This window comes from Ranitomeya imitator, chromosome 10, assembly GCF_032444005.1.
Source record: "Ranitomeya imitator isolate aRanImi1 chromosome 10, aRanImi1.pri, whole genome shotgun sequence".
Classification (NCBI taxonomy): Eukaryota; Metazoa; Chordata; class Amphibia; order Anura; family Dendrobatidae; genus Ranitomeya; species Ranitomeya imitator.
In genome coordinates this window covers 32,043,959-32,316,304 of record NC_091291.1, presented here as the reverse complement: position 1 = coordinate 32,316,304, position 272,346 = coordinate 32,043,959, and the positions used below count along the sequence as shown (strand labels likewise).

Here is a 272,346-nt window from a genome sequence, read left to right as displayed (position 1 = left end):
GTAAATAACAGTTGTGTATATAAAGGTATATAAAGGTTACAGTCACTACCGCCATATAGTCTATAACAAATGCACCGTACAGCGTCCAAAAAGCCGAGCCACACAAACTAAATACCGCCATAGAGTACACAAAAAATACCGACATACAGTGATCAAATGACAGCTCCATACATAGTTATGTATTAGTTGTGCTAAACAATGTCTAAAGGGTGTAACAATATAATCCCCTAGTGGATTTTTGTTACTGGAATATAGGGGGCTCAAAAAGTCCCATTGGTCCATATGATAAGATCAATACTATGATCGTTGGGAGACCTATTTTGAATTGAAAACAACAAGCCATAAAGTTGTTCAGTTTTTGCTCTTCTTCTATTCCCCCCTGCTCACCCAAGTAGACATTTTTTTTCATAAATCTTCCATGTAGTTCCAGAAACATGGGCCTTTTTTAGTAAGTGCTTGGACGTTGGTAACAGGATCCTCTGGGGCGTGTCTTTAGGCTGCTCTGCATAATTACCCTTTGAACCACGCCCCCTTGCTAACGATCACAAAAATTAGAAGTAAATTAAAAAGGCACATATCTCTGGAACTGTATGGCAGATTTAGGAAAAACAACAACCAGAACGGTCAGGGGAGCTGAAGGAATAAAATAAGAGCAAAAACTGGATAATATTAAAGTAGCGACAGATCCTCCTTAACGTTACACCACAGATACCTATGTGGCCTCAGGTTCCCAGGCCATCGCCCCAAACAGCAAGCACTCCTACATCCTGCTTTATGCATCCTGTTTGATGCCCCGGAGGCATGCTCTGCCTCACCTCACGTCTGTTTATGTCATGGCTCCCATTTTAATTTCTGTTAGAACTGCATAATGTTTAATTTGCCCTCTGAAGGCATCATAGACTACAGCTGATTAGAGATGGACGAACCTGAACAGTAAAGTTCAGGGTCCGTACTGAACACCTACTGTTCGGGCACAGACAACGAACACAGACTGTTATGATACGGTGGTCTAGGAGCAACATAGAACGAGCTCCGAAGGAAGTGGTAACTGTACTGACCGCAGTCCCTAAGCTCAACACAACACTAGAAGTAGCCGTGGAATGCTCCTAACTCTCCCTAGGCATCTCGTCACAGCCTAAGAGCTAACTACCCCTAAAGATAGAAGCAGGAAAGCTATCTTGCCTCAGAGAAAATCCCCAAAGGATAGATTAGCCCCCACAAATAATGACTGTGAGTGGAGAGGGAAAAGACATACACAGAATGAAACCAGGATGAGCACAGGAGGCCAGTCTAACTAAATAGATAGGACAGGATGGAATACTGTGCGGTCAGTATAAAACACTACAAAAATCCACACAGAGTTTACAAAAAATCTCCACACCTGACTAAAGGTGTGGAGGGCAAATCTGCCTCCCAGAGCTTCCAGCAAGACAGAATAATTCACACTGATAAGCTGGACAAATATAGAAAGCACAGAATGGATAAGTCCACAATCTATGGACAGAAAAGGTAAGCAAAAACTTAGCTTAGCTGAACTGGTCAGGATAACAGGGAACTCCAAAGAGATGTGAATCCAACCAGGAACCATTTACAAGTGGCACTGGCTGAAGATAGAGCCAGACTTAAATAGCCGAGCAGAAGAGACGATAAGTGGAGGCAGCTGATGACAGCTAACTCCAAGGAGCAGCCATACCACTAGAAACCACAAGAGGGAGCCCAAGAGCAGAACTCACAAAAGTGCCACTTACAACCACCGGAGGGAGCCCAAGAGCGGAATTCACAACAACAGACTTCTCCAGGAAGTCGGTTACTTTTTGGTTTCAGCACCCCAAACATTGGCGTTTCCCACATTGTCATTTGCATGATGAAAGGAAAGACCGGTGAGAAACACCGGCGACTCTGAACGGCGGTCAGAGAGCTGCATGAGCCAGCAGCTGTGATCGATGGTTAAAAGTTTATTGCCGGTCATAGAGGCTGTCGCTGATAACAGTGAGAGCAGGTGCCACTGAAGGGCGTATCCACCAGATGGCGACGGCGCTATAAATAAATAAAAAAATGATGCGGGTTCCCCTCTATGTTTGATAACCAGCATGGCAAAACTGACAGTTGCGGGCTGCAACCCTCAGCTGTCAGCTTCAGCAAGGCTGGTTATCAAGAATTGAGGAGTTCCAATATCGTATTTTTAAATTATTTAAATAAATAATTAAAAAAAAAATGGCATGGGGTCCCGCCCATTTTTGACAGCCAGCCTTGCTATAGCAGGCAGCTGGGGGCAGGTATTCTCAGGCTGGTAAGGGACCATGGATATTGGCCCCCCTCAGCCTTAAAATAGCGTCCCGCAGCTGTCGCCCGAAAAGGCGCATTTATTAGATGCGCTAATTCTGGCACTTTGCTCGACTCTTCCCACTTGCCCTGTGGCAGTGGCAAGTGGGGTTAATATCTGTGGGGTTGATGTTACCTTTGTATTGTCAGGTGACATCAAGTCTATGCATCAGTAAACATTTTACCGCCTATAAGAGCTGCTAGCTCACGCGGTCATCTGACAGCTTGGGAACCGCAGTTTTCTGACAGCCAATAATATTACCATTGATTAGAGCCATTGTTTGCCATGCTGTTCTGGTGCTGGATTTTTATACTAAAGGTGATTCTTCTGTTATATTCATGTACTATTGATGGTTCTGGTAATATATTCATATACGGATGGTGGCTTTGGTGCTGCATTCATGTACTGATGGTAGTTTGTTGCTGCATTCACATACTGAATATGGTTCTGGAGATGTATTCATGTACTGATGGTAGTTTGTTGTTGCATTCACATACTGAATATGGTTCTGGAGATGTATTCATGTACTGATGGTAGTTTGTTGTTGTATTCACATACTGAATATGGTTCTGGAGATGTATTCATGTACTGATGGTAGTTTGTTGCTGCATTCACATACTGAATATGGTTCTGGAGATGTATTCATGTACTGATGGTAGTTTGTTGCTGTATTCACATATTGAATATGGTTCTGGAGATGTATTCATGTACTGATGGTAGTTTGTTGCTGCATTCACATACTGAATATGGTTCTGGAGATGTATTCATGTACTGATGGTAGTTTGTTGCTGTATTCACATACTGAATATGGTTCTGGAGATGTATTCATGTACCAATGGTGATTATGGTGATGTATTTGTGTTCTTATGGTTCTAGTTCTATAGAATTAGCCATTCTTTTGCATGTTAGTAAAGGCAGACTGCATGGCAAGAGGCTGCATTGTATACACCATGCAATTTTCCTTTCTGTTCTAGAAATTAATGGGCAAACCACTTCACTATACACACAAACATGCTGTAGTGTTAATTATATAACGTCTGAGCAGCAAATCTCAGAGGTCTAAGAAATAACTCAATTCGCAAGGTTATTTGCCTACAGTAAAAACCTGTGAGACAGACGATGGTGGATGTGCATCTGCTGCAGTAGTACTACAAGTACCGGTGCAAGTTTATAACTATAGCAACGTTTTTTGATGTTCATCCTGATCCTCCTGGTTGATGAATAGACTAACAAAAGTGCTACAATCACTGTTTGTGTAGACAGACCAAGGCATATCTGATATCTTTTGGAGTTATGGAAATGAGTGACAACTCCATCACGGCTCGGTCTGCCAAAAAAAATGGCTGAATGTTTCTTATTTCAAAGTGAAGGGGGAATAACTTTAAAAAGTTCCAGTCCGCTTTTCCAGCATGTCTATTTTAGAAAATCCTTTAAATACTGAAGTTCTTCGCCAAAATCAATTCTGCAGTATCTTTCCTTGGAATTTTTATTGTGCTGTCCCTCTGCTATTCATCCTGGAAGTGTATATATATTGTAATCTGACACAGACCAATCAATGCTACCAGTGTCAGCCTCTTTAGGGATCTACCTCCTTTAGACAAGAAAAATGGTTACGCCCAGTTGTCAATTAATTCACATTTCCAGGAAGAATAACAGAGGATTGGCAGAGTTTTAAGAAAATATATATATATATTTATAAATATATACTAGAACTATGGATATCTGTTCAGAATGGAAGTCCTTGCTTGCTCTGCTAGTTGTGCTGGGACTTGCAGTTGCCCCAGTTTTTAGACCTCTCCTATAGGACTTGCTTAGGCATCTGTGTCTTTTTTTTTTGCATAATTGTCCCTCTCTGATGAGTTTCGGGGGCCGTATCGGCTACGTGCCCCCTTCAGAGTGGAAAATGACGTAAATACTTGTGTAGGTGGCATAATCCTCTGCTGGCACTGGCCTGACCATTTCATGGACCATTTGTTGTGATGGGTGTGGGCAGGGGACTCGGCCTCAGTCCGCTCCACCGGCACATGAGCACATGGACCGGTGTTATCCAGAGAGAGATCCGTTCTGGAATCTTCTGACTGTACCACCCATTGCTGCAGCTGTTATGGTGTTGAACATGGATCGTCACCACAATGCCAACACGTGCTGCCAACCTACGTGGCATTAAAGGGGCTGCTGCCTTACAAGACATACTTAAAAAAAAAATACTCATGAAAAATGAGGTGAGTTCCCTGTTCAATGCGATTATCTAGTATCCACAATAAAGACAAAGATCATTATTTTTATTTTTCCCCATAAATCAATAATACATAAGAAAATAAGAAACTTTGTAATATATCTTAACAGAGAAATTTGCTTCTTTCTCCTCCTGGACTGATCGATTATCTTCAATTCACCATTTTCAGATTTTTCCATTATTGAGATAGGAGATGACAGTTGGTGTTCATAAAGTTCTATGGAGAACCGTAACTGACTTGTGTCGGCCCTTAGCTCCTCCCACCTCCATAGAATTTTAAAAGCACCAACTGTCATCTCAGTAATTAGAAAAGCTGTTTTCACTGAATGCAGATTTTACTTGTGAATTGAGAATTTTGAATTATCAGTGAATGAATTATCAGTCCAAAGAGGCAGATTTCTCTGATAAGATAAATTACAAAGTTTCTTATTTTCACCAGTACTATTGATATATGACATAAAAAACTGAAATTATGGTTACTCGTTAAGGTCCCCCATACACATTGAATAAAAGTTGGCCAGATTAGCCAAATACGTCGGGATCGGCTGATCATCTGATATGTATGTGGGTATCCGAACTGTCCCCCGACGGTTTAAGTTGGGCAACAGGAGGATCAGGAGATTGGAGTTTAGTTGCCCGATCAGGGAGATAAGCTAAGCTGTGCATTACTGAGTATGAAGGTGTCAGGATAGATTGCTATCCAATACGTATGGCCAGCTTTACTCTGGAGGACCTGAAACATCCGCCATTGAATAAACAACTTAATGATTTCTGTGCAAAGTATGTAATACTTCATTTATCCTGCGGGGGCACTGCAGCTAAATTGATTTTGGGGCAAATTATGTAATGCTTCATTTATCCTGCGGGGGCACTGCAGCTAAATTGATTTTGGGCAAATTATGTAATGCTTCATTTATCCTGCGGGGCACTGCAGCTTAATTGATTTTTGGGCAAATTATGTAATACTTCTTTTATCCTGCGGGGGCACTGCAGCTAAATTGATTTTGGGGAAAATTATGTAATACTTCATTTATCCTGCGGAGGCACTGCAGCTAAATTGATTTTGGGGAAAATTATGTAATACTTCATTTATCCTGCAGGGCACTGCAGCTAAATAGATTTTTGGGCAAATTATGTAATACTTCATTTATCCTGCGGGGGCACTGCAGCTAAATTGATTTTGGGGAAAATTATGTAATACTTCATTTATCCTGCAGGGGTGCTACAGGGAAATTAAGTCTTTGGGAATCGCTGGCTGGCGAGTCTCCATGACTTTCACAGACACATGCGTGACCACTTCTCCTATATGAGGCTGGTGGGCTTCGAAATTCAGAAGTAGTATGGCAGCCTCACAAAATAGTTTGTCCAGACGTCCCTACCGCCAGGGCCATATTTGCTACTAGGCACTTGAGGGCACGTGCCTAGGGCGGGACGATGCAGGGGGGGCGGCACCTGAGCAAGTTTTTTGTTCTGTTTTTTTTTTTTAATTTATTTAAAGGGGGAGGAAAGCTGGGCCATTCATACAAGGGGGAGGAAACTGAGCCATTCATACAAGGGGGAGGAAACTGAGCCATTCATACAAGGGGGAGGAAACTGAGCCATTCAGACAAGGGGGGGAGAGCTGAGCCATTCATACAAGGGGGGGAGAGCTGAGCCATTCATACAAGGGGTAGGAAAATGAGCCATTCATACAAGAGGGAGGAAACTGAGCCATTCATACAAGGGGGAGGAAACAGCCATTCATACAAGGGGGAGGAAACTGAGCCATTCATACAAGGGGGAGGAAACTGAGCCATTCATACAAGGGGGAGGAAAGTGAGCCATTCATACAAGGGGGAGGAAACTGAGCCATTCAAGCAAGGGGGAGGAAACTGAGCCATTCAAACAAGGGGGAGGAAACTGAGCCATTGATACAAGGGGGGACGAAAGCTAGGTCATTCATACAAGGGGAGGAAACTGAGCCATTCATACAAGGGGGGGAAAGCTGGGCCATTCATACAAGGGGGAGGAAACTGAGCCATTCAAACAACGGGGAGGAAACTGAGCCATTCATACAAGGGGGGGAAGCTGGGCCATTCATACAAGGGGGAGGAAACTGAGCCATTCATACAAGGGGGGGGGAAGCTGGGCCATTCATACAAGGGGGAGGAAACTGAGCCATTCATACAAGAGGGGAAGCTGAGCCATTCATACAAGGGGGAGGAAACTGAGCCATTCATACAAGGGGGAGGAAACTGAGCCATTCATACAAGGGGGAGGAAACTACTGAGCCATTCATACAAGGGGGGGAGAGCTGAGCCATTCATACAAAGGGGAGGAAACTGGGCCATTCATACAAGGAGGAGGAAACTGAGCCATTCATACAAGGGGGGGAAACTGAGCTATTCATACAAGGGGGAGGAAACTGAACCATTCATACAAAGGGGGAACTGAACCATTCATACAAGGGGGGAGAGCTGAGCCATTCATACAAGGGGAGGAAACTGGGCCATTCATACAAGGGGGGGAAACAGCCATTCATACAAGGGGGAGGAAACTGAGCCATTCATACAAGGGGGGATACTCAGCTATTCATACAAGGGGGAGGGAACAGCTATTCATACAAGGGGGAGGAAACTGAGCCATTCATACAAGGGGGAGGAAACAGCCATTCATACAAGGGGGAGGAAACTGAGCCATTCAAACAAGGGGGAGGAAACTGAGCCATTCATACAAGGGGGAGGAAGCTGAGCCATTCATACAAGGGGGAGGAAACTGAGCCATTCATACAAGGGGGAGGAAACTGAGCCATTCAATCAAGGGGGAGGAAACTGAGCCATTCATACAAGGTGGGGAAGCTGAGACATTGATACAAGGGGGGGAGCTGAGACATTCATACAAGATGGGAGGGGGGAACAATTGGAGTGGGGATGGAGGGATTTATTATGTGTGGAACAATTGGAGTGGGGATGGAGGGATTTATTGTGTGTGGGAACAATTTGAGTGGGGATGGGGGATTTATTATGTGTGGGGAGAATTAATAATAATAATAATAATAATAATTTTATTTATATAGCGCCAACATATTCCGCAGCGCTTTACAAATTATAGAGGGGACTTGTACAGACAATAGACATTACAGCATAACAGAAATACAGTTCAAAACAGATACCAGGAGGAGTGAGGGCCCTGCTCGCAAGCTTACAAACTATGAGGAAAAGGGGAGACACGAGAGGTGGATGGTAACAATTGCTTTAGTTATTCGGACCAGCTATAGTGTAAGGCTCAGGTGTTCATGTAAAGCTGCATGAACCAGTTACCTGCCTAAGTATGTAGCAGTACAGACACAGAGGGCTAATACTGCATAAAGTGTATGAGAACATGATGCGAGGAACCTTTTTTTTTTTTTTTTTTATTATAAATAGGCCACACAGGGATCGTTAGGTTAATGCATTGAGGCGGTAGGCCAGTCTGAACAAATGAGTTTTTAGGGCACGCTTAAAACTGTGGGGATTGGGGATTAATCGTATTAACCTAGGTAGTGCATTCCAAAGAATCGGCGCAGCACGTGTAAAGTCTTGGAGACGGGAGTGGGAGGTTCTGATTATTGAGGATGCTAACCTGAGGTCATTAGCGGAGCGGAGGGCACGGGTAGGGTGGTAGACTGATACCAGGGAGGAGATGTAGGGTGGTGCTGAGCCATGGAGTGCTTTGTGGATGAGGGTAGTAGTTTTGTACTGGATTCTGGAGTGGATGGGTAGCCAGTGTAATGACTGGCACAGGGTAGAGGCATCGGTGTAACGGTTGGTGAGGAATATGATCCTGGCTGCAGCATTCAGGACAGATTGGAGCGGGGAGAGTTTTGCAAGAGGGAGACCGATTAGTAGAGAGTTACAATAGTCCAGACGAGAATGAATAAGTGAAACAGTCAGAGTTTTTGCAGAGTCGAAATTAAGAAAAGGGCGAATTCTAGAAATGTTTTTGAGATGCAGGTAAGAAGAGCGAGCCAGTGATCGGATGTAGGGGGTGAATGAAAGGTCAGAATCAAGGATGACCCCAAGGCAGCGGGCATGGAGTGGGGGGATGGGGGATTTAATGTGTGGGGGGATATTTGAGGACACAAAATGAAGAGCAAAGGGGAAGATGGGGAAACAGTATGGGGGAATGGGGGGCATGTATGAGGAAACAGTACTAGGCAATGGGGGCATGTATGAGGAAACAGTCCGGTGGATAGGGGCATGTATGAGGAAACAGTACTGGGGAATGGGGGGCATGTATGGGCAATGGGGGGCATGTATGAGGAAACAGTATGGGGGATGGGTGCAGACAGTATGGGGAGCGAATGGGAGAATGTATGCGGGCACAGTATGAGTAGCGTTGTGAAAAATGTATGTGGACAGAGTACGGGGAGTGAGGGTGATGGGATGTGTGCAGACACAGTATGGGGAGTCAGGTGAGCAGGCAGTATAGAAAGTGAGGGGGTAAATATATGAGGAGACAATATGGTGAACAGGAGGGATGTGAGAGGAGACAGTATGAGGAGTGTTGTGAATTCTGTGGCAGAGCTCCCTCCTGTGGTCACAAGTGGTACTTTGGCTGATTCTCTCTGTGAGCTTCCGTTGGTGGAGGAAAGTGGTACTGCGGCTTCTGAGTTTCCTTCCTCAGGTAATGTGGTGAAGTCGTTAGGTGCTGCTCTATTTAACTCCACCTTGTGCTTTGATCCTGGCCTCCAGTCAATGTTCTAGTATTGGACCTGTTTCCTCCTGGATCGTTCCTGTGGCCTGCTGCTCTGCATAGCTAAGTTCTGCTTTGCTATTTTGTTTGCTGTTTTTTTCTGTCCAGCTTGTCTATTTGTTTTTTCCTGCTTGCTGGGAGCTCTGGGACGCAGAGGGTGTACCTCCGTGCCGTTAGTTCGGTACGGAGGGTCTTTTTGCCCCCTTTGCGTGGGTTTTGTAGGGTTTTGTGTTGAGGGTTTTGTGTTGACCGCAAAGTTACCTTTCCTATCCTCGCTCTGTTCAGAAAGTCGGGCCTCACTTTGCTAAATATATTTCATCTCTACGTTTGTCTTTTCATCTTTACTCACAGTCATTATATGTGGGGGCTGCCTTTTCCTTTGGGGTATTTCTCTGAGGCAAGGTAGGCTTATTTTCTATCTTCAGGCTAGCTAGTTTCTCAGGCTGTGCCGAGTTGCATAGGGAGCGTTAGGCGCAATCCACGGCTGCCTTTATCGTGTTGGAGAGGATTAGGGATTGCGGTCAGCAGAGTTTCCACGTCTCAGAGCTCGTTCTATGTTTTTGGGTTATTGTCAGGTCACTGTATGTGCTCTGACCTCAATGTCCATTGTGGTACTGCATTACCTTATCATGACAGAGGAGGGAGGGGAATAGTGTGAGGAGACAGTATGGGGGGAGAAAAGTGATTGGGAACAGAATAGAAACTGAGTAGTGGGGACGTAGCATGGAGGAACAGTGTAAGGGCACAGCCAGGAAGGGACAGTATACCAAGGAGGGGGGGTCTGATGAGAGTACAGTATAAATACTGGGCCCTATAGAGCGGGACACAGTGTGAGAGGACAGTGTGAAAATGGGGTCGGTATGGAAAGGAGAGGTCAGTGTGAAGAGCATGTACCATAAGAGGGACAGTGTGGGGGTCATATTTTGTGCAGACAATATAGTGAGGGGCAATTATTCATTCAGGAGCATTATGACACTTCTATCTTTAAGGGCATCATGTGGAGATTTTCTGCAAAAGAGCGGAGAAGATGGAGGTCTGCAGAGACAGTTGTGGATGAGAAAACTCATCATGGGGTCTGGACAAGATGAAGAAAAGAAGGAGATCGACTACAGAGACGACGTCATCTATAAGGTACCTGGATGTAAATGTTATATGTGATACTAACTAACTCTCATGTTTTATTTATGTTAGGAGCATTAAAGGGGTTGTCCAGGTTTGTAATGATTCTGCAGTCATTCTATGTGACTGCAGACTTCTGACTTCTCACAGGGCGCACTGCACACTGTCAGGATTCTCTCGTGCTGGCGATTTACATACATGCGGTCACGTGCTGACTAGACATGTGTGGCCTCACTATGAAAATGAACTGAGCGAGGCCGGGCACGTCTAGTCGGAATGTGGTCAGAAGTATACAAATCGCATGCTTGTGCTGACATGACCGTCCACCGGCAAGGGAGAATCCTAGTAGTGTGCAGTGCATGCGTTGTGAAAATTCAGAAGCTGCGATGTCAGGATTCAGCTCTGCCGGTTCCAGTAGTCGTCACATGGACACTTCACTCACATGCGACTTTCACATCAGCGATTTATGGCAAAGTCACTGCCGATAGTGTCATACTCACCAAAGGGGGAGGTAGCACTAAAAGTGCCTAGGGCAGCAGAAACTCTACCACCGCCAACCTGATTCCAGTCTTACCTGTTACAATATTTCTCCTGCAACTCAGGCTCCCATTCATAATTATCAGGCAGCTTCTTTTCAGGCACCAATGAGGTCAGATCTGAAATTACAGCCAAAAGATGGAGGAGCAAAGAACTAAAATTAGAAGGAAAAAAACTTTGTAGGCTTTTAAAGACTTTCTCCAGATGACTCTACTGTGATAGAATACATATAGACAGAAAAAATATAATTAAAATAAATACAATTAAATAGCATACAAAAAAGCTACATCTCCCAGCATGCATTAGAGGGCAAGGACTGTCAGGACATAATGGGCGGAAGGAGATTCAAAACGGGATATGTAAAAATCCAATAACCTTCATAACATGGTTGAAAATAATTTAAAAAGGATCCATCACTAGGTCAAAAGTGGCCAATGTTTACTTATTTTATTCCAGCCACTTACCTGACTATTGTTGCTGTTTCCTTTTTTCAAAATCCACCATACAGTTTCAGAGACATTGGCCTTTTTATTTAGCGCTAATTTTAACGGCTTTTATGAAAGGGGCGGTGCTCACAGGGTAATTATATAAAACATCCTAAAGACACGCCCCTGAGGATCCTGTGAGCCACACCCCTCCTTAATGAACATAAATATTAACACTAAATCAAAAGGCTCATATCATGGGAACCGTATGGTCAATTTAAAAATAAAATTAAAAGTGGAATACTCGGTAGATGAGGGAATAAAATGAGAACAATACCTGGCTTTTTTAGTTAGTGACATGTTCTCTTTAAATAAAGTAATGTAAAGGCCGCCTTTTTTCATGTAGGGCCCATGGCAATGGGTTACTTAAGCACATGACCCACCTTCGAGGGGTTATCCGGTGGAAAAAAGTTATCATCTATAAGTAGGATACATAGTAACGTATTGATCAGTGGGATCTACAGTGATGAGGAGAATGGAGCACTGCCGTCGGACCGCCACCCATTAGTAAAGTTATCTCTTATCATGCAGATAGAAGATTCCGGTTTTATCGTTTTCAGAGAAGGGATCATCTTTGTTATGTACCCAAATGTCCTTCTGCACCATAAAGAAGAAAAAAAGACATACTTACCAACTTGGTTTCTAAATTAGGAATGTTTACAACCCGCGCCCACGAGCAGCCATAAGACAATGGTGAACGCTCACTTTTGGGAGAGGCTACATAAACCATTGCCCTTTTATAACCAGGACTTGACCAAATTTGCTTCTAAAAATTCAGAACTGTTGGAAACTATGATAAGTAACACAAGGTAAGTGAGGGGTTCAGAACCCCAAATTACGACACTGGACAACCCAAGTGGAAGTGATTTGGTTCATACAGAAGAAAAGCGTCAAGGAATTCATGTTGGTGGAATGTTGAATGTCCTTTGAAGGAGACGAAGAGTAAGTAGAGCTTTCCGAGTGTATGATTGGAATTGTTAAGACAATTGATAGGGAAATTTCTCACTCGATGAAGTTTCATAATTGGACAACTCCAAAATCACATAAACCAGATCCAATTGGTGTACTGTTTGAATATCCTCCAAGGGAATCCTGGCAGGGTGTAATTAAGGTGAAGATACCAGGTGAGTGGATAAAAGTAGTGCCAAAATAAAATAAAGACCATAAAACGTGTTTCGGCTTTATCCAGTCTTCCTCAGGTGACACCGGAGAAAGGCTGGATGTAGCCGAAACGTGTTGTGTTTTATTGTTTTCATAAATGTATTTTATTTTTGCACTACTTTTATCCATGGGAGTGCCATTCACCTGGTGTCTCCACCTTGAAGTTTGGTAAGTTGAACACGTGCCACGTCATGACGTTCCAAGGTCCCGTTAAGTGGCTGAGGTTCTCATGATGCTTTGGCAGAGGTTCTCCGACACAGTTGTGAACACTGCCCTGCTCTAGCCATCGCGAAGGACCAAACTGAAAACCAAACTTTCTGAGCATCTCAATCCAGTCTTTTTATTTGTCAGTAGTTCTGCGTAATCAAATCTTGCCCCTTATTGAGATATTGGCACAGGTCAAAAACACGTGCAAGCGATAGTTATTATCAAGGGGGAAAAAAACCTTAGAGGAGCTCATACTGACACTGTATGTGACACTGTGATTCTGGTCTGCTGGCATGGTCCTGGCTTTATGAAGCCTTGTTCCTACACTCGCCGCATTCCAGACGACAGATGGTTGAGCTAAGAATAAATTGTGCCCCACCCGGTACAAGGCTCGGCTGCCACATAGACCCTCTTTGATGAGACTTTTGAATCTCCATTGCAGTTTATTTATGTAGGAAGATAGCTAGAGTCCGATTTCTTAAGGAGGCTTTCAGACCAAGCAAGGTTCGGAGAGTCAAGTTCTAGAGACAATCTGACCGTTTAGGCTGGCATTTTTTTTTTGTACAGTGAAAAAAAAAGCCAAAGTGGTATTAATCTACATAGATTAATAAATCACACAGACTGCTATTTTAGGGTTTAAGCTAATGCAAAAAAAACTAGTCTGCCTCTAATTCCCATCCCAAAACATATAACTCCCCAAAACACTCAAACAACCTCTCTAATGCTCATGCATTGCAAGAACAGACCACTGATTTTAAAGAAGAGTTGTGTAATACTTCATTAATCCTTCGGGGGAGCTGTAGATTAAATCAACACTTCCTCCAATTTCCAACAAGTCCAGTGATTATTTTATCATAGGAGTATCCTCCTAATTGAGGTGTAACTTGAAGCCCCCTTTACCCAATGCTCCGTGTATAACGCGCCCCCAACATACTAAGTGCCATTTATAGTAACGTCTTCCCCAGTTTTACTGTACTTTTAATGGCTAAACCCTGAAATAAGCATGTCATTTTTTTTATTATCTGTTTTATATATTTTTCATTGTGTTTACAGAACCGTAATGGTAAAAGAATATTTACAATTTTAAGAATAAATAATTCTGAATATATTAACCCCTTCCCTCTTTACATCATGGACAGGATGCCATAATAGTTTGTATAGCCTCCCCATACCCCTTCCCCCCAAAAAATAAGCACATACCGTGTTGCGCTGGTTATAAAAGTCCAATCTAATATTTAACCCATAAGGTAAATGCTTTAAATAAAAAAAAGGATAAAAATGTCATATGCACCCGAAAATCATATCAATACAAATTACATCTCACCGCGCAACAAACAAGCCCTGACACAAGTCCATCAATGGAAAAATTTAAAACCTATGGGTCTCAGGAAATGGCGATACAAATCAATATATATATATTATTTTTTTTACAAAGTTCAGAATTTTTTTTAAGGCACTAAACTGATAACAAAATCTTAAAACTTTGGTAACCCCGTAATTTAACTGTCCTGTAGTATGCTGTCATTTTTACGCTGTAAAGACTACACCACAAGAAACAATAGCTGTATTGTTTTTTTTTTGTTTTGTTTAAATTAAAAAAAAAGCATTTCACCACATTTGGAATTTTTTCTGTTTTTCAGCACATGATATGGTAAAAGTGAATGGGGTCATTCCAAACCATAATTCAACCCACAAAAAAAAAAAACAAACAAATAAAGAAGCCTTAAAGAAGCCTTCGCACAGCTATGTTGTCAGAGAAATAAAAAAAAAAAATGTTCTCACTCTTGGAAAGAAGGAGGAGGAAGATTTGAAATGGCAAAACAAAAATTGGCTGTATCTTTAAGGATCTAAAGACTGTGCAAGTTGCAACAACAGCAAAACAGTTGTAACAGTAAGTTGCAATGGAGTCAATATTATCATCAGGTCACTTAGACCGGGCCTAACTTGAAACAAGCTAAACTTTGCATATATGACACCATGGGGTACACCAGAGAATGGGCAATTCTCACCCATGGGAGTATCTTTCAAGAGTGGGCCAAAATGAACTATCCCTTTAAATTCCACCAGCCTATGCACAGGAATAAGTAGGCCACTTCTAAATCATCAGGGCGCCATCTGCTGGTCCGGCACTCACTGTAGTCCCCCATAGCCCACACACTGACCCAGCTATGTCTTCCGTCGTTGTCTCACACAAGCAATGTACAGTCAGTGATTGGCTGCAGCGGTGATAGGAGCATAAATCTAAGAGCGTTTTCTTAAAGCAAAAAAAAAACCTCCTTTAGGGGTTAATTAATACAATGCATGGTAAATAGTATAATGATATAGTGGAGTTATAAGCAATGCATACTAAATAAAATAAACAGTAGAGCTCATTAATAAATCTAATATATAATTGCCTAGAATACTACTTCCTGCAATTTGTGCCAACTTCCGTGGCTTTGTCCGGAGCTAATGTCCGGAGCTAATGTCCGGAGCTAATGTCCGGAGCTAATGTCCGGAGCTAATGTCCGGAGCTAATGTCCGGAGCTAATGTCCGGAGCTAAGTGACATCAACAGTGTCCAGTGTCTGATTGGTTGCCGCCTGCTGCGAGCGACCAATCAGAAACGTGCCGTACTGTGACACACTCCGCCCGCCATTTTGGTGTGATTTTTGAATTTTTACCTCACAGCAAGTTTCTACTGCGTGGAGGCGGGCCCAGTGACGTTGCTCTTCAAGCTCCTGCCGAATTTCGTCAAAAAAATGATAATACCATTTACCAAAACTATATATATTTAGTTGTGAAGTGGTTCAGTGACATTTTCACACCAATTTTGAACTTTTGTTTGGTGTTTTCTCCATATACTGCCTATTATTTTTGTTCTTTCTTACTATTATTTATTAATTGTATTATTCTTACATTTGAATAAATAAAGTATATATGGATTCTAGACTCCCGATTCTTTAGAATCGGGCTGCCATCTAGTAAGAAAATAAAAATATATCTAATTCCCATTACTCCACGATTCATCACCATAACTAACACCCTAAGGCCAGTTCATACATAGCATGTACGGAGCCAATACAGGGATCTATGATCAATTTGGATCCAATTTTGATTTTTTTTTTTTTGGGGGGGGGAAGCTGCTCTGTCTGTACAGATAAGTTTGGAAAGTGTTAATATTGTTTTAACAATTATAATTTGTTTAAATATACATTTATAAAAAGCCAATTGAGGTGAATCAGACACAGTCAGTTATACCTAATTTGATTGCATGCATATGATATTTGGGGGTCACTGGATATTGGGGGAGGTTCAACTACAAAAATATGGTACATAGCGCCACCTAGTGTTTTTTTGTTGTTGTTTTTTTTACTAATCCACAAATACAAAATCCATAATAAAAAAAAAACCTCTCCCCAAATTTTCAGGGGCTTTGTTAAAGTTGTAAATATTGATTATTGATAGTTTTTGGAAATGTCCCTTTAGCCATTTGGGTTGATGCGAGATGAAGTGATCATGTGGTGCGAAAAAAATATTGGCTGAAATATAAAGTAGAGGTCAAATGATCCCTTTAAGTGGAATCATTGGCAAATAGGGAAAAAGACTTATTGTGTTGGATGAAGCGGAAATCCCAGACCTCTTAGTAGACCCCCCAAATTATCAGTTCTTTCTGTCGGGGGCACGGTTACAGCTGCCACTCTCTATGCACAGAGCAGTAACTGAACGAGCACCGGCGCCGCCCCCGTGACAAACTGGCACGGTGGCACGGTGCCGGGGGAAAATAAAGTTCATTTTCTCCCAGCAGCGTTCCCCAAAGTGCAGGTTCAGAATGCTATTAACTTGCAGATTAACCTCATATCTGCAGGTAGCAGTGTTTTTACATGTGACAGGTTCCCTTTAAATAGGAGGTAGACTAGTCTGAATTCTGGGACTTTTCAAGGTTCTGGCCTGGATGTCTGTAAACAAGGGGACTGGTCTAGAGGGCTGTAATTTTAATGGATCTGTTCTAGGATCAGTATTTGATTTAGCGGTGTGCTTGCAAAAAAAAAAAAAAATTCAGTTTTTGAAATAGTCATTTATTTTTCTAAAATGAGCAAGTATGCATTAAATGTAGGGTCTTGCGTACATTGAGGATTCTTCATAATCTTGTTTTTCATATACATTATGATGTTATTGATCCTCCACAGACAATTGCATTATGGAAATTTACTATTCAGGAGTTGCGAGACCTAATACAGGGGTTCACATGTGGGTTTCATTATTATTAATGACTATGGTCACCATTTGTGTCTCTACAATACCGATGAGTGGAAGGTTACAGGTCTCACTGTTGGGTTATGTGTCCCTGACTGCGCATTGTCATGTAGATGAGGAGTGTTCTATCTCCATGACGACAGGAAACACAACATTCCGCAGCTTCAGCCTCTATTCTGGACCTCTCCCGGCTGCACACGCTCACCTATTGCTCCATTCTTGGAGTTTGGATGTTTTTCTAATAATGGGGGTAGAGCGGAGGCAGGACTGGCATCTCACTAGCACTGGCGTTGGCCATGACTTCATATCTCCGGTGTCGTTCCCACCTGCACATATCAAGGTAATGTGAGAGGCGGTGGATGAGCCGGGTCGGGGATATATAAAGGTTGATGTGTAGCTCGTTGTAAGGATGTGACACGTCTGCTAAAATGGCCACAGATGTAACAACTTCATCATCAATCATTTATAATCTGATTATAAATAATCAGATTATACATGATCAGTGTGAGTCAATCAGAAAAAGATGATAGTATTGATGGGGCAGCTCAGCTCATCACTGCCATCATCTGTACTCCAAAAACAGTACTTTCACAATGCGGCTAAAGGAAGGAAAATAGACTGGGAAAAAGCAGGGGTTAGCAAGACACTTGCATGCATTTTTTACATGAATCAACATAATCCCTTAATAAAGTAATGGGCAAAGTTTCATAACTTTTCATGCTGGCCAAAATTGAAAAAAAAAATAAAGTTTACTTACTCTTCAAATAAATTTAACGGATCCGTCACCCATAGACTAAATGGCATCCCTTTTTCGGATCCATAACGGAAAGCCCATAACGTATTCATCACGCATAGACTTCCATGTTAAAAAGCAGATCTGTGTTATTTTTCATGGATTCTGCAGGATGGAATGGCGCCGTCTAGTACATGGGTCCATACCTGTTGGCGTCCAACTAGCATTTGAGCCCTTTTGACCTCCATCTGGCATTAGAGCCATATGTGCACGTCTAGAGATTTCCCGTGCTAAATGTAGGACACAAAATGTGATGTACCATTCTTGTCTGAAAATTTGCACGCAAATACTATATCATACGCGGCCTATAAGTATATCAGTGGTCCTATAAGTTTGGAGTGTCCAACCACAGCCATAAAAAATTGCAATTCTTTCGATTGTCTAGCAGGATTCCTATAAGGGACTGGGTCACTGATTTTTTTTTTTTTTCGCCTTACACTCAATGATAGATTGCAATACATTTCATGATGGCTGCCATTTTTTGCCTCTTTTTCCAGTCCACCATCTCTGAGACTCTTCCAGCAACACTGCGGGAACTAAGCGAAGCCACCGCCTATGATGAGCTGATCAATACATTCGAGACGACCACTGGAAGCACTCACAACCGGAAATATTGCGGGGGCGTCCTGTCTCAGCCCAGTCACCCCATCCCCGCACCTCATTGGAAGGTTCATTATAATAAAGATTTTTGGGATAAGGTGAGAAAGGCCATTTCACCAAGTTTTTGATTTTTGCTTATGCAAACTATATAGTCTCAGATCAGAAGGTTTGTACGAGTCAAGAAAAGTGTTGTATTTCTTATAGACTGAATGTGGTACTGTAACGCCGCTCTCTGCAAATGTATGTGGCAGACCAGCAATACCAGACACAGCCTTTGGGCAAGTGTGGCGCTGCTTCTGGAAAACAGTAGATCATTTTTTGTTTCTAATCTCATACAACCCTGACATAGTTTGGATCTATGAATTTGACTCTAGGAGGTAAACATATGTGGTCTAAATATTTTCATTAACATTAACTTTGCAGTTGAAACTAAGACCATGGAGGACTCCACTGGATCCAAAACACCAAAGCAGTGAGATGAAAGCAGAATTCAAGGGGCGTCCAGCTCACCCCTCCATCACTAATTTCCATGCAGGACCTCAACCCTTCTCTCTGGAAAATCACATAAATAGAGGACCGTCACAGGTTTGTCGTTGTTGACATTGGGCTTTGTGGCTTCTGTTAATTGTATCCATCAACAAACGCAGTCTATCAGCACAACATGACTGTTCAAACCAAGCACAAGCTCTCGGTGAACCCTTGGTGTGGCCGAGTAGTTCAGTGCACCTTCCATTGTACATATTTTCCCTCTCTGTCCTCCCTTTCTTGGTTTATTGTATAGTCAGCGTTGCCAAAGGTCAGAGATAAATAGAAAACAAGTAGGTGAGAAGGTGCACTGAGCTGCTCATCCCCACCAAGGGTGCACTGAGCTGCTCACCCCCACCAAGGGTGCACTGAGCTGCTCATCCCCACCAAGGGTGCACTAAGCTGCTCGTCCTCACCAAGGGTGCACTGAGCTGCTCACCCCCACCAAGGGTGCACTGAGCTGCTCATCCCCACCAAGGGTGCACTGAGCTGCTCATCCCCACCAAGGGTGCACTAAGCTGCTCACCCCCACCAAGGGTGCACTGAGCTGCTCATCCCCACCAAGGGTGCACTGAGCTGCTCATCCCTACCAAGGGTGCACTGAGCTGCTCATCCCCACCAAGGGTGCACTAAGCTGCTGATCCTCACCAAGGGTGCACTGAGCTGCTCATCCCCACCAAGGGTGCACTAAGCTGCTCACCCCCACCAAGGGTGCACTGAGCTGCTCATCCCCACCAAGGGTGCACTGAGCTGCTCATCCCCACCAAGGGTGCACTGAGCTGCTCATCCCCACCAAGGGTGCACTGAGCTGCTCATCCCCACCAAGGGTGCACTAAGCTGCTCGTCCTCACCAAGGGTGCACTGAGCTGCTCACCCCCACCAAGGGTGCACTGAGCTGCTCATCCCCACCAAGGGTGCACTAAGCTGCTCACCCCCGCCAAGGGTGCACTGAGCTGCTCATCCCCACCAAGGGTGCACTGAGCAGCTCATCCCCACCAAGAGTGCACTGAGCTGCTCATCCCCACCAAGGGTGCACTGAGCTGCTCACCCCCACCAAGGGTGCACTGAGCTGCTCATCCCCACCAAGGGTGCACTAAGCTTCCGCGCTAGGTTTGAAAAGTCATTTTGTGCTGTCAGATGTCCTTTAAAATGAAAAAGGACGAGCAGCAATTGACACCGATCTATGATTGCTCCATATTTTCATCAGCTATTTATGAAATATTTTGAAATTTCCGGAGTATATCTTTACAAAGTCTGTTGCAATTTAGGCGATAGTGGCAACGACAGAAAACAAGGCTGTATCTGGAGAACCGTTCTACGTAAGAGACAAGGGGGTCTTGAGCTTGAACGACATATATGCATCCACTACAGCTCGGGACTTCCGTGCGTTTACAGCGTAAGTCCAACAACCACAAGCGAGATAGAAGTTATCTGATATTAAAGAAAAAGGTGGAAATTATTTCCCAGAAACAACGTCACCCTTAGGCTGGGGTCACACTGCTTTACGGCAGTCCGTTAACGCTGCCATTAACCCCTATTATCGGGTGCATCACCAACGCATGCCATAATGGGCATGCGCTAGCGATATGCCGTCAATCAGTTTCACAGCTATGGACAAGCGTGGAGATGATCGTACATCTCGGCTCGTTCTTGTTGACCAGGTTGATGTAGGTCCCCCGAAAATGTAACATAAATCTCCAGGGCCCTAATGCAAATATCGGCTGATCTTCTGCACTCCCATTAAGAATGTAGTGAGCGAAGTTGTACATGAGCGACCACCACTCCATTCACAAAGGGGCTTTTCAGACCACCGGTTCTTGGAATCAGTGCAGGTCCGGTTCCCAGAGTTTGGACACAGATAGGGGATAACTTCCAAACTTGATGCATCTTCTTTAAGTGGCAGAGAGCCCCAAAGGAACCATGTTGTAACAACTTTCTCTCCACCCAATATACCCCCGTTAGACCCCAAAGCATCGCTAAGGGCCTGGTTTTTGGTTATAGGTTTATTCCCATCTCTGCCTTTTAGGTATGGCTCTGTCAAGGCTCTGACCACCGGAGAATAGACCACTGAAGGTCCAGACCTCCCATTCATTTTGGTTGGGGGTTACGGATGCATCGTAGCTCAGCTGTTGTCTACAGCCTCCGAACTCCATTGGTTATATCCTGGAGGGAGTCTTAAGTAAAAAGGGCTGAGATGTACGAATTAGAAGACTGTGTAGGAAGTGATCAGCTCCAATGCCCTTTACGTTAGTCCCAATGACAACCATTATTTTTGTTAAGTTGTATTGTTTTTTATGGTCTTCTATTTTTCCAAACCAGGAAAGAACTTGAAGGCTATCCGAAAAAAGATATTCTGACTTACTGGCAGGCGGAGGATTACCCGAAAGCCTGGGGACATGGTCTGAAAGAAAACCCTCTACCGAAGGAGAGTCAACCAATGCTTCGACGACCACCTCCAATGCGGGACACCCTTCAGTTTCCCATTGCCACTAAACTGCCACGGATACCACCACGTGCACAATCAGTCCCACACACAGGCCTAAAGTCCTTGGCACAGGAAAGCTACCAGTGGCCACTGGACGTCAAGAGGTCACAAGATGTCTACTTCCCCCTAGAATGCCCCTGGACCAAACCAAGACAGGGACCATTGCCAGAGATCATGGCTGTTCCCAAGATGTATGAAACAGAATACGAGACATATGGTAGTGAGAGGCCAGTTGCGGTGTGACAATTAATGACCTGTGATATATTTTAAAGGGTTATTCCCAGAATTCAAAGTTATCCCCTTATTGATGGGATTGTGGAATATTTACTGATCATTACTGGAACCTCCAGTGATCCCGAGATCGGAGCTCTGTAGATTCCTTTCTGGAATGGCAGATGCTCAAACTCCGATGCATTCATTGTCTAACGTCCTGACCTCCACCAGTTCCATAGACAATGAATGGAGCCGAGTCCGAGCAAGTGCTCCTCCACTCTATTCAAGACGGGACTCTGCAGGATCGACGGGGGTGAGTCAGACCCCCGGTAATGAAAAAGTTATCATGTACCCTGAGAACAGGTGATCGTTTTGGATTCTGAGAATACCCCTTTCAGGTTGAACACTTTGTAGCTTTATCATGGAAACAGCTCTTAGTGCTTTCTCTCCATGTTGTTAATTTCATCAGACCCTTCACTTAAAGGGGATGTCCAGCAAAATAAAAATATGTCTCATTGATATTCAAAAGGGATTACTAATATACTTTCTTTTACAAGTGTGCCTTGATGTCTTAGTTTATTTGTCTCTTTACAACTCTTTTCACATAGAATAAAAAGCTTCCTTCCCCTCTTTCTGTATCTTGGCTCATTTCAATAGCTAAGCCACCACCTTTTTTTTAGATACAGAGACAGAGAAGTGGGCTGGCTCAACTATTGAAACGAGCAGCCAGCCTCGCTCTGTGAGTCATGTGCCAACACTGAAAGCTTTTCCTCTGTTATTCTTCCTGGAAATGTAGTTTACCTTTGCTCTTCTCATGTATCGCTGATCACTGAAACACAAAGGGGCAAGCTGCTCGAAATGCTCAAAAATATATATTTTCCAACTGCATAAATGACAAATCATGAAAGACTAATGCAGACCTGTGCAGAATAATTATGATCAGTATCCAGGGGGGACCGGAGGGGCATCTGCCCCAGCTGCAGCCGGCAAGGGTGCGCCGTCAGGCCTCCTGATGCAGCCGTCCCCGGCAGCTGGATTTTGCTGCCCACTAGGATTTGTACTGGGGTGCTACACGTCAGATCCCAGTGAGACGCGAGTATGATTGAAGCCCTGACCGTCACTCATCGGCACTGCAGAGGCGCAGACGACACAACGTTGGTGATAAGTGCTCCAGCCTCTAATGGAGCTGAAAACACACCAACAATTTATTAATGGGAGAGATTGGGGGGTTAGAGAGGGATGAATGGGGATACAATATGGGGAGTCACAGTGGGAGAAATTTGAGGACACAATATGAGGAGCAAGGAGTAGATGGGGGTATATGGGAAGCGGAGGGGAAGAGATTTGAGGACATTATGAGGGACATTATAAGGACCAGGAGGGAATATTATTTGAAGACACAGTTTCGGGGGAGAATAAGATTTGAGGACAGTTTGGGGAACAAGGAAGGGATGGGTGCTGACATAATTTGGGAGAGTGAGGGGCAAGCGGGACAAATTTGAGGACAAAGTATGATGAGCAATGGTTGAGATGAGGAGCATGTATGAGGCAACAGGGGGGCATAGGGGAAAACAGTATGGTGACTGGAGGGATGGGTGCGGATGCAGTGTAATGAGCGAGGGGGAAATGTATGCAGACACAGAATAGGAAGCAAGGTAGGGGATGGGTGCAGACAGTATGGTGAGTGAAGGGATGGGTGAGGACACAGTATGAGGAGCGAGGCGAAGGGACACATAGGGAGCGAGGGTGATGAGTTGGGTGCAGACAGTATGGGGAGTCAGGGAAGATGGGTGCACACACAATAAGGGGAGTCGGGGGATATGTGAGGAGGCAGTATGGAGAGTAAGGAGTTAAGTAGGTGAGGAGACAGCATGTTTAGCAGGGGGTTTGTGAGAGGATACACTATGAGGATGGAGGGGTAAATTTGTGAGGAGACTATTGAAGGGAATAGTGTGAGGATACAGTATTGGGGGAGAAAAGTGTGAGTAGGCACAAAATAGCGACTGAGTAGTGTGTGTGGGGGTGGAGGTAGCATGGGGAACAGTGTAAGGGCACAGCCAGGAGGTGACAGTATAGCAAGGAGGGGCAGTGTGATGAGGGGGCACAGCATAAAGACTTGGCCCTATAGGGGTACACAGTGTGAGAGGACAGGGTGAAGAAAGGGACCAGTATGGAAAGAAGGCGGCAGTGTGGAGGATAAGGGGGACAGTTTGGGGGTCATATTTGATGCATGGAATATAGTGAAAGGCAATTATTTATTCAGGGGCTCAGCGTAGGGTAGATATTTTTATTCAGGAGCATTATAATGACACTGCTATTTTTAAGGGCATCGTCTGGAGATGTGTTCCAGAAGACCGGAGAAGATGGAAGCCTGCAGAGACGAGCTGTGGCTGTGAGAAGTCATTATGGTACCTGGACAAGATGAAAAAAAAGAAATTGAACAACTCCATAGACAATGTCATCTATCAGGTACCTGGATGTAGATTTTTTTTGTGATACTGAATAATTCTCATGAGTACTGTGGTTTTTGTATAGTCCGCAGCCTGAACATGGCTGTTAGCAACAACTCCCAGTATCTCCTTACCGTTGTTAAGGACGTACTAGCAGTTGTAGGTCCATGCCATACAAACGTATATGGGTCTGACCTGACATTACAATTGATGTACCATGTACAGATGGTGTGGCCCAAGTGATGTATTAATGTACTGATGGTGGACCTGGTGATGTATTCCTGTACTGATGGTGGTTCTTGTGATGTATTCCTATACTAATGAGGGTTTTGATGCTGTGTTGCTCTACTGATGAGGGTTATATGGATGTATTACTGCTGGTGGTTCTGATGATTAATTTCTGTACTTATGGTGTGTCTGGTGATGTATTCTTGTGTTATTGTTTCTGATTCAGTACACATGTAACAATCCATAATTTGTAAGATTATGTGATATATGGCTAAGTTAATAAAGTATTGTGCCATCTTACAAATTAAGGATTGCTATGTTTTTATTTATACTATGAGTATTAAAGGGGTTGTACAAGTTTGTGATGAATCTGCATTCATTCTATGCGACTGCAGACATCTAAATTCTCACAGTGCGCACTGCACGCTGTCAGGATTCTCTAGTGCTGGCGATTTGCATACATGCGGTCACGTGCTGACTAGGCATGCATTGCCTCACTCAATCAAAATTAATTGAGCGAGGCCAAACACATCTAGTTGGAATGGAGCGCCCCCACGACAGGGCAATGGGGTACTCGGAGCCGGACCCTTCTGTTCTCAGTAGGGATGTCACGGTGACCTGACCCAGTCCGTGGCCCTTTGAGGGGCGTGCAATAAAAGGACAAAAGTTTATATGAAAGTTTTCGTGACGCCACCTGTGGTATTCGGTCAGGGTGACCGACGCTGCTTAGGGGTCCGCTGGGGTGATGTTATGGCAGCTAGATGGTATGCCTTCCCACAGGTGAAGTGTATTCCCAGGGCTTCCCAGAGTGTAAATGGTGGATGGTGTGAGGCGCAGTGAATAATGAGGACAAAAGGTTGCAGTCTCTTTACCTTTACTGGGGGCTTCAGCATCCACAGTCCAGGGTAGGGACCACAGGGTAGGCAGAGTCCGGCCGGTCTGAAGGTAAATCCAGAGTCCCCCTATCCAGGTGGAATTCAATAGCCTTCCTCTAGCGCCTAAGTGTTGTAATACCTCCCTGCTGAGCTCCTCAGTGAGGTCCTCAAATCTATCGTCGGTGTTAAGTCTCTCTCTCTCTCTCTGTCCCCCTGACGGATAGGACAAACCCGTATGACTGATGGCCTGAGGCTTTTTACAGGGACCCTAGAGACGCCCCAGCCCCCACAAGTTGCCTCCGTGCCTCCTGGGTATATGGTCGGGCAGCCAACGTGGAATCAACTCTCCTGCCAGTCTCTGAAGTAAAGCATAGAGTTCCTTACTCCCTCGGTGTTCTGGCTACCGGTACTGCGCTTTAGAAGGAGGCAGCCTGCTCCTAGATGGTCACCCCCTGATGTTTCTCTCCTTTTGCTATGACTTCGTTTCTCACTCACTGCAACACAATTCCTTTCAATGTCTCTTTCTTTGGATGCTGCCGCACGTGGGGAAGGTGCAGCTCCGTGAACCCTCGTTCTCCCACAGACCTTCAGTCTGCTCTCTTCTCCTCCTCCTTACGTTCTGCCAAGACTCCCAGTTTTACCTAATTGTGAGGAGTGCCCTAATAGATAGAAGCATGGCTCCCCCTGGCGACCTGGAGTGTGAAGTGTGTATTGTGGTTGTGATACCTGGACAGAAGATCTCCTTCATTGCTTTCAGACGTAACATCACTCCCCCTGGTGGAAGAATAACATTACTGCAACGACCAGGACTCTGGAGCGCTGCAGGAATGTCACCAGAAGTATATAAATCTCATACTTGTACTGAAATGACCATCCACTCTCACTGCCAGCACCAAAGAATCCTTACAGCAGTGCGAACTGTCAGAATTCAGAAACCCGCAGTCACAGACTGACTGCAGACTTTTATCTCAACCCTGAACAAGCCCTTTAATTATAAAATGAAGCCATGTAGCCAATCCTAGCAGTGTGTAATGTCCTCAATGTCAGGATTCAGCTCTGCTAGCAGATTCCAGCAGGCAGTCATCATATGGTCGCTCCACTCATATGTGATTTTCATACTTACGGTCACGTAAAAACGAGCTTCTCTTCCTACTTATCTCAGTTTTTCACTGAACATTGAGAGAATTAGGAAGAGCAGCTCATCAGCATGTGACTGTAAGCGTGCAAATCGCATATGTGATTGGGTGGGGAGCCAAACTTCCGCGGGTGCTGGAAAACCTTGATATACTGTACCTCTGGACAAGCCACACATATAAATATTGAAGGGGCTGCAAACCTATTGTGTAAATAAGATTTATATGTCAAATGTATCTTTTAAAATTTTTGATCATGTCTTTTCAGTTTTCAATACCACGATCTGCATTACAAAATCTTGCAATTTTCACCCTGGCTACTAGGCTAAATGTTAGACTTATACTATAACTGATAACACCTCTATATAAAGTAGATAACACAGGATCCACCATTCACAATAGGTGATGTCACAGCTCACCTCCTCCTCCTGTAAAATGATTGATAACACCTCTATATACAGTACATAACATAGGCTCCACCATTCACAATAGGTGATGTCACAGCTCACCTCCTCCTCCTGTACAATGACTGATAACACCTCTATATACAGTAGATAACATAGGATCCACCATTCACAATAGGTGATGTCACAGCTCACCTCCTCCTCCTGTACAATGACTGATAACACCTCTATATACAGTACATAACACAGGATCCGATCCACCATTCACAATAGGTGATGTCACAGCTCACCTCCTCCTCCTGTACAATGACTGATAACACCTCTATATACAGTAGATAACACGGGATCCACCATTCAGGTGATGTCACAGCTCACCTCCTCCCCCTCCTGTACAATAACTGATAACACCTCTATATACAGTGGATAACACAGGATCCACCATTCCCAATAGGTGATGTCACAGCTCACCTCCTCCTCCTGTACAATGACTGATAACACCTCTATGTACAGTAGATAACATAGGATCCACCATTCACAATAGGTGATGTCACAGCTCACCTCCTCCTCCTGTACAATGTCTGATAACACCTCTATATACAGCAGATAACACATGATCCACCATTCACAATAGATGATATCACAGCTCACCTCCTGTACAATGACTGATAACACCTCTATATACAGTGGATAACACAGGATCCACCATTCACAATAGGTGATGTCACAGCTCACCTCCTCCTCCTGTACAATGACTGATAACACCTCTATGTACAGTAGATAACATAGGATCCACCATTCACAATAGGTGATGTCACAGCTCACCTCCTCCTCCTGTACAATGTCTGATAACACCTCTATATACAGCAGATAACACATGATCCACCATTCACAATAGATGATATCACAGCTCACCTCCTCCTGTACAATGACTGATAACACCTCTATATACAGTAGATAACACAGGATCCACCATTCACAATAGGTGATGTCACAGCTCACCTCCTCCTCCTGTACAATGACTGATAACATCTCTATATACAGTGGATAACACAGGATCCACCATTCGCAATAGGTGATGTCACAGCTCACCTCCTCCTCCTGTACAATGACTGATAACACCTCTATATACAGTACATAACACAGGATCCACCATTCACAATAAGTGTTGTCACAGCTCACCTCCTCCTCCTGTACAATGACTGATAACATCTCTATATACAGTGGATAACACAGGATCCACCATTCGCAATAGGTGATGTCACAGCTCCCTTTATCCCTTTATCATTAGAAAACCAGTAAGTACACGTTGGGTCCCCGGTTCCATTTTAGCCCAAGGTGGATATCTAAGGTCTTAACACATTTATCAGCTGAAACAGGTTCTCTGGTTACAGCCTCCCACACAGAACACCCAGTACCTGAGGATACAGCTAGGACCAAGGCTGCGCAGGGAATATAACACCCATTATGTAATACCAAGTAATACTCATTTCCTCAACCTTGAAAGGCAGTAATATAACTAAAAGATATTTGGAGTGAGCCATATGAGGCCTGGGGACTCCTCCTGGCCTCCAGGCGACTCCATTGGATGATGTAATGATAAAGTTCACAAACATTTTTATAATTGTATTTAATTAAAAGTGTTGCACTTTTTGCCTTCTGTATCTTCTGTGTTGCAGGGCCTTTTGCTGGCTGCAGAATGAGTTAACTGAAAATCAGTCAGTGAGCTCATTCTGACGACCCAATGGGATAATTTATAGCTCTTAGCTGTCATTTGCTTTAGCTGCTCTTAGGTAATTTGACCACATCAAAGTTTAATGTGCAGGGTAACAAAGAGCCTGTATAAGACAAATGGTGAAATATTTTAAATTAACCCAAATTGCAAAAAAAGAAGACAAAATCCCCAAAAGTGGACATCCCCTTAAACTATTTCTGGACTGCTTATAGATATAGTCGTGTGAGTGGTCCACACTTTCCCGTGAATTGACATTACATTAGATTGTGCAGCTGTGAAAGCAGGAAACTGGGTGTCAGATACAGCCAGACTCCCCACTGAACCAAACAGTGCAACATTTTAATGAAACCAAACAGCAAAAATGATTTTTAGGCCCAAATAAATGCATTTAAGCACAAAATTAAAAACGTAACTGAAAGGTGGACAACCCCTTTAAACTAGAATCAATTATTTCCAAGGCACCAGACAAATGATTCTATTCTTTTATTCAGCCAAAATACATCAAAAAAGCGTTTTAGCCAGCAAGCGGACCTTTTTCAAGCCGAAACAACATGGCAGATGAAGCTGGACGGTCCACACTTTACTCTGCACTGAAGTTCTGAAATGTCAATACAGAGTTAGATCGTACAGCTGTGGGAGCAGGAAATTGGGTGTCAGACACAGCCAGACTCCGCACAGAACCAAACAGTGCAAAGATTTTAATTAAACCAAATTTAAAAAATTATTACTTTAATTCATGCATATACTTTTTGGAAGTTTTGATAAACCATGGGTTAAAGCATCAGTGACCACTAGAATGCTGAAGTTTATATGATACATAAATAACAGTGCCATACAGTGCTCGAATAACACCGCCATACACTGTCTAACACTGAAAATCAGTGCTCAGCTCATTTTTTAAACCAAGAATGAAAAACTTGTCATTGGAGGGCTGTGAAGGACCCAAAAAGCATTTGCCCCCTCTACCTATAATCAGAACCTACGCCGGGGCACCGGTGGGGTGCAGCAGAGTACCATAATTATCTCTTACATCTTCGGTTTAGTTCTTTAGAACAGGTTATAGTTGTTTTTTTCCCAAGATTTGTAAAGGATGAGGGTACCAAGGTCTAAAGCAAAGAATGATTAAGAATTTCTAGGAATTCTAAAAAAGTATAAAAAAAGAAAAAAAAGTGTCCAAATATAATATTGCAAAAAGAAAGCAATTACTCTGTCTTTTTTTTTTTTCCATAGAGATACATAAACCATCACATATGTCCGGTTGGACACAATGGTCCTTGTGGATTAGCGCAGTCATTCGTTTCAGGATAGGGAAGATTTATTTAACATCTCGGTAATAATTCACTAATCTGCTTCGGAGAAAAATGAAAAAAAAAAAAAAAAGATCCGTTCGGCCTTCACACCCCCACAAGCTGTGGCCATGACAGATGGGGCTGGGTCATACGTGAATATTTAAATGGGGACTTGTACAAGCTGAATGCATCGGCCCGGACACCTGGAAGAACTATTTAGTCTTCAGCTCCTTGCTGCAAGGTAAGTGGCCTCAATACTGATGAGACCGGCTATGCGTTGTTTGCCCGCAGTGGTATCGGGAGGTGCAGCGTTTTTAAAGAAAATGCTTACTTGCCTATATATACTGGACTTAGTCTCTCCCGATGGGCAAGGCCATAGCTAGATGGCTTCTACCCACGTTAATTTGGTCCATGCTCAATTCCTTTTGCACCACCATCATGATTTAATATCCCTTTTTTTAAAATAAAGGAACCCCCATTAGATTATGTTGGCCGTTGATGATCATTTTCCAAATTTGGGGCAGATAAATATTTATATTCACTTTCGTAAATATAGTTTTCTTTTAAAGTGAATTGCAATTGGTCTCAGTTAAGAATGTATCTACATTTGTATTTATTTAGAATCTTCAGGTCTCCATGGCAACAGACTACAAACTCTGTGCGTAGTCAGGTTCCTAACGTAGGGAGCATATGAAAAAGAGTAGGCCTACAGGATTAGACTGAAAATAATGTATCGGTATAGATCAGCTCAAAAGACACAAAGCACTAATGAGTTTTGAATTCAAGACTATTTGCCAAGTTGCTTCCTTTTCTATGCGTTGGGACCAATAAAATCGATGTGGATGTAGATTTTAAAAGGGGATGTTCAGGACCAAACATAATGATGACATATCATCAGGATCAGTGGGGGTCCAACACCCGGCACCCCCTGCATCGAAAGTAAATGTAAAGTAAATAATGTATGGAGAAGGAGCAGTGCAGCGCCATACATTCTTTGGTGTTCACTACTGGTACTGCATCTTATCTCCTATTCAAATGAAGGGAAAAGAAAATATTTCCAGCAAATTATTTTCCAATTATTGAAATTCATGGGGAAATGGTGCAAATCTATGACAGAGAAGGCATAATGGGGTTTTGAAATTACATATTTTTTTATGTAATATATTTTTCGGTAAAAAAAAAAGAAAAACAAATTATATATATATACACACACATATATATATATATATATATATATATATATATATATATATATATATACACACCTTATTTGCATATATACACACAGATACACAAATATACTGTATTTGCATATATACATACATATATATATAGATATATATATATACACACACATATATATATATATATATATATATATATATATATATATATATATATATATATATATATATATGCTATAAAACAATGGGGTTTTGAAATTACATTTTTTTTATGTAATATATTTTTCGGTAAAAAAATGAAAAACATATATATATATATATATATATATATATATATATATATACACACACACACATATATATACCTTATTTGCATATATACACACATAGATACACAAATATACTGTATTTGCATATATACATACATATATATATAGATATATATATAGATATATATATACACACATATATATACTAGCTATTGAACCCGTTCTATGCCCGGGTGGCGAGCATTTATATTGGTATATGGTCTCCATCCTGGTATGTGCTGCTCCATCCTGCGTCCCCATTCTGTCATGTGCTGCACCCATCCTGCGCCCCCATCCTGTCATGTGCTGCTTCATCCTGCGTCCCCATCCTGTCATGTGCTGCTCCCATCCTGCACCCCCATTCTGTCATGTGCTGCACCCATCCTGCGCCCCCATCCTGTCATGTGCTGCACCCATCCTGCGCCCCCATCCTGTCATGTGCTGCTCCCTTCCTGCGCCCCCATCCTGTCATGTGCTGCTCCCATCCTGCGTCTCCATTCTGACATGTGCTGCACCCATCCTGCGCCCCCATCCTGTCATGTGCTGCTCCCTTCCTGCGCCCCCATCCTGTCATGTGCTGCACCCATCCTGCGTCCCCATCCTGTCATGTGCTGCTCCCTTCCTGCGCCCCCATCCTGTCATGTGCTGCTCCCATCCTGCGTCCCCATCCTGTCATGTGCTGCTCCCATCCTGCGCCTCCATTCTGACATGTGCTGCTCCCATCCTGCGCCACCGTTCTTTAAATTTGCTGCTCCCATCCATATGCCCCATACACTACTCCATAAAGGTTGATGGCCCCCATAAGATGCTCCATAGTATATGTCCCCGTACGCTGTTCCATAAAGGTTGATGGCCCCCATAAGATGCTCCATAGTATATGTCCCCATACACTGCTCCATAAAGGTTTATGGCCCCCATAAGATGCTCCATGGTATATGCCCCTGTATACTGCTCCATTATGGTTTATGGCCCCCATAAGATGCTCCATAGTATATGCCCCCGTACACTGCTCCATTATGGTTTATGACCCCCATAAGATGCTCCATTTTATATGCCCCCGTACACTGCTCCATTATGGTTTATGGCCCCCATAAGATGCTCCATTGTATATGCCCCCGTACAATGCTCCATTATGGTTTATGACCCCCATAAGATGCTCCATTTTATATGCCCCCGTACACTGCTCCATTATGGTTTATGGCCCCCATAAGATGCTCCATTGTATATGCCCCCGTACAATGCTCCATTATGGTTTATGGCCCCATAAGATGCTCCATAGTGTATGCCCCCGTACAATGCTCCATTATGGTTGATGGCCCCCATAAGTTGCTCCAGTGTGTATGCCCCCCGTACACTGCTCCATTATGGTTTATGGCCCCATAAGATGCTCCATTGTATATGCCCTGTACACTGCTCCATTATGGTTTATGGCCCCATAAGATGCTCCATGGTATATGCCCTGTATGCTGCTGCAATATATGAAAAAAAAAATACCATACTCGCCTATCGTCGCTGGGCGCCGAGTGATGGGGGGCCTGAGCAGGCGGGGACACCGGCGCGCTGTGGGGGTCAAGTGCCGGTATCGCCACTAGTTCAGGCCCCCCAGCACTTGCTATATTCACCTGGCCCCGTTCCACTGCTGCGCGCCGCCATCTTCCGGGTCCTCTGGCTGTGACTGGTCAGTCAGAGGGTGGCGCGCATTAAGCGCGTCATCGCGCCCTCTGAACTGAACGTCACAGGCAAAGGACCCGGAAGATGGCGGCGCGCAGCGGTGGAACAGGGCCAGGTGAATATAGCTTATACTTACCCTCCTGGCGGTCCCTGCTTCTCTGTTGGAGATCGCGGTGTGCGTTCAGTGTTTACACATACCGCGATCTCCTGGGAGCGTCACTCTGTGGGGGCCAGACCGCGCCGGCGCTTGCGCTTGCGCAGTCTATAAAGGCTTCGGACAGAGTGACGCTCCCAGCCTTATATTATAGATATAGCTCTGGCAACAATTAAGAGACCACTGCAACATTTTCAGTTTGTCTGATTTTTCTCTTTATAGGTATGTTTTTGAGTAAAAAATAAATTGCTCTTTTATTTTATAAACTACTGACAACATGTCTCCGAATTTCCAAGCAAAAAATGTGTTTTTGTTTTTTTTCGGAAAATGAGAATTGCTCAAAATAATCACCTAATCATAATAGAATCAAAATCAGAAGCACATTAAGTAGAATGAGGTGTCCTCTGGTTGGACTTCAACTGACACTGGAATGGAATGGCTGTCAGACACGTAGAGAAGCTGATTTTTATAAAACTGTGCAGTGGTCTCTTAATTTTTGCCAGAGCTGTAAATTCACTAATTTATTATACTAGGACACTACGGTTCCAAAGTTTCGGGTCACCCAGACAATTTTGGGTTTTCCATGAAAACTCATACTTTTAATTATCAAATGAGTTGCTAAATGAATTGAAAATCTAGTCCAGACATTGACAAGGTTCAAAAAAAAAAAAGATTTTTATTTCAAAGAATGCTCCCTTTACAGCAATTCCAGCATTGCGGACCTTTGGCATTCTAGCAGTTAATTTGCTGAGGTCTCTGGAGAAATTCCCCCCCCGTGCTTCCAGAAGCCGCTCACACAAGTAGGTTTGGCTGATGGGCACTTTTTGCACCATACAGTCAAGCTGCTCCCACAACAGCTCAATGGGGCGGAGATCTGGTGACTGCGCTGGCCACTCCATTACAGATAGAATACCAGCTGCCGGCTTCTTCCTTAAATAGTTCTTGTATAATTTGGAGGTGTGCTTTGTGTCATTGTTCTGTTGTAGGATGAAACTGGCTCCAATCAAGAGCTGTCCACAGGGTATGGCATGGTGTTGCAAAATTGAATGATAGCCTTCCTTATTTAAAATCCATTTTACCTTGTACAAATCTCACACTTTACCAGCACAAAAGCAACCCCAGACCATCACATTACCTCCACCATGCTTGTCAGATGTCGTCAGGCACTCTTCCAGCATCTTTTCAGTTGTTCTGAGTCTCACAAATGTTTTACTGTGTGATCCAAACACCTCAAACTTGGATTCGTCTGTCCATAACACTTTTTTCCAATCTTCCTATCCAATGTCTGTGTTCTTTTGCCCATATTAATCTTTTCCTTTTATTAGCCAGTCTCAGATATGGCTTTTTCTCTGCCACTCTGCCCTGAAGGCCGGCATCCCGGAGTCGCCTCTTCACTGTAGACGTGGACACTGGCATTTTGCGTGTACTATTTAATGAAGCTGCCAGTTGAGGACCTGTGAGGCGTCAATTTCTCAAACTATGGACTCTACTGTAATGTACTTGTGTTGTCACTCAGTTGTGCAGCGGGGCCTCCCACTTCTCTTTCTTCTCTGGTTAGAGCCTGTTTGTTCTCTCCTCTGAAGGGAGTAGGACACACCGTTGTAGGAAATCTTCAGTTTCTTGGCAATTTCTCGCATGGAATAGCCTTAATTTCTAAGAACAAGAATAGGCTGTCGAGTTTCACATGGAATTTTTTTTTTCTGGCCATTTTGAGAGTTTAATGGAACCAACAAATGTAATGCTCCAGATTCTAAACTAGCTCAAAGGAAGGTCAGGATTATAGGTTCTTTATTCAGCCAAACTGTTTTCAGTTGTGCTAACATACTTGCACAAGGGTTTTCAAGGGTATTTTAACCATCCATTAGCCTTCTTACACAGTTAGCAAACACAAAGTACCATAAGAACAATGGAGGGATGGTTGTTGGAAATGGGCCTCTATACAACTATATTGCATTACAAACCAGACGTTTGCAGCTAGAATAGTCATTTACCACATTAACAATGTATAGAGTGTATTTCTGAATCATTTAATGTTAGCTTCATTGGAAAAAAAACTGTGCTTTTCTTAAAAAAATAAGGACATTTCTAATTGACCCTAAACTTTGGAACGCTAGTGTATATGCCTGGTCTGTCATAGATGTGCACTATTTTCCCATAAACGGAAAATTGTTTCCAATAATTAAAATTCATAAATTGTGATTCATTCAAGTCATTTTTTTTTTGTCTCCTGGTATTTTCTGATGGTTTCTGGGCCAAATTCTTAAAAATGGCATACGTACTTCCTGAATTTAGCCCAAAATGAAAAAATGTTTTATTTTTGCCTTTGACCAGTTTCTGCAACTTTTTTTTTTTTTGCATCAAAAGTCACAAAACTGCGCTAAATTGAAAAAATTTGTCCAGAAATCTTTCTCCAGGTAGATGCGCCAAATACAAACAATAAAATAAAAAAAGGCTACAAAAGTTGAATTTCATGAATCTTTATAACACATGTGGCAAAGGTGTTGGATAATCATCCCGATAATTTTCCTGCATAACTGCGTTTATCGACTCCAGCTACACCTGTATAATTTGACCTTTTTGAACACAGGATGTTCACGTCTCATCTGATGTCCTACGTTCTGGTCGTTTACTTGTCTGCTGTGCAAGGACGTCGGTCATGTTATCTTACTAATGCTACCGTATCTGCTGAGAAGGACCACTGTCCAGTGTGCGTCGTCTTCACCACCACCATCTGCAGTGGTCACTGTCCGACAATGGTGAGATTTATATTTTGAATTGATGTCATAAATGAAATCCCTTCTTGCATTTTTGAGTACAAAGCCAAAGACATATCATGGCTAGTATAAAGACCCCCTTAAGCACTAAAGTGGGCCGAACCAGTCGGTAATCTAATATGTCTGAATGGCCTCCCAACTCTCCTCCATCGAGGAAAATAAGGGTCCACAGTTTGAATTTTAATGTCCAGGTCTTTTGTTCTTCAGGAGATAGGCTGCTGCCAGAGCTGTATGGCGGTGGCTTTCTCTGATTTTCCCTTTGAAAAATCATAAACATGTGGCCCTGTGGGCATGAGACACAATATTTGCAAGAGAGGCGTCAGCGTTCTTTATACTCTTCGTTCTTTTTAACCAAAAACACATTAACTTCGCATACAAGTTCAATCCTAAAGGCACATTCCCATCCGCGGGAGTAAACTTTGCTCACTTGTTACCATAATTCCCGTTGAAGTGCATCAAGATCATTCGATTAATTTCTAAACCGGTTCAGCAGAAATGAAAAATCACTGTTTTTTTTTTTTTTTTTAAGTATTTCTATTATTTCTAACAGGATCTGTCGTTCAAAACTGCGCTTTCTGAATTTAAACAACAAATCTGCACTTATAAAGATATCCGCTATGACACCATTAAACTTCCAGACTGCTTACCTGGCGCAGACCCCTTCTTCACCTACCCTGTGGCACTGAGCTGTGACTGTGATCGCTGCAAGATGGACTACAGTGACTGCACCGTGGAGAGCAGCGAGCCCGATGTCTGCATGAAGAGCCGCCTAGAAATATAACGCTACGGGCAAAGCAATAGAATCTGTACTTGCAAATTCCCCAAAATCCTAATTAAATCTATTACCATAAATATATTGATAGCGGACCTATTGATTGTATGCATGGAACATGTACACCTTCCCAATAAATGAAAGTGCTTTACACGTCACTACCTCATTCTTACAGACTCGTCTCAGTGATTCTGCACAGTGCTCAATGTTCTGAAGAGCAAGGAAAGTCATATACGTCACTGGCCAATTAATATAACTAAAAACGAACTAATGACTAAATACCGTACATGAAATGGATGGTCGAGCCAAGTGTGCATGTGTATGGAATGGCTGGGAAAGAGCTGTCAGACAGAAACATGACCAGTATGATTAGAAAGGGGTCATCAGCTTTGGACTAACCCTATTGCATAAGGATATAAAACCAAATAGGAGCTTAAATGATACACTCCATATCAGATGCCCCGATTGTTACCTCAATCTAACCTATTCTTTGCCATGTAACCTTGTCCCTAGCGTTACTTATTTCCCAATAATTATGCAGTCGCACCAGGCTGACCATCACCAGACAAACAAGCAAGAAGATGATTTTTGGGTACTCACCATAAAATCTTTCTTGGAGCCTTCACTGGGGGACACAGGGTGTATACTGCTGCCAGTAGGAGGCTGACACTTGGCAAAAAAAAGTTAAATTACCTTCAGCAGGTTCCACCCACCAACTGGAACCAAGCCAATCTGTTAGAAAGAAGTAGAAGCAACTTAGATTAATTACAACGCTGTCCCGAAATTGGCACAAGGGGATGGTGCTGGGTCCCCTAGTGAAGGCTCAGAGTAAGGGATTTTATGAGTACCCAAATTCTTTTCTTTATTGCTTCATTGGGGAACCATAGGATGTCCAAAACCAGTCCCGAGAGTGGGAGAAGATTGAACCAGAAAAAATGAGGCAAATCTCTCAGGTCAGAACCCAGGCAACTGCAGCTCCTTTCTACCCAGGCTTGCATCTGCCATGGAAAAGGTGTGGACTGTAGAACTGTAGAACTTGGAGAAGATATGTAGAGAAGACCAGGTAGTAGCCTTGATAAACCAGGAAGCCCCCACTGCTCGGGTGAAGTTAACAGTAAACCGGAGTGGTGGTGCTCTGTCTTATGCCCGATACACTTCCAGAATAATAGAGCGAGTCCAACGAGGAACCAATGAGGAATAGTAGTCTCAGAGGCAGGGAGACCTCTATGATGACTCTCCGGAATTACAAACAAGGAATCTGAATGTCTGAAGGGAGCTGTCATGTATGTGTAGAGGAGTAGAGTAATACATTTGTTCAAGAGAAAATAATATTTGATGTGAATGTTTATGGTAAAATGTTTTGATGAAGAGTTTTAAGTTTTATTCTTAATGGCCGATGTGTGTCTCTGTTTTCCCGGAGTTTTAACCTCAAGGCCGTCCTTTACAAGGCATATGGATATAGTTGCAGCAGTTTGGGTAAGGTAAGGTAAATAGTTTGGGATTAGCCCACATAGTGGGAAGGGGTTAGATCTGATAAAGAGAGGAATCACTTCCTAGTTCAGGAGTTCTGGAGAGGCTTAGAGTCCAGATGATAGTCAGGTGTTAGTGGAAGAGAGGTCAGTCTGAGGAAGTGCTCAACAGTGACAATGTTCAACAGGTTCCAAGGTAGTGGATACAGCAGCAGCGAAGGAAGTCCTGTCAGTGCCAAGTTTCCAAACAGTATGAGGAATCATCTGAAGTCTTGTGCAGATCCCGGGGCAGTGTTGGACCTAAGGTGCCAAGTCTCTGTTTGCCCTGTGAGGAACATGCTGGTCAGGTCCCAGCGAGAGGGAAAGATGATGGGTCTCAGGGAAGATGCTATGCTGGATACAAGGTCCCCGGTACCAAGAGGAGCTTTTAAAGCAGGGACAGGTCGGGCACAATGGAGTCCAGGACTGGTAGTACATTGGACAACGGGAACATCACCTGGAGGGGATTCTGTCTCACTCTGTGTGCCGCACCCGCATGTATCCGAATGGCATGGAAAAATGTAACCCTAAGGTCTCCTGTTATGTGTGCATCTGAGTCTGGTCTCATTGACAGGGAGGTAACAAGGACTCCTGAACTACAAGTGTACACAGAAACCATTCCACACCACATCACACTGAAGCCAGAATCCTGTTTATAAGAGGGGTTTCAGGGCAAAGAGAACTTGGGTCTGGTTCACAGCAACTGGCCTTATGCCACCCTTCATATGGATGACCTGATGAAAAAAAATTTGAGACTTAACACTGCGGCTTCAACAGCCATGCCGTTAAATTAAGAGACTGAATTCTGGTAGAAGATGGTGCCCTGGGAAAGCAGATCTGGATGATCTACGAGCTTCCACAGGGCATCTGCTAGAAGGTTGTCTACTACAGTGTACCAGGATCTTCTGGGTCAGTCCAGAGCAATGGTAATGACTGGAACGCATTCTGCTTTGATCTTCTTGATCAGCCTGGGTAAGAGGGGCAGAGGTGTTCTGTAAAAGTTTGGGATTGAACAAAGCTTTACAAACTTCCCTCTAATTACCACTCCCTGGTTAGCCCTATCTACGGTTACTGCTCTTATAACTCATCCCATGATTGGGGCTACTCTTTCATGCTACAATAATCCCTTAGTACGCTCATCAATTCTACCACAATTCTCCTCAATGTACCCTACATCAGGGAGTAAAGGATGAAGTTTTTCGCTACTGAGTAAATAGTGGCTGTTGAGTGATGGCTTTTAGATTTGGAAACAAATGGCCTTCAAAAGGAACATCTTCAGGGTCTCTCAGCTCCCTCCACCTTAGGGCTCTGGAGAATTAGTCAGCTTTCTCACTTTCGTCATTTATAAGCCTTTTATAAAAATGACAATCCGACTTTAGAAGAGGAGTGCTCAAACACAGGTCCCTGTCTTTGTCTTTCTTATATTTGGTTCTGATTGTTCCCCCGGACCAGCCTAAAACCCGGTTTCAGATGCAATGGGAGGGCGATCTGGGTCATACCCCAATGAGGGAACAATGGAGGTGTGTCTTCACCCTACCACATAAATCATTCATCAGCTCTCGATTCCATGAGGACGGTTATAAATTAATCTCCCGGTGGTATCACCTAAACTCTATATTTCCAGATGTCAAGCCCATGTGTTGGAGATACAGGGAAGAGGAGGGTGATGTATTATATATTTTTTGGTCTTGAAAACGTCTCTTCCATTTCGGGGAAAAAGTACCACTAGTGATAAGTAAAATCACAGATCTTATCTCAGACATTGATCCAACTTTCGTCCTTCTCCATCACAGCGGCATCCCTTTAAAAAAGCACAAATACTTGATACTGCGTTCATGGACTTTCTATACATTTTGGTTTTTATCAAACACACCTTTTTATTTATAAATTGTAACTGGTTATCTTGCTGGTTAATATTTGGGAACCAATTTGATCTCACAATCTTTCCGTATTAACATAAATCATTCCCTTATGCCCAGCACTTCCAGTAGAGCCTGCAGCAAACAATCTGTAGTGCGCCTATGGCAGTAGATGGGATGACCTGATGGGACTCAATGCTCCTTTATTTTTTATTTCAGTCATTCATGTTTTTAAGTAACTTAGGTTGGAGGAAATAAAAAATATGGAACAGTTTCTTGTGTTTAATGACTGTAGATATTAAGCAGAGCTCCACATATAGAAACATTTTTGCCTTGGGTTAATAAAAATGGAAACTTAAAACCTGTAAAAAAACAAAACAAAACTCAATACTGAGGCACCTAATTGCGTCTACTAGAGTATGCATTCCTCCGTTATGGTAAAATATTCCACTCCGACAATCGCTCTCTGGTTTTCCAAAATAATTGAGGTTATGCCAATGGAGCAGCTTAATACCACGATTAATAACTCATGATAGATTCTACAAATCCTGGTTTTATTGGCTGGAGTTTATATCCTCTGCTACCTCGAGTTTATAGGGAAAAACCCAATACTCTAGGAGCCTCTCGTTGTTCTCTTTCTCCATCTCTATTTCTTTGTGTGTGTGTTTATGTTTCATCTCTCCTTTCTACTTTTTTTCCTTCCTCTTCCTTGTTATTTCACATGACTATGTAATACCTAAGTTTGAGTCACCACAATGGAACTATTTTACAGCATGTTATATAAATGTATACTGTTTTTTTTTACCTTGTATTGTGTTTATATCTCTTAAATATTGTGAGGATAGTGTTTATTGTATTGTGTGTGTGCCTATGTTTGACCTGCCATACCCGGCACAATTTGTTCCCTATTTTTGTTTTTTCATTTCGCTTTGAAACTTAATAAAGAAAAATGTATGAAAAAGAGGAGCAGGGGTGGGAACAGATAAAGGAGAACAAATTGGGATCAGATCGCCAAAGCATTTGAGTTGACTGCTAGTGGATTGCGGGATCTGGAAACGAACCAAGAGACTCTGCTGTTCATACTGGTTTCTATCGAGTCATTCGCGGCTTAGAAAGTCGGCAATCCAGTTGTCCACTCCAGTAATGTGCACTGCTGATATTGCTAGGTCTCTTTGTTCTGCCCATGCAAGAATCCGAAAGACGATGATTAAGAATGATCAGTAGATAAAAAACGAGGACAGTCTTGTTCTAAAAAGAAGGGCAGGCTGAAGAGGTCTGGTATGGAACTGTGGCGCTTTCACACAGCGTTCTGGCACCAATTCATTGGTCCCGTTGGGGCTCACGGCTGAACCCCTCATTGCAAAATTTGGACGTGGCCATCTATGTATATAATTGTCTAAAAGTTTTTCCGTCTGTCTGTCTGTCTTTCTGTCTGTCTGTCCTAGAAACCCGCGTCTGATTGGTCGAGGCCGCCAGGCCTCGACCAATCAGCGACGGGCACAGCGACGAAGATGTCATAAAGGACGCAGACATCCCGCGTCTCTGATTGGTCGAGGCCACAAGGCCTCGACCAATCAGCAACGGGCACAGTATCGACGTAGATGTCATAATGGTTGCCATGGCGACGATGATGTCATAAAGGTTGCCTCGACCAATCAGCGACGGGCACAGTCTGCCGCGAATTCTGGAATCATCATTGTCCATATACTACGGGGACATGCATATTCTAGAATACTCGATGCGTTAGATATCCGATGCGTTCTAGAATACCCGAGTGCACTGCACACAGGCGACATGACTACAAGGGCTCCCTCGGAAGGTGAGTATATGTTTATTTTTTATCTTTTAACCTGTGACATACGTGGCTGGGCAATATACTACGTGACTGGCCAATATACTACGTAGCTGGGCAATATACTACGTGGCTCTGTGCTGTATACTACGTCGCTGTGCAATATACTATGTGGCTCTGTGTTGTATACTACGTCACTGGGCAATATACTACGTGGCTCTGTGCTGTATACTACGTCACTGGGCAATATACTACGTGGCTGGGCAATATACTACGTGGCTGGGCAATATACTACGTGGCTGGGCAATATACTACGTGACTGGGCAATATACTACGTGACTGGGCAATATACTACGTGACTGGGCAATATACTACGTGGCTGGGCAATATACTATGTGGTTGGGGAATATACTACGTGGGCTGTGCAACATACTACGTGGACATGCATATTCTAGAATACCCGATGCGTTAGAATCGGGCCACCATCTAGTAGACTATAATCATCCTGACAGAGCGAACGAGTGCTCTCTCAAGCCTCATTTTCGGGCATGTAGGCGTACTGGAGGTGGATACTCAGACATAGAAGACTGCGTATTATAGTCTATTGCCCTGTTGGTGCATACGCCCGATTCCCATTTGCAGGGGATTTGGATGTACGCCTCAACAGGATCAACGAATGGGTGGCAGAATGCAGTGTAGAAGAACCCTAAAGAGAATGGCTTCAATCACAGCCACCATCTGGCCCAGGACATTGAATCAGAAATGGACTGAACAGGGAGATGGACATCTGAGAGAACGTATGCCACAATCATGGGCAGATCTCTTGTCTTCAGTGAAAACCAAACTTGCTTGAACTGTGTCTAACATTCTCAAGACTAGACGCTGAACAGGGATCAAAATCCGGATTACTTACCGATAATGCTCTTTTAATGAGTCACGACAGCACCCCACATGAGAGAGAGGGATCCGCCCATAGGAACAGGAAACCTACAGAATAAAAGGAGGCGGTCCCCTCTCCTCCTCAGTTTAGTTTACAGAGTATAAAAAGGGAACCGCAAAAGTGTTAGTATTCATTCTTATTCAGTAACATAAAAATTCTTAACCCTATACAACCATTACTTCTTTGAACTTAAAGGAAAGTGCTGTGCATAATTTAGGGAGGGTAATACATGGGTGCTGTCGTGACTCATTAAAAGAGCATTACCGGTAAGTAATCCGGATTTTTACTCTTCGTCACGACAGCACCCCACATGAGAGATTTTCAGAGATTCATTATTTGGGTGGGATTACTGTACTAAGAACAGCTCTACCAAAGGTCAAATCAGAGGAAGCAGAAAGGTCAAGTCTGTAATGGTTGTAAAAGGTAGAAGGTGTGGACCAGGTTGCGGCCTTACATATCATGTGGATCGGTACATCCGCATGTTCCGCCCAAGAGGAAGCCATGGCCCGCGTGGAATGCGCTTTAATCCCCACTGGTGGGATTTCGCCCCTTGATGTGTAGGCTAGACAAATAGCTTCTCTGATCCATCGAGAAATGGTAGCCTTTGTGACCCCATATCCTTTCTTGCGGCCCTGAAAGGAGACAAACAGAGCCCTACTCTGCCTCCATGTTTGAGACCTCTCTATATATGTCAGGATAGCTCTTCTGACATCTAAGGTGTGCAACTTATGTTGTTCTGGGGTTACAGGTGTATTAAAAAAAGAAGGCAGAATTATCTCCTGAGATCTGTGATAGATGGATGCTACCTTAGGGAGGTATGAGGGATCAGGTTTTAGGACAATTCTATCCTGAAATACCATTAAGAAAGGTGGGTCTGCCGATAGGGCCTGGATGTCACTAACCCTTCTAGCTGAGGTTAGGGCTACCAATAAGGCGACTTTGTATGTTAGGACCTTTAGAGGTATGGCATCTAGTGGCTCAAATGGGGAGTCAGTTAAGGCTTCTAAGACTAAATTCAAATCCCACGGAGGTAGACGGGGAATATGGACCGGATTGGAACGTTCACAGGATTTGATGAACCTGGAGACCCACTTGTTGGCTGCTATGTTGTCCCCATACAAGGCTCCTAAAGCTGAGACTTGAACCTTTAGGGTGTTCACCGATAACCCTAATTCTCTACCTTTTTGTAGGAACTCTAGAATCGGAACTATCGGAATCTGCTTAGAGAATGGTCTTGTATGAAAATCTAAGAACTTCTTCCATACCCTACTGTATAATAGGGTGGTAGATCTCTTCCTACTCAACAATAGGGTGTTAACTAGTTTTTCCGAGAACCCCCTAGATTTTAACAACTGCCTCTCAAATTCCACGCCGTCAAGTGAAGACCTTTCACTTGCGGGTGGAAAAATGGGCCCTGAGACAACAGTTCCTTGTGTAAAGGAAGGATCCATGGATCGCATAGAGACATGCTTTGGAGACACGAGAACCATGGTCTTTTTGGCCAGAAGGGAGCAATCAGGATTACTCTGGCTTGGTCCCTCCTGATCTTCCTGATCACTAGAGGTATCAGAGACATTGGAGGGAAGGCGTACGCTAGCCTGAAGCTCCAAGGATGGTGAAGGGAGTCCAACATGTCTGGGTGATCCATGAGGTTCAGGGAAGCAAATCTCTTTACCTGTCTGTTGTCTCTTGTGGCGAACAGATCTATTTGGGGTACGCCCCATGCTTTTGTTATCATGTTGAATATGTCCTTGTTTAACGACCATTCCCCTTGTCGTAGCCTGTTTCGGCTGAGGTAGTCCGCCTTGGTGTTTTCTGCCCCTTTGATGTGCAGGGCTGTTAAGGATGGAAGATGAAACTCTGCCAACTGGAGGATGTTTGCTGCTACGTTCATCAGGGTTCCTGATCGCGTACCTCCCTGACGGTTTATGTACGCCACTGCGGTGGAATTGTCTGACAGAACTCTCACGTGCATTCCCTGAACCTGTGGAAGAAAATGACTTAGGGCATATTCTACTGCTTTTAACTCTTTCCAATTTGAAGAATACACCAGCTCCGCCTGATTCCAGGTGTCTTGGATCAGATTATCTTCCATATGTGCGCCCCAACCCACAGGGCTGGCGTCAGTGATAATTGTTTTGGAGGGATTTATCATCCATGGTACACCCCCTGAAAGGTGATCCATGTCTAACCACCAGCTTAGGGATTCAATTACGTCACTGGAAAGAGTGATTTTACTCTCTAAATTTCGTACTTCCTTTTGAATGGATAATATTTCATACTGCAATTGACGGATATGATATTGAGCCCACAGCACGGCTGGTATACATGAGGACAGTGATCCAAGTAAGGACATGGCCTTCCTCAGGGTCATACAGGGCTTTGATATTGCCTCTGACACCTTTGATTGAATAATTATTCTCTTTGACTGTGGCAGAAAACTCCTCTGACTTACTGAATCTAGTTGAATTCCCAGAAATATCTGGATGGTGTCTGGATTCAACCTGGATTTTTCGTAATTCACGATCCAACCTAGATCCTGCAAGGATGAGATCGCATTAGATAACCGCATTTGACATTGGGATATGGAATTTCCGATAACAAGAAAATCATCCAGGTAGGGTATTATGAGAGTGTTCTGCTGGCGTAAGTGAGCCATCACTTCCAGGATCACCTTTGTAAAGATGCGGGGAGCCATAGAAAGCCCAAAGGGCATTGCTACATATTGAAAGTGACGAACCTGTCCTGCCAGGATGACTGCTACCCTTAGGTACTGCTGATGTTCGGCATGTATGGGAAGATGATAATAGGCATCTTTTAGGTCGATTCCGGCCATGACACACCTAGGAAACAAGAGCTTGATGGCAGAACTAATAGACTCCATTTTAAAAGTTCGATTATATAGAAAGGAATTTAATTTCTTGAGATTAATGATGGTTCTGAATGAACCATCTGGTTTTTTGATCAAAAACAAAGGGGAGTAAAATCCCCTTCCTCTTTGATCTTGGGGAACCTCTACCAACACTTTTTTAGATAGGAGAGAAATAATCTCGGACTCTAGAGCCTCCTGTTGTTCTTGTCCCTTTGGAGATGTTATTATAAAAGAATCCCAAGGGATTCTAAAAAATTCTAATTTAAGGCCATCTCTTATAATGTCCAATATCCAACGGCTGGATGTTATATGTTCCCACTTGGATAGAAAAAATTTTAATCTACCGCCTACTTCCAGGTTAGCGGTACTTGCCACGTTTTGAGTTGTAAGATCCGGTAAACAGGGCTCCTTTTTGCTTAGGGTCTTTCGCCTCCCAGCGATCCCTTTGCTCAAACGGCCTCCGGGAAAAGGGTCGTCTTCTGAATGCTCTCCTCTAAGACGGAAGATACTGATTAGGAAAACCTTTCTTCCGTTCTCCTGCTTTCTTTAAGATCTCATCCAGAGTCTTCCCGAAAAGGAACTCACCCTGGCAGGGTAGCGCACAAAGCTTTGCCTTTGCCTGTGCGTCCCCTTTCCAGTTCTTCAACCAGAGTGCTCGCCGGGCTGTGTTTGTTAAGCCGGCTGACCTGGCTGCTAGGCGTAGCGAATCTACTGAGGCGTCTGCCAGGAATGCTACAGCCTCCTTCATCAGAGGGATCTTTGGTAGAATGGAGTCTCTTGCAGTTCTACCTCTGATCTGCTCCTCCAGTTGTTCCATCCAAACCAGCAGAGATCTCGCCGTACAGGTAGCAGAGATGGCTGGTCGGAATGCCCCTGTATTGGCCTCCCAAGATTTTTTAAGCAGGGCCTCTGCTTTACGGTCCAACGGATCCGTTAGCATCCCTGAATCCTCTACAGGCAAGACTGACTGTTTTGAGGTTGAGGCTACGGCTGCGTCCACTTTTGGCACTTTCGACCAAGTATTCAGCTCCTCGTCGCTAAAGGGATATCGCCTTTTAGAGGAAGATGGTAGAAAACCTCTGGCGCTCTGTTTGTCCCACTCTTTTTTAATTAATTCTTTAACAGTTGCGACAACGGGAAAGGATCTGCGCTTCCTTTGTCCTAACCCCGCGAACATGATGTCCTGAGCTGATTTTTTCCCTTTCTCATCAGGGCACCCCATCGTGTTTCTGACTGCTTTCACCAGGTTGTCCACGCTGCTGTTAGGCAGACACAGCCCCCCCTCATCTTCGGATGAACTCGGCCGAGTTTCCGACTCATCTGAGGACTTATGCACCTCCTCTGATTCTGGGTTTTCCGGAGATGGGGATCTGCTAGGTTGGTGGGAACTAGGGATACTAGCCTGTGACAGTCCCTGCATCTCTTCTCGAATCATGGCTCTAACGTCAGATGGAGTCATAATGTTTTCTTGACGTAAGGTCAGTATGATGCAATCTGAGCATAACCTCTTCATATAGGAGTCTGGAAGGGGCTGTATACATAAAGCACATTGTTTGTGCTTGGACTTGTGCGCTTTTTTCCTGGACTGAAGGAAGGGGACATAGGAGGAACATACATCAGCATATAGGTAGAGAAGTCTTTACACTCACCCAGAGAAGCTGACAGGTACCGGATCTGGAGGCGGATTCTTTGAGGGATCTTTTTGCCTAGTGGAAGATCGCTGCTGACGACCACCCTCTTTAATGCTGCTCCTGGCGCTTTTCTCCTTACTAGGAGAGCGCTCTGGTACCACAAGGTGCGTTTCGTCGGCCGGTGAAGCCATACTCACATCCACACACCGGCCGACAGTAGCGCTGTAGCTTTTTAAATATGGCGCCAAATCTCCTGCCTCCCCGGCCCGAACCCGGAAGTGCTCCAGCGACTTCCGGGTCAGACGCGCCGCTCATTCCTCCATGCGGCGGCTGCTTTATTTAGCCGGCCGCTTGAGCGCGCGCGCCCTCATGGAGCCGGGCGGACCAGCGGTGACCGGACCCGGACCATGGCTATCGATCAGACGAGGGGGGAGGCTGTACACAGTGGCTCCCCCGCCGCTGCTACTGGAACCGCAGCCCCTGCCGTTCCTTACAGAGACCGACGCAGGCGGGTGCATGGCCCAGGGATCTTCTGTAGGTACGTCCTGGGATTCCCATAGGAACAGGAAACCTAAACTGAGGAGGAGAGGGGACCGCCTCCTTTTATTCTGTAGGTTTCCTGTTCCTATGGGCGGATCCCTCTCTCTCATGTGGGGTGCTGTCGTGACGAAGAGTAAAAGAAGACTTATCCCCCTGGCAAACAGGATGGCGATAACTGCAGCCATGAGCTTTGTGAAACTCTTGGGTGCAGTGGTCAGTCCGATTGGCAGAGTGGTAAACTAAAAGTGGGAATGTTGGATTGTGAATCAGAGGAATATTTGGTGGTTCAGAAAGATGGGTATGTGGAGGTAGGCCATTGACGCTTCCCACGTTTTCCCCAAAAGGCTATTCATCTTCCGATTCATTGGGTCTTTAAGTTGTGAAGAATCCTCAAATAGAAGAGGTTTTTTTTTTATCTAGCCACTTTAGAAGCCTGGATATCAATCTTGGGAATTTCAGACCAAGTCATAGCCATCTCTTCTTCTAACGGAAATATTCCTTTTATTACGCCCTCAATACACAAATGCTTTTCTGGGAACTCCTATTAATCTATAATCAAACTCTGGATATTGTCATGAACCAGAAATAAAAAATTTTTCTTTTTTTCACTCCTCCAAACATTTGATCTTGGACTGTTCACATTGTCTCTTCTTCCTCGACTTCCATTGTATGTCTTACTGCTGTCAGGAGTTCATCCATGTCCTCAGCAGTAAAATATTTTTTGGCCAATTGGTCAAAGCTTTGAGTTGGGTTTAATTTTTCTAATTAGTGATCTCTAATGTGCGCTCACAAGGCTATGAAATGCGTATGCAGTAACAGCGACCTGCACCCGTGCAATGCGTATGCAGTCACAGCGACCTGCGCCCATGCATTTATTTCATCTGGAAGATGCCAGTCTACTTTAGTTCCTGATAAATTGTATAATAATAAAAAACAGAAACTTGATTTCTCTTTTTGTTTTAATAAAAAAAGACAAGGAATGGAAATTAAGGCAAGTAACAAGAGTGGAGACAAAATGAAAGTGGGGAGGGGCAACAACAACAAGCACGTTCACCTAGATCAGTCATCAAGATGTGTCCATGGTGTCTCCTTCTGTACAAATGAAAGACAAAAAAAACAAACATTACAGATATCAATTGTCAAAAAACTGAACCCAACAAGAGCAAAATATACCAAGAAAAATCATGTAGGAACTGGAAGCCGTTTCCCACTAAATGAATCCAAAAACTATATAAAACACGTACTCATTTCATTGAACATGAAGGCGTCCTGATATTCCTTCATGTATTGTGTGGATCGAGATTCATCAAGGAACAGTGAATAAACTCGCTTTATGTCGTCCACCTGCACGTCATTACCCTGAAAAAGAACCGCCATCCAGTTACTGACCGCCGTATGCCAAAAACAGTCCACACATCACACTCCTGAGATGTCGGCTCCAATTCTCTCCTACTGTATCCAGCGTTCATGGTAATGTAATTGATTACGTCAGCGACCATAGTTCACTAGGTGATACTTTCATACAAGGCACCCCAATTCATCAAGATGAGCCAAATTCATAAAGGGGTGCATTCCTCAATAAATTTGGAGCATCTTCAAGTGACATGCTCCACCGCTAGAAATGTAGTTAGGTGGTGGAGTACATTTGTCACAATTATGATCAATGTTCTCATTTATATTCATCCATGCCCACTGCTGGCGGAGACTGGCTTAAAAACACAAAAAAAAAAGTGCAAAGTTTTGGCGCAACTACCAATTGTACAAAACTTTAGAGACTTTTCAGTTTTAAGCCAGAAGAAAATGGTTTGACAAATTGGACCCAAGTGTCTGCTGCATCTTCTGCCTCACCTTCCTCTTCCTGCAGACCAGGCTGGCCGCAGTGATGAGCTGTATGGAGTATCTCAGAGAGGTCTCCAGGCCGATCCTTGTCAGCACTGAGTAAGCGTCTTCACTCATGTCCACATCCTCCTCTTCACACCTGAAAGAGAGCATTTATCATTACAACGGCTTCTCTCCTTCCTTCCCCTCCTGCTGCCGGCCTCCCGTCACTGACAGCCAGGTCATTCTTCTCTGTGACATGCTCCCTAGTCCGAGATCATGTGCAAGTGCCGTCATTCCTGGAGGTAGTGCATCCGCAGTAAGGTCCTGATGACGCCAGACTATAGATCTGCGAATGTGGTGCCCGGGGAATAATTAAAGCGAGGGAGCAGGTTACAGGGAAGAATAACCCGTCAGTCCTTGCAGAAAGCCGGCAGTGGGAAGAAAAAGGGAGAAGCCGGAGTGAGCTGCAAGTGAACGTCAAGACCCCTGCCCTTGTGGCTCATTCGGATTTCTATAACACAGACACGGACTTAAGAAGCACAGGCATAGATGACGTTAGTTTTGGGTCTGATCGATTCACAGCCCCAGCTACTGCAGAATCAAACTCACCTGATCTTCAGGATCTGTTTTGTTTCCTTATCGTTATATGGTGAAGTGGAGATGATCAGTAACCGGTCCAATAAATCAATAGGGATGCCGTGGGGACTCTGGTAATTTGTGCCACGAATCCTGATGGAGAAAACAACCGTTAGGAAATCTGCAGCATTAAATGCCATTTATGCGTTCTCGCACCGGCAATAGCGGGGAATCCTGACATCACACACAGCGACTACGGACCTTTGTCTCAAGCCTGGACAACCCCTTTAAAATGGCTCCTGGAAAACGCAGACATTCCCATATACTTACCTGGTGATTCCCCTATTTGTGGCCATAATAAGAACTGGAGCCATGTCACTTTCCAAAGCCCGATTCAAGAAGGAAAAACACTCAATGTCCAACATGTGAACTTCGTCAATGAACAGCACCTGCCGAAGGACAGCGAAGAAAATGTATGAGGACCTTGCAGCTCCCCAGTCCCAAATATAAGGTGTCAGAATAGATTCAATGTCCCCTCACCCCTGGGATTATCTCTGCTTTTCCTTCCTCTCGCCATTCAGCCACCTTTGCATTAATTTGCTCTCGGACCTCAGATTTGATTTCTCCTGTATCACCTGTTCATTAAAAAAAAAAAAAAAAAAAAAAAAAGTTAGGGTTAAGGTTTGTTTGGTTCTAACATCTGTAGAACATTTTTTTGGACTAATGCTACTTTTAAAGGGGTCTAAGACTTTTAGAAAACTTTTTAGAAAACACCTAGTCCCCCGGCCATCTGAGCTTTTCTCCCCTTCCGTTGGTCTGGTGCAGTGTCTCAGCCGCTGCTCCCGATGTCTGTTATCTTCATGTAGACAGGAACTTCAATGTCTCAGAGATATTGAGCTTGCTGATAAATAATAATCAGCAAGCTCAATAGTTCTCAGACATTGAAGTCGCTGTCTACATGAAGATAACAGACATCGGGAGCAGTGGCGGAGACTTAGCATTGGACCAGGGGAGGAGGAGAAACGTGCGTTTATTTTTTAAATACACAGTGGGCGGGATTTCTGAAACCAAAAACCCCCTTTAAATCACATTTTATACAGTTGTCACATTATGTGATCTGGTGCTCCATTTCTTTCCTCACCCAGGTATAAAATGTCTGTAATCTCAAGTCATAGGTGACTGCTACGGCATGGATTTACTGAGTGCAGTCAGGCGCTATACATATGACATTCGAAGCCCAAGTTTGGCATATAATCCATAGGGCTCCATTTACCGGACAGAGGTCAAACAGAAGCCCCTTTGATCTTTATCAGTTTTATGTTATTTTCCCATAGAGAAAAACAAAAAGTGTAATCGAAAAAAATCGGATACACTCATCAATGCTGAAGTGTCCGGCAAAGACTGCATTACTGTGTCGTAGGCATTTATATGTTTCTACCATAGTGCCAATTATTAGCCCATGTTTATATGGTGGCATATGATGAAGTCTTCCATTAGCAATGCTCCAAATGTACATGTCTGATTGAAGGCCCAGACGATGTCACTTATGAGTAAAAAAGGGACACAAGGTGTGGATTAGTATAATGAGGAAAAGAGTGGCCTCGTAGCTGAGGGACGGGATGTCTAGATGGGCTATAGCCATGGAACCAATCATCATGGCTTTCCAGCAGCTAACTACAGAGGTGGCCTTCATGATTGGGAGCTTGTCTAGATAGGAGTCTTCCTTGTTAGAAAAAGGCTATCCAGATGTAAGCACAGTATATGCCCAATATACCACTGCAGGGAATGGGGAAAGCATTACCACATTTTGCACTTGATCTCCATAGACATACCTGAGAAGAGAGCGAGGAATCCCTGCGTTCTGCTGTTTATCACATCGATTTCGTGCAATGACACCGTATGCACCACTTCTTTGCGTTTTTGGAGCTCGCCATCGGGACACTGTACAAATTTGGTCTGCGGGAGGTAGAAGAATGGAGAAAATATTTCTGAAGACCCTATAAGGCTGTAAGAGGAAGATACCGGGTTCAGAACAATTAACCAGAGCGGATACAGGAGCTTCATACAGCTTCTTTCTCTGGAGGATGCGTCGTGTGTGATACATCGGCAACTGCTGTCAATGGGGGACTGTGCAGTGCTTCATTTCATCTATGGTGGGGCTGCTGGAGAACTGGACACTGGTTGCTGCGCTCCGTCTCCCACACTTTTTCATCAGCGTATCACTAACCCATTCGCAACGTGTATATGACACATTAGCTGATGGTAGCCATGTTACACAGCCGACATCTTCCTGTAAGTGCAGAGACTGTAGCTCAGCTCCGATTGCTGAGGTTTATTTAAAGGGGCACAATGACTGTTCAAACCAAGCACAGGCACGTGAGGCCAAGCATTTATGTGCACCTTCCCACCTTATTGTTTTCCCACAGTCGATGCCATGTGGCACTGAGCTCAGTGCAAGGCTACAGCGGTAAGGTACGCTGCTGATGTGACAGCACCGCTGCCGCCAAAACACAGGGATGATGGCAGTGGACCCTGGGAATGTGTGTGTAACTCCCCACCACCAGCCCCGAGTTAGTTATTTTAGGTATTTCACAAAGTTTTGGGGTCACTTTCCAGAAAGAGGACAACCCCTTTAAGGAACCTTTATAACAATGAGGGTCCATGGCGCAGAACCCATCAAGTTAAAGGGTTTTTATGGGAGACAAAATAATCCGACCATTGCGAGGTTGTACCTGAGATCCCATGGCATCATAGTCCCTGGCCCTCGTGAAGGCACGGCCCAATTTTGTAATCTTGCCTGTTGCTTTGTCAATGGTTATGACATCCCTAAAAAAGAAAACAAAATGAAAAGTACAGACCCATACATACATTTCTGATCACAGACTGTACACAAAAAAAAAAAACACAAAGTATAAGACCTGATAGATCAAGGCCTCGCATTTTTTAGCAAAATGTGCGAAATTCATTAGGAAGTAAGCGCTTCTTAATAAACTTAGTGCAATATTCAGCTGCCGTCCTGCGCCGCAAGAAGTGTCAGAATTTACATAACTTTTCGGGGGCTTCATTATAATGAATTTGTCTGCAATGCTCTTCCAGGCCCCTCTAGGCTGGAACAGGTGAAAACCGCAAAGAAGCAAATACAAGTTACTCAAATATTTGGCGACATTTCAAGCAGTTTTACATTAGAAAAACGGCAATAAAATTCATGACTATTCGGGGCAATTTATAAAACCTAAACCTGGACGACTCGAACACTTAACTTTTCCTTGTTTGAATAGATTTTCATCTTACCCAGACTGGACCTTTTCCTTTGTCAGGGATTCGATCATCTTGGTGCCCAGATCATAAATGGTTTCCATCTCTGTTGTTTTCAAGGTCAGTTTACCTACTTTGGCGCCCTTAATGAAGAGATAAGGTCTAAATAAATGCTCAGAGCGGGCGGCACGTAGAGGCTGTAATATCATCATGTATTTGGTATATGATTTTACAAGGTTGGGGGCACAACGAACATTGAATTGTGAGTAGTGCACACAGAATGGAGTTTCCTCATCTAACCATTGCCGGAGTACTCCGTCCCACCGCAACCAAATCCGGATTACAACACTCCAGACTTTATACAATGTGGGGAGCGATTTCACATAAAACGTGAAACACGGGGATTATATATAACTTTCTTGTATCACTTAGTGTCAGCCTCCTAGTGGCAGCAGCATACACCCACGGTCTGTGTCCCCCAATGAGGCGAAGGAGATAGATAGATAGATAGATAGATAGATAGATAGATAGATAGATAGATAGATAGATAGATAGATAGATAGATAGATAGATAGATAGATAGATAGATAGATAGTAATAACTCACTGTTCCTGTAGCTGGTCTGTCAATCTGCACCTCTACAACTTCTCCTTCAATTATTTCTGTTTCCTCCCTGGATAAAGCATCAAATATTCAATATTGCAATAAGCACCGACAAGAAATACTTAAAGGTGTTCCCTGGTATCAGAAAGCCCATGTCTCCCCCAGCTGCAAATTGCATAAAAAAAAAAAAAACTCCGCTTTACACCCTCTCCCCAGGTCCAGTGCTGAGTTTTCATCGCTGCTCCCAGTAAATACAGCACTGGCGTCATGTTGGCAGCCAATCAGGAACCTCAGCGGCCCGTGCCATTAAGGGCCCCGTCACACTTAGCGACGCTAAAGCGATCCCGACAACGATACGACCTGTCAGGGATCGTTGCTGCGTCGCTATGTGGTCGCTGGTGAGATGTCAAACAGTGCGATCTTCCCAACGACGCAGCAGCGATGCGGCGACCTGTAGCGACCTGTACAACGATGTCGTTGGTCGTGGTGACCCTGTCACATGGCAGCTATTATGACAATTCAGACCTCGATGAGGGACGTTGTAGTCACACAGGCGTGCATTTGCGTTGCCTTTTCCGCGCCCATTCAGTTCCGATTGGTGGTCGCTACTGCGTTCTGATTGGTGGCGGCCTTGCCAAATAAATTAAGGAAAAATGAAAATGCATTTGAGACCCCAAACGATACCTACCGTGCACAAAATATAGGTGTCAGAAGAACCGTTAAAGAATAGATAAATCGAAGAGGAGTCGCAGGCCGGAGAACTCTACAACGATCTGCAAACCACCACGCGGTCAGGAACAAAGGATGGAAGCGCTACTATATCGCCTTCTATTGAAGGCATGACCGCCAATCAGAACGCAGTAGCGACCACCAATCGGAGCGGAGGGGTGCGGAAAAGGCAACGCAAATGCACGCCTATGTGTCGGTGTCTGAGTCGTCAATGAGGTCGTTGGTAAGGTGTCAAACACAGCGATGTGTGCTACCCAGCGGGACCTCAACGATCAAAAAAAGGTCCAGGCCATTCCGACACGACCAGCGATCTCACAGCAGGGGCCTGGTCGCTGCTACGTGTCTAACATAGCGAGATCGCTACTGAGGTCGCTGTTGCGTCACAAAACTTGTGACTCAGCAGCGATCTCGCTAGCGACCTTGCTCAGTGTGAAGGTACCTTAACTCTCTGAGCTCACTGATTGTAGCGCTGACAGCACTGCAGCCAAACACTGGGAGAAGACTCACAGTGGTTCCTGGAGAAGGCAAATTAAGCACAATTTTTATTCTGCAGCCAGGGAAGACAATGGTTTCCAAACCCAGAAAAAAACCTTTAAGGCTCTAAACCAAAGCTTTGTAATCTCTAATATGTTATAGTTTGGCTTCTCCGGCACAAGAGGAGACTTATTGATCCACTTACTTGATTCGGACTCCGATAGAGCGGCGGAAAGCCTGAGTCAGAGCCTCGGTTTTGCTCATTTCCAGAGAGAAGATCTCACTGCCGGCAATGGCAGTAAATGGTGTATCCGAGCCCAGAGCCTGAGCCATACCTGTGTAAGATAAGGGAGTCAATAAAAGCCAGACTTCATACAACCAGACAATAACTGTCCGAGGTAGATCTAATGGCGGCTATGGAGATCAAGGCCATAAACAAACAGAAATCATGAAATACTTTCATGATCTGATATACCAATAGCGGTTCTGTACATTCATTTACTAATTTATTTATTAATTGCAACATTCTAATAAATTAATGTCTTACCCATGGCAATAGCAGTCTTCCCTGTTCCGGGCTGTCCGGCTATTAACACTGCACGTCCCGCAATCTTCCCCTCTTTGATCATTTCTAAAATAACCCCAGCTGCTCGGCGAGCCGCAAGCTGTCCGACCATGCCCTGCGATACCTGTAGAGTCAGAAATATGGACAAATCGGAAAAAGAAGCCATGATATTTGTTATTTTCTCAACATTTAAAGAGCTTGTGCACAATATATAATTGACATATGCTTCCAGAATAAAAGTTGTGACGAGCCTTTATGGTGGGAGACGCAAGTTGTGCTTCCTCGCATAATTTATAACGTGTGCTGAAGGATGGCTAGGTGTAATTAGTTACGGCACGGTGATGGAAGTGCCGGTGTGCGTTTAGGAGAACCCCATCCAGTACCCCGCCAAAACGGAGGATTACTGGACGGAAAGCTCTTTATTATTTCATTCATGGATATCAGTTGCTGCATCGTCTCAATCATGTAAATAGTAGAGTTCTTGTGAACTGACTAGCAGCCCCCCACCTATCGTCCACCGGTGATCTGTGGCCGCTGGACGGGAACATTGAGAACCGCCTCTTACCGGATGACATCTGCTTTATTTATTTATTTTTTATTTGCCGTCACGGTTGCAACGATCAAGCCAACTAATCAAAATAGGAGTTGAAGATACAGTCAAGAAGAGTCGGTTTTCCGGGCTCCCATTTGACGGCCACGGATTACGGACGTGGCCGATGGGTTGGAACCAGTTAATCAAGTCGCACTAATTCCAGTGTATTGTATGTATAGAGATGTATAGAAAGGAACCCATGTACTTCTACCTAGGGACAGTAATAATCACATTAATGAAGTCTTACAGCTCACGGACCACTGCAATATTTCCATTCACTCGATATAATGTAGACTTTACCTGTCGGGGCTCAAGAGCATCATCCAGTCCCAGCCCTCGGATGTGGGAATGAGCACCTAGAATTAGAGAAGAATTAGAAACTATAACCTTATCGTACACTAAATTTTCACTTTTGTGCACAAATACCATGAAATATATTATACTGCATATAGTATGCAAAATCAATGCCGTTTCCTGGAAGACGTCCCCTATTGAATCACCAGAAATTCCCCCATTTAATGCCCCCATATATGGATACAAAGTATTTGGCCCCAGCACAGTGCAGCACAATGGATATAAACCTTCGTTCCACTCTAATCGAACACTGACGATACTGTATGTCATAACTATAAAGGGTCGACTGCTAAAATAAGAGGCTGTGGCTCCTCAGTTTTTTATTTGCTGCTTAAAAAGTCTTCCAAAAACCTGTCTGCAGTTTATGTAGAAGCAACAGAACAACCATGTGCCTTACTCACCCTTCCTGGGTCCAATGCAGAGTCTCCACTGCTGCTCCCAGTATCTGTGTTATAGATGGCAGTGATGACGTCACATCGACAGCACCGCAGCCAGAAACTGAGTTCAGCGGCTCTGCCAGAGTCAATGGCATGAACGCTCAGGGACACTGAGCTCACCGATTGGCTGCAGCGCTGCAGATAAAAGACAACAGGAGCAGCAGTGGAAACTCAGCGGTGAAGGGTGAGTAACAGTTGTTTTTTTTAATTCCACTTTTATTTTTTTTTTTTTAATTACTAATACATTGTAAGGATGTGACAGTTATAGCACATTACTATTTATTGATTTTTTAAAAGGCTGCTTCGGTGCTTTTATATTGATGACCTAGGTCATCAATATCGGACCATTGGGGCGCTCACACTCTGCGCCCCCCACTGAGCAGCCACCGCCAGCCCCCACATCAGCCAGCGCCAGCTCCCACACTGGTCAGCTACCATATTTTCTAATGATCTTCACACGTCATGTGAACACTGGTAGCCTGGGACAGTTTGGGAACTGACAGGGACGACCCTTGATTCTATGGATACTGTGTGTTGGTTGTTATCATGTTACCGAGGACACAACTAATTACATTATGGCACCAGGACCATGTCTCCTACACACGAGTCACATTACAATAACGTCCCCCAGTTCATGAATATGCAGGAAATAACACGTGCTAAGCAAGTACCGATTCTCTCAATCCTGGTGACATCTCGGACTTCTGGCACCTTGGTGGTCGTCTGTGAAAGAAGGACAATGACAACATTAACATAAATCTAACATTGTACGGGGACATCTGCGTTATGACTGATGGCTATCCAGCAGACTTAAAACTAGATATCGATATCAATGAGGCTTCACAGAAAGATACTAACTGTGTCTACAGACATATTACAAAACAAAATTGTGCACCCCTTTAACTAGTTATCACTCCGGGATAGGTGATGACTTCCAGTGGTGAAGAGCCGGGCTCTCGGGGCTGGTACTCTATATATGAACGGCTAATGTACTAAGATGGAGAGCAGCATTTCAAGGATCATTGCTAAGAAAGTAAGTCATCCTCTACAAATATAGGGGTAACTTGCTGGGTGGGTCCACCAGCGATCTGGGACCATCAGTGATCTAGAGAACAGCTAAGAATAGAGAGCTGAACCTCTGCTCCAATCATTGTGTATATGGGGCTGCATGAGAAAGAGTCCAGCCTCTGCACAGACAATGAATGGAGTGTGCCCACTTTCACTCGATCCAAGAGGAGGCCGGGACCCGAGACCACTAGGGGCGCCAGTGATCAGTCCGTTATCAGTTACACCATTGATAGGGGACAACTTACTGACTGGGGATTATAATGACTATCCTGGGCCCTATTTTCAGGATAATAAGGGGTCCCAGTGATCAGCAGGTTATTCCTTACACCATGGATAGAGGATAACTTACTATCATGGGATCAGAGTTACTATCCCAAGTGCTGCTGGTTTTGGTATCATTAGTGGCCCCAGTGGTCAGACCCCCAGTGATCAGTTACTATCCTGGGTGCTGCTGGTTTTTGGTATCATAAGTGGCCCCAGCAGTCGGACCCCCAGTGATCAGTTACTATCCTGGGTGCTGCTGGTTTTTGGTATCATAAGTGGCCCCAGCAGTCGGACCCCCAGTGATCAGTTACTATCCTGGGTGCTGCTGGTTTTTGGTATCATTAGTGGCCCCAGTGGTCAGACCCCCAGTGATCAGTTACTATCCTGGGTGCTGCTGGTTTTTGGTATCATAAGTGGCCCCAGCAGTCGGACCCCCAGTGATCAGTTACTATCCTGGGTGCTGCTGGTTTTTGGTATCATAAGTGGCCCCAGCAGTCGGACCCCCAGTGATCAGTTACTATTCCAGGTGCTGCTGGCTTTTGTTATCATTAGTGGCCCCTGCAGTCCGACCCCGTGATCAGTTACTATACTGGGTGCTGCTGGTTTTTGGTATCATCAGTGTTCCCTGCAGTCGGACCCCCAGTAATCAATTATCGCAGGTGCTGCTGTTTTTTTGGCATCATTAGTGGCCCCAGCGGTCAGACCCCCAGTGATCAGTTACTATCCCGGGTGCTGCTGGCTTTTGGTATCATTAGTGGCCCCAGCAGTCGGACCCCCAGTGATCAGTTACTATCCTGGGTGCTGCTGGTTTTTGGTATCATTAGTGGCCCCTGCAGTCGGACCCCCAGTGATCAGTTACTATCCTGGGTGCTGCTGGTTTTTGGTATCATTAGTGGCCCCAGCAGTCGGACCCCCAGTGATCAGTTACTATCCCGGGTGCTGCTGGTTTTGGTATCATCAGTGGTCCCTGCAGTCGGACCCCCAGTGATCAGTTACTCTCCCGGGTGCTGCTGGTTTTGGTATCATCAGTGGCCCCTGCAGTCGGACCCCCAGTGATCAGTTACTATCCCAGGTGCTGCTGGTCTTTGGTATCATTAGTGGCCCCTGCAGTCGGACCCCCAGTGATCAGTTACTATCCCGGGTGCTGCTGGTTTTGGTATCATTAGTGGTCCCTGCAGTCGGACCCCCAGTGATCAGTTACTCTCCCGGGTGCTGCTGGTTTTGGTATCATTAGTGGCCCCTGCAGTCGGACCCCCAGTGATCAGTTACTATCCCGGGTGCTGCTGGTTTTGGTATCATTAGTGGTCCCTGCAGTCGGACCCCCAGTGATCAGTTACTCTCCCGGGTGCTGCTGGTTTTGGTATCATTAGTGGTCCCTGCAGTCGGACCCCCAGTGATCAGTTACTATCCCGGGTGCTGCTGGTCTTTGGTATCATCAGTGCCCCCAGCAGTCGGACCCCCAGTGATCAGTTACTATCCCGGGTGCTGCTGGTCTTTGGTATCATTAGTGGCCCCAGCAGTCGGACCCCCAGTGATCAGTTACTATCCCGGGTGCTGCTGGTTTTGGTATCATCAGTGGCCCCAGCAGTGGGACCCTCTGTGATCAGTAAGTTCGCCCCATAGAGGATCAATTGTAATCTTGGGTAACAGTTATCCGGCCCCAGAACTGTTTGGGTGGGGGGCGGCGTGTTTGTCACCTGTTGCCATTGACTACCAGCAGACCTGTGAGTGCAGCTCTGGAGTATAGGCTGCAGCTCATGGACATGACAAGCTGACCCTGACACCCATCATTTACAGAAACTAGAATCTTCCCTTCCATAGAGACGGATGCCATGCTAGTGATAGTCAGAGCCGGTACCAGCAGCCTTACGCACAGCTTCATACACACAGATATGCGGATACAACAGAATAAAAACCACTCAGAGCCGGACTCCTGCTGAATGCCGGCCCTCTCCATGGTTACACGGCCCTCTCCTCCATCTTACCGCCATGGTTGCCATGCTGCCGCTTCTCCACACTACACAACCGCCAGGTACACGAGAGGTGCAACTATGATACCGCTCCGGCTGGAAAGTGGAAACTCAAACCGCGGCGTAATCGTTCCGCCTCTACACGCCCACTAAGGGGGAGGAGCGATGTAACCGTCGCCAGCTCTGTGGAGACACAGTGACGTCTCATGTGTGCAGTGCACCATCCCGCCGGCAGGGGGCAGGGCGACAATAAAAGCAGAACTCTTGCTACAAGGCCGTGTTCACACAGTGGTTTTTAGGCGAAAACCTCTGGAAAAGCTCATTTTTTAGCGGGACATTGTGTCTCAGTGTTTCCGCCTCAGAACAACAACAATAAAAAAAAAACCTGGAATTTGATTCATAATATAACGTCCCAAAAACATCAATAAAAAAGTGAAAAATAAAAAACATGGTGAAAAATTCTAAATTGATTTAGGAAAAAAAACGATCATGATTAAAAAACACAGAGAAAAAAAAAACAGAAAAAAAGAGTAATCCCTGAAGTGCCTTCCTCAAAGAAAAAAACTCTTACAAAACCTTTCAAGAAAATAAACGCTCCTCCAAAAACTCAGTGTGAACAAAGCCAAAGCCAGCGTTTCCTGAATCAGTGTCCAGCCGCCTCAGGAAACTCCCAAATGAGATGTGGTGACTTTAGAGACAAGTGATCATCTTGATCTCATCTGTGGCGGGGGCCTTGTCCTGCTGTAAGAGGCGCTGCCATGATTAGGCAGCTGATACGTGTCACATCCACGTGATACCAGGACCTGAGGATTCCCAGCAGGACGTCGCACCATCTCACGGCCTCCGCCGGCTTGCCTTCATAGTGCATCTCTTCAGATGAGTGACACACCGGCCATACGCATGATTAAAAAAAACGTGACTCGTCAGACCAGATCTCCTCCTTGTATCAGCCCCCAGCTAGGCAGCCTCACACACATCAAGCTGCGATGCTCTGCATGGTCTGACACCTATCTATCATAGGTGCGATGCTCTGCATGGTCTGATACTGATCTATCATAGCTGCGATTCTCTACATGGTCTGACACCTTTCTATCATAGTTGTGATGCCCTGAATAATCTGACAGTGATCTATCATAGCTGCGATGCTCTGCATGGTCTGACACCTTTCTATCATAGCTGTGATGCTCTGCATGGTCTGACACCTATCTATCATAGCTGTGATGCTCTCCATGGTCTGACACGTTTCCATTATAGCTGAGATGCTTTGCATGGTCTGACACCTTTCTATCATAGGTGCGATGCTCTGCATGGTCTGACACCTTTCTATCATAGGTGCGATGCTCTGCATGGTCTGACACCTTTCTATCATAGGTGCGATGCTCTGCATGGTCTGACACCTTTCTATCATAGCTGTGATACTCTGCGTGGTCTGACACCTTTCTATCATAGCTGTGATGCTCTGCATGGTCTGACACCTTTCTATCATAGCTGTGATGCTCTGCGTGGTCTGACACCTATCTATCATAGCTGTGATGCTCTCCATGGTCTGACACTTTTCTATCATAGCTGCGATGCTCTGCATGGTCTGACACCTATCTAGCATAGGTGCGATGCTCTGCATGGTCTGACACCTATCTATCATAGCTGTGATGCTCTGCGTGGTCTGACACATATCTATCATAGCTGCGATGCTGTGCATGGTCTGACACCTTTCTATCATAGCTGTGATGCTCTGCATGGTCTGACACCTTTCTATCATAGCTGTGATGCTCTCCATGGTCTGACACCTTTCTATCATAGCTGAGATGCTCTGCATGGTCTGACACCTTTCTATCATAGCTGTGATGCTCTCCATGGTCTGACACCTTTCTATCATAGCTGTGATGCTCTGCGTGGTCTGACACTATCTATCATAGCTGTGATACTCTGCGTGGTCTGACACCTATCATAGCTGTGATACTCTGCATGGTCTGACACCTTTCTATCATAGCTGTGATGCTCTGCATGGTCTGACACCTTTCTATCATAGCTGTGATGCTCTCCATGGTCTGACACCTTTCTATCATAGCTGAGATGCTCTGCATGGTCTGACACCTTTCTATCATAGCTGTGATGCTCTCCATGGTCTGACACCTTTCTATCATAGCTGCGATGCTCTGCATGGTCTGACACCTATCTATCATAGCTGCGATGCTCTGCGTGGTCTGACACCTATCTATCATAGCTGTGATGCTCTGCGTGGTCTGACACTATCTGTCATAGCTGTGATACTCTGCGTGGTCTGACACCTTTCTATCATAGCTGTGATACTCTGCATGGTCTGACACCTTTCTATCATAGCTGTGATGCTCTGCATGGTCTGACACCTTTCTATCATAGCTGTGATGCTCTCCATGGTCTGACACCTTTCTATCATAGCTGAGATGCTCTGCATGGTCTGACACCTTTCTATCATAGCTGTGATGCTCTCCATGGTCTGACACCTTTCTATCATAGCTGTGATGCTCTGCGTGGTCTGACACTATCTATCATAGCTGTGATACTCTGTGTGGTCTGACACCTATCATAGCTGTGATACTCTGCATGGTCTGACACCTTTCTATCATAGCTGTGATGCTCTGCATGGTCTGACACCTTTCTATCATAGCTGTGATGCTCTCCATGGTCTGACACCTTTCTATCATAGCTGAGATGCTCTGCATGGTCTGACACATTTCTATCATAGCTGTGATGCTCTGCATGGTCTGACACCTTTCTATCATAGCTGCGATGCTCTGCATGGTCTGACACCTTTCTATCATAGCTGAGGTGCTCTGCGTGGTCTGACACCTATCTATCATAGCTGTGATGCTCTGCGTGGTCTGACACCTATCTATCATAGCTGAGATGCTCTGTATGTCCTGACCACTTTCTATCCCAGCTGTGAATCGGTAAATTTGTGAACGAAGGTAGCATAATATTTGCATGCAGGTGAAAAGTGGCCCCCCCAAAGTCAATGTTACTGGTGGGCCCTTGTCACCCCAGTTTGACACTTGTTGTAGTGTTTGCACAGGGGCCGTGACTCATTCTAACAGCACTTGTGCTGATCATTATGGAGTGTGAAGAGTCCCACTGATCTGATAATACTGGCCTATTCTAAGTATCAATAATCTAAAACCTCAAGGCGCTGAGTCAGAAATTACTGCTATTTATTCTGTAAAATTGTGAATATAGCTGTTGGCTATTAACAGCCTGTAATCGACGAGTATAAGATAAAGAAATATTAGATCATTTTCATTCATCCAATATTCTCAGTGTTCTGTCCATTATAAACAAGTACTCATTATAGTCTGTGGGCATGCTCACGTGTCCAGCTTTTTTATAGATACATTGATGCTATCCGTGTGGCATCATAATGCTGTTCACTTTTCACTGTCAAATAGGTAGAAGTTGGAAAATGTTGATCTTTTTCAATCTTTTCAAACAAAAAACACACTTATGGTAAAAATGTACATCGTGACGAAAAAAATGACAAAAATCATTTAAAAATCATTAACCAAAATGTATCCATATAAGGGGATAGATATGATTTCTCATTGCAGTTCTTGAAGAGAAACACGTCTTGTGAGCCCATTTTCCTACATGAACCAGACACTTAAAAGGAACCTGTCACCTGAATTTGGCGGGACAGGTTTGCGGTCATATGGGCGGGGTTTTCAGGTGTTTGATTCACCCTTTCCTTACCCGCTGGCTGCTTGCTGGCCGCAATATTGAGTTGAAGTTCATGCTGTGTCCTCCGAAGTACACGCCTGCACAAGGCAATCTTGCCTTGCGCAGGCGTGTACTTTGGAGGACACAAAATGAACTTCAACCCAATATTGCAGCCAGCGGGTAAGGAAAGGGTGAATCAAACACCCGAAAACCCCGTCCATATGACCGCAAACCTGTCCCGCCAAATTCAGGTGACAGAGTCCGTTTAAATGCATGGAGTAATTCAATTCCCCTGTGTTACACCCTTCCCAATTTGCTATCCAGGAAGGAGGCGCTGATGCCTCTTGCCCACAAACTGCAGTTGCACAGACACAACAGTCAGCAACCACGTCCAGTCCAGCTTTCAGTTGTCCCTTGTCAGCATATATGTCTGTTCACAAATTGTTAGTTAGATAGGGAATATATATTTGTTAGCACTTGACATTGTCCGGTGCTGGACAAAGACCATTGCTGGCTTTTAGAGGCTTCTAAAGGAGACTTGTGTCTCTTTATTAAACTGTCGCTTCCCTTAAATTTTGTAAATTTTGGTAGAAAAAAAAATTGTGATGGGGTATTGGCCAGTTTCTGTACATTTTAAGCAGTTCTAAGAGACTTTGTTAGCCACTAGAGGGGAGCATTACAGCACACTGAGATTAGAGAGAGGAACTCAGGAACAGTAACAGTTAACTTAGGAGGGGCCAACTGTGGGTAAGACAGGAGGATTTCCTGGTTTTGGGTCAGTTAGGATAGGGAGCCCAGGCAGGTCAGCTGGGCCTGAGGGCCCCCAGCTATGCAGTGGGCCACGTAATGTTAAGTGTGAAGCCCAGTCATCCAGGACAGCAGAAGTGAGAGCAGCAGGACAGCAGAAGTGAGAGCAGCAGGACAGCAGAAGTGAGAGCAGCAGAAACAGCAGAAGTGAGAGCAGAGGTGATAGCAGAAGTCACCGCAAAACAGAAACGCAGATCGCTCCAAAATGTGGCAGCTTTCTACTTGGGCAGATGCCCTTATGTCTGGTGCGAAACAGACAAGGGAACATCCTGAATGGTGTGAAGCTGAACAGGGAGGATGCTGCAGTAACGGTCGAGATGGGACAAACCGGGTACAACCTAAAGGACATAGGGAAAGCGAAGGATGTGAACTGTGCAGAACTCTCTGTTGATGCTGTAACTGATGTGGACGTGCTGCGATTGGAAACAAGCAAAGTTCTACGTTTTAACTTGGAATTGGACTCTGTCTCTTTATGTGAAGAAGTGTCCCTGCGTCTCAGGGAGGCCTCTGAGAACCAGGCAAGTGAGACAGTGGGACTGTATATATGTGATGCGGGTTGTTATGGACCTGGTGGTTAGGAGCACCCGAAATGACCTGATGGTTAAACCGATACAGGACAAGCTCTGGGAAGTGGGAACTCTGCTGACCGCAATCCCTAATCCTATCACACAACTAGAAATAGCCGTGGAGCGTACCTGACATTGGCTAGACGCCTCGACACAGCCTAAGAACTAGCTAGCCCTAGAGATAGAAAATAAAGCCTACCTTGCCTCAGAGAAATTTCCCCAAAGGAAAAGGCAGCCCCCCACAAATATTAACTGTGAGTTAAGATGAAAGTCACAAACACAGAAATGAAACAGGTTTTAGCAAAGGGAGGCCAGACTAACTAAACAGACAGAGGATAGGAAAGGTATCTTTGCGGTCAGCACAAAAAACTACAAAAGACCACGCAGAGTGTGCAAAAAGACCCCCGCACCGACTCACGGTGCGGAGGTGCCACTCTGCATCCCAGAGCTTCCAGCTAGCAAAGCAAATCATGAAAGCAAGCTGGACAAGAGAACAATGAACAGAAAATAACAATCGGGGACTTAGCTTCTTGCAGGAAGAGACAGGTCACCAGAAAGATTCAAGAGCAAACTGAACCAGTACAGGAACATTGACAGCTGGCATGGAGTAACGATCTGAGTGGAGTTAAATAGAGAAGCCAGCCTAAGAATAACCTAGGTCACCTGTGGAAGGAACCTCAGAACCAGCAACTCCACTCACAGCCACCAGAGGGAGTCCATGGACAGAACTCGCCGAAGTACTATTCATGACCACAGGAGGGAGTTCGATAACAGAATTCACAACAGCGGGTGGTCAAGGCACGGTAAAGCAGACACCTATGTGGGCCACGACTACGGTCCTGGCTGCCGCTCACAATACAGCGCTTATTCATATCTGTGGATTGTCAGTTACTGCAGGATATAACAGCCGTCCGGAGGTAAGAGCAAGACATGTTCTTTGTAACCACACTGACCTCGAGGATCACGGACAAAGAGTCACTGAGCTAAGTTACTGACTGCAGCGCTGTCATCGATGTAATGATGAAATCAGTAAGGATTTACAGCACTTTTACATGGCGATATTTTGCATCAGTATTTGTTAGCAGGCTCCAGGAGTGGATCCAAAACACAGAAGACGTGAAAGTCATTGAGTTATTATTTTTCTCACTGTTTGCTCCTGTTTTTTTTAGCTGACAAATACTGATGTAAAATACTGGCCAAAATACTCACTGTGTGAATGAGGCGAGGAAGCTGCTTTTAATCCTGCTGTGATACAAGTCTTTATTCCAATGATGAGTTCACCCTTGCTTGTCTTCTCTGCTCCATGATATTCACCAGAGCAGGAGCAACACCTGGGGCAAAACTGTGGCCGGCAGATGTCCGACATGTCCTATGACACAGTGACATGTGATGGACCCCGTCTCCCAAACAAAATGAATCGCACAAAATAAATACACGAAGCATTGTAATTAGGTGTCAAACGTTCTCAATTTTATTTACATTCACATGACACCAAAAATGGCACAACCCTCGACTCACGAAGAGTCACCCCCAGCACTCAGGAGAGGAAAAAACCCCTGTGGTGGAAACCTCTAGGGAACCATGGCTGGAGGGTTGCCCTTCCCTTGGGCTTAGAGACTTAGTACCGATATATAACAGATGTAACAAGTTTTAACATTTGTACATTTTACCAGATTTACAGAGAGCAACATAACAAATATAGACTATAAATGTGATAAACCGGATGTGGGAGAGATCTGGCTGCAGTTTCGGTCACCACATTGGTTGATAGAATCAATTTAGTTGATCTGATTGCCCAGATGGATGAACATTTCTTCCTTACTGATCCACGTCCATCTCTCATAAATTTAGACTTTTGATTACAGGGATTGTTCATAATGGATAACCCCTAACAGGAGAAATACCCCCTCCCCCCTTCTCCAATCCCAATTTATCACCCATTAAAGTCATAGGTGCTTCCATGAACTCCTAAAGGAGAGCAGCTCTTTGTAGAGGCAAACAGAAGGGGATTCTGTGCTGGGGATCCTCCTCGGTTACCTTCCCATGCCCTGGGGGTGTCTAAAGCAGACAAACCCTTTCCCTGCTAGAACCTCCAAATTTCACCAAGGTCGGCACATTACGTGGGGTGGTCAAGCTCAACGTCCTCAGGCGCATCAGTAATCGCGCTGATTGTGGCAGCTTGGCCTTCTATTATGGAATCTTCTTTATCACAGTTGTCATGGTTACTGCAGGGGCTATTACTGATGCAGGACCCAAGTATTAACCCTTTCATTATTGGTAATTCACTTAATTATAGAGGCAAATAACTGCACTGGTTACCAAGCAGGCGCCTATCATTATGGCTTCCCTTAGGCACCAGAAGAAATACAGATTAAACGTGCAAGCATTTCACACTATTTAAATCCAGAGATTGGATTTATAGCTAGCACTTTATACAGAAAAAAATAAGGGGAAATTACTTGTAGAATAGTATTATAGGCAATAACATTTCAGGCATTTTCCTAATGTACTGTTCATATAATTACATAGGTTGAAAAAAGACCTAGGACCATCAAGTTCAACCTATCTTCAAAGTTATAACTACTATATAATTGTCTGAGGGTCACTTCCGTCTGTCTGTCTTTCTGTCACGGATATTCATTGGTCGCGGCCTCTGTCTGTCATGGAATCCAAATCGCTGATTGGTCTCGCCAGCTATCTGTCATGGCTGCCGCGAACAATCAGCGACGGCCACAGTCCGATTAGTCCCTCCATACTCCACGCAGTCACCGCTCACACAGGGTTAATGCCAGCGGTAACGGACAGCGTTATGCCGCGGGTAACTCACTCCGTTACCGCCGCTATTAACCCTGTGTGACCAAGTTTTTACTATTGATGCTGCCTATGCAGCGTCAATAGTAAAAACATCTAATGTTAAAAATAATTTAAAAAATAACAAATCATTATATACTCACCTTTCGCGACGCTCCGGTGACCTCTGGCAGGTTCCGGTGCCAAGAATGGTATGGGAGAAGGACCTGCCATGACGTCATGGTCATGTGACCACGACGTCATCACAGGTCCTGCGTGCCTGCGCGAGAAGGACCTGCCATGACGTCACAGTCATGTGACCGCGACGTCATCACAGGCCCTGCGCTCCTGCGTGAGAAGGACCTGCCATGACGTCACGGTCACGTGACCGTGACGTCAACACAATGCCTGCGCACCTGCACGAGAACGACCTGCCGTGACGTCACGGTCATGTGACTGCGACGTCATCACAGGTCCTGTGCGCCTGCGCGAGAATGACCTGCCATGATGTCACGGTCATGTGACCGAACTACAAGGGGCCCTCGGAAGGTGAGTATATTTTTATTTTTTAACCTGTGACATACATGGCTGGGCAATATACTACGTAGCTGGGCAATATACTACCTGACTGGCCAATATGCTACATGGCTGGGCAATATACTACGTGGCTCTGTGCTGTATACTATGTCGCTGTGCAATATACTACGTAACTGGACAATATACTACGTGGCTGGGCAATATACTACGACGCTGGGCAATATACTATGTGGCTGGGCAATATACTACGTGGCTGGGCAATATACCATGTGACTGGGCAATATACTACGTGGCTGGGCAATATACTACGTGACTGGGCAATATACTACGTGACTGGGCAATATACTACGTGACTGGGCAATATACTACGTGACTGGGCAATATACTACGTGACTGGGCAATATACTACGTGGCTGGGCAATATACTACGTGGCTGGGCAATATACTACTTGACTTAGCAATATACTACGTGACTGGGCAATATACGTGACTGGGCAATATACTATGTGACTGGGCAATATACTACGTGACTGGGCAATATACTACGTGGCTGGGCAATATACTACGTGGCTGGGCAATATACTACGTGGCTGTGCAATATACTACGTGGCTGGGCAATATACTACGTGGACATGCATATTCTAGAATACCCGATGCGTTAGAATCGGGCCACCATCTAGTATGTTATATTGCTAGATTATTTATAACTCACAATGTCATGTTTTGTTACAAAAGCATGTAAACCTTTTTTAAATGTTGTTATAGTAACTGCCATTACTAGCTCTTGTGGTCGGCTTTCCAGTCTGATTGCTCTTACTGTAAAGAACCCTTTCCTATTTAGCTGCCATAATTGTCTTTCCTCCACGTGCGATGCTCTACATGTCCTGACACCTTTCTATTACAGTTATGATTATCTGTGTCCTAACTGCTTTCTATCACAGTTGCGATGCTCTGCGTGTCCTGATTCCTTTCTATCACAGCTGTGATACTCTGTATGTCATGATACATATCATAGCTGCGATGCTCTGCATTTCCTGATTCCTTTCTATCACAAATGTGACAAGTGTACTTATTATAACAGGAACTTACATGAACACATCACCAAAACAACTATCAGTACGTTTGTACATCACCAGAACCAAGTTTTGATATTTGATGAGGATTTTTAGAGTTTCTGTCCAGTTTGTTTAAAAAAATCTTACATTTTTGCAGCAGAAACTCACCAAATCCTCCTCATAGTCTCAAATCTCTACATTTTTAGGATTTTTAAGTTTTAACATAGCCATGAATCCCATTATGGATTGCTACATGTGTACCAGATGAGAACCACCGTCAGCACGAGTGCAGCACCAGAACCACCGTCAGTACATGAATGCAGCACCAGCGGCAATGTCAGATCAGCCCCAGATATCGCATGAACCTACAACTCCCAGTATGTCCTTAGCAATGGTAAGGAGATTCTGGCAGTTACGGTTACCAGTCATCATCAGACTGTGGACCATACTAGAATCACAGCACTGATGAGACACAGGCAGTATCACATATAAACACGTACAACCAAGTACCTAATAGATGACATATTCTCTGATTGGAGTCGTTCCCATTCCTTTTGTCTCCATGCAGTACAGACGCCATTATGAGAGCTCATGCCCAGAGCTCCTATCTCCAGATTTCCCCCTTCTCTGTCTTGAGCATCACATCCTGACACGGTGCCCTTAAAACTAAAATAATCGTTATACTGCCCCGTAAGTATAAATATCTCCCATACTGTACTGCTGAATAAATGATTGCCCCTTACCGGGCTTCGTGCACAAAATATCACCCCCACAATGGCTCTTACCATAATATCCCTCCACACTGCCCCTCTCCAAAATATCCCCCACACAGCACGTCTCCATAATATTCCCCCCATAATTCCTCTCTCATTATTCCCATTGCCCCTCTCCTTATTTGCCACATAGCCCCTTTCCTTATTCCACACATAGCCCCTCTCCATACTATTTCCCACACTGCCCCTCTCCAAAATATCCTCCACACAGCCACTCTCCATAATATTCCCCTCACACTGCCCCCTCCAAAATATTCGCCACATTGCTCCTCTCCACGATATTCCTCCCACACTGCTCCTGTCCGTAACATTCCCCACACCGCTCTTCTACATAATGCTCCCCTACACTACCCCTCTATACTATTCCTGCATACAGCCCCTCTCCATAATCTACCCCCAACACTGCCTCTGTCAATAATATTCCCTCCCACACAGCTCTCCTCCATAACATTCCCCCAACACAGCTCATATCCATATTATTCACCACGCTGCCCCTCTCCATAATGTCCCCCCACACTACCCCTCTCCCTAATGTTCCCCACACTGCCCCTCTCCTTAATATTCCCCACATTGCCCCTCTCCATAATATTCCACCAACACAGCCCCTCTCCATAATATCTCCTCTACATTTCCTTTCTGCATAACGTCCACCCCACTGTCCTTCCAAACACCAAGCCCCCTTTCACAATCCCCCAATTGCCTCATAATGTGCCCTAGCAGTAACACCAACTCTCCCCTCTCATCTAAAATGAAAGCATATCAAATGGGTTGTCCGGTCTAAAATGAAGAAGACTTTTAGTGTGCGCTGTGAGAATTCGCCTTTTTCTGAGCCAGGAACGGCAGTGATGTATGCAATATGCATACTCCAGAGCAGAAGCCGTCTAATGGACTAGTCTCGCTCCAGCGGTGCCCGCCCTCGCTTACCGATGCCCGCTGTCTCTACAGGCCTAGAAGCAGTGTGATAAGGTTACCGCATGCTGACCTCACCACACCGCTGCATGGCGGGACAGGGCTGACAGGCGCTCCTCTACCCCAGACTGGCGCCCAAGTGTTCAAATGTATTTGCAGCGCCCCAGAGATCTGGTCGTTGCAGTATGACACTCTGCCACTAAGGGAAGCAGCGGTACGTCTGATGGCACTAAGGAGTTCTCCTGACCAGGTATCACCAGAACACATTAGACTTCACACTCCGGCCACTAGGGGGAGAAAAAGGCTTTATTTATTGGGCCACTCCTCACACTGGTAAAACTAGGGGCTGGGGAGGAAGTTAGTCAGAAGCTGACTGGGTTGGATTTGGGCAACATCCCGTGGCAGGGGGTGTTGCAGGGAGAAGGCACAGGGGGGTCCCTGTCAGGCGTGGGAACCTGGGAGGTGCCTAGCGAACAGAACAGAATGTAACGGAACCGCGCCTGCACACCCTGCGGCGGTATCCTAAGAAAGAGACACGAAGGGAAGGATATTGTGGAACAGTGTAAACGAGATCAAGCACAAAGGAGAGCCAGTAGGAGTCGTGCCGTGAGACCGAGGCAACATCCTACTGAGGCGCATAGCCGGTGGCCGGAACACCGCGGGAGTAACTGACTCTAGGCCTTACTTCGAACTCCGCAGGACAGTTAACTATAGGTTGGCTGTCTACCTTAAATTTCCTAAGAAGACATACGGGGCAACATAGGGAGAGGGGCGTCTCTAGGGTCCCGGAAGACCTCCAGGCCTTCCCGTCATACGGGTGCGTCCTAGCCATAACATACCTGGGGGACGAGAAACTAGCAACATCTGAAACTAAAGAGAGAGAGAGAGAAAGCTGTAGAGAACGAACGAACGAGAACAGCAGTTGTGAGGACTATTCCGAATGCTCAGCAGGGTAGGACTACAACACACAGGCGCTATTGGTAGGCAACGATTTCCATCTGTGAAGGAAACTCTGGATGTGCCCATCGGACCGGCCGGTCTCTGATAGCCCTGTTAAACGTACTCTGGATTGAGGATCCTGAAGCCTTCAGTAAAGAGGTAAAGAGACTGCAACCTTGTGTCCTCGTTATTGACTGCACCTCACACCATCACCATCCACCTTACTGGGAAGCCCTGGGGACATACTTCACCTGTGGGAAGGTATACCATCCAGCTGCCATTCCATCACCCCAGCGGACCCCACAGCAGCGTCGGTCACCCTGACCGAACACCACAGGTGGCGTCACGAACCCCTGACAGACTGTACCACCTTTATTGGACGCTCCTTAGCAGGGTCGCGGACCGGGTCTAGCCACCGTGACAGCCTCAGAACCGAACCAGAGAGGCCCGGTACCGAGAACCCGTGGCCCTGTGTCTGGGGCGATCCATATTCACATCTGAAAGACACAAATACATTTGAATGTCCTCGCCCCTCTGTATCAGTCTGTCATTGTTAGTTTGTTTACTGTACGTGATATCTGTAACTTGTACAGTATGTAACCCCTCCTCATGTACAGCACCATGAAATCAATGGTGCTATATAAATAAATAATAATAATATAGAAAGGAGAGAGTAGCGTCCATCCCTTTTGTCTCCATGTAGTACAGACGCCATGATAAGATTTTATGCGTAGTGCTCCTATCTGCAGACTTCCCTCTTCAGCAGCACATCCCAGCACGGTGCCCCTAAAAATAAAAGTATTATTATACTGCCCCATAAACAAATGTCCTATGCTGTGCCACTGAATAAATCATTGCCCCCCACTGTGCTTCATGTACAAAATATCCCCCCACACTGCCCCTCTCCGTAATATCTCTCAGCACTGCCCCTCTCTATAATATTCCCTCCACACTGCCCCTCTTCATAATATTCCTCCCACACTGCCCCTCTCCAGAATATTCCCCCCACACTTCCCCTCTCCATAGTATTCCCCTCACACTACCCATCTCCATAATATTCCCGCCGACACTACCCCTCTCCATAATTTTCCCTCCAACACTGCCCCTCTCCATAATTTTCCCGCCAACACTCCCCTCTCCATAATATTCCCGCCGACACTGCCCCTCTCCATAATATTCCCCCCACACTGCCCCTCTCTATAATATTCCCCCACACACTACCCCTCTCCATAATATTCCCCCCCACACTACCCCTCTCCATAATATCCCCTCCACACTGCCCCTTTCCATAATTTCCCCCACACACAAACCCTCTCCATAATATTCTCCCCACAGTGCCCCTGTCCATTATATCCCCCCACAAAGTCCCTCTCTGTAATGTCCTCCACACTGTGCCTCTCCAAAATATCCCCTATACTGCCCCTCTCCATAATATTCCCCCACACAGCCCGTCTCCTTATTCCCAACACTGACTCTCTCCATAATATTCCCCCACACACTGCCCATCTACATAATATTCCCCCCACAAAACCCCTCTGCGTAATATTCTCTCCACAATGTGCCTCTCCATAATATTCTTCCCACAATGCCCCTCTCCATATCCCCCGACAATGCCCCTCTGTGTACCTGTCTGTTATAACCTGTCTGTTATATTAAAATCCCACAGAAGGTGAGGAGTTTAAGGCTACTTTCACACTAGCGTCGTGCACAGCACGTCACTATGCGTTGTTTTGTAGAAAAAAAACGCATCCTGCAAAAGTGCTTGCAGGATGCGTTTTTTCTCCATTGACTTGCATTAGCGTCGCATTGCGATGCTTTGCCACACGTCGCAACCGTCGTGCGACGATTGCGCCGTTTTGTGGCGGACCGTCGGATGCAAAAAACGTTACATGTAATGTTTTTTGCTGCCGCCGGTCCGCCTTTTCCGACCGCGCATGCATGCGCACCCCCACCTCCCCGCACCTCACAATGGGGCAGCGGATGCGCTGGAAAAATGCATCCGCTGCCCCCGTTGAGCGGCGGATTCACTGCTAGCGTCGGTACGTCGGCCTGACGCACTGAGACGGGCTGAGTACGACACTAGTGTGAAAGTAGCCTAACAGAAAAAGCACAAATATAAATTCTGTAAAGGACGCTACTAGAAAAAGTCGCTAAAAAAGATAAACAAAAACAAGTTAACTTAGCCTAAAATTCTTGATCCACCGGCATCATTTATGAAGCTTGAACCTCCTGCGCCATTTATGAAGCTTAAAACATCTGCGCCATTTATGAAGCTTGAACCGCCTGTGCCATTTATGAAGCTTGAAACGTCTGCGCCATTTATGAAGCTTGCACCGTCTGTGCCATTTATGAAGCTTGCACCGTCTGTGCCATTTATGAAGCTTGCACCGTCTGTGCCATTTATGAAGCCTGAACCGTCTGCGCCATTTATGAAGCTTGAACCGCCTGTGCCATTTATGAAGCCTGAACCGTCTGTGCCATTTATGAAGCTTGCACCGTCTGTGCCATTTATGAAGCTTGCACCGTCTGTGCCATTTATGAAGCTTGCACCGTCTGTGCCATTTATGAAGCTTGAACCGCCTGTGCCATTTATGAAGCTTGAACCGCCTGTGCCATTTATGAAGCCTGAACCGTCTGTGCCATTTATGAAGCTTGCACCGTCTGTGCCATTTATGAAGCTTGCACCGTCTGTGCCATTTATGAAGCTTGCACCGTCTGTGCCATTTATGAAGCTTGCACCGTCTGTGCCATTTATGAAGCTTGCACCGTCTGTGCCATTTATGAAGCCTGAACCGTCTGCGCCATTTATGAAGCTTGAACCGCCTGTGCCATTTATGAAGCCTGAACCGTCTGTGCTATTTATGAAGCTTGCACCGTCTGTGCCATTTATGAAGCTTGAAACATCTGCGCCAGTTATGAAGCTTGAACCACCTGCGTCATTTATGAAGCTTGAACCGTCTGTGCCATTTATGAAGCTTGAACCGTCTGTGCCATTTATGAAGCCTGAACCGTCTGTGCCATTTATGAAGATTGAACCGTCTGTGCCATTTATGAAGCCTGAACCGTCTGTGCCATTTATGAAGCTTGCACCGTCTGTGCCATTTATGAAGCTTGAAACATCTGCGCCATTTATGAAGCTTGAACCACCTGTGCCATTTATGAAGCTTGAACCGTCTGTGCCATTTATGAAGCTTGAACCGTCTGTGCCATTTATGAAGCTTGAACCGTCTGTGCCATTTATGAAGCCTGAACCGTCTGTGCCATTTATGAAGCTTGAACCGTCTGTGCCATTTATGAAGCCTGAACCGTCTGTGCCATTTATGAAGATTGAACCGCCTGCGCCATTTATGAAGCTTGCACCGTCTGTGCCATTTATGAAGCCTGAACCGTCTGTGCCATTTATGAAGCCTGAACCGTCTGTGCCATTTATGAAGCTTGCACCGTCTGTGCCATTTATGAAGCTTGAAACATCTGCGCCATTTATGAGGCTTGAAACATCTGCGCCATTTATGAAGCTTGAACCACCTGCGTCATTTATGAAGCTTGAACCGTCTGTGCCATTTATGAAGCTTGCACCGTCTGTGCCATTTATGAAGCTTGCACCGTCTGCGCCATTTATGAAGCTTGAAACATCTGCGCCATTTATGAAGCTTGAACCACCTGCGTCATTTATGAAGCTTGAACCGTCTGTGCCATTTATGAAGCTTGAACCGTCTGTGCCATTTATGAAGCCTGAACCGTCTGTGCCATTTATGAAGCTTGCACCGTCTGTGCCATTTATGAAGCTTGCACCGTCTGTGCCATTTATGAAGCCTGAACCGTCTGCGCCATTTATGAAGCTTGAACCGCCTGTGCCATTTATGAAGCCTGAACCGTCTGCGCCATTTATGAAGCTTGAACCGCCTGTGCCATTTATGAAGATTGAACCGCCTGCGCCATTTATGAAGCCTGAACCGCCTGCGCCATTTATGAAGCTTGAACCGCCTGTGCCATTTATGAAGCCTGAACCGTCTGTGCCATTTATGAAGCCTGAACCGTCTGTGCCATTTATGAAGCTTGCACCGTCTGTGCCATTTATGAAGCTTGCACCGTCTGTGCCATTTATGAAGCTTGCACCGTCTGTGCCATTTATGAAGCTTGAACCGCCTGCGCCATTTATGAAGCTTGCACCGTCTGTGCCATTTATGAAGCTTGAACCGCCTGTGCCATTTATGAAGCTTGCACCGTCTGTGCCATTTATGAAGCTTGAAAACATCTGCGCCATTTATGAGGCTTGAAACATCTGCGCCATTTATGAAGCTTGAACCACCTGCGTCATTTATGAAGCTTGAACCGTCTGTGCCATTTATGAAGCTTGCACCGTCTGTGCCATTTATGAAGCTTGCACCGTCTGCGCCATTTATGAGGCTTGAACCACCTGCGTCATTTATGAAGCTTGAACCGTCTGTGCTATTTATGAAGCTTGCACCGTCTGTGCTATTTATGAAGCTTGAACCGCCTGTGCCATTTATGAAGCCTGAACCGTCTGTGCCATTTATGAAGCTTGCACCGTCTGTGCCATTTATGAAGCCTGAACCGCCTGTGCCATTTATGAAGCCTGAACCGACTGCGCCATTTATGAAGCTTGAACCGCCTGCGCCATTTATGAAGCCTGAACCGCCTGCGCCATTTATGAAGATTGAACCGCCTGCGCCATTTATGAAGCCTGAACCGCCTGCGCCATTTATGAAGCCTGAACCGTCTGTGCCATTTATGAAGCCTGAACCGCCTGTGCCATTTATGAAGCTTGAACCGTCTGTGCCATTTATGAAGCTTGAACCGTCTGTGCCATTTATGAAGCCTGAACCGTCTGTGCCATTTATGAAGCTTGAAACATCTGCGCCATTTATGAAGCTTGAACCGCCTGTGCCATTTATGAAGCCTGAACCGCCTGTGCCATTTATGAAGCTTGCACCGTCTGTGCCATTTATGAAGCTTGAACCGCCTGCGCCATTTATGAAGCTTGAACCGCCTGTGCCATTTATGAAGCTTGCACCGTCTGTGCCATTTATGAAGCTTGAACCGCCTGTGCCATTTATGAAGCCTGAACCGTCTGTGCCATTTATGAAGCCTGAACCGCCTGTGCCATTTATGAAGCCTGAACCGCCTGCGCCATTTATGAAGCTTGAACCGCCTGTGCCATTTATGAAGCTTGCACCGTCTGTGCCATTTATGAAGCTTGAACCGCCTGTGCCATTTATGAAGCCTGAACCGTCTGTGCCATTTATGAAGCCTGAACCGCCTGTGCCATTTATGAAGCCTGAACCGCCTGCGCCATTTATGAAGCTTGAACCGCCTGTGCCATTTATGAAGCCTGAACCGTCTGTGCCATTTATGAAGCCTGAACCGCCTGTGCCATTTATGAAGCCTGAACCGTCTGCGCCATTTATGAAGCCTGAACCGCCTGTGCCATTTATGAAGCCTGAACCGTCTGCGCCATTTATGAAGCCTGAACCGCCTGTGCCATTTATGAAGCCTGAACCGTCTGTGCCATTTATGAAGCTTGAACCGCCTGCGCCATTTATGAAGCTTGCACCGTCTGTGCCATTTATGAAACTTGCACCGTCTGTGCCATTTATGAAGCCTGAACCGTCTGCGTCGTTTGAGAAGCATTTGATGCAAATGGATGGGTAGGAAAGACAATTTGAAAAAAAAAAAAATCACAAATTATTTGATCTTTAACCTCTTTGGCGCCTGTTCTGCTACAAAATTCACACCATCAACTAACAGACGTATGTAAAAACAGGGAGGGGAGAACAATTGCCCCCAAATTTTGCGATTTGAAAAAAAATAAATAAAAAATTGCAGGACTCGCAGATAAATATCCAAATTTGGCTCACAGTGGCAAAAAAAAAAGAAAAGAAAAAAAAGCAAGAAAATTGCAAGTAAAAAACACCAAAAACCAAATAAAGGCGCAAATGAGCACCTTCTGAACAGGCGCCTCAGTCGCGCCATGACAACGAGCACGACTCCTGCGCGCTGTCACTGACTGCAGGCAAACGACCCCACAATTGCGCTATCTCTCTGCCTGCCCTGCACGTAGTACACGCTTATTAAATGACTGACAGGGGAGTGAGCCAATGGTTGCTCTCGGTGACGTCGAAAGACCCGCCTTCACTCTTTTCCACCAATCAGGGCCCGTTCTGAAGCTCGTCACTCATAGGACAGTATAAGGCGATACGCCCCGCCCCTGGCCGGCGTTACTTGGCAGCGGCAGGACCCTGCTGTCAGGGGAGGGGGCGGAGTCTGTCATTGCTGGGAGCAGGAGCCGCTGCTGGCACTTCAAGGGCAGCACTTCCCGCTGTGCGCGCCGCTCCGCAGTCCGCACATCATGCCCCTCGCCCGCAGCTTGTCTGTCACCTCTCTGAACGGCCTGGATGACTGGGACGATGACCTGGACCTGGACAACAGCGTGCTGTTCGAGGTGGCGTGGGAAGTGGCCAATAAGGGTGAGTGGGGTGCTGGCAGTGCCCCCGTCCGCACTTCCTTCTCAGCATTGTGCAAGTCAATGGCAAAAAAATAGCGTTTTAACTGAATTTTGCAATTTCCTGATTATTTTATAGATTTGATTGCAAATATCTCAATATTTGCCCAATGCATCGCTCCAATCCAGCAATATATGGCTCGGCTATAGATTGATTTTACCCAATGCAATTAGAAATTGACCATTACCCTGCAAATATGGGAAGGGGCCAATACCCCCCTTCAGCTGATCCTGATCTGATGGTTTGGACTGACTGTAGCGGATACTGCACCTGTGGTAATGGCCATATTGAAAGCATCCCCTCCCCCCTGCAGATGTAATAAACCCGATCTAGCTCTATAGGCATGGAAGATTAAGCTTATACATTCCTGGTTTTGATTATTTCCCCCCTCTAATATGTGAGATGGGTCTGATGGGGAATCAGAGCCATCCGTCAGCTCTGCTTTATCGGCGGGATTATTTTATTGCTGCTGCCGAACCATTTTTTATGACAAATGCGATAGAATGTAGCAAAATTGGTCTTTTTTTTTTTTTTTTTTTTTTTTTTTTTTTGCAGAGTGAAAAATCGATTTTATTTATTTATTTATTTTTTTTTACTTTTTTTTAACATAAGTGGGGAAAATCCACAACAGATCCATTAACAATCTGCAAAAAAAAAATAAAAATAAAAAAAATTGCCAAGCCATTGTGCTGTGATCAGAAGTAGATCTTAACATTTTCTCCATCTGCAAAGTGTCCCATGATGAGTTTTTGACGCTGCGTTAAAAAAAAAAATGCATCTTAAAGTTCCAGCAAAGTGGATTTCCCCATAGACTCTCATTAGATGCAGGTAAAAAAAAAAACCCGCACATGACTTTATCAAGGAAGTCAAATACTAGGAAGCGTCGCAAATAAAGAAGCTTTATTTAAAACATGACAAAAAAAACTTGCAAGATGCCTCATTTACCGAATAGGTGCAGAAAAACTGCAATGTGAAATCCTCATTGTGGGAACGGGGACTTGGGGCGTAAATCTGGGGGTCCGACTGATGGGAACCCAGGAGATTGGGGAACCCACAAACCAGGTTCTGCAGAGTCTTGTGCACCTGCTGGTACTTCGCTCCATTCACTCTCTATGGGCCTGTTCTCGGCTTCCTTCAGCAGTCCCATAGACAATGAATGGAGCTTAGGACAAGAATGAGCATCTCTGCTACATTCCAGACAAGGCTCCAGATCCCCAGTCTTAGGATCGTGTGGGGGTCCCATCCAATCAGTAAGTTATCCCCTATCCTTAAGATTTTGGGAATAACCCTGTAAAGATGGCTGCGTCCTGCTCACTGTTTTGGGGTCTGCAGCTAGCCCCAATCATTGTAATGCAGTTGCAGAGTAAGTGGACACAGCACTGCGGCCCCCCGGAGGTCCGGCCAACAATGATCACTTAGTGACCGCGTGTCCTAACCATAGAGATCCCCACCGAGATGGAAGTGACCCTTTAATTTCTGCGACTTTACTACAGAATGTGGCTTTTTCTTCTTATTCCAATGATCGAGTATTGGATACAATGTATCAAACTTTTAGGAAGTGCTTTCGATACAATTCCTATAGGATCCCGCCTCCCAGTTGAGTTTCTCCCCAGTAATGGCACATACTGGGGCTCCGTCCGATGGGGATACAGCGGTGTATGAGAAGTTCACTGTGAGGATTTGTGTTCTTTGATACTGTGCCAGCTCTCAGCAAACACTGAGCATGAAGTCTGGGCCTGACACACGCCATTGTACGGTTTCCTGGCTGGGAGTAGCGCCATTTGCAGGGCAGGACTTGTTGGCTGCAGCGTGCTCTGTAGTATCCGAGCCGGCGTGGTCTGATCCAGGTGGGCACGTGTCCTGAACACGCTCTCTAGAGCCCCCCATTAAAAGTGTTTTCCGGTTTCCGAAAACCCCCGTCCTCCAACTGCAGTTTATTTCAACAAAACCAATCTATGTTCACCCTCCCCTGGTCCAGCACGAGTCTCCCTGCTGCACCTGCTTTCTATTATTGTCTGCAGCGCCGACAGTATGTTGTTAGCGCTGCAGCCAATTACATCGCTCAGCGGCCCAAGATTGTCTGCAATCCCTGAGCAAACAATATCGGCTTCAATCAATATCAAGCAAAAATAGGACAAAGGAGCAAACTGATTATAAAAAAGTCATTTCGTTTTATTGTTACATAGAAAAGGTAAAATGTCACAACAATACATAAAGAACCATAAACAATGCAGATTGCTATATACCCCACCCCACACCTATCCCCACCCCACCCCTCAAAAGTGCAATAGTGACTAACAGAAGGTGCAATGCTTACCAACAGATGAGTGTTAACAAGGGGGGTCGGATAGAGGGTCTCGACGCGCGTTTCGCGGCGACTTGGGGCTGCTTCCTCAAGGGAATGTATCTCAGGTTTTTACTAATTCTCTTGATTCTGAGACTTTCCATTACTCTCAATTACTGATCACTTGTATTGATTCTCTGTTTCCATTCACCGTGAAACTAAAGATGGAAAATGCCAATGGTCTTGGGTCCGTTGTGGATTGATCCAGTGGTTTCGTGTCCGGGAACTGGAAACCTTCCAGGAAGTAAAATTATAAAATGTATCAGAACGGTCGTGTGAGAGTAATAATAAAATAGATAAACGGAAATGTTATGAAATGTACACTGCCACTTCAGTGGTCCTGCACTGGTTATTAGTCTCTTAGTTTTGGTTACCGCTGCAGCCAGTCGCTGCCCATAGTGCCCTCTGACCCTATTTTATAATGATGTGCTATTTTATTTTTCGCTAGTCCCCTGTATTGCGTTTTGTAAGTCACAGTGAAGCAATGCAGTGATAACATTTAAGGAGGGAGAATGTGACAGCAGCTTGATGTGGGGGCAGAGACCCTGATTCCAGCTATGTATTTTCGCTTAGTTGTGGTATAATCCGTTTCCTCTGCTGCAGAGCTCTGAATGCTGAGCTCTGTATGACCCCACCCACCTCACTGGCTGCTTTCTCTCTACTGTATATGGACACCTCCTAATCAGTGGTGGGACTAGGAGGCATAAGACACCAATAATAATCTCCTGCTGATAAAACACTAATGGTTTTGAAACCACATCGCAAAGCCCAGAAAGTGATGCATCACTGGAATCAGGGTCTCTGCCCCTACATCATGCTGTTCATAAATTATATAGCAAAACCTGCCGATAGATTCCCTTCAATTCACCTTTTGGCCTCCATATGGCTGGTATGTGTTGGCATACTGTATATTTAGCCATATAGAAAAATGCCACGCCATCCATTGATCGTGTCGCCATTCTGTGCGGTATAACTTGTGAGCATCTATAAATTGCAGATTGCCACGTCTTCCGGACCCTGATTGACAGCTACCGGCCGTAAGACATAAATGACAGACCACTGACATTGTCCTCCAATGGCGGCATAATGTAGTGACAATCTGCAGAATCTCCATCCATGGTTGATATGTCTGCAGAGTTTTGCACATGTTCGTACAGTGCCGGGTTTAGCTTGATACATCCACATTTCCTAGTCTGTGTACGGACCACAGTTTCCAGACCGGCCACAGGTCTCCTGAAGCTGTAGAGTTGGGGTCAGGAGATCCGTGGCCAGTCTGGAAATCGCTCTCTATACATGGACTGTGAAGTTGTGCTTGGCCATAGTGGTCAACCATTGTAAGGTCTTGGTCCTGCACTGGTGGGATCAGTCCAACGGTGTGCCACCTATATTCTCATTAACTTATCAAAAAATTACCCCACTAAAATGTAACATTTATTGGTTCGATTGAAAGATTATTTTTTCTCTCTAAATTCTAATCGGAAATAACAAAACACACTTAGAGTATAAATATGTGGAGGAAAACTCCTCTTGCCATCTGGATACCCTAAATCTGTAAACCTTCCTGGCTGCGGAGGTTGGCACCCTAGCTTGAACACAATGTGGCGCCCCCTGTCATGTTCCTTACAAGGTAAGTGATCCAGACAACCAGCGACAGTGGTGTGGGTGTGTCATGCCAAGATTACCAAGGGCAGCCTGTGATTAAAAATATCAACCCAAAATAAGAACATGGTACTACTAAATGCATTGATAGAAGTGAAAAATGTTGAAAAAAGACATCTACAAGCAATCAAAATGATCAAACTGTGATCCTTGCATGCAGGGTCACTATTTTGTATGCAGATCATATAATGATAGTGAATACTTATAAGGATCTCAGTTTCTCAAAAAAAAAAAAAATTTGATCTACATACCTTGTAAAAATCCATGAGCTCCCCTGATTTGGACGCTTCTTTCCGTTTTGCTCTGTGTCGCTCCATTGCTGAGATATTCACATTTGTTGCCTTTGGAGAGCAGTATGTGAAATCTCTGCCTTTAGTGCATCTGGGCATTTCTTCAGAGTCTTCTCTGGGGGCGTGTGCTTTATTCCACCCTCCCAAAACACTGCCAATCACAGCTCAGCAGTCTCTGAGCTTGAAACTGCTCTTACAGCTGCCAAGCTGTGATTGGTAGCATCTGGGCTGAAAGAGCACGCTCCCGACCCCCAGAGAAGACTCTGAAGAAATGCCCAGTTGCACTACAAGCAGAGATTTCACATACTGTGCTGCGAAAGTCACAAATGTGAATATCTCTGCAATGGAATCACGCTGAGTAAAATGAAAAAGAGCTGCATAATGGGGCCTCGAGTTTGAGGCTGAATACTTCTGCAGGTTTTTATAGGCCGTCTAACCTTAGTTTTTGAATACTTCAAATAGCCACTAAGGAAGTGAAAGTCTTCAAAAGTGTTCTCTATACCGGGGGACAGAGTACAAACTGTAGCCATGTTAGCCACCTCGACCATGACAGTCAACATTATGGAACCTGTTGGAATCTTTATTGGGGCAGTCATGTTACAGATCAACTGCTTTGTGGTCTGTTTATACCTCCCCTATGAATATGGCCTAGCTTTCTGGGTTAGTCTGCCTCTAAGTTGGTGTCCGTTTGCCTTGATATACATCTGACTGGGGGTTGTCCGGAGTCCAAAATCACTTCAAGGAGTAACTATCACTTGCCGTAAATATGTGTTTTTTTTACTTGGTGTAAATGCTGGTGTTCTCCTGAATCCGTCACCATTTTTATTTTGTTCCTGCTCCTCTCCATTACTGAGATATGGCCTTCTTTTATCTGTATGTAAATTTACTCTTTTGGGTTTTTTTTTTCAAGTGGGCGTGGCCCTCCTGGAGAAAAGGGTTGAGGACCACGGACACTTGGATGAAAGAGTAGATTTATGTATAGGGAAGAGAGGGTCATATCTCTGGAATGGAGAGGAGCAGAAACAAAAGAATAACTGTGCCAGATTCAGGAGAAGTGGCATTTACCCCAGGCTAAAAAACCCCCAAACAAACATTTATGGCAATTGACAAAAGGCTGTCTCGTCACCTATGTGTTGGATTACTGTTTTAGAATAAGGTGGGCACAATCTGGAAAGTGATGTCACCTGCTGTTCGCACTCGATCTCTTAAGTTGATTAAGCGGACCCCTAACTGCAGGTGGCTAAAGCCAAGTGTAGACATTAGTGATGAGCGAACGTGCTCGTATGGTAGGCGTGCTCAGATAATATATTCGAGTCCCCGCGTCTGCATGTTTTGCGGCTGTTCGACAGCCACAACACCTGCAGGGATTGCCTAACCAACTAACAATTCCTGCATATGTTGCGGCTTGTCTATCAGCTGCGAGACATGCAATCTCGGGGACTTGAACATAGTATTCAAGCACACCGAAGACACTCGGTTAGCACATGAGCATGCTCAAATAGAACCTTTTCCGAGCATGCTCGCTCATCACTAGTAGACATCCGTTCACAGACCGGTCATGGGTATCCTGATCTGTACTTCCCACCCTCGTCTATTCCTATGAGACTGTCAAGTTTGGGTCAAGAAACCCGCGTCCAGTCCTTCTTCACGGTTCATGCACGGACGTCTGAATTCAGCCTTAAACTGTCTGAGTCTCAACGATATCTATTGCCACCAGGATCCTATTGAAGAAAGGATGTCGGAGCTGGATATCCCTATAAAGTTACTGTCCAATTGTGAGGGTCGCCAGTGCCGTAGTCGTGGCTGAGCATATCTGGTTAAGTGTCCAATTCAAACTTTAAATGTAGAACTTTACTTGGTTTCAATTGCAGCACACCCACATCAGTTACAGAATCAACATTGTACAGCACCGTTCACATCATTTACTTTCCCTGTGTCTCTTATATGTCTTTCTCTTTGTACCCGGATCGTTCCAACCCGACCAGCACTGCAGCGTTCTCCCTGTCCAAACTCACAGCGCCTGGGGGTTCCCTCAGCCGTTTCGCACCAGATCTGAGGGCATCAGCCCATGCAATAAGTTGCCACATTATGGAGCGACCTGCGTACTGTCCTGCTGTGACTCCTGTGGTAGCTCCTGCTCTGACTACCACTGTCACTGCTTCTTTTCACTGCTGCACGTTGGCCTGGTGGCCCTGGAAGGCTGGGTCCCTTTCTTTAACGTTGCAGGGCCCACTGTGTTGCCCCGGGCTCCAAAACCCTCCGGGACTGCCTGGCACTCTGGCCCTCCTGAGCTGCCTTAGCTCCCTGGCTCCACTGAACTACAACCAGGAAATCCTCCTAGCTTATCCCACAGTGGCCCCTCCTATGTTAACTATTTATCTATTCCTGACCTTCTATTAAGTCCTGAAGTGTTTCTTTCTAGTGACCAAACTCTGGTACTACTGTCCCTATAATACATAACAAAATACAATAAATATATATAGCCGCATACAGGGACATAACGGCATATACAATAATATAAAACATCCACATCTTACTACAAAAACCAGGGGGTAGGGGCAGGTACCAGTCCTTGGAACCCCTTACACCATCGATCAGATCCTGGGAAGTCATGAACAACTTGCTATTGGCCTTTGACTCTCTTGGTGGTTTTTCCTTTGACTCTCTTGGCTAGTAGAGTCTAGCTGGTGACTAAAGTTTTAGACCGTTTGTCTACCCCTGCAGAAGTCAAGGAAATTGTAGTGAAGGCATCAATGCCATAATGATAGTGATCGAAAATTTGAGTTACCAGCAAGTTTTGGCGTCCCATCGTACTTCGGGGAGTTATTTATCGGCTTCTATGGACAGGCAGTCATTCTACAAGCTTGGCTGAGGATTACAAAACACAAGATCAATAACGTAGCGGTCGCACTCTCCCTGACACCGATGTCGTCAATCCCCCTGTTCCTGTGAGATGTTCTTGGCTCTGCTGTATACTGCACATGATACCAGGAAGCCAGAGCGAGGATTTTCATATCTCATGCACTCGGGGGTGAGAGAGACTGCTGAGCCATGTGCATGGTGACTTGGATCTCACCTTTTATTTAGAGGAATCCAGCATACGTCCATTACTACGGAACATTCTGTACTGGTCACTATGCCTATCATCTCCTCTCCCCCGTGAGGTCTACAAACATGCGGTACATTGAAAAACAATTTTATTCTTTTTGGAATTTTGCAATTCTTTGACTGGTGTATCATAGCCCCATTGTCCTGGGGATTTGAGCGGGGGACCAAATCAGGGCCCCCACATGATCGAAAATCCTAAAGTTGTGCAGCTTTGACTTGCGGTAATTTCATGTTGGTGTTTTTTTGTTTGTTTTTTTGGAGGTTTTATGTTTAGAGGCTTCTTTTCTATTTCTCTCCCCAGTGGGTGGAATTTATACGGTTATACAGACCAAAGCCAAGATCACCACGGATGAATGGGGCGAGAATTACTTCCTTATTGGACCCTACTTCGAGCACAATGTACGGACCCAAGTTGAGTTGATTGAGCCTCCACATCCTGCTATCAAGCGATCCATAGATTCCATGAACGCAAAGGGCTGTAAGGTGAGAAGAAGTGAACTCATTGCAGTTCTAAACATTTCTGATGTGTCTGCCCTGTGTATTTATTTATTTTTTTTTTCCTTTTTTTATTGAATGCTTTAGACCATCTCTTATTCAGCTGAAGTGCTGAATTACTTACTGTCCACCACAAGCCTTCTCCAAGAAGAGAGGAATCATTGACCTATACACAAAATCATCTAATAATCATCTAAGTTTTAGAGTCTGTCACCCTCCCCACCCACCCAAAACAGTAACTAAACAACCTATGCAGTTATATAGGGGTCTTGGCCCTTCAGTCCACCCTTGGTGTGGCCAAGAGCTCGGCGCATCATTATGCCCTTTCGATTTGTATTCAGGCTGTCAATCAGAATGACATTCTAGGCTTTGCTACACACCATAGACCTTCGAGAAAGTGGCTCCAGACTAACTTCTGGCAGCATCAGTCCTTGGTTTTTAGGCTAAAATAGAAACCACTGTTCTCCTCACTCCAAGAGAGCTTTGAACCTTGGACTTTCCAACTACTTGACCTCAATCTGAAGGGCTCCTGATTGCCCGCAGGTAGTTGTTGAGCCCAACCATTTAGGTCTGCGTCATTTTGGTTGCCACACTCAAAGCCACCTTTTAAAGCCATCTTCCAGACTTGTTCTTAGAAAAAGGTCTTCACTGTTGATCTCTTGTGGGACCATATGTCAGTTTCTAACATTAACGCTGGGGCTTAGAAGGTATTCAGTATAGGCCACATACGGGCTAACTTTTTGTTCAGCCCTGAGATTTAAATAAAAATTTAATAAAAGGCAAATTGAAAAGTGTTTTTTTTTTTTTCCCCCCATATGATGTTGTAGTTTTAACCCCTCCAAATATTTGATCAAAATTGTCTGTAATTTAGCTGATCAATCACACAAAATGATTAAAAGCCAACGCGGTCGTCCTCTTTTAGCAGAAGGCGTTCAAGCATTGGCCATACCAAAAAAATCTAATTTGTAAAATATTCCTACAATCTCTGCTTTGGTCATTTTTGGATGACGTTGATCTGATGTTTATGGGCAGTTCAAGAGTTAACTCTGTGTAATAAGTGGTTAGACTTTAAGAAATAAAAGCTCCTCGTGAACTTTTACTCCGCAGTCAAAGTCTTTATGTGAGGCAAGGCGGCATTCCTGTAATGTAGTGTATGAGCTCTTACATAATTTATTGCATATCTGTCGGTTACATTACACATGTAGACAGTGACAGGAGACTGCGCAAAACCCTAAAACTAAGTGCATGGGTAGATCAGAGGGACTTACGACAAGAAAGGTACCGTATATGGGCCCACTGCTCATCCTAGTCCCCCAAAGTCGCTGCCCTTGTCTACCGAATTCTATTTATCAAAGCTTTCATACCTGAATTCTGGCGTAAAAAGTTTTTGAAAAATTTCAAAATTTAGGCACAACGCCTAAACTTTGTTGCCTTTTGGCATCTTCACACCAGAATTTCCCTGCTCCGACAGAACGGGTGGAGCAGGATGCGGCTGTGGTTACCGCCGTTCATCAAATTGATGGCGGACAAAATTCTTACTCCAGCAGGGGCTGTAGTAGGATTTGTGGCAAGGGGCACACAAAGGTGTACACCGTTTGTCCAATGCTTCTGAGTAGTACACTTCTTTATGAATCGGGAGCACCCCTGCCTCAATTTGCTGCTGAAAATTTGTGGGATATCAAAACCGCCAAATTGTGTGAATTTTTACAATTTGCTAAAATGTAAAATCCCTACTGGAGCTCACGGACGGGACCTAGAGTTGAGCAAAAAGATCTGCAGGACCTTGATCTAGTGGCCACATCTAGTGCCCTGCGAACCTTCTAACTACATCATCCTCACTCCCCCCATCGGATTAGTAAGCCACCACTGCATGATGTCGCTGTTAATCAGAAGAGACAGCAGGGATTTAGCAGGTAGATTTGTGGGACCCTTGTCCAAGGGTGATGCTGGAAGTCCATGGTCGCCAGAGCTCTTCGAGCCTCCAACTACCTACCAGGTCCCCGCTTCCTTTCTCGCCTCTTGTATTGTGGTGCTATATACATGCTCAGGACATGGCTACAAGCTACTAATTGTAAGAGGCGTAGGGATGTAGTAGGAGATTTGCAGGCTCAAGTCCTGCGACCACGGACTAACAAAATGGCCTGCAGGCCATCAATTTGCTCAACTCCAAAGGAGACCCAAGTGGTGACCTCTGTCTTATGCCATCATGGGGCATATAGAAGGGAAACTACTTCTTTAGCCTAAAATAAAAAGAATGTGACATGTTCACTTAGGTACAACTTCTGTAATTTTTCACTTGCGAGATTCCGAGTGGGGCAGAGTTGTCCTAGCTCTTGACGTATTGGATGATAAATTTCAGTTTCATTGAGTGGAGTCAGTAACACTTCAATCAGTCTTATCGAACACTAGAACCCAACTCTTGAGCGTCATTATTACACTTTTGTCTTCCACCTTGTGACTTTGCTAAAAGCCCTCGCCGTCCCCCTTCCGTCTGGGAGTTCAGGAGCACATGTTTGAGTGCTAATTTTGGCCTTCCTCCGCCATGACCTGATGTTATGCAGGGATTTGGTTACAGCCCCATTGAAAGGTCAACTCTAAAAATTGTAAGTCACGCTTGTGTTCGGCCTCGGGTTCCCGGACAGGATCGCGGAGTCAGTTTGGTGTCAGAGACTCGTAATTGTCCGGACAGCTGAGATGCCGGTGAGAAGGTGATAGAGCGGAGGTCAGGGAGTCCTCGTGAAAGCGGTCTTGTCTGTCACATAAAGGTCAGAGATAAGCAACCGAAATGTTAATGACATTAGCAAAGTGAATCATGGCAGCATGTATACCGGGGGACCTCCAAAAACAGAACCCTGACTCTTCCTGAAACAGTCCTAGAAATCAGAAACTGTGCACACAATTGCTGGGCGAAGTCTGTACTCTGCCATGTTCACATCTTCATTGAAGAAAACTGGATCCTCAATGTAGATTTTTTTTTTTACTTTTTAAAGTGGATTTAGGAGCATTTTGTGTGCCATCACCGTAAGCTGGTACCTAGCACCGGCTGCAGGTCCTCTTATGACAAACTTCCAGTGGGTCCATCTTCACTTCTGATTTTTCCTCCATGCCCTCGATAAGTAATAATTCATATTTTAATTAAAAAAAAAAAAACTACCATATTACGTATACCCAAATATACTGCCGACTTTGCAAGTTTCCCACCTACAAGGAATGGAGAGGTCTGTAATTTTTATCGTAGGTACAGTTCACCTGTGAGAGACAGAATCTTAAAAAAAAATCCAGAAAATCACATTGTATGATTTTTGCATAACTAATTTGCATTCTATTGCATGGAATAAGTATTTGATGCAATAGAAAAAACAGAACTTAATGTTTGGTGCAGAAACCTTTCTTTGCAGTTACAGAGGTCAGACGTTTCCTGTAGTTCTTGACCAAGTTTGCACACACTGCAGCAGGGATTTTGGCCCCCTCCTCCATACAGATCTTGTCCAGATCTAATACACATATAAACACACCCCCACACACACACATATATATATTGTATGGTATTTTATTAGTTACTCATGCGGCAAAACCAAATATCTTCCTTTTTTTACTTTTTTAAGAGGTTTCAGGAAATGGGAAGGAGTCCGTATTACTGCAGTTTCCTGTGCCTGCCAACACAAGGCTGGAATTCTAAGCCACTCTTTCTCCCTCCTCCATACTACATGGCCGTAATTTGAGACCAGTGTGCCAGCCACAGTCACTGGAATCCACTGAAGAATTTATATGGCTTTACGCTGCGCAAGCCAGACTGTGAAAATCCCTCATTCCCCCCCCCACCACCACCTAATACCAGCGAAAACTAGTACAGCAAGCATGGGATTCCATTGTTCTTTTAGAGTTACGTAAACTGGCCCCGATCATGTCCAGAGATATAAGGATTATATATTCCGGATGTCCATCGAGAGATCTATAGCTCACGGAAATCGCTAGGAGCAAAGCCCAACGAGTGCAAGGAGCGGGTTTCTCCCTACGCGGGTCATGTAACTACGCTGTGTTTACATTTAACAGAATTTCCCCTACCCCCCCCCCCCCGACGTGATGCACATCCTGACCATTCTGCCGTTTGTATATGAGGTTCATACGTTCATACAGTGAGCTATGTATAAAAAAATGGTTTGTCACAGCTCTAAGCAAGGGGAGGATTCAGCCCCTGAGTGAGGTCACCACAAGAGGAGTGCCTTGGTTTTAGGCTGGGTGATAACTGAGTGGGACAGGAGTCTTCCAGTGTCTTTTGTCCAAGGTTTAGCTGAGAGACGGGTGATACATCTTGATATATGCTCGCCCATCCCCCACAGCTCCATAACGAACTGTCACGTCCTCTGAGGTGAATTCCGCTGCTAATTTGGGTTGGCTCCGGACCAGTTATTAATTAAGAAATCGGAGCTGGTGGCAGCGGTTTTGTCCTGTGCAGTTGGGAGTCTTTGTAGCGACTGGCGGCGTTGATAATCATTGTTCCCGCCTGAGTGGGAGTAGTTAGATTGCCCTCGCTGCAGTGTGCCCCTTAGCCAGTACAAACTAAGGCAGCCTTTCTGGCGACTAATTATCCTGGGTGCAGTACCCTGTCTGACCTGAGGGTAAAGGGGGTGCCAGAGCTGCAAGTTCCAAACCGAAACTGGGGAGTGGGATATAGATAAATCTCCTTCAGAAAGAACTGGGACAACCAAACAACCCTGGTTCATGACAAATTGGTGTGAGTGGTGGGGATGATAAAGGTATCCTCCCCGTGAACCGGGACAAGAGGCAATGATATATTTTATATATTATATTCTCGATGATCTCATTTTCCCAAAATGTACATAAAATCTGAATTTATTATTATATAAGATTTTATGTATGGTACATTTTGGGAAAAGGTGATTTAGAATATAAAAAAAAAAAAAAAAAAAATCTTTTTAAACATCTAAATAAAAAGTAATATATTTGATATTGCAGCATGAGTAATCCATAAAATACCATATTTATCTCGCTTTCAAACAAAATAGAAAGCATATTTTGAAAAATAGAACAGAATTTTAAAGAAAAAAAAATCGGTCATACGGATACCAATGAGATAAAAACGACAAGCTAAGAGTCTTTAGGTGAAGTGACTGCAGGACATGTCGCCATGTTTTGTTTTTCCAGTTTTATAACTTTTTTTTTATTTTTTAAAGGTACCTTCCTAGACCCTTGTCTTGTAGTTAGGGATTACTCCACAGTGTATAAATGGCCCGAATTACAGAATATAAAGGTCCCCTCTAGTACAGGCCCGTATACTTCAGAACGACAAGAGGTACTGTATGAGGAGTCCAATGTGTGGCCACCCAGTCTCTATTAGTAGACGTATTATACCACCACCTACTGGACAGTACCAGCACTTTTACTTTTTTTGTATTGGGTTTAAAGGAAAGCCATTGTCAGAAAAAAAAAAACAACAACAACAAAAAAGGTAGAAACAAAACTTGAGCAATACCTCTTTTTTTTTTTTTTTTTTTTCTTTTAATTTTATGATCTTTATTAAGATTATTTTTTGTAATATTGCAATTTTCACACTAGCCACTGGGGGGATTCTTTTTAGACTCGTACCTCCTGTCCTTTCAAAAAGAGTTTACAGCAGTCTCCTTATCATCAGAGGCAGGCACTTCTATTCGCAGCTTGTAACATAGGATCCACCAATCACAATAGGCGATGTCACAGCTCCTCCTCCCTTCACCATGACCTCTGCACATGCTCATTAGATGCCTCATTGTCTGTTCAGTTCTGTTAATGTGGACTTGAATATTCTGAAACGGCAGTGGCCATTGTGAGCATTTCAATATTACTATTTGATTTTCTTTTATTTTTTTTAATACATATTATGTGGGGAAAAAAATGCAGGGAAAAAAAAATTAAAGGGAATCTGTCAGTAGGATGAACCCTCCTAAGCCGTCTATGTTGGCATGCAGGTCATAGAAAATTGATTAAGATGATAGAAATGAGCAGCCTCTCTGTTTTGCACAGATCTACTTTGGCCGCTGGCTGATAGAAGGCAGCCCGTACGTAGTCCTCATCGATATTGCCGCCACTGCCTGGAGCCTGGACCGCTGGAAGACTGAGCTGTGGGACAGCTGCGCCATAGGGATCCCCTGGTACGATAGAGAAGCCAACGACGCTGTCCTGTTCGGCTTCTTAACCGCGTGGTTCCTGGGTGAGGTGCGTGCGTCGACTGGTAAGACTGACCCTAAGTAGCTCACGCTATCCTGGCACCCCTGTCCTTACCACTTTTCATGCTCAAAGTTTGCAGCACAATGCGGTGATGAGAAGCCCTTCATCCTGGCCCATTTCCACGAGTGGCTAGCCGGCATCGGCTTATGCTTGTGTCGAGTCCGGAAACTCCCGGTAGCCACCATCTTCACCACTCATGCCACCCTCCTGGGCCGATACCTGTGTGCCGGAAGCGTGGACTTCTACAATAACCTGCAGACGGTGAGATCTCTACTATGTATAGATGCCATATGGTCTATCCATGCTGTGATATTTTAGCTGTAGGAAGGTCTAGGACCTCCTGGGATCTGCTTATCCCCAAACTTCAGCCATACTCCTGTGGAGAGTTGGGTGATTTACATGAGATATTTGCACCCCATAACTTCCTGAACTTAAGTTCTCCGAGCTTGGTGGAAGAACATGACCAGCCACACAGTCTGGACCTCAGCCCCATCCAACGGCTAGAACAGATTGTGAGCCCAACCTCTCCCCAAACATCAAGTTCTGACCTCTCAAATGCTCTTCTGGATGAAGGGTCAAAAATTCCCACAAATGCCTCCAAAATCTTGTAGAAACCCTTCCTAGAAGAGTAATAATAATAAGATAAGTAGTGATGAGCGAGTGTACTCGTTGCTCGGGTTTTCCCCCCCGAGCACACTCGGGTGATCTCTGAGTGTTCGGAGATTAAGTTTTCATTGCTGCAGCTTAATGATTTACAGCTACTAGCCAGGCTGAGTACATGTGGGGGTTGCCTGGTTGCTAGGGAATCCTCACATGTAATCAAGCAGGCTAGTAGCTGTAAATCATTCAGCTGCGGCAATGAAAACTTAATCTCCGAACACTCGGAGATCACCCTAGTGTGCTCGCTGAAAACCCGAGCAACGAGTATATTCGCTCATCACTAATAATAATCTTTATATAGCGCCAACATATTCCGCAGCGCTTTACAGTTTAACAGTTTCAAACGCAAGTTATAAGTAGTAACGTTAACAATACAATAATTTAAAACACAATAAGATGACCCTACTCGTGAGAGCTTACAAAGTACAGGAGCTTATGTACAATGATGTATTTATAATGATGGTCCAGCCATCTTCATGGGGTGGGGGATATACGGAGATTGTGAATTGGGCTACACATGTGCCCTTACACATAAAATGACTTTTATTAGGGAATGTGATAGGCCGCTCTGAAGAAATATGTTTTGAGGGAGCACCTAAAACTATGCAAATTGTGGATGGTCCTGATATCTTGGGGTAAAGCATTCCAGAGGATTGGCGCAGCGCGGGAGGAGATGGGAGTGGGAGGTACGGATTAGTGCAGAGGTTAGTCGGAAGTCATTTGCAGAGCACAGCGGTCGGTTAGGCCGATAGACAGAAATGAGGGAGGAGATGTAAGGGGGTGCCGCACTGTGGAGAGCTTTGTGGGTGAGAACAAGTACTTTGAATTGTATCCTGTAATGAATGGGCAGCCAGTGTAACGACTGGCGAAGAGCGGACGCGTCCGAGTAACGATTAGCCAGATGGACGACCCTGGCTGCTGCATTAAGGATGGAATGGAGAGGGGAAAGTCGAGTGAGGGGGAGGCCAAATAATAGAGAATTGCAGTAGTCCTGGCGGGAGTGGATCAGGGCGACAGTGAGGGTTTTTGTTGTCTCCATGGTGAGAAAAGGGCGGATTCTAGAAATGTTCTTTAGGCGTAAGCGGCACGAGCGGGCAAGAGATTGTATATGGGAGGTGAAGGAGAGATCGGAGTCAAACATAACACCCAGACAGCGTGCCTGCTGCCGGGGTGTTATTATGGTGCCACCCACGGAGAGGGAAATGTCAGATTTAGGGAGGTTAGTAGATGGCAGGAGCAGAAGAAGTTCAGTTTTGGAGAGGTTGAGTTTCAGATAGAGAGTGGACATGATGTTGGAGACTGCGGACAGACAGTCGGTGGCGTTCTGTAGTACAGCGGGGTAAGGCCAGGGGATGACGTGTATAGTTGTGTCATCAGCATAAAGATTGTACTGAAAGCCAAATCTGCTGATGGTCTGTCCAATTGGGGCCGTGTAGAGGGAGAAGAGCAGGGGGCCAAGGACTGAGCCCTGAGGTACCCCAACAGTGAGAGGAAGAAGAGATGAAGTGGAGCCAGAGAACAGAACACTGAAGGAGCGGTCAGAAAGATAGGAGGAGAACCAGGAGAGAACAGTGTCCTTAATGCCTAGTGACTGGAGCCTAGAGAGTAGGAGAGGGTGGTCAACAGTGTCGAAAGCTGCAGAAAGATCGAGAAGAATGAGCAGAGAGTGGTCACCATTACACTTTGCTGTCAGAAGGTTGTTGGTCACTTCGATGAGTGCAGTGTCTGTCGAGTGTAGGGGTGAAAGCCAGACTGTGAAGGGTCTAGGAGGGAATGAGTGGAGAGGTAACGGGTAAGGCGGGAGTGTATCAGGCGCTCCAAGAGTTTAGAGATGAAGGGGAGATTGGAGACCGGTCTGTAGTTGTTTGTGCAGGATGGGTCGAGAGTGGGTTTCTTTAGTAATGGAGTAACGATAGTGTTTGAAGGCGGATGGGAAAATGCCTGAGGAGAGGGAGAGATAAAAGATTGTAGTTAGGGGAGTTGTGACGACTGGAGAGAGAGGCTGAAGGAGGTGTGAGGGAATGGGGTCGGTGGTGCATGTAGTCGGACGAGAAGTATAGAGGAGCCTGGAGACTTCTTCTTCTGTGATGGGATCAAATGTGGAGAGTGAGCCAGGGCTGTTTTACTGTGCTTGGCGGTTCTGAGGGTGAGGGGAGCTACTTGGTCCAGGGTGTTTCTAAGAGTGTCATTGAAGTGATGTACAGCCAGATCAGGACAGGAAAAAGAGGAGATTGGGGACAATGATGAGTGTAGGGAGTCTGAAAGTGTATGAGGGTTAATGGCTTGTAGATTTCTGAATGTGCGGTAGGTAAGAGTGTGCTGGGGTGAGCGAGGGATTGTGAGTGTGAAGGAGAGAATGTTGTGGTCAGAGAGGGGAAGCGGTGAGTTATCTAGGATGGAGATTGAACAGAGCCGGACGAAGACCAGGTCCAGGGTGTTACCATCTTTGTGTGTTTCAGAGGTTGAGAGCTGTGAGAGGCCTAGAGAAGTGGTTGGTGATAGAAGCTGGGATGCAGATGTGGAAGTGGCGTTGTTAATGGGGATGTTGGTCTCACAGGATAAGGGTTGGGGGGTTCTGAGGACATGAAGTGCGGCAGCCAGGCTGAGAAGTGGTCAAGGAACTGGGTGGGCGAGCCTGGGGGCCAATATATGACCGCTACTCTGAGGGAGAGGGGACGAGAGAGCCTGATTGTGTGGACCTCAAAAGAAGGGAATGAGAGTGATGGCGCTGGGATATCTCTCCCAACCCTGGTATACATATAGTGTATATTTTAACGTAGTATTTCCTAAAAGTGGGCTTTCTAATACAGACTGTTCCTTGACTTATTGATCCCGTCTTGTGCTTATTGTCCTGATTGAATCTGAAGAGCTGTATAGCAGAATGCGGTTTTATGTGCCCATTATAACGGCTGAACAACCACATTAACCCAAGCTCATCTGCTGACAGTTTAATGTAGATAAGGAGGCTGGCGATCGGCAGATCTACCACAGATACTGCATGGAGCGCGCTGCGGTCCAGTGCAGCCACGTCTTCACCACGGTCTCTCAGATCACCGCTATAGAAGCTGAACATCTGCTGAAACGCAAACCTGGTAAGGGAGGGGTATAACATTATGAGACTCCTTTGTATGCCTGGGGCCTTATTAAAGGGGGCATTTTCCATTAAATTGACGTCTTACCCACTATAACTTGTTCCATCAGATAACATTGAGTAGTCTTTATACAGTCACTGGAAGGGGATGCATCTGATTCTCTTCAAACTTAGAAAAAAAGACCGTAGACCCGGCCTTAAAAACATAAACAATCACTAACTCTTCTACACAGACATCGAAGATCGATATTGGCATTTGTATAAAATCACACGCCTGCTCAGATAATCCCCAGAATTTAATGTCCTGTGTGAATCGGATTATTTGTATTCTGCAATCATTTTTTTTACTAATGTTTTGCATTTTCAGATGTTGTGACCCCGAATGGCTTAAACGTAAAGAAGTTCTCTGCCATGCACGAGTTCCAGAACCTCCACGCTCAGAGTAAAAACCGGATCCAGGAGTTCATCCGGGGGCATTTTTATGGGTAAGACAATGGCACTGTAAACCCTTCTCACCTGGTCAAGCTGATTTTTTTTTTTTTTAAAGAACGTTTCCTTTTCAGGAAACACTATTTACCTGAAGATATAGGGTTAACATGCTGGTAAAGCTATTAAAATGCTGTCCGGTTGTTATACTGAAAGTGCGGCTACTGGGAGAAACCAACCTTTTTCTTCCCTGGAGCTGCCAACAAATAATCCGTTCGCCTATATATGGGATGGTGAATAATTTATTTAGCTCTGTGATCAGGCCGCCATCTAAACTGAGCAGAGGTTGGGAATTCATCCCACAACTCCATCTAGTCTCTAGGAGACTGTCGGATATAGCCGAGCACAAACACTTTATAAGTCCCTACTGACAGGTTCTTGGTAATGGTAAAAATGCTGAGTAATGTTCATCTTGTGCCATTTCCTTCTTTCTTATCAGCAATTACCTGATTTTTCGGATTATAAGGGATCACTCCCACTTGTGCTCATCTTCGTTTTTTTTTTTTTTATCAGCGCGGATCAGATTGCGATCGGATTGATTAAAAAATCGTAGTGTGCTGTAAGTAGATGTGAATTCCAGATTGCCGCTACCAATGCAAGTCAATGGGTGCGAGAAAAAAATCACACGGCACTCAAACCATGCGTGTGCTGTTAATTTTTTTTTTTTTTTTTTATGCACCCATCTCATAACCCCCACCCCCCCCACCCCCCCCGACATTTCATCAGCCAATTACAGTACATTAACTGTACAACCCATCTGAATAAAAGATGTATAGATTAGATAGAAATAGGTCAGTCACATATACAAATAGTACAATGCATGTGCAGCTTACTGTACATATATTTAATGAATACATTTTTGAAAAAAAATGGCATGGGTTCCTCTGAAATTTAATAATCAGCAGAGGGAAAGCAAACAGCTGGGCACTGCTATTTACAGCCAGCAAAGTGGGTAGTAAATATGGAGCTTCCCATGCTATTAATATCAGCTAACTGCTGTATACTTAGCCTTTACTGGTTATTTAAAATGGGGGACCTGTATAATTAATAACCAGTAAACCTAGGCTGAGAGCTGAAATTAATAGGCTAGGGAGAGGCAATGGATATTGGCCCCCTCCCAGACAAAAACATCTGCTCTCAGCTGCCTCAGAAATGGCGTATTCATAAGATACACCAAATCTGGTGCTTAGCCTTGCTCTTCTCACTTCCTTTAGTGAGGTGGCAAGTGGTGTAATTGTATTGGGGTTGATGTCAGCTTTGTATTGTATTGCACAGGGGTTAGTAATGGAGAGACGTCTAGAAGACACCCCCCCCCCCCCCATTACTAACCCCATAGTCCTATTGTAAATAAACACACTGAATAAAATCCTTTAATTGAAATAGACACGGATGCTTTTGTTTGAAATAAAAATAAAAAAAAAAAAAAGTTATAAAGCCCTCGTCACCTGTAAAAGACCAAAAATAATAAACAAGCATATCCCTCACCTGTCCGACTTGAAGATAATTCTCCAATGATCATGTTCCCTGTAAAAGAAAAAAGTAAACCACTATGTGAAGGATGGCACCAGAGAGATCATGCAGAATCCCACCACTTGTGAAGAACCCGCACCTCGCCCATCTGCCTGACGTCACTATTACATCAGACGGATCGCGTAATGTGGTCTCCCCACTTTCACCAACGTGATGTTCTGCAGCCCCCTAGGGACAAGTAAGATCAGCTTGGTACAGTTTTACAGAAACCTGTTGTGAATTCTGTGACAGAGCTCCCTCCTGTGGTCACAAGTGGTACTTCGGCTGGTTCTCTCTGTGAGCTTCCGTTGGTGGAGGAAAGTGGTACTGCGACTTCTGAGTTTCCTTCCTCAGGTGATGTGGTGAAGTCGTTAGGTGCTGCTCTATTTAACTCCACCTAGTGCTTTGATCCTGGCCTCCAGTCAATGTTCTAGTATTGGACCTGCTTCCTCCTGGATCGTTCCTGTGGCCTGCTGCTCTGCATAGCTAAGTTCCGCTTTGCTATTTTGTTTGCTGTTTTTTTTGTCCAGCTTGTCTATTTGTTTTTTCCTGCTTGCTGGAAGCTCTGGGACGCAGAGGGTGTACCTCCGTGCCGTTAGTTCGGTACGGAGGGTCTTTTTGCCCCCTTTGCGTGGTTTTTGTAGGATTTTGTGTTGACCGCAAAGTTACCTTTCCTATCCTCGCTCTGTTCAGAAAGTTGGGCCTCACTTTGCTAAATCTATTTCATCTCTACGTTTGTCTTTTCATCTTAACTCACAGTCATTATGTGTGGGGGGCTGCCTTTTCCTTTGGGGTATTTCTCTGAGGCAAGGTAGGCTTATTTTCTATCTTCAGGCTAGCTAGTTTCTCAGGCCGTGCCGAGTTGCATAGGGAGCGTTAGGCGCAATCCACGGCTGCCTTTAGTGTGTTGGAGAGGATTAGGGATTGCGGTCAACAGAGTTCCCACGTCTCAGAGCTCGTTCTTGTTTTTTGGGTTATTGCCAGGTCACTGTATGTGCGCTGACCTCTATGTCCATTGTGGTACTGAATTACCTTTCATAACAGAAACCCCCTGTCCACATGGGCACAGGGAGTGAGAGGATGTGACCCAGACAGTCACTGACATGGCAGCACACACAACCCTGACTGTTATGATCCGGTGACCTTGGAGCTGTATGAGAACTTTCACTGGAGAAAGTGGCCACTATACTGACCGCATATACTGAACTTAACACCGCAACTAGAAGTAGCCGTGGAGTGTACCTAACAATCCTAGACACCTCGTCACAGCCGGAGGACTAAATTCCCCTAAAGATGGAAATCAGAATACTATCTTGCCTCAGAGAAAATCCCCAAAGGATAGACAGCCCCCCACAAATATTGGCGGGGAGTCGGAGAGGAAAAAACATACACAGGCAGAAAAAACAGGATTTAGCACAGGAGGCCACTCTAGCTAGATAGGACAGAATAGGACAGAGTTCTGTGCGGTCAGTATTAAAACCCTTCAAAAAAATCCACAGCAGGATATACAAAAACTTCCTACATCTAATTAAAGATGTAGGAGCGTATATCTGCAACTCCAGCGAATCCTACAATCAAAGCAGGAATACAAACAAAAACAAGCACACAGCAGTGTGCCACAGATACAAAAACAAGACACTTATCTTTGCTGAAATTGGCAGCTAAGCAGGTGAGGCCAGGCAGAGAACCAATACTTCCAAAGAAACATTGACAACTGGCCAGGGCTAAAGGATCCAGCACACCTAAATATCCCAGTCAGAATTGTAATTATCCGATACACCTGGCCAGGACTGCGAGTCAGAGACAACTGCATTCCCACCAACAACCACTGGAGGGAACCCAAGAGCAGAATTCACAACACCTGACATGCTGAGGCCCCTTTCTTTTACACCAGTGACACAGCATCTGGTCAGCCCGGTAGGACTGCCACCAGTTCATTGTTAGATATACTCCAAGTCCGTTAACGGGATTATATCAGGCCAGAAATCAGCCTCAGTAGCATGGAAAGTTAAGCCGAAAATATGGACGCATGGATTTGTGGATCGAGATAAAGAGCAGCTGAAGATTAAGTTAGAAATTTTATTGCCTTAAGGGCCAACTAGACAGTTCGCTATATACACGATGGTTACATATATTCAATGGTCAGATATGCAAATATAGATAGTGGTAGGACAAAAGATATAAGCACATGGATCATGTCCATTACCGGGTTGATGTTCAACAAGGTGTACTCTGTGCCACAGGGAGAATGGACGACCAGCTGGTTACCTAGGTCCTGCATAGCACGATACTTGACATGAACCCTCCCCCCCCGCCCCCCCCATATGAAGTGGACTGCATGCCTAAATGAGAAATGGACCACATAGCCTTACACTAGCCTTTATTCCCTTTCTGCCCCCTGGGCTGATCCTAAATTCCCTCTCCTTGCCTCCAGCAGCTAAAAACTCCAAAACTTAAGATGGGTCATGATTCCATAATGGCCCGTCCTAGGGAGGCAGTTTTGGCACCCTCTGATCCGGCTGGCCATCTGCTACATGTTGATTAAACACCTTTTTGCTATCTGATTCCTACTAGCCATGCTACGAATCTTTCCACCCTGTGGTACTAGAAAGGATTGAGACCCTGGAAGGTGTTCAGCCCATTCCAGAGATCTCAAAAAGGTAACCTGTGTGTGGCCAGGATTTAGAATAAGTCCATATTCTTCTTAAGAAATCATCTGTTGGAACAAAGATGTTAGACTGCATGGTACCCACATGGCAAGCAAGCCATGTGGGTACCATGCCATACCTGTTATGTTTGCTAATGACAGGTGTTATGAAGGCAATCCAGAAACACAGTGTGCTTAGCGATCAGAGCGCACACAGTGATCTGACAAATACCCAAAAATACAAGAACGAGCTCTGAGACGTGGAAACTCTGTAGACTGCACACCTGATCCTATCCTAAACACAACTAAAAGCGGCTGTGGATTGCGCCTAACAACTACCTAGGCAACTCGGCACAGCCTAAGAAACTAGCTAGCCTGAAGATAGAAAAATAGGCCTGACTTGCCCCAGAGAAATTCCCCAAAGGAAAAGGCAGCCCCCCACATATAATGACTGTGAGTAAGATGAAAAGACAAAACGTAGGGATGAAATAGATTCAGCAAAGTGGGGCCCGATATTCTAGGACAGAGCGAGGACAGTAAAGCGAACTTTGCAGTCTACAAAAAACCCTAAAGCAAAACCACGCAAAGGGGGCAAAAAAAAACCACCGTGCCGAACTAACGGCACGGCGGTACACCCTTTGCGTCTCAGAGCTTCCAGCAAAACAAAAGACAAGCTGGACAGAAAAAAAGCAACAAAAAAGCAAAAAGCACTTGGCTATACAGAGCAGCAGGTCACAGGAACAATCAGGAGAAGCTCAGATCCAACACTGAAACATTGACAAGGAGCAAGGATAGCAGCATCAGGCGGAGTTAAGTAATGAAGCAGTTAACGAGCTCACCAGAACACCTGAGGGAGGAAGCTCAGAAGCTGCAGTACCACTTGTGACCACAGGAGTGAATTCAGCCACAGAATTCACAACACATACCATGAGCTTAGCTGGCTCAAAGTGTGAGATCTGTCGTACACAGCCTTTTGAGGCTTGACCTCCCTGCAGAGCTAGGTGTTCTCACAGCTGAACGCTGAAGGGGTTTTTATAATCCCATGCCAGTTGGGATACAAATAATTTTACATCAGTCATATCTCCCATAATGTGCACACACCATATTCCTCACCTGTCCGACGAGAAGATAATCCATTTGTCCCTTGACTAGACTAACTCTGCTATATCTAGTTGCCACGATGAACATTGGCATAATGTGGACATTTAGCCTGGCAGCTCTACTGCACACGTTACCACACTTTGATGTTCCTTCCAGACATGACCGATCACATAACATAAATGGTCCTTCAGCTTTGGGATCTGCAGTTTCTGGGAGATCATTTTGGGGCAGGAAGTGAGAACAGTTCATTTTGTGAGTTACTGAGTGTAATTTTATGGAGCTACAATTTTTTTTTTTTTTTTATTTTGTACCTGATTTTAATTTCTCTTTCAGACACCTTGACTTCAATTTAGACAAGACCCTTTTTTTCTTCATCGCCGGTCGCTATGAGTTCTCGAACAAAGGCGCCGACATTTTCCTGGAGGCCTTAGCCAGACTAAACTATCTTCTTAGGGTGAGAATAAAGCCGGGTTATCATAGGCCTCTTGTATAGTTATCAGTGGACCTCAGTGACGGCGCTGCTTCTTGTTCTTCTTCTTCTTCTTGCACCAGGTTAATCAGAGCGACATCACCATTGTGGCCTTCTTCATCATGCCGGCACGGACCAATAATTTTAATGTGGAAACACTAAAGGGTCAAGCGGTTCGGAAACAACTGTGGTAAGTGCTTAACGGCGCAACAAACCCAGAAACCAAGAATAAAAATGGAAAATAAAAAATAAATAAAAAAAAAATGTCAGTCAGTTTACGCCTCTTCACAAAAATTATAAAGTGATCAAAAAGTCACATGCACCCAAAAATATACCAGTAAAAACAACCTTCGGCCCTGCAAAGAAACCAGCTCTTACATCACTGTCACCGGAAACAACTAAAGTTACAATTAAAAAGAGCTTTGTTGTAAAGGCCAAAATTGCCTGTGACGCCAAGGGGTTACCTGGTCATTTATTATTATTATTTTATTACCATGTCATTTTAGACAATCTTTTTAGAAAGTTGGCAACTTCATGAGTTAATGGTTTCCATACAGATTTTTTTTTTTCTTCCATATTTTGTCTGCAGGGATACTGCGAATGCAGTAAAAGAGAAGTTTGGAAAGAAACTGTACGAGTCCTTACTAGTGTAAGCGATAGTCCGAGTTTGTGTGTGTGTGTATATAACATATTTTATTTACAATTGCAGTAATGTTGGCCAGAGGTGGCCATACATTTACATGCCACTGTGTATGCATTGTCATGTAAAAGTTCATGTGAACAGTTAAGCAAGTTGAAGGTAAAATGATCTCCAAAAGCCATGAAGTTAAAGATGACACATTTCCTTTGTATTTTAGACAAAAAAAACTAAATATATTTTCATTTTTACATATTTAAAAAATTACAACAAGGGAAAATGGGTCAATGCAAAAGTTTGGACACCCTTAATACCTTGTAGCGCCCCTTTTGCAAGTATCACTGCTTGTAAGCGTTTTTTGTAGCCAGACAAGAGTCTTTCAATTCTTGTTTTGAGGGATTTCCATCATTTTTTTTTTTTCCTTGGAGAATTCTTCCAGTTCTGTGAGATTCCTGGTATGTCCTGCATACACTCTGAGGTCTGGCCATAGATTTTCAATGATGTTCAGATCAGGGGACTGTGAGGGCCACTGTAAAACATTCAGCTCTCACGTTTTGAGGTTGTCTGTTGTAGATTTTGACGTGTGTTTAGGATCATTATCCGTTTGTAGAAGCCATCCTCTTCCTTTTTTCACCTTCAGCTTTAATACAGATGGTGTCATGTTTGCATCAAGAATTTGTTGAAATGTCCTTTAATCCATTCTTCCCTCTACTAGTGAAATGTTCCCCATGCCATTGGCTGTAACACAACCCCAAAGCATTATTGATCCGCCCCCAATGCTTAATGGTTGTCGAGATGTTCTTTTCCTGAAATTCTGTGCACTTTTTTTCTTCACACATACTTTTGATCATTGTGGCCAAAGAATTCTATTTTAACCTCATCGGTCCACAGAACTTGTTTCACAAATTAATCAGGCTTGTTGAGCTGTTCTTTTGCATACCTCTGAATTTTATGGTGAGTATGCAGGAGAGGTTTTCTTCTGATGACTCTCCCGTGGAGACAATATTTGCGCAAGTGTCTCTGAACAGTAGAACAATGTACCACAACTTCAGAGTTTGCCAAATCTTTCTGAAGGTCTTTTGCAATCAAGCGGGTGTTCTGATTTGCCTCTCTAGCAATCCTACAAGCAGCTCTTGATTAAATTTAGCTTGGTCTTCTAGACCTTATCTTGACCTCCACACTTCCTGTTGAATGTCATTTATTAATTACATTTTGAACTGAGGAAAGGGCAACTTGAAAACTCTTTGCTATCTTCTTATAGCCTTCTCCTCCTTTGTGGGCCTCCACCATTTCCATTTTCAGAGTGCTAGGCAGCTGCTTAGAAGAACCCCCATGGCTGCTGTTTTTTGGTGCAAGGTTAGAGGAGGCTGGGTTTTCACAAAGCTGGGAAATTTGCATCACCAGGCCTTTCCTAATGATGATGGTGAACAAGCCATAGCCCTAACCTGCTAATTAAGGGCTGAAACCCTGTGTTTTCGGCAAAAGAGAAAAAAAAAAAAAGGAAACGGGTCATCTTAGTGTGATTTGGCTTTTTTTTTCCTTTTGCAGAGGGAATCTACCAGACATGAATAAGATGCTTGATAAAGAAGACTTTACTATGATGAAGAGGGCTATTTTTGCTACACAGGTATGATTTTGTCAAAGGTCTTGTGTAGGATTAGAAAAAACATGGTCTCGGTCTTCCAAAAAAATAAATGAATTGCGTGCCCCCCATTCACTCTTCTGTCTGCTGGTTGAGTAGAATATTGCAGCTATGGTGATTATGAAATTTTAGACCACACACAAGCTGTAGACAGGGCACTGCTCTTAGAGGAAGGCAGCTAGTAAAAATGAACTTTATTCCTCACTGGAGCCGCTGGCTTTCAGTCATGCTGGCGAGTCCAGCGCAATTACAGTCACCACTTGCGGCACTGACACTGGCGGCTGTAACCACGCCCTGACACCGACTGACAGACACTCTGCAGTGCATCAGCCGGCTGTCAGTCAGTTCTGGGGTGTGGTTACAGCCGCCGTAGTCAGTGCTGCAAGTGGTGACTTTAATTGCTCCGTACTCGCCAGCATGACTGAAAGCCGGCGGCTCTCACGAAAAATTCAGTTACCGTAATTTTCTCCTTCTGTACTGCGGCAGGACACGTTTTCATAACTATTTACCAGTAGATTAACCCTACATCTGCTGGTTAATGCTTTATCAGACTTGGCAGGTTCCCTGTAAGCTGGATCAGGTGATCGGTGGTTGTCCTTAATGGCCGATTGAGCTTTCCGTAAAGTTTTCGGTTACCCTTGATGTGATGCTGCAATGACTGAATTACCTACTTTTGTTAGTTTTTTTTTTTTTTTTTGTTTGTTTGTTTTTTCCCTACAGAGACAATCTTTCCCTCCGATCTGCACCCATAACATGCTGGATGACTCCACAGACGCCATCTTAAACAGCATCCGAAGGATCGGACTCTTCAACAGCAGTGCGGACCGGGTGAAGGTGAGGACGGCACGGTATAGCCAATAGATATGCCATTAATATACGAGATGGGGTATAATCAGAGCCGCCCCAGTAACTTTATTCTGCCTTCATCTTGTTTCCTTCTTTCTCACAGGTCATTTTCCATCCAGAGTTTCTTTCCTCTACGAGTCCTCTTTTGCCGGTAGATTACGAGGAGTTTGTGCGGGGATGCCACTTGGGCGTCTTCCCTTCTTACTATGAGCCTTGGGGCTACACACCCGGTAAGCTACGATGTTCCATATGTTCATCTGGGTTAGGGGACATTGGTGTACTTACATTGCTTTTATCCTGGGTTACAACTGAGATTGTTTGTGAGAGATGCAATGTTGGCACCATAGACACTGTGTCGGTGATGTGCAGGTAACTTAAAGGGGTTGTTACATATTTTTTTTAAATTAATTACATACCAGATGGATCCCATGGAAGTGGGATATTTCTAGTGACTCCCTATCCTGTGGACATGCCACCTAGTGGATTTAGTGAGAGTTGCAGCTCTATGTGATCATTATTTTATGTAAGTACTTGTCATTTTTCAGCTGAATGTACCGTCATGGGGATCCCCAGCATTTCCACCAACTTGTCAGGATTTGGATGCTTCATGGAGGAGCATATTGCCGACCCCACTGCCTACGGTACGCAGCTGTACATGATAATGTATCCATCCTTAGCTGGTATTTAAAGAGGCCATTTACCCTTAACGACTTTTTTTTTTTTCTTTTTACTTAAAGAATCATTTTTGCAATTGGGTTCCTTTTAAAACTTAGCCTCCTATATTTGCCTCCAGAATGAGTTAGCTAAGAATCTGTCAGTGAGCTCATTCTATTTTGTCTTTTTCTGAGCTCCTCTCATTTTTTTTTACCAGAGACTGCATCAAAGAATGTGTGCAGCGAAACAAACCAAGAGCGTTTAAAGCCAGATAGTGCAACATTTTCAATGAAGCCCAAATGCAAAAATTTTTAGTCCCAAATTTAAAAAAAAAAAAAAAAAAAAAAATGTTGAGACCGTGCATCATGAGGTCCCTTTTGCTCCTGCAGGAATTTACATCTTAGACCGGCGCTTCCGTTCGGTGGACGACTCCTGCACTCAGCTCACGTCCTTCCTCTACAACTTCTGTCAGCAAACCAGGCGCCAGCGCATCATTCAGAGGAACCGCACAGAGCGCCTCTCCGACCTGCTGGACTGGAAATATTTGGCCAGGGTAAGAGCAATCGGTGCAATCGAAATTGTGGGGGTAATTAGTTTTCCAACGTTCAGTCTGATAAAAATTAGAAGGGGTGCAATATAATATAATTCGTGTGCAAGTCATGAAAAATGAAAGTTAGTCTCCATTTACGAGCTGTTAAAAAAAATAAATAAATCTGACCATTTATATTTTCTTATTTAGTATGGCGCCACCTGGTGTTTAAAGTGTGTAGCAATGTGCACGTCCACCTTACAGCTGAGTGCCGTGGTCGCACATGCTCAGTCCATCTCTCCACTGTCTGTTTAGGGATCCTCTTCACTCTGCAAGCAACCAATAGAAATTGCTTTCTATTCTGCTCGTCAGGAAAGGATCTGATCATGGTTAAATGGTTTGGGATGAAAACTGGAAGCTCCCCTTTAAATAAAAAAAAAAAGTTCTGAATATCCTCTTTGTAAGGAATTGTACGAAAAAACTACCAGTTCAAATAGTATCAGGATATACTCAGTTAAACAACCCAAAAAGCACGCAATATCCTAAAAAAATATATTTTATTAGTAATGTCTAAAATTCATAAACAATGAAAGTACTAAAATGTATGCTACCCACATCAAACATCTGGGTTAGGGTAGATCAGAAAAAATACCAGGGAGGATAAATGCCTATATTCCTCACACAGTCCCTATGAGGTGGCCCTAAAGTAGCTTGCACCTACCTACCAGCGGAGGTTGGCACCCTAGATTGCGATATGGCGCCCCCGCTCCACGTCGACTGTCCCTTCTTGCCCTATTAGGCCCTGTCAGCTACCCACGCCCAGGTGCCCCACAGACATACACACAAAATGACCAAAAGGGTCACACTAACCAAAAAACGTGGAAAAAGGTGTATAAAAGTGAAAAAAAGTGAAGCAAAAAACTACAAAAAATCTAAAAACAACGCAGCAGAAAAAATAATGCCGCGTAAAAAGTCACTGAGTTGCTTATACCCCGCGGCTCAGTCAGCCGAGAATATTGTATACATCGCTTGAGACGAGAAAAATATTTACAGTATAGATAGTAATACTCAAGCAGAAATTCAAAAATTCAAGATCAGGGGTACAGTAGGGCACAGATATATTGTGCTCATAAACACTCAGAGGTCAAAAAAAGGGAATATACCTCTGGTGTCTATACCAATGTGTCACTGTTTTTATTAGTGCGTGATCTATACGTCATTAAGGGCAGACTTGCACACAGAACCCATGTACAGGGCAAAACACAAAAATATTAGCTCACTCAAAAAATAGAGTAGATTATAATCAATTCTAATGCTCATCAATGTAAATGGGATTCGAAATAGCACCCTAGATACCTGCATGTTCAATATCGCATATCAAGCATCAAAAAATAAGCAAAATATTAAACAAAACAAGAAAAAAAGGCAAATATATGCTGTATCACATATGTATCACAAATGGTGTCTCCCATTTTATGTTGGGTCAGTATATAAAGAAGCCCAGTACATCCAAAAACAGCCCTTTCTTTTATATTTTGGTAGATAGTTAGCTCAAAACTGTGTGGGCTTATGCGGGTGATATATAAATTTCCACCCTACATACCATGCAGATATATATGTGAGCTTGACAGGGAACCGAGGCCAATCCCTCATTCCTTACCTACGCATAGAAACTATGTGCAGTCTGCCGTAACAAATCAAAATAACTTATCTGAGTATGTGACATCATCCGTCCCATCTCACCATCCCTACGCGTTTCGCCCCTTCCCAGTATAGGGGCTCATCAGGGGATAAATTGGGGTGTAGCAGCAGTGGCTCAGAAAATGGATACCACTTTACCACTTTACCACAATGGATACCACTTTATGTTGTTTTTACTAATAAAATATATTTTTTTAGGATATTGCATGCTTTTTTGGTTGCTTAAAGGAATTGTACGAAAAGCATGGGTTCATTTTAGATCTATTTTTCTACTTATTTCTGAAGATTCACCTCTTTTCTCTATAATTTAAGTATACTGATAATTTTTTATTTTTTTCTTTATAAATGTCAGTATTACATGTACGCTCGGCACATGGCCCTGGCTAAGGCGTTCCCGGACAACTTTACATATGAGCCTCATGAGCCGACAGCAGTAAGTACAAAGCTTAGCGAGTCCAGAGGTGTGTTTATGTAAAAAGTTTATGTAAAAAAAAAAATATATATATATATATATATATATATATATATATATATATATATATATATATATATATATATATATATATAATTTTTTGTTATATATATATATATATATATATATATATATATATATATATAATTTTTTGTTATATATATTAAATATATATATTATTTTTTTTTATATATATATTAAATATATATATTATTTTTTTTTATATATATATTAAATATATATATTATTTTTTTTTATATATATATTAAATATATATATTATTTTTTTTTATATATATATTAAATATATATATTATTTTTTTTTATATATATTAAATATATATATATTAAATATGTGTGTTTCTTCATTTTATCATATATTCTATCTTTTTTTTTTTCTTGAATGTCATGATATAATGATATATAAATTTATAAATTATTTGTTTTAGAATTCTGTATTTTATAATTTTTTGTAATATATTACAGAAATAAATTATGATATCATTATAAAATACATAAAATATAAAATATTAATTATAAAATAAAGAAATAATATATATTTATTTCTGTATTTTATAATAAATATTTATTTTGTGCTAACAAGTATCCTTAGTAAGTGGTCATCTTTAATGGCCAGACCAGTGACTCTGTAAACTGTGTGCCAAGGATGTCACCTTGCTTTCCACGCTGTAGTAAAATTGAATATTACTCCTGGCTGACATCTAGTGGCCAAATGGGCTGCATCGCATATTTCAGGTTCCAAACTTTGTTTAAAGGGAATTTGTCAGCATTTTTTTGCAAGCTAAGCTGAGCGCAGCATAATGTAGGGGCAGAGACACTGATTCCAGCGGTGTCACTTAATGGGCTGCTTGCTGTAGTTTTGATAAAATCGTGGTTTTATCAGCAGGAGATTATCACTTGGTAAACCTGCTGCCATGTAGTTCAACCACATGCTCCCACCACTGATTGGTAGTATTCTGCCTATGCACAGTGTACACAAAGTTGCCAATCACTGCTGTGGGTTTGGTAATACAGAGCTCAGTGTTCAGACAACTGATAGATCTGCAGCAGAGGAAACATTGATTTTTATCAAAACTGCAGCATGCCACCCAGTAAGTGATGCATCGCTTCATAAGGAGCAGCAGAATCCTGGTGAAAGGTTTCCTTCCAAGGGTTTGACCATATCTGCACTGCGCTATCCATTTTTCCATTCTGCCATAATCGATCATCTTGTTTGCAGGCTGCAGGTTTCCGCTACCCACGGCCCGCCTCCGTGCCTCCTTCTCCTTCCCTCTCCCGTCACTCCAGTCCACATCACAGCGAAACGGAAGACGACGAGAGATACGATGAAGAGGAAGAAGCCGAGAAGGATCGTCAGAACATCAAGCAGCCGACCATGACGAGCACGGCGCAGGTTCCGGAGTGGCGCAAGCGCTCCAAAAAGGGCTCAGTCGACGCTGGCAACTCCAGTAACGCCAGCAATGCCAGCACCCCCACCAACCCAAGTAGTCCGAGTGACCTAAGCAGCCCCACCAACTCGTTCATCGAGGAGAGGAACTAAGTGACCGAAGTTCTGGGTCGTTTCCAAGTTGAGAACAGAAGAGGACACCACTTTTTTTCCCCGAGATCTGTAGACTTGTCTTGGCTCCGCCGTGTCGATGCGATTGCAGCTTTTCACAAGTCATTCGCTGCTCTCTGAGAATAACTTCATTAGGTTTTAAGCATCTGATTTTTTTTTTTTCCTTTGGTCTTCAGTTTCCTTGTTGCATCAGTAGCCACCATGAAGATACCTCGAGCTCCGCCAAAATGGTCGCCTTTTTTTTTTTCGGCGTCACTTCCAAACCCATCGGTCAAAGGCATCCGCAGTCTCCAGAACTATTTTCCTATATACCCTAAAGTTACTGATTACGGCCTTGCCCAACGTCCGGTTCCCAACATTGGGCAATGTAGTTAGTGTCCGCTGTGCCCGATGCCGTTATATTCCTGCAGGACGTCTTCCAGCCACGTAAACCATAAAGCTGCTAGTGTTGGATATGGTCTCCGGGTGTCTGGTTGTGTCTCCAGTGGTAGAATGTAAGCGACTAGAATGTGAGTTCCGTGTATTGTGTAACCCGCGTTATAAATGGACATAGCTGACGCGTTTCGGGTCAGATAATGAAGGTCGATCGGTTAGTGTAAGTTATAGCACATCTGGGCACGTTGCATTATGATCGACTAATCCAGGTAACTGTATGCCATGTTTGTAGTAGGTATTGTCCTATCCAGATGCTGGGGGTCCTAATTCCCAATATAGGACCCTCTATGGAACTCTCAGGTAGACAGGAAGGTTATATTGACACCTTCGCTGACCCATGTGCATGACCGTCCTGGTCGGGAGGAGGTAATCATGGCCGCCTTCAGCAGACTCTGTCGTTTCTGCTCCCACAATCTGAATCCACATGAATGTTTGACATTTAGAGAAGTTTTTTTTTTTTTTGAGTTCCCGTTGGTGGTATTATTATTATTATTATTATTTTTTTTTTTTTTTTACACACTGCTCCTCAGCCGCCTTATATTTTCTTTCTTTCTTTTTGTGATCATGACAGATAGTGCTTCTGACTCGTCTTTTATGTCTGTGACTGATCATCATGTGATGGGACTGCGGAGACCGAATTCTCATATACTGATATGTAGTATTTAAAATTAAAATTTTAAATCTGATGAAACCTTGTGGTTTGGTGTCTTTTTTTTTTTTTTTTTTTTTTTCTAGTCCCCTGTAACATACTTTATAGTCCGGATTGTGTCTGTAGCTCCCCAAAAATCAAGTACTTCATAATTACTTGTGTCTCTGGGCTCTTTGGATCACTGAAATCAATCTCGAACACCGTTCATGATTAGTTTGAAAGGCGAGACCCAATTGTAAGGAAAACTACCTAAGAAGAACCTTCCACATTATTAAGCATGCACAGGTTTCAAGCAGTATGGGAAAGAAAAAGGATCTCTGCTGCCGAAAAGTGTCAAATTGGTTGCTAAAATACAATTACAGACCATTTTTTTAAGCTTTCCAAGTTTAATCATTTTGATTATGAACTTCTGAATTGTGGGGATCTGATCTGTTTTCCAGTATTGAGCAATTAATTTCCAATCAATATACAAGAAATAGCATTGTTTTTTTTACCATATTAATCAATAGTTGTCTTCAATGTACCCCAATATATGCATATCAAATGTGTAGTATCTAAATGTACTGAATACACCCTTCCAAAAGGGTTCCAGATTAGAACAAGACCAGAGCATGTGCAATAAGTTTGGATTTACCTTGCACCTGGCACATAAAGGGTGTGCCCTAAGGGACCGTAAACTTGTGTGCTTCTAATGTCCCATATAGCCCAAAAAACTTTAAAATAGTGTTGAAGTAAAAGACCCCCACCACCAGAATCATCCCAACCCGGTATGGGCTGTAGTTGAGTCACTATAAAGCAGACTCGTGGGTTTGGAACTGCCAGGCCCCTATCCATTTTAACTCATTGCAATGTTTCCAGTCTAATTCTTGGGGATAATCAGTTACCTGAACAATTATTAAAAAACTCTCTCTGAAGTATCCAGATAAAGGAATTATGTGAAACGTATAGTAACTGGGGCATTCAAATTTTGATTCAATTTGTGTCCCACCACAGACAATGGTAGTATGGACCATACTCCCTTTTTAATGCTTACATTTCATGAAACTTGGAGTCAGATTATTTAATCTATCGTAGCCCTTTATCGTAGCCCTTTATCGTAGCCCTTTATCGTAGCCCTTTATCGTAGCCCTTTATCGTAGCCCTTTATCGTAGCCCTTTATCGTAGCCCTTTATCGTAGCCCTTTATCGTAGCCCTTTATCGTAGCCCTTTATCGTAGCCCTTTATCGTAGCCCTTTATCGTAGCCCTTTTTTGCGTATTTAAACTCTGAGACAACTTGTAAGTTGGAGTAAGCATATGAAGGTGCATTGTCCCTATAATCCAATGGGAGTAGAACGGACTTACTTCAATTAATCGCTAGGCCCAAATATGTCCTGAATCTCTGCATAGTCTCCATTGCCACTGGTAAAGTGGTAAAAGGTTCTACCAAAAACACAGTATATCATCCGCATAAAGCTCCTCTTTCTCTTCCATTTTTCCTCTCCAAAAACCCACTATGCCCGGATGACTCATGATAATTGCAGAAAGAGGTTCAATGGCTATTGAGAAGAGCAGGGGAGACTAGGATTATCCCTGCCTGGTGCCCCTACCGAGCTCGAAGGCAGCAGTAAAGCCATTCATTTTCTCATCCTAGCCACGGGTCTCCCATATAACAACCTTATCCATGAAATGAAGACAGTCTATGCCAAGTTTTTCAAGCACTGCCCAAGAGGAATTTCCACTCCATGGACTTGAATGCCTTTGCGACGTCCCGTGAGCATATGACCTAATCTCCGGCATTATCCACTGGGAATTGGAGGTTAAGATTTAGTCTGTGGATGTCGTAGGCATTAAACCTGACTTTTAAGTATGCACCCCCCTGGATATAACCTTGTTGAGTCTAATGGCCAATGCTTTTGTTAGAATGTTGATGCCTGTAGCACGGGTGCATAACTCCCAGTCCTCAAGGACCGCCAACAGCTCATGTTTTCAGGATCTCCTTAGCATTGCCCAAGGTGTTGGAATTATCACCTGTGCAATGCTAAGCAAATACTGATGACATGACCTGTTGGTGGCCCTTGAGGACTGGAGTTGTGTGCCCCTGGTCTATATTAATTGGGAAGAAATGGATCCTTGCCCATTTTGGGTCTACAGGAATTGGGAAGATGTAGATCTTTGCCCGGGTTGGGTCTATAGGGATCGTTAAAAAATGGATCCTTGCCTGTTTTGGGTCTATAGGAATCGGAAAGAGGTGGATCCTTGCCCCATTTGGATCTATAGGAATTGGAAAGAAGTGCATCCTTGCTCGGTTTGGGTCTATCGGAAACGGGAAGAGGTGGATTCTTACCTGGTTTTGGTCTATAGGAATTGGGAAGATGTGGACTCTTGCCTGGTTTGGGTCTACAGGCATCGGGAAGAAATGGACTGTTGCCCAGCTTAGGTCTATAGGAATCGGGAAGAAGTGGATCCTTGCCCGGTTTGTGTCTATAGGAATCTGGAAGAGGCAGATTTTTACCCGGTTTGTGTCTATAGGAATCTGGATGAGGCGGATTCTTACCCGGTTTGGATCTATAAGAATTGGGTAGAAGTGGATTCTTACCCAGTTTTGGAGGCACAGTATTAATGGCGAATATAATCATTAGTTTTGTTTTTTTGCAGCTTGTTTACAGCCAGGTGAACGCTAGTTCTCTCTACTGCCCCTAGTGTCCATAAGCATTACTGCAGCCAGGTGTCATTAGCTGTTTTATAGCTCCAGGTAGGTGTAGCGTTATCAGGTGTCACCACACCTTTTTCCAAGAGTTTCATTTACTGTTCACCACACTGTGTAACCGTTCAAGAAGAAGGAGCACAACATCGCAGCAGGTAAGAGTGAGAATTTATATAATTGGACTTGTAACCAATGACATTAGTGGTAGAATGCTTAATATAATGCAGGGCTGATAGCTTTGTAAGTCCTGTATGGTCCTGGATCTATTATCCGTGCATTGTCCTAGTCCTTGGTCACTCTGATTAGGAGATGGTTGCAGTATCTTGCCATTATTCAACCCCTATATATATATTTTCTGCTCCAGTATACAGAAGGACTTGAGGACAAATCTTTGTCTCTGCCGGGTGATCTCGCTCTTAGTCCAAATTGACAAGTCCATGACACAAGGACCGAGCTTGGATCGCAACACCCAGCCCAACCGGGGGGTCTCCAAGCGCATGGCCACATATATGCCTATGAGGCAGATGGCTCAGCCACCGGTTGAGCCAGGAATTGTGATCCTCGGACCATGTGTGAAGTTGACCTTAACGTGCTCTGGAGGTGGTCCTCCATGACACACCGAGGGCTCTAAGTTATGTAAGGCAATGAGATGCAATTCTAGATTCTGCTGTTTCTTGGAGGGGGTTGGGTGGATACTTTGTTAATTATAAAAAAAAAAAAAAATTTTTCAAGACCACCCCCTCCCAAAAAAAAAGCAATCCTGGTCAGCTTCCAAAGAGTACTGAAATGTTCAATAGAAAAGAACTTTGCGCATGTTCTGCTTGTGTCAGCGGTGGTCGGTCTCCTAGGCGATGAGCTGTAAACAAAAGAAAAGTGTTATTGTCTCGAGGACGGATGAAAATTTTAATAAGCCAAGCAGTAAATTGATTGTATTTACAAGCTCTATCTGACATTTGGGAAGATGGGGGGAAACATCCCCTTTAATTTACAGATTAGTTCTAGAATGCTGACTGTAGGACTAAGTGCCTGGGACGAGATCCTGAACCAGATATTACTGTTGTCCAAAGTCTTACACAGGTGACCCTAGGAAGCCTGGTTCCGAGAATGAGTCTTGGGGGTCAATGGTTCTACGTTGTACGTACGTCTACTTTGTATCCATTGATGAGGGCTATCTACATAGACAATATTCCGTACTCCATATAGTTCCCAGATGTATATGGTTCTGTATATAGTCCAAATATACTTTATAGCATATAATGCATGTATACTGGAGAGCAGCAGCTTTCTACAAAGCCTTTGACCCCAGGCACAAGTCATGAAAAGTACCGGGAGTCAAAGTAGCGGGTGAAGGCTTGTTGTGCAATGTTTGTACACCAGATGCATTCACATTGCACTCTATCATCCTTATGATGTCATCAATGTTCTGCTCAGGCCAAAGTCTTGATTCTGTACCTTTTAAGGTAGGTATTGTCATTTTCTTTTTTTTTTTTTTTTTTTTTTTTTTCATGAAACATCAGTAAACGTACAAATAAATGATAAACGTAAGTCAGAAATACCATTTCCCAAAGCTAACAGCAATCGTTGAGGAGAGAGAGAGCAAGAGTTAATCCCCAGCAGATCTTCAGCATCTTTAGTGGAGGGGGTGGAGCCTATAATCCTTTTTTGTTTTCCTGTAGACAAAGGGGGGAGGCTCCTGCTGCAGACAGTTTATACAGTAAACTGAAGAGGAAAAGGGGGGGAGGAAATCATTGATCTCTAAGACTCCTAATGAAGATTTCTGAAACAAAATAGATTTAGAACGTAGAGAGGAAGTGAAAGGAGGAAATTTTATATTTTTCCTTTTGGAAATTTAACATCACTCAATATATAAAAATTTAGAGATTACAGGAACTAAGATAAAATGCCCCTTTTACTTGATTTTTCTTTTCTTTATGCATGGAGGTGAATGAGATGTAAGGTGCTGTTTGTTGGGATGTTGAAAGTGCAGATAATATCCTATAGCTATCATTGTGCCGGCCTGTGACATGGAGGGAACTCGGGTCATGAGTGATTTCCCATGATCGGTGGGGGTGCCCCCCGTGTCTGAATCATTATCACAGAGAATCCCTTCAATCTGATAATTTATATTTTGTCTTCTGGTAGTCGAGGCTGTGATTTTTAAGGGAGCATTCCCATCTCCAAGATCCTCTCCCAGTTTATGTAGTTGGTGTAGTAATAATATTACCATCAAATACCTCCAATTAGAAATGTAGTATAGTTTTTCTGATTTGCTATTTCTTTCCTCATGTGCAGGCATTGCAGGACCTTGGGTATCCATGGTTACGTCCACTGATAAAGTGACAGATACTTACTATTGGTCCTAACCATGGATACGTAAGGTCCTGCTCATGAGGAAAGAGACATGGTGAATCAGAAGAACTATACTACATTTCTAATTGGAGGTATTTGCTAATAATATTTATTATTACACCTACTACATATTCGGATATTATCTTGGAGATGGGAAAATTCCTTTAAATCACAGCCTTGATCTTCCACTTTTTAACCTAATTCCCCACTCTTGTTTCTAATGACCTTGTAGATCCTTAACAGTTATTAACTTAATAATTAACAATGTTTCCTATCAGTTTAGATCAGCTATTCGCTGTCCTCCATATTCCTACAGTTACATACATGACCACCCGCTTTTCTAGCCCTTCCATTATCAATGAGACACCAATCTATAAACTTTCTGAAGTGGGGAGATATGAGTGGAGATGAGAACAGATAAAGTTCAGCTTTAAGTTCCTGTTTCAGCTTCTTTGTTTCCTCTTTTCTTATTATTAATGTTGAGGATTACTCCTGAGTCATTGGTGCTTGTATAGATTCGCTCATGTGAAAAGTGGTATGTAGTCAGACGGGTAACTGTGCAAACTTTCCAGAACGTCAGCGTCGCAGAAGGTTATTTGCCTTCATCCTTTGTTGACGTTATTAATTTGCCTCTTAGTAAATGCAACTTGTGGTTTGGTTTCTCAGAGCCTTCACTTATTAAAGAGGTTGCTCACTTTGAGTAAAAAAGTGTGTTCCCGGTGTAATTATATATAACATACTAGTTATAGCAAAGCTCCACCAGTGTCCTAGATCCGGGTATAATATTCTTCTGAACACAGAAGTTTGTAATGGATCTGGTGGGTAGTGTGCCCCTTTATACAGTATGGATACAGTGTACCTCTATGGACCCTAGCTTGAAAAGAGGCTGATGGACTGGCTACACTTGCTTGTTCTTGTGACAATCCGCTGGCAAACACCTCAGCAGCAGTTCCTTCACACAAACACAATCGCTTCGTGTCCTTCACAGTATATCCCAGTTCAGAGCTAATCTCATGTTATTTATAAGGGGCACTGTGGGGACATTATACTGTGTGTTGGGGGCATTTATACCATATATAGGGGGGTACTCTGGGTTTTGATACAGTAGTCTGGCACTTCGGGAACATCACAGTGTGTGTGATGGGCACTCTGGGGACAGCATACTGTGTGGGATATTGTACAGTGTGGGAAGCCTGGGGGGCTTCACTAAGGGCATCATTTCTATATGAGTGCACATAAAAGGCTAGGTGAGGTTATGAGTAAGGCTTAGCAAAAAAAAAAAAAAAGAATTGCGGTTCTCTGGATGTGAGAGCATAAATTATATTTATACCAAGGACACATAGGTGAATTACTGCAGAGGGAAGTGATTGGCTGGTTATATCATGCGGGTAGATGGGTAGATGCCACATGATTGGTTGCAGGAAGTAAACAGACTTGCAGCAGCCAATGAAGCAGCATGGCGGAGTTTGATAGGTGAGGGATTTTTTTATTTTTTATTTAAAGCATTCCTGGCCTTTCCAAATTGTATGTGTTGGACAACCCCTTTAAGAACTAAAAGTATAACATAACAGTTCCAACTTGGTTCATTTTATGTCTCCCCTTTTATGTTGCATGCCTTATTAATTTTCCAGATCTCTCTACTAGTGATGAGCCCATGTACTCGCCACTGCTCGAAACTCGTTCGAATATCGTGGTTGCCCAAGCACCATACTCGAGTCCTCGGCCTTCATGTTTCATGGCTGTTAGACAGCCAATAAGCATGCAGGGATTACCCTCCATACACGGTAATGCCGTAGCCATGTTAGCTACTGGTATTATTGTGATTGGCCAGCCGCATTGTGTCATTGGGTTTATAGAAGACGCGGTGCTCGGCGCCCTCTTCTCTGGAAGCAGTTCAGGTAGAGTTGTCATAGGAGGGAGAGCTTAGATTGTCTGCCCCCACTAAATATTATAAAGTTGCTCCCTTTAGTTCCTTTCATGTGGCACTAAAAGGTGTTTTAAACCTATTAATTTTTTAAAAATTATTTATTTATGTGGGTCCCCTTATTTTTGATAACCAGCCAAGGTAAAGCAGACAGCTGTGAGCTGATATCAGGCTGGAAAGTTTGATGGATAAAACTGGCATGTAAAAACACCATGCCACAGTCTGCCCAGAACTAGCGAGTCACATTAGATGCATATTCTGGCACTTTCCCCGTCTCTTTCCGATTTGTCCTGGTGCGGTGGCAATCGGAGTAATATTTTTTGGGGGTTGATGTCACCTGGATTCAACCCAGGGGTTAGTAATGGAGGGGCATCTATCAGACACCCCCCATTAGTAACCCAATAAGTTAAAATATTTTTGGGTGTTTTTGTTTTCTTTTATTTATAAAAAGAAACTCCCCGACTCCCTAGTTCACTAATTTATTAATAAAAAATAAAAAAAATCCATAATGGTCCGAAGTAGTCTTAAGTATTCCGACGTAGACCAAAAATGGCAACCAGTAAGACATAAAAAGAGAGAAATAAATAAAGATGAGAGAGCCATTCATTCTTCAATTTATTAACCAATCCAGCTCAGACATAATCCGTGGCAATTCCACAAAGTCCACTGATTTTTTTTTTTTTTTTTTTTTTTTTTTTTATTCTTCCCCCTCCCCCCAACATTGAAAGTTTTGAAACTTTGCAAATCACTTTATTAGGGAATTTAACTTAATTCCTGTAAAGAAAAAAAAAAAAAAAGGAAATATCTTCCAAACCTTGTCTTCTTCCCAGTCTATTTGCCTTCAGCTGCATTGACCTCAGAACATCCTCATTTGGAGTACAGATGATGGCAGTGCTGCTTCGATCTGGTCTCCTCCCCTGTTGTGCTCATCAGACCAATCTCCTGAAGCAGCTTCTCAGATACAGGTGCTGAGCTGCCCCATCACTGCCATCATCTGTACTCCAGAGTTCAATCAAATAAACTGCAGAAAAGCAGAGGTTTGGAAGCTACTTACATGCAATTTTTTTTTACAGGAATGAAAATAAATCTAATAAAGTGATTCACAAATTTTCATAACTTTCCATGCTGGACAAAACTGTTAAAAAATAAATAAAAAATAATAATAATAATTAAAAAAAAAAAAAGTTTAGTTACATTTGCTTCCTGGTTGCTTAGAATGTTACATTTTAACTCCAGATTGATTAAAAACGAATTGCACAAAGCGGAAAAAACCCTTGAAATAACTTGCCCTAGCAATGGTAATCTTAGATCACGTACCTCACCTACTTGTTGGAATGTATTACAGTAAAACGTTAGTCAACGTGTTTTTACTCCATTGTTTCACCTGATTCTCCGCCAAGTCTGAGACTAAAAATACGCCAGTCATGAGGAAGGAAAACCAGCCGGAATAATTTTCTAATCCGTCTGCGCCGATGACATTGGACTATATAAACACCTGCAAAGCTGAACATATCCATAGAATAGTCAGATGAACGAGTACATGTTTATATCACCGGTAAGAGATGATTGACAGCTGGGAAGAAAGGATCGGACATGTGGAAACTCCACATGGTACTCTATAGATCCCCTGATGGCCCCCACTCATATTAGGTCTTCTCCTATCCATGAGATATACCTGAAATGTACGAGCCCTTAGGCTCTCTTCACACTAGTGTCACAGTTCTGGTAATGATGGAAGCCATTAGTCAGTGCAAATCATGTTGCAGGTCTCGGCCACCAGCCACATCCATAATCTATATTCACCGGATCGGAGCCCTGAGGACCGCCTCTGACCTCTGGAGTCACTCGGCTCTTCTTTTGATTAGCCGGCCTGGCGTGATCTCACAGGTTCATCTCACCACAACCATGACGACACGCCAAGCCAGGTAATCAGTGCATGCCGTCAAGTGAGAGGTGGTTTCAGAGCACCTGTACAATGGCCAATGGATCGGGAGCTGCTAATCGATCCTCAACAAGTCTAACCGAAACAGACATCAGTCTGAACAGAGTCTAAGATCTCTTAGAACATGACAAAGTACAAAATGCATAGCATATATCTCCATTTAAAAAGTAGCAAAGATTTGGAAAATAAATTTTTCTCTTCTGATCCTTTTTCCTCTTAACAATTGTCATTTCGATTGTTTTCTTTTGTTTCGATGTACATCCTATGATATTTTATTGGATTGGACAGTCACCAAAAATGGCATTAACAAATATATATATATATATATATATATATATATATATATATATATATATATAATATTAGGCTCCAAGAAAATAACCTTTATTAATTTTATTTTTTGTTCATATTTATATATTTTTTTCACTGTGTGTGTATGTGTATGTATGTGTATATATATCTATAATATAACGCTGGGAGCGTCACTCTGTCCGAAGCCTTAATAGACTGCGCAGGCGCGACGGTCCCAGCGTTACATTATAGATGCCGCCGAGAGCAGGGGGTCGAGAGCACGGGGAGATGCCGCCGAGAGCAGGGGGTCGGGAGTACGGGGAGATGCCGCCGAGAGCAGGGGGTCAGGAGCACGGGGGCGCTGTATGTGCGCCCGGCACAGAAAGTTTTTACTTACGCCAGTTCCGGCGCCATTGTCTTTCTCCTCCTGGTGCCGGAATCGGCGCCTGCGCAGTACGCGCTTTCTGGCGCCATTTTATTGAAGACACACTGCAGTGTCTTCAATAAAATGGCGCCGGAAAGCGCGTACTGCGCAGGCGCCGATTCCGGCTCCAGGAGAAGCAAGACAATGGCACCGGAACTGGCGTAAGTAACAAATTTCTGTGCCATGAGGCTGTGGCACTTCATGCCACAGCCATTTGTTACTTACGGCATTTCCGCCGACAATATCTTTCTCCTCCTGGTGCCGGAATCGGCGCCTGCGCAGTACGCGCTTTCCGGCAGTGTCTTCAATAAAATGGCGCCGGAAAGCGCGTACTGCGCAGGCGCCGATTCCTGCTGCCGGAATCGGCGCCTGCGCAGTCCGCGCTTTCCTGCGCCATTTTCTTGAAGACACACCTGCAGTGGAGCCGGACGATAGGTGAGTATGGTATTTTTTGTTTTTTTATATGGCAGCAGCATACGGGGGCATATAATACAATAGTGGCGCAGGATGGGAGCAGCACATGACAGAACGGGCGCAGGATGGCAGCAGCACATGACAGAACGGGCGCAGGATGGCAGCAGCACATGACAGAACGGGCGCAGGATGGCAGCAGCACATGACAGAACGGGCGCAGGATGGCAGCAGCACATGACATTACGGGCGCAGGATGGCAGCAGCACATGACAGAACGGGCGCAGGATGGCAGCAGCGCATGACATAACGGGCGCAGGATGGGAGCAGCACATGACAGAACGAGCGCAGGATGGCAGCTGCGCATGACATAACGGGCGCAGGATGGGAGCAGCACATGACAGAACGGGCGCAGGATGGCAGCAGCACATGACAAAACGGGCGCAGGATGGCAGCAGCGCATGACAGAACGGGCGCAGGATGGCAGCAGCACATGACAGAACGGGCGCAGGATGGCAGCAGCACATGACAGAACGGGCGCAGGATGGCAGCAGCACATGACAGAACGGGCACAGGATGGCAGCAGCGCATGACATAACGGGCGCAGGATGGCAGCAGGATGGGAGCAGCACATGACAGAACGGGCGCAGGATGGCAGCAGCGCATGACAACGGGGGCGCAGGATGGGAGCAGCACATGACAGAACGGGCGCAGGATGGCAGCAGCGCATGACAGAACGGGCGCAGGATGGCAGCAGCGCATGACAGAACGGGCGCAGGATGGCAGCAGCACATGACAGAACGGGCGCAGGATGGCAGCAGCACATGACAGAACGGGCGCAGGATGGCAGCAGCACATGATGGAGACCATATACCAATATAAATGCTCGCCACTCGGGCGTAGAACGGGTTCAATAGCTAGTATATATATATATACACTGCTCAAAAAAAATAAAGGGAATACTAAAATACTACATCCTAGATATCACTGAATGAAATATGCCAGTTGTAAATCTTTAATCAGTACATAGTGGAATGTGTTGAGAACAATAAAACCTAAAAATGATTGACGTAAATCACAACTAATATCCCACGGAGGTCTGGAGTTGGAATGATGCTCAAAATTAAAGTGGAAAATGAAGTTACAGGCTGATCCAACTTCAGTGGAAATGCCTCAAGACAAGGAAATGATGCTCAGTAGTGTGTGTGGCCTCCACGTGCCTGAATGATCTCCCTATAATGCCTGGGCATGCTCCTGATGAGGCGGCGGATGGTCTCCAGAGGGATCTCCTCCCAGACTTGGACTAAAGCATCCGCCAACTCCTGGACAGTCTGTGATGCAACGTGATGTTGGTGGATGGTGCGAGACATGATGTCCCAGATGTGTTCAATCGGATTCAGGTCTGGGGAACGGGCGGGCCAGTCCATAGCTTCAATGCCTTCATCTTGCAGGAACTGCTGACACACTCCAGCCACATGAGGTCTGGCATTTTCCTGCATTAGGAGGAACTCAGGGCCAATCGCACCAGCATATGGTCTCACAAGGGGTCTGAGGATCTCATCTCGGTACCTAATGGCAGTCAGGCTACCTCTGGCAAACACATGGAGAGCTGTGCGGTCCTCCAAAAAAAGCCACCCCACACCATTACTGACCCACTGTCAAACTGGTCATGCTGAGGAATGTTGCAGGCAACAGATCGCTCTCCACGACGTCTCCAGACTCTGTCACGTCTGTCACATGTGCTCAGTGTGAACCTGCTTTCATCTGTGAAGAGCACAGGGCACCAGTGGCGAATTTGCCAATCCTGGTGTTCTGTGGCAAATGCCAAGCGTCCTGCATGGTGTTGGGCTGTGAGCACAACCCCCATCTGTGGACGATGGGCACTCAGACCATCCTCATGAAGTCAGTTTCTAACCGTTTGTGCAGACACATGCACGTTTGTGGCCTGCTGGAGGTCATTTTGCAGGGACCTGGCAGTGCTCGTTCCTCCTTGCACAAAGGCTGAGGTAGCGGTCCTGCTGCTGGGTTGCTGCCCTCCTACGGCCCCTTCCACATCTCCTGGTGTACTGGCATGTCTCCTGGTAGCGCCTCCAGCCTCTGGACACTACGCTGACAGACACAGCAAACCTTTTGCCACAGCTCGCATTGATGTTCCATCCTGGATGAGCTGCACTACCTGAGCCACTTGTGTAAGTTGTAGAGTCCATCTCATGCTACCACGAGTGTGAAAGCACAACCAAAATGCAAAATTGACCAAAACGTCAGCCAGAAAGCATTGGTACTGAGATGTGGTCTGTGGTCCCCACCTGCAGAACCACTCCTTTATTGGGGGTGTCTTGATAATTGCCAATAATTTATTGATAGTTGCCAATAATTTCCATCTGTTGTCTATTCCATTTGCACAACAGCATGTGAAATTGATTGTCAAACAGTGTTGCTTCCTAAGTGGACAGTTTGATTTCACAGAAGTTTGACTTACTTGGAGTTATATTCCGTTGTTTGTGTTCCCTTTATCTTTAGAGCAGCGTGTGTGTGTATATGTGTATATATATATATATATATATATATATATATACTAGCTATTGAACCCGTTCTACGCCCGGGTGGCGAGCATTTATATTGGTATATGGTCTCCATCATGTGCTGCTGCCATCCTGCGCCCGTTCTGTCATGTGCTGCTGCCATCCTGCGCCCGTTCTGTCATGTGCTGCTGCCATCCTGCGCCCGTTCTGTCATGCGCTGCTGCCATCCTGCGCCCGTTCTGTCATGTGCTGCTCCCATCCTGCGCCCCCGTTGTCATGCGCTGCTGCCATCCTGCGCCCGTTCTGTCATGTGCTGCTCCCATCCTGCTGCCATCCTGCGCCCGTTATGTCATGCGCTGCTGCCATCCTGTGCCCGTTCTGTCATGTGCTGCTGCCATCCTGCGCCCGTTCTGTCATGTGCTGCTGCCATCCTGCGCCCGTTCTGTCATGTGCTGCTGCCATCCTGCGCCCGTTCTGTCATGCGCTGCTGCCATCCTGCGCCCGTTTTGTCATGTGCTGCTGCCATCCTGCGCCCGTTCTGTCATGTGCTGCTCCCATCCTGCGCCCCCGTTCTGTCATGCGCAGCTGCCATCCTGCGCCCGTTCTGTCATGTGCTGCTCCCATCCTGCGCCCGTTATGTCATGCGCTGCTGCCATCCTGCGCCCGTTCTGTCATGTGCTGCTGCCATCCTGCGCCCGTAATGTCATGTGCTGCTGCCATCCTGCGCCCGTTCTGTCATGTGCTGCTGCCATCCTGCGCCCGTTCTGTCATGTGCTGCTGCCATCCTGCGCCCGTTCTGTCATGTGCTGCTGCCATCCTGCGCCCGTTCTGTCATGTGCTGCTCCCATCCTGCGCCACTATTGTATTATATGCCCCCGTATGCTGCTGCCATATAAAAAAACAAAAAATACCATACTCACCTATCGTCCGGCTCCACTGCAGGTGTGTCTTCAAGAAAATGGCGCAGGAAAGCGCGGACTGCGCAGGCGCCGATTCCGGCAGCAGGAATCGGCGCCTGCGCAGTACGCGCTTTCCGGCGCCATTTTATTGAAGACACTGCCGGAAAGCGCGTACTGCGCAGGCGCCGATTCCGGCACCAGGAGGAGAAAGATATTGTCGGCGGAAATGCCGTAAGTAACAAATGGCTGTGGCATGAAGTGCCACAGCCTCATGGCACAGAAATTTGTTACTTACGCCAGTTCCGGCGCCATTGTCTTGCTTCTCCTGGAGCCGGAATCGGCGCCTGCGCAGTACGCGCTTTCCGGCGCCATTTTATTGAAGACACTGCAGTGTGTCTTCAATAAAATGGCGCCAGAAAGCGCGTACTGCGCAGGCGCCGATTCCGGCACCAGGAGGAGAAAGACAATGGCGCCGGAACTGGCGTAAGTAAAAACTTTCTGTGCCGGGCGCACATACAGCGCCCCCGTGCTCCCGACCCCCTGCTCTCGGCGGCATCTCCCCGTACTCCCGACCCCCTGCTCTCGGCGGCATCTATAATGTAACGCTGGGACCGTCGCGCCTGCGCAGTCTATTAAGGCTTCGGACAGAGTGACGCTCCCAGCGTTATATTATAGATATATATATATATATATATATATATATATATATATATATATATATATTACCACAGACCACATCAAAGTTGAATGTGCCGGGCAGACAACGAGCCTGTAAAAGCAAAGCAGTGCAATGTTTTTAATGGAATCCAATGGCAGAAATTATAATGAAAAAAAAAAATCGGTGCCAAAGTGATTCGATCTCTTGATGAATAAGCGCCTTGTTCTTCGGCTGATCTGTGCCACATTTATACAAGCCGATGATCGGGAACAAACGCTTGATTGATGATTATTGATTCTGGTAAAACGATCCAAGCTGAGAATTCACAACTTTTGCATTCCATTTTTTAATCATACTGCGATTATCTATGTGGATTTTTCTCACTTGATGGTTACTTTTAGGTCTATCTTGTCTTGTAGATGTCGGAAAGCTGGCTTGATTAGTATAGAAGAGCTGAGTTTGTCATTTTGTCTAAAGCCTCGTTCAGACGTTTTCTGGTTCGCTAAAGAAATTACCAATTTTCGTCAAGAGTTTTGGATCAGAATCTCCACAGAGTATGGTCAAAGATTCCGTTTTTTCCATATGCAAAAAAAAAGAGCTGATGGAGGTTTCTCGACCTTCTACTATCAGTCTGTGAACAATGGACAGAACACAGATGGCATCCGAGAGCTGTCCAATTTTTATCACGGATCTGTAGAATTGCATTGGCATATGTCTTGTGTCTTGGTGCAGATTGCTAAGGATCACAAGAGATGGTGAGTTCTCCTTCAATGGAAGTCTTAAAACAAGCTGGACAGACATCTGTCTGAGATGGTTTAGTGACTCCTGCATTGAGCAGGGGGTCGGACACGATGACCCTGGAGGTCCCTTCCAACTCTAACATTCTATGATTCTAGGATTCTATGACTTATTCAGATGTCAGCTTTTCACATACGGGGTCTATCTGCATTTTTCCCAGATTAATCTTACACCTATCACAGTTTATGGGTCACTTCATGAATCCGAGTATCTTTGTACAGCACAAAAGCACAAAGACTTGTCCAATTTTGATCCAAATCTTAGTTCAAACCCACTAATGGATTCATGAATAAAATTGGACATTTTTTTCATGGACTGTTTGATATAAGAAGTTTGTGAAACCTCCATCTGTTCATTTTTTTCTTCGAGAAAAACTGATTAAACTCTGACGGCAAAAACTTACCTTGACCAGTGATTTTAGGGCCTGTATAAACGATGTAATCAGCTCGTTAATAAGCATTTTGATCGCTTGTCAACGGATCTGTGGTAACTTGGGATACATGGGGCCAATAATTGGGAACAAGCATTTTTATGAATGCTTATTCTGCTAATTATAGACCTATGATTATTAAATCAAGACGATTGAAGTGATTTGCCTCAAATTTATTACAGCTGCATGCCTTTTGATACATTGGCCAAACATTGTCTTAAAGGGAATCTGTCAGTAGGATAAACCCTCCCAAGCCGTCTATATGGGAATGTAGGTCATGCGAAACTAAATAAAATGATGCCTTGGTATCTGAGATTCTTATTCCTGAGAAATCTACGTTTTTCTTAATATGTAAATGAGCTTTTGAGATCTATGGGCTGGACATAGATCTCCCATAAAATCTGCCTCCAGAGATTATTTTACATGTAAGGTGAAGTTACCAGGGTAAGACGTGTAGATCAGGAGAGCAGATTGTTAGTCATTACATGTCTCACACTGGTAACTCTCCCATTCATTTACAATAAGATCTGAAGGTGGAGTCTCAGAAGATCTATATCCGGTCCATAGATCTTAACAGCTCATTTACATATTAAGAAAAGCGTGGATTTCTCTGGAATAAAGCATCAGATCGCAGATATCAAGGTATTATTTTATTCAGGTCCAATGCCCAATGTGCCGATATAGACAGCTTTGGAGGGTTTATCCTACTGACAGATTCCCTTTAAAATAGAATTCCTTTTCCACGTCGTTAACCTCTCCTCTTTTCTCCATCCTTTCGAAAATTGGAAATAGTTATTTTTTTAATGTAGCTGTAGTAAAATCACTGCATTTTTATCATGATTTGCTGAATCTGGGATCTGAATTGGTTTTGGGATCTTGGGTCTGAATACAATATGGCCTCTATGTTTTTGTTTTTTTAGGATTCTCATAGTAAAACTGCCCGAGACAATAAATGTGCAATAACTGGTGACTCGGTCTGGGAAATTGGCATATTACGGGCTAATCACTTAAGGTCTCATCAGCAGGACACTCCCTTATGAACTTTTTCCTAGTGAACCTTATAACATGCAAAGTTTGGCCAAGTCAGAAAACTTTGACCTTCCCAACTTTCTTCATTTCGGTGAAGAGCTATAACTAATGCTGCGCTACTTCCAGGTTATCTAAGAAATTTTACATATTTCTGGCATTTTTTTTTTCTATTTTTTTTGTATATTATGTTTTCATACAAGTTCAAGTACAAGTTGTCAGACAAGTTTAAGGAGGCGGTTAGGGCGGCCGACCAGTCACTGAAAGAGAGTCAATATTTAGTCTACACAACAAAACTGAGCTCAGTGTGAACACATTTGTTTTTTGGATAAAAAAAAAAGTAATTTTTTCATCAATTTATTTTTCCAATTATACTTTTATAATAAAAATGTTTTTACATTATTTTTTTAAAAATATTGTTCTGCTACATAACTCTGATTTCAGGTTTGTGACATGGAGTTTGGCTGCAGATATATTTATGTAGATGATCCCAAAAGTCAAAATAAGGTGCGTCCTGAAAGCCTCCAGCCTCCCGTGACGGTACCACAGTCCCAGTATGGTACGTACCTTTATAATTTGGGTGACCTTCAGAGCAGTGATTACAAGCTATATAGCAAACAGCTTGTAAATGCTGCACTTTTTGCCTATGAGCCAAGGCAACCTCAAAATTAAAAATTCTTGAGAATGGAGAGGATATTTACAAGCAGTTTGTTAAAAACAAAAAAATGTGCCTAAGGACTAGCAGGCAGGTAATTGCTGCCTACCTGCCTGTTGTGCACGGTGCCGATCTTCCCCAGTATAGACCGCTCCTGTCGGCAATTCAGCTGCCTTTGCTGACATCATGTTGACAGATCGGAGGCTTCTTTTGACAGCATGTGACTTCCGACATCATGATTGACAATCAGATTCCCGCTGCCTAACTGGAGGAGCCAGCTGTCAATCAGAATGACGGAATGCCAGAAATCACGCCCCGTCGACAAAAGAAAAGAAGCCGCTGCTCTGTCGTGATGTCAGCACAGAGGTAGCTGAATCGCTGTCACGAGCGGCACAATTTTTGTTTTTCACAAACTCCTGGATATCGCCTTTAACTTCAGGTTTGGCTTCAATTTCCAAGAGTATTTATATTTTGATGTGCTTTTTTTTTTTACAGGCGTTACTCTTGGAACACATTTTTATGACAATTTCCAACAAGAAGAGAAATTCAGCAATAATGCAGAAGGTATTGGTAAGCATCACGGCAAACACAAGCACAGACAGTCTGATCTCCTACATCTGGTTTGTTGAGAGTAAATTGACTATTTTTGCATTTGTACATTATTTTATTACACTATTTTTTATTGTCTACACCAAAGTTTATAAATGACTAGAAAAAAGGTTGTGGTTAAAGGGGTTGTCCGGCCTTGATTTGGTGCAAATTAAATTTGTGTTATTTTTTTTAGACATTCACTGAGCTCAGCAAATTTGAAAAATCTGTGATTTGCTTATTGAGAATCGGCAAAAATATTCATTTTACACATTGCAAAGGATTGCACCTGCCATCAAAAGCTCACAGGACCTCGGGCATGGCTGGGCAGGCTCATACATAATGCCTGGCAGTAATTACAGCACATGGTATAGCACAGCCATTAGTAGGGGCAATCATAGCCAGGATAAAAGCAGAGGCAGGGAATGCAGCAGCCACTTTAGGGTGAATCTGGATGGGAAGAGGACGTCACGGCTCACAGCTTAGACATAGAGATATGCTGAGAAAGCCATAAAACCAGTGAACAAGTTCTACAGATAGTGTGTGATAGTGAAGGGAGGTACAGGGCTGTTTGCTGTAGGCTTAAAAACCAAAAATGTATCTCTCCCCCCCCCCCAGAGAACCTATCAGGAAGAGATATCTTGGGGTGTGGTTGAGCATGAACCTGGGACGAAGCCCAAAACCCCACCAACTGCTGCAGCTGCTGCACCACCTCACCACGCAGCACCTTAAACTCGTCGGTGAGGAACTGAAGCAGTTGGGCAAAGGCCTACATTTGAGCCATAGCTCACCAGGAAAAATGTGAAGGTTGGTGTTAATGTCATGCCGTTTATGGCGATAAAGGGGCAGGACGGCGTACTGGGACCCACACCTGTCCCTGCCACTATAAGGGCCCTGGCTTTCCCTTATCTCAGGGGTACCTATGAAGGTTAGGAGGCCTGAGCTGCCAGCGTATCCCTGTCTCCTATGCAGACCCTATCAGTGACCCCCTCTTCCTCCAAGGGAGGTGGACTGCACCAGTGTATAAATATCACAATTAACAGGTTATACAAACAAGGTAAAGGAAAACCACACTTAGCTTAATGCTGCTAGGCACAGCACAGCAGGAAGAAACACCAGATACAACGGACACAGCTGTAGAACAACAGTTCCCAGCTAGCTCCTACTCCTGGCTTGGTCGCTAAAGAATGAACTAACACCGACAGTCAGCTGATGAACCAGGTGACCTCTTAAAGGAGGGAGGGAGTGGTCACCACAAACATCAGCTGACCCAGCAGCAATGCAATAACATCGGCGGCCACCGGGGGGGGGGGGGGAACTGCATTAACCCCCAATGACCAGAAAGGAAAAAAGGTCTTAAACTGAGACAAACCAGATCTGCCACAAATCCAAAATTGGATCGTGACACAGTCTTTGACTTCGTTCTGCCTGACCTGTCCCCACCTCAACAGCTCCTGTTGGTACCAGGGACCTTCTCTCCAGCATAACAGCGTCCCTGAGACCCACACGTCTTCATCACAGGGGAGACAGAGACATGGCACCCCATGCCTTTTCTGGGCCCCAGGCCCGAGACTGCCCCGGGATCTGCACGAGACATAAGATGTGTCCTCTCATACTGTTTGGAGACTTGGCACTGACAGGACTTCCTTCACCGCTGCTGTATCACTGACTTGGAAACGGTCAAACACCGTCACTCTTCAGCACTTCCTCTGACTGAACTGTCCTCCACTAGCACTCGACTCTTAACATGTCTGACTTGAAGCAGGAAGTACTTCCTTTTTATCTGACCTAACCCTTCCCGATATGTGGGCTAATCCCAAGCTGGTATCTATATACTACCCTGAGTGATGCAAACTGTATCCCTACGGCTTCTAATGGTTTCCCTAGTGGACAGACCTCCCCAATCCCCAGGAACGACTTTGAGGTAAAGCAAGGAAAACTGAGACACAAGGATAAAATGCAAAAGCTTTATAAAACATATAACCATAAAACATTCATATTAACTTGTTGACCCGACATTTTCTTCTACCCCGCTACGACAGCAAAGCAGTACAGAGCAGCTGCCATCCTCCATTTATATGGAGATCATGTTAATGATATAAGGATGACCTCTCGGACTGAGGAAAAAAATCGAACATGTGAACTACCCCATAGACCATCATAGATACAAGTGTTATCCGTGAAAAACACAGAACTTGTACGCGAAAAACTGACGTCTAAATGAACTCGTACAGTGTGAACTGGGGCACATGTAGCAGAAGTTTCACAAAATGACTTGTGGAAAAAGTGGCATCCTATTACTAAGAAATGTTTGAAAACATTTTACCTAGTTGGATTCCCAGCGGTTGGACCCCCAGTGATCATTAAGTTCCCTCCTATCCTGTAGACATAACTTCCCATCTTTGTACAAAACCTTTAAAGTCAATGAGATCTTCAAGGGGTTGTCTACTACTGGCACTCACGGTCCCGGAACTGTGATGCGATGGAATGACACGTGATACCCGGCACCCAATCAGCGCTGGCTTCACAGTCCCCGCCTTCAGACATTTTGAACATGAAAAGGAAGTCCGGGATTAGCTGCAGCTTCTCCCCGTGACGACGGAGTGCTGACACCGAGGGCTCAACACTTAGTTTAAGAAAGGGTTGTCCTAGTAGTGGACAGCCCCTTTCAGAATAACATACAGGGTAAGGCCAGACAGCACAATTGTGAAAATACTCCAAGACATCATGGTCAAGAAGTACAGAGGTAGAAAAATTATCCTTCAAGAGGTTATCTCATCTTCTTTCTTCAAGAGCGCACCCCCCGTCTGTCTCACGGCTTCCTGTTTGCTGGGAACAGTGCGCTCCTAATGACTGACAGTTCGGATCGGTCGCTTGGTCTGAATTGCGCAAGCAGCATTGGAGGATGATGAAGATGGACAAACCCAGCCATCCTGCCAGCTTCAGAGCAGCGCTTACAAGCTCTATAGCCATCAGCTTGCAAGTACACGCTCCATGCCTAGGAAGCCGGACACTTTTGTGGTTTCACCCATTTAAGAAATTGAGATAAATCCTTTAAGCTGTTCATGAAAATAAGTAGCTGGAGAAAAAAGGGAAGCAGAATTTACACTGGGAGAGAACGTTGATAATAAAGATGGATGGATAGATTGTAGATGGATAATACATGGATGAATGGATGGATGATAGATAGATGATGCATAGACAGATGATAGATAGATAAATAATAGATAATAGATAGATGATAGATAGATAGATAGATAGATAGATAATAGATAGATAGATAGATAGATAATAGATAGATAGATAATAGATAGATGATAGATAATAAAAAGATAATAGATGATATATAATAGATAGAAAGATAGATGATAGATAATAAATAGATAATAGATAGATGATGGATAATAGATGGAAAATAGATAGATAGATAATAGATGGATAAGATAGATAACAGATAGATGATAGATAATAGATGGAAAATAGATGGATGATAGATAGATAGATAATAGATAGATAGATAATAGATAGATAGATTGATGGATAATAGATATAGATGATAGATAATAGATAGATAATAGATAGCTCTAAGTAGAGGAAAAAAACAACATAAACAGGATAAATTGTAGACAGTGTCAGACAGGGTAGTGACAAGATCAGGGACAGTGCCTCACACGTTGGTGAAATAGATCACAATTTATTCTGCCTTCTGTGGCAACGTTTCGATCCCAAAGATCTTTTTCAAGCACTTGAAAAAGATTTTGGGATTGAAACTTCGCCACAGAAGGCAGAATAAATTGTGATCTATTTCACCAACGTGTGAGGTGCTGTCTTTTATATCTTTATACATTGGACTACATGAAGACACAAAAACGCTCAGAGAGGTCAAAAATACTCTGTTGTAATAAAAAGTCCCAGTAAATAAGCAAGTGCTAGTCAAAAAAATGAAAAAAAATACAGGGTATTTAGTTAATACGTTTTTTTGCAAAAAAAATGTATGTTAAGCTGCTCCACCAATCGCCAAGGTATACCCATAATAGAGCAGTCCTATCTAAAGTATATAATCCCTATCTGATGTATTTCAAAACCTGATCATCTGTATAGTACCTGTATAATCAGGGTTCAGAGAGAAAAAATATACATGTGGACATGCAGGATGGAACAGCTACAATGCAAATGACCCACAGAGGAGTGGTGGACTCCCCAGTCTTGTAGAAGCAAGAGTACAATTATAAAACCAAAAACACATGGGCCACCTGCATAGCGAACAAGTCTGTAGAAACCTGTTCACACCACCAAAGAACTTGAAGACACAAAAATGCACAGAGAGGTCAAAAATACTCTGTTGTAAAAAAGTCACAGTAAATAAGCAAGTGCTAGTCAAAAAATAAAAAAAAAATACAGGGTATTTAGTTAATACGTTTTTTTTGCAAAAAAATATATGTTAAGCTGCTCCACCAATCGCCAAGGTATACCCATAATAGAGCAGTCCTATCTAATGTATATAATCCCTATCTGATGTATTTAAAAACCTGATCATCTACTAGTACTATACAGATGATCAGGTTTTTAAATACATCCGATAGGGATTATATACATTAGATAGGACTACTCTATTATGGGTATACCTTGGCGATTGGTGGAGCAGCTTAACATATATTTTTTTGCAAAAAAACGTATTAACTAAATACCCTGTATTTTTTTCATTTTTTGACTAGCACTTGCTTATTTACTGTGACTTTTTTACAACAGAGTATTTTTGACCTCTCTGTGCGTTTTTGTGTCTTAAAGTTCTTTGGTGGTGTGAACAGGTTTCTACAGACTTGTTCACTATGCAAGTAGCCCATGTGTTTTTGGTTCTACATTGGACTACATACCAAGAAGGACTCCTTGGCTGAGACGTGCGCTCTTTTTATGGGTAATGTTGACCCTGCTTTTCCCATGAGGTGCTGTGTTCTACTGATTATGCTATATAAGATCAGGGACAGGGTCACATCTAATTGTCAATTTATTTATAAATTATTTATACATTTCTAGTCGTCATAACTGAGGAACAGTAAAACACACAGATCTAAGAGAAGATATTCCGGAAAATTATGGGAAATACAATCTCTTACTATTACAGACATGACAGGATTACCGGCAGATCTTCTTTAAAACAGATCACGCGTTGTGGCCCAGTTCCTTTATTTATCAGGACGCTTTCTTCTTTTGCTCTGACTACAGATGTTGTACTGGAGCCAGGACTTTATGACAATATCGATCGAGCAGAGGGGACCCGGAGTGATTCAGAAGTTAATGGTAAGGGAGTATGTTCAGCCTTGGTATCCCACAGTGTACACAGGTTTTCCCATTACGGAGATAGGATGTGACAGTTGGTGCTCATAAAGTTCGATGGAGAACTGTAACTGTCTTTTCAGGAGGACTTGCAGCAGAATGTGTCTCTGCCGTCTCCATAGAATCTCATAAGCACCAACTGTCATCTCCTATCTCAATAATGGAATACAGAGTTGAGAAGAAAAGAGCAGTCCAGGAGGAGAAGGAAGCAGATTTCTCTGATAAGATAGATTACAAAGTCGCTTCTTTTCACGTTTCTTATTGATTTATAAAATAAAAATTAAATCAACGGTTATTCTTTAACAGAGTGTCTTTAGTAAAAATACGCTGTATATCACTGCTTATAATAAAATATGTTTATTAGGCCACTGCTGAAGTAGTATATCTCTGATGGTAGTAACTTATCTAGTTCATCTTTCATGTTCTCTTTCAGGGCTACAACATTGGACACTCTCTCCGGAATCTAGTGTGTACCAGGGCGTGCAGCCAACGTCTCCCATTCAGCTAGAAAGGCAGGAGAAGCCTCCACCTCTTCCACAACGAAGGACAAAATCCCTAATGTTTACACCCCCTGGTAAGGCCAATCATTTAGTATTTCCATCCATTAATGTCTATATTAATCGATAGATCACTCTGCTTTATGTTCACTACTGAATTTCCACTGATCAATATAATTCCACATTACAAAATTTGCAAATAATATTCCTCCATGGAAAGATATAACATCCTACCTGTGGTTAGAGAGTATATCAATATTTAGTGTCATGGGGAAAGATTCAATATAACCTTGTATAAGTCCAGTGAGTGGTCCTATTTACTGATTACTCCTTGAGAAAGCCAAGGGCGAAACGCGCGTCGGAGTCTTGGTGTCCTCATAACTTATGCATTGTTCTCTTTTTCATGGTATGTCTTTTGCTTGATATATCCAGTGTATTTATTCATATTACTTATTAATATATCTATACAATTATTTATTTTATTTATTTATTCATTTTTTTTTTTGCTATATCTTATATACACAGGCTAATTTCCCGGAGACTACAACGCTATTATTTATATCATACCCTTTCTGATACATTTGTCTTGACCTTTTTTTTGTGTCTTTTGCTCCCCCTCCCCAAATTTTAACATGTACATTTTTATTCTTATGTACTAATAAAATTATATGTTTTCAAGATATATTTATTTATTTTTGTGGTTATTCACTTTCTCCCTCTACGTATAGAATACAATATACCCAGTGTGAATATCCAACTAGATTAATGACATTATTTAGAATCTTGGTGTGTTTCTATAACCTTGTATGAGTCCAGTGGGCGGTCCCATTTAGTAATTAATAGTCATTTATGCAGGGAAGGCTGTAAGTCACTGATTAGGGCTGCCCACTGGACTCATTAGTGGGACAAATTGACTTTGACATTCTCACGTGCTGCACCAAACTATTAGATTCCTCTACCTTTTCTTGCTCTACTTGTACTGCCAGGAGACATAATTGCCACTGGTCATGGATGGTGGTCATCTCTGAGGGATATGTAATCACAACCATATTGCTTTTTTTTTTCTTTTGCATAAAATTACTTTTGAGCATTTATCTTGCGTTCTCATTTTAGTGCCCGAGGAGCCACGCTGCAGAGTCTCTCCAGAGTCTAATATGTACGTAAGCTTGCACCCACCATCTCCCGTGAGCTTATATCGCAGGAAGACGCTTCCGCTTCCTCCTCCTCCTCCTCCTCCTCCAAGTCGCAAAAATTTGTGTACAGATCCAGGTACAGTGATTCTATCTGCAGGGGCAGAAGACCAGGGATTCCGGGGGTTATAATGAGCTCCGCCATGATAGCTCCACCTGTGGTCAACATCAAGAGAAACTTGCACAATATTGATAAAGCGCCATTTATTGCATGGTTCACCGATGGCTGATGCATTTCAGGTTGGTCTCCTTTGTGACCTTTATTCCACTCATGCCTCTTGTTTCAGGAGGACCAGGGAGCTCCACAAGGAATAGTGCGCATTATGCAACCATTAATCGCCACACTGAGCAACAAACAACCATTAATATCCCTCCTACAACTCACATCCCGCCGCCTATTCCAGACCGCAAGAAGAAACCAGCATACACACCATCTGGTAAATTGGCAGCCACAGAGTTGGAACCCGATTTATTACTGTATTTGTGCATTTTTCGTCTATTTTTTATATTTTTTTTATAAATCTATTATGTGTTTTTACTGCTGTTTTTTTAAATTATCCTTTTTGGAAGTATTTGGGATTTCCAGATGTTTTTAGCCAATTTATCAATTGCAACTTTAAAAAAAATAAATAAATTTGCATTTTTTTAGTGCAAATGTAATCCAGTCTTTCTCATCTTCCCTGGCGTAATTTTATGTGCGCCTAGAATTTTTGTGCAAATTTTGTGACATTTTGGCAGGCAAATTTTTGAACTAAAAAGTCAGAAAAAAAAGGTTAAAGAGTAAAGACTAAAAATTTTGTAAAAAAAAATGTTGCGCAAAATTCATGATGAACCACATGCACCATTTTGAAGAATTTAGTGCGAAAAACATGAAATAATATTGCAGGGTAAAAAAAAGTGGCGCAAACAATCAATCAGGCTTTTAATCTTTATGTTTAATGCTATATCATACTAAATATTTCTGTAGCTTCTTTTACTTTTCTACTCCACATTGGGGATGCAGAGGTAACAGTTGCACCCAGGTCTAATGCCAGAGGAGGCCCCTAGGTACGATACGATACGATACGATACACTATATTGATCCCGTGGGAAATTATGGTATCACAGCAGCACAACTTAAATCAAATCATAAAAATCATAAAAGAATTACATAGTTGACATAGTCTCCGCACATGATAGGTGAATTGCGCTGATTTCAGTATGCACCTTGTAATTCCTCATTCCTCCTGCGGGAGTGCTGCAGAAGAATTAAACCCTTGTTTTCTGTGGCACAAACAGGAAGGAAACTTATAGATAATCCCATTCTAAATGTCAATGATAGATGACTTTTTCCAGTACAGATGTTTTGTGTCATTGGACAATTGGCTTAAGAAGTCCCTACAACTGCAAATTTGTCATCTACACATACCAGTTTCTACTCACCGTCATGATCCTCACTATGAGAGTTAAAATTTTTTATATATATATATATATATATATATATATATATATATATATATATACATTTCTTATTTCATTTCAATTAAATTTTCCTGTTCCATAGATAGGACTCAGCCTCAAACCCTTGTATATGATTATGCCAGCTGTGATTCTTCTGGCTCTAATGGTAAGGACAGACCATAAATAATTGACATGATATATAGGGCTTTGTAGTTGACATTCACACCAATTCGCCTATTTATCATCGCCTTTCTCTTCTATAGTAATTTTCTCTTTATTAGTGGCTTTAGCATTTGCTCCTCCTTCTCTATAACTTGTGATCCATTTTTGAAATTTTCTTGACTACTTTGTTTGACATACATGTTGGTGCATGCCCTTTCTGTCTTTGCTTCTGTCACTGGGCAGCGCTGCTCTTTCTTTGTGGGTGACAGTTCTTTCTCTGTGTCCTCTGGGAATTCTGTCAGTGTTTGCTCCCTGCTGTGTGGTCTGGCTGTAGCCTCAAGCTATTTAAGCTCCTGAAATCCTGCTGTCCACTGCCAGTTATAATTTGACTTGCTTCTGTACAACTCGTGTGCCTTGCTATTCTCCCAGCGGACATCCCCGATTTCAACCTTGGTTCGTTTTTGACTATTCTCATTCTTACCGATTTTGACCCTACACTGACCTCCCGATTCTGACATGGCTACCAGATCATTCTCTTCTTGCCTCTGGTTGGCTCATCCGGACAGCAGCCCTTCCATGGAAACCATCCAGTTGACCTCATTGTAAGAACAGATCCCGATACAGGGGTTAAAGGTTGAATATTTGGGTTTGTCTGACAGAGTGGCTTGCGCCAAGTCTGCCCGAGGTAGCCTTTTTGACCCAGCAGCCTCTGATAGACTTACCTTATATCTATGTAGGTGTTCAACACAGATTCGGGAAATGTGACTGTTCGCAAGTGTCACATCCGTTTTGCTGCATCTTGCCCGAGTCCCTGCCTGGAGTAAAGTTGTTTGCAAAGTTTTTAAATTTGGTGCAATTTCCAAATTTTTAAAGGACTAAAAGCTGCAAAACGACAAAAATAAAGAGCCCATTTTTTCATTTTGCTACAAATTCGTGACCACACGATTGGAGTTTGTACATGAATGATTGTTCCTGGTGGCTGATGGCAGGCTACTCTGTAAAAAAAAATGTCATCTGACAAATTGGATTTTTACTTCCTCTCAGGTGACATGACAAGTGTATGATATCAGTACCCAAATGTGTAGCAAAAATCCACTTCATTGTTTCACATTTTTCATTGTCGAACTTCTTCCCCAACCTGTTATTTTAGTCTGGTATGTGGATAGTGATATGGTTCTTACAAACGAACCAGTGTGTGACTGATTGTCGCATTCTGCACAATATCCTATGAGCATGACCTGCCTAAAATGAATGTATAATAAGAAAACCAATTGTTTAAATCATGTTTTTAACGTCATTGTTATAAACTTTAAGTGATGTTAGTTTTCTGCTTCACTATTTAAATTTTGTAAAAATTCTGTAATCTTGCAGTTTTCACTCTGGACTGCTGAGTTTAACAATGTGCCGACACTTCCTAATCTGTAGAGTTTACTTATGTGCAATGATCTTATTATCATCACAGACAGGATAATAATAAAATATAACACGTGCAGTGTATAGATTACACATGATGTGCTATTCACGATAGATGAAATCTTGTAGTTTTCACTCCGAGTTTCATAATTTGCTGATGCTTCCTATTCTGTAGAGATCACTCGTCTGCAGTGATATTGTCATGATCCGTTCCGGTGTTTAGTCTTGTCTGCTCTTTTTCTGGGTAGATCATGTCAAGGGTTAACTTTGCTCTGCCTCATTCTGGGCTCGGGTTTGCTATTTAGCTTCCAGGTATCCAGAGGGTGGTGTCAGCTATAGCTCTGTCTTTGGCGTGTGAACCTGACTCTGGAAGCCCTTGATTTGTCCTACTGTGAACCCTGACTTGTCCTGTGTCTGTTATCTCCCCCTGCCTGCCCTTTCCCATTGTCTCTTTGTTTGTCTGTATATCTGCTTGACTCCCTGGTTCTGATCTCTTGGCTTGGCTTTTTGACTCCGTTTCAGTTTGTCCCTATTGTACCGTATTTTGCCCGTCCTGGTTTACTGATCCCTTGCTATGTCCTGACTATCCATTCTGTCTAAATCCTTTTGTACTGTTGTGCTCTGACTTGGTTTTCCTGACCTCACTCTTGCCACTAGGTGGCGTCTGTTCAGTTGCTCTGTGTGTGCAGTCTGGCTTCCCTACCAGGCTCCCCCTGGTGGAGGTTGCCCTGTACTGCACTGCAGCTGCATGACAACTATTATGATCACAGACAGGAATATAATGCAATATAACCCCTACTGTATATAGATTACACATGAGACACTATTGATCATAGCCTAAATCTTGTCATTTTCACCAGGACTGAGTTTCATAATTTGCTGACACTTCTTGTTCTGTTGAGATCTCTCCTCTGCATTCATCTAATTATCGTCACAGACAGGAGTATAATTAAATGTAACGCCTTCCGTTTATAGATAACACATGAGCCTCTATTCACGATAGACGAAATCTCTCAGTTTTCGCCATGACTGAGTTTCATAATTTGCTGACACTTCCAGTTCTGTAGAGATCAATTCTCTGTATAGATAACTTCTCTGCAGTCATCTTATTATCATCGCAGACAGGAATATGCTGAAATATAACAACTACTGAATATAGATAAGTCAAGATCCACTGTTCCCAATGGATGATGGTGACAGCTCACCTGCTCCTCCTTCCTGCACAGGTCACAGAGCATGCCTAGAAAAGTTTCCCATAGAAGTTAATTAACATCTCCAGTCTTTTGTTTCCACTGGTCCATATACAACAATAGAGAGAGCCATGCATGTGCTGTTGCCTCCTCTCTCACATGCTGAACATGGGAGCACCACTAATCATTAATGTAGCGTAATTATCAACTTTCTCCCAGTATTACACTCACGTCTTTTACAAAATAATTTGAGATAAGCAGATTTTATAAGCATTTCATATCGTTTTGGAAATTGTTAGATGTTTTAGATGATGTAATAAGATGACTATTTTAGCGGAGTTTTCAGGATCACAGTGAGAGACGCTCATAGTTTATTCTCTGTAACCCTTTTTCTTATTTATAGACCTGCCCCAGGGTGCAAACACAACACCAAATGGGCACAATTACTTGGAAATACTACCGGCTACCCCTGAAGAAGTGAGAATGCATGTGACGACAGTGACAGACCGGTCCATGCAATCCTTACCTGGTAACTTACAGCACTCATGTATTACTGATCCTGTAATATGGGATAAATAGGACCAGATCCCATACAAGCATGCTAAATTGTCTATTTGAGCAGGGGGGGCAATTAATTTTCTTAAGGGGCCACATGAAAGATTACGACTGATGTGAACGGTTGAACTGAATTGTGCTCATTATATATTATTTTTTATCAATTAATATTGAGCAGAATTAAGTCTGCTGACTCGCTGCTCCTGCCAATACGTCACCATAGGGGTTATTGTAACTTGTCTTCTTACCGGTAGCAACGAATCTAAACCATGTAATTTACTGCTTTTTATAGAAATCATATGCTCCTGTTATTCAGCCCTAATATATTTAATAAATATGGGTGATCAACAGCTCCCCCACACACAGTATAATGGACACCACACCACACAGTATGATGGACCCCACACCACACAGTATGATGGACCCCACACCACACAGTATGATGGACCCCACACCACACAGTATGATGGACCCCACACCACACAGTATGATGGACCCCACACCACACAGTATGATGGACCCCACACCACACAGTATGATGGACCCCACACCACAAGTATGATGGACCCCACACCACACAGTATGATGGACCCCACACCACACAGTATGATGGACCCCACACACAGTATAATGGACACCACACCACACAGTATGATGGACCCCACACCACACAGTATGATGGACCCCACACCACACAGTATGATGGACCCCACACCACACAGTATGATGGACCCCACACCACACAGTATGATGGACCCCACACCACACAGTATGATGGACCCCACACCACACAGTATGATGGACCCCACACCACACAGTATGATGGACACCACACCACACAGTATGATGGACCCCACACCACACAGTATGATGGACCCCACACCACACAGTATGATGGACCCCACACCACACAGTATGATGGACCCCACACCACACAGTATGATGGACACCACACCACACAGTATGATGGACCCCACACCACACAGTATGATGGACCCCACACCACACAGTATGATGGACCCCACACCACACAGTATGATGGACCCCACACCACACAGTATGATGGACCCCACACCACACAGTATGATGGCCCCCACACCACACAGTATGATGGACACCACACCACACAGTATGATGGACCCAACAGCCCCCCACACACAGTGTGATGGACCCCACAGCCCCCCACACACAGTATGATGGACCCCACACCACACAGTATGATGGACCCCACAGCCCCCCACACACAGTGTGATGGACCCCACAGCTCCCCCACACACAGTATAATGGACACCACACCACACAGTATGATGGACCCCACACCACACAGTATGATGGACCCCACACCACACAGTATGATGGACCCCACACCACACAGTATGATGGACCCCACACCACACAGTATGATGGACCCCACACCACACAGTATGATGGACACCACACCACACAGTATGATGGACCCCACACCACACAGTATGATGGACCCCACACCACACAGTATGATGGACCCCACACCACACAGTATGATGGACACCACACCACACAGTATGATGGACCCCACAGCCCCCCACACACAGTGTGATGGACCCCACAGCCCCCCACACACAGTATGATGGACCCCACACCACACAGTATGATGGACCCCACAGCCCCCCACACACAGTATGATGGACCCCACACCACACAGTATGATGGACCCCACACCACACAGTATGATGGACCCCACACCACACAGTATGATGGACCCCACAGCCCCCACACACAGTATGATGGACCCCACACCACACAGTATGATGGACCCCACACCACACAGTATGATGGACCCCACACCGCACAGTATGATGAACTGGTGCATAACCAAAAAAGTCATATAGCAAATAGATCAATGGCTGCAAAATTTTCTGTGCTAAAGCAAGGAAATGTGCGATACATGAAATGGGAATAGCATAATGGATGGGTACCTGAGCTGACTGCCTAGTGTGAACACTTACCTATGGCTAATAAAATGGTAAAGCCTGTTCTGAGATTACCTTGACGTTTGGTGGATGGGCTCACAACTTTTGGCCAAATCTTGTGCTAAGAATCTCATGTGTTTTTTCATAAATTTCACAAGCCATTATGCTATTCCCATTTCATGTATCGCACATTTTCTTGCTTTAGCACAGAAAATTTTGAGTGCAGCCATTAATCTATTTGCTATATGACTTTTTTGGTTATGCACCAGTTCAGACTAGATTGCTGTTCAGTCAGTTTTCCTATATTTACTATGTACTATTTTTTCTGACTTGAACGCCCCGCCCTTCACCATGCTGTGATTTTAATTACATCCAAACACAGTTGGTTCTGAGCTTCCTATAAAAGCAGGCTTTACCACGTTATTAGCCATAGGTAAGTGTTCGCACTAGGCAGTCAGCTCAGGTACCCATCCGTTCTGAGATTACCTTGACGTTTGGTGGATGGGCTCACAACTTTTGGCCAAATCTTGTGCTAAAATTTTGAGTGCAGCCATGGACCCCACAGCCCCCCACACACAGTATGATGGACCCCACACCACACAGTATGATGGACCCCACACCACACAGTATGATGGACCCCACAGCCCCCCCAAACACAGTATGATGGACCCCACACCACACAGTATGATGGACCCCACAGCCCCCCACACAGTATGATGGACCCCACACCACACAGTATGATGGACCCCACAGCCCCCCACACACAGTATGATGGACCCCACACCACACAGTATGATGGTCCCCACCCACACACAGTATGATGGACCCCACACCACACAGTATGATGGACCCCACACTGCACAGTATGATGGACCCCACAGCCCCCCACACACAGTATGATGGACCCTACGCCACACAGTATGATGGTCCCCACCCACACACAGTATGATGGTCCCCACCCACACACAGTATGATGGTCCCCACACCGCACAGTATGATGGACCCCACACCGCACAGTATGATGGACCCCACAGCCACCCACACACAGTATGATGGACCCCACACCACACAGTATGATGGTCCCCACACCGCACAGTATGATGGACCCCACACCGCACAGTATGATGGCCCCCAAACCACACAGTATGATGGACCCCACAGCCCCCCACACACAGTATGATGGACCCCACACCACACAGTATGATGGACCCAAAACCACACAGTATGATGGACCCCACACCGCACAATATGATGGACCCCACACCGCACAATATGATGGACCTCACACGGCACAGTATGATGGACCCCAAACCACACAGTATGATGGACCCCACAGCCCCCCACACACAGTATGATGGACCCAAAACCACACAGTATGATGGACCCCACACCGCGCAGTATGATGGACCCCACACCGCACAGTATGATGGACCCCACACCACACAGTATGATGGACCCCACACCGCACAGTATGATGGACCCCACACCACACAGTATGATGGACCCCACACCACACAGTATGATGGACCCCACACCACACAGTATGATGGACCCCACACCGCACAGTATGATGGACCCCACACCGCACAGTATGATGGACCCCACACTGCACAGTATGATGGACCCCACAGCCCCCCACACAGTATGATGAACCCCATAGCCCCCCTCACATAGTATGATGGACCCCACACTACACAGTATGATGGACCCCACAGCCCCCCCCCCATACACAGTATGATGAACACAGTTCCCTACACAGTAAGATATATCCATAGCCCCCCCCAAAACACACACACACACACAGTATGATGGTTCACACAGCTCCCCAAAATGTATGATGAATGCCACAACTCCCCACACACACACACACACAGGGTTATGAACTCCACAACTCCCAAACCATGCAATATGATGGACCCCACAGCCCCCACACACAGTATGAAGGATAACACCGATCCCTACACACAGTATGTCTCCATAGGACTTCACACACACAGTATGATGGACCCCACGGCCCCCCCTCACACAGTATGATGGACTCCACACCACATATGAAGGACCCCACAGCCCTCACACACAGCATGAAAGACTCTACAGCTTTCCACACACATTACAAAAGAACCGGAGTATACTCTCATAAGGTATAAATATAGAAGAAAATATATATATATGTATATAGAGCCAGACAGTCTACAAATAGTAATGTTCAAAAGTGAATATTTATTAGACACATAGCTCTTAATACAGTACAAAAAACGGCTAAAAAAAGCCCAAATGTTACAAAAACATGATAAGACGACGAGGGAAAACACACATATATAAAACAGCGTCAGTCTACCGAAAAAAGTCCATCCCTATATGTAGGTTCAGGAATGTGGGTTACAATCCGACATCTCATAAACAGAGATAAAAAGTAATCACCCAGAGAGCCTCTATGTATATGTGAACCCTAGCTGGTGACTCTAAAGTCACTACATTCATCGGACACTACATGCAAAGTGCTTACCCATGTGGGAAAAGGACAGGGAGAGACCACGGCAGGCTGAATGGAACGGCCCCAACGCGCGTTTCGCGACGATGGCTTCCTCAGGGGACCATAGTAAATGTACCACCGGTGCCCGATTTAAATAGAACAATTAGACGCCGCCTTAATTGCTCCAAAGACGCCGCGCGAGGTTCGGCGCATGCGCAGTGCTGCCCACGGCGCCCGACGCCACATCCGGCCGTCCGGGCCTCGGCGCGGGTCAAGGAAAACATTTCCTCTGACGTCAAAGACCCGCGCCGGGTCCTAAGGATGCCTTTAGTGACGCGGGTATATCCGGGACTACACCGCGCAGGCGCGCGGCGCGGCGGCCATGTTGCTTACTGGACAAAGTGTGGGCAAGCGTCAGAGGGCACCAGTGAGTATGAAAACTGCGGGGATGCAATATAAAAACATAAGAACAGACAAAACTCAGTGACATGGAGAGGAGTAAAAAAAGAAAAGGAGGAATAGAGCATATATCAGGATAGAGCATATATCAATGAAATTATCGAGACAACCACAATGAAGCACATAAGTTGATGAAATGTCGAAGGTTCTAGTCCAGAATATGTATGTTCCAAAAAAGTGCTTCACAGGCCATGTCTGGATGTATATTCATTTTATCATCGATTGCTCAGGCCCCATCCATCCATACCCATATGAGAAGAATTGTGATCAGAAACACAAAGATGATTGGACCCACATGTCACTGTATAGAAATAAAAAACATAAGACAAAAAGTGATTAAAATGCAACAACCCAGCACGCGGGAGAACACTGGCGACGCGAGAAATATCGCCTAGATTACCAAGTGGCACATAACTCCACCATTATGTTATACTATGTTGACATAAATAACGGAAACGGTTTCATAGGGTCAAAAGGCCATGAAGGAGATGCAGCAAAACAAAAAATAAAGATATATAAATTTAAAGATCTAATCACAGAAAAGGGGAAAAGGACAGATGTTCATTCAGCCCGTGCGGAGACATCGTGCCCAAAGTGACGATCCAACGGCACTCCAACTGCGCCAAAATGCGTTTACGGTCACCCCCTCTGATGCCACAGTGCACCCGGTCTATGCCCCGCACTTTAAAAGAAGCGGGGTCACAGCCGTGGCGCAGCCTGAAGTGCCGAGGGACCGTCTTCAATTCAGCCAAATCCACCACATTTTTGGCAGCAATGATGTCACGCACGTGCTCTCTTGTCCTTACCCTGAGTTCGCGAGACGTAAGTCCCACATAGATCAGATTACAGGCACAGACGGCGTAGTACACCACATGGGTGGTATTACATGTGATGTAATTGGTAATACGGTACTCTTTGTCCCCGCTGGCTGACACAAAAGATGTTGCTCTTGTGAAATTACGACAAGCCATGCATGAACCGCATGGGAAAAAACCCCATCTCTGTTTGGTTGGCCCAAAGGGGGTTGCTGGTGCCGCCACATAGTGACTTCTTGTCAAGATGTCTTTTAGGTTTCTACCCCTTCTCGCTGTTAGGAGAGGGTGATCAGGAATCAGTTTTTTCAAAGTAGGTTCTGTCTTAAGGATAGACCAATGCTTAGATAAGATGTTCCGAATAGACCCCCACTGATCATTAAATGTTGTGATGAAACGTATGGGTTGTTCCCCCCCTAGACCTATTTCCTGTTGTACAGAGAAGTTGTTCTCTCGGTATTCTCTTGGCCCGCAGGTAGCCCTGTTTAATATTCCTGTTGCTGTACCCCCTCTCCCGGAACCTGCTGGAGAGGTCACGGGCCTGGGCCTCAAACATTCCATCCAACGAGCAAATCCTCTTCATACGTAAAAATTGTCCTATAGGGACAGCCCGTATTGTCGAGGATATATGTGCACTTGATGCGTGTAATAGTGCATTTACCGATCATAAAGCACGTGAGAAAGCATGGTTAACAAAACTTGATGAGTTGTTTGGGGGTGAACCACCTGCGGTTCCCAATACAAGGGAGACAGGCGACGTGATTACCAAACTTAAAAATCTATATAATCGCAAGACACGGATTTGGTGGAACAAGTCTTTCCTGGAACGGTATATTGATAAGGGGCTAATACCAAGAGGCCTGAGAGTCCAAGTGTTCCCGTCTTTTTCTATTGACGATGAGAGCTTTAAGGGGGAATGGGAGGACTTTGCTACAGCATGCTCAAGGGGCTTCATGGGACTACTTATTAAGTCCAATGCCGCCTCTTTGAGCGAATTAGAAATTGAAATCAATACGGTACAGGCAGAGCTGTCAAACAAACTGAGCAATGAGGCCATGGTGAAGCTCAATAAAGAATTGGAAAGTGACTTTTCCAAATGGGAGAAGGAGATAGTGGCTTCCAAAAGTAAAAAGTACCAACGAGATATTTTGGATTTCTCCAATAGCCGAGTGTATAGATGGAGGAAGAAGCAAGTTGCACCCTCCACCATACCAAGATCCCATCGTAACTCCTTCTCCTCAGCTTCATCAATGGATGAGGAGATGCCCGCTGGCAGCTATTCCATTGCTCAACAGAATTTATGCCTGGGTTTGGGCAAAAACGCCTATAGAAAAGGTCCAACATATAACAAGAGGAAATTGACTCCTACACAATCGTTGGAAAAGAAACCTAAAACAACTACTAATCTGGAGGTAATTAACCTCTCGGGGCATGTCTTGTCCAAATCACAGGAGGAAGTGTTGAAATTAGGCTTAACATTTGTTCCCACTAATGGTTTTAATTATTTTGTAGCCATGAAGGATTTGCAGCTTTTTTTACGGAAGGTGGTACTTCGCAAATTGCATGCGAAACCCACAGGCACAGACGGCCTAGACACCACTATGGATCGTGACACACTGGCTATCCTGGAGGAGCTTGAGAGTGAAGGCGCTATTACTACTCAAGGTACATTTCCTACCTCTGTCGTGCCGAGGTCATCCACGTTCCCTCCCTTTTCTTTATGCCCCCAAATTGAGATTTTTAACAAACTGGTCCTGAATGACTTTAAGGCCATCTCACAATGTAGGAGGCGTGATAATTTAACGAGATCTCAACGTCAGGCTCTGAAAGAATTAAGATCCATCAAAGATGTGGTCATTAAGCCTGCAGATAAGGGGGGGAACGTGGTGATCTGGCCGACAGACATGTACGAAAGGGAAGCCTTTCGGCAACTTAGGGATAGAGAGGGATATACACCCTTGCCCAGTAATCCGTTGGGGACTTTTTCAAAACTCTTGTATGAGATTCTAGATAGGGCGTTTCAACAGGGGATTATTCCCAAAAAAATATTTGATGGGCTATATGTTAGGGCTCCAGTTATTCCGACCCTGTATCTCCTGCCAAAAGTCCATAAGGACTCCATCACACCTCCTGGACGTCCTATTGTCTCTGGCATGGGAGGGCTTTGCGACCCAGCTTGTAAATTTATTGAATATTATCTTCATCCGCTGGTGGAGACGCTGCCCTCCTATGTCAGAGACACTACTGACGTCCTGAGGAAATTGGATGGCCTGGTGATGGAGCCAGATATGCTTCTTGCGACAATCGACGTGGAGTCGTTGTATACGAGCATTGGCCACACAGATGGCATTAGGGCCGCAAGATTCTATCTGGAATCCAGTAATTTAAATCCTGAGCTGTGCTCCCTCGTCCTGGAGCTGCTGGAGTTTATATTGACACATAATTTCTTTGTCTTTAAGGATCGTTATTTTTTACAACAGCGCGGCACTGCGATGGGCGCGGCGTGTGCGCCATCGTACGCAAACCTCTTTCTCGGGTTTTGGGAGAGGGAGGTTTTCGGGGATGGCGCATGCGCCGCTTCCCAGGCGCAGTGCTGGTATCGCTATATTGATGACGTTCTTTTAATTTGGCAGGGTGGCGAGCCTGGGCTTCGGCATTTCATCCATGAGCTCAATCAGAATCCATACAACATCAGACTCACATACAAGATTGCTTCGAAAGTCATTGACTTTCTGGATGTCAAGATTCTGATTGATGACTCAGGGATGCTACAAACCGATGTTTTCCGTAAGGAAACATCGGTAAATGCACTATTACACGCATCAAGTGCACATATATCCTCGACAATACGGGCTGTCCCTATAGGACAATTTTTACGTATGAAGAGGATTTGCTCGTTGGATGGAATGTTTGAGGCCCAGGCCCGTGACCTCTCCAGCAGGTTCCGGGAGAGGGGGTACAGCAACAGGAATATTAAACAGGGCTATCTGCGGGCCAAGAGAATACCGAGAGAACAACTTCTCTGTACAACAGGAAATAGGTCTAGGGGGGAACAACCCATACGTTTCATCACAACATTTAATGATCAGTGGGGGTCTATTCGGAACATCTTATCTAAGCATTGGTCTATCCTTAAGACAGAACCTACTTTGAAAAAACTGATTCCTGATCACCCTCTCCTAACAGCGAGAAGGGGTAGAAACCTAAAAGACATCTTGACAAGAAGTCACTATGTGGCGGCACCAGCAACCCCCTTTGGGCCAACCAAACAGAGATGGGGTTTTTTCCCATGCGGTTCATGCATGGCTTGTCGTAATTTCACAAGAGCAACATCTTTTGTGTCAGCCAGCGGGGACAAAGAGTACCGTATTACCAATTACATCACATGTAATACCACCCATGTGATGTACTACGCCGTCTGTGCCTGTAATCTGATCTATGTGGGACTTACGTCTCGCGAACTCAGGGTAAGGACAAGAGAGCACGTGCGTGACATCATTGCTGCCAAAAATGTGGTGGATTTGGCTGAATTGAAGACGGTCCCTCGGCACTTCAGGCTGCGCCACGGCTGTGACCCCGCTTCTTTTAAAGTGCGGGGCATAGACCGGGTGCACTGTGGCATCAGAGGGGGTGACCGTAAACGCATTTTGGCGCAGTTGGAGTGCCGTTGGATCGTCACTTTGGGCACGATGTCTCCGCACGGGCTGAATGAACATCTGTCCTTTTCCCCTTTTCTGTGATTAGATCTTTAAATTTATATATCTTTATTTTTTGTTTTGCTGCATCTCCTTCACGGCCTTTTGACCCTATGAAACCGTTTCCGTTATTTATGTCAACATAGTATAACATAATGGTGGAGTTATGTGCCACTTGGTAATCTAGGCGATATTTCTCGCGTCGCCAGTGTTCTCCCGCGTGCTGGGTTGTTGCATTTTAATCACTTTTTGTCTTATGTTTTTTATTTCTATACAGTGACATGTGGGTCCAATCATCTTTGTGTTTCTGATCACAATTCTTCTCATATGGGTATGGATGGATGGGGCCTGAGCAATCGATGATAAAATGAATATACATCCAGACATGGCCTGTGAAGCACTTTTTTGGAACATACGTATTCTGGACTAGAACCTTCGACATTTCATCAACTTATGTGCTTCATTGTGGTTGTCTCGATAATTTCATTGATATATGCTCTATCCTGATATATGCTCTATTCCTCCTTTTCTTTTTTTACTCCTCTCCATGTCACTGAGTTTTGTCTGTTCTTATGTTTTTATATTGCATCCCCGCAGTTTTCATACTCACTGGTGCCCTCTGACGCTTGCCCACACTTTGTCCAGTAAGCAACATGGCCGCCGCGCCGCGCGCCTGCGCGGTGTAGTCCCGGATATACCCGCGTCACTAAAGGCATCCTTAGGACCCGGCGCGGGTCTTTGACGTCAGATGAAATGTTTTCCTTGACCCACGCCGAGGCCCGGACGGCCGGATGTGGCGGCGGGCGCCGTGGGCAGCACTGCGCATGCGCCGAACCTCGCGCGGCGTCTTTGGAGCAATTAAGGCGGCATCTAATTGTTCTATTTAAATCGGGCACCGGTGGTACATTTACTAAGGTCCCCTGAGGAAGCCATCGTCGCGAAACGCGCGTTGGGGCCGTTCCATTCAGCCTGCCGTGGTCTCTCCCTGTCCTTTTCCCACATGGGTAAGCACTTTGCATGTAGTGTCCGATGAATGTAGTGACTTTAGAGTCACCAGCTAGGGTTCACATATACATAGAGGCTCTCTGGGTGATTACTTTTTATCTCTGTTTATGAGATGCCGGATTGTAACCCACATTCCTGAACCTACATATAGGGATGGACTTTTTTCGGTAGACTGACGCTGTTTTATATATGTGTGTTTTCCCTCGTCGTCTTATCATGTTTTTGTAACATTTGGGCTTTTTTTAGCCGTTTTTTTGTACTGTATTAAGAGCTATGTGTCTAATAAATATTCACTTTTGAACATTACTATTTGTAGACTGTCTGGCTCTATATATATATATATTTTCTTCTATATTTATACCTTATGAGAGTATACTCCGGTTCTTTTGTAGGTTTAAAATGTTTGGTGGAGTCGCAGTTGCGCTCTCATTTTTTGGTCATACATTATAGGACCATATTTACTTGATGTATACCCAATATGTCAGTCCCTGTTAAGCTTTCCACACACAGTATGATGGACCCCGCAGCCCCCATACACAGTATGATGAACAAAGTTCTCTACACACAGAATATCTCCATAACCCCCCAAAACACACACACACACACACACACACACACTATGATGGTTCACACAGCTCTCCAAAATGTATGATGAATGCCATAGCCCCCATACACAGCGTTATGAACCCCACAGTTCCCAGACCATACAATATGATGGACTCCAAAGCCCCCACACACACAGTATGAAGGATAACACAGATCCCTACACACAGTATGATGTCTCCATAGGACCCCACACACACAGTATGATTGACCCCACACACACAGTATGAAGGATAACACAGATCCCTACACACAGTATGATGTCTCCATAGGACCCCACACCACACAGTATGATGGACCCCACACCGCACAGTATGATGGACCCCACAGCCCCCCACACAGTATGATGGACCCCACAGCCCCCCACACACAGTATGATGGTCCCCACACCGCACAGTATGATGGTCCCCACACTGCACAGTATGATGGACCCCACACCACACAGTATGATGGACCCCACACCACACAGTATGATGGACCCCACAGCCCCCCCAAACACAGTATGATGGACCCCACAGCCCCCCCACACAGTATGATGGACCCCACAGCCCCCCACACACAGTATGATGGACCCCACACCACACAGTATGATGGTCCCCACACCGCACAGTATGATGGACCCCACACCGCACAGCATGATGGACCCCACACCACACAGTATGATGGACCCCACACCACACAGTATGATGGACCCAAAACCAAACAGTATGATGGACCCCACACCGCACAGTATGATGGACCCCACACCGCACAGTATGATGGACCCCAAACCACACAGTATGATGGACCCCAAACCACACAGTATGATGGACCCCACAGCCCCCCACACACAGTATGATGGACCCCACACCACACAGTATGATGGACCCAAAACCACACAGTATGATGGACCCCACACCGCACAGCATGATGGACCCCACACCGCACAGTATGATGGACCCCACACCACACAGTATGATGGACCCCACACCACACGGTATGATGGACCCCACACTGCACAGTATGATGGACCCCACAGCCCCCCTCACACAGTATGATGGACCCCACACTACACAGTATGATGGAACCCACACCACACAGTATGATGGACCCCACAGCCCCCTCATACACAGTATAATGAACACAGTTCCCTACACAGTAAGATATATCCATAGCCCCCCCCCCCACCAAAACATGATGGTTCACACAGCTCCCCAAAATGTATGATGAATGCCACAACCACCACCCCCACACACACACACAGGGTTATGAACTCCACAGCTCCCAAACCATGCAATATGATGGACCCCACAGCCCCCACACACAGTATGAAGGATAACACCGATCCCTACACACAGTATGTCTCCATAGGACTTCACACACACAGTATGATGGACCCCACGGCCCCCCCTCACACAGTATGATGGACTCCACACCACATGGTATGATGGAGCCCACACCACATATGAAGGACCACACAGCCCTCACACACAGTATGAAAGACACCACAGCTTTCCACACACAGTATGATGGACCCCACAGCCCCCACACACAGTATTATGAACAAAGTTCTCTACACACAGAATATCTCCATAACCCCCCAAAACACACACACACTATGATGGTTCACACAGCTCCCCAAAATGTATGATGAATGCCACAGCCCCCATGCACAGCGTTATGAACCCCACAGTTCCCAGACCATACAATATGATGGACCCCACAGCCCCCACACACAGTATGAAGGATAACACAGATCCCTACACACAGTATGATGTCTCCATAGGACCCCACACACACAGTATGATGGACCACACAGCCCCCCCTCACACAGTATGATGGACTCCACACCACATGGTATGATGGACCCCACACTGCACAGTATGATGGACCCCACACTGCACAGTATGGGCCCTACAGCCCCCCACACAGTATGATGAACCCCACAGCCCCCCTCACACAGTATGATGGACCACACACTACACAGTATGATGGAACCCACAGCCCCCACACACAGTATGAAGGATAACACAGATCCCTACACAAAGTATGATGTCTCCTTAGGACCCCACACACACACAGTATGATGGACCACCACACAATTCCCTTCACGGTATGATGTTCCCACAGCACCCAACACACACAGTATGACGTCTCTGTGAGAGAGGACCAGGGCCGTAGTCGTGGCTGAGACTGGTGGTCTTTGCGGAACCTGGCCTCCTGTCACATAAAACAATGTTCTTTTTTAAAGGTACTTGCCTCTCTGTTATCCGTACTTTCCGGATCTTTTCTGAGCTGTTTCAGGCTCCGTTCACGTGAATTCACCCGTACCCATACCCACAGTATGACAGACCCCACAGCCCCCACACACAGTATGATAGACAACACAGTCCCCCACACAGTATAATGGACCGTACCGCTCCCCACACACAGCAGATGGACCCCACAAGTGCCCACCCAATATGATGGATCCCATAGCCCCTCGTACACACAGTATGATAAACAATACAGCTCCCTACACATAATATGATGGCCCCACCGCCTCACACATGCAGTATGATGTACCCCACAGCTCCCTTGACATAGTATGATGGCCCCACATCCACCCACACAAGTACTGACCAATAAGTTAAAAAAAAAACTACTCACCTATCCACGCTCCCTCGATGCTTCACTCTGCGTACTGACACGCTGCGCAGCAGGCACAATCTAGTGACATCATTGCTGACTCATACACGCAGGGACAGAGAGCTGACGGGTGGACCTGGAGACTTGCTCCCACACTAAGTTTTGATTAGTGCAGCTTTATTTTTCAGATTTTTATTTATTTTTATCTGTACTTGTGTCACCTCTGTTCAGTTTTAGGTTAATATGTGTTTTTTTTAAATCTTTATTAACCGTAGTTCTTCCGACTGAACGGCTACCAGCCAACTGCAACATCCTACTTCTGAACATAGGAAAGATGGTCGACGACTCTGGTGAGAGGATGGAATATTTATTCTGTGATTTTCTAGAAAAGGGCGGCACATGATATGAACAATACAGGAGCAGACCTCCACATAGTCACAATCACTACTTTTTTTTACGCCAGGAGTTATAGTTTGAAGCTATATGACCTGAGAATTTTTTATAAACTTCATGAAAGCTTTGGGGCTGTCAAAAGTACCATTCAAACCTGGGCAGATGCCATGGGCCATGGGAATCGGGGTGAACCTGGACAATGTTTGTCAAACTAAGGCTCGAATAAAGAACGGCTGCCGGTGACTCTGTTGCCCAACGGCCTCAATACACCTGGAAATGGCCCTCGGGCAACCGAGATGAGTGACGGTGTGAGACTCTTACTGACAGATCAATAATCTCTTATCAACACTTTTCTTTTTTCCTAAGATAATCATATCCGAGAAGCCCCATTACTCTGCAGTCGTTGTTCTGCCGCCTGTTCGAGTCTTAACAATGTGGATAATGCCAAAGTGAGTAACAGAAAACACGATATGGTCAAAAGTATGTGCCCCCTGCACATTACATCCATAGGCTGTAATGTAGAGTCGTTCCCCATTTGCAGCTATAAGGCTCCTGCTCTTCTGGGAGGGTTTTCTAAAAGATTGCAGTATGGTGGGAGGCTGTATATTATACACCAGGGGTAAGGGGCTGGATGTAATACACCAGGGGGCACTGGGGCTGAATCAAAAACCTGATTTCAATGATTAAGACATGCGTCCAATACTTTTCTCCATACAGTGAAATAATAACGTAGGAAGACCAGAAAAAGGACTAATAGAAAATGTAACATTTTTCACCTCCCACTTTATTGTGTTTTTTATTCATTCTTTTTCCCGCAGACTTGGACTTGTGTTTTTTGTGCTGCTGAAAATCTCTTGTCCGGAGATACCAGATTTGAGAGCCGAGAAGAGGGAGATGACGTCTATGCCGGAGACCCCCGGTCTGAGAATGAGTACTCATTTGCTGACCAAACCATGATCATTTTCTGCATTGATATATCGGGGAGCATGAGTGTGACCTCAGAGGTGAGAACTGGGGATCATTTCCTCTTTATTTTTTATCCTTATGTTTATTTGTGCTGTCTTCCCCTTCATCAGCTTATCTAAATGGGGGAGTCTGAAACAAGTCTGTGTAGAAAGGACAGGCAGTGTATTGTATAGCAAATCCTAGATGTAACTTTGCTGTGCTGGAAATCGACGTGAATACTTTTCTGCCCAATGATGACAGAAGTATTCTGGGAGTGATATCTTTATTGGCTAACCAGAAAATAATATGTTTGCAAGCTTTCAGAGCACAGAGGCTCCTTCTTCAGGCATCATTACAGATAGATTAATAAGAAAAAAGCACAATATTTAAAGAACAGTACAGCAGGACATTTGTTAGGGGGTGGGAAGTGTGTCCTGCTGTACTGTTCTTTAAATATTGTGCTTTTTTCTTATTAATCTATCTGTAATCTTGCCTGAAGAAGGAGCCTCTGTGCTCCGAAAGCTTGCAAACATATTATTTTCTGGTTAGTTAATAAAGGTATCACTCCCAGAATACTTCTGTCATCATTGGGCAGAAACATATTCACATCGATTTTTCTGGCTAACACGGTACCACAATACAATTTGTTATTGTACATCTGGGCTGGAAATGTAATTCTTTAATGTTCCTATTGCAGGTGACACAAGAGCAGAGCAATGACTATAATGTAGTCTACAAATCAAGAATGGAGGTAAAGAACATTATGCACAATGTGGTTTATAGAAGAGCGCCACCTCTGGTGTCATTTAAGAAATACACGAGTAATTAGTTTGGGGTGGGAAAAATTACAATAAAGAACAGCAAGAGAAATGATAGACAAGGAGAATGTATATTATAGGAAAAGATGAGCTTTCTGTGTTACACAGCTGACACCTGCCTGCAACAGCAGCGATCAGAGTTCTTACATTGCAAAGCTCCAGTTACTGCTATTAATCCCTTAAATGCCGACATCAATTTCTGACAGCAGAATTTAAGGCGTACCCATTTTGTGTGCCCATCGGACCGCGCGCAACATGATCATAGACTGCAGATGACTGCAATGCTGGTACTCCTGTGAAGCCCAGCCACGGACTGGGCTTCATAGGAAACTTTATTTTTAGCTATATATTGAAATACAGTTGTATTGAAGTATGTAGAATAAGTCATCGGATGATTGCAACTCTAAGGAATCTAAAAAAAAAAAAAGGAAAAAAAAGTTTAAAAAAATGTAAATCTCCCTTTTTTTCTTCATTAAAAATAAACACAATCGGTATCACCGCATGCGTAAAAGTCTAATTTATCTAAATACAAGTTTATTTAACCTATAAAGCAAAAATGAAAAAAAAAAAAATATCGAAATGCAAGATTTGCTGTTTTGTAGTTGCCACATTTCCCATAAAAAATGAATACGTACACCAAAATGGTATAAATAAAAATAACTTGCTTGTCACACACAAAAGACAAGCTCCATTGATGGAGAATTAAAAAAACTAAATGTTATGAGTCTTAGAAAATGGCGATACCAACAAAATTTTTATTTTTACAAATTTCTGATATTTTTTTAACCGCTAAAATAAAAGATAACTATAAAAGTTTGGTATTGTTGTGTTTATACTCACCTGATGATTCCTGTTAACGGGTCATTTTTTACTATGCAATGAACACTGTAAAAAGAAATCCCAAACACAAAGGAGGAATTGCATTTTGTTTTTGTTTTTTTCTGTATCTCACCCACCTGGGATTTTTTTTAGGAAAAATAAGTAGTAGCAAAAAGAAATAGTTATTGATCTCAAGAAAGACTTAGATTATTAATGATTGTGTAAGGAGGATGTGGCTAAATATTGAACTAGTCTGACTGCCAATTGGGATCATTCGCAAAGGAATTTTTACAACACAACAGAAAGATTAATAACTTTGCAAAGACTGAACAACAGTGGTGTGACTATAGTTACTTGATTCCGGTTGCAAAATTTGGACCTGGTCCTCAATCTGTATGTTGGACAAACGTATGGGACCTTGTAGCATGCTAGTTCCTAAAAAGACAAATGCTTGTTCGGCCCCCCGTGTAATAATGTCCCCCGTCCTGGCTTCTGCCTGTAATAATATCCCCTGTCCTGGACCCATTACAGTAATAATATCCCCTGTCCTGGGCTCTTCCAGTACTAATGTCCCCCATCCTGGAACCCTTCTGGAATAATGTTGCCCATCCTGGGCCCGTTCCAGGAATAATATCCCTGTCCTGGGCTCTTCCTGTACTAATGTCCCCCATCCTGGAACCCATCTGGGAATAATGTTGCCCATCCTGGGCCCGTTCCAGGATTAATATCCCCTGTCCTGTGTTCTTCCACGAATAATGTCCACTGTCCTGGGCTCTTCCACGAATAATGGCCACTGTCCTGGGCTCTTCCACGAATAATGGCCACTGTCCTGGTCCCTTCCAGTTATAATGTCCGTCTTCCTGGGCCCCTTCTAGAAATAATGTCCTCCATCCTGGGCCCCTTCCAGTAATAATGTCCCCATCCTGAGCCCTTTATTTAATTTCATACATTATGAGTCCCATCCTATTATAATAATAATGTCCTTTATCCTGGCGTTTTCCAGTAATAGTGTCCTTCACCCTGGCCCCCTCCATTAATAATGTCCCGATCCTGGAACCTTGCAGTAATAATGTTCCTTTTCCTGAGCCCCGTCTAGGAATAATGTCCCCCATCCTGAGCCCCTTGCAGTAATAATGTCCCCTGTCTTGAGCTCTTCCACTAAGTGTCCCCATCCTGGTCCTTTCTAGTAATAATGTCCCTCATCCTGGGCCCTTTATTTAATAATATCACCCCTTCTGGGTCCCATCCTATAATAATGTCCTTCATCCTGGCCCCTTCCAGTAGTAATGTCCGCAGCCTGGATCCTTCCAGAAATAATGACCCTCCATCCTGAGCTCCATCCTGGGGCCTTTCCGTTCTTTTCTTAGCTTATCTTATAAAGAAACAAACCATTATTTTTACCTTACCCTGCTCCAATGACATGCTTTGCCCTCCTCTATAGCCAGCACAAAAGTATGCAGCGGACATCGGCCTTCCGGCATGGGCAGCGCATAACAACACTGCCATGCACAATCTGTCACAGACAAGCCGACGTCTGCTGCTGGCCTCTAAATTGGCTGGCGGGGCGGCATGTATTGCAGTGCAGAATGCTCATCCAGGTGAAATTGGGGCTTGCGTCGGTGGTCCCCCCACTTGTCCCCCCAATGTTGAATTGAAAAAAAAAAGTTTAGTTACTCTCTTACATTTTTTCCCTCCTTCCTTTATTTTATCCATGTACCTTCTTCTCCTGGTGACCTCGATGAACACGTCTTTTTTTTTTTAACATAGTAACGGTAGCGGTCAATCAATTTCGACGTCATTTTAAATTTTCCTCTGGTGCATTGTGAATTCCTGGAGTCCACGAAAGTTCTCACCGAGGTCGACGATAATAATGTTCTAACTAACTTTTCTATTTTTTTTTGGCTTTCAGGCTGTTAAATCTGCATTGGGTCAAACGCTAGATTTTCTTCGTCAGCAGCATCCTGGAAAGAGAGTGGCTCTTGTGACCTTCAGTGACCAGGTAATAATACTAGATCTATGCAGGTATCCATAGCCCTCCTTCTTTACTAATGCCAAAAAGTTAATTATCAAGGTGAAGTTATACGGTGACGGCACTAGAGAGCCACAGATCCTGGAGGATGCCGAGCTGTTAGACCCTGACTATCTGAAATCACAGGGTGAAGACCAACCCTTGCCGCACCCACTGATGGAGACTCTGCCCGACCTGAAAGGAAGGATTGAATGGTAAAGTGTTCTTTTCTCACAACGTCTTGTCTCTGTTTAGTAGTTGTCATCATTCAGTGCCATAATTTGTATTAATTACTTAAAATAAATTAATTTGCTTTTTTTTTTTTATTACAGCCTGGAAGAAAAGGGGGCTACAGCGCTGGGGCCTGCAGCTCTGGTTTCAATCGCGATGGCGTCCAAGAGTCCAGGATCCAAGGCAAGCGAGTTGTAGCTTGTAAAGTCGTAGGTTAGCACGAATATGGGATGCAGACGGTTCTGATAACGGAAAGGGTCCAAATTCAGTTCTGCTCCAAAGAAAGACCCTAGTATGGCGTTTAGTAGGGGTCCAGAGGCCCAGGATCTTAACGTTAGTCTTGGATAAAGACCAGATTATTATGTTATACAGATGGGCTCCCGATATTGATTAGGAAGGTGGTACTTCCAACCAAATATTACTTAGGTATTGCTATAAGTTGCTTCCACCATAAGACTGAATTTGCAGCACAACATGAACTCTCGGGGAGGCAGATTTCCTCCTATATTGGACCAGACTTCCAAATACTGGATGAGTGGCTTCAAATGCCTCAAAACTATATTTTAGGGCGCTGTAAAGGGCTATTATTTCAGGAACATAATGTAAATGCCTATATTAGTTATAGCAGGACCACCAGAAACATTATTGTCAGATGCTAATCAATATAAACTCTGCAAATAATAAATATGACACTACCATTTTTTACCACTAGTTGGCACTGTGTAACCATGCTGTTTTGAGGGAAAGAGCAACAAACCTTTCGGGAGGGAGATTCATAAACACTGGAATATATTGGTCTCCTCTATGTTAAATATCAAAATTTAACATGTGTTCTGTCTGTTCTTCAGGTGATAATCTGTACTGATGGCATAGCAAACACTGACCTTGGCAACCTGGAGGACATATCAGAGGAGTACATCTATCAGTCATCCAAGCTTTTCTACAGTAATTTGGGGGACTTGGCTCTTCAGCACAGGTTTGTGTTAAACAGCAAAACTATTATAGTAAAGTATTATCTCCTGTCTCCATTTGCTGTCTATGTCTTCTATTTTACTGATGGGCACAATTTTATTTGCCCAATGTCAGCCCCTTTTCCTCATAAAACATGCTTAACATCTACATCACAGATAATCATTTGAGCTCAGGAATTAAGTTTATTTTTTTAAAGACATTAAATAGTTGCGTTTCTGTCTTTCAGTGTCGTTGTCTCTGTGGTGACAATAGAAGGAACTAACTGCCGATTGCCTGAGCTGGGACTACTAGCAGATAAAACAGGAGGCAAGGTACAATTTATATTTTTTTCTACCATTATGGTTTAATATGATAAAACATGTTAAGCAAATTTTTAAAGAACTGCAACAAAACGTATCTCTTAACTTAAAGAATACTTGGATTTAGATGCGATTCTTATGCTGCCTCCCTCCTAGGTGAATATTGTAAATCCATTCAAGTTGACTAATGAGTTCCAGTCAATCGTAGAAGAAGAAATCATTGCTACTAATGTGAAGATGAAAGTTTTTCTGCCTCAAAGAATGTAAGTCAATCATTTTAACAGCTCAACAAAATGTGGGGTCAGGTTGGTCCCCATGGCGGTACCACAGTTCTACACAAATTGTGTACAAAATTTAAAGTAGTTGGATACATGCAACACATTTTTGGTAAATAATATGTACTAGAATATGGACCAGTTTTGTTTTCTGTTTCACGTTAGATTATTTAATACTTTAAAAAAAAAAGTTATCCAGATCACCATGACGGTACCACATTTCTGTAAAAATAAAATGCGTAATATGCAGCCTATTTCTTGTAACATCATTTATATTAACCCCTTTAGGACCTTTAAAGTACTCATATGTCATGGTCAGGAAGGAGCCCCTGACCTTTTATGTATGGGTACATCATGGCAATCGTGAGGGGCATAGGTGCTCAAATGGTAGATGAGCCCTGGCATCATGGTCCGCAGCGGTGCCCACACTTCCCCTTACTATTTAACCCCCTAAATGCCAAAATTAATAGCAATCACAGCATATAGGAGTGCTCTCCCGCACAATTTGCACACCCGTGACATCATCGCGAGCTGCCAGTCATTGCCATTGCAAACCGAGGTCACATGATGACCCCCAGGTAAGCCAGCTATGGCATGCCTGTTAGACCATGCTGAGACCATGGTCTAAAAGGCGTTCTGTCAGTGTTTTACTCACTGGCAGGTGTAATGCATTGTAATGCTGGTGCATTGCAACGCATTATACCAATAATCAGAATAAAAATTAAAGTCCCACAAAGGGTCTAATGAAAAAAAAAACAGTAAAAAAAATTGTAAAAATATATTTTTTAAAATATTATATATTTATGTAAAAACAAAAATAAACAAAAAAGTGCACATATTTGGTATTTCTGCATATAGAACAACCTGATCTATAAAACTGTCAAATTATTTATCCCCTTCAGTGAACATCGTAGAAAAAAAAAACTAGGGTTTTTCATCAAATTGCCACAGCAAAAAATGGAATAAAATGCAATCAAAAGGACGAATGTAAATAAAATTAGTATAGCTGAAAACGCCATCTTGTCCCGCAAAAAACAACCCACCATACAGCTCCATGAGTGGATAAATAAAAAAAACTATAGCTCTCAGAATATAGCAATGTAAAAACAATTTTTTTTTCTGGAAAATAGTTTTTATTGTGCAAAACATAAAAAAATATATAAATGTGGTATTGCTGTAATCGTACTGATCCAAAGAATTAAGGAATAAAGTGGTCTTGTCAATTTTACCAGATACAGAACGGCATAAAAAAACAATAAACATTTCCTGAATTGCTTTTTTTGTTTATTGATCTCCATTGCGTAACAAATTATGTAGTCCATGTCTTCCTATTAGCCCTTTAAAAAAATTAAAAACGTTGGGCTAAAACAACATTTTAAAAGAAAAAAAATTACATTTTTCATTTCTGCAGCCCAATGTTAAACAATTCTGTGAATCATGTGGTGTTTAAAATGCTCACTACAACCAAAGACTAATTCTTCAAGAGGCGTACTTGCCAAAATGGGGTCACATGTGAGTGGTTTCTGCTGTTTTGGCATGTCAGGGGCTCTTCAAATGCAACATGGTGCCTGCAGTCTATTCCAGCAAATCTGTGCTCAAACTTAAATCGCGCTCTTCCCTACCGAGCCCTGCCATGTGCCCAAACAGTTGTTTCCCCCCACATAAGGGACATCGGTGTACTCAGGAGAAGTTTTACTACAAAATATATAGTTCATGTTCTGCTGCTACCCTTGTGAAAATGAACCATTTGGGGCTAAAGCAACATTTTTGTGGGAAAAATTAGATTTTTTTATTTTCACAGTTTAATTTCATAAAATTCTGTGAAGCACCTGGGGGTTCAAGGTGCTCAATACACTTCTAGATAAAATCGTTGAGTAGTGTAGTTTCCAAAATGGGGTCACTTGTGGGGGAGTTTCCACTGTTTAGCAGAAAAAAAAAGAGCATGAACTGCACATCCAGAAAATTCTACATTGATCTAATGCAACTTGTTAAAAATATACATTACTGAACATGAGGTTCTTTCTTTAACATTCTGATCAGACTGTATGAAGCTCACTTCCACGTCACGGTGAACTTCTCAGTTCTAGCTTTTGTTGCCTTAAATGGGTACTCAGTCTTGCTGCATGTGTGTTGTGAGGCAGCGGGCCGCTTGTCGTGCTAGTACAATGTCACTTGCGACGATGGTTAGTGCACGATGCCGCTCCTTTAAAGCAATAAATATTTGGACCCACTGAGAGGTTCACCGTGATGTAGTAGTGGGCTTCATACAGTCTGATTAGAATGTTAAACTAAGACCTCGTGTTCAGTAATGTATATTTTTGCCGAGGGGCATTAGATCAATGTACGATTTATTTTATGTGCGGTCCATGCTTTTTTCAGCGGTTTCCCCTATTTAGGCACATCAGTGGCTCTGTAAGCATGACATGGCATCCACTATCTATTCCAGCCAATTTTGAGTCTCAAAAGTCAAACGGTGCTCCTTCCCTTTCACTCCCTGCCACCTGTTCAGATAGTAGTTTTCAACCACATGTCGGGTATTGGCATAGTCAAGAGAAATTGCACAACAAATTTCAGGGTCCACTTTCCCCTGTTACCCTTGTACAAATGCAAAATATGGGGCTAAAGCAACATTTTTGCGGGAAAAAGTTACATTTTCATTTTTTCCCTTCCACATTTCTTTAATTCCTGTGAAGCACCTGAAGGGTTAACAAACTCCTTGAGTGTGCTTTGGAGCAGTTTGAGGGATGTAGTTTTTAAAATCATGTCAGTTTGGGGTATTTTCTGTCGCATAGCACCCTCAATGTCACTTCAAATGTGATGTGGTCCCTAAAAAAATGATTTTGTAAATTTTTTTAGAAAATAAAAAATTGCCGAAAAACTTTTAACCTTTCTAACTTCCTAACAAAAAAAAAGGTTTCAAAAATTATGCAGATATAAAGTAGACATGTGGGAAATGTTACGGTATTTATTAACTATTTTGTGGGACACAACTCTGATTTAAGGGCATAAGAATTAATAGTTTGAAAATTGCTAAATTTTTGCCAAATTTCCAATGTTTTCTCAAATAAGCGCAAGTCGTATCAAACAAACTTTACTATTAGTATCATAAAGTACAATATATCACGAAAAAACAATCTCAGAATCCCTGGGATCCGTTGAAAAGTTCCAGAGTTATCACATAAAGTGTCAATGGTCAGATTTCAAAAATTTTCCCCATGGTCATTAAGGTCAAAAGTGGCAGTCGCTAAGGGGTTAAAAAGGTTCTGCAGTCAAATCTATAATAATGGTAGCATTAACCACAATGCTTCTGACTAATGCAGTCCAATTTGAGATGTTTGCACCTATGAAATTCAGGTCAAATAAATCAGTAGAGGGTATAGTATAAGAAAGTAACATCATGGTGTGAAGGAACAAATTATGAAAGATTCTCCATTTTGTGCTTTGACTCCATTTTGTTTTTGGTTAAAGATAAATTCTGTTATTTACTTAGGTAGAAGGTTACAGCTGCTATGAACTAACTGTCCTGTTTCTCACGAAGATAATATTTTGTTATTCAGCTAGTCTATGGTTCATAATTGGTATAAAGACCTTGAGTATTCTAACTCAAGTGAGCCAGATAAGAGACTCGTGGGGGTATCGCTATACAAGACTGAGGCATCTGTTAATATGTTTTTCTATGCCAAAAAGACACGACCATATCTGTAGTTCCCATTTTTCCTGTATCCTCATGGGTTAAGTTTTTCCTGTATTCTTATAGGTTAAGAACTGTGAACGTGTTCTTATGCTGATTGGTTGAAGTATAATTTCTATGACTATGAAAAGTCAGACAATAAACGGGGGCCCAGAGATCTGCTCGATCCCCCACACAGAGGCACGAGTCTCCGTCTGGTCATTTTCAGTTGCCGGCAACGCCCTGTAGATTAATCTGGAAATCACTGAGTCAACCGTGAAGGATCACTTTAGATCCTCCCTCAACAGCTTGGCGCCCAACGTGGGGCCCCAACCAGGAACGCCTCTGCCCCCCGGAGGACAACCAGACAAAGGACCCTCGGAGCGGACACGGGCACTGGAAAATTGGGACTGATCATCCCCCACAACAACCACGGTAAGTTGGCAGTTATACTGTCCAGACTGACCGTTTGGTGTGGTTTTCCTGTGTTTGTTGCTGCAAAGAGGATCTGAGGTTTGTCCCCGATGGTGGGTGATTTTTGGGTGGAATCATATAGAGGTGTAGTTCCGTTGGGAGCCCAGTGCTCGAACCGTACCTCATAAGGGACGGACACCCCGGATTGACCAGTGATGTAATTCTCTTTATAGTCAAAATATCCTGAATTCCTGATCATTGTTAGAATCAGGCGCGGTGAGGTGATCGAAGATTGGGTAGGATATGTAACTCAGGAATATATAGAAGTATACACTATATATATATCCAGAGGTATTCGGAGGGAAGTTTAAGACTCCCTCCTCCTTTCACTGAGTACCGCGTTTTTGGGTTGTCCCAGTGGGGGACAGGTAAACCTAGTGGAATAGACTATATACGGCCGCTCTGGTACTATGCACGACAAAGTAAGGATATTTAGCTCTAAAGGAGAATCATGTTTCCATGGAAGTAAGAGAAGACTTTGAATTTGTGTGTTGAATCTGATACTGTTAGCCCAAAGATGAGGAAAATATTCTCAATGATTGGTTTTTCTAAGGTGTTCTGGCATATGAATTGTGCGATGAAGGTTTTGTAGAAATGAATTAAGTCTGAGAACTGCTGCATTCTGTTTCTGTGTATAGATTTCCAAAATATCCGATGGGAGGGGTCAAACAGCTGCGCTATTGCTTTCTTTTGTGTTGAGGAATGCTGTGATGTTCTTATCAGTTCTGTGTTTCTGGTATGGAGGGGGCGAGTCGCTGCGTCCTCTCTGAATTTTCTATCCTTGTGTTGTGTAGTATGTGCAATAGTACAATGTTGTATTGAATTAGAAAGAAATATCGTAAGTTCAAGTTGGAATTTGAAAGTGAAAGAATTGTGCCTATTTTAGAAGAAAACATGTAAGAGATTGTTTGGTTATCAGTGTAAGTAATTAAAAGATTGGTAAAAGATTTATCTGCTTCAAGTTGAGTGGTTGATATATAGCAAATTAAGGATTAACAGAGAAAGTGAATTCGGATTTGTTTTTGTTACGTTGAAAAAGGAAAGTTGTCTATTACTATGACAAAAACTGGATGTTTGTGGTGCAGGAAGGAACTGAAAAAGTGATTGAGGGTAATGTGTTAGAAAGACAAACAATTAAAAATGATAATCTGAAACAGGGGGGCTCCCTGCTAGATGATAAGGTCCCTCCCCAGGAAATTAAGCCTTTTCTCCCGACTGTAAGCCCTATGCCCCTCAACCCCAAAGCTCCAATATATCCTGGGTTGCCAAAACTATGATCCTGCCGGGTGGATTTGTGATGTGTGCAGAGTTACTAATTCTCAGTGGAGAGACGTCTGTTACAATTGTGGAGCGAGGAGACCCGGGGTCGTAGCCCCCACCTTTCCCTTGCTAAACGCTGACGGCACTTATTATCAGCCACCGCCAGCACCAGTCCCTGCTATGCTTAGTATTGCTGGTGGTTATGAGTATCCACCCCCTCCTACTTTAGTCACCCGATTCAGAAATACCCCCCATGGTTTTCTATAGACAAATAGCAGCGAATCGAGAGATTTATTCCACTCCCCGGAAAGATCTGTTACACTTACTCCATGTGAAGGCTGGAGAGGGGTATTTTCCAATTATTGAGAGTGGCATAATGTATAATGTGAACGGGGAACCTATGAGAGTGATGTTGATTTCTGTAATGCTTTGAAGGTTTGGGCACAAGATAGATTAGCGGACCAAGCTACCCCCCTCACAGATGTCACACAGGACAAGGGGGAGACTGCCGAGAAGTTCTATGGGCGTCTTATGGTAGTACTTAAAGATTTGGGGTTTTCACTGTATAATAAAGCTTATTCACACCTTTTTGTGGCAACTTTGATGTCCGGCCTTAAATCTGAATTGAAAGAGGCAATAATGTCAGTTAAATAAATAGGGCAGCACACTGCAGCGCCAAAACATGCAAACTTGAAAAAACGAAATTTGAACTGCATTACTGCACTAGAAATATGAAAAATGAGAGCTTTTAGCGCACAAAAATGGCCAATTTTATGTGTACCTCGTAGCCACGTTAAGGCATCTCTCTTATACGAGGTCCTACGCTTGACCTACCTCACTGAGAATAAACGTCTCCATCTGAATGGGTACATGTAATAACCTCTTCTTGGACTCAAATTCTCTCTCTATGTGGAGGGGTATTGGACCTACTATAATTAAAACACCTGAAGCTAGGAGGCGGGGAGTGCACGATCAGAAGGCTAGAGAATACATTTCAAAAACCTGACCTGCACATCCAAGCATAGACTGAGTGTGAACAGGTGCTGAACCCAGAGTCGCCAACTCGTATATAGTTAAATAAATAGGGCAGCACACTGCAGCGCCAAAACATGCAAACTTGAAAAAACGAAATTTGAACTGCATTACTGCACTAGAAATATGAAAAATGAGAGCTTTTAGCGCACAAAACTGGCCAATTTTATGTGTACCTCGTAGCCACGTTAAGGCATCTCTCTTATACGAGGTCCTACGCTTGACCTACCTCACTGAGAATAAACGTCTCCATCTGAATGGGTACATGTAAAAACCTCTTCTTGGACTCAAATTCTCTCTCTATGTGGAGGGGTATTGGACCTACTATAATTAAAACACCTGAAGCTAGGAGGCGGGGAGTGCACGATCAGAAGGCTAGAGAATACATTTCAAAAACCTGACCTGCACATCCAAGCATAGACTGAGTGTGAACAGGTGCTGAACCCAGAGTCGCCAACTCGTATATAGTTAAATAAATAGGGCAGCACACTGCAGCGCCAAAACATGCAAACTTGAAAAAACGAAATTTGAACTGCATTACTGCACTAGAAATATGAAAAATGAGAGCTTTTAGCGCACAAAAATGGCCAATTTTATGTGTACCTCGTAACCACGTTAAGGCATCTCTCTTATACGAGGTCCTACGCTTGACCTACCTCACTGAGAATAAACGTCTCCATCTGAATGGGTACATGTAAAAACCTCTTCTTGGACTCAAATTCTCTCTCTATGTGGAGGGGTATTGGACCTACTATAATTAAAACACCTGAAGCTAGGAGGCGGGGAGTGCACGATCAGAAGGCTAGAGAATACATTTCAAAAACCTGACCTGCACATCCAAGCATAGACTGAGTGTGAACAGGTGCTGAACCCAGAGTCGCCAACTCGTATATAGTTAAATAAATAGGGCAGCACACTGCAGCGCCAAAACATGCAAACTTGAAAAAACGAAATTTGAACTGCATTACTGCACTAGAAATATGAAAAATGAGAGCTTTTAGCGCACAAAAATGGCCAATTTTATGTGTACCTCGTAGCCACGTTAAGGCATCTCTCTTATACGAGGTCCTACGCTTGACCTACCTCACTGAGAATAAACGTCTCCATCTGAATGGGTACATGTAAAAACCTCTTCTTGGACTCAAATTCTCTCTCTATGTGGAGGGGTATTGGACCTACTATAATTAAAACACCTGAAGCTAGGAGGCGGGGAGTGCACGATCAGAAGGCTAGAGAATACATTTCAAAAACCTGACCTGCACATCCAAGCATAGACTGAGTGTGAACAGGTGCTGAACCCAGAGTCGCCAACTCGTATATAGTTAAATAAATAGGGCAGCACACTACAGCGCCAAAACATGCAAACTTGAAAAAACGAAATTTGAACTGCATTACTGCACTAGAAATATGAAAAATGAGAGCTTTTAGCGCACAAAAATGGCCAATTTTATGTGTACCTCGTAGCCACGTTAAGGCATCTCTCTTATACGAGGTCCTACGCTTGACCTACCTCACTGAGAATAAACGTCTCCATCTGAATGGGTACATGTAAAAACCTCTTCTTGGACTCAAATTCTCTCTCTATGTGGAGGGGTATTGGACCTACTATAATTAAAACACCTGAAGCTAGGAGGCGGGGAGTGCACGATCAGAAGGCTAGAGAATACATTTCAAAAACCTGACCTGCACATCCAAGCATAGACTGAGTGTGAACAGGTGCTGAACCCAGAGTCGCCAACTCGTATATAGTTAAATAAATAGGGCAGCACACTGCAGCGCCAAAACATGCAAACTTGAAAAAACGAAATTTGAACTGCATTACTGCACTAGAAATATGAAAAATGAGAGCTTTTAGCGCACAAAAATGGCCAATTTTATGTGTACCTCGTAGCCACGTTAAGGCATCTCTCTTATACGAGGTCCTACGCTTGACCTACCTCACTGAGAATAAACGTCTCCATCTGAATGGGTACATGTGAAACCTCTTCTTGGACTCAAATTCTCTCTTTCTGTGGAGGGGTATTGGACCTACTATAATTAAAACACCTGTGGCTAGGAGGCGGGGAGTGCACGATCAGAAGGCTAGAGAATACATTTCAAAAACCTGACCTGCACATCCAAGCATAGACTGGATATTTTTGAAATATAAAAAAAAATAATGTCAGTTAGACCTGACATCGAGAATTCCACTCCGAACGATGCACTAAAAGTAATTAAAAGTTTTCAGAAGAACTTAACCCGCTCTGTATCAGCAGTAAAATTAGAGGTTAAATCAAGCAGCTGCGCTCTCTAGCCCCCAGCTCAGTACAAGGACGCAGCTGGTTCCTTATCAGTGGCCCAAGCAAAAGGCTCCAGCTCCAGCCCCCCTCCCTTACACAAATCCAGTCTCATACTTCAATATCTATTTTTACCCTGTGTCTGGAAATCTCCCTCGCTATGTTAATTCTCAGACCCAGAGCTTGTTTTAATTAGAGTAGATGGCAGACCTAATAAATATACCCTCACAAAACCCATCCCTGTGGGACCTTTCCCTGAAGTTACTGCTCAGTTCGTAATCTCTCCCTCATGTCCGGTAAATTTACTGGGGACAGATTTTATTATCACAGTTCCGCTCCAGAATATAATTTTCAAGCTGATGGTCAAATGGTATTTACGTTATATAACCCCTATGCAGATGAACATAATGAGATGTATATCTTACATGCCCTTCCCACGGTTATGATGGCCCTGATAGGCCCAGATCCACCCCCAATAATGCCTGTAAAACCAGTAAAAGTGTTTCTCAAACCTGGTGCCCCTTTTCCCAAAGTCCATCAGTACCCTTTGAAACATGATCAGGAGCGGGGCCTCAAGGGGCAAATACAAACGTTACTCGATAATGGTGCCCTGGTACCCTGTGTTTCCCCATGTAACACGCCCTTGTTTCCCGTTAAGAAAAAGACCCCACCCGGCCATCCCCCTGCCGGTACACAGACCTACGGGCAGTTAATGCAGCTACTGTTCTAGAAACTCCAGTGGTGCCTAATCCACATACTCTTGTCCCAGATATCTCAGGATGCTGCTTGGTTCACAGTCATCGACCTCGCCAATGCCTTCTTCAGCATTCCATTACACCCAGATTGCCAGTTTCTGTTTGCATTCACTTATCAGGGACGACAATTGATGTGGACAGTTATGTCACAAGGGGCCCAAAACAGTCCCAATCAGTTTGCAAAAAATACGGGCCAATGTCTTTTACCCTGGCAGTTAGAATATCCTTATGTCACGTTGCTTCAGTATGTGGGTAACCTTTTGTTGTGTACACAGACAGAGCAGGAAGCCATTGTTGCCACTGTTAGTTTTCGCAAGTATCTGGCAGATCTGAACTGTCAGGTTTCGGCCTCGAAACTTCGGTTCTGCCTTGGTCAAGTGATATTTTTGGGTCACTGTCTCCTTCAGGGTGCCAGACACCTCACAGAAGAAAGAAAAATAGCCGTCAGCTACAAAGGATGAGACTGAGCTCCAGCGTTTTCTTGGACTATGTACTTATTGTTGTTAGTGGATACCGGACGCATCCCGCATAATGCTACCTCTCTACAAGGCCCTGAAAGACTGTTCAAGATATGGTGATGATTTTGGCAGATTCCACACAGGATACGCTGTTACTACGGAAGATACTGTAGTGTACGGAGCTGCACTCCCTCCCTCACTGTCAGCACAAGAAGCAGAACTTCAGGATCTGTCTACTGCATGTGTTCTGGCCAAAGACAGGCGGGCTAATAAATACACGGACTCACAATATGCATTTGGTATTGCTCATGATTTCGGAGCCCTATGGGCCAATCGAGGATTTGTTACTACCGCCGGGACTCCAGTGAAGAATGCTGAAGCTGTTAAAACCCTCATGGACTCAATCAAATTACCTACCCAGGTGGCCATTATCAAAGTTAAGGCACACGATCCTAGGAACAGTCCACAGACTGTCGGTAACGCCTGTGCGGATATGCAAGCAAAAGCTGCTGCTCTCCTACCCATTGAACAGCCCATACCAGCTATGGTGACCACACGCTCTCAGCGTAAACAGTTACAAGAAACACTGACTCTACAGGAACCTGATGATCTATGCCAGACTGAGGTTTTCTGCCGGACCCCGCGAGACCGCTTAATGACGATGCAGAGAATGTCCCCAAAGGAAGAAATGAAACAGTGGAAGCTGATGGAGCACGTATGGACAATGGTCTCTGGAAAAAGGACCAACTTGTGTGTCTCCCTAAGCGGATGTACTCTGCTATTGCCACGTGGGCGCATGGGCCCACACATCGAGGTATCTGTCAGACCTGCAATCCCGGTCAACTTCAACGTGTACCCCCAAAGCATCTTGCTAAGCCAGACTATCCTTTCCAAAGGCTCCAGGTGGACCACATCACGTTGCCTAAGTCTGAAGGTATGAATATTGTCTGGTGGTTGTCGATATGTTCTCCAATTGGCCAGAAGCATTCCCCGTTACCAACGTGACTGCAAAGACCACAGCAAAGAAACTGGTGATGGAAGTTATATGCAGATATGGTGTTCCAGAAGTTGCTGAAAGTGACCAAGACCCGGACTTTCCTTCTCATGTGTATCAGGAGGTTCTGACAATGCTTGGATCCACTGTAGCCCTCCATACTCCGTACCATCCACAATCTAGTGGGAAAGTTAAGAGGCTGAACGGCACACTGAAGGGACAATTGACCAAATTGATGCAGGAGACTACGGCTCCATGGCCAGGGCTCTTATATATTCGTACTACCCCTATTGCAAAACATGGCCTGTCCCCATATGAGATATTGTTTGGTGCTAGGTTCTCAGTTGTAAATTTTCAGTCTCAGTAGTTGTCAGAAGAAACTGACCATGCTGTTCAATATGTTATTCAGTTTAGTAGAAATGTTGCTAACACCCATGTTTTAGTTTCTTCTTCCCTTACAGATTCAGCAGAAACCGATATTGGTCACAATTTGAAGCCTGGTGGTTTTATGGTCGTGAAAAGCTATGTCAGAAAACACGGACTAGAACCCTTGTATGATGGTCCCTACCAAGTCCTCCTCATTATTCCTATGTCAGTAAAGCTGGAAGCTAGGCCGACGTGGATCCACGTATCGCAGTGCAAGCTGGTCAAACAGACTAGTGGCAAATAAGGGGACATGATGTTTTGGTTTTTCGTATTTCCATATAATAATATTGATAACCGAATGGGACAGCCTAAATTCCACAACATCCTTGAATAATAAGTTTGTACAATATCATGAAAGATTAATAGTACAGATGGGTATAGCCAATAAAATTGTCAGTTCTATTTTCATTTACCCTATGATTACACAAATGTGGGATAAATTGCTTAGGGCCACAGATTATCCAGATGATCAAATTTGGGGATATATTGGATATACTTAATACCACTGCCTGTGTTATGAATCTGTTGAAGGGTTTAAAGCCCACTGATTGCTCAGATTATGTCCCACTAATTCATCAAGCACCTAAACTAAAGGTCCCAGGGGGGATAACCGTATTAGCTGATAATTATACCTGCTATAATACCCACGACACTACAGGTACACCAGTAGGGGTCTTCGAGACAGGTTTCTGCAAAGAGAACAGTTCCCTGGATACTGACTTGCTAGCTAATCATACACAGTATATGTACGACATTTATTGGTTATGTGGAGATGGTAAGCTCCGTCCTAGGTTGCCTAATGCCTGGACAGGTCAATGCACCCTTGTTAAACTAGCTATGCAGTTCAAGATTTAACTTTGGGATCCAGAGACACCTGATGAATATACCAGAAAGAGGAGAAGTCTTGATCAGCTCCACATGAGTTATGAAGAAAATCCATTGGTATATGTCGATGGCATTGGAGTGCCAAGGGGGGTGCCTGACCAATTTAAAGCCCAGAACCAGATCTATGCTAGCTTTGCTTCTATAATCCCACAGGTGCAGATTAATAAAAATGTTGATTGGATCAATTACATATATTACAGTGAACAAAGGTTTGTCAATTTTACCTGTGATGCTTTCCAAGGTATAGTTGAGGAATTGAGCCCTAACACTAGAATGACCCCCCAAAACCGACTAGCCCTTGATATGATCTTAGCTGAGAAAGGAGGAGTCTGTGGGATGGTGGGAGAGGAATGTTGTACCTATATCCCTCAGAACTCTGGGGTAAATGGAAAGACCATGATAGCCCTTAAAAAGATAAATGGGTTAGCAGCAGAATTAAAAACTAATGTTGGAGTAGACACATCTTTCTTTTCCGGCTGGTTGGGTGGGCTCAAAGGATTCTTTCAACAAGCTTGTCTAGTACTGATTGCTCTCCTTGTAGTTGGATCGATAATCCTCTGTTGTGTTATTCCCCTGTATAAAAAGGTTATCACTGAGGCAACTCCGACTGGTACCTTCCTCAACCAAGAAGTAGACTCACCAGAGTACGATAGTACTGATCCAGGGGAGATCCCCAAGTACGTCCCCCTCAAGAAGTTAGACAATACCCTTTACTCTCAGATGATGCTAAGAGATTTAGTTTAGGGACAGCGGGAGAACTCCATGTGAAGCTAGTGAAGGGTTCAGCTGCCTGGAGGCCTCTCACAAGGGGAGAGCTTCTGAGGTGTCTGGATGAAGAAATCCACCTCCCCTTTCCCCATCGCATGGACAGTCTCGAAGGATCTTTCTTTTTAGGGAAAAACTTAGTGTTTAGGGGGGATTGTCAAGTTGAAAATATATATCTTTATACTCTTTTGTACTTTTATATATTCTTATGCTGTGAAACAATAAGTTTTTCCCCTTATGTTTGCTAATGCAAATTTAACTGTATTTAAGATGGCTGCCAGTATTCACATAAGTTAGAAGATATTCAAAGACTCAGATTAATATGATAAAGACAATGACCGTAATAAGGACAGTTGGTGGGCAGACACCTTCTCCTTTCTTAATCCAGCCAATTGGTTTGAGGGACTTGCGGCTGGATAGCTGGAATCTTGTAAAGTTTGCTACATATCGCTGCCTTTATCCTTGTCATGTATGTAATACTAAAACTTGTTCTTTGGTGTATTTCTGTATGTATTAGGAAATTCTGCACTAAGACAACTAATGATGAAACCAAAAGCGTTGCCACCCCTGCTCTCTACACCGATTTCACAAAGTTACCAGATGAAGATGTTGAAGCCAAGCGCATGGCTATCTTCAAAAGATCCCAACCACTGTTATCAATAATTGTTATTCATAAATTCTAGTATACAGGGGGGACGGGTACGCCGCAACAGCCATGGCTGGTAACATGGCACCAGTCATGTGAAGACCAGTACCCCTCGAGCTTATAGCTTGGGATAGTACCTCTGATGCTGGACATTAATTAACAAAATTTATCTAGGGGGGAATGTGAAGGAACAAATTATGAAAGATTCTCCATTTTGTGCTTTGACTCCATTTTGTTTTTGGTTAAAGATAAATTCTGTTATTTACTTAGGTAGAAGGTTACAGCTGCTATGAACTAACTGTCCTGTTTCTCACGAAGATAATATTTTGTTATTCAGCTAGTCTATGGTTCATAATTGGTATAAAGACCTTGACTATTCTAACTCAAGTGAGCCAGATAAGAGACTCGTGGGGGTATCGCTATACAAGACTGAGGCATCTGTTAATATGTTTTTCTATGCCAAAAAGACACGACCATATCTGTAGTTCCCATTTTTCCTGTATTCTTATAGGTTAAGAACTGTGAACGTGTTCTTATGCTGATTGGTTGAAGTATAATTTCTATGACTATGAAAAGTCAGACAATAAACGGGGGCCCAGAGATCTGCTCGATCCCCCACACAGAGGCACGAGTCTCCGTCTGGTCATTTTCAGTTGCCGGCAACGCCCTGTAGATTAATCTGGAAATCACTGAGTCAACCGTGAAGGATCACTTTAGATCCTCCCTCAACAATGGATATAGTAATGTGCTACACTGTTACTTATTATTTTTTTTGTATTTTTCCATTCAGGTATTTCTTATATGAAGGAAATAATGAATCTGTGTTGGAAAGGACATTCGGCAGCATAACGGCTGATACTGTTCTGTCTACAGAATTTGGCATCCATTCATCGAAGATTAAAGGTTTGTATAAAAAATGTAAATTTTAAATTACTTTTTTTACCTCTATCTGTAACTCACGATGCCTACATCTGTTTTGTTGGTAACAGAAGTGCTTCGGAACTCCCAGCTACCAATGCAATTACACTTATCTTACACACTCCCAGATGGAAGAAGTAGACGGCGGGTCCTCAGCCTGAGAAAACCGGTTACTAATGATTGGTAAGAAATGTCAGACCAGAGCTGTGAGCACTGAGCAGCTATGGAGACATTGCTACTTAATGTGTCCACAACATCACATGTTATAGAGCTATTAACCCCCTAGAAGTAATCTTTCTATAATAAAAAATACGATTATCCAGCAGGAAAAATGAGTTATGCCTTTTTATGAACAAAAATATACAATGGGGCACTAGAGACTTTTGTGAATACTATATTAGTGCTCTAGAGAACATAGGGGTTGCACTGAGCCCCATTACGGTTCTGTGTCTGGCCTCAATAGAATACAAGCAATTTATGAAGTAACGATCCTAGAGTTACCGGACTATGGGTTAGCATTTAAGTATGTTCATGATTTTCTTTTTCAGTTATTGTTTCTTTGCCTTGTGATTTTTATGTTTTGTATACCTACCTGTATATTTCCCAGATGTTGCACATATTTTGAGCATTTCTGTTCTCCATTCTAGTGCTTCTGCTCTGGAGTCCATTGATTTGAGTGTTCTGCAGATCCACAGTGTTCAGTTCAGTGCTCGACTTGCAATGGAAGGGCATGTGAACGAAGCCAGGAATGTAGCCCTGGAGCTGAAAGAATTAATAGACCTTGTAATAATGTAAGTATCCTCATCATTACCATCGTCAGGACTGGATCAGGATAATTTTGAGTCCTAGGCAGACAAACTGAAGTGATCCATATGTAACATGGCGTGGGGCGGTAACCATTGACAAGGTGCTTGTCTCCAGCGCCCCAACACTTTACATGAAAGTGTGCGTCCTGGCTGGGTGTGTGGACTTGTCATGTGGGGAGCCTTCCGCCTATTCGGGCCTCATGTAGCCGGTGTTGTGGGCTTGCCAGGACCAGATGTTCCATAGTTTAATGAGGGGGACCACCATTCCAAAATAAACACTTTACCTAATTTGGTAAGGGATAGCGGACTTATGAACATTTACTTTTCACTACGAAGCACTATCCCACACAGCATCCTTTCTCTGTAGCATACTCCAGGGCTTTCAAGGCATACTGCTTCTCCATACTGCGCCACAACCCAGATTTAACGCTACAGTCCAGATCACAAGTCTCAGTGGCTCTGCGTCCTATTTCTTCTACTACTGGTGCCTTTGCTCTACTGCTCAGGACCCTTCACTAGTCCCGGTCTCTCAGTCCTGCTAAGGCCCGTTACCTTCTGTGTTACAAGCTCCAGGTCTCATGGCTAGGTGTCTTCTCCTAGGACCCATCTTCAGAAGGCCACTGTCTCTTTTGTCACTTTCTCAGGATCTCGCTATCCCTCCTTCTTAGTCTCCTCTCATTCAGGGTCACCCTCTACAGCTACATCTCTGCTCACTACACACTCCAGACCCTACATGCTCAGTTAATAGGAAACCAGTCCCTTTTCCTATCACTAACACCTCCATTTGTGGGCTAGTCCCAAATATTAACTCCATCTTCCCCTATCGTCAACTATCTATAAATCTATCTTACGACACTATTCACATGACACAGTATTTACAAAAGATGACGGAAATTATTTACATTACAATGAAACACATAACGTGATTGGTGTCAAGGGTAGGAACACGACACTACAGTCCACCATCCCTACAGCTACTTTGCTCGGTACTAGGAATCAAACAAAGTAGTTCATTCTGGTATTGTGTGAATGCATCCACCAGCTTATCGCTTCTCTACTTCCCGACGTACATTTATATCACACATGTCGATGTGTGTACTAGGGTGGCGGCTGCCATTTGTGTTGTAAACACTTTTCAGGTCTCAGAAAACAGCAACAACATTTTTTTTCAAATATTTCATTTTTTCCAAATTTAAAGAAATTAGAAATGTTGCAAGTTTTGAGTCACTGACCTGAAGACTCGTACTACCAGGTCATTTTTATGGCACAATGAACATCGCGAAAAACAAAAACAATGTAGAAATTGCATTTTTTTCCCACCGTTTCACCAATTTGTCACTTGTAGACTTGTGATCTGTAGTTATCCCATGACATCTTTCTTCTCTTCTCAGGAGACAAGAGAAGTACGAGGCTTACGGTGTTGTGTATGAAGACTGGGAGAACTCCATGGCTCCTATCTATGAAGATCTACAGGTGTACATGAAGGTTTGTAGGTATTGGTTACAGTGTATCAAGCAGCGTTGGGCTGGAGTAGTTTGGGCCCACCAGACAAAATCATTCTTGGGACCCACCATACTAACGGCAAAGTCTGCCCTTATCTTTATCTCCCATCTTGTCCAGCTGATATTCCTATGAATGCTCATTCCCCGATTGATAGTTACCAACTATCAAACAGTCCAAAAAAATCCAATAATCACTTGATAAGTCTGTGAAACCTCAATTTGCTTGTTTTAAAATCATCATTCTCGGCAGCATATAATTTAGTGTAAACAGTAAACTGCTGCAGTGCCGAACCTGCCAGGGCCCACCGGAGGATTCTCCAGTCATCCGGTGGGCCAGTCCTGATAGTGGATGATCCGAGATACCGTTTATATTGTGAAACATGATACTGAAATATCTAAAACTTATTGTTTTCAGGAGAAATCTTCAGATAAATCGGATCAGGATAGCCACGTAGAGGTTCATGTTGTAAAGGTAAGTCCCAGTCCTTACACCATATACATCCCCGAATCCTTACCTAGAAAACATGTCCCTAATCTGCTATACAGCGTCTGTATTTTTTTCCCTCTTTCTTATTTTCCAACTGCCGCTTTGATATTTATTTATATTTTTGTTTAAATTTGAATATTTGAAATGTAACGGCCACTTTGTGTGTCAGGCGTATGTGTGCAGCCATAAAATGTCATAGAACGTCATTGATTCGGCTGGATACTTACACTTGGGCCGCCCTGTACATTATTTTGCTTTCACCCAGTCTATTAAAGGGATGCGAGATAAACTTCGGCAAACGGTCTCTGTAACTGAACAATTTAAAGGGATTGTCCACTACTCAGACTACCCTTTTCAATCTGTATGTTTTCTCCCAGTAATGGACAACCACTTTAAGATGCCGCGGTGTTCTGCTCTACCCTCATTTTTTCCATAGGTCATCAATATCCTCTGCTCTCCTCTTCCGTTGAATAGATGTCAGAGGAAAGAATGAGCAGCCTGTAATGTCGTGTGACGACATATTGCAAAGATATATTCTCCTAGAAGTTTCTAGAATATCTATAACTATTCATAGATTCTTAGATTAGATCTATATGTTATGTATGGAATGGTGCAATAACGAGGCAGGATATTGATTTTTTTTTTTTTTTTTTTGTATTTTAGACTTTTTCAGATGAAATGGCAAAAATGATATTTCACATGAAGCGAGCCAAGAACAAAGTGTTGAAGAAAATAAGAAACCAGACAGAATAACACAGGACAGTGACCTCATATATGTCACCAAATCATAAAGAGGTTCTGCAGCAGCATGGACTAAACATGAAGAACACACTTGGATGTACATACTATATATATATATTCTACAATAGCACCAAGACAGGTCATGTTCAGCTACACAATTCCAAAAGAATAATATAATAATCTTTATTTTTATATAGCGCTAACATATTCCGCAGCGCTTTACATCACATTATCATCACTGTCCCCGATTGGGCTCACAATCTAGAATTCCTATCAGTATGTCTTTGGAATGTGGGAGGAAACCAGAGTGCCCGGAGGAAACCCACGCAAACACGGAGAGAACATACAAACTCTTTGCAGATGTTGTCCTGGGTGGGACTAGAACCCAGGACCCCAGCGCTGCAAGGCTGCTGTGCTAACCACTGCGCCACCGTGCTGCCCATAGAAAGCTGTATATACCTGCTGGTTCACCCAAAGATACCCACTTGTGACCATGTAAGACGTCTCAGGACCGAGTTACTGAAACTGGAGCAAATATGAGACGTCTCAGGACCGAGTTACTGAAACTGGAGCAAATATGAGACGTCTCAGGACCGAGTTACTGAAACTGGAGCAAATATGAGACGTCTCAGGACCGAGTTACTGAAACTGGAGCAAATATGAGACGTCTCAGGACCGAGTTACTGAAACTGGAGCAAATATGAGACGTCTCAGGACCGAGTTACTGAAACTGGAGCAAATATCAGACGTCTCAGGACCGAGTTACTGAAACTGGAGCAAATATGAGACGTCTCAGGACCGAGTTACTGAAACTGGAGCCAATATGAGACGTCTCAGGACCGAGTTACTGAAACTGGAGCAAATATGAGACGTCTCAGGACCGAGTTATTGAAACTAGAGCCAATATGAGACGTCTCAGGATCGAGTTACTGAAACTGGAGCAAATATGAGACGTCTCAGGACTGAGTTACTGAAACTGGAGCCAATATGAGACGTCTCAGGACCGAGTTACTGAAACTGGAGCAAATATGAGACGTCTCAGGACTGAGTTACTGAAACTGGAGCAAATATGAGACGTCTCAGGACCGAGTTACTGAAACTGGAGCAAATATCAGACGTCTCAGGACCGAGTTACTGAAACTGGAGCAAATATGAGACGTCTCAGGACCGAGTTACTGAAACTGGAGCCAATATGAGACGTCTCAGGACCGAGTTACTGAAACTGGAGCAAATATGAGACGTCTCAGGATCGAGTTACTGAAACTGGAGCAAATATGAGACGTCTCAGGACCGAGTTATTGAAACTAGAGCCAATATGAGACGTCTCAGGACCGAGTTACTGAAACTGGAGCAAATATGAGACGTCTCAGGACCGAGTTACTGAAACTGGAGCCAATATGAGACGTCTCAGGACCGAGTTACTGAAACTGGAGCAAATATGAGACGTCTCAGGATCGAGTTACTGAAACTGGAGCAAATATGAGACGTCTCAGGACCGAGTTATTGAAACTGGAGCCAATATGAGACGTCTCAGGACCGAGTTACTGAAACTGGAGCAAATATGAGACGTCTCAGGACCGAGTTACTGAAACTGGAGCCAATATGAGATGTCTCAGGATCGAGTTACTGAAACTGGAGCAAATATGAGACGTCTCAGGACCGAGTTACTGAAACTGGAGCCAATATGAGACGTCTCAGGACCGAGTTACTGAAACTGGAGCTAATATGAGACGTCCCAAGACTGAGTTACTGAAACTGGAGCAAATATGTGACGTCTCAGGACCAAGTTACTGAAACTGGAGCCAATATGAGACGTCTCAGGACCGAGTTATTGAAACTGGAGCAAATATGAGATGTCTCAGGACTGAGTTACTGAAACTGGAGCAAATATGAGACGTCTCAGGACCGAGTTACTGAAACAGGAGCCAATATGAGACGTCTCAGGACCGAGTTACTGAAACTGGAGCAAATATGAGATGTCTCAGGACTGAGTTACTGAAACTGGAGCCAATATCAGACGTCTCAGGACCGAGTTACTGAAACAGGAGCCAATATGAGACGTCTCAGGACCGAGTTACTGAAACTGGAGCAAATATGAGACGTCTCAGGACCGAGTTACTGAAACTGGAGCAAATATGAGACGTCTCAGGACCGAGTTACTGAAACTGGAGCAAATATGAGACGTCTCAGGACCGAGTTACTGAAACTGGAGCAAATATGAGACGTCTCAGGACCGAGTTACTGAAACTGGAGCAAATATGAGACGTCTCAGGACCGAGTTACTGAAACTGGAGCAAATATCAGACGTCTCAGGACCGAGTTACTGAAACTGGAGCAAATATGAGACGTCTCAGGACCGAGTTACTGAAACTGGAGCCAATATGAGACGTCTCAGGACCGAGTTACTGAAACTGGAGCAAATATGAGACGTCTCAGGACCGAGTTATTGAAACTAGAGCCAATATGAGACGTCTCAGGATCGAGTTACTGAAACTGGAGCAAATATGAGACGTCTCAGGACTGAGTTACTGAAACTGGAGCCAATATGAGACGTCTCAGGACCGAGTTACTGAAACTGGAGCAAATATGAGACGTCTCAGGACTGAGTTACTGAAACTGGAGCAAATATGAGACGTCTCAGGACCGAGTTACTGAAACTGGAGCAAATATCAGACGTCTCAGGACCGAGTTACTGAAACTGGAGCAAATATGAGACGTCTCAGGACCGAGTTACTGAAACTGGAGCCAATATGAGACGTCTCAGGACCGAGTTACTGAAACTGGAGCAAATATGAGACGTCTCAGGATCGAGTTACTGAAACTGGAGCAAATATGAGACGTCTCAGGACCGAGTTATTGAAACTAGAGCCAATATGAGACGTCTCAGGACCGAGTTACTGAAACTGGAGCAAATATGAGACGTCTCAGGACCGAGTTACTGAAACTGGAGCCAATATGAGACGTCTCAGGACCGAGTTACTGAAACTGGAGCAAATATGAGACGTCTCAGGATCGAGTTACTGAAACTGGAGCAAATATGAGACGTCTCAGGACCGAGTTATTGAAACTGGAGCCAATATGAGACGTCTCAGGACCGAGTTACTGAAACTGGAGCAAATATGAGACGTCTCAGGACCGAGTTACTGAAACTGGAGCCAATATGAGATGTCTCAGGATCGAGTTACTGAAACTGGAGCAAATATGAGACGTCTCAGGACCGAGTTACTGAAACTGGAGCCAATATGAGACGTCTCAGGACCGAGTTACTGAAACTGGAGCTAATATGAGACGTCCCAAGACTGAGTTACTGAAACTGGAGCAAATATGTGACGTCTCAGGACCAAGTTACTGAAACTGGAGCCAATATGAGACGTCTCAGGACCGAGTTATTGAAACTGGAGCAAATATGAGATGTCTCAGGACTGAGTTACTGAAACTGGAGCAAATATGAGACGTCTCAGGACCGAGTTACTGAAACAGGAGCCAATATGAGACGTCTCAGGACCGAGTTACTGAAACTGGAGCAAATATGAGATGTCTCAGGACTGAGTTACTGAAACTGGAGCCAATATCAGACGTCTCAGGACCGAGTTACTGAAACAGGAGCCAATATGAGACGTCTCAGGACCGAGTTACTGAAACTGGAGCAAATATGAGATGTCTCAGGACTGAGTTACTGAAACTGGAGCAAATATGAGACGTCTCAGGACCGAGTTACTGAAACTGGAGCAAATATGAGACGTCTCAGGACCGAGTTGCTTTATCTTGAGCCAATATGACGTCTTGGAACTGAGTTACTGATTGATACTGGAGCAAAGACAAGTTAATTGATAGTTCGATTTCCTGGATCCAGGAGTTTTCCAATTTTTAAAAGTAACATCAGCTCCTCTCCTTTATTTTTAAAGTATGTGCCTTCCCTATAAAATATGTCATTGTTAATTGCAACATCGAGAGTGAATTAAATACAGTTTTTAGGATTGTTTACTGTAATTTTTATTTTTTTCATAATGGTTACATTGACTGATTTTCTCCACTTTCTGTACGTCAACTTTGATTTTATTTATTTTTATTTTCTGGATTATACATGACCTCAATAAGGTTTGCTATGACAGATAAATGAGCAAATCTTAAAGCTGCACCAGCCAATGGCCGCCAATGTGACCCAATGCAATGGTCCCCAACCGTATTCACGTTCATAAAAAAGCAAAAGTCTCACCAGCATCTCCAAAAATGAATGAGTTTATAGGAAATCTTATATATACATATACTGCGAAAAGGAAGATGCGTGTATGTAAATGCCGGATCTCCCATAAACCCCTTACTTTTTGGGGAGGCTGGCGAATATTTTGCTTCTTTCAGTTACACACACACATATTATTATAATATAGTATAATAGAACAGGAATATCAGGACTAGTATTAAATGAAATATTAATAGTTCATCATTCCACCATCTGTAAATAAAATCTTCTTTTTACCCCCTACAATGTCTGTATTTGGGTTTATTCCCAAAGTCTTCATTGCTGCTGATCTAGCAGTGATCAGAATGCTGAACTGTATATAACCCCGCCCACACCTCTGATTGGCAGCTTTCTGACTATGCACAGAAAGCTGCCAATCAGTGGTGAGGGCGGGGTTACACAGAGCAATTGACCAGGAAGCACGAGACACCTAGTCCTGTAGTGATAATCTGCTGCTGATAAAACACTGATTTTATTGAAACAGAAACACCGCCTAGTAAATGATACGTCGTTGAAATTGGGGTCTCTGCCCCTAGATGCTGCTGCTCTCAGATTACATAGCAAAAACCTGCTGACATATTCACTTTAAGTCCTCCAGATAAAAAGTTTGGAGCCACCAATCAGGTAGTTGTAGTCACTTTACAGATTTCTAAGGGCAGTCATTCCTGGCTATTTATATAACTTCAGATCTTCAAGGTATCTCATCACATTAGTAACCTAATTGCTCCCCCCCCCCCCCAAAAAAAAAAAAAAAAAAGATTAAATCAGCCTATCTGGTGTTTTGCATAGATGATTAAAGGTGCCAACCTATAAGGATGACGTAGCAACTGTATAGATTTTGGGGGGTAGATCTTTATAAAAGGGTTGTACAGGTTTCAAATTTATGGCTGTGTCCTTTCTAAAACAGTGCTACACCTGTCTATAGGTTGTGTGCAGTATTGAGTCTCTGACCTATTTACTTTAATGAAGCTAAAATGCAATACCAGGCACAACCATGGACAAGTGTGGCGCTATTTAACAAATGTGTGTTTTTAATGCCTAATAATCTTTTTAAGGTGTTCTATCAAGGACATGGAGAGGAGTTCAAGTTGGGGGGAGTTGGACAGCACTGGCTGAACATTTACCCATTATACAGCAGGCTTCCTCTAGTTCATCCACAGGCCAGGGAATGGTGTTCAGGAACGCTTTTACGGATATACACAAGACATGGCAGCCATTGCTTACTGCTACAACTGCGGATTTAGGACTCAACACCAACACAGAGGACCATGGAGGTCCAGGAGGAGGCATGATAACTCCAACTCACTTATTTGAGAACAAGCTACATGTTTACAGATTAACAAAGCCTCTCTCTGCTTGAAAGGTCCATCAAGTAAATTATTTGCAGCTGCTGAATAAAGTGGCCTCAATAGCAATCTAAACCGGAAACTTATCTGCATCCCAAGCTTAAGCATAAGCCCTATACCCCTGATGAAGCCTGGGAGCAGGCGAAACATTTTTATTTCAAGGCTGTGTATTTTCAATAGTCAATCATTCATGAGAGAGAAATTTGATAGACAGGGATAGAGACAGGACCTGAGTTACAATAAAGGGGGCTTTCCATCTACATGTAACTAATTCCTCACTACAGAAACAAATTATACAGTGTATTCAGTGACTGATGTGGTCTGAATTCACAAAGTAGTATTAGTAACTCTCATTTTCATTGATTGGAGTTTTAATGGATTTGTTTGAGTTAAATCTACATATTAGAAATAAGTTTTAACCCCTTTGTGACATCACTTGCAGGGGCAACGCTGGTCTCTGCTCACTCCCTACAATGTGCACTAGCAGTGTGCTCTGTTACCAGCTCATCACTTCCAGTCAGAGACCGCGAGAGAGCGCACTGTCACTCTGCATATTGCACAGTGCGCAGTGGGCAAGATCCTACTGAGCATCTGCCAACTGACATGTTCAGTACAACAGGGACCAGCCCAGTCCCTGGAACAGACTTAACTTATGACATTTGTATTAAGGAAGAGGACAGGCTGTGGCTGTGACCACAGCCCCTGCCCCTGTTGACGACTTGTTTGAGTATTCCAGCATGTTTGCAAGGTTCTCAAACAAAGTGTCATTAAAAAGGGAGTAGGAAAAAAAATAATTGGTGGTCAGTCTCAATGCTCTGCATCTGCAGAACCCAGCACTGTCCCAAACCCAGTAAATACCTGGCTTGGTGTCTCTTTGGAGCAAGAATGTCCTTAGGGGTTATACTTATGGTCCCTTCTCTCCTCTTTTTAGGGAGACAAAGATCCTGCTCCAAAAGGAAAAGACATGTTGCCCCACAAATGTGCCATCTGTCTTAAAAAGTTACCTTCTTCATACAAGAAATGCCTGTGTCAGGAAGTTGTTAAAAGAGGAACAGCCATCTTTGATAAAAGAATTAAGGGGTATCAGTCGCCAGGAGATCCAATCATCCCTAGCCACCTTTTCCCAGCCCCTCTCAGTAGCACCATCATAGGCGAAAAGGAGAAATATCCATAGAGGAGCACTCAGACTGACTCCCTGGAAGGTCCAGGATCCTTCACTAGAGGAAGAAGGCAAGTCTGTGTCAGGAGCAGATCAGTCCCAGAGCAGTAAAAAAAAAATTATTATTTTGCATCAGAAGTTTTAGAAGAACTTCTGACCACTATGAATGTGGAGGAGGGAGGAAGTTGTCCAGAACACAGTTCAGGACAAAATGTTTGGGGGGTCCAAGATCTCAAAAAAAGTTGGTGTTTCCGGTACATGAGAATATCCAAAAGTTGATACTGGGTGAGTGTGAACTTCCAGAAAAGCTCTTGACACCTACAGAGCTGAAAGTAAGATTCCCACAGGAGGAGAAAATATCCAAATGCTGGATGGAGGTACCAAAAAAAGACGTCCTTACCCTTTGAGGATTCCTCCCAATTACGAGACCCTATGGATCGCAAGACAGCCTGCTAATGAAATCTTTGGAAACGTCCACGGCTTTGTTGGATGCGAACGTAGGATCTACCTGTGTAACCAGGTCAATGTTCCGGGCTAAATCAACTGGAGGAACACCTCAACATGGGTACTTCAAGAGAAGAGTTATTGGGAACTATACCTCTCAATGAAAGCCACAAGGTTCCTGGCCGATGCTTTTGCAGAGTCGGTAAAGATGGCAGCCAGAGCTCCGGTCTTGTTGAATTCAGCCACAAGAGCAGTGTGGTCAAGTTATGGAGCAGAGACATCGCCTCAAAAAGGTCAAACTTTGCTCTATCCCTTTCAAAAGGGGAAAATATGTTCGGGCAAGCCCTGGATGAATTGTTGGAAAAAAGCAACAAACAAAAAGAAAGTACTGCTAGAACCCAAAGTGGCCAAGAAGGGGGTCCTTTCATCCTCATCAGAAATCAACCATCCTTATATAGGGAAAAGGGGAAGACCAGAGTGGCCTGGGATTAAAATCCCATATCAACCACCACAACAGACACCAGTGGAAAAGGCAGGGGATCCACGGTCTCCCATGCCACATTCCAGGAGATATGGTCCCAAGTCGTCAGTCTTCGTTCTTCCAACTTCAGGGAGTTAGAAGAAGAAGCACTAAAAAGCGGCAGTGGACTTGGTAAAAGGGACTCAAAAATATATTCAGACAATGTGACCACAGTGGCGCATCTGTGACACCAAGGGAGCACAAGACACAAAAGCATGAAGGCAGTTTCAACCAGGATTTTTGCTTGGCTGGAATGACATGTGTTCTCCCTATCTGCATTCCACCTAAAAGGGGTCTGCCAATGTGCAAGCAGATTTCCTCAGCAGGAAAATGATACACCCTGGAGAATAGAGCCTAGGTACCGGAATCATTCAGGGGTTAACAGGAAAATTAGGTCTCCCAGAGGTGGACCTGTTTGCTACCTGTCTGAATACAAAAGTAAGCAAGTACTTTTTCCTAGACCCGAATGATGCATGCATAGTGGTGGATGCCTTCGCCCACCGTTGGAACTTCAAGTTGGCATATGCCTTTCTTCCGAGACCTTAGGTTTCCTCGGAGTTCCATAAGTCCCAAGAAATCATACTGCCTTCTTTTTGGCATTTCTCCTATGGTGCTGTCGTGGAGGGTGACGAGAAAAGTAGAAATAGGCTTACCGGTAATTCCATTTCTATGAACCCTCCACGACAGCAGGGGTAATCCCACCCTATTTGCTGTTTCATTTGGGGGTGTAAATACTGAATCATTCATACTTGTGTCGTCCTTTATAAAACACTGGAGCAGGGCTATTTGACCTCTTTGTGTGTCCTGTCCCTATTAAAGGGAACCTGTCACCTGAATTTGGCGGGACCGGTTTTTGGTCATGGGCGGGATTTTCAGGTGTTTGATTCACCCTTTCCTTACCCGCTGGCTGCATGCTGGCTGCAATATTGGATTGAAGTTCATTCTCTGTCCTCCGTAGTACACGCCTGCGAAAGGCAAGATTGCCAGGGCCCTGCACCCACTTTAGTTATACATGTAGGGACACCAGTTTGCTGTTTAGGACACTGGAAACATTGGGTAACAACCAGCTGTCATGGCGGACAGAACGTGACAGAAGATGGCGACTCAAGGACTTTTATTTTCAGAGAATTATTTACCTAAATTCCCATTATCTTGTACAGTTAGACCTGTCATATTTCTGATCTATAGAAAAATGCAGCAATTCACGTTTGGTGAAACTTGAGACAGGCTTGGAGCAGCTGCTAGGCCTCAGTCACCATGACAACCAGCTGATGTCACTGTCCATCCTCCATTTCTGCCTAGTCATGCTGGCAGAGCACTCCGCACACCACACACTGCTCCCGGCTGCGTCCTGTGCTCCGTCTGCTGAGTCATGTTTACATTGATTGTTATTGAAGTCCACTTGTCAGGACCCCTCATAATCAGTGAGGCCCCTCTGCCTCCATTTCAGAGGGTCATTTATTCAGAACAAATGGCATAACCAAACTGACATGTGAACAGAGCACTACACACTTTAAGGTCAGGCACATGAACGACATGATGAATTGAACATTCGGTCCCTACCTATGCGGGACGCAACCATCTCATTTAGACTGCTGCGCTCTGCATAGGCAGCAACTGAGATAACAAAGTTTTGAGATGTGAATAAGCTTAGGGCTTGCTGTGAGGATTCACTGGGAGGTCATATGACCGCTTGTATGCGATCTGCAGACTTCTGGCCACATTCCGACTAGACGTGTTTGAGCTCATTCAGTTCACCTGTATTGAGCGAGGTTGAGCACGTCTAGTCGGCATGTGACCTCCATATAAATCATTGGGGCTGTGAAAAGCAATGGATGGCCCTTTGATGCCCCCCAATATGGGTGCTGTCTAATGTGTACTGGTCGCTGGATAAAAGCTTGTTTCTTTTTTCATTTGATAAGAAAATGATAGGAAAAATAAACACACGGACTAAAACTGGATGAAAATTGGATTCAGCACACGATCTGTATTTACGTAGTATGCAAAACAAAATAGTAAAAAAGAATGAACTATGTGTTTGAATTAGGTCTTAAGACACAAATACGAATTAGACTAATGACGGCCGAACCCAATATTACCAAGTGGGGCCGACACTCCAATATGTAGGAGGCTCTACACAACTGACTGCCAGAGGAGTTAAAGGGGTCACACGGCCTTAGGCTATGTTCACACTTTGCAGATTCCACTGCGGATTTTTCCGCAGCAGAATTCCAAAATCCGCAGTGAAAACCCATCGCGGTTTTTACTGCGGATTTACCGCGGTTTTTACTGCGGTTTCTTCTGCGGATTTTCATCTGCAGTTTTCTATTGGAGCAGGTGAAAATCCGCAGAAAAGAAGTGACATGCTGCGGAATGTAATCCGCAGCGTTTCCGCGCGATTCTTTCCGCAGCATGTGCACTGCGTTTTTTGTTTCCCATAGGTTTACATTGTTCTAAACTCATGGGAAACTGCTGCAGATCCGCAGCGGTCAAATCCGCTGCGGATCCGCAGCAAAATCCGCAAAGTGTGAATATAGCCTAAGCCTACAAGTCTGCGGTCACTGCGCTCTGTGAGGATTCTCCCGCTCCATCAATTGTCTAAGGCCGGACAACCCCTTTAAGGATCCAGAAAGTCTGATTTCAGAATGAAGATCCTTGAGATGTCTGACAAGATAGCAGATGATCAAACGATCTTTCTTCTGACAGTCGCTTTACTCTGTACCTGCTGTAGTTCTGCAGTGTAGATCTGTACAGTTTGCTGTAAAAATATATGGAAAATACCAGAATAATACAACATTTATCACTCTCCACTTATCTCACTATCTCCCTATGGCACAGATACACAATAATGATAGATTAGGGGATCGCTCTTCATGCATTTTCCTATAATCTTATAAAGTGTTTGGGATACAAATCTGTCACTTCAGTAATGTGAGACTAGAAATGTCCCATGAGGCGCCTGTGTGCCATCAGCCGGCAGTGGGGGGAGTGTGCACGCCGCCGGCAGGACGCTCCGCCCGATCTCTGGCTGCAGCAGCTCCGGGCAGGATTGGCTGCAGACAGATGACGTCAGCTCCACGCCCCGCCTCCTGCCTATAAATCCCGAGCTCCAGGGTGCGGAGATCAGACGGTCCCTGACTCTGAGCAGAGTTCTTGCGTCAACAGTGCTTGAACGGAACCCTCTCCGAGTCCTCGGCTCCTTTCTCTCCTCTCTTCAGTCCCTCAAGACTTTTACGACCTTTTTTTTTGCGCCACTCAGACACCAAGAAGCCGCAATGGAATCCCAGGTGCGCCAGAACTACAACCGCGACTGCGAGGCTGCGATCAACCGCATGGTGAACCTGGAGCTCTACGCCTCCTACACCTACCTCTCCATGGTGAGTGCTCTGCTGGGCGCAGTCAGCTGTAGGACTACAGGTCCCAGGTGGCTTACTGCTCAGTACTCCCCCATGTCTCTGCATTGTGTGTCCATAGCATATGAGAGCGGCCATTGCTGAGCTCCCCCTTCCTTGAGGTTCTTGTGATCTCCTCCTCTTCCTCTGTACTTGTTTTGCAGCCATTGCTAGCAAGTCTCCATTGTGCTTCTAGCCCCCTTCCCCCCCAGATCACTGCAGAGATCTCTGTACCCTCCCTGCTGTTCTGCACAGAAAACCATCTGTATGTGATGACTTCATGGAATCTCATCCTTTGTTTACAGTTCAGTGACTGTTTTGTAAACATTGAAGCCACATTGTAACACACAGCTTCTATTACTTATGCTCTTGGGTGTCTTCTGCAAAATAAGAACACCCCAGTAGTCAATTCCTCACTTATACCCACATTAAACTGATGACTGATACAATGTTTCCTTCTACACATCTGCTAGCATGAACTTGTTGCCCTCTTCTCAGTGAGAATGATGCAATTGTTACTCTCTAAAGACACCATGTTGCTTAACACTTGTCTTCTCTCCTTTTTCTCAGTCCTTCTACTTTGACCGTGACGATGTCGCCCTTCACCATGTGGCTAAATTCTTCAAGGAGCAGAGCCATGAGGAGAGGGAGCATGCCGAGAAGTTTCTGAAGTACCAGAACAAGCGTGGGGGGCGAGTTGTCCTTCAGGATATTAAGGTGACTTGTGTTCATCTATTCTCATGGAGAAAGTAGACTTAGAATGAATACCTATTATTAGTATAGGTTTGTCAGGAATGGAACCTCAGCCAGAGGCGTAGCTAGTGTTTCAACTTAGGGGGGGGTGAAACATCTGAGTGGGCCCCTAACCAGCTAACCCTGATTAGTTACGGTTGCGCACTCTAATTGTGAATATAGTGGAACCTCAGAATATGACTGCTGTTATTGAAAATAAATCTACCGGTATATAAAAAAAAAACAAACATTGATTTTTTTTTTTTTTTACCACCATATTGTGACAATATGCAACTCTGATGGTCGCAATACTCGAGTGCCCCTATAACAATACAGTAATGCTTAAGTGCCCACTTTACATTTAATAATGTTCCCTCATGTACCGCTCCATTATACACAGTATGGTGAGCTCAAAGCTTTCCTATACACAGTATAAGGCCCCCACAGCTCCCCTATACAGAGTATGATGATTCTATAACTCTCCGATACACTGTATGATGTTCTCACTGCTCCCCTTTATACAGTATAATGCTGACAGAGCTCCCCTATAGAAAGTATAATGCCCCCCCAGAGCGCTCCTATATACAGTGTAATGGGCCAACAGCTCCCATGTGCACAATATGCCTTCACAGCTCCCTTATACACAGTATGGTGGGGCCCGCAGCTCCCTTATACACAGTATGGTGGGGCCTGCAGCTCCCTGTCATGATTTGGCATAAAGTGACTGCAGGCATTTATTCCAAGCCTTTATCAACTTTATAGTAATATATTGCTTATTAAATTAGAGCACCACTCTAGCAGGGTTTTTTTTTTTTTTTTTTTTAGCGCAAGTCTCCTTCCCTGGTCATTTACTCTTCCTCTGGCATATTCACTACTCTGTGGCACTGCTGCAGTGCCACGGCTTAAACTTGTGAGTGCAGCCTCTGACTGGCCAGAAGTGAGAAGCTATGCCACAAGCGCTCAATGTAAGACTATGAGGCTATGTGCACACGTTGCGGATTCGTGTGCAGATTTTTCCACACAGTTTTTGCAAAATCCCCAGGAATAAAAAACGTGTGTGTGTATATATATATATATATATATATATATATATATATATTATTTAAATCTGTGGATTCTTATACAGGAGCCGGAGTAAAACGCTGCAGAATCTGCACAAAGAACTGACATGCTGCGGAAAATACAATGCTGCGTTTCTGCATGGTATTTTCCGCACCATGGGCACTGCAGATTTGGTTTTCTACAGGTTTTACATGGTACTGTACAACGCATGGAAAACTGCTGCAGATCCGCAGCGGCCAATCCGCACCATGTGCGCAAAGCCTGAGAGGCCAGAACGAGGCTCCCATAGACTCACACTGATTAGTGACCGCTGCTCCATAAAACACTGGAGCCGCAGACGGGTCACAAACTGCAGGTGACGGAGCAGAGACAAAAACAGATGAAAACGCCAGAACGTGAGTATCAGACAGTAGGTAGGGGACTTGGATTTTCAGCACCGCTCCAGCAGTGAAATTAAAAAAAAAAAAAAAAAAAAAAAATGCTGGAGTGGTGCTGTAAATGTGATGCAGCTCTTGGTTACTATATGTGGGCTCCTTATACTAATACTAATAAAATACCCAGGTGGTACATATAAAAAGCCTCCCCAGACAGCAAATATTATGTGATGGAGCACATATAATATTCAGCCCCCATCAACTCACATCCACCCCTTCAGTACCCTGTCCCTCCCACCCACCTTCAGCGCCCACAATACCCTAACAGTCTCACATTCATCTCGGTGACATACCTGAATTTAATAAACATAAAATGTTCCATCCTCAGCACTTACTGATAAAGTTTGCAGGCAGGACCAGGAAGTGTCTAGGAGTAATGCAGGTGGGCACTAGGACCCAGCGTGCCTGAGCCAATCCCAGCATGCAGAGTGAAGAAACTGCAGCTGGGGAAAAGCTTCAGATCAGGTCAGACAGGTGACACCATTCACTGGAAGAGGGAAACTGCAGCCGCCACTGTGCTAGCAGCGTGCAGAGTCTCCGTCAGATGGGAGCAGACATTAGACTGCTCTGCTCCTATGCTGTGTTCTGCCTCCTCACAGAAGTGGCCCTGGCTCCCGGTGGGCTCCTTCATGTGACAAGACCCCCCTCTGCTGCCCCTCCCTACGCTACTGACCTCAGCCTTCAGTTCTCAAGATAAAATAAAGCTTAAGAAGTGATTTGTTAGGATCATTTTTGTCTATTTCTAAATTAGAAACCTGAGCGTGATGAGTGGGCCAACACCCTGGAGGCCATGCAGGCTGCTCTGGAGCTGGAGAAGACGGTGAACCAGGCCCTTCTGGATCTTCACAAATTGTCCACTGACAAGGTTGACCCTCAAGTAAGTGTTTCCTGAAAATCTGTCTCATATGGAACGTTAACACCACTCTACCCTGTAATATACTTGTATTTTTTTTTCCTTCCCATTGTGTATGCAGTGCACACGTGTTTATTCAGCACATTAGTATTTGCTGCTACAGTTTTATAATGCTCATGGCTGAAGCTGCATCTTGTAGTAAAACATCCTCATATGTTTTAAAGGGGTAGTACAGTATTAGGAAAGCATGACTGGTTAATTCTGAACTTTGGTGCTACACTAGTCTTCATATTGCTGTAGCTGGGCTCTATTGAAGTTGATTAAGATATTGTAGCAAAGACTAATTCAGCTGGACAATTTAATAATAAAAAAAAATATATATATATTTTTTTTTTTTTTAGCTGTTATCAACTCGAGTTAATTCTTCCCATGATGAGACTAGTAATTCTCACATTAACAACCGACCTCCTTCTCTTCCAGCTCTGTGACTTCTTGGAATCTGAATACCTGGAAGAACAGGTGAAGGCCATGAAGCAGCTCGGAGACTACATCACCAACCTGAAGCGCCTTGGGGTCCCCCAGAACGGCATGGGCGAGTACCTGTTCGACAAGCACACCCTGGGGGAGAGCAGCTAAGAGGTCTCCTTCCTGGATCCCACCAGTCTCGTCTGCATCTCCTTATATATCTGGAATAATTGTAATGCCCCCTGAGATGTGTTGGGCGTCCTTAAACCTTGTGTGATCTTTGTTCCCTGATCAGACGTGACCGTGCTTGTCAGCAAGTTTTCCAATAAAGTCTTTCTATATTTCAACATGTGTCAAATCTAAAGTTTATGAAGATGTAGCCTTCTAATGTGTGATCATTAAGCACTTTTCTTTTGGGGGGGTGTGTGGAGAGAACAATAGTTGATTTAGATATGACTGCAGCCAAAATTTAATTCACAAAAGGCTGGTACAAGTCAGATCTTCATGATTCACTGCATTGTCAACCTGGTCCCTCTAGTTCAAATATCCAGGATCTAATGTATACATGCCTCTCCCGACAATTGTATTCCAGTTCCTGACTGGTGGTCATTGGTTAAAAGATGTGCGGGTTCTGAGCTAAAATGTAGTATATGCACACGGCGTATTTCTCATGCAAATTCTGCTCCCACCAAATAAAGCTAATTAAAAGTTAAACATAATCATTTTCTATATAAACAAGTCGCCATTCATCTGTTCCTACATCTTTTACCCACTTCAGGTTTCAAAGACCCTAAATGGTTTAGGAGTGACCTGACTAATCTTTGGGAGACACTCTAGAATTTTACATGGTCACTGGAAAGGCCCCTGAAAGATGTCCAGGTGTATTGCAGGGTGGTTCTGCACCAGAATCCAGAGTGCTGGATTCATTTGAATGGGTGACAGAATTTACATGCTACTCTCTGGCAAAAAAATAAATAAAAATGTAGCACTGATCAAAATGGACGCAAAAAGAGAAAAAAAAAACCCACTACATACCAAAAAGTGTGAATAACCTTTGCATGAAAATTGCTGCAAATACATATTTATCTGTGATGACTTGTTTGCTAGTGCTGTTCAAATCGTTCTTCCACACAGACTGCATGAAGAAGAGAAAATTCTCAGCATGAACTGCTTATATAAAAACAGATGTCATATCGAAGACTTTGTTTTTTAGTATTTTACAGCCAGAAAAATCCATGGCAAAAAACTGTTAGCACATACTCATACCCTGACTCTTAAGTTCACATGAATGCATATAAAAAAAAAAAACCCCAAAAGCTCTCAATTGTCTGTCTTTATACATCATCGGTTATTTAAAATGTTCAAGACCTTATGGTTTCCTGTCATGGAATTTTAATGTATTAGTAAACAAAAAATGGATGCAGTACAGTTAATTCACGTGGGATCAGGGTGTTTTTTTTTTGTTTTTTTTCTCCCCTCTGTTCATAGACTTGTATGGGTGAGTATTTTCAGACAAAAGGAAGGAACTTGTGCATACTGCTTTCCCCCCCCCCCTCCTTCCAAAAAAAAAAAGCACAGATTCGGTTTGTGAAGAATAAAACTCATCTGAACAGCCCTGTAGAATAACATTAGTCCTAATACGGAGTTTTGTTTTTCTTTTCTTCATGTACATGTCGGAGGTGCAGCTGTAGTGTAGTCCACCGCCACCAGTGACGATGACTTCAGCTGGATGTGCGTCCGTGGATGCAAAAACGCCGCTGGCCGATCAGAGGCTGACATCGGCGTGCACCTGACTGGGGTGCATGACAGTGACGACATGCGCCATGATGGAGTTGCCAAAGTCTGCTGCCGGCTCCCACACTGGCTGTAGAAGAGGATCCCACGTGGCGTGGGGGAAGGTATATAGTAACATTTGGTTTTATTGTACTACAAAACAGGTCACATTGTAGCAGGTTGTGGGACATACAAGGATGGGTGACATACCAGGATTGGGGGCATTATACCAAGGAGGAGACCAGGGTGAGAAACATTATCCCAAGAAGGGGGATATTATTACTAGAAGGGCGTCACATATGTATCATCCTCTCTAGTTTTTTATGGGGCGATCCCTTATTATATGTTAGAAAAAATATATATAGAAAAAAGCATCACTGCATCACATGCACACCATCCAAATAATAACAAATATATAGAAAAAATATATATATAGTTTATTAACGCATCTAAAACACACCAACAATATAAAACATACTTAAAAAACATCAAAAACAATGCATCACAGGTTAAATAGCCGTACAGCTAGTAATAGGGTAAGCACCAATATCTAACCTAACTGGCTCATATAAATTGTTCCATGTGGTTATAACAAAGTCAGCCAGCCACTAGTACAGATCCAAATGAAGGAAAAAAGGCTGAATAAATATATCACCACAAATAGAAGGCCATAGCTAGATAGGTGACCAAAGTCCTAGTAATAAACAGGACATAAGGTAAAAGTAATCACCCATAACACGGCACAGAAAAAGCTCATAGTAAGATTCAAATGAGCATACAACCTGATGTGACCCTAATATCCCACGCGTATCGCCCGGCGAACCCTGAGGAAGCCCGGTTCGCCGGGCGATACGCGTGGGATATTAGGGTCACATCAGGTTGTATGCTCATTTGAATCTTACTATGAGCTTTTTCTGTGCCGTGTTATGGGTGATTACTTTTACCTTATGTCCTGTTTATTACTAGGACTTTGGTCACCTATCTAGCTATGGCCTTCTATTTGTGGTGATATATTTATTCAGCCTTTTTTCCTTCATTTGGATCTGTACTAGTGGCTGGCTGACTTTGTTATAACCACATGGAACAATATATATGAGCCAGTTAGGTTAGATATTGGTGCTTACCCTATTACTATCTGTACGGCTATTTAACCTGTGATGCATTGTTTTTGATGTTTTTTAAGTATGTTTTATATTGTTGGTGTGTTTTAGATGCGTTAATAAACTATATATATATATTTTTTCTATATTTTTGTTATTTGGATGGTGTGCATGTGATGCAGTGATGCTTTTTTCTATATATATTTTTTCTAGCTCTGTTTATTACTGCTTTTTTGCACCCTCCTAGTTTATATTATATTGTATAGCTGTGCGCCTCGCTTTTGTATTTAGCACCCTTATTATATGTTGCCACACAGGGCACTGTGTAATAAGAGACAATGCTGTACATAACAAGAGAGGGCACTGTGTAATACGGGACGGCAATATACATAGGAGACTATTCTTCCAGGACTTACATCACGAGCCGTCGGGTAACCTTTCATCTTTAGATCTCCCAATCAGTCCGATGTGTTGTCATGATTAGTATGGAGTATACATTACACTTGGTTAAATATTAAGTCCATTAGTCCTTGTGTGTTACTCTGTTTACTTGAATTTGCGGATTTGTCTTCCTTCCTTAGGGTATGTTTCCACGTTCAGGAAATGCTGCGTAGAGCCGCAGCGTCCAGATGTTCCAGCATAGTGGAGGGGACTTGATAAAATCCCAACTCCACTATGCGTTAAAACACGCAGGCACATTATATAGACGTTTTGATTTTTCTGTGAGGGACCAAAATGCCTTTTTCTTGATTTTGTCCACATTCTAAACATAAATGAGCTGGCCCTCAAATTTACCTTTAAATTAACCTTAAATTTACGATATTAATGGTTGCTATATCAATTTTATGGATCTTGCTATCTAGATCAATCCGAACGGAGACATCCAACAAAAAAATTGCGGAAAATAAACTTCAACAGATAGTCTCCTCCACTGGGATAGCTTTCACCCACTACCTCCCAAAAGAAGTATTCCGAGCGGGCAATATTTAAGAGCTAGAAGAAATTACTCAAGGGAAGAGGATTTTTTGAAGGAGTCTCCAGTTCTGTAAAAATGTTTTAGGGTTATCCTATGAAACCTCTCAAAAAAAGCTTTTCATCGGGCAGTGCATACTCCAAGGAATCAACTTCCCCAAAATAAAAAATTGGTTCCGTCCAATCAGAATGAAACGTTGATTCGCTGTATTTGTACATATGATCATGGTGCTGTGGAGGTAAACAGAATACTCTCTAAGTATTGGGACCTCCTAAGAGAGGACAGAGAGTTACATGATAATAATTCACAACATGCTACCATCACATATCGAAGAGGCCATCATTTAAAGATCATGCAGGTACCTAGCCACGTTCCATCAAGTAATGAATCTGATTGTGATTGCCTTAAAGATAAGATAATGGGAAGTTACAAATGTGGCCATGGCAAGGTGTGCAATTTCATTCTAATAACAGTTTAATAGTCAAAAACAACCTGGGGAAATGTATGAAATAAGAGACTTTATAAACTGCATAACTTCAGAGATCGTTTATGCCACCAGATGCCCATGTTTTCTTCTTCTCTTCAGTGGGCGAGACAAGCCAGCAACTTAAAAGGCGCGTATTGCAACACATTAGTTCTATTAGAAATGGCTACAATATGCCAGTTTCGCGCCATATGCGATTTCACCATGGGCTCTGTTGACATTTCGTGAAAGGCCAGAGCCCCCCACAATTCTGTGGTTTCCTCATGTGCAATGGACTCTGGGAAAATGGCCACCGGAAGGTGGCGCATGCGCAGATGGCGATCTTGGCATCGAGATCTCAGTGCCAAAATCTCATCTCCCAAGATCTTGGTGCCAAGATCTCCATCTGCGCGTACGCCGCCCCTTGGTGGCCATTTCCCAGATTCCACCGCACAGGAGGAAACCACGGAACTGTGGGGGACTTGGCCTTTCATGAGATGTTGGCAGAGCCCCCCCTGCGGCAGACACCCCGGGCAACAGCAGCGGTGGCAGAGGACACCCTGGGCAGCAGCAATGGCTGGAACCCCTTCTTCCCAGCCTGCAGCAACGATGCCTGTAAGGTATATAGGCATTATAAGGCGCACCCCCATTTCCCCCCAAAAAATATTGGGGAAAAAAGTGCATCTTATAATGCGTAAAATACTACAGTATTTAGTATTTGTATCCACATATACATTTAGTCACTTTTCTGACTAACCATATTGTTATACCATACTGGCAGTGTCTTTATGTATATTTACATTTGTAATTACTTGATACTATTCATATATTTTCAGTACACTGTTGACAGCGTAATTCAGCACATCTCCCTACCTAACCTTGACATACGTCACTTTTACTAAATACGTATGTTATGCGCCCTTTTTCTTATTTTTCTTTTTCTCCCACACATTTTATACTTGACAAATGTAACATAATTTTTATATTTTCATACATTGTTCTATTGACATTTTTTTTTATCAGGTCTTTGGTGTTTTGCTCCCTTTAGTGCTCAGATTAATCTTTCTTCGGAATTCATATCCTAGACGCATGCATACACATACTTCCTATTTTTATACAATTACATAATTTATAACTTTGTGTACCTATGTGCATATATATTTATCTATTCTCCTGCGACTCCTCTTAATTTACGTAATTACATACTGTACGTACAAATCCGCTTATAAGTCGCGAGGGGTCACATAAGAAGACATGTACTTTGGAGCTGAGCCCCTAATCTTTTAGGACCCTGGCAACACCTCTGGTCTGTAGTGTAGTTTGTGTTATATATTCACCTTCCACCGAGTTCTCTGGTATCATGCGCCGTTCGCTCCTCTTCTGAGTGATGTCACCGCTCTCCAGACCGGGTCACACTGCGCTCTACGTAACCCGGATGTGGCTTTACCAATGTAAGCCTATGGAGCGTCAGATCAAGGCCCCATAGGTTTGCATTATAGAAAAGACTTCTGGCTCACACCGAGAGTCTGAAGAGCGATGACAGGCAATTCCGACAGCTAAATAGGAAAGGGTTCTTTACAGTTAGAGCAGTCAGATTGTGGAATGCCCAACCACAAGAACTAGTAATAGCAGACACTACAACAGCTTTTGAAAAGGGCTGGATGATTTCCTCAATACACATAACATTGTGGGTTAAATTTAATTTAGTGACAAAGTGTGGAGAAAAGTTAAACTTGATGGACCTAGTTCTTTTTTTCAACCCGTGTATGTAACTATGGAAACAGGAACACGTGTATGTAACTATGTAGCTACGACATCACACAAAAGAGGAGCCGGACAGAGCTTGATCCCAGAGAAGACGGCAGTAGGGAAGTATATCACCCCACCACACTACAGTACATACACGTTTAGTGAAAAAAACAAAACTTCACGAGGGTGCTTCAACCATGTGCAACGTACAGTATTGGTATGCCATATATTTCAGAAATATTCTATTACAAAGGAACGTTAATTAATTCAGAATTTTTATTCCTTTTTTTAAAATTAGGAATGCATGGAAGAATGATGTGATGTGCTTGAGGGGCCTTCAGCTTCTGCAGATGCTTTTTGCCGGTCAGAAAGCCACAGGTAGATGTTAGAAATCTTTCCGCACTTGTATTATTTATTACGTGTATTTGCGCGCCACCATATTCCACAGAAAATTCCCTATCAGTATGTCTTTGGAGTGTGGGAGGAAACCGGAGAATCCGGAGGAAACCCACACAGACACGGGGAGAACATACAAACTCCTTGCAGATGTTTTCCTTCATGACATTTAGTGCTGCAAAGCAGCAGTGCTAACCACTGAGCCACCGTGCTGCCCAAGTACAGCTTTGATGATGGACTTGCTGTACTTTCTTCGGGGCTCTAGATGTATATGGTGCCCTAACGACAGATTGGAAAAATGCATCTTTTTCTGATGCTGCGAGCAGCCCTAGATAATCCTCGCCGGCAGGATGATATAATCCGGCGGAAGATGGAACCTACGAGAAGAGATATAAAACTAATGTAAGTAATGGGACTCATTGGTGTCATTGTGGCAGGACGGTAGAGAAATCTTATCTGTGCAGAGGATCATTGTCAGTCATCACACATGTGACAATCCCACCACTGACAGATAACATCTTCTCCACATGAATTATTCTCACTGGCCAACACCAAACAACATGGACACTTACGTCTTCTAGGTTCTCGCTCTTCTACTATTTTGGCATTTTGCTCTTCTACCAGATTTATTGCAGAGTTTTTTTTTTTCTCAACTAGAAATTCATATAAAAAGTAAAAAAAAAAAACAAGTTAATGATTATTTTCAGTCAATATACATGTGGCAATCGTACCACAGGGAGTTAACATCTCCTTCTCGTGAATAATTCTCAATCGCCGACATCAGACAACATAGCCCTTATTGTCACACTTACCTCTGCTAGGTTCCGTCTCTGCTACAATTTCTGGGTCTTGATCTTCTCCCAGTTTTAATGCAGATGCAATTTTTGTCTCAACTGTAAATTTATGTAAAAATGTAAGAAAAACAAGTCAATATAATCATTGTTAGTCATAGATGTGAAAATCCCACCATTGACATATAGTGATGAGCGAGTATGCTTGTTACTCGAGTTTTCTAAGCATGCTCGGGTGTTTTCCGAGTATTTTGAGTGTGCTCATGAATTAAGCTTTAATCCCTGCAGCTTTATGATTTGTGACTGCTGGACAGGCTGAATACATGTGGGGATTGCCCGTTTTTTTAGGAAATCCCCACATGTATTCAGGCTGTCTAGCAGTCACAAATCATACAGCTGCGGGGACTAAAACTTAATTTCCGAGCACGCCCAAAATACTCAGAGAACACCCGAGCATGCTCAGATAACTCGAGTAACGAGCACACTCTCTCATCACTGTATATAATATATCCTCCTCGTGAATTAATCTCAGTCGCTGGCATCAGACAACATAGACCTTATTGTCACACTTACCTCTGCTAGGTTCTGTCTCTGCTACTATTTCTGGGTCTTGATCTTCTCCCAGTTTTACTGCAGATATATTTTTTGTCTCAACTGTAAATTCATGTAAAAAAGTAAGAAAAACAATTCAATAATCATTGTTAGTCATAGATGTGAAAATCCCACCATTGACATCTATAATATAACGCTGGGATCATCACTCTGTCCAAAGCCTTTATAGACTGCGCAGGCGCAAGCGCTGGCGCAGTCTGGGCCTCACAGAGTGACGCTCCCGGGAGATCGCGGTATGTGTTCACACTGAACGCTCACCGCGATCTCCAACAGAGAAGCAGGGACCGCCAGGAGGGTGAGTATCGGCCATATTCACCTGTCCTGCGTTCCACCGCTGAGCGCCGCCATCTTCCCGGTCTTCGGCCTGTGACCTTCAGTTCAGAGGGCGCGATGACACGCTTAATGCGCGCCGGCGCCACCCTTTGACTGAACAGTCACAGCCAGGAGACCGGGAAGATGGCGGCGCGCAGCGCTGGAATGGGACAGACAGGTGAGTATAGGAAGTGCTGGGGGGCCTGAGCTGGCGGCGATATCGGCACCTGACCCCCACAGCCTGCCGCTGTCCCCGCCTGCTCAGGCCCCGGATGGGTGCAGCACATGACAGGATGGGGACGCAGGATGGTTGCAGCACATACCAGGATGGGGACGCAGGATGGGGACGCAGGATGATTGCAGCACATACCAGGATGGGGACGCAGGATGGGGACGCAGGATGGGTGCAGCACATACCAGGATGGGGACACAGGATGGGTGCAGCACATGACAGGATGGGGACGCAGGATGGTTGCAGCACATACCAGGATGGGGACGCAGGATGGTTGCAGCACATACCAGGATGGGGACGCAGGATGGGGACGCAGGATGATTGCAGCACATACCAGGATGGGGATGCAGGATGGGGACGCAGGATGATTGCAGCACATACCAGGATGGGGACGCAGGATGGGGACACAGGATGGGTGCAGCACATACCAGGATGGGGACGCAGGATGGGTGCAGCACATGACAGGATGGGGACGCAGGATGGTTGCAGCACATACCAGGATGGGGACGCAGGATGATTGCAGCACATACCAGGATGGGGACGCAGGATGGGGACGCAGGATGATTGCAGCACATACCAGGATGGGGACGCAGGATGGGTGCAGCACATACCAGGATGGGGACGCAGGATGGGTGCAGCACATGACAGGATGGGGACGCAGGATGGTTGCAGCACATACCAGGATGGGGACGCAGGATGGTTGCAGCACATACCAGGATGGGGACGCAGGATGGGGACGCAGGATGATTGCAGCACATACCAGGATGGGGACGCAGGATGGGGACGCAGGATGGGGACGCAGGATGGGTGCAGCACATACCAGGATGGGGACGCAGGATTGGTGCAGCACATGACAGGATGGGGACGCAGGATGGGTGCAGCACATGACAGGATGGGGACGCAGGATGATTGCAGCACATACCAGGATGGGGACGCAGGATGGGGACGCAGGATAATTGCAGCACATACCAGGATGGGGACGCAGGATGGGGACGCAGGATGGATGCAGCACATACCAGGATGGGGACGCAGGATGGGTGCAGCACATACCAGGATGGGGACGCAGGATGGGTGCAGCACATACCAGGATGGGGACGCAGGATGGGTGCAGCACATGACAGGATGGGGACGCAGGATGGTTGCAGCACATACCAGGATGGGGACGCAGGATGATTGCAGCACATACCAGGATGGGGACGCAGAATGATTGCAGCACATACCAGGATGGGGACGCAGGATGATTGCAGCACATACCAGGATGGGGACGCAGAATGATTGCAGCACATACCAGGATGGGGACGCAGGATGGGTGCAGCACATACCAGGATGGGGACGCAGGATGGGTGCAGCACATACCAGGATGGGGACGCAGGATGGGTGCAGCACATGACAGGATGGGGACGCAGGATGGTTGCAGCACATACCAGGATGGGGACGCAGGATGGTTGCAGTACATACCAGGATGGGGACGCAGGATGGGGACGCAGGATGGGTGCAGCACATACCAGGATGAGGACGCAGGATGGGTGCAGCACATGACAGGATGGGGACGCAGGATGGGGACGCAGGATGGGTGCAGCACATACCAGGATGGGGACGTAGGATGGGTGCAGCACATACCAGGATGGGGACGCAGGATGGGTGCAGCACATGACAGGATGGGGACGCAGGATGGTTGCAGCACATACCAGGATGGGGACGCAGGATGGTTGCAGTACATACCAGGATGGGGACGCAGGATGGGGACGCAGGAAGATTGCAGCACATACCAGGATGGGGACACAGGATGGGGACGCAGGATGGGTGCAGCACATACCAGGATGGGGACGCAGGATGGGTGCAGCACATGACAGGATGGGGACGCAGGATGGGTGCAGCACATACCAGGATGGGGACGAAGGATGGGGACGCAGGATGGGTGCAGCACATACCAGGATGAGGACGCAGGATGGGTGCAGCACATGACAGGATGGGGACGCAGGATGGGTGCAGCACATGACAGGATGGGGACGCAGGATGGGTGCAGCACATACCAGGATGGGGACGCAGGATGGGTGCAGCACATGACAGGATGGGGACGCAGGATGGATGCAGCACATGACAGGATGGGGGCGCAGGATGGGAGCAGCACATGACAGGATGGAGGCGCAGGATGGGAGCAGCACATGACAGAACGGGGGCGCAGGATGGGAACAGCACATGACAGAATGGGGGCGCAGGATGGGAACAGCACATGACAGGATGGGGACGCAGGATGGGTGCAGCACATGACAGAATGGGGACGCAGGATGGGTGCAGCACATGACAGGATGGGGACGCAGGATGGGTGCAGCACATGACAGGATGGGGACGCAGGATGGGTGCAGCACATACCAGGATGGGGACGCAGGATTGGTGCAGCACATGACAGGATGGGGACGCAGAATGGGTGCAGCACATGACAGGATGGGGACGCAGGATGATTGCAGCACATACCAGGATGGGGACGCAGGATGGGGACGCAGGATAATTGCAGCACATACCAGGATGGGGACGCAGGATGGGGACGCAGGATGGATGCAGCACATACCAGGATGGGGACGCAGGATGGGTGCAGCACATACCAGGATGGGGACGCAGGATGGGTGCAGCACATACCAGGATGGGGACGCAGGATGGGTGCAGCACATGACAGGATGGGGACGCAGGATGGTTGCAGCACATACCAGGATGGGGACGCAGGATGATTGCAGCACATACCAGGATGGGGACGCAGAATGATTGCAGCACATACCAGGATGGGGACGCAGGATGATTGCAGCACATACCAGGATGGGGACGCAGAATGATTGCAGCACATACCAGGATGGGGACGCAGGATGGGGACGCAGGATGGGTGCAGCACATACCAGGATGGGGACGCAGGATGGGTGCAGCACATACCAGGATGGGGACGCAGGATGGGTGCAGCACATGACAGGATGGGGACGCAGGATGGTTGCAGCACATACCAGGATGGGGACGCAGGATGGTTGCAGTACATACCAGGATGGGGACGCAGGATGGGGACGCAGGAAGATTGCAGCACATACCAGGATGGGGACACAGGATGGGGACGCAGGATGGGTGCAGCACATACCAGGATGGGGACGCAGGATGGGGACGCAGGATGGGTGCAGCACATACCAGGATGGGGACGTAGGATGGGTGCAGCACATACCAGGATGGGGACGCAGGATGGGTGCAGCACATGACAGGATGGGGACGCAGGATGGTTGCAGCACATACCAGGATGGGGACGCAGGATGGTTGCAGTACATACCAGGATGGGGACGCAGGATGGGGACGCAGGAAGATTGCAGCACATACCAGGATGGGGACACAGGATGGGGACGCAGGATGGGTGCAGCACATACCAGGATGGGGACGCAGGATGGGTGCAGCACATGACAGGATGGGGACGCAGGATGGGTGCAGCACATACCAGGATGGGGACGAAGGATGGGGACGCAGGATGGGTGCAGCACATACCAGGATGAGGACGCAGGATGGGTGCAGCACATGACAGGATGGGGACGCAGGATGGGTGCAGCACATGACAGGATGGGGACGCAGGATGGGTGCAGCACATACCAGGATGGGGACGCAGGATGGGTGCAGCACATGACAGGATGGGGACGCAGGATGGATGCAGCACATACCAGGATGGGGACGCAGGATGGGTGCAGCACATGACAGGATGGGGGCGCAGGATGGGAGCAGCACATGACAGGATGGAGGCGCAGGATGGGAGCAGCACATGACAGAACGGGGGCGCAGGATGGGAACAGCACATGACAGAATGGGGGCGCAGGATGGGAACAGCACATGACAGGATGGGGACGCAGGATGGGTGCAGCACATGACAGAATGGGGACGCAGGATGGGTGCAGCACATGACAGGATGGGGACGCAGGATGGGTGCAGCACATGACAGGATGGAGACGCAGGATGGGTGCAGCACATGACAGGATGGGGGCGCAGGATGGGTGCAGCACATGACAGGATGGGGACACAGCAGGATGGGCGCAGCACATGACAGGATGGGGACACAGCAGGATGGGCGCAGCACATGACAGGATGGGGACGCAGGATGGAGCAGCACATGACAGGATGGGGACGCAGGATGGGTGCAGCACATGACAGGATGGGGACGCAGGATGGGTGCAGCACATGACAGGATGGGGACGCAGGATGGAGCAGCACATACCAAGATGGAGACCATATACCAATATAAATGCTCGCCATCCTTGTAAATCATTCTCAGTCGCCGACATCAGACAACATAGACCTTATTGCCACACTTACCTCTGCTAGGTTCAGTCTCTGGGACTATTTCTGGGTTTTGCTCTTCTCCCAGTGTTAATGCAGTTGTATTTGTCGTCTCAACTGGAAATTCATATAAAAAAGTAAGAAAAACAAGTCAATAATCATTGTTAGTCATAGCTGTGACAATTCCACCATTGACATCTATAATATAACGCTGGGAGCGTCACTCTGTCCGAAGCCTTTATAGACTGCGCAGGCGCGATGCTCCTAGCGTTACATTATAGAGTGTCAGGGAAAAAAAATGGCGCCGGAAGGCGCGGACTGCCAGGAGCAGGGGGTCGGGAGCAAGGGGACACCGTGCACATATTTGCGCCCTGATTATGCTGTGGTACTTCATGCCACAGCAATTTGTTACTTACGCCATTCTTTTCCGCCCCGCCCATTTTCCTCGTCCTCCTGCTGCCGGAATCGGCGTCTGCGCAGTCCGCGCTTTCCGGCGCCATTTTCTTGAAGGCACACTGCAGGTGTGTCTTCAAGAGAATGGCGCCGGAAAGCGCGGACTGCGCAGGCGCCGATTTCGGCAGCAGGAGGACGAAGAAAATGGGCGGAAAGGAATGGCGTAAGTAACAAATTGCTGTGGCATGAAGCTGTAGCACTTCATGCCACAGCAATTTGTTATTTACGCCGCCTGATTCCTTTGTCCTGCTGCCAGAATCGGCGCCTGCGCCCTGCAGTGTGTCTTCAAGAAAATGGCGCCGGAAAGCGCGGACTGCGCAGGCGCCGATTCCTGCTGCCGGGATCGGCGTCCGCGCAGTCCGTGCTTTCCGGCGCCATTTTCTTGAAGACACACTGCAGTGTGTTTTCAAGAAAATGGCGCCGGAAAGCGCGGACTGCGCAGGCGCCGATTCCGCCAGCAGGAGGACCAAGAAAATGGCGGCGGAAAGGAATCAGGTGGCGCAAGTAACAAATTGCTGTGGCATGAGGCTGTGGCACTTCATGCCACAGCTATTTGTTACTTACGCCACCTGATACGGGGCATATATTATGGAGCAGCATATGGGGCATATGGATGGGAGCAGCAAATTAAAGAACGGTGGCGCAGGATGGGAGCAGCACATGACAGAACGGGGGTGCAGGATGGCAGCAGCACATGACAGAACGGGGGTGCAAGATGGAAGCAGCACATGACAGAACGGGGGTGCAGGATGGGAGCAGCACATGACAGAACGGTGGCGCAGGATGGGAGCAGCACATGACAGAACCAGGGCGCAGGATAGGAGCAGCACATGACAGGATGGGGGCGCAGGATGGGAGCAGCAAATGACAGAATGGAGGCGCAGAATGGGAGCAGCACATGACAGAACGGGGGCGCAGGATGGCAGCAGCACATGACAGAACGGGGGTGCAAGATGGAAGCAGCACATGACAGAACGGGGGTGCAGGATGGGAGCAGCACATGACAGAACGGTGGCGCAGGATGGGAGCAGCACATGACAGAACCAGGGCGTAGGATAGGAGCAGCACATGACAGGATGGGGGCGCAGGATGGGAGCAGCAAATGACAGAATGGAGGCGCAGAATGGGAGCAGCACATGTCAGAACGGGGGCGCAGGATGGGAACAGCACATGACAGAATGGGGGCGCAGGATGGAGCAGCACATGTCAGAATGGGGGCACAAGATGGCAGCAGCACATGACAGAATGGGGGAGCAGGATGGGAGCAGCACATGACAGGATGGGGACGCAGGATGGAGCAGTACATGACAGGATGGGGACGCAGGATGGAGCAGCACATATCAGGATGGAGACCATATAGCAATATAAATGCTCGCCACCCGGGCGTAGAACGGGTTCAATAGCTAGTATAATATATCCTCCTCGTGAATTATTCTCAGTCGCCATCAGACAACATAGACCTTATTGTCACACTTACCTCTGCTAGGTTCTTTCTCTGCTACAATTTCTGGGTCTTGATCTTCTCCCAGTTTTAATGCAGATGCAATTTTTGTCTCAACTGTAAATGTATGTAAAAATGTAGGAAAAACAAGTCAATAATCATTGTTAGTCATAGCTGTGACAATTCCACCATTGACATATAATATATCCTCCTTGTGAATTATTCTCAGTCGCCATCAGACATCATAGACCTTATTGTCACACTTACCTCTGTTAGGTTCAGTCTCTGGGACTATTTCTGGGTTATGCTCTTCCCCCAGTTTTACTGCAGATGTATTTGTCGTCTCTGCTACTATTTTTGGGTTTTGCTCTTCTCCCAGGTTTAATACGGATGTATTTTTTGTCTCAACTGGAAATTCATATAAAAAGTAAGAAAAACAAGTCAATAATCATTGTTAGTCATAGATGTGAAAATCCCACCATTGACATATAGTGATGAGCGAGTGTGCTCGTTACTCGAGTTTTCTAAGCATGTTTGGGTGTTCTCTGAGTATTTTGAGCGTGCTCGTGAATTAAGCTTTAGTCCCCGCAGCTCAGGGCCGGACTGGCCATCTGGCAATTCTGGCAAATGCCAGAAGGGCCTGTCTGATCATGGGCTGCCTTGTTGTGATGGAGTATAAAGTCTCTGACTCCGTCACTTACCCCAGTAGCCCACAGGTATCATTATACATATTGGTCTTGTGGAAAATCTTCTTTTCCTCCATCCAGGGAAATATTAGTAATATATCCCATCTGGTTCTTGGGGACGGGGACAGCATGGGCCTGTGTGATTTCAAATGCCAGGACTGAATTTCAGCCCCAGTCCGTACCTGCCGCAGCTGCATGATTTGCGGCTGCTGGACAGCCTGAATACCTGTGGGGATTGCCCATTTTTTCTGAAATCCCCACATGTATTCAGGCTGTCTAGCAGTCTCAAATTATGCAGCTGCGGGGAGTAAAACTTAATATCCGAGCATGCCCAAACTACTCGGAGAACACCCGAGAACACTCGCACATCAATAATTATATGTCAATACACGGGGAAGGGCCAAAGAACGCCCGCTCATGTGCACTACAGTATTTTGATCTGCGTTCAGCAGGGTAGAGGGAAGTGTGCCTGCACAGGAACGTGACGGGAGAACACTGTGTGGATGACATAGGATGCATCATCTACGTGAAGTAGAGAAGGAGAACAGCATCACAAGAAGAGAGGAGGCTCCGGATCAAGAACAGTAACGTTCATCAGTCCAGACTGTGCCATCGGTGAGTATAATAAAATGGGAGGCTTGGAGACTTATATACAGAAATTCCAGAAAGCTGTAACACAGACTGAAAGATGGTGGTCTTAGGTCGTATGGGAAAAATCTGGTGACAGGTTCCCTTCAATATGACATTAGTTGCAGCAATGTTATCATATAGTCCATTACTTAAAACATCTGTGTCACATTAAGGGTACATATAGGTTTAGTTAGGGGCTTGATCGAGCCATGGGCACAGTATTCGTGATCAGTATCAGGTACCAGACTGTATGGCCCCTTATACCTTTTAATGCGCAGCACAAAAGAGTGCGAATTTTATACATTAAAGTGTTGGATTGTGGATTATTTTAAAGGCACAAAAAAGCAGTGATTTTCTGAGCCCTCAAGTAACATTTACATTACACCTTTTGATCAGCAGCGACAACAAGATATCATGTAGACCTGCACATACCTGACAATATGGGAGAGGGTGACTTGTTGTTTTCAGCAGTGAAATACTGATCATCACCATCATATCTAGTAGGAGAAGTTTCTTTCTGCCTGTTTGGTAGAAGAAAAATAGGTAAATTACAAGTAAAAGCAATTAAAAATAATCCTTTCTGTATGGGCAATTAGGACACGTGGACAATGGAGGGGATACCTTGCACAGGACTGAATTCTATCAGCAAGAATGAAGAATAACTAGTAATAAAGGACTTTAATGAAATGAAAATGAAAGGCTGATCACAATAATCAACTGTTATCACCAGCGTTATCATAAGCCAGACCCTACAGTGATGATCAATCGTGGGGTGGTGGGTTCTGGATTTAGTATTGTGTCATATGCATCTTGTATTTGGTATTCTGAAGATATGTCAGTACTATACCCCATAATAATAATCTACTCACACGTCTGAGTGTTTTGTGCTGTCCTCTAGAGAACAATCTGGAGATGGTTCATGATCTTCATTTATCATCATCCTGGTATTCATTGCATATAGCTAAAATACACAGAGTAAAATTAAATATATATCTATATAGTATTTTAATACTATTTTTAGTTATAATTTTGTGGATTTACTGATCACATACTTACCTTAGAAAGTCTTTGAGAAGATGATACATAGTTTAGGCTTTCTGGCCAATCACTGACTTCACTTGTGTCACCCTTATCTGAATCCATATGTCTGGGTCTCCAAAAGCAATCTACAAAGTACAAGTATTATCAGAGATTACTAATATAATCACAGACAGTCACCATATTATTACTAATAATGATGGGAACATACTGTCACATAAAATGAAAGACAAGACAAACGGCAGCTTTAACCAGATGACGTCTCATTCTACTTACTGTGAAAGTAGCGGGTGTCCTCCTCTGAACTAAGATTTGGACTATGCAATGGCTTCATATATTGAAGGTTCTCAAAATCTACCTTTCTCAGGAATGGATGACTCTTGATTTCATTTGCTCCTCCTGAAAACGGAAGACAAGAAAAAAGTGATCCAGACAATGTTAAGAAAACTGTACTTTTTATGTTAATCTAAACTGAAGGCATACTGTAAACCATGGCATGAAGAATGGGGATTAGACAAGAAGCAGAGACCTCAGTGCTGATCAACATGGAAGTTATCTATTTGCCAGGTCACAGAGGAGTTATAAGCTATTATTAATACTGCTATATACATTACCTGTCCCGAGTCTACGTTTTGGACTTTTTCTAAGCAGCTTAGTCATGAAGTCTTGAGCATCAGGATTATCAGTAGAATTTTTAATTTTCAAAGTGATGTCATCTGTTATGTAAAAAGAAAATATTACAGAAAAGAAAGTCTCCCTGATATAGGAAGGTATAATTTAGCAGCCAACTTTAGGTACGCCATGGATTGGATACGGGGAGTTTCTCATTTTGCTAATATTAGTTTAGAACAACAAATATATCCACATATATCGTTGTCAGCTATGTTGCATTTGGGCGGGGATGGACTTCCGTCCGAGCTTCAGGAGCACCCAATATTGTGGCAAACGATACAGACTTGGAGGCGATGTAGAAGGCTCTGCAAAGTACGTGCTGGGATATCCCCATTTCAACCATTCCTAGGCAATCCTGGTTTTCTACGAGGGACTCCACCACCGTTCTATAGTCTTCTGGCAGGCCAGGGATGCACACAAGCAATTGATTTGATGGATTTCGGATTCTCTTTACTCTCCTTTGACATAGCATCACAACGTTTCCCGTTGTTTAACAACAATCCTTTCTTATTCCTACAGGCACGCAGTCTAGCACAAAAATGTCTTCCAGATGGAGATGTGGGGGAGGTAGGGAATAGTTTGGACAGCTTTATCAGAAACACTAGATCGCAGCCGGCTTCTACAAGTAGCATTTACTCTATAATACGCAAAAGATGGTCATGGGAGGGGAGGGACACGGGACTAGCAAAATGGTCAAAGGATATCCTAGGTTTCGGGGCAGGTGACTTCCTTGAAGCCACTTTAGCACAAAGAAAGATACTGGCATACAGTAGCTATACGGATATGGCCTTACTGATATTACACAGGGCCTATATTACCCCTTATTTCCAGTCTAGAATGTCTCCTTCAAATTCTTATTCTTGCTCCAAATGTAAAATACGAAATACCGATATATATCATCATCTCTGGGATTGCCCAAAGATCCAGGAGCTGTGGGTAATGGTACATGATGGGTTGCAGACGATGTGCGGGATTAATTTCCCACTTACACCACAATGGGCTATTTTTAACATTTTAGGTGAAAATCAACACAAATTACCTAAACATATTAAAGCTACTCTCACGATCTGGGCCTCGGCTACTAGGAAAAGCATATTACAGCACTGGTTAAGTCCGTTTGTTCCACCACAGTCTCTCATCCATGCTAAGATTATGTTCCTTTTCAAAATGGAATGGATGGACGCGTTGACGAGTAAAGAAAAGATGTCTGGTAAATTTTTAAACACATGGTCTTTCTTCATTCCATCCTTACCCCTGGGGGTTAGGGACAAACTCCGAGACCATTTTGAAAATACCCAATGGTATCTAGAGCAGCGAATTGGCGGTCACACACCTATCCCATAAATAACTCTATATTCAATGCACGCAGAGATGGGTTTGGGAGGGATTGGGGAGGGTTAGGGTTCTTGGGTATCATTTTGCTATATGACATATCTAATTGTATTGAATGTACACTTTGTTATCTTAAAAGTTAATAAAAAGAAGTTTAAAAAAAAAAAAAGAAAGTCTCTACATTTACTATCATTTAAATTTTTTTTTTAATCAAAAACAACAAGTAACTAAACCAAAGAATGAACCTAACAACTGAACCAAATTACTATGGCATCACATAGCATTCAGATTATTTTACTTACCCTTGATGATACTGTTGAAAATATCTCTTTTGCATCTTCCGTTAAATGGCACATGGCGGGTAAGAAATTCATATAAGATGATCCCTATTGACCACCAGTCAATAGGCCTTCCATAGCCCACCTTTAAGATGACTTCTGGGGCTAGATAATGATAGGTGCCATCCACCTGGAAACCAACAGAATAATGAGAAGATGATCAATGAAAATAACTGTGACAAATAATAGTGGAAAAGTTTTCTATGTGAGAAAATATCAGAGAAGCAGAAATAGATCAGATCTGTAAAGAATACGTTTTTTTTATGTAAAGCTAACCTCATTATCACGAAACTCTCTGGTGATGTCTTTAGTTCGAACCTTGTAATTATCTGATGTTAATCTCATGAGTCCAAGTTTTGAAATTCCAAAATCGGTGACTTTGATATGTCCAGTTGATGTTATCATGAGGCTGTGAAATAAAATATAATATATAAAATATAAATCATAGACTGTATACCAAACTATAACTGTCTCTCCCTTTATTATACTGCTGTATTCACTTACTTTGTAGGCTTCAGGTCTCGGTGAACCACACCATAGCTGTGCAGATATTCCACAGCAAGAACCATTTCTGCAATGTACATGCTGGCCAAGTCGAGGGGTAAAGGACCATTCAGTTTTATGAAACTGTTACAGTCTCCTCCTAAAGCAAAAAGCAAATATAACAGGTGAAGGTTTGTAAAAATTACACATGATGAGTGTGAATGAGAAATAAGCTGAGACATTGGGGCAAGGAGTCAATCATAAAGATGCACTGTGTGATGTAGAGCGTACACTGTATACTGCAGAGTAGCCCTATACAAAAAGAGAGCTCAGATCTGCCCCCTGCTGGTAACCTCTTACATTGCACTGTCAATCTCTGACAGTGACATTTACAGCAGGTGACCTGGAGGCGAGGTGCTCTATGCACTCATCTCCCCCATTCCATGCGAGTGGTTTTCTATGGCTGCTGAGTGTCTGCGGAAGACTACTATCCTTGCCATTCCGGTATTTCTCTGAAGGTCATAGGGGACCAATCTGTTCACCATATTCTGCAATACCCATATTGCAGTACATAGTAAATACGATTGCATAATCGCAAGTTCAGGTCCCTTATGGAGACTAAAAAATAAAATAATAAAAATGGTTGGGGAAAAAAAAATATAAAAAGCAATTTTTCTCCATTCAAAATAAATAATAAAAAAACAAATAAACTCAGATGGAATTGCAGTGTTTTTGTTGCCCCGACATCGGAAAAAAAATGCAATAAGAAGCAGTGAAAACTATTTATCTGTCAGAAAGATGTAATCCTCCTAAACTGTTCTTATGAGCATGTGAATTAATGAACTATAAATACATCGGTACCTTTCTATATTTAAGCAGATATGGGCTGGATATAGATACAATGGATAGGTCTTACCTGCTTCAAAGTCCATGACCATGCACAGGTGTCGTTTAGTTGGGAAGGAACAAAACGTGGAGACAACAAAGGGGCAATCGGAGAATATTGTGATATCCCTTTCCAGATAGGCCCTTTTAAGATCGGAGGGTTTATGCAGTTTTCTCCTGGCTTGTTTCTTCATGGCGAACACCTTGTTTGTGTCGTTATGACGCACTAAGTGGACGGCCCTGTAGAGGAGAAAAATCCATAATTTATACAGAATTCTTACTAACAGTCTGTCTATGTGTCAGACGATCTTCTGTACTAATAGTTAACAGTGATGAGTGCGTATGCTCGTTACTCGATATTTCCGAGCATGCTCCTGTGTTCTCCGAGTAGTTTGGGCGTGCTGGGAGATTTCCTTTGCGTCACCGCAGCTGCATGATTTGCAGCTGCTGGACAGCCTGAATACGTGTGGGGAATGCCTGTTTGTTAGGAAATCCCCACATGTATTCAGGCTGTCTAGCAGGCGCAAATCATGCAGCTGCGGCGACGCAAACTAAATCTCCGAGCACGCCCAAAATACTCGGAGAACACCCGAGCATGCTCGGAAATCTTGAGTAACGAGCATACTCGCTCATCACTAATAGTTAATACAAAATGTATGGCCGTTACTAAAAAATCAACGTCTTGAAATACACAAAATAACTCAGCATGAATGATCACTTATGGGAGGTTTTCATTCATGTCGCATCATAGATGTGGACTAGTGACTAGATGTAGATTAGATCTAGTGCAAAGTGGTATCAATAACAACAGCTCGACTCACAAAAAACAAGTCCTTACAAAGCTAAAAACTAAAAATGTTACAGATCTTGGACTCATACATAGGAATTTCCCTAAGGCAGGACATATAGACAGAGGCATCATCATACGGAGTTTGGGAAAAATGTAGATTATACACTGTACATAAATCTCACCCAAAAGATCCACTGCTGATCTCTTCGATCTGGGTAAAGTCGCTCTTCCTTGGTTTTCTCATAGGATTCAGTGATCTGATCACGGCCTAGAAGAATAAGAAATGACAATGAGACATAAAAATTGCAGGAAAATAAAAGCTGCAGATGCAGGAACTTCTCTACATTATGTCCCCGCTGATTACACTGCAGCAGATGTAGAGGACATGATACAAGCAGGACGCTCCCCAGATACAATTATATTATAGGGATAACCTCCATGCACATCATTGTACTGGAGGGGATGGTAAGGGACATCACACAGAGGAGACAGGAATAATAATAATAGGTCCAATCTACATTAAGAATAGAGGTAACCCGCTGTCCTATGGGGTGTGACATGTGTAATTCATACCCCGTGGTCTGATGATACACAGATGTTTTCTCTGATACTTACACTGGCAGATTCGGGGATCTCTGGTGTCTCAGATATTCCACCGTCAGCAGTTGCCGGCTCAGTTGTCTCTAATATAATGATAAAATAATGAGACATCATGTGTTAGATGATATCAGTAGTTAATATATAAGACATCGATATAAGGAAGGAAAGACAAGTAAATGGTATAATACTAGTTATATGGATATTCTGCACATGGTGTATATAATTATAGTACATCCATAGATAGATATGCGCTACCATAAATGTGTGATTGTTCGGGATCTGACAATGACTTGAATGGGGACCCTGTGAGATTCTTTATGCATTTTGGGGCTGAGAAGATTTCAGAAGAGAGAACCAGAGGGGTTTTCAAAATTGCACGAGCCTTCTCCATTATAGTCAGGGCCGTATTTGGCACTTGAAGGCACGAGCCTAGGGTGCCAGGATAAGCGGGGACGGCACCTAAGCAAGATTTTTTTTTTTAGTCCGGGGTCGGTACCGCCCACCCACCTCAGCCTTCCGGTCATGTGTGTAGTGCAGTAGCATAGCTACTGGGGGCAGAGGGGCTGTGGCCCCAGGCCCCGCGCTCTGAGGGGGCCCACCCGGAGCTACGCTACAGTAACTGTGTCGGCATGCAGCGCACCCATACAGTTACATTCTGTGGCAGAGCAGGGGGAATCGATCTCCCTGCTCTGCCGCTTGGCCGTTATGGGGTCCCTGATCTGGTGTGGGGGTCCCGGTGCCAGCAGTGGGCCCCAGCCCATAATCGCAGAGTCAACTGTATCAGCATCCAGCCGATAGAGCTGACCGCATTGATGAGAGGAGCGTTACGCTCCTTCTCCCATCATCTCCCTGTCAGTGTCTGATGCAGTCACAGACACTGACAGTGGGCGCGATGACATCACTACCCAGCGCCCGCTGTCAGGAGATGAGCGGGCCCTCGGAGCAGCGCAGGAGCCAGGAGGAAGAGAGGTGAGTATTGCATTTATTTATTCATTTTTTATGGGCTGCATTACATTGCAGTCTGCCTATGGGGGGTGCAGTCTTTCATTATAGTCTGCCTATGGGGGTTACTGTCTTACATTACAGTCTGCATATGGGGGGTGCTGTCTTACATTACAGTCTTCCCATGGGGGTGCCTTCCATTACAGTCTGCATATATATAGGGGGTGCTGCCTTACTTTACAGTCTGCCTATGGAGGGTGCTGCCTTACATTACAGTCTGCCTATGGGGGGTACTGTCTTACATTACAGTCTGTCTATGGAGGGGTGCCTTACATTACAGTCTGCCTATGGGGGTACTGCCTTACATTACAGTCTGCCTATAGAAAGGTGCTGCCTTTCATTACAGTCTGCCTATGGGGGGTGCTGCCTTATATTACAGTCTGACTATGGGGGTGCTGCCTTACATTACAGTCTGCCTATGGGGGTGCTGCATTACATTACAGTCTGCCTATGGGGGTTGCTGCCTTACATTACAGTATGCCTATGGGGGGTGCTGCTTTACATTACATTCTGCCTATGGGGGTGCTGCCTTACATTACAGTCTGCCTATGGGGGTGCTGCCTTACATTACAGTCTGCCTATGGGGGGTGCTGCCTTAAATTACAGCCTGCTTATGGGGGTGTTGTATTACATTACAGTCTGTCTATGGGTGGATGCTGCATTACATTACCATCTGCCTATGGGGGGTGCTGCCTTACATTACAGTCTGCCTATGGATGTGCTGCCTTACATTACAGTCTGCCTATGGGGGTGCTGCCTTACATTACAGTCTGCCTATGGAGGATGCCTTACATTAGAGTCTGCCTATGGAGGTTTCTGCCTTGCATTACAGTCTGCCTATGGGGGGTGCTGCCTTAAATTACAGCCTACTTATGGGGGGTGTTGTATTACATTACAGTCTGCCTATGGCTGGGTGCTGCATTACATTACCATCTGCCTATGGGGGGTGCTGCCTTACATTACAGTCTGCCTATGGATGTGCTGCCTTACATTACAGTCTACCTATGTGGAGGTGCCTTACATTACAGTCTGCCTATGGAGGATGCCTTACATTAGAGTCTGCCTATGGAGGTTTCTGTCTTGCATTACAGTCTGACTATGGGGGGTGCTTTCTTACATTCCAGTCTGCCTATGGGGGTGCCTTATATTCCAGTCTGCCTATGGGGGGTGCCTTGCATTACAGTGTGCCTATGGGGGTGCCATACATTACATTACATTCGTCATACTCAACAATGGGGAAGGCAGCACGAAAAGTGCCTAGGGCAGCATAAACTCTAAATATGGCTCTGATTATAGTCTATAGGTAGGTTGAAGATCCGTCACCATGATCATACAGAGGATGAAGAGTAAATTTATATATTCTTTGGTGTCTCCATAATATTAATATGTGTGTAGGAATATGAGATGATCAGCTTACCTTCAATCAGATCACTTTTTAGCCCTGGCTCACTGGTATTGGGGTCACCGATATTTCGGTGTTGCCCATCTTTGGAGTCACCGTCCGGTGTTTCCTGAAGAAAATAATACGTACAATTAATATAACTTTCACAAATACTTAATTACAGTACGCAAAAGACAGAAAGGACTAAACCTGGATTTACAACACCAACGGATCCACTGCAGCCCCCAAACCTACTGTCTCCTCCCCCATAATCCTGTAGAATGTAAGCCCCCAAGGGCAGGGTCCTCTTCCCTCTGTACCAGTCTGTCATTGTTAGTTTGTTTACTGTAAGTGATATTTGTATTTTGATGCAACCCCGTCTAATATACAGCACCATGGAATTAATGGTGCTATATAAATAAATAATAATAATACTGACGGATTCTTACCAGATGCTTCCGTGAGCGGGCCATATACTCTAGTACATACAGGAACTTTTGGGCCAATTGTTTAAAAAAGGCCAAATCTCCACTTTGGGATCGTTCTTCAGCCTATAAAAATGGAAATAAACAAAAAAGGAAAATCATGAAAATACATATATGGATATTTCGTACAAGCTATAAATTATATTGCTCTTGGCCAAAATACCTATTTCATGTAAATAAACTTTCATCATGGAATCTTGTGGTGGAATGTTAACATTTCATCAGTGATGTCATCATGGAATCCGGGGATGGAATCTTAACTTATTTACAACTTTGAAAGTATAGGTATGTCCAAGGTCGTGTCCCTGTCTTTTTTAGGCAGCACCAGAGCCCTCTTCTCTACCTGCACATGATCAACTGTCATGTCCCGCAAATAGATACAGATGGATTTCGGCTGTCAACCACTTAATGCTGCTGTCAATCACTGACCACTGACAACGGCATGTAACACGTGCTGACCAAAACCGTATCACAAGTCTCGCCCGTCAGCGCCCTTGTCACATGATTCTGGGGTTGCGACTCGTGGCTGGATTTCAGTTTTTTTTCCACCACTTAAGTAAAAAAAAGAACTTATACATGTTTGGTATCTGCATTCTCGCACTGACAGGTAGAATCATATTACCAGGTCAGTTTTAGCATTTAGCGAACATATTTAATTAAAAAAAAATGGTGGAATTGCACTTTTTTGCAATTTCACCGCACTTTAAATTTTTTCCGTTTTCAAGTACAATATATGCAATCTATGGTGTCATTTAAAACTACAACTCGACCTGCAAAAAAAACAAGCATATTGATGGTAAAAAAAAATGTTATGGCTCTGAGAAGGAGAGCAAAAACCGGAAAATCGCAAGGTGGTGAAAGGGTTAAAGGGGCATCTGATAAAAGGAAGTTGCCTAGCAACATTCTAGTAACAATTAAGGTGGCAACATTATAGGTTAAGCATCAGAACCAGAATCAGGGAAAGAGCGAAAACCTCTTCTGACCCCCAAAACTATTTTAAACAGGTTTTGGATGCTAAATATTCTTTACATGTGTAAACATTTACTTTTTTTTTTTTTTACATATTGTGACCAAGGTGGACTGGGAGTAAAATTCAGCCCTGGCATTTTAGAGCACGCAGGCCCACCCTATCACCGCCCTCTTCCCCAGCTTGTATTTCATGAATATTATCCATTATTGTTTTATGTGCTTTGCCCAGTTTGTCTGTTACTTACCTGTTGTACTAATGTCCTGATGTTCGTCTGTAAATGCTCAAGATATTTTGAGCTGATACGACCTCGTTGGTATTTGGTCAGGCAGTCGCTCACTAGCTTCATAACCAGCCGGTAAGTGAAGCTGAGGACGCCATCGGGTATTGGTAGCACAATGTCGGGGGCGTAGGTGGTAAGAATCCCCTGGATTAGTGCCAACACCTTACGTTTATCTGAAGAAATGCGAAACATTTCTAACAAATCCAAGCGCAGTCAGTATATCACCAGCTTCGCAGCCAATCACTGACAACAATGACACCTGGGCAGTAAGCACCTGGTGAAGTAGTGGCGGTGCATTATGATGTCATAATGGAATCACCATATAAGGAAGTTGCCTAGCAATAATTAACGTGGCAACACTCAAACTCATGCATGGAGGGAAGAACCATGGCTTTGATCAGCGAGGCCGGCTTTTACATCTGTCTTTTCCCCCATAAAACAGAGTTTGGACGCTAAGTGTTCTTCACTTGTGTAAACATCTTCATTTTCTGGATATTGTGACTTGGGATGGACTGGAACTAAAATACAGTCCTGGCCTTCCAAGCCCATGATGTCGCCCCCCTCTTCCCTAGATTGAGGTCTCTAATACTAATTTTAATCTACCTGGAGGAAATCAATAATTTACTATTATCTATATTTCCAATATAAGATTTCATAATATTAATATTGCAATTTATGGTTAAGTTCTCACACTGAGTATTTTCACTGCATAAAAACGCATCTTCTTACAGTCCCAGCAAAGTGGATGGGATTTAGAGAAATTTCACTCTGTATAAAATGACCTGCGGTGCGTGGGTGTTTGAAATCCACGATATACAGGATCAATTTTTCATAGAATTGCATTAGATGAGGAAAATACGCATGTAAAAAACACACACAAAACGCATAAAATCCACACATGACTCTATCAATAAAGCTTTATTAAAGCCGGGTACCAGGAAGTATAAAAAATGAAGCAGACTTAGTTAACACAAAACAGCAAAAAAACAGAGTCAAAAACATACAAAAATGTAAAAAAAAAAACGCAAGTAACATAATTTACCTAATAGGTGGAAAAATGCAGCAGGAAATCTGCAACATCAAAAACTCACCAACTACTCATCACTAGTGATGAGCGAACGTGCTCCGACTACTCATTACTCGCCCGAGTATCGCTATGCTCGGCGTACTCTGTGAGCATTTCCGGGATTATTCGGCGGTAACTGCAGTCTCCACCCAGCAGTTCTGGCGGACTTTAGAGACCCAATCACGGTGCAGGGTGTTGTGAATTCCGCTCTTGGGCTCCCTCCGGTGGTTGTAAGTGGCACTTTTGTGAGTTCTGCTCTTGGGCTCCCTCTTGTGGTTTCTAGTGGTATGGCTGCTCTATGGACTTAGCTGTCTTCAGCTGCCTCCACTTATCGTCTCTTCTGCTCGGCTATTTAAGTCTGGCTCTATCTTCAGCCAGTGCCACTTGTAAATGGTTCCTGGTTGGATTCACATCTCTTTGGAGTTCCCTGTTATCCTGACCAGTTCAGCTAAGCTAAGTTTTTGCTTGCCCTTTTCTGTCCATAGATTGTGGACTTATCCATTCTGTGCTTTCTATGTTTGTCCAGCTTATCAGTGTGAATTAATTCTGTCTTGCTGGAAGCTCTGGGAGGCAGATTTGCCCTCCACACCTTTAGTCAGGTGTGGAGATTTTTTGTAAACTCTGCATGGATTTTTGTAGTGTTTTATACTGACCGCACAGTGTTCCATCCTGTCCTATCTATTTAGTTAGACTGGCCTCCTGTGCTCATCCTGGTTTCATTCTGTGTATGTCTTTTCCCTCTCCACTCACAGTCATTATTTGTGGGGGCTAATCTATCCTTTGGGGATTTTCTCTGAGGCAAGATAGCTTTCCTGCTTCTATCTTTAGGGGTAGTTAGCTCTTAGGCTGTGACAAGATGCCTAGGGAGAGTTAGGAGCATTCCACGGCTACTTCTAGTGTTGTGTTTAGCTTAGGGACTGCGGTCAGTACAGTTACCACTTCCTTCAGAGCTCGTTCCATGTTGCTCCTAGACCACCGCATCATAACAGTACAAGTGGCCAAAAATGAATTAAATGCATCTCAAAAGAAGGAAAAGAAAGTTCTGAACCATTTTTTTTTCTGTGCTCTGGTTTGTCTTTTTTTTTTTCTTTTCCTCTTGATATCTGGGTGGTTCAGGATATATGCTTTGGCATGGATGTTCAGGGTTTGTTTTCTCGTGTGGATCAACTTGCTGCAAGAGTACAGAGTATCCAGGACTATGTTGTCCAGACTCCGGCTTTAGAGCCCAGAATTCCTACTCCTGATTTGTTTTTTTGGGGACAGATCCAAGTTTTTGAACTTTAAAAATAACTGCAAATTGTTTTTTGCTTTGAAACCCCGTTCTTCTGGTGATCCCATTCAGCAAGTAAAAATCATCATATCCTTGCTGCGTGGTGACCCTCAAGACTGAGCTTTTTCTCTTGAAACAGGGGATCCGGCATTATTGAATGTAGATGCATTTTTTCAAGCGCTCGGATTATTGTATGACGAACCTAATTCTGTGGATCAAGCGGAAAAAACCCTGTTGGCCTTCTGTCAAGGTCAGGAAGCGGCAGAGTTATACTGCCAGAAATTTAGAAAATGGTCTGTGCTCACTAAATGGAATGAAGAGGCTCTGGCTGCTATTTTCAGAAAAGGTCTTTCTGAAACCCTTAAAGATGTTATGGTGGGCTTTCCTACGCCTGCCGGTTTGAGCAAATCTATGTCTCTAGCCATTCAGATTGATCGGCGTCTGCGCGAGCGCAAAGCTGTGCACCATATGGCAATATCCTCTAAGCAAAGTCCTGAAACTATGCAATGTGATAGGATTTTGACTAGAACAGAACGGCAGGAATTCAGACGTCAGAATAGGCTGTGTTTTTACTGTGGTGATTCGGCTCATGTTATCTCTGATTGCCCTAAGCGTACTAAAAGAGTCGCTAGGTCTGTTACCATTAGTACTATACAGCCTAAATTTCTCTTATCTGTGACCCTGATTTGCTCATTGTCGTCCTTTTCTGTCATGACATTTGTGGATTCAGGCGCTGCCCTGAACTTAATGGACTTAGAATTCGCCAGGCGCTGTGGTTTTTCCTTGCAGCCTTTGCAGAGCCCTATTCCTTTGAGGGGCATTGATGCTACACCCTTGGCCAAGGATAAACCTCAGTACTGGACACAGATGATTATGTACATGGCTCCTGCACATCAGGAAGATTGCCGTTTTCTGGTGTTGCATAACCTGCATGATGTTGTTGTACTGGGATTTCCATGGTTACAGGAACATAATCCGGTGCTGGATTGGAAAACTATGTCGGTGACTAGTTGGGGTTGTCGAGGAGTACATAGTGACGTTCCTTTGATGTCAATTTCCTCTTCCCCCTCTTCTGAGGTCCCTGAGTTTTTGTCGGATTTCCAGGATGTATTTGATGAGCCCAAGTCCAGTTCCCTTCCTCCACATAGGGACTGTGATTGTGCTATTAACTTGATTCCTGGTTGTAAGTTCCCTAAGGGCCGACTTTTCAATCTGTCTGTGCCAGAGCATGCCGCCATGCGGAGCTATGTTGAGGAATCTTTGGAGAAAGGGCATATTCGGCCGTCTTCGTCACCATTGGGAGCGGGTTTCTTTTTTGTTGCTAAGAAGGATGGCTCCTTGAGACCCTGTATTGATTATCGTCTTCTTAATAAAATCACTGTCAAATTCCAATACCCCTTGCCTTTGCTTACTGATTTGTTTGCTCAGATTAAGGGGGCAAGTTGGTTTACTAAGATTGACCTCCGAGGGGCATATAATTTTGTTCGTATTAAACAGGGTGACGAATGGAAAACTGCATAAAATACGCCCGAAGGCCATTTTGAATACCTTGTGATGCCATTTGGGCTCTCTAATGCTCCATCTGTGTTCCAGTCTTTCATGCATGATATTTTCCGCAATTATCTTGATAAATTCATGGTCGTATATTTGGATGATATTTTGATTTTTTCCAATGATTGGGAGTCTCATGTGAAGCAGGTCAGGATGGTATTCCAGATCCTTCGTGATAATGCTTTACTTGTGAAGGGGTCTAAGTGCCTATTCGGAGTTCAGAAGGTCTCTTTTTTGGGTTTTATTTTTTCTCCCTCATCTATAGAAATGGATCCTGTTAAGGTCCAAGCTATTCATGACTGGATCCAACCCACATCTGTGAAGGGTCTTCAAAAATTTTTGGGTTTTGCTAATTTCTATCGCCGTTTCATTGCCAACTTTTCCAGTGTGGTTAAGCCCCTTACTGATTTGACGAAGAAAGGCGCTGATGTGACGAATTGGTCCTCTGAGGCTGTTGAGGCCTTTCAGGAGCTTAAACGCAGATTTACTTCTGCCACTGTGTTGCGTCAACCGGATGTTTCTCTTCCTTTTCAGGTTGAGGTCGACGCTTCTGAGATTGGGGCAAGGGCCGTTTTGTCTCAGAGGGAGTCTGATGGTTCTGTGATGAAACCATGTGCTTTTTTTTCCAGAAAGTTTTCGCCTGCGGAACGCAATTATGATGTCGGCAATCGGGAGTTGTTGGCTATGAAGTGGGCGTTTGAGGAGTGGCGACATTGGCTTGAGGGAGCTAAACACCGTGTTGTGGTCCTGACTGATCATAAGAATCTGATTTACCTCGAGTCGGCCAAGCGGCTGAATCCTATACAGGCTCGATGGTCCCTGTTTTTCTCCCGTTTTGATTTTGTGGTCTCGTATCTTCCGGGATCTAAGAATGTTAAGGCTGATGCCCTCTCTAGGAGTTTTTTGCCTGATTCTCCTGGAGTCCTTGAGACGGTTGGCATTCTTACGGAGGGGGTGATTCTTTCTGCTATCTCCCCTGATTTGCGGCGGGTGCTTCAGGAATTTCAGGCTGATAGGCCTGACCGCTGTCCAGTGGGGAAGCTGTTTGTTCCTGATAGATGGACAAGTAAGGTAATTTCTGAGGTTTATTGATCAGTGTTGGCTGGGCATCCTGGGATTTTTGGTACCAGAGATTTGGTTGCTAGGTCCTTTTGGTGGCCTTCCTTGTCGCGCGATGTGCGTGCTTTTGTGCAGTCCTGTGGGACTTGCACCCGGGCCAAGCCTTGCTGTTCCCGCGCTAGTGGGTTGCTTGTGCCTTTGCCGGTCCCTGAGAGGCCCTGGACGCATATTTCCATGGATTTTATTTCGGAGCTTCCTGTTTCCCAGAAGATGTCTGTTATATGGGTTGTTTGTGACCGGTTCTCTAAAATGGTCCATCTAGTGCCTTTGCCTAAGTTGCCTTCCTACTCAGATCTGGTTCCATTATTTTTTCAGCATGTGGTTCGTTTGCATGGCATTCCGGAGAATATTGTGTCTGACAGAGGTTCTCAGTTTGTCTCTAGATTTTGGCGGGCCTTTTGTGCTAGGATGGGCATTGATTTGTCTTTTTCTTCGGCGTTTCATCCTCAGACTAATGGCCAAACTGAGCGAACTAATCAGACCTTGGAGACCTATTTGAGATGCTTTGTGTCTGCTGATCAGGATGATTGGGTGTCTTTCTTGCCGTTGGCCGAGTTTGCCCTTAATAATCGGGCTAGTTCGGCTACTTTGGTTTCACCTTTCTTTTGTAATTTTGGTTTTCATCCTCGTTTTTCTTCTGGGCAGGCTGAGTCTTCGGACTGTCCTGGTGTGGATACTGTGGTGGATAGGCTGCAGCAGATTTGGACTCATGTGGTGGACAATTTGACGTTGTCTCGGGAAAGGGTTCAACGTTTTGCCAACCGCCGTCGGTGTGTTGGTCCCCGGCTTCGTGTGGGGGATTTGGTTTGGTTGTCTTCTCGTCATGTTCCTATGAAGGTTTCTTCTCCTAAGTTTAAGCCTCGATTTATTGGTCCTTATAAAATTTCTGAAATTATTAATCCGGTGTCTTTTCGTTTGGCTCTTCCTGCCTCTTTTGCCATTCATAATGCTTTCCATAGATCTTTGTTGCGGAGATATGTGGTGCCCGTTGTTCCCTCGGTTGACCCTCCTGCCCCGGTGTTTGTTGAGGGAGAGTTGGAATATGAGGTTGAGAAGATTTTGGATTCTCGTTTTTCGAGGCGGAGGCTTCAGTATCTTGTCAAGTGGAAGGGTTATGGCCAGGAGGATAATTCTTGGGTTGTTGCCTTCGATGTCCATGCCACCGATTTGGTTCGTGCTTTTCACTTGGCTCGTCCTGATCGGCCTGGGGGCTCTGGTGAGGGTTCGGTGACCCCTCCTCAAGGGGGGGGTACTGTTGTGAATTCTGCTCTTGGGCTCCCTCCGGTGGTTGTAAGTGGCACTTTTGTGAGTTCTGCTCTTGGGCTCCCTCTTGTGGTTTCTAGTGGTATGGCTGCTCCTTGGACTTAGCTGTCTTCAGCTGCCTCCACTTATCGTCTCTTCTGCTCGGCTATTTAAGTCTGGCTCTATCTTCAGCCAGTGCCACTTGTAAATGGTTCCTGGTTGGATTCACATCTATTTGGAGTTCCCTGTTATCCTGACCAGTTCAGCTAAGCTAAGTTTTTGCTTGCCCTTTTCTGTCCATAGATTGTTGACTTATCCATTCTGTGCTTTCTATGTTTGTCCAGCTTATCAGTGTGAATTAATTCTGTCTTGCTGGAAGCTCTGGGAGGCAGATTTGCCCTCCACACCTTTAGTCAGGTGTGGAGATTTTTTGTAAACTCTGCGTGGATTTTTGTAGTGTTTTATACTGACCGCACAGTATTCCATCCTGTCCTATCTATTTAGTTAGACTGGCCTCCTGTGCTCATCCTGGTTTCATTCTGTGTATGTCTTTTCCCTCTCCACTCACAGTCATTATTTGTGGGGGCTAATCTATCCTTTGGGGATTTTCTCTGAGGCAAGATAGCTTTCCTGCTTCTATCTTTAGGGGTAGTTAGCTCTTAGGCTGTGACGAGATACCTGGGGAGAGTTAGGAGCATTCCACGGCTACTTCTAGTGTTGTGTTTAGCTTAGGGACTGCGGTCAGTACAGTTACCACTTCCTTCAGAGCTCGTTCCATGTTGCTCCTAGACCACCGTATCATAACAGCAGGGATTGTCTGCCAGGCCATGAAACGCCGCAGCCATCTTTGTTGTGGTCGTGCAGTGATTGGCTTGGCCGCACAGCATCATCCCAAGTATAAGGGACCTGGCGCCGCCCTGCTCGCCAAATTTTGTTCCTGTTTCAGCGAGAGTAGGGAGAGCTGCTGCCGAGATAGGGTCACAATCGTGGTTTTTAGAGTTAGTGTAGGTCTGCAACTCTCACATCCACAACTCCTCAGAAACCAAAAGTCCTTTTTAGGGCTAATTCATGGGTCCTGATATTGCAGCGCTAGGCAGGCACGGCATGGTATATCCACATCAGTGCAAGGCCTGCAGGCACTGTATGTGCATCTATTGCTCCCACTGCATCCTTCCCTAAGCTACATAACTGCTGCTGCAGCTTATTTACTATATACATTTTTTTTTCCAAAAATTTACCCCCCCAAAAAAAAAAAATACAGTCTGTTCTGTCAGACTGAGGCCTGTTGAAAAATCATAGTTTGTCAGGCATACGTAGCATAGTTGTGTGTGCTACCTTGTGCCACTTTTTTGGGGGGGTGTTTTAAATTTACCGAAAAAGGCCTCATCTATCTGCGTGCTCCAACACAGATTTGCCAGTGCGGTATTTCTGTGAGAGCCCTCATATATCTCTACTCCAAGTTTTAGCATTGGAGGCCGGTGTACTTACTTTCTGGCTGTCTCATACTTAAATTCTATACAGCACTATTTACCATAAAATAAATTCAAAGGCTACAGATTTGCCAGTGTGGTATTTCTGTGAGAGTCCTCATATAGCTCTGCTCCAAGTTTGGGTATTGTGGGCCAGTGTACTCATTTTGTGGCTGTCTGATACTCAAATTCTATACAGCACTATTTTGCATACATTAACTTTACAAAAAAAAACTAAACAAAAATTGAATACAGTCTGTTAGGTCAGGCTGAGGTCTGCCTGGTGTTTTGGTTTGAAAAATCGTACATTTGCAGGCATACTGATCAGATATTATTTTGCTATTAATAAAGACATTTGTGTTGAGCATTTGAAATAGTGTAGTAGTCCATTTAAAATGGTTAAGGCAAGGGATGGGGATGTGGACGTGATGCTGATGGTGCATCCAGAGGACGAGGCCGTGGCCAAGGTGAAAGTGGGCAGCAAAAAAGACCCACATCTTCTCGCTTGACCTTCCTGTCCCAGTTTCTAGGGGACCGCAGCACACCACTATTGAAGCCAAAGCCGTGTGAAACGGTTGTTGGTTGGATAGCGGATAATGCTTCCAGTCACTTAGCCAGCACCACCACCTTGTCTTCCACACTGTCAAGTCTGAGTAGCCATGGGTGTGGCCAGGATATTCCTCACCCTGATCCTCCTTCCTCCCACCATGCTGAGTGCCCTGAGACAACTGATTCCACACTTGGACACCCTGAAGAGCTGTTCAGTTTTCCATTTCAAGAATCAGAAATCTGCCGGTCAACTTGAAGTGGGAAAAAAAAACCACCAGTACACAGACAGAGATGCTTGTTCTGTCCCCACATGAGGCGTATGGAGGTGTCGTTGACTAATAAGAGTTGTGAAAGATTCGTGCCTTCGTATTTCTTCGATGTGAGGCAGACAGGACCAATGCTGCTCAGCGTCCGGAGAGATGATGCACACCAGGGATTGTGCAATCCAGACTTGTTTATTTTGTAAATCTGGACATACAGCGTATAACTGGTAATACAGTACTTTCTCCAGAAATGCAGGTGTAGACAGGGTACAGTAAGATGTAGCCCCAAGTATGTCTGCAAGTGTGAGCAACAAAAGAGAGTGTGGTTGAAAAACTGATGCCTTCCTAAGCCGGTTAAAGAATGTCCTCTCACGACAGAAAGTAAACTGAAAATGAAATGGCTGCTAGAGGAAGAGAAGACTTGACCCCTGAATCGAAGTGAAAGACATGCCCACAAGAATAAAAGAATAACAAGTTGCCATATGGAAAAAGGCCATTAGGTGGCAACAGAGTAAAATATAACAACATACATGGAACAGCACACTTCCCGTCTGAAATTCCGTAAGGGATTTCACTATATTAATGTCCTTGAAATAAAGTCCAACAACCTAGAAAATGAAACCAAACATGCATGCAATGCAATAACAACTTTAAACAAGATAAAACGTTAAGTCAGTTTCTGAGATAATCCAAAGGAAAACCCACCTTCGGATCAGAGAAGCCGCACTAGGCCAAACGATCTCTGACCCACTGTAATCCAATGGACAAAGCTACTAGTGCAGTGTTCTGTTCATGGTTATATCCTACCGGAATGTCCACGATAGAGAGTAGTTTTTGGCAGATGTGCCATCCATGACAGTCTTTGTCTCCATGTGAGTTGAGATAAGATCTTGCAATGTGGACTAACCTTGCAATAGTCTTAACGAGTTTCATCCAATTGGAAAAGCGTTCAAAACGCTGGCAACCGAAGGTGGAGGTTGGTTTAGCATTCGTGGCCAGAGCACTGACCTTGGAGCGGACTTCTGGATCGTCATCCGGATCCTGGATTCTGAAGTCTTCCTGGAAACATTCACTTCCCTTCTGTTCCAGCAGAAACTTTGGACCTGAAAGCCAACAAGAGTTAGCAAAGGAATTTATAGACATAGGTCTAGTGGCATGGTCGGCTGGATTAAGTTCAGATGGGATATAGTGCTACTGTTCAGGTTTGGAAGACCTTCTTATTCTCTCAATGCGGTTACTGACGTACACGTAGAAGCGCCTTGTTTGGTTGTAGATGTAACCTAAGACAACTTTACTGTCACTGTAGTATTGTACGTCATCTATGTGAGTGTCCAGCTCATGCTGAATAAAGTCTGCAAGTTCTACTGCAAGCACAGTCCCACAGAGTTCAAGCCTGGGAATAGTGTGGTGAGGCTTGGGAGCCAACTTAGCTTTGCCGAAAACAAAACCAACGTGATCTTTATTGTTGGATCCCGTCACCTTCAGGTAGGCAACAGCTGTAATGGCCTCCATGGATGCATCCGAGAACACATGGAGTTCCGTCCTAGTGCTAGCAGCAAGTGAGATTACGGCGTAGCATCTCGGTATATGGATTTCATCCAAAGCACACAAAGACTGCTTCCAGGTTTCCCATTTCGATTTCTTATCAGGAGGTAGTGGGGTATCCCAGTCCTTGACGGTTTCGGAGAGCTGTCTCAGAAGGGATTTACCTTGTATGGTAATTGGTGCCACGAATCCCAGTGGGTTATACAGGCTATTTACCACTGACAGGACACCACGTTTAGTGAATGGTTTGTCTGCAAAGTTGATTTGGAAACCGAAGGCGTCAGCTGACAGGTTCCACCTCAGGCCTAAGCTTCTCTGCACAGGCGGACGGTCTGGTCCCAGGTCTATGTCCTTGAATCCAGGTGCATGGTCACTTGACTCAAAGGCTCTCATGCCAGCCGGGCTGTTTGAAGCAATTTTGTGCAGTCTAAGCTTAGCTCGGTACAGCATATGTTGGGTCCTTTTAAATAGGTCGATTACCGCTTCTTCTGTGGGTAGAGATTTTAGTCCATCATCTACGTAGAAGTCTTTCTCTACAAAGTCTCTGGCGTCTGTTCCATACTCGGACTCTCCTTCTAGTGCGGTTCTCCGCAGGCCATATGTTGCCACTGCGGGTGAAGGGCTGTTCCCAAATACGTGCACCCGCATGGGATACTCCACCATCTCTTTGCTGGGGTCATTGTCCTTGTACCACAGGAACCTGAGGAAATTCCTGTGGTTCTCTCTGACTATGAAACAGTGGAACATCTGTTCAATGTCGGCGGTGATGGCAATGGGCTCTTTCCTTAACCTCATCAACACTCTTACTAGGTTGTTTGTCAGATTAGGACCTGTAAGGAGGACATCATTGAGAGATACGCCTTGATATTTGGCACTTGAATCAAAGACAACTCTAATTTGTTTAGGTTTCTTCGGGTGATATACTCCAAATGAGGGTAGGTACCAGCACTCCTCGTTTTCCTTTAAGGGAGGCGCTGGCTCCACATAGTTGGTATGGAATATTTTGCCCATAAAGGTGATGATGTGTTCTTTCATCTCCGGAATATTGCTTAGTGTGCGCTGGAGAGAGTTGAATCTGGACAAGGCTTGTTCACGATTGTTCGGGAGCCTTACCCTGGTAGCTCGGAAGGGTAGGGGAAAACCCCAGTGATTGGTCTCGTCCATAAGGAACTCATTGTCCATTATCCTGACGAATTCCTTGTCTTCCATAGACGGGGCTTCTTTGTTGTCATCCTTCGTCGTACGAAACACTGATCTTCCCAAGTCGTCTGCATAGGGAGAAGGGATAACATCAGGCAGCTGTACAGGATCTGGAAGCTTTTCCTTCACCTCATAGTGATGAGGACATGGTTTGCAGAAAGTAGTGCGCCCGTCTCGGCGTACGTAGGTCTTAAAGGAATGGACTCCTGTTCGGTCCAAGCACACATTTCCTATGACTACCCACCCCAAGTCAAGTCTCTGGGCGAAGGGGGCGTAGTCAGGACCATTACACTGTTGGCGGACCTTATGTATCCTCAAATTGTCTCTGCTGAGCAGAAGTAGGATTTCAGCATCTGTGTCCAAAGGTGGGATAACGCTGGCTAGGTGCCTTAAGTGTGGTTGGTGGAAAGCAGCTTCCAGGGTAGGGATCTCATTCCTTTGATCTGGTATTTGATCGCATTCGATTAGCGTAGGTAGGCGTATTTCTACGTCTCCATTGACAGGAGAAGCGATCAAACCTTGTGCTCTTCTGCCGCTAGTCTCTATGCGCCCCGAGCAAGTATTCAGAGTGTAGGGCGTTGCTGGTCCCTTGATTCTAAAGGCTTCAAGGAACTTAGGTCCAGCTAGGGATCGATTGCTCTGATCATCAATGATGGCATACATTTTTACTGCCTTCTCTGGTTGCCCTTCTGGATAAACTCTGATTAGGCATATCCTGGCACAGCATTTAGCACTTTGACTCTCCCCACATACCTCTGAGCATGAGCAGGAAACAGCTGTGGTGGACTTGGCGTGATTCTGTGGCTCCCCGCCATGGCTTGTAGCGGGACTAGAGGTAACTGCGACTGCTGGATCGCCGGTGGTTGAGGCTGGGTGCAAGGCTGATGGGTGTCTGTCGCTGTGACACTCTTCACACTTAATGGCAGATTTACAGTCCTTAGACATGTGTTCTGATGAAGCGCAGCACTTGAAACATACCCCAAGTTCGCTGAGGATTTTCTTGCGCTCCTGCATGGTCTTGGACCTACCTAAAGCCTCTACATTTGTTCAGTGAGTGTGGTCTTTTGTGAATGGGATACTCACGATTGAAAGACTTATCCCTCGATGGAATAGTGTTCTGCTTATCGGCAGGTACTGCAGGTGATGGTAGGTTAGTCTTTCTGACGCTTACACTGTTCCTCGAGTCCTTGCGTCTATGTGCGATGCTTTCATACCTTGATGAAGGTGTTGCTGGAGCTGCTGTGTTAGACTGCAGGACGTCGAGGCTAGGGTCGTTCCTCATTTGGGCTTGTTCGTCAATGAACTTGCAGAACTGAATGAATGGAGGAAAGGTGACGTCATGTGACCTTTTATACCTGGAGACACACACTGCCCACTTCTCTTGCAGACTATGTGGCAGCTTTGAGACGATTGGGTTCACCCCATGGGCAGTGTCCAGGTAGCACAGTCCAGACAGACGAGGGTCTTTTAGCAAGATCCAGCTCCATAAGCAGGTCACTTAAGTCCAGAAGCTTGTGAGCTTCCTTAAGGTTGATCCGTGGAACGTTCTGCAGTCTCTTGAATAGGGACTTTTCTATGGCTTCAGAGCTGCCGTAGGTTCTTTCGAGTCTCTGCCAGGCCGCAGCGAGACCTGCTTCAGCCTGCCCCACATAGACAGTCCTAAGACTCTTGATACGGTTTGTGGATTCAGGACCCAACCATTTTACCATGAGGTCGAGCTCCTGCTCCGCGGATAGGTTGAGATCAGCAATGGCGGCCTTGAAGGTTGCTTTCCAGGCTCTGTAGTTCTCTGCACGGTCGTCGAATTTTGAGAGGCTAGTGCTGATCAGCTCCCTGCTCAGCATGAACCTGGCAAACTCGGACAAGTCTGATCCTTCACTCCTTGTTACCGTATTAGCTTGTGGTGCCCCTCGGGCGTATAAGCTGTGTGGTGTAGAAGGGTGAATTGTTCCTTGGTAGAATGATGTTGCTGCAGGGTTGAGCTGTGGTTTAACCTCTGGAGATTCCGATGACTGCTACTTGAACTATGGAGGCAGGCTGGAGTGTGCCTTGCGGTCGTTTTGCGGTGTTGACTGCTCCTGAGGGGGTACATCACGGCGTTGGTCTCGGGTCTCTGTAGGGGCTATGGGCAATACTGGCACCATAGGTTGGGCTGACTTGGAGGTTTCCGCAATGTTGGGTTGAACGTCACTGGAGAAGGTGTGTGCTGCAGGTATCTGTTTCTGCACGTAGTCGCTGGTAGGAACAGCTGGGTCGTCTTCTTCCTGTGGTGGCAGGCAAATCGGGTCGAGGTTTTGCTTCAAAGCTTGCTCGAGTATTTTTACTTCGGCTAATGCGATTTCTTCCTCCATTTCTGTTTGAAGAATCTTTGCTCGAGCCTCTGCTTCTGCTCTCTTCGCTTCTGCTTCTGCGTGAAGAATCCTTGCTTGAACCTCTGCTTCTGCTCTCTTCACTTCTGCTTCTGTTTGAAGAATCTTTGCTGAAGCCTCAGCTTAGGCTCTCTTTGCTTCTGCTTCTGCTTGAAGAATCCTTGCTCGGGCCTCTGCTTCTGTTTGAAGAATCTTTACTCGAGCCTCTCTTTCTGCTTTGCTGGCTTCTGCTTTGCTGGACTCTGCTTCTGTTTGAAGAATCTTTGCTCGGGCCTCTGCTTCTGCTTTCTTTTCTGTGTGCGAACGTCTTAGTTTGGATCGCTCTGCATTTAAACGGGCCTCTAGAATTCTGTTGCTGAGAGCTGAAGTTCTTGAGCAGGATGATTTATATGACAAAACAGAGTGTTTAGATGGGGCTGACCTGTGCGATCTAGTTTCTTGCAGATGGGCGATACGGAGCTCCGCTTTATCTTTGGCGTCTTGCACGGCGGCGTCCCTTTCTCTGTCTGTGGAATCTGCCTTGCTTAACTCTGATAGGCCTTCGTCGATTTTAGAGTCTTTTAGGAAGGCAGCATACTTTGCGGACAGTCTCTTGTATCTGCCATGGGCCACGTCTAGCTGTCTTATAGTGTCTTGTAAACTCGCTGCATTATCTTTGTGGCGTTGGACGCTTGACATGAGGGAGGCGACACATTCCCACAGGTCATCCAGGTTGTCATTGAACTCATCCCTTGTGGAATGGTAATTCTCGAGGACCTTTAACCCCTTTCTGACCTCGGACGGGATAGTACGTCCGAGGTCAGATCCCCTGCTTTGATGCAGGCTCCGGCGGTGAGCCCGCATCAAAGCCGGGACATGTCAGCTGTTTTGAACAGCTGACATGTGCACGTAATAGGCGCGAGCAGAATCGCGATCTGCCCGCACCTATTAACTTTGGTAAATGCCGGTGTCAAACGCAGACAGCAGCATTTAACTACCGCTTCCGGCCGGAAATGACGTCATCGCCGACCCCCGTCACATGATCGGGGTCGGCGATGCGTCTCCATTGTAACCATAGAGGTCCTTGAGACCTCTATGGTAACTGATCGCCGGCAGCTGTGAGCGCCACCCTGTGGTCGGCGCTCACAGCACACCTGATTTTCAGCTACATAGCAGCGAACAGCATATCGCTGCTATGTAGCAGAGGCGATCGCGTTGTGCCTGCTTCTAGCCTCGCATGGAGGCTATTGAAGCATGGCAAAAGTAAAAAAAAAAAGTAAAAAAAAATGTGAAAAAAATAAAAAAAATATAAAAGTTTAAATCACCCCCCTTTCGCCCCAATCAAAATAAATCAATAAAAAAATATCAAATCTACGCATATTTGGTATCGCCGCGCTCAGAATCGCCCGATCTATCAACTAAAAAAAAGCATTAACCTGATCGCTAAACAGCGTAGCGAGAAAAAAATTAGAAATGCCAGAATTAGGTTTTTTTGGTCGCCGCGACATTGCATTAAAATGCAATAACGGGCGATCAAAACAACGTATCTGCACCAAAATGCTATCATTAGAAATGTCATCTCGGCACGCAAAAAAAAAGGCCTCAACCGACCCCAGATCATGAAAAATGGAGACGCTACGGGTATCGGAAAATGGCGCATTTTTTTTTTTTTTTAGCAAAGTTTGGAATTTTTTTCACCACTTAGGTAAAAAATAACCTAGTCATGTTAGGCGTCCATGAACTCGTACTGACCTGGAGAATCATAATGTCCAGTCAGTTTTAGCATTTAGTGAACCTAGCAAAAAAGCCAAACAAAAAACAAGTGTGGGATTGCACTTTTTTTGCAATTTCACCGCACTTGGAATTTTTTTCCCGTTTTCTAGTACATGACATGCTAAAACCAATGATGTCGTTCAAAAGTACAACTCGTCCTGCAAAAAATAAGCCCTCACATGGCCAAATTGACAGAAAAATAAAAAAGTTATGGCTTTGAGAAGGAGGGGAGTAAAAAACGAACACGGAAAAACGAAAAATCTCAAGGTCATGAAGGGGTTAATGTTGGCTTGATGGAGCGTACTGGTCGTGCATCTTGGTCTGCTGCGGAAACCGGCTCTGCTTCCCGATCTTCATAATGGACAGTATCGGGTTGTATTTGCTGTTTCAGCATTGGGGAACTGCGTAAGGTCATTTTCAGCAATTTTGATTAAGGCCGGCGTCACACACAGCATAAAACAATACGGTCCGTATATTACGGCCGTAATACGCTGAAAAGTCCCGAAAAAAGTGGTCCGTAGCTCCTCCGTAGGCAGGGTGTGTCAGCGTTTTTTGCGCATGGCATCCTCCGTATGTAATCCGTATGGCATGCGTACTGCGTGGTTTTCTCGCAGGCTAGCAAAACCAACATACCGCTATAGAAGTGATCCATGTGTCCCAAAAAGAAAAGAAAATATATATATACTGTCTATATATATATATATATATATATATATATATATATATGTGTCAGTAGACACATATATTAGAGAGAAAAGCCGGTAATTCAGTGCGGTGTACAGTAAAATCACACTGACAGCTTACAGTAGAATAGGTAGAATAAATGTGTACACATAGAATAGGTATATATATATGAGACACATATATGTATATATATTAATATTTATTCCAGCGCTAGACAGCTTGAAAGCCGGTAATTCAATTACCGGCTTTTTCCTTCTCCTTCCTAAAACCCGACATGATTTGAGACATGGTTTACATACAGTAAACCATGTCTTCTCTCCATTTTTTTTGCAGATTCCACACTACTAATGTCAGTAGTGTGTATCTGCAAAATTTGGCCGTTCTAGCTCTTAAAATAAAGGGTTAAATGGCGGAAAAAATTGGCGTGGGCTCCCGCGCAATTTTCTCCGCCAGAGTAGTAAAGCCAGTGACTGAGGGCAGATATTAATAGCCTGGAGAGGGTCCACGGTTATTGGCCCCCCCCTGGCTAAAAATATCTGCCCCCAGCCACCCCAGAAAAGGCACATCTGGAAGATGCGCCTATTCTGGCACTTGGCCACTCTCTTCCCATTCCCGTGTAGCGGTGGGATATGGGGTAATGAAGGGTTAATGCCACCTTGCTATTGTAAGGTGACATTAAGCCTAATTAATAATGGAGAGGCGTCAATTATGACACCTATCCATTATTAATCCAATACTAGTAAAGGGTTAAATAAAACACAAACACATTTTTTTAAATTATTTTAATGAAATAAAAACAATGGTTGTTGCAGTATTTTATTCAACGCCCAATCCAGTCACTGAAGACCCTCGTTCTGTGAGTAAAAAAACATAATAAACCAACAATATACTTACCCTCCGCAGATCTGTAACGTCCAACGATGTAAATCCTTCTGAAGGGGTTAAAACATTTTGCAGCAAGGAGCTGTGCTAATGCAGGCTGCTCCTCGCTGCAAAACCCCAGGGAATGAGGCTAAAAATAGATCAATGATCTATATTTAGCTTCATTTGCGGTGAGGCGCCCTCTGCTGGCTGTTCATAGATCGTGGGAAATTACCTAGAAAGCTAGAAAGCTCCCTGGCTTTCTAGGTAATTTCCCACGATCTATGAACAGCCAGCAGAGGGCGCCTCACCGCAAATGAAGCTAAATATAGATCATTGATCTATTTTTAGCCTCATTCCCTGGGGTTTTGCAGCGAGGAGCAGCCTGCATTAGCACAGCTCCTTGCTGCAAAATGTTTTAACCCCTTCAGAAGGATTTACATCGTTGGACGTTACAGATCTGCGGAGGGTAAGTATATTGTTGGTTTATTATGTTTTTTTACTCACAGAACGAGGGTCTTCAGTGACTGGATTGGGCGTTGAATAAAATACTGCAACAACCATTGTTTTTATTTCATTAAAATAATTTAAAAAAATGTGTTTGTGTTTTATTTAACCCTTTACTAGTATTGGATTAATAATGGATAGGTGTCATAATTGACGCCTCTCCATTATTAATTAGGCTTAATGTCACCTTACAATAGCAAGGTGGCATTAACCCTTCATTACCCCATATCCCACCGCTACACGGGAATGGGAAGAGAGTGGCCAAGTGCCAGAATAGGCGCATCTTCCAGATGTGCCTTTTCTGGGGTGGCTGGGGGCAGATATTTTTAGCCAGGGGGGGGCCAATAACCGTGGACCCTCTCCAGGCTATTAATATCTGCCCTCAGTCACTGGCTTTACTACTCTGGCGGAGAAAATTGCGCGGGAGCCCACGCCAATTTTTTCCGCCATTTAACCCTTTATTTTAAGAGCTAGAACGGCCAAATTTTGCAGATACACACTACTGACATTAGTAGTGTGGAATCTGCAAAAAAAATGGAGAGAAGACATGGTTTACTGTATGTAAACCATGTCTCAAATCATGTCGGGTTTTAGGAAGGAGAAGGAAAAAGCCGGTAATTGAATTACCGGCTTTCAAGCTGTCTAGCGCTGGAATAAATATTAATATATATACATATATGTGTCTCACTGACATATATATATATATATACCTATTCTATGTGTACACATTTATTCTACCTATTCTACTGTAAGCTGTCAGTGTGATTTTACTGTACACCGCACTGAATTACCGGCTTTTCTCTCTAACAGCGCTGCGTATTTCTCGCAAGTCACACTGCTTGTCCGTGTGTAATCCGTATTTTTCACGCTTCCATAGACTTTCATTGGCGTATTTCTTGCGCAGTACGGTGACAAACGCAGCATGCTGCGATTTTGTACGGCCGTAGAAAGCCGTATAATACTGATCAGTAAAATACGGCAAATAGGAGCAGGGGCATAGAGAATAATTGAGCCGTATTTTTTGCGAGTTTTACGGACGTAGATTCTGCGCTCTTACGTCCGTAAAACTCGCATGTGTGACGGCGGCCTTAAGGTGCGCTGTCCCTTTAAGAAACTGAACTTTTGAATTGGGGGCTGGAAATCGCAATGCAGCTTTGTTGCGACCCCCTGATAAGTTTCCCATGGTGTTTTTGGAGAATTGTGGGGTTCTGCAGTCCGACAATCTGCAGCGATGTGGTATAATATACAGAGAGTCTTTATGCACAATGTGGTCTGAGGTGACGCTGCAGGAGATTTCTTAGCAGAGCAGGGCTGCAGTATGTGAGCAGGCAGAACATGGGCACATGGATAGGGATATATTGTTAATTTTGTAAATCTGGACATACAGCGTATAACTGGTAATACAGTACTTTCTCCAGAAATGCAGGTGTAGACAAGGTACAGTAAGATATAGCACCAAGTATGACTGCAAGTGTGAGCAACAAAAGAGGTCAAAAGACTGATGCCTTCCTAAGCCCGGTTAAAGCGTGTCCTCTCACAACAGAAAGTAAACTGAAAATGAAATGGCTGCCAGAGGAAAAGAAGACCTGACCCCTGAACCGGAAGTGAAAGACATGACCAAGAATAATTAATAACAAGCTGCCATATGGAAAAAGGCCATTGGGTGGCAGCAGAGTAAAATATAACAACATACATGGCACAGCACAATCCATACTTTTGTAGTTTACAAAACGAAATAATAAAAAAGAATGAAATAAATGTCTGAATTAGGTCTGAAGTTACAAATACGAATTAGACTAATGACGGCCGAACCCAATATTACCAAGTGGGGCCGACACTCCAATATGTAGGAGGCTCTACACAACTGACTGCCAGAGGAGTTAAAGGGGTCGCACGGCCTTGGCCTACAAGTCTGCAGTCACTGCGCTCTGTGAGGATTCTCCAGCGCCATCAATTGTCTAAGGCCGGACAACCCCTTTAAGGATCCAGAAAGTCTGGTTTCAGAAAGAAGATCCTTGAGATGTCTGACAAGATAGCAGATGGTGGAACAATCTTTCTTCTGACAGTCGCTTTACTCTGTACCTGCTGTATTTCTGCAGTGTAGATCTGTACAGTTTGCTGTAAAAATAAATGGAAAATACCAGAATAATACAACATTTATCACTCTCCATTTATCTCAATAGCTCACTATGGCACAGAGACACAATAATGATAGATTAGGGGATCGCTCTTCATGCATTTTCCTATAATCTTATAAAGTGTTTGGGATACAAATCTGTCACTTCAGTAATGTGAGACTAGAAATGTCCCATGAGGCGCCTGTGTGCCATCAGCCGGCAGTGGAGGAAGTGTGCACGCCGCCGGCAGGACGCTCCGCCCGATCTCTGGCTGCAGCAGCTCCGGGCAGGATTGGCTGCAGACAGATGACGTCAGCTCCACGCCCCGCCTCCTGCCTATAAATCCCGAGCTCCAGGGTGCGGAGATCAGACGGTCCCTGACTCTGAGCAGAGTTCTTGCTTCAACAGTGCTTGAACGGAACCCTCTCCGAGTCCTCGGCTCCTTTCTCTCCTCTCTTCAGTCCCTCAAGACTTTTGCAACCTTTTTTTTTGCGCCACTCAGACACCAAGAAGCCGCAATGGAATCCCAGGTGCGCCAGAACTACAACCGCGACTGCGAGGCTGCGATCAACCGCATGGTGAACCTGGAGCTCTACGCCTCCTACACCTACCTCTCCATGGTGAGTGGGCGCAGTCCGCTGTAGGACTACAGGTCCCATGCTGCCCAGCTGGCTTACTGCTCAGTGCTCCCCCATGTCTCTGCATTCTCAGATACAAGCTTCATAGCAGATATCTGGCCAAAAGATGCTGGGGGGCTGCGCTCTTCTCTGGGGGCTCCATTGTGGGTGTAGTCCTCCCTTCCCGGCTATCAGCTCCTTGCAGAGATCTCTGGCTCCGCACCCTGATGTGGTCACAGCTCATCTCTGGTCCTGGAGCACAAGGTGTTTCCTACATGATGACTACAGAAGACCCCCATGCTCTGGGCAGGAGACCCCCATGCTCTGGGCAGGAGACCCCCATGCTCTGGGCAGGAGACCCCCATGCTCTGGGCAGGAGACCCCCATGCTCTGGGCAGGAGACCCCCATGCTCTGGGCAGGAGACCCCCATGCTCTGGGCAGGAGACCCCCATGCTCTGGGCAGGAGACCCCCATGCTCTGGGCAGGAGACCCCCATGCTCTGGGCAGGAGACCCCCATGCTCTGGGCAGGAGACCCCCATGCTCTGGGCAGGAGACCCCCATGCTCTGGGCAGGAGACCCCCATGCTCTGGGCAGGAGACCCCCATGCTCTGGGCAGGAGACCCCCATGCTCTGGGCAGGAGACCCCCATGCTCTGGGCAGGAGACCTCCTGATCATCACTCACTTCTATTTACCTTTCACATCTGTTTACTAAACATTGTTAGAATGTTGCAGAATGTTCTAGTGCAGGGTTCTCTGCTCCTATGACATAAATGTTAGCAAAATCTCCTGCACCCAGAAAAGTGTAAAAATATATAATGTAACAAGAACACGTTGTCCTCTTCCCACAGTGATAATGATGTCAGCATGTTACACTTCCTTATCTTTACAATCTAGTAATGAGGAATATTTGCTGTTCTTCTTCTTTTCTCAGTCCTTCTACTTTGACCGTGACGATGTCGCCCTTCACCATGTGGCTAAGTTCTTCAAGGAGCAGAGCCATGAGGAGCGGGAGCATGCCGAGAAGTTTCTGAAGTACCAGAACAAGCGTGGGGGGCGAGTTGTCCTGCAGGACATTAAGGTGAGATTTTGGCTTATTCCTAAGGCTAGATATACATTGTCAGATGCAGGAGGGATCGACCATAGGGACCCAATGTGAGAGGGAGGGGGGATTCCTATAATATTGGCAGGGGGATGTAGGAAAGGGCAGTCTGCTGTGATTCCCTAGACAGTATTTAAAAAAAAAAAAAATATTTGGTATGGAGACTCCTACCTGCCAGAATGGTTTTGGTCTGTCTGGTAAACTCAGGTCTCTGGAAATGTTACAACAGAATACATAAAAATGTCACTTTTAGGCTGTGTGCACACGTTGCGGTTTTTCCCAATAAAACCGTATGCAATAAGCATCCCATCATTTAGAATGAATTCCGCATATTTTGTGCACATGACGTGTTTTTTTTTCCCACGTAAAAACCGCAGCATGTTCATTAATGTTGCGTTTTTTTTTTTTTTTTGTTTTTTCGGATTTCCCACTACAAAATGCATTGGGAAGTGTCTGGACAAAACCGCGTCAAAATTGCGGCAAAAAACGCATGTGGATTTATTGCAGAAAAAGTTCGGGGTTTTTCTCAGGAATTTTCTGCGAGAAATCCTGAACGTGTGCACACAGCCTTAGGGTATGTGCACACGTCAGGATTTCTTGCAGAAATTTTCCTGACAAAAACCGGACATTTCTGCCAGAAATCCACATGCGGTTTTTTTTGTTTTCCCCCCCCCCCCCCCCCAAATGCATAGAATTGCGGGAAAAACGCAGAAAATCCGCAAAAATAATAAACATGCTCGTTTTTTTTTTTTTTTTTCGCGGAGAAAAAACACATCCATGTGTACAAAACATGCAGAATGCATTCTAAATGATATAATGCATAACGTATGCGTTTTTAGCGTGAGAAAATGCAAAAACCTGAACGTGTGCACATAGCCTTAAGGAGTAGTGCACATCTGGCCATAAAGAAGACACACATACATGTGGACCTCTAATCCTGGGCCAGGGGCCACCAGTATCCAACTCCAGGGTCCCATTTCCACTACATGCAAATGTGACATTCTCCTAAATCCCATAACAACTAGTGATGAGCACGTGTGCACACGTTGAAGTAATTTAGTGCATACATTTCTGCACCAAAATGCATCTCTTGGCAGGAAAAAAAACCTGTAAAAATAAGTGGTTTTTAGTGCAGCCCCACCTTCATTGGTATGGGTGAAATGTGCTGCAAAAAAAAAAAAACACTGAAAAATCCGCATGCTGCAGACTTAAATCTGCAAGTCAAAAATAAGTAACGTGTGCATGAGACTTCCAGTACTCTCATTCACTTTACTGGCATCAGGAAACCCTCCGCAGCCCCCAAAAAAAGCGACAAACCTGTAATGTGTGCACAAGCCCCTAACGCCCTTATTTCTAATTTGTCTTTTTTGCTTAGAAACCTGAGCGTGATGAGTGGGCCAACACCCTGGAGGCCATGCAGGCTGCTCTACAGCTGGAGAAGACGGTGAACCAGGCCCTTCTGGATCTTCACAAAGTGGCTTCTGACAAGGTTGACCCTCAAGTAAGTGTCTCTGCAAGCCTTGATCTTCTTATTTTAGGCTTGAACTCTACTATATATAATTTTTTTTTTTTTAATTTTGCTGGTAATTCTTGCATATTAATAACCGACCGCCTTCTCTTCCAGCTCTGTGACTTCTTGGAATCTGAATACCTGGAAGAACAGGTGAAGGCCGTGAAGCAGCTCGGAGACTACATCACCAACCTGAAGCGCCTTGGGGTCCCCCAGAACGGCATGGGCGAGTACCTGTTCGACAAGCACACCCTGGGGGAGAGCAGCTAAGATGTCTCCTTCCTGGATCCCACCAGTCTCGTCTGCATCTCCTTGTCCATCTGGAATAACTGTAAGGTTGTGTGCACACGTTGCGTTTTTTTTTTTCGCTATAAAAATCGCATACATCCCATCAATTATAATGAATTCTGCAATTTTTATGCACATGATGCGGTTTTTCCGTTAAAAAAACAAAACGCAGCATGTTAATTTTGCGGATTTTTCCCGCTATTTAATGCATTGGGAAGCTCCGGGGGGAAAAAACGCATACGGATTTCTTGCAAAAAAATGTCCGATTTTCTGCACGAAATCCTGACGTGTGCACATACCCTTATGCCCCCTGAGAAGTGTTGGGCGTCCTTAAACCTTGTGTGATCTTTGTTCCCTGATCAGACGTGACTGCGCTTGTCAACAAGCTTTCCAATAAAGTTTTTCTATGTTTCAACATGCGCTTAACTCGTGTTTATTGAATCTGAAGTTTGCGTTCTGTAGCAGTAACCTACAAAGGGAGTCTTTCAGCACAAAGTGACTGTTCAAACAAAGCACATACATACACTCGGGCACCAATGGTTCAGTGCAACTTCCCACCTACTTGTCTTCTATCGCTACCCTCCTCTCTGCTTCACAGCTCCAGGAATTAACAACAAGGAGCAAGATGGAAATGGCTGCAGAACAAGTAGGTGGGAAGGTGCATTGGGTTTGCCAGGGGAGCACCTGTGCTTGGTTTGAACAGTCCTGTTGTGAGAACAACTAGTCTTGGGCAGCAAAGCAAGATGCTAAAATCTGGCCTGCAGCCATATAATTTGGGACTTTATTTTGTGAGTTGGACGTTTGATATTGACTTAATCTAGGTGTTAAAATTCAGAATAAATTTAGTTACTCATATGGAGAATTTATAGCAAATCGTTGCAACTTCCATCTCTCAGACCTTGTTGCGGGGGGAATGGCGCACAGCCCCTGCAGGAAGAAATGTGTGGAAGCAGTGACAAAAGGCAGAAGTTGCACAAAACATACAAATGTAACAATTCGCCATCTGCTGTTTCAGACAATGGTCCTTCCGCATCCATGGTGCTGTACACGCCACCATTATAGGCTTGTAAGTCTATAGTCAGACTGGGATTGTTGTCGATACAAAATGACTGCTCAAGCCAGGCGTTTGGTCCATCACGGCCTAATAGTGCACCTTCCCACCAGCTGGAAGGGGTCTTTAAATGTCTGGTCACACCATGAAGTGTGGCGCCTGGGCTTGGTCTGACCAGTCATTCTGTGCTGACAGGCACCCTGTAATAGGGAGAAGGCTGTCGATCAGTGGTGGGGCGCAGTGATGGAGATCTATGGTTGGTTCTAGTCTTGTGTATATGGAGATCAGCCATTACTGGATACATGGTGGCAGACTCCTGTCTTGCTGTCAGACCTACCAAGTGACTTGTAGAAAAGATAAGTGTTTCTCAGATATCTTTCCTAGACCACATCTTCCAAGTTGTTGGAGTACAGTTGTCTTTGGCATATTCTCTTTCCCCTGGAGAATGAATGGCGCAGCTGGAATCTTGAACCACCATTAGTAGCGATGGTTTTTAACTCTTCTCATGGCAGTAAAGAGATCAGGTTATCGATAACCCATATAGGTCTGATCTGTAGGGGGGAACACCGCTGGGACCCCTACCAATCACAAGAATCGGGATTACAAAGTCTTGCATGTCCAATCACCAACATTCGCTGTCTGGGAGAGTGGTGGTCACGCACCCCAGCAATCGTATACGATCTAAACTAGCAGATCACTAATTGCAATGTATGTAAAGTCCTACAGGGCAATACCTTTCATGCCTATTCTCAGTATGTATCCGAAGGTTAATGGTCACTGCCAATAATGTGTACACTACAAAGTTCTTCAACCCTACAGGGGATACACCTTTAGCTTGCGTAATTCTACTTGTATAACCCCTGGCAAATATTATGTAGTCACCGGCCTTGGAGGATTTTTTGTTTGTTTTTTTTTTTTCTACAAAATTAAACAGGTCAGAGACATGGCACAAAACTAAAGTCAATACAAATAGCAACTTTCTGGCTTTAAGAAACACTAAAAGTAATGAAGAACAAAAAATGTGGTAGTCAGTAATGATTGTTGTGTTTTGTTTTTTAAAACCAAGCATAGGGGAAAAAATTATGGAATCACTCAATTCTGAGAAATTATGGAATCATGAAAAAACAAACAAACCCTCAAACATCACTAGTATTTTGTTGCACCACTTCTGGCTTTTCTAACAGCTTGCAGTCTCTGGGGCCTGGACTTAATGAGGGTCACACAGGACTCTTCATCAATCTGGCTCCAACTTTCTCTGATTACTGTCCCCAGATCAGCTTTGCAGGTTGGATTCTTCTCATGGACCATTTTCTTCAACTTCCACCAAAGATTTTCAATTGGATTGAGATCCGGACTATTTGCAGCCATGACATTGACCTTATGTGGCTTTTTTCAAGGAAAGTTTTCAGGTTTTGCTCTGACAGGAGGCATTATCATCTTGAAAAATGATTTCTTCATCCCCCAAACATCCTTTCAACTGATGGGATAAGAAAAGTGTCCAAAATATCACCATAAATTTGTGCATTTATTGAAGATGTGATGACAGCCGTCTCCCCAGTGCCTTTACCTGACATGCAGCCCCATATCATCAATGACTGTAGACATTTGCATGTTCTCTTCAAGCAGTCATCTTATAAATCTCATTGGAACGGCACCAAACAAAAGTTCCAGCATCATCACCTTGCCCAATGCAGATGCGCGATTCATCACTGAATATGCAGGTAAAGAAGCTGCGGAGACACCATCACGTGTTTCTCGACGCAAGCAGTGAATAGCCAGGCCTTTCCCCGGGAAGGAAGAACCACGGGAAGGGCAGCATCCTATGAAGGAAAGCCACCTATGCCAAGCATGGTATCCATCCACAGACAGCTGTTTCGGGGTGTTTGCCCCTCATCAGTGTGGAGTAGGAATCTGGCTATTAGGAGCAGTGCCTAGTAAAAAGGCTATAAAGGCACAGATGATTGGCCTCGGGGAGACCAAAACATCCAACACTGCGGAGACACCATCACGTGTTTCTCAACGCAGTGATTCCAGAACACTGCCCCCATCCCTTATGGTTCTTCCTTCCCGGGGAAAGGCCTGGCTATTCACTGCTTGCGTCGAGAAACACGTGATGGTGTCTCCGCAGCTTCTTTACCTGCATCTGCATATTTCCCATAAGGGATGGGGGCAGTGTTCTGGAATCACTGCGTTGAGAAACACGTGATGGTGTCTCCGCAGTGTTGGATGTTTTGGTCTCCCCGAGGCCAATCATCTGTGCCTTTATATCATCACTGAATATGACTTTCATCCAGTCATCCACAGTCCACGATTGCTTTTCCTTAGCCCATTGTAACCTTGTTTTTTTCTGTTTAGGTGTTAATGATGACTTTCGTTTAGCTTTTCTATATGTAAATCCCATTTCCTTTAGGCGGTTTCTTACAGTTCGGTCACAGACGTTGACTCCAGTTTCCTCCCATTCGTTCCTCATTTGTTTTGTTGTGCATTTCCTGTTTTGGAGACATATTGCTTTTAGTTTCCGGTCTTGACGCTTTGAGGTCTTCCTTGGTTGACCAGTATGTTTGCCTTTAACAACCTTCCCATGTTTGTATTTGGTCCAGATTTTAGACACAGACTGTGAGCAACCAACATCTTTTGCAACATTGCGTGATGATTTACCCTCTTTTAAGAGTTTGATAATCCTCTCCTTTGTTTCAATTGACATCTTTCGTGTTGGAGCCATGATTCATGTCAGTCCACTTGGTGCAGCAGCTCTCCAAGGTGTGATCACTCCTTTTTAGATGTAGAGTAACGAGCAGATCTAATTTGATGCAGGTGTTATTTTGGGTATGACAGGGTGATTCCATAATTTTTTTTTTTTTCCTCAGAATTGAGTGATTTCCATAATTTTTCCCCTATGCTTGGTTAAAAATAACAATTACTGACTACCACTTTTTTTTTTTTTTGTTCTTGATTTCTTTTAGTGTTTCTTAAAGCCAGAAAGTTGCCATTTGAAAAGACTTTAGTTTTGTGCCATGTCTGTGATCTGTTTTATTTTCTACAAAATTAAACACTGAATGAACATCCTCCAGGGGTTGTATAACATTGCCTGAATTTGTATATTTATTTTCTTACCAATACCAGGTAACTGCCCTTACTAAAGTTACTGTCCAGGCTAAAACAAGTCTGCTTCACTCCATGTGACTGGTATAGGAAGATATATATCTTGGTATCATGATAGCCAGTGGATATCAAACTCTGAGGACTCCATTCTAGATGTTTTTCCATGTGACTGTACACTTATGAAGCTTCACATCGTGCTCTGAGGATTCTCAGGTGTCAGGGTAAGATGATTTGCTTACATGTGGTCATCAGAACGAGTCAGATACTTGGTCCTAGTGTAGGACCACCTGCTCCCACCGCTGGAGAACACAATGCGCAATGTGAGCATTCACAAGTCAGAGTGACTGCAGACTTGTAGTTTTAATCTGGACCGCCCCATTAAGTTAACCTGTTGCCTTATACAAAAGTTGTACCACAAATCTGTCATTACCTTCTTTAGGAGCTTAATCTTCTCCTGACCACTGTACGCCTACATCCTTCTGCTTTCTCTGATTAAAAAAGCATATTCACCACCAAGAACCGTTCCAAACTAAGGCCAGTCTCACACGTCCAGATAATTCCGGTACCAGAATTATCCGTGTCCGTGTGCTTACGTTGAACATCAGTGCGGCAGCCATGTGCCGACTGAGGACCACACGGACCGTGCAGGAGACAGTGCTAGAGTTAAGCGCTGTCCCCTGCGTGCGGTGCTGAAGCCGGTATTCATCCCTTCTTCCCAGCAGCGTTTGCATTTTTTTGTTTGTTTTTTTGTTTTTAAAATAAAGTTGCCAGTAATCTGTACCCCCCCCCCACTGGCATTAAAATACTTACCCAGCTCCCTCGGCGCTTACATCCTCTCAGCGTCGCTGCTTGTCCTGCATGAGCGGTCCCGTGGTGCCGCTTATTACAGTAATGAATATGCGGCTCCACCCCTATAGGAGGTGGAGCCGCATATTCATCACTGTAATGTGCGGCACCACGTGACCGCTCATACAGGACAAGCAGCGACGCTGAGAGGATGTAAGCGCCGAGGGAGCTGGGTAAGTATTTTAATGCCAGTGGGGGGGGAGGGGGCAGATTACTGGCAACTTTATTTTAAAAACAAAAAAATTAAAAAAAAAAATAATTATTCATTCCTTCTTTCCAGCAAACGCTGCTGGAGAGAAATGAATGGGGCTTCAGCACCACACGCGGGGGGGACAGCGCTTACAGTAGCGCTGTGGCACACGGACAACATCCGTGTGCGGTACGTGTTTTACACGGACCCATTGACTTTAATGGGTCCGTGTGATCCGTGCGCTCCCACGATCACTGACATGTCTCCGTGTTTTCCAAACGGACACACGGTCCATGAAAACACGCTGACATGTGCAGAGACACATTGATTTCAATGTGTCTACGTGAGTCAGGGTCTCCGGTACGTGAGGAAACTGTCACCTCACGTACCGGAGCCACTGACGTGTGAAACCGGCCTAATAAGGAGATTATTCCTGAATCTCTTTATAAGATGCCTCTCTCCACACAACAACACCCAGACAAGGCAGAACTGTCCCATCTCTGCACCCCATGTATTACACCTCATGGTTCCCCAACAGTTTCCAAATTGATGTGTCCTATGGAAGTAGTTTTTACGCCACACAAGACCATGTTTATTTATCATGTGATTTCAATGGAATATGTGATAGGTCCATAGTATATATATAAGCAAGACCAAACGTGGAATGTATATGGGCATGAATAAGATCCTGCGTGATCGAAACGTGTTGCCTACATTCATGTAACCACCGGTGTCCTTAGTAACCTGTAAGGATGTCCTTTTAAATGAAGATGGACTAATAAAGATTTTCACCATTTTTTGAGCTGGAGTTTCCACGTTTTCGTATATTGCTGCTGCTTGGCGTCTCGGTCTGGACGCATCTCCGTGCTCAATCATCTATGGTCTGGTTGGTGAGCTGGCTAGACCATGTTTGCTGCACGTTATTTTTATTTCTGACTTTTTAGAGCAAATCCCTCACCCCAAAGCCCCGACTGTCACACTACAGCTCCGGTATAGGAGACCACACACTAGTCATCCAAGGTCAGCTTGTCAAACAGATATTCTCCCATGCCAGCTTCTGCCGCCTTCACACGCTTCAGGTTAGTAATGTGATCTCCCAGTTTCTTCATCAGCTCCACTTCCTTCTCCAGATATTCGTCCTCCAGGAAGTCACACATCTGTATGGGGAATGGACAGGAGCCATTTTATTACATAGTCAAGTCACTGGTAACGGCCAATGGAAAAGTTGTCCCCCAAACAAAGTGTCATAGACAAAGTCTGACAAGTGAGCAGCTTCCCTGAACCACAACATCGTCCAATCTGCTGAACGTCAATGCAACAGAGACTGAACGGAGGACAGATCTAAAGTTCAGAGGGGAGAAGTCTAGTGATGAGCGAGCGTGGTGGTCAGATAACGTGGAGCACCACCTATATCTTACAACACGGGCAGGACTTTCATATGGAAGGATGTTGGATCATGAAACCTTGCAGGATGTTTGGGCCCAGGTGTAACAGATCAGACAGAGGGCTGATGGTTTCTCAAGGGCGTAATTTTTTTTTTTTTTTGCAGGCAGCATGACTGGCCTTAATACAAGGTGGAGGAACCAAGTGGAAGAAGGCCCAAACAAGATGTGTGTGTGTGTGTGGGGGGGGGGGGGGTAGTGTTAGAGATATATATGTGTCATGCCAAGGGGATTATGGAACGAGTGTTGGCACATGGACATCCTTCTGAAAATATCAAGACCCCTTGTGAAAACATGTTAGAGGCACAAGAACGTCACCAATTTGACAACTGTCGCTCTTCTCCTTTTCAGTAGAGACAGTATTTAACACCCCCATTAAAGGGGGGGATGACACAGTAGTTGGGTGGTCAGGAACAGCACAATATTGAGGTCACAATAGATCCATAAACGTTTTTTCAAGAATATTTACGAATCATGTGGTATTATGTACGTTATAGGATAGTCACTTACATGAGGGTCCGCATGGTTGGTAGCGATCTTGTGGAGGTCCAGCAGAGCCTGATTTACACCCTTTTCAAGTTTCAGGGCATAGTCCATAGCATTGGTGCCATTGCCCCAGTCATCAGCCTCCGGTTTCTAAAACAATTAAGCTATTGCATTAATGGCAGAACAACTTCTAGCCATGAAAACAATCCAAGATCAATGTTCCCCCTACGCCAGTCCTCAAGAGCCACCAACAGATCATGGTTTCATTCGTATTGTCCAGGTGATGTAATGATCACCTTGGCCCTACTTAAAGAACTCCTGAAAACACGAGCTGTTGAGGACTAAACATCTGCAGGGAATAATATACATCTATCCAATTCCACAAGGTCTAGGAGTCTCAGACATTCTTACCTTGATATCCTGGAGAACAATCCGTCCTCCACGTTTGTTCTGGAACTTCAGAAGCTTCTCGGCCTGTTCTCGCTTTCCCTCAGACTGCTCACGGAAGAACTTGGAGAACTTGGCCAGCGCCACATCGTCCCGGTCAAAAAAGAATCCCTACGACAAAAAAAAGAGAAAAGTTTCTATTGACAGCAGTGTTGGAAAAAGTGATAGCGTGAGGAACCAAAATGTGGAGATCCTGCATTGTAGACACTTTCTTGCAAGTCCAGCCACACTAATCAGGTCCACACATAAAGTTAGTGACCTTGACAGATGTCTAGGCCCTATTGCCAGAAGAGGAAAATGTAAGAATGTCAGTAGCGCAGATAGGACGATAACTAGTCCTCCTGGAAGGTTTGGGAAGAGTTATCGGAACAGCGGATAAGAAGATACGTTTCCATCAGAAGAAGTAAACTAGTCAAAACTTAGTTCTGCACCTATAATCAGAGGGTCAGCAATCACTGGGGAATTACATTAGTCATGGACGGAATCTGGAATCTAGAGACATTATATATTAGGAATTAAAAGCCCTGGCAACGCGGCTCATACTCACTATGGACTGGTAGGTGTAGGAAGCCTGAAGCACCAGGTTGATAGTGCGGTTGACTCCAGCCTCGCTGTCCTGATGGTAGTTCTGGCGGATCTGGGAGCTCATGATGATGATGGTGGTAGTAGTTGCTTCCTTCACAGGGAATAAGATGAAGTTCTGGAGATGAGGAGGATTCCTATTCCGTTCAAGCACTGTTGAAGCAAGAACTAGGAACTCCTATGGCTGTCTGCTCTGAAGCACAAACTGCTGCTCCCTGGCTTTTTATACACTCCACTGGGTGGAGTCGTCCGAAATCCCAATCCAGCCATTTCATTAGCTCACATTGTTCGGATTGGCTTGTAGTTTAGTAAAAGGGCGTTAACGAGAATATTCACCGGACTCTGTGCACCATGGAAAGGGTTAAACGTTAACCCTCTGAGATCAGAGCTCTGTGACGATAAATGGCGATCTATTACTGCGCTCATGTGGGATCACAATATTGGACACTTTTTCCGTCTAATTCAGTTCTTTCGATCACTCCTAAAATCTTGCATGTAAAAGCCTTGGAACAGATTTCTAAAAAATGTCAAACATATTATGCTCTTTAAGAATATAATAATAATAATAATAATTAATAATAAAAATAATAAAAAAAAGAAAAGCTGTGAGCAAAAATAGATTTTTTTTTCTTTTTTTTTAAGAAAAGTTTAAATAGAGCCCTCCTTGCTCAAGATATAATAGTGGAATAATAAAAAAAATAAATGAAAACAATAATTTATTAACAAGGAAGAGTAAAAAAAAGGCAAAAATTAAATTAATAGTTATTCAAAAGAAACCTCTACTGACTGGTGCACTTTTAGCCTTCAGACTAAATATAAGACCCCTTTGGGTACATGATTGGCATAAAAGATCAAAACTTTGTAATATACGATATGGTTGCTGTGTATTATGGCATAATAAGAAGGTTCAGTGAGCAGAGAGTTTCTCGCCATCTAGTGGTCATCTCTTGCACTGCATTTTTCTCTTAACCCTGCTGTTTTCTTCGGTCAAAAACGACCGACCTTGAACTTCAATATTCTTTAAAATATTCAAGATGCGGCTCTGAAACCCGTGGCCGACCGACCCATCCTCATTTAAGTCAATCAACCACAAGTTTCAGAACCGCATCTTGAACACCCCCAAAAATACCAAAGTTCAAAATCGGTCTCCCCAGACCGAAGACAACAGCAGGGTTAAAGGGGTTGTCCGGTGTATCCCCTATCCGCAAAACCACTGGGACCCGCTTCAATCGGCAGATCGGGGAATTTTTATTTCAGATTTTCATCCGTTCTTGAGCTATTAACACTTTTTTTTAATTCCAGCTCATTGCCTTGGAGACCGACTACCGCTGCTAGAAAGCAGAACAAGCAGCGCTTACAAGCTCTTTTCTATTAAACTTGGAAAGATCACTTTTGAAGCTGGTTAGTATCGCTGAAGCGTGTGGTTAAAGTCCTAATCCCGGCCAGCTTCAGAGCAGTGCTAAGAAATTAGACAGCAGCGGTGGTCGGGTTTCCTAGGTAACATGCTGTAAAAAGTAGAAAAGTTTCAATATCTCAAAAACGGTTGCAAATATTACCAAGCAGTAAATTGCAAAAGTGATTTTTTTTTACAAGCTCTATCCAACAATATCATCTATTCCCAAGATGAGAATAACCCCTTTAAAGTAAAAAATAATACACATATACTTGTGTATTAGATTTTCCAGGAGTGTTTCTTTAAGAACAAGGTTCACATTGGTGCCTTTTTGGTCTTGTGCCAGGGTAAACAGGACAAGGGTTGCCCGACTCTGTTGAATGTGAAACTGAATCGATTAGAGATTCATTTTCAAATGGAAGAATAGTGTCCGTGCCCATATTTATTATTATTGCACCGCAGGCGGCCTTGAAGCATTGATCTCCGGTTAATCTTTACTCATTTTCGTTGTTTTCACGTGTAACCACTCCAAGATCTACGTGTCAGATACGTTAGCGAATGTCTATAGCGATATATTGCTGCGCTACATGGAAATCAGATCTGCTGCCTTTTATGATGGGCTGCAGGTATTACGTATACAGGAGTGTGCAAAAGTTTTCAGCAAGTATAGTGGGGAAAAAAGGTGCAGAATAAGGAATGAAAAAATAGATGTGTTAACAGTTTATTATTTTTCTAGTTAGCAAAATAAATGAACAAAAGAGAAATCACATCAATATTTGGTGATCACCCTTTTGCCTTCAAAAAAGCATCACTTATTCTTGGTATTTGCATGCAGTTTTTGAAGCGGTTCCAAATATCTTGGAGAACTAACCACAGATCTTCTGCGCATGTCACTTGTGCAAATCCTTGATGTAATCCAACACAGACTGGATGGTGTGAGATCAGGGGCGCTTCCAGGACTCCTTGGTCTTCTTTACGTTGCCATTGGCTTGATGTTTGGGATCATTGTCTGGCTACAGAATAAATCTGGAGCCAATCAGACGCAACTCCCTGATGATTTTACATTATGGAAAAGTATCTGCCTGTATTTCCCAGCATCGAGGACACCACTAATCCAGACCAAATCCCCAACTCCATTTGCTGAAATGCAGCCCCCCCAAACTTGCAGGACCCTCCACCATCCCATTATTGTGCAGCTCTCCAGGATTTCAGCGACAAACTGTCTCATGTAACGGCCCAATATTTCACATTGTGTCTCGTCGGTCCAAAACACCTGTTGACATTTTCCTGTACCCCAGTTCCAATGTTTTTGTGCAAAGTTGAGTCACTTGATTTTGTTTCCATACGTATGGGTCTTGTCCACAATTGTTCCATGAAGACCACTTCTGGCAAGACTTCTATAAACAGAAGTTGGGTGCACCTGAGTCCCATTGTTTGATGCTGGGTCTGAGCTGATGGCACTGCTGGGCATCTTCCGATTTCAAAGGGAAGTAATCATAGTGAATCTCATCTGCTGCACTAAGTTTCCGTGGCCGACCCTTCTTCTATTGTTTCAACTTTGCCCATTTCTTGGTGTCCTCAGTGCTGAGATATTAAGGCAGATAAGTATCCATCATGTAATACTATCAAGGAGGCGTCTGACTGGCTCCAGATTTATTCTGACCCCCAAAACATCCAGCCAATGTCGTTAAGAACTATCTTCAGCGTAAAGAAGACCAAGGAGACCTGGAAGTGACGATCTAGCACCACAGAGCCCTGATGTCATATCATCCAGTCTGTGTGGGATCACATAAAGAGACAGAAGGATTTGTACAAGCGACATCCACACAAGATCTGTGGTCAGTTCTCCAAGATGTTTGGACTGGGACAAAAAAAACAACCCTGCCACACAAACCCCACCAGTCCACAAACTATAACACTCCCCACCCCCGATCAGTGAATTTTGCTTTACTTTGTCATGCCCCTCACTCTCCTAAAAGGAGTTATTTGAAGAGCCTCATGTGAATGGCGCCACAGTGTGCATGATGAACCACAGCTGCATTTACATGGTGCTCTACAGAGCTCCGATTCTCAGGATCATGAGCAGGGCCGGACTGGGACTAAAATTTGAAGTTACACAGGCCCACTTGTCACATGGTGACTGTATAATATTTTTATACACTTGCAGGCAGGGCCGGTTTTAGGCAAAGTGGGGCCCTAGGCAAAGTTTAAAATGGGGCCCAAAATGCTAACATATTGCACATCACACAGAAGCATTTCGGTTGTACTTACAAGCGCTGAGCTCAGGCCGCTAAATGAGTTTGATCGACAATACTGAAGTTGTTCAACGCTTGTTTCCCGGCCTCTTTCCACCAGCTGAGGAATAATGATGGGACAGAACGATCACTAATAGATCACTAACAGATCACCATACAGTATCATGTTATCAGCAGCACATCTACAGTTTACACCGGTGATGTGCTGCTGAAAACAATGATTTTTGTTCCGCCAAAAACAATCTGAATATGCAGCATTTTACTTGTTTAGTAACTCCCTATAGTCCTCCATATATTAAAATACACTGCTCAGTCCTCAACATAGTATAATACACTCCTCATAGTGCTCCATATAGTATAATGCACCCCCATAGTCATCCATGTAGTACAATTCACTTCCCATAGTATAACGCACCCCATAGTTCTTCATATAGTATAATGTATTCCCCATAGTCCTCAATACAGTATAATGCAGCCCACATATAGTATAATGCAGCCACCACCCTACAGAATATAATGTAATAGATAAACCATTATTTCTTATTTTTAGGGACTCTATAGCAACGGGGTCTGTTCCGCAGGACTGGCGCATAGCAAATGTGGTGCCAATATTCAAAAAGGGCTCTAAAAGTGAACCTGGAAATTATAGGCCAGTAAGTCTAACCTCTATTGTTGGTAAAATATTTGAAGGGTTTCTGAGGGATGTTATTCTGGATTATCTCAATGAGAATAACTGTTTAACTCCATATCAACATGGGTTTATGAGAAATCGCTCCTGTCAAACCAATCTAATCAGTTTTTATGAAGAGGTAAGCTATAGGCTGGACCACGGTGAGTCATTGGACGTGGTATATCTCGATTTTTCCAAAGTGTTTGATACCGTGCCGCACAAGAGGTTGGTACACAAAATGAGAATGCTTGGTCTGGGGGAAAATGTGTGTAAATGGGTTAGTAACTGGCTTAGTGATAGAAAGCAGAGGGTGGTTATAAATGGTATAGTCTCTAACTGGGTCGCTGTGACCAGTGGGGTACCGCAGGGGTCAGTATTGGGACCTGTTCTCTTCAACATATTCATTAATGATCTGGTAGAAGGTTTACACAGTAAAATATCGATATTTGCAGATGATACAAAACTATGTAAAGCAGTTAATACAAGAGAAGATAGTATTCTGCTACAGATGGATCTGGATAAGTTGGAAACTTGGGCTGAAAGGTGGCAGATGAGGTTTAACAATGATAAATGTAAGGTTATACACATGGGAAGAAGGAATCAATATCACCATTACACACTGAATGGGAAACCACTGGGTAAATCTGACAGGGAGAAGGACTTGGGGATCCTAGTTAATGATAAACTTACCTGGAGCAGCCAGTGCCAGGCAGCAGCTGCCAAGGCAAACAGGATCATGGGGTGCATTAAAAGAGGTCTGGATACACATGATGAGAGCATTATACTGCCTCTGTACAAATCCCTAGTTAGACCGCACATGGAGTACTGTGTCCAGTTTTGGGCACCTGTGCTCAGGAAGGATATAATGGAACTAGAGAGAGTACAAAGGAGGGCAACAAAATTAATAAATGGGATGGGAGAACTACAATACCCAGATAGATTAGCGAAATTAGGATTATTTAGTCTAGAAAAAAGACGACTGAGGGGCGATCTAATAACCATGTATAAGTATATAAGGGGACAATACAAATATCTCGCTGAGGATCTGTTTATACCAAGGAAGGTGACGGGCACAAGGGGGCATTCTTTGCGTCTGGAGGAGAGAAGGTTTTTCCACCAACATAGAAGAGGATTCTTTACTGTTAGGGCAGTGAGAATCTGGAATTGCTTCCTGAGGAGGTGGTGATGGCGAACTCAGTTGAGGGGTTCAAGAGAGGCCTGGAGGTCTTCCTGGAGCAGAACAATATTGTATCATACAATTAGGTTCTGTAGAAGGACGTAGATCTGGGGATTTATTATGATGGAATATAGGCTGAACTGGATGGACAAATGTCTTTTTTCGGCCTTACTAACTATGTTACTATGTTACTATGTTAATATAATGCAGCCACACCAGAGTATAATGCAGCCACCCCATAGAATATAATGCAGCCCCCTCATAGTTTAATGCAGCCCCCTCATAGAGTATGGTGCAATCACCCCTCAAAGAATATAAATATAATACAGCCCCCCATGGTATATAATGTAGCCCCGAATAGAATAGAATATAGTCCACCTCCCCACAGAATATAATGCAGCCCCATCAAAGAGTATGATGCAAACATCCCTCATAAAATCTAATACAGCCCCCCATAGAATATAATACAGCCCACCTCCCCATAATATATAATGTAGCCCCCATAGAATATAATGCAGCCCCCCATAGTATATAACACAGCCTCCCCCATAGAATATAATATAGCCCCATAGTATATAACACAGCCTCCCCATAGAATATAATATACCCCCACAATATTATATAACACAGCCACATAGTATATAACACGGCCTCCCCCATAGAATATAATATACCCCCCATAGTATATAGCAAAGCCCCCATAGTATATAGCACAACCTGCATAGTATATAGCAAAGCCCGCATAGTATATAGCACAACCTGCATAGTATATAGCGCAACCCGCATAGTATATAGCACAACCCGCATAGCATATAGCACAACCCGCATAGCAGATAACACAGCCCAAGTAGTAGTACAACACAGCCCACACAGTAGTATACAGCACAGCCCACACAGTAGTAGACAGCACAACCCACGTAGTAGTATACAGCACAGAACACGTAGCAGTATACAGTACAGCCCACGTAGCAGTATACAGTACAGCCCACGTTGCAGTATACAGCACAGTCCACGTAGCAGTATACAGCACAGCCCACGTAGCAGTATACAGTACAGCCCACATAGCAGTATACATCACAGCCCATGTAGCATTATACAGCACAGCCCACGTAGCAGTATACAGCACAGCCCACGTAGTAGTATACAGCACAGCCTAAAGTGATATATAGCACAGCCCACATAGTGGTATATAGCATAGCCCACATAGTAGAATATAGCACAGCCAACATTGTATATAGCACAGCCCACACAGTAGTATACAGCACTGCCCACACAGTAGTATACAGCACAGCCCACTAAGTAGTATACAGCACAGCCCACACAGTAGTATATAGCACAGCCCACATAGTAGTATAAAACACAGCCCACATAGTAGTATATAGCACAGCCCAGCCCACATAGTAGTATATAGCACAGCCCACACAGTAGTATATAGCACAGCCCACATAGTAGTATATAGCAAAACCCAGCCCACGTAGTAGTATATAGCACAGCCCACACAGTAGAATATATCACAGCCCACATAGTAGTATATAGCACAGCCCACATAATATATATAGCACAGCCCAGCCCACAAAGTAGTATATAGCACAGCGCACACAGTAGTATATAGCACAGCCCACATAGTAGTATACAGCATAGCCAGCACCTCTCCTCTCCTGCCTCAGAGAATGGCCCCACAGTCCAGTAACAAAAAAGACAAAACACACTCCTCACCTCTCCTTGTGCCGGCGTTGCTCCCTGCTCCTGTCTCGGCGGCTGCCGCTGCACTGTCTGGGACACAGTGAGTGCGTGCGCACCCGCAGTGTCAGAGGCAGAGCGGGGAATGATGGGAGAGGGGGCGTCAGCAGACGCGCTCTCCTCTATCATTGCATTCATTCAACTGTACCGGCGTCATAGACGCCGGTATAGTTGAAAGTGGCGGCGGCGCTGGTGGGAGGGGTGAGTCGGCGCGCAGCAGCCCACTACTGGCACCGGCCCTTCTGGTATTTTCCAGAACTGCCCGATGGCCAGTCCAGCCCTGATCATGAGAGTCCCAGCAGTCGGATCTCCGGCAATTGGAAAGTTATCCCCTATCCAGAGGAGAAGGGATTACTTGGGATAATCCATTTAAACAGGTTTTCCAATATTTTATTTTTATTTGGCCATTGTAATATTTAAAAGAGTAAACCAATATTTACCCTCCCAAAGTTCAATGTCGCCTCTTCAACAACAGGACAGAAGAAGTGGTACTGTGCAGTATATATATACAGGAGGAGTGGTACTGTGCAGTATATATATACATGACAGGAGGAGTGGTACTGTGCAGTGTATATATACAGGACAGGAGGAGCTGTACTGTGCAGTGTATATATACAGGACAGGAGGAGTGGTACTGTGCAGTGTACAGTATATATACAGGAGGAATGGTCCTGTGCAGTGTATATATACAGGACAGGAGGAGTGGTGCTGTGCAGTGTATATATACAGGACAGGAGGAGTGGTACTGTGCAGTGTGTATATACAGGACAGGAGGAGCTGTACTGTGCAGTGAATAAATATACAGGACAGGGGGAGTGGTACTGTGCAGTGTATATATACAGGAGGAGTGGTACTGTGTAGTGTATATATACAGGAGGAGTGGTACTGTGCAGTATATATATACAGGACTGGAGGAGTGGTGCTGTGCAGTGTATATATACAGGACAGGAGGAGTGGTACTGTGCAGTGTATATATACAGGAGGAGTGGTACTGTGCAGTGTATATATACAGGAGGAGGGGTACTGTGTAGTGTATATATACAGGAGGAGTGGTACTGTGCAGTATATATATACAGGACAGGAGAAGTGGTACTGTGCAGTGTATATATACAGGACAGGGGGAGTGGTGCTGTGCAGTATATATATACAGGACAGGAGGAGTGGTACTGTGCAGTGTGTATATACAGGACAGGAGGAGTGGTACTGTGCAGTGTATATATACAGGACAGGAGGAGTGGTACTGTGCAGTGTATATATTCAGGACAGGAGGAGTGGTACTGTGCAGTGTATATATTCAGGACAGGAGGAGTGGTACTGTGCAGTGTATATATACAGGACAGGAGGAGTGGTACTGTGCAGTGTATATATACAGGACAGGAGGAGTGGTACTGTGCAGTGTATATATACAGGACAGGAGGAGTGGTACTGTGCAGTGTATATATTCAGGACAGGAGGAGTGGTACTGTGCAGTGTATATATACAGGACAGGAGGAGTGGTACTGTGCAGTGTATATATTCAGGACAGGAGGAGTGGTACTGTGCAGTGTATATATACAGGACAGGAGGAGTGGTGCCGTGCAGTGTATATATACAGGACAGGAGGAGTGGTGCTGTGCAGTGTATATATACAGGACAGGAGGAGTGGTACTGTGCAGTGTATATATACAGGAGGAGTGGTGCTGTGCAGTGTATATATACAGGACAGGAGGAGCGGTACTGTGCAGTGTATATATTCAGGACAGGAGGAGAGGTACTGTGCAGTGTATATATACAGGAGGAGTGGTACTGTGCAGTGTATATATAGAGGACAGGAGGAGCGGTACTGTGCAGTGTATATATACAGGACAGGAGGAGCGGTACTGTGCAGTGTATATATTCAGGACAGGAGGAGTGGTACTGTGCAGTGTATATATACAGGACAGGAGGAGTGGTACTGTGCAGTGTATATATACAGGACAGGAGGAGCGGTACTGTTCAGTGTATATATTCAGGACAGGAGGAGTGGTACTGTGCAGTGTATATATACAGGACAGGAGGAGTGGTACTGTGCAGTGTATATATACAGGATAGGAGGAGTGGTACTGTGCAGTGTATATATACAGGACAGGAGGAGTGGTACTGTGCAGTGTATATATACAGGACAGGAGGAGTGGTACTGTGCAGTGTATATATACAGGACAGGAGGAGTGGTACTGTGCAGTGTATATATACAGGACAGGAGGAGTGGTACTGTGCGGTGTATATATACAGGACAGGAGGAGTGGTACTGTGCAGTGTATATATACAGGACAGGAGGAGTGGTACTGTGCAGTGTATATATACAGGAGGAGTGGTGCTGTGCAGTGTATATATACAGGAGGAGCTGTACTGTGCAGTGAATAAATATACACGACAGGGGGAGTGGTACTGTGCAGTGTACAGTATATATACAGGAGGAATGGTGCTGTGCAGTGTATATATACAGGACTGAAATGTAATTCACTCACCTGCGCAGAAGAACAATAAAGCTAATGCCCATTGACTGGTGGAAAAGGTAAGTATAATCGCGCCATTGCAGTGTGCAGACGCGGGATTCCTGGGCCACCAGTATACCTCACAGGGCACTGTGACGCTGATGGGGGGAGTGTGGTACACAAATGATCACCGGATGCAGAGTTTTCTTCCAAGCACCACACGCCCCAGAGCCTGGAAGATCTCATTACTATAAAGAAATAAAACACAATTTCTCCACAACAGGACCGCAGATATGGGCATGCAGGTCGGACTATTCTAACCATTCTATCACCTGTATGCCCATATTAATAGCTTAAAAACGTCTCATACATAAAACATGTTTCCATATTGGGACTCACTCGGGTCCCTGAAATGGGAGGAAGAAAGAACAACTGAGGTGGGTCCATCGTCGGGTGTGCAGAGGAGCGGATCCCTGGCTGGGACTGGTGAGTAAAGCAAGAAACAAAAAAAGACGCTCTCTTATTATTTTCCATAATGGATCACTGTTGTTTTGCAAGTTTTTCAAACAACCGTGGTACCGATAAACATTCATGTAATAAGACAAAGTAATGAATATAAATTACATGGCTGATGGTCGTGTAGATAAAAACAAGGAATCTGTTCTTTCTCCTCTGTGATAAAGGGTTGTTTTTTATTATAGGACTTTCTGCTGAGTCACTTTTACAAGGTTTCTGCTGAGTCATGGAGCACACAGTATACTTACAGTAGCTCATGAGAACACTGGCCAACATCTCAGATGCTTCATCACCATCCCTTCTCAGAAAGGCTAAATAATCTGGATTGTGTAAAAATAATCTGACTCATGGGCACCATAGCGGCACACCACTAGCTGGGGGCCCCTGGGGTAGCTGGGGCCCTAGGCAGATGCCTAGTCTGCCTGCCTCTAATGCCAGCCCTGCTTGTCAGACAAGTCAAGAAAAAATTTAATCTTGCACCTCTGTCCAAATTCTTAAGTAATGGGAACACGAGTTCTGTGGTTTAGGGATTCACATATAACGTCCTCATAACTTTGAAATATCAGTGCCTTGAATTGCATATTCCCTACCCTACTATGGAATGCAGCTGGCTATAGACCACAGAAAATCTCTGGTACTTCCATCTACATTACATACAGTGACCACAACAAGTCACACATCACCACATAAAACCATCCGGATTATAATCTTCTAATCCTGTAATTTCTCTCGGCGGCATCTCTCATGAGACAGATCAAGAGAGTACTGGATCTTAGTTCTCTGTCAAAATTCTTGAGTTATGGGAACATGAATTCTTTACTGCAGGGAATAATCTATAACCTCATGTCCTACGCTAGGTTCATATAGTACATTTTTGTCAGTTGTACTGAAAAACAAACTGCACAGCACAGAAACCAGATGGATCCCATTATATTCTTCACATGTGCCTCCTCCAGTCGCATTCAAGCCAACTGATGAAATCACTTTGTGAGTATCGGTACATAGAGAGCTACAGAAACAAAGCCTCTCAAGCACCTCACACACGCAGCCTAGTTATGGGAGAGAATACACTAGTTTTATCCTACAAATTAATAGGACCAGTCTTTTGATTGTTAGTTTAGTTATATTTCCGCTATTTTTTTTAACTGATGTGAACAAAAAAGCTACGGAAAAAGATGCAATGAATATTTGGCGAAACGTCCATGTGTTTTCATAGGAGAGAGTGGAGATAGCAGTTTCACTGTGACTTCTCTCTCTCCCAAATAAAAGGGATGGGAGCTAAAACTTAAACCATCCTACCTTTATCTCTCCTGACATCATCTGAAGGATTGGGCTGATGGACTTCAACATGCCCGATCCTTTGCAGTTTGCAGGGGAAATGAGCCATCAAGTGTCTGGCAGCAGCTTATTCCTCTCTCACCATTTATTTCATGCGTAGTCAGGAGTGCCATGTGTATGGGGCAGTTCCAAGGGTTCAGCTGGGAATGATCAAAAACGTATAGCCAGCTAAGTGAATATTTCCTCTACTTAAAAAATTAAATCAGAAAATACTTGGGATTTTCAAAGAATCGTCGAAAATAATCAAAAAGCTTAGATTCAACACTCCCATTCAAAGGATACCAAATTTTTTAAGAACAAATTCATAATCTATTCACTATCAGAGATTATTATTGCTGTAGATGAATATTACCTTTTTTCAGATAGATTTTTTTTCATGTTTTGTACTCAACGCATTTCAGGGTATCACACATTTCCATCATTCCTCTGAAACAACTTGTCACGCCGTAAGCGGCGATAAAGGGGCAAGACGGCGTACTGGGACCCGCATCTGACCCTACCACTATAATGGGGCCCTGGCTTTCCCTTATCTCAGGGATACCTATGATGGTTAGGAGGCCTGAGCCGCCAGCGTATCCCTGTCTCCTGTGCAGGCCCTATCAGTGGCCCCCTCTCCCCCCCAAAGGAGGTGGACTGCACCAGTGTAATAATACAACCAATAACAGGGTATACAGGCAAGGTAACTAAAAGTCTCAAACTCACCAAATGCTCACACAACCACAGAGGCTGTACACATAGAAGGGAAGAGAAGGAGAAAACTAGGAAGGAAAACAGGTTTAACATACAACCAAAACAGCAGACACCAATCTCTGTAAATAAACCTCCAACACCAACACTATGCTCCTTCAACCTCCAAGCCAGGCAGTAGAACTGATCACTGACAATAGCTGAAGTCAGGACTGGGTCTATATAGAGGATCAGATTACAAAATCCACTTCAGCTGAGAGAGACCCAGCTCTCAGCAACTCAGCAATAAGGTTAACTCCTGCACTGCTGGCACAAAGCAGCCAGGTCAGAATACAGGAGAAGAGCTTCTGTTCACTGTGTGTGAACGAGGCCCAGAGCGCTGCAGTTCTCCGGAACCTCTCTGTCGCGGTAGCCCCGTGACATAATTTACATAAGACCTAAACATTTAGTCACACATTGATGTGCAAAGATTGTATGCCTTCTATATATATTAAAATTGAAGACGAGGGAATTGTAGGATTCCCCGAAATGCGTTGGTACAGAATATTGTGTAATATTTATGTCTTTAAATAAGTGACCATTAAACTACAGTGATTGTGACTGATAATTTCTGAGATCAGGTTGAAATTAGACCATATAAAGAATCTTATGAGCTGCTTGAAATGGGGGAAAAAATAAACCTACCTGTCCCCTTCCCAGAATCTAAACTGTTACCTTATAATTTCTTATAATGGGGCATTGTCCTTTTTCGATTCTTTCAAACAACAGTGGTGCTTTTACACCTTCGTGTAAGGAGGCACGCAGTACAAGAGATAATTTAGTGATTATAATACACACGGATGACGGTCATGTAGATAACAACGGGGAACCTGTACTGCTCTTTTTTCTCTGTGTTAAAGGGTTATTTTTCATTACAGGACGTTCTGCTGAGTCACTTTTACAAGGTTTCTGCTGAGTCACGGAGCGCACAGTATACAGTACATAGGTCATGAGAACGATGATCACATCTCAGATGCTCCCGGAACCATCTCATATTGGATAAATCAAGAAAAAACTAGATCTCTGTCTTCTGCCCAAATTCTTAAAGGGGTTGTCCAGGCTTAGGGTTCAAATCTGTAGTCACCATATGCAACGTGAGGAGGAAGCTAGCTATGGAGAGGGACCAGTGTAGGGGAGCACAGAATAGAGAAGGGACAATGTGAGGGAACACAATATGGTAAGGGGGCGCAGTATGGAGAGGGAACAGCACGAGGGAACGCAGAATAAAGAGAGGGGACAGTGTGAGGGAGCACAATATGCAGAGGAGGTACAGTATGGAGAGCGAACAGCATGGGGGAGCACAGAATAAAGAGGGAGGACAGTGTGAGGGAGCACAATATGCAGAGAAGGTACAGTATGGAGAGCGAACAGCATGGGGAGCACAGAACAGAGAGAGGGAACAGTGTTAGGGAACACAATATGGAGAGGAGGCACAGTATGGAGAGGGAACAGCATAGAGAGGGGACAGTGTTAGGGAGCACAATATGGAGAGGAGGCACAGTATGGAGAGGGAACAGCGTGGGGGAGCACAGAATAAAGAGAGGGGACAGTGAGAGGGAGCACAATATGGAGAGGGGGCATAGTATGGAGAGGGAACAGCGTGAGGGAGCACAGAATAAAGAGAGGGGACAGTGTGAGGGAGCACAATATGGAGAGGGGGCACAGTATGGAGAGGGACCAGTGTAGGGGAGCACAGAATAGAGAGGGGACAATGTGAGGGAACACAATATGGTAAGGGGGCGCAGTATGGAGTGGGAACTGCATGGGGGAACACAGAATAAAGAGGGGGGACAGTGTGAGGGAGCACAATAAGCAGAGAAGGTACAGTATGGAGAGCGAACTGCATGGGGGAGCACAGAATAGAGAGAGGGGACAGTGTTAGGGAGCACAATATAGAGAGGAGGCACAGTATGGAGAGGGACCAGTGTAGGGGAGCACAGAATAGAGAGGGGACAATGTGAGGGAACACAATATGGTAAGGGGGCGCAGTATGGAGTGGGAACAGCATGGGGGAACACAGAATAAAGAGAGGGGACAATGTGAGGGAACACAATATGGTAAGGGGGCGCAGTATGGAGTGGGAACTGCATGGGGGAACACAGAATAAAGAGGGGGGACAGTGTGAGGGAGCACAATAAGCAGAGAAGGTACAGTATGGAGAGCGAACTGCATGGGGGAGCACAGAATAGAGAGAGGGGACAGTGTTAGGGAGCACAATATAGAGAGGAGGCACAGTATGGAGAGGGACCAGTGTAGGGGAGCACAGAATAGAGAGGGGACAATGTGAGGGAACACAATATGGTAAGGGGGCGCAGTATGGAGTGGGAACAGCATGGGGGAACACAGAATAAAGAGAGGGGACAGTGTGAGGGAGCACAATATGCAGAGAAGGTATAGTATGGAGAGCGAACAGCATGGGGGAGCACAGAACAGAGAGGGGACAGTGTTAGGGAACACAATATGGAGAGGAGGCACAGTATGGAGAGGGAATAGCATGGGCGAGCACAGAATAGAGAGGGGACGGTGTGAGGGAGTACAATATGGAGAGAAGGCACAGTATGGAGAGGGAACAGCATGGGGGAGCACAGAACAGAGAGGGGACAGTGTTAGGGAACACAATATGGAGAGGAGGCACAGTATGGAGAGGGAACAGCATGGGGAGCACAGAACAGAGAGGGGACAGTGTTAGGGAACACAATATGGAGAGGAGGCACAGTATGGAGAGGGAACAGCATGGGGAGCACAGAACAGAGAGGGGACAGTGTTAGGGAACACAATATGGAGAGGAAGCACAGTATGGACAGAGAACAGCATGGGGAGCACAGAATAGAGAGGGGACAGTGTGAGGGAGCACAATATGGAGATAAGGCACAGTATGGAGAGGGACCAGTGTAGGGGAGCACAGAATAGAGAGGGGACAATGTGAGGGAGCACAATATGGAGAGGAGGCACAGTATGGAGAGGGAACAGCATGGGGGAGCACAGAACAGAGAGGGGACAGTGTGAGGGAACACAATATGGAGAGAAGGCACAGTATGGAGAGGGAACAGCATGGGGGAGCACAGAACAGAGAGGGGACAGTGTGAGGGAACACAATATGGTGAGGTGGCACAGTGTGGAGAGGGAGTACTGTGGAGGATTCGAGGATCCACTTGAGGGGGTGCAATAGGGTTCAGCATAGAGAGGGAACAGTGTTAGGGAGCACAATATGGAGAGAAGATACAGTATGGAGAGGAAACAGCGTGGGGGAGCACAGAATAAAGAGAGGGGACAGTGTGAGGGAGCACAATATGGAGAGGGGGCATAGTATGGAGAGGGAACAGCGTGAGGGAGCACAGAATAAAGAGAGGGGACAGTGTGAGGGAGCACAATATGGAGAGGGGGCACAGTATGGAGAGGGACCAGTGTAGGGGAGCACAGAATAGAGAGGGGACAATGTGAGGGAACACAATATGGTAAGGGGGCGCAGTATGGAGTGGGAACTGCATGGGGGAACACAGAATAAAGAGGGGGGACAGTGTGAGGGAGCACAATATGCAGAGAAGGTACAGTATGGAGAGCGAACTGCATGGGGGAGCACAGAATAGAGAGAGGGGACAGTGTTAGGGAGCACAATATAGAGAGGAGGCACAGTATGGAGAGGGAACAGCGTGGGGAGCACAGAATAAAGAGAGGGGACAGTGTGAGGGAGCACAATATGGAGAGGGGGCACAGTATGGAGAGGGACCAGTGTAGGGGAGCACAGAATAGAGAGGGGACAATGTGAGGGAACACAATATGGTAAGGGGGCGCAGTATGGAGTGGGAACAGCATGGGGGAACACAGAATAAAGAGAGGGGACAGTGTGAGGGAGCACAATATGCAGAGAAGGTACAGTATGGAGAGCGAACAGCATGGGGGAGCAGAGAACAGAGAGAGGGGACAGTGTTAGGGAACACAATATGGAGAGGAGGCACAGTATGGAGAGGGAACAGCATGGGGGAGCACAGAATAGAGAGGGGACAGTGTGAGGGAGCACAATATGGAGAGAAGGCACAGTATGGAGAGGGAACAGCATGGGGGAGCACAGAATAGAGAGGGGACAGTGTTAGGGAACACAATATGGAGAGGAGGCACAGTATGGAGAGGGAACAGCATGGGGAGCACAGAACAGAGAGGGGACAGTGTTAGGGAACACAATATGGAGAGGAGGCACAGTATGGAGAGGGAACAGCATGGGGAGCACAGAACAGAGAGGGGACAGTGTTAGGGAACACAATATGGAGAGGAAGCACAGTATGTACAGAGAACAGCATGGGGAGCACAGAATAGAGAGGGGACAGTGTGAGGGAGCACAATATGGAGATAAGGCACAGTATGGAGAGGGAACAGCATGGGGGAGCACAGAATAGAGAAGGGACAACTGTGAGGGAGCACAATATGGAGAGGAGGCACAGTATGGAGAGGGAACAGCATGGGGGAGCACAGAACAGAGAGGGGACAGTGTGAGGGAACACAATATGGTGAGGTGGCACAGTGTGGAGAGGGAGTACTGTGGAGGATTCGAGGATCTACTTGAGGGGGTGCAATAGGGTTCCAATTACCTTACCTTCTGACTCATTCCTTAATGGTGAAGGGGACCACCATTAACTTCATCTGCCTGGGGCTCCAAAATACCTGAGGTGAGCTGGAGGACCACACATCTAGGTTGCAAAATGACTGTAGGTAATTTATGGTTATATTGATATAGTTTCAATACTGCACACTATTGTTCAGCAGGTGTAAACCTGCATTGCAGCGCATTATAGTTGAGCACCTGCACAGTATTATTGGTATGTTCTATCTGGTGAACATATAATATTACTATAGACCATCATATTCTATATGCTCCTGCATATTATTATTGTCAGTGCAACAATTTCTGTACAAATTTAGGTGGCAGCTGTATGTACAACCATAATTGGTATTTTTATCTGTTGCTTCCATATTCGATATGGTGTGCTATGTGAGCATGAAATATATATAGATCTGTCGCCTTATCTTTTTCCATGATTTGCATCCAGCCCCTTTAATCAAGTTATGGTATATTGTTTTGTATATATTCCTTACATCTATGTAGTATATATTTATAGTATTGTCATTTTGTATATATATTTATTTACTACTAGATGGTGGCCCGATCCTAACGCATCGGGTATTCTAGAATATGTATGTAGTTTATTTATGAAGTTTTCAGAATAATGCAATTTATACACAGGATTCAGGGCACTACCAATTAGCAAAGCGTGGTTCAAATTCCACGCCAATTCGCGCCAGACTACACCTGTCGCTGATTGATCACGCCCGGCCGCGAATAATCAGTGAAGCCAGGGCCTGCTCCAGGTTTTTGAGGGCCCCGGGCAAAAGAGTCTCCATTGGGCCCCCCTCTTTAACACATACCACGATTCATGATGCACAGATACAGCAGAGAAATATAGCACAGCCAAGCAGCATATAACACAGCCCACGTAGTATATAGCACAGACCACGTAGTATATAACACAGCCCACGTAGTATATAACACAGCCCACATAGTATATAACACAGCCCACGTAGTATATAACACAGCCCACATAGTATATAGCACAGCCCACGCAGTATATTGCCCAGCCACGTAGTATATAGCACAGCCCCCGTAGTAAATAGCACAGACATGTAGTATATTGCCCAGCCACGTAATATATTGCACAGCCACGTAGTATATAGCACAGCCACATAGTATATAGCACAGAGACATAGTATATAACACAGCCCATGCAGTATATAACACAGGCCACATAGTATAGAGCACAGCGATGTAGTATATTGCCCAGCCATGTAATATATACCACAGCCACGTAGTATATAGCACAAAGACGTAGTATATAACACAGCCCATGCAGTATCTAACACAGCCACGTAGTATATAACACAGTCCATGTAGTATATAGCACAGTCCACGTAGTATTTAGCACAGACGTAATATATAACAGCCCACGTAGTATATAACACAGCCCACATAGCATACAGCAATGTGGGCACCATATCCCTGTTAAAAAAAAAGAATTAAAATAAAAAATAGTTATATACTCACCTTCCGTCGGTCCCCGGATCCAGCCCAGGCGTTTACCGATGCTCCTCACGACGGTCCCAAGAATGCATTGTGGTCTCGTGAGATGATGACGTAGAGGTTTCGCGAGACTGCTACGTCATCATCTCGCGAGACCGCAATGCATGGACCGGAGTGTCGAGAGGAGCAGTGGGAAAGGCGACGGAAGGTGAGTATATATAATGATTTTTTATTTTGTTTATTATTTTTAATATTAGATCTTTTACTATTGATGCTGCATAGGCAGCATCAATAGTAAAAAGTTGGTCACACAGGGTTAATAGCGGCGGTAACGGACTGCATTACACCACGGCACAACTCGGTGTAACGCAGCCATTAACCCTGACTGCTGACTGGAGGGGAGACTGGAGGGGGCACTGACAGAGTAGGAAAGGGCGAATTTAGCGATGCGAGATATCCATGACAGACAGACGGAAGTGCCCCTTAGACGATTATATAGATAAAATTGCACTTTATTTGGATCATGTTGTTCCTTCATTTTGCTCTATTGTCTTATGGTCTACATTGAAGGGATCGTTATTTAATTATGTGTGAGGAGTAATTCTTTTAGATTTTAATCAAAAGAAGAGTTGGGGATGGAAGGAGGTAAGGTAAGGAGACTCGCAGGCCACCCATCCAGCAGTCACAGATTACTATCCTGGATGATGAAAACTCAATTTTTCCATCTCTACCGTAACCAGGAAAGTGATTGGCAGAAGAAAGCGTCAGAGGGGTAACGAGGAGATAAATGAATTAACATGGGAGCAAAGATAAGGGTGTGTCGTATTGAGCCAGTGTAAGATGGGAGGCCACTGATATGATTGTTGCAGTAGTCCAGGTGGGAGATGAAGAGGACATGAAGGAACAAATTTATTTTAACACAACATTCAGATGCGCACATGAAGTCATCAGCCATTGTGTTATCCTCATTCATCCTTGTTTCTGTTCCATGAATTATTGATTTCTAGATTCTTGAGTCGTCCGGTAACACAGAAGCAGAAATACTATCATGCAATGTGATACCACTTGTCATGGTGCTTTGTTACATTGTTGTGTTACCTACTACAGAATATTAGCGCAATGTATATTGTTACAAGACATCGCCCACCCTTTATGCGCAGTATTGCTTTCCAGTCTCATATAGTTGGGTGGGGTTGAGTTGTAGGGTTAGGACTACACAGTGACTAGTGGCCGTACAGCGTATGATCACAATGTTGGGCTGCTACATTGCATGATATGAAAATGAATGCACGTTAAAGGGAACCTGTCACCTGAATTTGGCGGGACCGGTTTTCGGTCATATGGGCGGAGTTTTCGGGTGTTTGATTCACCCTTTTCTTACCCGCTGGCTGCAATATTGGATTGAAGTTCATTTTATGTCCTCCTTAGTACACGCCTGCGCAAGGCGCCTTGCGCAGGCGTGTATTACACAACGAACACTATGTATGTTTGTTCTTTGGTGAGATGTGCATCGCCTCCTCATGCCTCTGTGTACGTTTTCCTGGCCACCCCTTTAATCTATCAGCTGAAGCTGTGGGGGCGTCATATGACGGCGATAGGAAGGAGGACAGATTGGCAAATTCAAGTGTTCAGGGCACAGGCGTAGCTACCAGGGGCATCTGCTTGGACGATGTTTGTGATGCCTGGCAGCCCTAATGTTAGAGAAGACCCTAATCTGTGTTAATAAGGGGGTCTCCTGATCTGGACTCTCACCTATTATCCATACAGTACGGACCCCACATTACATGGCGCTCTATGTAATGCGTTATTTCCAATGTGGCGGCGCTTCCTAATATTATGTAGGTCGTGGTCGCCCTCTTGCCT

General features: G+C 44.4%; 9 protein-coding genes across 9 annotated transcripts; 6 read left to right on the top strand and 3 right to left on the bottom strand.

Moving 5' to 3' along the window:
* Positions 1-17,176: 17,176 nt before the first annotated feature.
* SAXO3 (stabilizer of axonemal microtubules 3) lies at positions 17,177-22,262 on the top strand. The gene is made up of 5 exons (XM_069742021.1): positions 17,177-17,356; positions 18,307-18,507; positions 18,833-18,994; positions 20,203-20,330; positions 21,254-22,262. Exons 1-5 carry the CDS (start codon positions 17,261-17,263, stop codon positions 21,660-21,662), a joined length of 996 nt encoding a protein of 331 aa, XP_069598122.1. The 5' UTR covers positions 17,177-17,260; the 3' UTR covers positions 21,663-22,262.
* Positions 22,263-29,938: 7,676 nt separating this feature from the next.
* Positions 29,939-36,759, top strand: LHB (luteinizing hormone subunit beta). The gene is made up of 3 exons (XM_069741410.1): positions 29,939-29,984; positions 35,648-35,816; positions 36,385-36,759. The coding sequence occupies exons 2-3, from the start codon at positions 35,649-35,651 to the stop codon at positions 36,613-36,615; spliced, it is 399 nt and encodes a 132-aa protein (XP_069597511.1). The 5' UTR covers positions 29,939-29,984; position 35,648; the 3' UTR covers positions 36,616-36,759.
* Positions 36,760-48,689: 11,930 nt separating this feature from the next.
* RUVBL2 (RuvB like AAA ATPase 2) lies at positions 48,690-60,599 on the bottom strand. Its single transcript, XM_069743079.1, has 15 exons — positions 60,472-60,599; positions 57,826-57,877; positions 56,664-56,719; positions 55,754-55,895; positions 55,412-55,541; positions 54,007-54,073; positions 53,437-53,543; positions 52,878-52,971; positions 51,978-52,101; positions 50,686-50,780; positions 50,476-50,594; positions 50,179-50,298; positions 49,597-49,726; positions 48,993-49,107; positions 48,690-48,840 (listed from the first exon to the last, which is right to left on the bottom strand). The coding sequence occupies exons 1-15, from the start codon at positions 60,484-60,486 to the stop codon at positions 48,815-48,817; spliced, it is 1,392 nt and encodes a 463-aa protein (XP_069599180.1). The 5' UTR covers positions 60,487-60,599; the 3' UTR covers positions 48,690-48,814.
* An 18,204-nt stretch (positions 60,600-78,803) lies between these two features.
* Positions 78,804-112,315, top strand: GYS1 (glycogen synthase 1). Its single transcript, XM_069742219.1, has 16 exons — positions 78,804-79,010; positions 86,749-86,930; positions 92,964-93,155; positions 93,240-93,428; positions 96,775-96,919; positions 97,286-97,403; positions 102,995-103,115; positions 103,214-103,320; positions 103,720-103,779; positions 105,316-105,394; positions 106,130-106,243; positions 106,359-106,485; positions 106,801-106,896; positions 107,299-107,462; positions 109,492-109,572; positions 110,851-112,315. The coding sequence occupies exons 1-16, from the start codon at positions 78,893-78,895 to the stop codon at positions 111,169-111,171; spliced, it is 2,214 nt and encodes a 737-aa protein (XP_069598320.1). The 5' UTR covers positions 78,804-78,892; the 3' UTR covers positions 111,172-112,315.
* A 2,752-nt stretch (positions 112,316-115,067) lies between these two features.
* Positions 115,068-180,270, top strand: LOC138651761 (circularly permutated Ras protein 1-like). The gene is made up of 25 exons (XM_069742231.1): positions 115,068-115,113; positions 129,077-129,191; positions 129,783-129,857; positions 135,099-135,173; positions 135,643-135,783; positions 136,820-136,975; positions 137,184-137,333; positions 138,440-138,502; positions 141,505-141,630; positions 155,538-155,612; positions 156,022-156,104; positions 156,474-156,659; positions 157,298-157,351; positions 160,147-160,236; positions 160,309-160,460; positions 160,578-160,659; positions 161,325-161,452; positions 161,675-161,759; positions 161,904-162,010; positions 176,454-176,566; positions 176,653-176,764; positions 177,229-177,372; positions 178,779-178,872; positions 179,305-179,361; positions 180,040-180,270. Exons 2-25 carry the CDS (start codon positions 129,086-129,088, stop codon positions 180,127-180,129), a joined length of 2,544 nt encoding a protein of 847 aa, XP_069598332.1. The 5' UTR covers positions 115,068-115,113; positions 129,077-129,085; the 3' UTR covers positions 180,130-180,270.
* Positions 180,271-190,935: 10,665 nt separating this feature from the next.
* Positions 190,936-195,111, top strand: LOC138651586 (ferritin heavy chain B-like). The gene is made up of 4 exons (XM_069741884.1): positions 190,936-191,203; positions 191,789-191,935; positions 194,198-194,323; positions 194,780-195,111. Exons 1-4 carry the CDS (start codon positions 191,102-191,104, stop codon positions 194,933-194,935), a joined length of 531 nt encoding a protein of 176 aa, XP_069597985.1. The 5' UTR covers positions 190,936-191,101; the 3' UTR covers positions 194,936-195,111.
* Positions 195,112-201,459: 6,348 nt separating this feature from the next.
* Positions 201,460-235,242, bottom strand: LOC138652190 (microtubule-associated serine/threonine-protein kinase 4-like). The gene is made up of 26 exons (XM_069742958.1): positions 235,142-235,242; positions 234,763-234,934; positions 233,279-233,507; positions 232,138-232,263; positions 230,459-230,553; positions 220,886-221,065; positions 219,636-219,737; positions 219,223-219,316; positions 216,819-216,886; positions 216,386-216,471; positions 215,445-215,653; positions 214,550-214,688; positions 214,322-214,454; positions 214,010-214,175; positions 212,318-212,419; positions 211,980-212,102; positions 211,722-211,831; positions 211,535-211,626; positions 211,098-211,186; positions 209,617-209,757; positions 209,386-209,466; positions 207,492-207,572; positions 202,583-202,663; positions 202,031-202,111; positions 201,791-201,871; positions 201,460-201,595 (listed from the first exon to the last, which is right to left on the bottom strand). The coding sequence occupies exons 1-26, from the start codon at positions 235,240-235,242 to the stop codon at positions 201,498-201,500; spliced, it is 3,060 nt and encodes a 1,019-aa protein (XP_069599059.1). The 3' UTR covers positions 201,460-201,497.
* A 5,590-nt stretch (positions 235,243-240,832) lies between these two features.
* On the top strand, positions 240,833-244,417 carry LOC138652038 (ferritin heavy chain B). The gene is made up of 4 exons (XM_069742752.1): positions 240,833-241,105; positions 242,037-242,183; positions 243,580-243,705; positions 243,829-244,417. The coding sequence occupies exons 1-4, from the start codon at positions 241,004-241,006 to the stop codon at positions 243,982-243,984; spliced, it is 531 nt and encodes a 176-aa protein (XP_069598853.1). The 5' UTR covers positions 240,833-241,003; the 3' UTR covers positions 243,985-244,417.
* Positions 244,418-250,100: 5,683 nt separating this feature from the next.
* On the bottom strand, positions 250,101-252,338 carry LOC138651198 (ferritin light chain, oocyte isoform-like). Its single transcript, XM_069741231.1, has 4 exons — positions 252,114-252,338; positions 251,531-251,677; positions 251,144-251,269; positions 250,101-250,348 (listed from the first exon to the last, which is right to left on the bottom strand). Exons 1-4 carry the CDS (start codon positions 252,213-252,215, stop codon positions 250,199-250,201), a joined length of 525 nt encoding a protein of 174 aa, XP_069597332.1. The 5' UTR covers positions 252,216-252,338; the 3' UTR covers positions 250,101-250,198.
* Positions 252,339-272,346: the final 20,008 nt, after the last annotated feature.

Excerpts from the sequence above, each read along its gene's own strand:
- LOC138652190 (XM_069742958.1), bottom strand. The coding sequence starts at position 235,242 with ATGTCAAGCGTCCAACGCCACAAAGATAATGCAGCGAGTTTACAAGAC. Across the intron at positions 233,508-234,762 it reads AAGCAGAAAGAGAGGCTCGA|TTCTGCAAGTTCATTGACGA; the intron begins GTAAAGATTCTT and ends CCATTCATTCAG. Across the intron at positions 201,596-201,790 it reads AGAGCGAGAACCTAGAAGAC|GTTCCATCTTCCGCCGGATT; the intron begins GTAAGTGTCCAT and ends CTCTTCTCGTAG.
- LOC138651198 (XM_069741231.1), bottom strand. The coding sequence starts at position 252,215 with ATGAGCTCCCAGATCCGCCAGAACTACCATCAGGACAGCGAGGCTGGA. Across the intron at positions 251,678-252,113 it reads CCTACACCTACCAGTCCATA|GGATTCTTTTTTGACCGGGA; the intron begins GTGAGTATGAGC and ends TTTTTGTCGTAG. Across the intron at positions 251,270-251,530 it reads TTGTTCTCCAGGATATCAAG|AAACCGGAGGCTGATGACTG; the intron begins GTAAGAATGTCT and ends TAATTGTTTTAG.
- LOC138651586 (XM_069741884.1), top strand. The coding sequence starts at position 191,102 with ATGGAATCCCAGGTGCGCCAGAACTACAACCGCGACTGCGAGGCTGCG. Across the intron at positions 191,204-191,788 it reads CCTACACCTACCTCTCCATG|TCCTTCTACTTTGACCGTGA; the intron begins GTGAGTGCTCTG and ends CCTTTTTCTCAG. Across the intron at positions 194,324-194,779 it reads CTGACAAGGTTGACCCTCAA|CTCTGTGACTTCTTGGAATC; the intron begins GTAAGTGTTTCC and ends CTTCTCTTCCAG.
- LOC138652038 (XM_069742752.1), top strand. The coding sequence starts at position 241,004 with ATGGAATCCCAGGTGCGCCAGAACTACAACCGCGACTGCGAGGCTGCG. Across the intron at positions 241,106-242,036 it reads CCTACACCTACCTCTCCATG|TCCTTCTACTTTGACCGTGA; the intron begins GTGAGTGGGCGC and ends TTCTTTTCTCAG. Across the intron at positions 243,706-243,828 it reads CTGACAAGGTTGACCCTCAA|CTCTGTGACTTCTTGGAATC; the intron begins GTAAGTGTCTCT and ends CTTCTCTTCCAG.
- RUVBL2 (XM_069743079.1), bottom strand. Across the intron at positions 53,544-54,006 it reads ACAGACCAGCTACAGGAACA|GGCGCCAAAGTAGGTAAACT; the intron begins GTGAGTTATTAC and ends CTCTTCATTAAG. Across the intron at positions 52,102-52,877 it reads ATGATGCCATGGGATCTCAG|ACCAAATTTGTACAGTGTCC; the intron begins GTACAACCTCGC and ends TACCTCCCGCAG.
- SAXO3 (XM_069742021.1), top strand. The coding sequence starts at position 17,261 with ATGGGGGTAGAGCGGAGGCAGGACTGGCATCTCACTAGCACTGGCGTT. Across the intron at positions 17,357-18,306 it reads TCCCACCTGCACATATCAAG|TCCACCATCTCTGAGACTCT; the intron begins GTAATGTGAGAG and ends CTCTTTTTCCAG. Across the intron at positions 18,995-20,202 it reads TAAATAGAGGACCGTCACAG|GCGATAGTGGCAACGACAGA; the intron begins GTTTGTCGTTGT and ends GTTGCAATTTAG.
- GYS1 (XM_069742219.1), top strand. The coding sequence starts at position 78,893 with ATGCCCCTCGCCCGCAGCTTGTCTGTCACCTCTCTGAACGGCCTGGAT. Across the intron at positions 96,920-97,285 it reads TCTGCTGAAACGCAAACCTG|ATGTTGTGACCCCGAATGGC; the intron begins GTAAGGGAGGGG and ends TTGCATTTTCAG. Across the intron at positions 106,244-106,358 it reads GCAGTGCGGACCGGGTGAAG|GTCATTTTCCATCCAGAGTT; the intron begins GTGAGGACGGCA and ends TCTTTCTCACAG.
- LHB (XM_069741410.1), top strand. The coding sequence starts at position 35,649 with ATGTTCACGTCTCATCTGATGTCCTACGTTCTGGTCGTTTACTTGTCT. Across the intron at positions 35,817-36,384 it reads GTGGTCACTGTCCGACAATG|GATCTGTCGTTCAAAACTGC; the intron begins GTGAGATTTATA and ends TATTTCTAACAG.
- LOC138651761 (XM_069742231.1), top strand. The coding sequence starts at position 129,086 with ATGGAGTTTGGCTGCAGATATATTTATGTAGATGATCCCAAAAGTCAA. Across the intron at positions 156,660-157,297 it reads GCATGAGTGTGACCTCAGAG|GTGACACAAGAGCAGAGCAA; the intron begins GTGAGAACTGGG and ends TTCCTATTGCAG. Across the intron at positions 176,765-177,228 it reads AAACCGGTTACTAATGATTG|TGCTTCTGCTCTGGAGTCCA; the intron begins GTAAGAAATGTC and ends TCTCCATTCTAG.